Source organism: Patagioenas fasciata, chromosome 4 (genome assembly GCF_037038585.1).
Source record: "Patagioenas fasciata isolate bPatFas1 chromosome 4, bPatFas1.hap1, whole genome shotgun sequence".
In the NCBI taxonomy this organism is placed as follows: domain Eukaryota; kingdom Metazoa; phylum Chordata; class Aves; order Columbiformes; family Columbidae; genus Patagioenas; species Patagioenas fasciata.
The window spans coordinates 26,224,771-26,513,128 of NC_092523.1; the positions used below are offsets into that span (position 1 = coordinate 26,224,771).

At 38.0% G+C, this 288,358-nt stretch overlaps 3 protein-coding genes across 10 annotated transcripts; 2 read left to right on the forward strand and 1 right to left on the reverse strand.

The window, feature by feature from the left end:
- Nucleotides 1-55,896: 55,896 nt before the first annotated feature.
- Nucleotides 55,897-58,431, forward strand: SHISA3 (shisa family member 3). The gene is made up of 2 exons (XM_065837553.2): nucleotides 55,897-56,182; nucleotides 57,092-58,431. Exons 1-2 carry the CDS (start codon nucleotides 55,897-55,899, stop codon nucleotides 57,541-57,543), a joined length of 738 nt encoding a protein of 245 aa, XP_065693625.1. The 3' UTR covers nucleotides 57,544-58,431.
- A 2,721-nt stretch (nucleotides 58,432-61,152) lies between these two features.
- On the reverse strand, nucleotides 61,153-169,115 carry ATP8A1 (ATPase phospholipid transporting 8A1). Of its 8 annotated transcripts, none has more exons than XM_065836432.2 (37): nucleotides 168,886-169,115; nucleotides 158,950-159,064; nucleotides 157,245-157,344; nucleotides 154,578-154,676; nucleotides 150,870-150,915; nucleotides 148,516-148,556; nucleotides 144,836-144,909; nucleotides 143,139-143,208; nucleotides 142,388-142,515; nucleotides 137,853-137,964; nucleotides 136,843-137,008; nucleotides 134,913-135,040; nucleotides 133,182-133,259; nucleotides 130,718-130,806; nucleotides 128,944-128,988; nucleotides 126,326-126,398; nucleotides 125,873-125,978; nucleotides 124,535-124,617; nucleotides 124,315-124,364; nucleotides 119,272-119,341; nucleotides 118,207-118,291; nucleotides 114,369-114,508; nucleotides 112,414-112,552; nucleotides 112,043-112,107; nucleotides 107,030-107,202; nucleotides 101,164-101,347; nucleotides 100,950-101,060; nucleotides 94,028-94,102; nucleotides 93,765-93,887; nucleotides 91,233-91,311; nucleotides 89,528-89,589; nucleotides 84,650-84,706; nucleotides 84,072-84,179; nucleotides 74,292-74,380; nucleotides 73,790-73,882; nucleotides 67,264-67,355; nucleotides 61,153-66,915 (listed from the first exon to the last, which is right to left on the reverse strand). In XM_065836432.2, exons 1-37 carry the CDS (start codon nucleotides 168,932-168,934, stop codon nucleotides 66,818-66,820), a joined length of 3,495 nt encoding a protein of 1,164 aa, XP_065692504.1. In that variant the 5' UTR covers nucleotides 168,935-169,115; the 3' UTR covers nucleotides 61,153-66,817. The 8 variants fall into 8 exon arrangements, with proteins under 8 accessions (XP_065692504.1, XP_065692503.1, XP_071663528.1 ...); XM_065836431.2 differs by lacking the exon at nucleotides 144,836-144,909 and adding an exon at nucleotides 147,537-147,610 and having other exon boundaries at nucleotides 168,886-169,114; XM_071807427.1 differs by lacking the exon at nucleotides 128,944-128,988 and having other exon boundaries at nucleotides 168,886-169,114.
- A 61,996-nt stretch (nucleotides 169,116-231,111) lies between these two features.
- On the forward strand, nucleotides 231,112-269,979 carry GRXCR1 (glutaredoxin and cysteine rich domain containing 1). Its single transcript, XM_071808351.1, has 6 exons — nucleotides 231,112-231,507; nucleotides 234,188-234,201; nucleotides 250,927-250,931; nucleotides 259,353-259,576; nucleotides 266,634-266,699; nucleotides 269,732-269,979. The coding sequence occupies exons 1-6, from the start codon at nucleotides 231,112-231,114 to the stop codon at nucleotides 269,909-269,911; spliced, it is 885 nt and encodes a 294-aa protein (XP_071664452.1). The 3' UTR covers nucleotides 269,912-269,979.
- The last annotated feature ends 18,379 nt before the right edge of the window (nucleotides 269,980-288,358 follow it).

A 288,358-nucleotide genomic window follows, 5' to 3' on the forward strand; every position in this document is an offset into this window, starting at 1 on the left:
GAGCTGGAGATCTGTAACAGGATTATTTCAGAGCACTCTGAGCAGAAAAAGGATGGGAAGTAACTGACCCTTGGAAAAAAACCTAATCAAAACAAAGGGCACAATGAAAAATACGAAACCCAACATTGCTGCAGTGTACACTCTGCTCCTAGAAATCACTGCGAAGGGAATATTTGTCAGTATATAGAAAAATACCCAATCTAGACACAGGCTATCAATCACTGAGCATGCCTGTGTTGAAGGTACTGTGAGGTACTCAAAGAATAAAAGTGTGATTCATCTCTATCTTCCGAGCTGGAGCTAAATCTTGCTCCACTTATTCATGGGAGCAGTGCTCCTCTGATAACTAAAGCATGCAGGATTTGGCCATGAACTGCCAATATCGCTCTGCACATTTGGAGTGCATGATGAGAGCTAAGATTGGCAACTCTCCCCTGTAATCTAAACCACTCTGCAAGCAGGCTAACCATAATTTGCTGCCCTAAACATTTAACCCCAGCTAGTTAATTTAAGCTTAGCTCAGTTGCTCATGTTTATGGATAAAGAAACAAAAGCGAGAGCATCAAAAGGAAAAGATGACTGTGGAATTCAATATTTCAGCAGCTGTTGATAGGTAAATGTTATTGAAGTGTGGCATTCAAAACCAAAGGCCTGCATTTATGATAATGAGCCTAACAAGGAAATGAGATTGACACAGCAATTCTCTGTTTTTGTTGTCCCCTGAGGTTAGAGATTATGCGGCACATGGTGCTGTTTTTAGCCTCTTTGGTGATTCCAACTGTGAGAGACAACGCTGTGCATATTTGTCAAGGTTGCAGTTTAATCAGGTGACTCAGAAGCTTTTTGAGAGAGAACATGAACTGCTGGTCTCACTTAAACCTTAATCCACATCCTGTGTCAGAGATCCATCAGCCAAGTGATGTGGCTTTTAGTCCCTGCTTTAGCCTTACGCTCACTCAGTGCTTTGTGAAAATGCTTTGAAATAATTGAAATGTATCTATCACTGTTACATTGTATTTTGAAAATTACTGGAATGTTTCTCAGTGACATTAATTGGGTTTAAAATATTTTTGTCTCTCTAATTAGTGCAAGACTGATGAGCAGTGGAAAGGGCATTTATACACAGGCAGGCACGTATTTCCATGCTACATTTGTGTCTTAATAAAATGGTGGCGAAATGGTAGCTAACTGGATTCTTGTGCTGAGTAAACATTGGTAAGAAAGAAAATATCCTATAACTTTGGGAGTAGGAAAAATCGAAAAATCCTGTGTTTCAAATGGAATCACATTGTGTAAAGAAGTAAAAAAAAAAAAGGACTGGTCTCCCCGAGGGCTGGAAAATGGATAAATGAATTATTTAAATATAGTTAAAGGACACACAGGAAAAAGTAATGGCTTTGACACCCAATGTAGGGAAAATTATTAATGTTTTAAAGAATCAATTGTGGACACATGGAAAAGCTTGTTTTAATTAAAGACAGCATACATAAAGCAGTTTTAAGGAGGAGAAATAGTATAGGGCACTTGTTGCTGAGAATTCTGTAGAAATATGTCATGGATAAAGCAGATGACATCACATGTTCCAAGCTTTTGTCTGCCCTAAAAATGTTTCACGTCTGCATTGGAGTAATTTCAAACAGCTTCAACTCCCTGGAGCATTAGATCTTGCCCTAGCCCTTACCCAAGCTTGGTGCTCTCATCTTGGCTCGTACCATGCAACGTAGAGTTGCTCTATAATGTTAAGTCGCTCTTTGCAACATTTTGATGCCATCTTACAGCACTAAGCCATTTGAGAGCAGCACCTCAAAAGGTCTGCTGGTGTGTGCTGAAAGGGAGAGCTGATGCTCCACGGGCTGGAGTCCAACTGCTTTGCCAAACCTGTGCAACTCTCACCACTTCTACTTCTTGCCCTTCATGTGCTTACCAACCTCAGTTATCCAGGCTTGCAAAAAGGTGGTTCTTACACAGCAGGAGAAGTCACACTGAGCTAGAACTCAGAGCAGATAACATTGGTTTCCCCAAGTAGAGAAGTTATTGATGTTTTGCGTTGGAATGTTACGTTTGGGCCCAGAACTTACCCAGCTTAGTAACTGTTCAGAAATACCATCAAACTTGGTCAAGCAAGCTGTGTGTATCAGTTGCAGTTAAAATGCAGATGGGATGGACAGGGCAAAACAACTGGGAGCAGAATACTCCTTAAGCTCATCTACATGGGGAATCTGACTGCAGTTCAAACAAAACAGGATATATGTGATCAGCCATGTGGCATCTACCAAGCAGAGTCAACTAGGCTTAATTTGAAGAAAAACATGGGCCTGACAGATGCCTGAAGATAGCAACTGTGTTGAAAGCATAGGGATGATTGTTTGGCGAAGACAGGCTTCAGGACAGATGAGATGCCTTTCCCAGCATTAAAGAGGCCCTACTAGGAACTGAAGGGTATAAAATCTTCCTTGCATTTGCCTTCATCACTCTTCCATTCTCAAGCAGCTCCTAAATCTTACATTAAATCATGACAACTTAACAGCTCATTCTTAAATTCAGAGTTCAGCCACTTCATGGAGATGAAATGAAGGACTTCTCTGCATTAATAATATCATAGAAGTAACACTGTTAATCCTGTGGGGAACCCTAAAAAGCCACCCTCAGGGGTAAAATAATTACTTAGAGTCCAGAAAAGAGGAAAGCAATGGACAAAACCTGGAGTCTTCTGAGACCTCGATTGCACACTGGCTGGAGCAGCACAAAATGGTTCAGTTGGGAGAGGTGCTAAAATCTTTGGAACACAAACTGAGCTGAATGCCATGTTAAAAGAAGTGGAAAAAAGTAGACAACAGCACATAAAGAGAAAATCAGGTGGCAGCAGGGTCGGCAGATCGCTGTGGTTTCAAGTGAGAAGAAATTCCATCACCCTGTAAGTCTTTGTGCCTGGAAACATGTCCTTCACAAGCTGCATTTGCTTAAGAATAAAATTAATAGGTGAAATAATGTTTGCTCAGTGGTAAATGTGCAGATGCTGAAATTCAGCTGATGCACCACTCCCCTCTGGCCCTCCACACATAGATGAGTTGCACCCAGAAGACATGATCCAGAGGCGATATAAGAACAGCACTTCAAATAAGTGATGTTCTATAAAAACATATGTTTCTACTCGTTTAAATGCGAAGGATCTGAAAAAGATTATGATATGTGTGTGGTTGTCTCAGATAATAATGTGATAATATTCCAAGCATCTATCAGCTTTACTTTTGTGATTACTGTATCATGAGAATCTCTTTATGTCCTGGCCATTATTCAACATCCTTGTTATTGTATTATTGGTTTTTTGCTATGTGACAATGGGTTTAGATTTTAAACAGGAGAGAAACTTGCCAATCAATATCAACAGAGAGGTGTGAGTTAACTTTAGCTAATGCTTTGTCCCTGAATCTCTTCATTTATAATTGAAGAAATCTCATATCATCTGCCATCCTTGGAAATATTTACTGTTTGTGGTGCTGATTCTGACACCCTTAGTTAGAGTAAAGGAGGTTAGAATTTAAGTAATTTACATTATTTTAATCTGGACTAATATTTAAAAAATTATTAAAATCTTCTTCCCAGATGGTAGGAAAATGGCTCTTCAAAGAAGACAGCGTTTCTTGCTCTCCCTCCACAAACATCTATTTGACTTATGTAGGATTTAGCTTGTTAAGAAAAAAAGGGTTGTGGGTTTTTTGAGGGGTTTGTTTGTTTTTCCTCTGTAATTCTCCAACCTCTTTTAATACTATGGTTATTGTAATTTTCTTTCGCTGGGTTAAAAATCCTTTCTGATCAGCTATATTAATGATAGAAGAAACCATGCTTTCCAAAGAAAGGGCTTTAGCTTCCCTAATGGTTGTTTTCAGACCATATATATGTATGACAGCGAGAGACTGTGGCTCCTGGAAAACCCAAAAACTGAGAAAGATAGCTGTTCAGGTTTGAAAAAAAATACATCACCCAAATAAATCTGGCCAAAGCACGACCACAGACATAGCCGTTCTTTCTTTACACTGTCTTGCAGGCACACACATCCAGAAAACTGGAAAACGGAATACCAAAACCTGACACTTGCGCAGTTTAGATTTCAAATGTTCACTTACATAGGCATCTGATTAAAAATGCAAATGAAGCTGGCTTCGCTGAGATGCTGACCTGAGATCAAGCTTTCTGAAGACAGGTTGTTTCCACTTTCCTCAGAAGAAAAAATATAAGAGTCAGGAGTTTTTATTCACCTGGACAAAACAAAAAAAGTGTAAGAACTATCTATAAATATTTATGAATAAATATTTAATTATATATATGCTGAATGGTTTAACTGTTGTTCAGCAAATACATAATTTGTTAATTTTGCCTGCTTCCACTGAATAATTTATACATCAGATCAGCTTTTAAAATATTCAGTAGATGATCGGCTGATCAAATCCTGTTAGTTGAATATGTTATTTGATTTTTTTTTTTGCCCTTTTTAAAAATCACTTAGTCTATTGGAAGAACATTGCTGTGATTTATTAGTGGTATATTCCATCCAGTCCATAGTGACATTCTTCAAGAATAACCTCTGAAGACAGTAGATTTCTTGCTCCTGTCATATGATATTAACCTTTTGTAATCCTGGCACATATTAGATGTCTTTGACCAGGCAAATAAAACCCCATGTCCAACAGCACCCTTTTGTGTCACACACTCATGACAACACATGTATGATGTGTTTTATTTTTCATTTGATGACTGAATATTGAATTATTTGGATTAGCTACATCAATCAATCCTATATTCTGGTTCATCCGAGTGTCTTCCCTGCAGTTCGTTCAGCAATATGTCTCTGCAAAGGATTTCTTCTAACCCCTAAGTTTGCCATGTAGCTTCAGATATCTCTGACATACCGTGCAGAACAAGATGCAGAAAGGACAGTGCCTAATCCTTTACAAGTCAGCCTTGAAGTCAATCATTTTATAGCCCTTTGTAGTTAGAAAAGGACTTCTTACACATACCACTTGAAAAGGGAGATTCTTAGCTTTCGATTGTACTGTCTTCATACCCAGGGAGGTCTGCAGAGATCAGTGAGTAAAGCCACAGTATCATTATGTTTGGAAAATTGTTTTATGTTTTTGTAGTATTATTTTACATTTTCATAATTTTTAAAGCTTCTGAGGACATACTTTTAACTTACTGAAGCTTAAATATTTTAATAAGGCTAGCTTTCTAAGGAGGAGGTTGTAAAAAGCAGCATCTATTCAATTAAAAAAAAAGACGTTCTCAAGCTAATTCTCTGTATCACTGATCTGTAAGACTTATAGTATTTAGAGAATAAACAACAGGGCAGTGACACCCAAAAGCATGGAGAGCACTACTCTGAAATGACCTGTGTAACTTCGTCATGTTGCCAGTCAAGACTAGTGCCGACATCTAGTACTCAGATGTGTGTGCCACAATCTGTGTGCTGCAGCCTAATGTATTCCATATTTCAATATGCATGCATATGTAATAGGCTATATAAAATTCCATACAAAAATTGCATTAAGAAAACGTTAAAGTTGCCTAATTCAGCATTTAAAAAGTCAGGAAATAAAATTAAGGTTGTACATGCAACATTAACTCTGTTCCCTAGTGCATTTGCCTATGAAACAGTCTAATTACATGATCAAATATTATTTCATAGATTATACACTATAATATCTACTTTTTTTTCATCTTGCAAAGTGTGAGGTGAATTAGGCAGGACCCAGCTAGATTTCTATAGACCTCCGTGTGAAAAGATTCCAAATAAGCGTGGACTAGTCAGTTTGGAGAAAGGATAACTGAAAGGGATTATAACAAGGGGCTATAAAACCATGAGTAGTGTGGAAAAGGTGGATCCAGAATGATGATTCACCAGTCCTCAAACTGTAAAAGCTGGGGGACGTTCACTCAAGCAAGTTTAAAACAGGCTTATTTTACATACCACATGCATGAATTCACCACCGTAGACCGTTGGAGATGTCTGAAGTATAACGCATCCAAAAGACATCAGAGAAATGTGTATAGAGCCAATGTCAACTATTATATGTGAATTATGGATACGATGCCTGTGCATAGAAGTCACTAACGTGTTGGTGACTAGAAGTTGGAACGTTCTATCTGATGTTAGGGAAGTTTCTTCACTCTAGGTATCCTGAAGCAGCAACTCAGGCATGGATTCTAGAAATTCTATTTAAATAAATCATTTATTTGCAAGGTATAACATAGAGCAGCTTGAGCAGGGTGCCTCCATTAGAGGGACATCAAATAAAGAACCCTTGGGCAGTTATACCCTTACAATCTGAGCTTCCCATCCCTCACATGTCAGTTTGGGCCAATTGTAAAATTAGAATCTAGGGTTTCTTCCTTCTTCATTGGATCCCTTCATTTTCATCTGGCAGGCTGTTTCTTATCTCTGCAACTAGTTGTTTGCCATTTACCAACAAGACCAGCTGTCAATCAAAGTCCTGACTTTCAGTTGTTACTTCACACCTGTAGCTGGGAAGAAAAGTAAGTTATTGACACAGTCGAAACATTCTTGTTTCTTGTCTTCTTTTAGACACACCATTCCATTCCTTTTCTTATTTCTAGGGATGTAACTCCTTTATCCTCTAGCTTGAACAGTCTCTGGGGTCTTTTTTGCTTAAGGAGGCAGAAAGTTCAAAAGTTCACAGCTTGCAGTCTAAGCAAACTTACTTATGCTAAGCAAATTCTATATAAGCAGTCTCTAACTAAGTTCTATAAGAAACAGTATACCAAATAATTCAATAAACTAAGACAGTCTATTCCCTAACATTGGGAAGGAAGGACTTGTTTAATTTTTCTTCTATTCTTGCTCCAAACAACCACTGCTATCCATGGTTTCAGAAGAGTAACCATTACCAGTGTTTCCATACAAAGTAATGATCATGATAATGATGATAGTAATATTCTGTATTTGGGTACAGCCACAAGGAAATAAGGGGTGAGTGTGACCCCTTGTTTTAGGAAAGATATAGCCCCTGTTTAACAGCTGAGAATACCATCCTCTCAACCACTCCTTACTGTAGGTGTTTGTATGAACATAAATAATCCAGTGATAACAACATAAACCTCACTGTTTCACACTAAAGCAGGATCTTGCCCTAGGTCTGTACACCAGGGTGTTTAAGCACTGAGCAGGGCAAAACTGGATCCTTCTTCGTATTTCCCCATTTTTGAGGCACAAGTACCTGTGCCTCAGCAGCTTCTCTCCCTGACTCAGGTTCCAGAGGTGTTGGTTATGAGATTGTCGCATTCCACAGCTGGCTGGCATGGAATGCCCTGGTTGGCCCAGCCAGTGATGGTGAGCATCCCTTGGAGCTCTGGACCAAAGGTACCCAAAGGGCCATAGGAGATGACACACCCTCCAGGTACAGGCTCTCTTTCCATGTGGAGTGGGAAACTTAAGTGGGGCTGTTTTCCTGTAACAAGGAAGTGTATGTCAGAAAAAAGAGCATGTGGAGATGACAGGCATGTGATAGACCATATTCACAATAAATTCCATTTACCTTGCATATATTATCTGCTTGCTTCACCTGCACTGTGACTGCTAATTCATTTCTACCAAGAGTCTTTTTCTTATGCTAATGAGGTTCTGTTTAAACAATTGTTGCTAAAAACTCACTGAGTTGCTAAAGAAACGGTCTCTTTTTTTTTTTTTTTTTTCCCCCCAAAATGCAGAACAGTCCTTCCTTCACTCCCTGCCAGGCCTGAAAGGACAGTGTTGTTCCACTGGCAGTTTTAAGGTCTGTTATTTTACTCTTCATTAGGTCTAGAAGTCAGTATTTTACATAGTTAAAGATCAAGAAATATTAGTTCTGGGAATTACATTTTGAGGAAGTCTTGACAGATAGCAAGGTATTATGTATAATTAACACCAAATAATCTACAATTACAACATTATGCATATATAAAGGTTATTTTGGGGAAGTTAATGATATTTTAGAAAATATATGAGTGATTATTTTTACTCCCTCTGAAGTCTGAGATTCTTCATGCCTTTGCAGATAGAGCAATATAAAAACAGTGTCAATTTTCATTTTAAAAGACCTGAATTCTTAATTTTGTATTCTGTAAAATGTCTGTAACTGTCTGTAATGCTGATCTGTCTGTAACATCTCGAGATTACATCTGGGTGAGGTACCAAATAAAAAAACTGGTCTGTCTTTATTGAGGGAGGAGTTTATTTTCTGTATGTGGGGAAAACCAAGCCTGATGCTTACATCTTCCATGCTATAGTAGCTCATACAATAGGATTTTCAAGCAGGGAGGGGAAAAGTAAGTGTGAGAAGAATTACAATATTGTGGTAAGGAAATAAACTGAAAGTACTGACTGTATGCAGCTGTCCCATTACTTACCTGTATGGTAAAAAAGAGGTCGTTAGTAATTTGAGGAGTTTAATTCACTTTTGTTCTGCCATTTAGGGAGGGTATAAAATAGAAGCATTGTAGAAGCACTTGACGCTGGAGCAAATCACTGCACAACACCCCAGCACTAGGAAATGTAAGTCTGCATCGTATCGCACATCTTTAGTGTGCAGATCATAAATAACCCTTTTGTCTCTGTTTTATTTTTCAACAATATTTATTTTATTTCCCGTATTGGAGAGTAATCATTTCAGTAATGGACAGACAAGAGGCCGCCAACCTTTTTATCTCTGTGAGACCCAGCTACCAGCAGCTACTGTCCCTGGAGAGCTCAGCAGCCTTGATCTGCTCACAATCCATCCGTGGTGACCTGTGTGAGTCCTCTGTGGACTCTTCCCATCTTGTACAGCGGAATTTCCTTCCAAATTAAGGACCCTGGAGATGTTCAGCGCTCAGCTCTGCTGACTGATATTCCCCCCAGGGCCAGATCTGTGGAGAGCAGCTGTCCTGGAGGATAGACATGGTTGGAAACAGCTCTGTCTCTCAAGATATGTCTCCAGTGCCTGTCCCCTACTCTGTGCCACTATAGTTGTGCCTGCCCATCTGCAGGATTTGGCACTCAACTTGCAGGTGACAGCATCACAACCTGCACAGCACAAAGACATTAGGGCTAGGAGCAGTTACTGCAATGGGGATGTCCACAGGTGGAGCAGGAATAAAGGCAGCCTCAGAAGGAGCCCTTCATAGCTCTGTGACTTCCCAGCACACTTTGAAAGGTCCACAAGCCTGAACAAGTGGTGTGATGGGATAAAGTAGTTTCTTTAGGAGCTGCTGGTGAAAGACAGGGTACAGGAAATATGATCAAACCATAGCCATGTCCAAGCACAGGTATAAAAGCACTGGAACTGTGTTTTGAATCTTTTTTCTTATTGAATTTGCAGATTTTTGGGATGCTTAATCCACTTTTAGGTCATACAGACCCAAGAAAATAAAAAATCTCACATAAAGCATGGACAGGTTTCACACTTTTTTCTTTTCAGGTGGAATCGTGCTTTGCACGGGCCATGCATGAGCACTATTTGTACAGTTTATGTGCAGTTAGCTGCTGTGTTATAAATGCAGTTCTGACTTGGTATTAGTCAAATTTCCTATTTAGACCAAACCAATCCTTGTTCCAGAATGTAGGGCAACAAGTTGAACCTACGCATATTTACCTTCCAGGGAAGTTTCCCCAGGTTTCCCGTAGCAGTGACTCAGGCATGGATTCCAGAAATTCTTCCTAAATAAATCATTTATTTGCAAGGTACAGTGTAGAGCAGCTCAAGCTGGGTGCCTCCTGAAGAGATGCCCTCAGTGAAAAACAGCATAGACAATTATACCCCCAGAATCCGAGCATCTACCCGCTGTGCATCACTCCAGACCAACTGCAAAATTAGAGTCTGAGGGGTCCCTGTTCTTCATTGGATCTCTTCATTTTCATCAGGTAGGCCATCAATCAAAGTCTTGACCATCAGTTGCTATTTTGCACCTGCAGCTGGAGAAAAATAAGTTCTTGGCAAATCGAAACATTCTTCTATTTTGTCTTCTGTTAGATGCAGTTCTGTTCATTTACTTATCTCCAAGGATGCAGCTCCCTTTATCTTCTAGCTTGAAGACTCTGTGGTCTTTTTTACTTAATGAAGCAGAAAGTTCAAAGGTTCACAGCTTGCAGAAGTTATGCTAAACAGGCTTACTTATGCTAAGTGAATTCTATATAAACAGTTTCTAAACAAGTTCTATGAGAAGCAGGATACGGATACCAAACAATTCAATAAGCTAAGGCAGTCTATTCCCTAACACCTCTTCTTCCATCTCTTCCTTTTCTTTTCACATTTACTCTCCTGTTTCTTTTTCTTTTGTTTTGTGATACTTCATTTCCTGGTTCACCCTCCAAGTAAACAATGAGGGGTAGCAAACCTCACGGGGGAAGACAGCATCAAAGATTTTGGACTCTGACTACCATCCTTTAACAGATCACACCGGCCATGTTAAGATTGATCTCGTCTCTGTGTCAGGTCCCACCACCAGAGATTTTTTGCTTGTAGCCTGTTACAGGCAGAATAAGGAAAAACACCATCCTGTGGTGTAGCTGTGCGGTTCACAGTCTGAGCCTGCAAGTTGGTTAGTCCATGAAACAGGAGCAGAAGAAGCAGTGTTCAAATGCCTGAGACCCCACAGTCTCGCACCTGCATGAAAAAGCAGCCAGAGACTGCTTCCTTTGAATATCAGGGAAAAAAAAAAAATACTTAAAGAGGCAGGAACTTATGGATTCATTTGTTCCGGTTGATAGAAACCATTAAATGTTTGCAAAGCAGTTTTTCTCTGTAACAATACAGTTAACAGGAAAAAATTAGACAAAATATATGTTTGCAAGAATAGTAACAGCAGGATTCTGTATGAGCTTTGCATTTGGCAGGGTGTTCTTTCTGCTCCTCCATAAAGGAAAGACCTCTTAATGTATAACTTCTGTGGCATTGTAAACAAATAAAAGAAGACATAAATCTTTGCCCTTAAAATTGACTGAAGTTATGTGATGCACAGACACAGACGAGATATAATTCTGAACTACTGCATTCTTCAGGGCTGACAAAATTCTTGTAGACCAGGACTTTTAAAATCAACAGGGGGAACCTGGTTATAATAAATTAGCAGAAATTACATGGCCCGAATTCCATGTTAAATGGGTCAAATGTTAGTACTGGCTGTGAGAAAATAAAAAGAAGCCACTGAGAGAGCATTAATAAAAGATTCACAAAAAGAACCAGCTAAAGCTGTATCCAGACCGTGACAGCAACAGTAGGGCTGTGGGACAGTTGTCAAAAACGATACTCAGTAGAGCATTAAGACTTCACGTGAGAAGACAAATATCTCAAACCCTAAGTATTAAAGCTATCCCCATCAGAACGTGCACTGACATTGACATTGATTGCCACACACTGTAATGCAAATTAAATGGCTCTGATGCCTATTCTTTCTGTCCTGCATTTCTAAATTTGCTGTATCAAAGAGACTCACAGTATTCCTAGCATCAGGTCTCAACTCTATTACAACAAAGAAACTGCAGAGGACACGTAATTTCAAAACCACTATTTGATCTTGTGTAGTCAGTATATGTTGCGGTCTTATATAGCACTCACCTCTTCCAAAAAGTAAGGCTTGCCTAAGACCATATAACAAAGCTGGCAGAGCAGAATATGATTTAGGATCAACCACCTACCATATGGCACTCATTTCTCCTTCCTATGCTGCTTCTTGATCATGCTAAGGTAGTCACAGCTCCAGCAACAGAAATAAGAGGAGTTGTTTATTTTCCTCAGTGTAGTAATGATAACTCAGGCCACAGTGACAAGTAATTGAAACAACAGGGGTCTCAGAGATACTTAGAAGCAGAGATCTTAAAATATACAGAAACCGGTGTAGACAAATGGAATGTGTAACTAATAAATTGCCAGCTATCTGCAGTATAATATTACAGCCCAAATTCAGTCATTCCAGAGACTTCCACAGTGCCACTTGCTATTTTTCAGAGTATAAATCTCCGTTAGGCTGAGGCTAAAATAACGGCAATAATAATAATAATTAGTTGTTCACACATACATTTGCCTGAGGGGATTTCCACTTGTAAATGCCAGGCAGGTGAAGAGTAAATTTAACACCAAGGTGTGACAATGATCACATCCAATTAAGGATCTATTGCTGTGTGGTACTGGGTATCTGTGGCCTAAAGCTGATGAGGAGTTAATCAAGTAAATAGTGATCTTTATAAATATTGTTGACTTATTGTATCATGTTGTGCTAGCCTGAAAACATGCTATATTATACTGGCTACAGATTTAGAGATTAAAAACAAAACAAAGTGATTTTTTTCCATAGTTGTATTTGCCCTAAACAGATGTCATGGAGCCCTTGATTTTAAGCTCTCAGGAAGGAAGGATGCAATCTTCAAGGTAAGCCTTATGCTATCAGACCCACTGATGTGCATTTCTCTGTGTTCTTTATTAGATGAGATTGTGTTTGATATTTTTCATTTGCCTTTATGATCTATTAATATCACTTTACATAGGTATCACTCTATTTTCTGTATCATTTTATCCAGTGCTTTTGCTTTTAAGATGGTTCTAGAATTTATAGTACAATTCCATGTCCTGTATGCATTTTGGGCATATATCATACTTAACAGAAAGTTTTGCAAACCCATAGTTTTACATTGTAATGAGATACAGACAGATTAAGGCTATTTTAGTACTTTGGCTACTGGATGGCAGATGAAGGGCAATACGATTAAATGCAAGATAAAACTGTGAGCTGAATGATAAAACCAGACAAGTATATGAAAGATTCTTCTGTCAGAGGTTTTTCTTATTTGTCATGTAAATATTGCCTGAATGCACTATTACTGCAACTGAAGTTTGTAATTTTGCAGCTAGTAATTCTCTATTAGAGGTATCATTTCATTTATCACTATGGGGGGTTTTTTTGGAAGAATAAGAAATGTGACAAAGTCATGTAACAATAATCTCCCTTAACCCATGCTAATCTGGTTGTATTGTTTATTTCTAGCAGCATGCACCATTTCCCAGGGCTGAGATCTAACAAGGTACCACAAGGGATGCCACATGGCTCTGCAATGTATAAAATCAGTATCTGGCTCCAAAAAAGTGTTAAAAAAAAAAAGGGGGGGGGGGGGGGCGGCGGAAGTCGGGTTGCCAGGGTCTCTACATCTTCATCAGGGAGAGGTATGTACATCTGGTAGGTGGTTAATATGCTGAGTGGGGAAGCACCAGGAATTAGCCAGTAGGATATGCTGAGCAGCAGGGTCTACTCAAACATCCTTGCAAATTATTTCTGCTATCAAAGAGTGGAAGAGTGGAGAAAAAAGGGATGTAACACTCCAGCAACCTCATCTGATCTTTTTCAGGACCCAAGGTGATATCAGTTTTGGAAAGGTCCATAGCTTGGAGATCCCTGTGGTGCACTGGGGAGTGTGATGGGCTTTGGTTTCAGCCCACTGCCCCTGAGCTGCTGAGGAAATTACCTTGATTTTTAGGGTGTCAGTATGTAAAGAATGGAGATGTGAACACTTGGGGTTATCTCTGTGGTAACACAATCTTTGCACCAGGAAAAAATAGGACCTCCATTGCCAGCAATATTCCAACTCATTTTTTTTATCAAGACACAGAAAAACAGTCTGATCCAGGTTTTTGGGATGTGGCTGGAGCACCTGAGCCTCACACCACCAATGCACACTAGTTCTAGCGTGGGACAAGGTTTGCAGGGATTTGCTGATGTTGCTGGTGTTTCTTGCTGAAAGGCTGCCTGCCTACCTGCTGATGCAGCTTTGGAGGAAGACGCTGCTCACCATAAGCTACCTGAGCAAATTGTAGGCTCCGTGTAAGTTGCAAAAATTACTGGCCAAAGATTTTGAAAAATGAATACATTTGTTCTCAAGCTATTTATGAACAGGAAAAAAACAAACCAAAACAAACTCATAAAAACCAGTGATTGCTTGAATGTGCTTTGTTTGCCTGGCATTAATGGATATCTGAAGGAGCTCAGTTGCATGACTCATTCAGTCAAGCTGTAGAGATAATCAAAGGGGGTGAGAAATACTTTCAAAGGATCCCATTCTGCATTCTTCAAACATCCCAAACTCCCAGTGAATTCAGTACAGAAGAATTAAGATGAGATTTTCATCCTTGCAGGTCCCCTGCCTCCCTGGTACTTTGTGTACAGCAGAACTGAAACTAAATCGTCTCCCAGAGCTCATATGGGAGCTGCACAATTGGCTCTTTCCGTGTGACATTTTTTACATGCATTTCCAGTCCCTGAGCTGGATCTAAGCAGTTCACATGTGACCTGCTGCCTGTCCCCTGCCACACTCTTTCCATAAGGCCCTTCCCATCACCTGGGGATGGAGACCTGCTGTGCAGCCCTGGGTGTCTTGGTAACGAGCTATCTGGCTGCTCTTGCTGAAGTTCCGAGGTCCCTCAAGGATGTGTGACACCCAGGAGTAAAATGGAATTATCACTATAAAAAAATCTGATCTTTTCATGTCTATAATTTGTTCCCATGTTTGTGTGTTATTGCATTGCATTAAGCTCCTTCTAAAAATAAAAAGCTACAGTTCATAATCAGAGAGAGAGAGAATAATGCTGGGAATCCCAGATTACTGAAAAAGAGAGGAAAACAACAACACAAAATTGCTGCCAGAGATGATTAAAGACACTTCAAAATTTTATGGGGAACAGCCTGCAAAATTGCTACAGAAAATGGTGGGAGATAAGGCAGAACAGGAGTTGCTTATCAGAGGAAGAAGTTGGAGACCTTTTTTGGAAAAAAGTAGTCATATGAAAATATCCTCTCTGGTCTCCAAAAACAAAAGGTGCCAAGAGCAGATATAACTAAGGAACATAGAGATGATCAGTGTCCCATGCTTCATTCAACTGGGCAATCAAGATAATTGCAAAGTATGGGAAAGATTGATTAATGGCCAAGGCAGACATTGAATTGACCTTTCCTTTATTGCTAAAGCAGTACATTTAAATAGTCTCCACTTAGCAGGGTTTAAAATAGAAAAGTGAGCTGTTATAGATATAGTAAATGTGTAACTAAGAATGCATGATCTAACACCCCTATTCTGTACCTTGCTTCCCGCTTTTAATAACCACATCGTCTTATTTGAATACAAATTACTTTAATTTCTTGAATCCATGCTCCAACAGCAGTACTAGTTACTATCTCATATATATGAATTTATTTAATGGTAGTAAAATAAATATAGTTTTAAATATTTTCAAATTGAAAATACAAAGATGTAGTGGTCAGTGTCACTCAGTGAACTGGCATCAGTCATCTTATTCAGGGGAACAGGATCAGGGGAGTTGAAACACACTCCTCACGCTGGGAGGCCCAGGTTCAGCGATAAATGAATTTATCCAGGGCTTTCTTGGTGGTACCTGCTGCTAGGATAGCCTGGCATATCTGCAGCTGGGTAATCTGAGCTGCTGCGTGTTCACATCAAGAGATTTTGGCTCAGTGACCCACAGCTGGGGCCCATGGATCTGTCACAGCACCAGTGACAGCAGTGACAGAGAACAGATGCAAATCTCAAGGAGGAAGAGAATTTGCTAAGGTAACCAAGCAGGTGAGAGCAGTAGACTTCAGGGCACAGCAGTGCTGCTGCAGGGAAGCCAGGACCCAAGTGTGTCTAGGGAATATCTCCCTTTGGAGAAGGGTTTAATTTACCTTTTTTATACAAAACATCCCTCTCTAAAGTGAGAAATACAGCAAGCTTGGCTCTATAAGGTGACCCTAATAGCAAATGTAGATGAGAAGCAGAGGTAGGCACAGATACTTCTCGACAGCAGAGAGTGGGAATGAATGATGCTGGATTTTGCCTGGAGGCAACCCAGGGCAGCAGTATTGTCAGATCTCGCACAGAGATAGCGCGCTGTGTATCCTGCCATCAACAAGGGCTGGGCTGCAAGCGGTGTGGGCCTGAGCACCGCCGAGCCTGCTGGGGAGGGCTCAGTTTCTCACTGAGCTTCCGTGATACCTCCGAAAGAGTCACAGTGTTTTCTCAGCCGCTGAATTGAAGAACAGTGTGTAGTGCTCAGGGCTGTTTGCTGAACAGTGCTCTTCCTCACAGGCAGGTCTGCAGGGAAAAGAGAAGGAAGTTAATTAGTAACACTGGAAGGCATTTAGGCAAAAAAAAGCATATTTGGAAAAAATCCACACCAGCCTCTGTGGTATAATGCAGGTGAAATCAATGGATTTCTACAGAAAGTGTTTTTGCAGAAATTCACAAAATCTGCAGGGAAATTATGACATTAAGCAATGCTTGCAACTGCAGAATGGTGTTTGAAGCAAAAAATGTTACGTGTTATTCATTCGTAGTAGTCAATTCCCCCCCAACCAGAGTGTTAGCCTTTTAATTTTGTAGAGTCGAAAGCCATTGACATATTGTATAAAAAGTTTTCTTCCGTGAGTTATCTCTATTAAGCAGAAACAATCTTGATCACCAGCATTGGATCAGATATTCAGCTCATGTAAATCAGCAGAACTCCTCTGGTGTCAATGAAACCACCTTGATTTACAGTAGCATGAGATCTGAGCAGTGTATTGCTTTGAAAAATTGAGGTGTACGTTTATTCATTGTTTTAAAGGTAGACGCTTGTTGTGCTCTGCTGGGACGCAGCCTTGCTGTGTCAGGCAGCTCCACTGAGGTCTGTGCAGGCTCTGGAGGACCAGGACTTGCTTACAACCTGTACTTTGCAGGATCAGCTCCTTGCTGAATAGGAGCAACTCCAGCACTTCCTGAGGAATGTCTCTTTACCCTAGCCCATCAAAAACGCACTTGCAATGGCAATTAATTGGTTCTGGGATACCCTCCAATGCAAATGGCCAGATCCAAAGCCCTCTGCTTTGCTGGCTTCAAAGGGTACCAGCTTAGTCTCAAGGGTGTCAGTTTTGGGACCAGTGCTGGTGCTTTATATGCATCTAGGTCACATTTCATCTGTGACCAAACACGTGAGCTGTGATCCTGTGCTGATCTCCAAATGGGTGTTGGGCCACGTGGAACCGTTTTTAAGCCCACTGCTCCAGTTGCTGCAGCATGGGTGTGAGAGTGGAGTGGGGCTACACAAGTGCGTGGGGGTTCTGATACCTGTTTGCATTTGCTGGCCTGCACCCAGGTTTTGTAGTCCTGTTCATATAGCACTGGCAGGCAGATGAGACTCCAGAGCTGGTCTTATTGAGAAAGTTGCTTTAATCAATTAAATATGTTAAAAACAAACAAACAAACAAAACTAGTAAGGAAATGTATACTTTGTAATATGAAAATGTGGCTGCATTTTAAACAAGAGAGCAACAAACTGTTTTGGAGACTACAGAAGGTGCTGTCAGGTTGCAGCAGGGTTTGGTTGTGTGTTTATATTGCATTAAATGCCATAGAACTGGTGATTCAACGTGGTGAGAAGTAGAGTACTTCTGTCTAGTGCTGAGCATTTTCCATTCTCATTGACTTTGTTGGAGGAAGCTGAGGGAGCTCTGCACCTTGGAAGGTGATTGCAAGTGCTGACATTTGAATTGTATTAATAAAATGGGTTCACTTAGTGGGATATGGATTTCCCCTCCCCCTAAGTTTCAAATACTACTGCTCCTTAAAGTAGGAACAAACATTTTACTTATGGGTAGAATGCATTTATTGGTAATTTTCACATAAATCAACTTATATGAAAATGTATTCATAATCCAGGCTTTCTCTATAGTGATAAAATGTTTCTGCTTCTGTGGTAGAAAATAGCTTATTATGCAAACAGCATTGCCAGTGTTACATTATGCATGGGAGTCACCTGGAGAACATCACAAAAGCTTCAACCAAAAGGAAAAAAAAGAGGGGAGAAAATCGGGTGTTCCATTTACTGCACCACTTGCCTATTATAATTAGCTGTAAATGAGCTGATATCTGTACTTTGAAATGTATTTCATACATGCCTTGGTAACACTATACAAATAAGAAAAGCAGAACAGAATGGAAGAATACAAAACTCACCAAGGAATGGCCTTGCAAAATGTCACCCCAATTAAAAAGGGAATGCCAGTTGCCATTTTGAAACTGGTTACTTGTATTTATTTTGAAAATGCCTTGATTGTATTTATATACTACTTGATTTAATTCAGGATGCTGCAAGTTCCCACTGGACTGTCATTATTATGAACGACATTACTGAGAAGTTTAATTAAATAAGATCTGCTCAGGCTAAAAGACGTATTTTCTCAGATTTTTTTTTTTTTAATAACGATGCAGAAAGATTAGTTCCAGCATGATCACCCAAGGCCCAATGTCTCATGTGGCCTTTCTTCTTGAGGGATAAGAAGGTGGTTTTAAAGGAAAGTGGGTGAATCAATGCAATAATGTAAGTCCTCTGGAGACAGTGAATTCTTGTAGTTGTTCCTGTAGCACATCTTTTGGGAAGTTCTGGAGAAGCGTTGTGCATCAGAGCAGCTCTTGCCTAGACTGCATTTAGAGTCGGGCTTGTTCAAGATGAAGTCTCTGTGATTTTGTAGTGAGAGGACTAGTATTCAAGTAATTCTAAGTGTTTCAGAAACCACTCAGGTTCGGGAATGTATATGACTGCACCAGCCCTCTCTTGGCCACTGTCTTTACGCCTACAATGTTGTTACATCTCTTAAATCTTCGCTGGAGGGATTCTTTTGGCTACAGTCCTCTTGCAGTGGCCAGATGTTTCCATTGTCTTCTCTATATCAGCTTGTAAACAGTGGGCTCTTGACTTCTCTGATATTCTTGGCTGTGTCTATAATCAAATTGAGTAACTTGTATTTCCCTGAATCACTTGAAACTCTGAAAATGTGTCAGACAATTGGAGATGGTTTAAATCTCACTTCAGCATCCACAAGATATGGATGCAGGCAAACAAGAAGATAATCAGAAGGCACTTTTGTTACTGGCAACACTTTGATCTGAGACAGCTCATGTGCTTGATGGTTTTCACTTAACTGTCTTTTGGAGACACCACTGGGGAATGATGAAAAACATCACAGAAGAAAAACATGGTGCTAGCATTGCATACATATATTATATATATTTTAAACCCTGTAGTATGTATACATACGCAAGCATATGTGTATCTATATCTAGAAATCCAAGACTCAGAAAGGAGAAATATAATCTGTGACTTCATTTAAGGCCAACAGACTGATCCTGGAGTACAATGTCTTCAGTAAGAGACAATATCATGACAGGAATCTGGGTCAAAATACTCACAGAAATAGCTGTTTGAGAAGTCACAATTAATATGTGGCAAAGAAATAACATTTCTGAAAGGTAGTAACTGAAGCTGCATTTTTTTTTTTCTTATGGAGGCTACATGAGAAGACTCTGTGACTCATAAGGGAAATCCAGAATATTAGATGAAAAGAGAATGGCAGAAAGTAATGACCAACAAAAATAGCATATAGAGATGCACTGAAAACCAACATAATCAAAGATAACGCCTGATATTTGGGAAGATATGCAAAATTGAAATGGCTTAGGTTACTTTGCAAGAGTGCATATGCCAGCAGATTGTGTACCGCATGGACAAAGAAGATGACAACGAAATCAGTAGCTCTGAGCAATTCCTTCTTTGAACAATGGACACTGCTGAAGGTGAGTGGAATATTAGCTTGAAATCAAATGGAACATTCATGAATTTTAATTGGACACAGGTAGACAAGCTGGTGTGGGGCCAGAAACATAGATATTATCGTGGAGATAACAGCCACAGGCAGTAGGAAATGAGTTGGAAATGTTGAGGTTTACAGTGGGAAACTTATCTCTACTGAGAGAGTGTGTGAGCTAAATGTATAAGCAAATAATAAATCATAAAAAAGGATTGACAGATGTGCAAAGGTTGGGGGATCTATTTTTTGCTTTAAAAATGTGATAAAAAATGTACAGTTATTAAGCTGAAAAAAACCTAAATCTCTTTGATAAGAATTTGAGGGGACCTTCCAGAGGGTGGGGAAGGAAGTAAAAAACCTCAGGCTAAATTTGAATAAACCTATTTATCCCACATCTAATGACTCCAAGACAGGGTTTTCTTGTATTCTAAACTACAAGGCAAAAGTGCAGCTAGTTAAGTTGTTGCTATAGAATTCCAGAGTAAGTGAAGCATCCCTCCAGAGTGGATACAATTTCTGGGAATTGCAGGGGAAAAGACAACCTTTGGTTACTTACTGATATATTAAAAAACATTGTGAAAGGTAAAGTCTGCTTGCCAGACAGTGACATCTTTGGAAACATGGACATTGCTGAAGATGCTGTGTGTGTGATATACAAGTGCCAGCTGGGAAACTCCCATAGTGAAACGGTGTTTGCTCACCCCACATTGAGGAGCTGAGGAGCAGCTGAGGAGCCGCTGACTGCAGTAGATCATTATATGTGCCCATAGGACCAGGTTGTGTTTCTAAGGAGAGTTCAGCAACACCCGCACTGTCCCACACCCAGTTTTTCTCATCTTGGTTGAGAAATTTGTCTCCACTTTCACAGTCATTTTGCCCTATCTCTACCTTATTTATGATCCTACCTATGTTACAGCACTGATGAACTGATTTTTCTTTTCCTCTTTCTTGCCTATGTTAAATGAATTACCTAATGAAAAGATATTTAATGAGAGCATACTTTGAAGCTCTGCTACTCTTCAAGACTTGGGAGACTCTGAATGCTCTTGGTTCATTCTGGGGCCTGAGTTACAGACCTTCCTCAATTCTATGGTGCCCTTTGCTTCTTTGTCTCAGGACAGAGGTGTGTGTGGCTCTCCAAAGGTTATAGAGAAGTCTTATCCCAGTAGGTAATATATTTTTTTTCTTTCGTGTGTTCACCCTGTAGATGGTTGGTGAGCTGGACTAGCTCACAGTCATGAAGCTGCAGAAAAGTGATCAAGGAACATTAACTGAAAACTCACTCTGTCCCCAGATTGGTATCATAAGTGCCATGCCTGCCTTTACTGATGAAATTACAGACTTGTGTGAAAATAGAAGTATGTCTTAGCACATGTGTAGATTACAAGAATGAACAGTCATTTACAGGATGCTGAAGATCCTGCTGGTCTCTGAATCCAGCAGAAGGAAGATGAGTCTTTTCTGGCACACAACTGGTGATGATCATCTTGCCTGTGTGCTGCCTAATCACTTTTGCTTCTGCATGGAAAAGTGTCATGTCTTCATATTCCACCAACCCCATAAACGTCTTCACTTTCTTATACCCTAAAAAACAAAAGGCCTTTAATATTCAGTGTACTCAGCTGAGTTTAACTAGAAATGAACAAAAAGAGGTTTGAGGCAAACCAGAGAGACAGTTTCTTCTTCTTCTCCTCCAAGTTGTGGTATCATCAGTAACTGCTTGTTCATTGAGAGAGGCAGTAACTGGACTGGAAAAGGTAGAGTCATTACATCATTGCACCCTTCAATGAGATGCTACAAGTTGTGTCTGCCCCACTGCAGTGCTCTTCAGACACAAGGCTGGGCTGATAGGGTAATAGCTTGCTATAGTCAAACTGCAGAGTGGGATTATTATGGCTTTGGATAAGAGCTATTAACTATTGTTAAGGTGATTGATCACTTTTATCATTTTGCTATGGAAGGAGTTTCACAATCAGAGCTAATCATGGGACATTACGGTGCCCCTGTCTGCTTAAATGCTGAAATCCAGAGATAGATTGTGAGATGATTACAAAAATTACAAGACTCTCATTTCCATATTGAACATGGACTGGGCAAAAAACTTAACCACACATGTATTGCTGAGGCACCCCATGTAGGGGAAAACACTTGTGAAGTTTGCTTTCAGCCTCTGGAGAGGGAAACAAACACTATTGTGTTGAAGTTTTCCAGCACAAAAAGTTTCTACAGTTTTAAGGCTGTGCTGCTGTGCATCTCCTGTGTTATATCTATGTCTGGGTTCTTTGGTACTGACTTCTGCCAACTCTCACAAGATTTGCTGAGATTTCATCAGGGAATGCTCAGAGAGTGGTTTCTCTGTACAGGTGTTTAAAGCAAAGAGGAATAAAAATGCACCTCGCACGCAGAGGAATGGGCTCAGTGTTGCGAGGCCATAGAGACATACTCAAGTGTCTCCAGAGGAGGTCCTGCATCAGGACTGAATGGAATGGAAAAATACCAATGATGCTGGCCTGGCAAGCCAAACTTGGTTTGAATTGTACAAATAATAAATGGTGCAATAAGAATTCTGCAAATAAGTACCATATTGTTGTGCACAATTTTAAAAATGTGCCAGACCAGCAGAGCATGTGTACACCAATGCAATCTCTTGAAATGCTGCTTCTCTGTAATGGCTAACTACTACAGGCAAAAAGAGACATCTCCTACTAAACTACTACAGGCAAAAAGAGACATCTCCTACTACAGCCAGCCTGCATGAGAGACCTCATGCAAAGAAACATCTCTCTGCCGCTACCTCGCTTGTTTAAAGTCTGTTACATCAGGCAGGTCCTTCCTCGCATCTTCCCTGGTATTTTTCCACTTTTGACCAGGAATATGAACTCTTCTGGTCCTAAAGCTCAAATTGGCAGAATCTGATTTTATGCATAACTTGCTCAGTTCTGCTTTGAAATGATCACCTTCATAATCTATGAATGGGAACATCAGTACAGACATAAACTTTGTGGGGGTATTCCTGGATCAATGGGCTTCAGCACAAGTCCGTGTACATGAATTTCCCGAAAGATGCTATGTGGGTGTTCTTTGTTCTCCTTTGACACGGATGACCTTTACCAATATTTAACCTCTCAATTCATTGGTCATAACACGTTCATCTGTCACCAGTGCAAAAAGAGTCCTGTTCATAGATATTATACTAATGGGTAGAACGATACAAACATAAGATGAATTTGTAGATGTTTCATACGACTAACCATACCTGCCTTGGGAGGACATGATTTTGCAGGGAATGGGGGAGAGTCAGTGTCAGCTGATATACCCAGATTTCAGCCTGCTTTCTGAACAGAGGGGAAAACCAACTCTAAAGTCTTTGAATGTGCGTGCTAGCTAGATTAGATTTGTACTGATAGCTTTTGTTTCCGTTCCTTTCTCTCTTGCCTAGTTTAATATGCATGGCTATATATGGAGAAAATGTGTCTCTGTGCTGGCATAGCAAAGATAACCTTGAAGAGTATAAATGAATGTACGTATTGATGGAGCAATTTGTGCTTTTATTGATTTCTTGCTGTGTCTTGCTGAATTCCTGGTATGTAGGATAGGCTGTAACTACTTTGTTATGAAGAATGCTACAGAATATAGTTTCCCACACCATTTCTTAAGGGACATAGACGATTTATACATGAGAATACGAAAGAAAGCCTATGGTATGTATTTATTATTATTATTTATTGCTATAAGTAGGATTTAGGGCTCCAGATAGAGATACAAGACTTGATATCAAAAAAGGGTGGTATATTTCCTGTATAGCAGGGCAGAGCTGCCAAGATTAAATACCAAGATTTTAAGTTTAAAAATCCATAGCTTTTGCCAATGTGGAGAAAGTTGAAGGTGACACATTCCTGCGAAGAAAGGATGTTGTCATGGAGCTGTCATTAATGCTGTCAAAATTCTAATGGTTAGCTTGAAAAGGAAATACTGGGCTGGCTCTCCTATGTGCTGTGGACCAGCTTGTGCTGCAGGTGTTTTTCCAAGCAGGCAAGGTGGGCCAAGGTGTCACCAGTATGTCATCAGCACTGGGATGAGATGAGGATGTCAACCAGGTCCAGCTGCAGGTACAATCCTAGGCTCTGATCATGTACATGCTTCTGGACCTGAGATCCTTTGGTGTCTTTGAAACCAGTTATCTTCTACATGCAGACAGGGGACTGTAAAGTAGGGATGTAGTTTGAATTGGTGATAGTGTTTAGCAGCATTAAACTGAAGGCTCTGGATTTTCTTCTGTTTTGCAATCACACACTCCACCTGCTCTGAGCACAGAAATAACGCAGAGAAATGTGTTGAGTTCTAGCTCCTGTGCAGCCTTGCTGGGCCTTAGTAGTGGGCACTGCAGACCCCAGCAGGTGCTGTTCAAGGCAGCTCTAACCCAAAATTGAACCAAGCCTCCATTCAGCTCAAGGAGAGGAAACTGCACCTTTCTTGTCTGGTTGCTTGTGAACAAGGAGATGAGCAGTGTGTTCATCCTGATGCACAAAAATTAGTGACATCAGAGACACTGCACTGGGAAGAAGGCACCTTCATTTGGCCCAATATTTGCGTTTTGAATGTGCCCATAAGTGGATGCCTAGGAAAGCACATAAATAAGTGTGCACATGGCATGACACTTCCCTTCAGATACTGAAGGAGTTTCTTGAGGTTGCCTCTGAACCCATGTTAAATAGACACCGATAGCACCACCCTCTTTGAATATGTTTAATCTCTTCTGAACTCATTTAGGCTTTTGTTATTTGTAACATCCTCTGGTATTAAACACAATTTCACTGTACTTTGTGAGGAAAAAGTACTTCCTTTGATTCTTGTGTAGATCTGGGCCTCTTAATTCTAAATGAACATACATGGCTATCAATAGGCTTTTAAAATGGAGTGGGGAATTCATGAAGCAGATCACATAGATCTAATGTCTGAGGGTGAACACTGAAATGTGGGAGTGGGCAATGCCAAAGGTCTGAGCAACTAAAGGATCAACAGAATGGAATACTAGTACTGTACGAGACCTTGCTAGATTTGCAGACTTCCTAGAGAGAATACTTATGAGAAAACATGAGAATTGTCAGAACAATGATTAATCACGATATATATTATCAATGAAGTTGTGTGTCATCATGCAAGTAACTGTGTATGATGAATGTCTGTGAATGAAGACTGTTTTAGCATATTTCCTTTCCGTTCATCTCCTTACCAAGACTTCAACTGCTTGGTCTTCAAAATTTGTGTATACCATGGACTTGTACCATTGTATGGTGATAAAATATGTTCCTCTTTGTTCTCAGCCCTTTGCTATTGTTTCTTTCCATATGCTGCATTCTCAAGAGAAATACAGGAACTTATTTTTGAAAACGGACAGTCTAAGCCTAGGCCAGCTCTTAATTAATGCATTAATAAGGAATTATGCAGATTTAACAATGACTTAAAACTGTGCGGTTTCTATGCATAGGTGAGACATGAGGCTCCAGATATGTCGAAGCAGCTTACCCCTGAAGGCTGAGGACAAACCCATGATCCTTATAGCAACCTGGTGAGCAAAGCATGTTGGTGCATCCTTGCAGGAGGGCAGCAACTCTGCTGGCCTCCCCTGAGCCAGTGCCATGGGGACTCCTGCTCAGATCCAGCACTTCTCTTGCCAGTTTGCTTGATCTTTAACACTGTTTCATTGGCTAAGCAACCTGTTATTGTCTAAAGAATGCTAATTTCCTTGACCCCCTTCCTCATGGCTTTTTGGTGTGCAGGAATGATGTCAATCTCGCAGAGCAAGAATTTCCACTTGGTAACAGGTTCTGGGGACAGTTTCAGTGCTGAGTTCCTTCACTCTGCATCTGACCATGTCATGGAGCCCAACTTTGTACTTTGAGCACTTCAGAAAGGCAGTTTTTGCTTCACAGCACTCCTGTGGAGACAAACTGGAGGGAGGTGAATGGGCCCACAGCTCATTCAGTTTCATGGAAGAGCTTCATTTTCAGTGTTCTGCTGTGGGAAAGAGCTCATGGCCCTTGATCCAAAGGAGAGACAGGGCACCCATGTGGTATGCCACCAAAACAGACTTCCTGAAGACTGGTCTAAATGCTTCCTTGTCTTCATCCACATTACCTCAGCTGGAGCAGAGTCTTTGGAACCCTGCTGCATCTGCTCACATCTTGCACCTGGCTGGGCTGATGACGTCAGCTGAGTTGGCATCCAAAGACATCTTCCTTAGGGTATCTCTGTGTGTAGTACGGGAGCCAACCTACCTTGGGGCCAACTCTATCCTGAAGCACTGAAACCTGGTATCCCATGGTCAAGCCACCTTTTGACAAAGTATTGCCTTAAGTCGAAATCTATTGACCTTCAAGACATAGTTTTTTTCATTAACACTGCTGCTGAAGGGAGAAAAGAGGTGATGCCAAGGAGCTAGGAGCAACAAATTCCTACAGGTTTGACTATAGGGCTGTTGTCTTTAGTGAGAGCTGTGCACAGGTTCCTGTTTCTGTGGGAATTTCCAGTGGAATTTTGTTTCTGTGGAAGACACAAAACCTCAATATTTCCTGTGAAGCAAAATAGGCAAATGTTTGTTTTTGTTTTGTTTTGTTTTGTTTTTTTTTAGCATGGCTTACATTTACAATTATATTGTTAATTTAAAATTTCTGAACTAAATAACTTGAGGATAGAATAAAATTATTCTAGACCAAACATGTTGCAACAGATGTTAGAATTTTTAAAAAATGTTTCATTAACTGAAATGAAATGTTATTGAAAACCTACCTGTGAGATATTCCAGTATCAAGTTATGGAATTTGTTGAGTTGGAAGATTTTCTGACAGAAGATTTTAAGCACACTCTGTATGTGTTTTACATGTGATTTTAATGCATTTTTATGATTTCAAAACCAATTAATAATAATAATAAATGCAAAAGAAAGTCTTTCTGGGACTGAGAACATTTAGGAATAACGGACAGTGCAAGCCCAGGAAGTATTTTTAAAATGGCCTGTATGCTCCTACTGTTTCACACTGAAGAGTAATTGCTTTTGTAAGCTGTCAGACTTATTTTATACAATGCTCAGATGTTACAGCGTTGTCATTAATTTATGCTGACAATGCTGTAAAAAATAAATAAAAGCCCTCTAGAAGAGCACAGGAGGGCGAAACTTCCTGGGGAAGTTTCACATCTCATGGACCATTTGTATTACTTGCTTTTAACCCTAAAAGAGAGTTTCCTGTTTTCATATATCTCTATTTGGAAGGAGGAGAGTGGTTTGGTGACAAAGGAGCACTCAAAGTACATCAGTGTTGCAAAGGCAGAAATATAAAGCAGTAATTTGAGGATCTTGAGGGCACTGTGCAGACTATTAAACTAATGGAACAGCTGTTGCTGGCAGAGTGGCAAGGTTTTCAGGGCTTTGGGAAATTCTTGTAATTATTTGCTAGGTTTGGCAGTATTGTTGCAGATGTTCAAAATTCAGACAGTAACTGTTCTGCAACTAAGTGTAGTGAAAACTTTTTCTAAAACAACTGAAGACTTGGGAGGGGAGTGGAGAGGGAAATGTATTAACCAACGGGTAATGTCGAAAGCAATTCAATGGTCACTCAAAAAAGGATGCCATCTCCTTCCATACCACCAGTCCACCCATTCAGGGCTATTGGCTGGTACTTCCATCTCATAGTCTTTTCTGTTGCTAAGAACACACACCTTGTTCTCAGAAAGGTAGAGCAGAGATCGTTGTTTCTCTTTGCGTGTTTCATGGCCTCTAGAGCATGAAAATTAGTCAGAGGACCTGCTTGCTCTTCAGTGATGATCTGTGGTTGTAGTGATGACATGAGAAGCAGGAGGTCTGGAATGAGAGCCCCATTTAGCTTAAATCCACAGCTCCAGTCTAGCAAGACTGACCTAACTGAGGGGCTGTTGGTTACAAACTCCTCTGTCTCTGACTGTGGTGTAGAAAAACACTGTCAACTGCTCTGAGGGCCTGATTCTGATGGTTTAGGTATTCTGAGGGCCTAGGGAATGGGACACTGCCTGGATCCTGTCCCACTGGGACTTGTTTTAAAGGTTTTGTCATCTGGACACGGACAACCATGGCAACAGAAAAGGCATAAAATTTTCACTAATTTCTACATAGATCTCTAAAGAAACTTCTTTCTATTATGAAACACTTGTTTTTCAGTACCTTCTGGATGACTGCTGCGTCAGAACCCTGCCAGTCTGGGTCTCGTATGAATCCACAAAGTAAACAGCAGTTTGTGATTTCCAGGCTGAGATTGAAGCTCCTGAAGCAAAAGTCTGATCTTCACTGTAAGTGCCTAGTGCCTCCTCTACTGAATTTATCAGAAAATTCTGGAATCACAGGATTAGACATACTTCCCCCAACCCCCGCCTGTGAAAATGATAACACAGAACTTTACAAAAATGCATACCTCCAAAGCCAGTGAACAAATGAGTGTAGATAACACAGAAACATAAGAACTAAATGGCTGTATTTGTATTGATTCTGGTTTTTAGCTAATAATTATTTGGTAACAAAATGCCAAGCTAATAGTACCAAATACAAAAGAAAGAGAAAAAAAGTCAATACTTATGATTTTCAGACTCAGAATGGTCAGATAGATATGACCACTTTTTGACACATTTGCCAATATTTCCTTCCCCCCTCCTGTTAACAGCTGTCTGGCAAAACCTGATGAGTGGACACAAAGGGACAAATTCAGCCAGAGTTTAACTTCAGAGGAATGAATTGAGGGACATGTTCAGTCCGTTGTGGAGAGCAGGGACTGCAGGCTGATTGACATCTTGCCAATGTTACAAGATTGTATTTAAAGATGGAGAAATTACTTTTAGCACATGTTGTTTCCACCCCAAAATGTGTGCACAGCAGTGCACACTGTATTTTCAGGAATATGATTGCCTTTAAAAAATAAGCTGCTTGGATATGTTTTCCATTCTTCTGATTTATTTATGGATTTATAGGTTGAGGGGCAGTTCCTCTTGGCAGGGGAAGTTTTTTGTTTTGTTTGGTCTCTTACAGGAATTAGCCTTATTTATAATGAGAAGTATGGAATCTGTAGGTGTTTAATTAACATAAAGTAAAATGTGAAAGCTGATATCATTACAAAAGATGAGGAAGATCTCTTCAGGCTGCACTTTGCCTTGAGAAACTCTTTAGACATGCCAGTAGATACATTGGTGACACTGCCAAAGTCAAAGCTAGAACAAATCCTCTTAGTTGGAATCGAAAATACTTGTTTATAAGTGAACTTCTCAAGGTTTCTAAACTTTAATACTTATAAAATTGGGTCCCTGGAAGGCCAATGACCTAGAGCAGGAGCCACCCTGTTGCTCTGTGTTGGCCTAGTGGCTTGTACAGAGGAGTCCAGGTTATGACCAAGCCACTGAAGTGCTACAGCAATGAAAGGCATTGCCCTGTTCCTTGCTCAAACCTGTGCTTTGCTCTCCTTTTTCAAAAATTAATAACAAATAACAGCTATGTATGTTCTTGAAGGGACTGGCATACTGAAGCTTGCCAAACATAAGATAGAATTGCTAAGATCGGAAGGTTGCTATGTGTGAGAGGATGTATCTTTACATCTTTTAAAAGCAAACTTTGAGTGATCTGAAGCTAGGATATGAAGCCAGATGGCTACTCTGCTGAGGCATGCTGGCGTTTTGTGACCCTGCTTTATGCTCAGAGGGACAAAGAAATTGAAGGTCACAAATGGCCACAGGACCATAGGCTTCCTTTTCATGCACAGTTTTTCTGAAGTGGTATGAGGTAGATAGTGCTACTGAAAATGTAACCAACTGTTCAAAACTCATTTGTAACAAGGCAATCTGTGTGGTACTATGTCTCTGAGAACTGAGAATATCACAGGAAAATGTCTTTGGCAGGCAAAACACAGGTTTCTTTTGAATCTTACGTCTAAATTAAATGGTGCTGGATTATATCTGAATTATATTAGTGCTGACCTTTGGGGATGATGCTTGAACTCTAAATCTTTGCTTATCAGATCCATACTAGACAGATTGTTGTCACTGTTTTTTCTTGTGCTCATGAGTCAAATATGGACATTTATTGCAGTAAAAGAGCTACAAACATTAACTTCATTCTTCTTGCAACATTACCTGGAGGTCATGCATTACTGTCTAGAAAAAGTTTCCACTATTCCTAAAGGCTTTAGGGCCTTCCTTGAGTTGCTTTATGACCCTCGGAGCAGCTCTAGGTCATCCTCCATGGCCAGGTCCTACCAGATGAGCAGTCCAGTTATGTGGCGTGTAAACCTTGAGTATTGCATAGACTGTTCAGGGGGCAGGTGAATGAATAAATGAGCATCTACCAGAGGATGCTTATCCAGGGCTTCTGGTGGAACACACCCAAAGTGTGATGCCGAGCACAATTAGATTAGATTTAGAAGATTAGATTTCTCACAATGTGACCAGGCTGCAGTTGCGGATACCAAATTGGGGGGCCTGTAGGGAAGGGGGTGCTGTTCGTGGCAGTGCCCCTAGAGGGCACCCCCGGATCCCGTTTGAAACATGTATGTCTATAAAATCTTGATTTCAAGAAGTAACCAGCACCAAAGGAAGAAGAAAGGGTGGTCAGAGCCGCCCATGGGATGCCTGTGGTGGAACTCAGGATGGATTTGATCCACTTCCTCCTGCTCTCCTCTCTCTCCCCTCTCTCCCCTGTGCTTTAACTACAACCAACTAAAAGTCTGTCCTAGGCTTTGGACAGGTTTGAACATTGCTGAAAATGCGGGTACTGAGCGCTCTCATCTTTATTTCAAATCAAATGAGCTGTGTGTGAAACAAAACCTCAAAGAAGACCCAGTAATTCATGAAATTCTGTGAAGCATGCAATTTCCTGAATTAATTATGTCAAATGAGATAACATAGATTTCACACGGGATATTTTTTTTTTTTTAATAGTTCTGTAGACCAGATAATTTTGGGTGATGAAGCTATAAGTAGAGTATGCTATACTTTCCAATTGCAATACCTTTTAATTGTATCGTTACCTTTGGGGCAGATGTCACTGAAAAGTTGTCCTATCTTTCAGCTAGCAGCATATAGAGTTTGCCTCAAACAAATATAAACGGTCTTTTCTTAATGGTGAATTTAATGTCTACCAAAGTACTAACCTGGCTGTCTGAAAACAAAAGAATATCAAGAAAAAGTCAGTGGCTTTAATTTATTCAAGCTACAAACAATGCAGCAAACTCCTGTAAGTGTTTGGGATGCGTCAGTGTTCTCCTGAATCTGCCAGCTACAGTTTTTCAGAGCACAGCTCATATTTGCTTGCAGACCCTGGCAGAGGAGACAGCATGCTCTGATGAGCTGCAGGCACAGACTGCTTCAGTAGATTCCAGGGATTTTCTGTGCCTATTTATTCCAAAAATAAGCGTATCTCCTCCTAATAAATGTTGTATGCAAATATGGCTCAGTCAATTCTACAGGAGGTTCTAATTCATTCATTTAAAGATGTTCATGTTGTAGTCTATGCAAATTTGCATATGTAATTCAGCAAAAGCAGGAGCAATCTTTTATTTTCATCACTTCTGACATTTTAATCAATTATTTATGTCTTATTTTTACATTTACTAGCCCTACCTCAGAATGCTAAGGCAGATTACTATGCATTGATATTTCTTTACATATATAAAGCTCATTAGGACTCATTGACAGAAGGATGGTCAAAGTGCAGGAACAGGGGTAGACATTTGAGGCCTTATGCTTTACCTTCTCTACAGGCTAGTTGTGCTCATTCGATAAACAACTTTCCTGTGTCACCATTGTTCCATCTGTACAATAGAGATAGCATTGCTCGAACTCAGAGGTGTGACTAATTGGAGTTTCTAAAGCTTCCTGAGGTCCCTGACTGGAAGCTGCTATATAAATATTCTTCTGGTGACAAAGAAAATAAATGAGGTACAGTCCTATGTAATGGAGATATCAACCATTATTTCTAGTTTTTGTCTGTGTTTAAAGGTGGCTGCTGAAATGGCATCTTCTTCATCTAGAGACTGCCCTTTGTAGGTCACACACTCACTGACTTTTTAGACAAAATACAATTTTTACTGCTATTTCCTTCTTCTGATTTCCTTGGCTTTCCAGATCAGAGTGACTAAACCAGATTTTATTACCTCCTAGTCACCACAACACAATAATTTACCTAGTCACAACAGAATAATTTATCTATCTAGTTCTGGGCGCCACAGTATCAGTTCTGGGCGCCACAGTATAAAAAAGATATTAAACTACTGCACAGTGTCCAGAAGAGGGCTATGAAGTTGGTGAAGTGTCTGGAGAGGAAGTTGTATGAGGAGTGGCTAAAGTCACTTGGTTTGTTCAGCCTGGAGAAGAGGAGACTGAGAGGAGACCTCATTGCAGCTACAGTTTCCTCACAAGGGGAAGAGGAAAGGGAGGCACCAAACTCTCCTCTTCAGTGACCTGTGACAGAACTCGAGGGAATGGCAGGAAGATGTGCCAGGGCAGGTTTAGGTTGGACATTAGGAAAAGGTTCTTCCCCAAGAGGGTGCTGGAGCACTGGAACAGGCTCCCCAGGGAGGTGTCACAGCCCCAGGCCTGACAGTGTTCAAAAAGAGACTGGACAATGCCCTCAGACACATGGTGTGAACTGTGGGGTTGTCATATGCAAGGACAGGAGTTGGACTTGATGATTCTTGTGGGTCCCTTCCAACTCAGGACATTCTATGATCCCATTATTCTGTTCTCCATGCCAGTCAGTCACTCCTCTGTGAAACCTTGGAGGGCAGTTGTGTTACAAGGATGATTGGAAAAGGCCAAATCGTAAGACACAGAATTACAGAGGAGTAATTTTGAAGGCCTGATTTAACCTACAAGAACTTTATGGTTTTGATCAATGTGTGCACAGAAATAAATAAGCTGGGATCACAGATTTCATTTTGAGTCTCGACCAGGTCTCAGAATTTAGAGGAGTTATTTGTGATAAGAGAAAACAACAAGTGTTTTTTCCAAAGCATAATTTCACCTCAGAGTGGAAATACAATCCTGCAAGTCTTTCAGTATTAGAGCTTTGTCTACACGATCTTTGGAAATATGTTTGTATTCCTGTATGCAATGAAGGCAGCCCTGAGCCATGCAGGAATCCATTTTCGATCTCCAGCAGTGTAAATCCATTGACAGTACTTGCCAAAAGCAAAATCCCAAGCATGTTTACACTTAGAAACAGGAACTATAGACTCACACTTTGTGCATGGGGTGAATGCCACACCATATTCTCAGAGAACACAGGCATATGTGAGAAATCTGTTCTTTATTCAGTGCATCCACTGCACACAGCTGAAGTTCATGGTGTCCCTGTGAAAAGAAAATTTCTGGAGGATATCTGGACGTCTCAGTGGAGCAGTTTATGAATTGCCTGTCCTGCACACTCCAGTCGACATCCCATGTTCGAGTACATCCATGTGGCTGCAGTTACTGACTACTTGGCTCACAGTAAGAATGACAGACACAAGAGACATAGAACATACAACTGGATATTTTCATCACGAGGAAATCCCATCTGGCATGTAATTCTACTCAGGTATTGTTCTGAGTCCTATGACTGTCAAATATATCCAGATAATTTTGATGCCATCCTGTCAAGCCCAGGATAAACAGGATAAAAAACTTGCGTTGTGAGTTTCTCTTGAAGAACTACAAGTAAGTATAGTGATACTTTAAAAAAAAGAGTAATTTTTTGCATCTTTATATTTTTTACAATGCTAAGGATCCTAAAGAGAGATGTGTGCAGATCCCTCTGTTCTTGGATGTGTAGCTTAAAAAAGTTCTGGTTGCTACTGGTGAGGAAATGTATTAATTCTAGTGAGGTCCTCAAGAGTCAAAGAAAAGTGGGGAAAAGAGGCACTGCAGTATTTTAGCAATCTTGACCCTTCTAAAATCTTGAGTTGGACTCTCCCCCCCGAAGCAAACTATTATGAGTCACCCAGTTCTAACACTCCAAGGTTAGACAACTACCTTGAAAAAAAAAAAAAAAAAGAAAAAAAAATTCAAAAAATGACATGATTCCAGGGGCTGGAGCTCTAAGAAAGTCACTGTCCATTCTCCTCCTCTTTTGTCTCCTGACACGTGGGAAAAAAAGCTTTGGTGTTTTGTACTCTCAGGGAATACAGTTTATTCTCCACATTGCCAAAACATTTCTTAGTCCATGTTATAAAGGCATTCCAAACACTTTAAAAAATATAATATTTTAATTTTATACCAAATGGGAAAAAAGACAACAGGTGTTGAAGTTCTTGTTTTTGTGGTTTCCTTATCACTCAAACCAGAGTTGGCAAAATGGAATGAGAGGTAGAGACTCAGCTGCAACTGCAATGGTTTGTTATTTATTAATCCTTATCCTACACCACCCTGCCACCTTTCACTTTCTGAGGGCAGCAACAGCAACATACTGACTCACTGAGAAATTACCTAATGAATAAGAGACTGTTTGGCATCGCCCACTTCCATGAAAAGCGGGTTCTGTAGGACAGGCAGCTACTGCCTGTCAGGTAACACACACTTAGACGAATCCCGAGTTTAACCCTCTGTGTCTCAAGGGCTGTCAGGTCAGGACATCCAGAGCCCTCCTTGTGTCCTCTACTGTCTCTTCAGGTCCCGGGGGAGAGTGCCTGCAGCACAGACTGTGTTCCCTCCTGGTAACTTTGCCTTCAGCACCACACACTGAGTACCCTCGAGATACAGGCTTGCTCCAGACATAGGGTCTCTGCTACACCTCTGATTTCAGGTCTGGAAGATCTGGGCAGGAGAGCAGGGAACTGACTCAGGCAGTTCGATGACTGGGGCAGCCCTGTCCCTCCTCACCCTTCACTCCTCAACCAGCAAATGCAGCATTGCCTTTTTCTAAATGTCAAATGCTCCATCAGAGGAACCTTCCCCAGCACTTCTCAGGGTTTCCTCAATCTGTAATTAAATAAACAGCACTGCAAATCTGAATTAATAGTAAACATGGCAAATACAAACCTAAAGAGAAAAGATGCCGAAGGGATGGATATAATCTGAAGAGAATGTACCAAAGGATTTATAGGACTATTCAACACAGAAAACAGAATAGGAGAAGTACAACAGTACACAAGGATCACCACTGAACGGGTTTCATGGAAAGCCCAAATATTCTTTTAATTTGCTCTACAAATAGCACTTTTTTTTTTTTCATGTACTATAAAGAAGCTTTTGTTCTCTCTGCTATGAGGACACAAACCCACAGCTGGATCTAGACAGAGGAAATGGTGCAGGCAGTGCAGTGCTGCCACAAGGAGTTAGCATTGCTGTTGTCTTTCTCTTATGGTGCCTGCCACCATGTGGATACCTTCAGAGAGGTGCTCCAGGATAGAGGCAAGATTACACCAAGATAAGCAATGTTAGCTCAGTGAGACCAGCATGGGATTTGACCTGGTCCTCCTTGTGTGCTGGTCTCACTCACCTCCACCATCCCACAGGAGACTGAAGACCCCATCACAGGCCTTCTACATTCAGTGAGGATCTTCTGAGAAAAGCATCTTGTTAGTGCTGGTAAATCCAAGAGTCTAAGGGATGAATGAGGCCAGACCTGAGCATGGACAGCGAGGCAGTATGTGGACCACTGCTGAATGTTTGGTTCTTACACTATGGGTTCTTCTCTCTTTTGGTTACAAATCTAACATCATTCATAGCACTCTCCCTTTGGGGTACATTCTCTGGTGCCAGAAGGTTCTGGAGAGCAAATGCTGACCTTCCTTAAATGGGAAAACAGCAAAATGGAAGAGATTTTTGACTAAGTGCAAAATGATTTCTGCTTCTGTATCAGATGCCAACAAAACAGACACATTTTCAGGTAGGTACACGTTTGAGTTTTTAATTGCACGTTATATGGTGTCACTGAAAAGTCAACCTGGAGAAGCAGGTTCTGTGCTGCTCCTCCCTCGGCTGCTCTTACCGACCTGAGCTGGTCATCCGGCTCATGAACCTCTCCAGTCATTTGAACATTTCATAAAAAGCTGCACTTCTGGAAGGTCTGATATGTTTGCCAGTGTCTGCACAGGGCCTAGTGATATATTTTTTGGTAGTAAGTACTACTCATTCATTGAACTTCAGAGATTTCCTGTGTGGTTTTACAAGTAATTCGACCAGAGGTAAGAGCTGCAGACCCCATGGGCTATAGCCAGCATTTGTTTCACATAAATCATAGGTTGCTTTAGGTTACATTTTCTTTGGAATGGAAAGTTAATTTGTTTAGTTATGTTGGTCTGAGGGCATCAAATTGGACCATATTGTCACTGGTACCAAAAACAAGCTCACAGACTGCTCAGGACATCAGTAAAGGTAATTGGTCAAATGACTTCATCCAGCCATAACTCTAAAGGTAGACATCTGATAAGTTAGTCAAAGCTCCACCTTTCATGAGCGATCAGTTCATACATCATATAACACTCTTGACATGAAAAGGGCCTCATTCCCACAGCTTTAGCACCAGAAGGTTTTTTTTATTCTTAAAAATAGCATCTGTGCACGAGATAGTATTGGAAATTTTATCTGAGAAACTAATATCTTACTGAAACAGACCTTAAGGATAGTTCTCCTGGGATATTTGAGTGTATTTGGTAATTGTACTACTCATTCATTGAAGTAACGTCTTTCAAATCAAACCTTAATATAAAATCCTAGCAAAAGAAGCAATCATTCTTCCAGTTTCTAACAGTAAGATGAAGTAAGTTTAATTATTCAGTAAAATTATTTATGAGCAAGTGTTTTTTTGGTAGCCTCTGTTATCATTATGTCTCAGACTAACAGAATGGTTTTTTAAAATTCAAAGATTCTTTGTTAATTTATTTATTATATGGCCTCTCTTTTAAAAATTTTAATGCTGCACCTTACAGAACTGTAAGATAATTATAAGCAACAAGACAGTGGTCTCATTAATGAATGACACGAGGATGTTGCCTGTGGTCCTAGAACAAGCATTACCAAAACCCTACTGGTGACCACTGCCGGTGGGCTCCTAGGTGTGGAGTCCCAAAGCTTTCTTCCCTTTCTTTAACACAGAAGTAACCCCCCTCAAAAAGAGCTATCTCTAACAGATAATACTGGATACAGATCCAGACATTTTGTTCCTTTCCTTTCCTTATATTAACCTTTTTGAAGAATTGAAATTTAGGAAGAGAGAGGACATCTCTGCCCCCAAACTTCAGTTCTATTCACAAATGAAAAGGTTGTGCCACCATGTTATAATGCATTTACCTCCTGATTTTGTAATTTTTTGCTATTGTCTAGCTTTAATAGGTCTGGTTGCATCGATTTTCATGGAATTAATTACCCCAGAGGATCAAAGGTGTTAACATGGTCTTGGATTTGTACAGCATTAAATAACAAAACAATGTACATGGTTTCAGATGCAGGTACTTCAGCCTCCTTGCTCTGACGATATTTTAATGTTGTAAGGAGGGAAACATTAAATAAAGCATTTGGCATGTGACTCATTAAACTTTTTGTTCTGACACCATTTCTCATAAATGTTTTCTACAATTGAAAATAAATAAGTAAATTCTACTGTTTCACATTTTATTTTCATCCTTTCTTTGGCAGGAAAGAGGAGAAAAGGAGAGGAGAGAAGAGAGAAAAAAACCCCAGAGGATTAAGAAGATGTTTGTGCAAACACAAGTGCAAGGAGAAAATCATGGCATACAGACATAACCTGAGTGCAACCACCCCCTCTGAGACCTGGTGAGCTTGTACCAGAGTGAAGTTGTTTATGGCATTGCTTGTAGTTGTGCTTCCACTCACATCAGGTGGCAGTTTGATCTTTTCCTTGAGTGGAAATTTTTTTCACTGCAAGATTGTCTAATTGTTGTTTGATTTGGGTTTTTTACACATGTATACTTTTAGCACTTGAAATGTCCCATCCTAAAGCTTGACTAGCATTTTGCTAATTTTGTAGCTACCACCTTCTATTATTAGAAGACATAAACAACAACTCTTTCCCATCCACTTTTTCAACGCTCTTCACAATTTGGCTGTATTCTCCCCATGCCATTTCTGTTCCATGCTAAAGAACCCTGGTCTGTTCTTACTCCTTGTAATGGAGATACCCTCATTACCCGTTCCTGGCATCATGCTCTTATCTCTTCCAGTTGCCCTGTTGTGTTTCTAAGCATCTCATCACCACTTCATCTAGTATATAACATTTTCTAGCTATTTATATGTCCCTGCTACATAGTTTACAATCAAACTAATTTGTTTGTGTAATTTAGTAGAAATCCTGTCTCCTTATACACATTCTAATATTCAAAATACTAGATACTACTAGTTAGATACTACTTCTGCAGTACCTAACTAATACCCAAATGTACCTAATACCCAAATGTCCTGACCATAATTAGAAATGGACAAACCAGCAATCACATCACAAATAGATCGCAGTATGCAAGCCTTGATTGTATGCAGCCTAATACATGTGGGTACATAGGAAATCAGGCTGTTTCTTCTTGAAAGTGTAAAATGTAAAGTTTAATTCCAGCTGCTATGTAAGAATATGTGCAGATGTAAGGGTTTGTTGCTCTTTTCGTTCAAACCTGAGTACAAGCTACTGAAAAACTGGACAAAATATCATGCTTTCAGCTCTTCCCATTAACGGCTTGTCTCACTTTTCTACCTGTTTTCACATTACAACAACTCATTCCAATACATGATCAGAAAAAGAAAATGGTAGCATTATGATATCGGGGAATTGCTCATCTGAGTTTAATAGCTCTATTATTGATTGAAAATTACTTTCTCTAAGGGCTGTTGAAATACATTTTCATGATACATTTTGCGCCAAAAATGCCAATACTTACTGCTCAATAATCCTGGCTTTAGTTTGCCTAGTCCTTCATCTGCTGAAAGAGGCTCCTTTGTGTAATGGTCCTTTGTGCAGCACACAAATACACCTTGGTGTAGCAATTATTTGTAGCAGGGCTGCCTCACAGTGTCACCGAGATGAGGCAGATTAGAGGAAATGCTAACTCTGAATGACAAACGATCCAAGGGGACATATGATTACTAACCACTTGCTAATTGCTGCATGAGAAGATCATTGCAGTTTGATTGCACACCAAGGCTGTATACTGCTGCTTCTGCTGTGGTGCATCCTGAAAGGCACCGAGAACGATCTGATATGGAGATCTGTGAGAAAAATATTCATTGAATTGATGAATACTTTCTATCTCTTGGATTATCTAAGCTGTAGTGTTTTGTATAAAATGCAATGGTAATCCTTTACTTGAGGCTGGTGAGCTGGGAATTGCCACGTCCTAATCCTATGGTGTTTCCTGGAAGGCAGGTTCTGCCTAGCATAACGGCAGGAATGGGAGCCTAAGGGTCCATTTGCCACCCAAGGCCGTGAACCACTCACCATTGCCTTCTTCTATATCAGCAGCCTCTAACCTGGGGACTGGAACTATAAACACTCTAGCTGAAATATTAAGCAGGGCTGCAGATGTGACAGAGAGAAGGACTGCCATGTCGATGCAGGTGCTGGTGATGGCAGGAGAGCAAACAGCAGGGAACGAGGAGGAAGCACCATTCCCAGGATCGGGCTGTGGTCTGGCTGGGGAAGGAGCAGCAGGTTCTGGCAGCGATTGGGATTTGGGTTGGCAGGGATGGGGATTTGGGCTGCCTCCTGGGTAGGGAGTGGAGGGAACACCAACATCCAGCTGCTAGAGTGCTAAAATTAGCCCATCAAGATGTTGTTTCGAGGAATTGCTGTTTCTTCCTTTAGGCTTCATAGAATATTTGTAGGTGTCTTTCCTGTTAGTGTTATGTGCGCCAGGTAGTGCTGAAGCCTGATGTGGTTTCAGAGCTGAATCCTGCAGAACAACAGAACTGGTGAGTCTCTGGTGAGTCAGGCATCCTTAAATCGTGCAGTCAGCAGAAGTTTCAGTGCATAGCTGTGGGTTGGTTTTGTTTATTTTTTTTTTGTACGTGCCCTGAAAAATTTTGGTCCCAAAGGACGTTGATTAAAAATGTTAATATGGATTTTAACAGCCAAGCTACATGAAAATGCTCAGCCTTTAAGCACTGTTCTCAGCATTAATAAAATTAGCGGGAATACACTCTGCATGTGTGTAACAATTATCCCCCAGTTTCTGTTTTGTTCCACTAGTTCATCTTGCTTGCTTCAAGTATCCTGTCTCCATGATTTATTGCTAGATCTGCTTTGTCACCATCTGCTCTGCTGTTGCTCAAGAAAGAACAAATCCCCTGAAAACATTACTGTCCAGACTAAGCATCATATAAGCATCCTTTGCACATTCAGCCAAACACTGACTGATGGTGAGCTAAGCTATAATTACAAATTCCCTCCTTTCCTGTTCACTACAGTTCAGATTCATATCAAAAACTTGGTGGAATGCAGCTATCCTCCTTGGGGACATAGGTTACCATCTGTCTGGTTTCCAGTGGTACATTTAAAAAAACATTTGTCTCATTTTCATAAAACATCCTGCTGCACAGCAACCACTTTAATATCTAATTACACAGCATTATGTATCACATATGTCACAAGCAGAATAATTTCACCTAAGTTTCTCTTATCTAGTCTAGTCTGTTTTCCAGTTTTAAATTAAGTTATCCAAACACCTAGAAATCCAAAAGTATGTCTCTAGCTAATGTAATTTAAAAAAAAAAAAAAAAGTAAATATTGAACTGCCTGAGGAATATTTTGGATTTAATTTGGTAATTTATGTAAGATTTTAATTTCAAAAGCAAGCTAGTTTTTAAACTGAAGGTTAATGTACTTACCATAGCATTAAAAATAATCTAAGTTAGTAAAAGCGGGCAAGAGAATAGCAAAATACATCAGTTTTTAAGCTGCCCACATAAACACACAAATGGCACAAATACAACAACATGAATTTGTCTTCACCACTCCTCAAATTTTCACGGCTGTCTCCCGAGGCCTGTGTAGAGGACAGACAGTCCTTCTGTGGTCAGTGAGGGAAAAGCATCTTCTCAGGCCACATCTGCTCAGGCTGCTTGATGCAAAGCTTACTTGTGTCTGCAGGAAGCTTCCCACTGACTCCACCAAACCCTGGTGCTGTGGGGACTCCTGGAGAGGGGCTGGGAAGAGGCAGCCAGACTGTACCCCAGCCTTGTCCCTCCTCCATGGCCAACCCACACGTCATCACTAACTGCACCTCTGAGCACCTTTACAATGCAGTTAACAATGATCAGGGCACTGTGATTTCAAGAGCACATGAAGCTGCTTAATACCAAAATCCCATGGGACAGTGGCTTTCACCATCCTAGACCAGTAACTTGCCTTGCACCACTTCGCCCAGCCGTGCTGTATTTCTGCCCCGCCCATGCAGGGACGATGCTCCAGCAGTGAAGGGACAATGACTAGAGCACCCTGCTGCTTCTTCCTCTGGCCAGGATCTTTCTTCTTCCCCCAGCAAGGTGCTGAAGCAGAGCAGAGTTGCCATGAACATGAGCTTTGAGGGTTAATGGTCTGTAGGTCCTCAGGGGCTTGTTGAGGGTGGGGGATGGGGAAAATCTTGGAGACTCCACTCAGTTCCTCTGGAAGAGCTCCTGGGTGAAGAGCAGGATGAAAGTGTCTCAGGGGCTGGTGCTCAAAGAGAGGAGAGACAGATACAGGGAAGAAAAACATCCATCCTTCTTCTACCCAGAAATTCAAGTAGACTCCTTCACCAGAAGTGTTGCTATCCAGCACTAAGTTGTGCCATGATACTTTTTTCTGCTATCAGGTCCTGAAAGATTCAAGCAATATTTCCCATGGCTATCCCACGGTTGCGGCAGACCATTCCTGAGATGACAAACAGATGATGGATAGTAGCAATTATTTTATTTAGCACAAATTATTTTCTGTCTGTATCTAGCCAGGAAACAGCTATCTCGTCCACAGCTATTTGTCTAGAGAAGCTACAAATGTAACTGAAGTTCACGGGTAACATACAGTCTTGAGGGAAGTGCTGAGGAACATACTTTCCTGTTATGACATTGGTTCTGTCTGCACTGAATCTGAGGTAAATGATTCATTCTCACTCAATTTCTCTGAGTCTTCCAGATAGATATGACTTAGTCCAAAGAAAAATGTTAATGATGAAGCCTGTACTATAGGATTCTTCCCCAAAATTCAGAATCACCTTAGAAGAACATGCACCATTTCGAACCTTGTCCTGAAAGCATCCAAGCTTGATCAACCAGCCTGTCTCCACTGAGTTTGCACTGTGTTCTTCAATGAGAGGAGGGCTCTGGCTGCTTTGCAAGAAAAGGTTGTTCCAAGGAAGCTGTATTGTTGGAGTGAGGGAGAGATGGGGTGGCTGAATCTGTAGAGGTACCTTGAGAGACTAATTCTGTCATTTCTAGAGCATGAATGACCTTTATATAAGGTGTATCACTGGGCAAAGGAGGCTTACATCCCCTGGGACTGGTCATGGTTTGGTTGCACATTAGCAAGCATCAGTTGTCTGTTAGCAATGTCTTGAATGCACTGCAGACACTCAACCAGGCCCCCTGGGGCTCAGACTGAGAGGCAGGAGGCACAGGAGCTGCCCATCTTTTGCACATTATGATTATTTTCATTATGTTATTGGTGTTAAACTGAATTCACAGTAGTAAATGTCAGATCTTATCAGAGAATGATGTCATTTAAGAAATGGATATTGAATTCTCGGGAAGAATTGCAGCAAAAAAATAGGAAAGTTTGTAAATTACTTAGTTTTTTGAGAACTTGTTCAATTCTACAGGCATCCCAGTAGGACAGGGAAAGCTCTCTGTAGGAAAAAATGCACAGAATCATATAGCGTTTCATTATACTGCTGAGCTAGTCAATGATATTTATAAAATACTCAGACATCAATACCAGAGCCCATTTGCTAACTACCCCCAGTGGAAATATTATAGTATGGAGCACAGTTAGCCAGGAGAAAAATAATCTGATATCCATTAAAGTTTATCTGCTGTTCCAGAACAGATTATGTGACTAAGATCAGTATGGCTCTGAAGTTATCTCAGAGGAGACCTCCTGAGCTCTATGATATTCAAATCAACATCTGAATGAGTAAAAAAGAATTCAAGTCTCATAACTTACGAGATATTTCATTATAAGACTGTAAGTGGACATCTTACCTCTTCAACTAACCAATAAACAAATAAACAAATAAATGCAGAAGTGATCTCTGCATTACCTTAGTGTAACTTTGCACTTTTTGATGAATGACAGAATTTGTAACTTTACGCACAGAACTGCATTTATGCATCCACTTTTGAGCACATTCACTCATACAACTACTGTGATTTCTGGAGCAAACATGCTTGCAGCCAAGATACAAAATAATCCTCCATTTATGAATTGCCTGTGCACAGAGGTCTAAGCACTCCAATAAAGGCAGGATTTAACAGTTCATCCCACTTCTCATCATGGAATTAATGAGGACAACTGACAGTAAGGCAGGCTTCCTATTTAATAAGCAGATAATAGTCATGAGATTTGCACACATAAAGAGAAAGTATCTGATGTCCCCAACCTGTACAGGGGGGCAGAAGTCAAAGTTTTTAATGAACTTATTAGAGATGAGAGTGGAACAAAACAAATAAATCACCTGTAAGATTAAGTTGCCTCATGAATGAAAGTGGTGACCAGAGGCCACTGGAATAAAGAAGTCTTGGCTCTGGCACAGTAAGGAAGTTGCTGCTCTGGGCACCTGCACATTTTCCAGAGAGATTCTTATGTCACCAGTTCCCTGCTGTTCACGTGCCAATAATTCACCAGTGGGATGTGCAAGTTTGATCACATGGATGCTGCTATTTTGTTTAACTGGATTAGGGTGTAAATAAGTCTCAGGATGTCTACAAATTCTTTTTGTGTCTGTGCTGTCTCCACATGGCTGTGCAAGGAGCTGAGCAGACATGTTTGCTCCTCACACTTTCAATGGTTTTAAGTGTAGTGCTTTTCTGGTCCATCTGACAACTAGATTAGCTGTTAGGCTATTTCTTTAGAGAGAGATGTAAAGAAATCTTCACAAAAAACCTGAACATATCTAATCTTTCATCCCAAAGTGATGGGAATACTCCACAGTATTCTTTGTATAAACCTGAAATATACCATAAGACAGGATGTTAATTCAGTTTTATAACTGCTGGTAAATGCAAGACATAGAACACAGGTACATCCATCCCAGAACATACATTAATATATTCCGTGAGTGTTTTAAGGATCTCAGATGAATGAAACAAACAAACAAACAAATTGTGTGGGTTTTTGTTTGTTTGTTTGTTTAAAAACTGGTAACTGTTTTAGTGTCTTAGTCTCAGTGCAACTTCTCCAACTAAATAAAAAGCCTTAGCTGGTACAATGAACCTGAGAATATGAAAAGTATTTTCAGTTTCAAACACAGCTTCTGTTAACCAGAAGTTACCTAAATTGTATTTTAGGAAACAACTGACAAAATCTGCTTGGTTAGTTAGTAAGAGGGTATTAGAGTGAGTCTACAAACACAAACGCATCTTTGATTACAAGCTAATACGACAAAGCAAGCTGTATTTGTAAAAACGAACCTGAGTATTTCCATTTTTACTTTGCTAAAGACTGTGATTTCCCAAAGTGTGTTTTTAATACCTAAGGGATATTTGATGGAGGATGTGGGAATGAGCCATTATGAAGTCTGCAACTAGTCTAGCATCTGCAGCTGAGACTGTCTGATGACTGGGTAACTATGGGAGAACTACCAGTGTTTCACATAAAGATGTGAGCTTATATCTTGCCTGAATTCTTAGGAGTAAAGACCTTGCCATTTGCTAGCAGAGAGTTTTGTACAATACTTTCCTCATACTTAAATTGAACTTTCAAATGCTTCTGTGATAGAGTAATAATGATTAATCATCCAGCATCTGAGCTGCAGATCCAAAGTTTAGGCTAAGAAAAAGACAAATAGGTGACTACAGAGAAGTACAATAACTCATAGTTTGAAAATTGTACAAAAGAGTGAAGCAGCTTCCAACCAAATTAATAACTTCTCACAGAAACATAAGATTAATTCTTACCTAGGTTAATCTACATGGTGTTTAGCTGTTTCACTCCTTGGTACTCTAAATAGTAGGATTTGCAATAGGTCTATTAATCAAAGTGATGGAAGAATAAAATCTTCACACTCAGCCAGGAAGGCATCAAGTCAATATCAAAATAATAACATTTTAAGTTAAAGCCATCTATCTGAACTTTGGAAATGTTTAGACTACACAAGCAAAAGTTAGAAACCAAACATTTGAACTAAACTGATAACAAGCGATCATTAATTAAGGCTGAAGTCAACAATCTGGCATGGAAGAAATTTCTAGGGCCATGAGCCAAAATTCTAAAGTAAGAAGTCCAAAGTAAGTTCATAATAATTTATCATCAATTTGAGATGAGATAAGCTCATTGGAGGAAGCCAAATGTAGATAATACAGGGGACTACAAGCAGCCTGTATGATAAAAGCTCCTCTTCTGAGAGGGAGGCTAATAGGGACTCAGGATTCAGCTAATTTAGGATTGGTTTTATAACTGGATAAACAGTAATGTACAGCTGAGGCTACTAAGTGTTATTGATGTTTTTGAAGATTTATATTGAGGTGCCAGCTAGCTACCAAAACCAGCTGTTGAATCCAGTTGTGCTAGGCTGTGTGCCAGCACACATTAGTGCCAGCCCTTGCTCCACCTCCCCTTCAGTCTAAAACCCAACAGTCTGTTAGCACAGGAGATGAAAAAACAGCCTCAGTAATACAATAATAAATGCAGTGGGATGTGCTCAGTTTGCAGCCATCCAGTAGCAAAGATCTCAGCAGACAGGTTATGAGCAGATTATGCTCTGCTGAGCACTGGGGATTTTCAAGGGACAACCCATGGTCTCCTGACAGTCTGCAAGACACACGGAAGTGTGTGGTAAAAGCACAAGCTGCATGTTCTTAGTGATTAGGTTTAGTGACATCGTAGGTTACCGGTTGGACTCCATGATCTTGAGGGTCCAAAATCATTCTATGATCCTATGATCCTATCACTGATTCTTCTTCTGTGTCTGCTTTTGCTCTATGCAATGGTTCCCAGTTTCTTTTAACCATCTAGTGTCCTTCAAAAGCTTGTTGAAGAGAATGATTTTGCATAGGTTAGAACACATAGGTGGGGAGCTAAAGGAAGACCCTGAAGTGATGGATCTTCTCTTCAGCTTTTTCGTTTCCAAGAGATAGCCCTGGAGAGAGAGAAGAAAGTTGCCCATGTGCTCTGTATATAAGCTATGTGTATGGTACGATGGGAACCCTCCTGCTTTTCTTCCCCAGGACCATGTGATGTGTCCTGATAGAGCTGCTGACTGTGCCTGAGCAGATGCTTGCAGACTTGCTATATACATGACTTGGGCTTGGGGGTGACCCCGGTCTGCAAGACAGTGCAGACTGTCCCAAGCTGTTCCTGGAAAAGGCAAGTGGCAGACGATGCTGGAAGGGAAGTGAGTTGAGGTGAGATGAGGTAAGATGAGATGCGGTGAGAGGCAGCTGGAGAGAGCCAGAGCAGGAGTAGGGAGGGAGGGACCACTGGTGTCTGAAATAACCACTTCCACCAGCAGCCAGGACCTGCTGTGGTGCTCTCACATCACGCCATGCAAGCAGGGCAGCTGGGACACCCACAGCTGGTGTCCCTGTGGCAGGACCTCTCTCACCAGCAATGGGATGTGATCTCCTCTTGCCCTCCTGCATGTCTTCACCTGACCATTCCACGTATGTCCTTGAGCTTGTAACCAACATCACTCAGAGAAATAATTGCACTCCAAACTCTGCGTTCATTCTCGCTCCTCACACAACAGCCATGCACGTTTTCTATGGTAACAGTCCTTCTGAAACACATGCTCTGCATCAACAGAAACTGCTGCTAGAAAAGGAGATTCTGTGGCATTTTTGCTTATGAATACCCCCTCTCATGTCTCCCAGTGACAAAAAACTCCTGCAGTAGCCCCGGCCTGCACCATAGATGGCAGTGTGCAGTTAGTTTCCCTGATGTATTTACCTATTAGCTGGTTCCTTGACATTTGCTAGAAAACTACTTCACTCAGGTAAAAAGCAAAAACGCTAACATCAGAGACTATATTTAAACACTATTAATTTTATATCTGAAATAGGAGTATTTGTTAAGTGTTTGCTGTAAACTTTAGTGTACCATAAATCCAGTTGTTTTTATAGGTCAGATCCCAGAAGAAACCTAAGCAGAGAAACCAAAATGTTGATAAGCAGAATAAATTTTCCTTGGGCTGTTGTGTATAAGAATAATAAGAAATACTTAGAAGTAAAATTATTCCCTAAACACATGACTACATTCAGTCTATGTGAATACTTTAGTCAAATTCAAAAGCTAAATATTTTAAGTCAACATTACTGCTCTCCAAAATAACTAATATTTTCCCCAAAACACTTTATGAATGTACTCATAGTTCTTCAAAGACATAGTCCTTTTAAGGTTTCCTGCATCACAGAATGCAGCCTGTACTTTTGCTGACATTCAAAGATGTCCTCCTACTCATTTTTTTCCTTGACTAACAACCAGACTTCGTAACCACATTGTACCTACGTGGTGGTAATGGTCTAAACTTTAAAGGGTGAAATGGGCTGGAACAGATCCTGCTGTTTGTGTCACTATCACTGCTGATGCCAGCCAGGAGGGTTTGAGCTGACTTTTGGTTCCTTAAAGCTGGGCTTCAGGATAGTCATCTGATGACTAGCAACTAAGCACATAGAAAGAGAGAAAGATTTTGTTCCTTCTCCTGAGGGTTTTGTGTCCCAAGCAGGAAAACTGGTCTGGAGACCAACACGGGAAAGGACAGAGCATGAATGGGGCTTGAGCAGAAGTGACTCCCAGGCTGACTCAGGAGCCCCTAACAAGCCCGTAGATCCAATGCTGCTGTGTGAGGCTTTGTCCCTCCACTCCAGCAGAGCCACAAGTAGAGAGGCTAAAGGTGAGATTGCTGCAAATCACACTAATGGCTGCCTACTCAAAGCTCTTCCATGAAAACCTTCCCTCAGATGATTAACCATTGCAAACCAGCCCAATCGTCCTCAAGCTGAGGTCTGAGCAGTAGCAGCGAGCTTGTTTATCGACACTGAGCTACCACTGAACACACAGTTATAGCAACTGCACACAAAGATGGAAGATGCAAGTGGTCCAGGCCCGAAGGGGCAGATACAATGTTTGAAAGTCACTACTCACTAAACAACAGTGACAGAAGAGTTGCTCACAGACATTGTGCCAGAGGACACTGCAAGGCAATGCACCTCGCAGACACCCTCCAGCTGGGGAAAGGCAGCTGTTTATGTGAAAGAAGGTGCCATGGGAACCAAATGCAGGAGCACGTCATGTCAGCTCTCCAACTAAGGCAAGGAGGATGCACTAACAAACAGAAGAGGTTGCTCCAGGGAGAACTGTGGTAGGACACAAACCCAGACTGTGCCTGGCACTACCAAATCAGGTTTGTGATGATGGTGAAAACCAGTTTATAACTTAACAACTTGTTTGAAGATGACAGATCTCATGAGACAGGCAAAGAGAGCAGCCATGTTTGGAAGAACTGTGATGAGACCTTAATAAATCATGTGAGTTGGCAACACATGGGCACATGAAATGTGGTGTCTGCAAATACAGGGCAATACAGTTCAGAGATGCACATTCAGACTTCAGTTTAGACACTTCTCAGGACTTATTCTCAGTCCCCAATTATTACTCATTCAGTATTTAAAACTATTATATATAGGGCTCACTGGATAAGACGTTTTTCCTGTACATAGATCTTGTTTGGGCAAATTTCAGGACTGGGCACTTCAATCCAGAAACCCAAAATATTTCCTCTGCAAGCACCCTGTTCAGCCATACAGTGTGAGCCTAACACAGCTTGCTCACTGCTCGGGAAAGTTGGACATGATGTTTTAGGGCTTTTTACCTCACCTGAAGCAGTTACTGATGGCCAGAGAGATGGATTTGGATTCGGTGAATGGCAAGACCCATCCGGTTTGGGATCTGGAAATGCAGCATATCAGGAGCAACAAGCAGTTGGGCACAACTTGCAGCAGCTCTGCTGCTGGTCAAAACTGCACCAGGTGGGCCCAGTCCCCTGGGTTGGGCAGAGCTGAAGTAGAACTATTCCTTAAATCCTATCCACCTGTAGCCAGAACAAAGAACATAGGTCTCAGTCTTCAAGCTTATCTAATCTTTCATTCACTAATTGGATTATTATCATAAATTAAGATCTAATTTATGTCATCAAATGGTAATTTTTTCAGACCTGCAATGTTTTACATATTTTGGGAAATCTGCTGTACATAGGAAGTGTTAAAAGGCCGTACCAAAGACAGGACAAATACAATGAATGAACAAAATGTAACTATATTTTATGAAGATGTAATGATACAAAAGCAAACCTGAACGGGTGGTTCTCACTTGGGTGAAATGTAGCCCAAGTAAATGGGTTTGGAGGACCTGAGCCACAGGAACTGAGGGAATATTCTCACATTCGAAGATGCAGGATTTGGCCCCAATTTTTAGCATTGGATAGCAGCTATTTAATGCTCAGAATAAATTTGTAACAGCAGTAATACAAGCATTTTTAAAATTCCCCTTCTGTACTATTAAAATACCGAATAAAATTATTTAACTGTTGCTGACTAGGTGTCAAGGAACAGTTTAGTTTAGTTTACAAAAGAATAATTATTTTAGATCCAGAGGATCCATTGCTGATGAGTTATTTTTGTGGCCTTTCAGTACTTAAAGGGAGCTTACAAGAAAAATTGGGACGAAATTTTTAGCAGGGCCTGTTGTGATAGGACAAAGGGTAATGGTTTTAAACTAAAAGAGAGGAGATTCAGCCTAGATATATGGAAGTGTTTTTTTACAATGAGGGTGGTGAAACACTGGCACAGGTTGCCCAGAGAGGTGGTAGATGCCCTGTCCCTGGAGACATTCCAGGCCAGTCTGGACAGGGCTCTGAGCAACCTGATCGACTTAAAGATGTCCCTGCGCATTGCAAGGGGGTTGGACTAGATGACCTTTGAAGGTCCCTTCCAACCCAACTATTCTATGATTCTATTTGTGTAGAACTTTGATGTGTTAAAAACAAGCTACCAGTGCTAGATATTAATATATTCTGCAGAAATAGTTCTCCTACAGTTCTGTAAAGTATGCATCCCACTTAAGGCTTCAGGCACTATGTAATGTGTCCATCTGTAGAATTCTTTATACATTAATTGTCAGTTATTATCATGCCTTAGTTTTGCAATAATAATAACAATTTAAAAAGCACATTGCATACTTTTAAACTTAGGTACATGTTTATTAGGCAGTCTGTTACTTAAGGATTGAAACAGTGTCCTCATGTTCAGCACTATTTATTTTGAAAAAAAAAAAGAAATTGCATTTGTATGTATTAACTTTTTATTTTTGAATGTTCAAAAATTCTTTTTCCTCGTGTTAGTGAAAACAGACAGCTGTCTTCATTCCCTGGTAAGCACATTTTCTTTCTGCAATCAAATGTCATGTTCTCTCACATACTTTCCCTTTTTTATTAATTTTTTTGTTTTGTTGTTGTCATCAATTCTGTTGCAAAGAAGAAGAAGTAGACGCTCCACTGTGCAGAGCAAAGCAGGTCTGACTGATGCTATCTCTCTTCCCAGCCCTTTCTGTAGCATTATTCATTAATATGACTCTACCACTAAGTCTTCTGTTCAAGAGATTAGGGAACTGCTGGCAATAGCATACTGAGCTTTCCACCTCTACCTGGTAAACTTGGTACTGCTTAAAAATGGCTACGGTTATGAAGACTGTTAGAAAACATAGGTGTTTACTAGCAATAACTTATTCTTTATCTGCAAGTTACAAAGAAGGAGCTATTTGCCAAATCATAGTTGAAAATTGGTCACATTTTGACCACTGTTTCACTTGAAAAGTGTTAAGTTAATAAATCTTTTTTTTTTTTTCTCGGTTGTCAAAACATTTCCCCATGTTCAGTGCTTTGAAAATAGCTCCTAGAAATGCAACGAAAGAGCCACTTTAACACTTTCTTGATGACTTTTTCTTTAGGATTTTATTGGCTATTGCTGCTGGCAAAAGGTGATATAATCACTTACTAGCTTTTTTTTTTCGGAATTGAGAAATATTGTTTGGAGCATTTGTTTCTGAATCAGAGGAACTTCTGGAATAAAAGCAAATTAAACACCTCTTCAGAAAAACTTGCTTGGTAGCCATAAGACAGGCTATTTTTAGACATAGCAAAAGGAAGGGTAACTGCACATTCTATAAGATCACCAGTTTCTGTCTCTTGTAGACATCTGTCCTTGCTCCTCTGCTTCTAACAGCTCTATGCACCTGTGGATGCTGAGACAGAGCAGAGAGCACCACTGTGGTTGTATAGAAGAGATACATTCAGTGAACTTAAGTTACTGTATGTAAGCAAATCTCTTCACCTTTCATTACATGGTCTCTACAAAGCTCAATGTAAGACAAGAACAATGTCCTAAAGGGTAGTTGGGGGATGGCTGGGGTAATATATCCCTTGAACAGGGATGGCTACATTCCTGGTTTGAAAACAGCTTCTGCTCTTGATGGCTTAGAAGGAGAATTTCTGAAGTCTGAAGCTAACTCCTCCACCTAGCAGTGTTATGGATTTCAGATAAGGAAACACTGCTACTGTGATATGCTTATGTATGTATCAAGATACGAGTAACCCAACATGAGTGGAGCCCTACGGCATTTATGGAGTGACTAATCTTACTTTGATGGTCATCAAGTGGAGATAGCCTGACTTCTACATTTTTCTCCAAAAGCTGTAACCGGTTTTCTCACCAGGTTAATTTTGGACTAGTGTAAGAGGTGCTGCTTTTAATACCTGGCCCATGTAACCTCATTCCTCGAGTATTCCCGAGAGACTTCAGAAAACACAGTGATGTTTGTGACTGGGGTGAAAAACAAGGCAGTGCAGATCAAATCCCAGAAATACTTATTCAGAAATAAATCATAAAATGTTGACGTCCAGAGCTGTAGCTCTTAACCCAAACCAGTTCAGAATGATTCCTCCCTCTCATATATTAAATAATGCTGAAAAAAGAAGCAAGGTAAAAGAAAGAAGGAAAGCAACACATTTCCCCTTGAGTCAATCAACCACAACACACTCTGTGGGTTTCACGGATCTGTTTGAACTTGCTGGCGCAGGCAAGGGGATGAGGTTTTGCAACCAGAGGAGGAACAGAGACACGGCGGGAGCCTCCCTGGGGCACAGGGCTGAGGCTGGGGCACATCTCAGTGCTTTGCCAGCTGTCCCACGATGGAAATGTGGGCAGCCTGGCAGGTGACAGGGATGTGGGTGGCCTGGCAGGCGATAGGAACATGTAGCTTGGCAGGTGTCTTTCCCAGCCAGGCAGTTGCAGGACGGCCTTTCTCAACAACCAGCCAAGAATAAGGACACATTTAGAGAGCAGCTGAACAGAGTTTTGTTCAAAACAGTCCTCATGTGCATAATGAAGCAGCTTATGTAGCTAGAAGGGTTTGCAATGTAGATGGTAAATTTTTTAATTTTTATTTTTAAAGGGAAATATGCTTGCGCCAGGCTGATTTTTGAAGCTAGTAACTCAATTTAGCCTTCACATTCTTTGCAATTCAAGACAATAGTTAATGAAGAGTCAGGGTGAAATGACCAATCCTGTTGGTTACCTCAAGCAAGATGTGAGCTGAGCCTATCGTTACCCTAGTCAAGACAGAAGTGTGCAACTATTTAAGGGTGTTTGGAAGATCCAGTCTCTGCTTGGATTCTAGTAGCTGAGCCAAAGTCCCAGGACTTTACTAACATTGGTAGTGCCCATGTGAAATGGTAATGTGATTAGCTCTCATGCTAGAGCTCCATGAGTCAATGAATGTTTTATAGTCTAAAGGAGCCCCCAAAGTATCATAGCGAAAACAGGAAAAAAAAGGCTCAAACCCAGAAACTGAGTGTGCTAAGATTAGTAGGAGCTATGAATCTGTTTAAAGAGATTTTAATATCTGTTTTTACAATCAATCAATTCTGAAGACATGGATAGAATGATTGCAGAGGTCATTTAAGAAAAATTGTTTGATCTTGCCCTGAAGCAGATGAGGAATGCTATAATGTGCTCTCCCCATGGGTTTACCATGGGGACTATAAGAAAAATCTGTTAAATAGTAATCAACCCATGAAATTATCTTCTCCGCCTGTTATATGACCAATCTTGCCTTCACTAGTTCTAATACTAAGTTTATAAAGAACAGTAATCAGAGCAATAGCTACATGGGCTTTTAAAAACAATATTTTTCATCCAAATTCCACATTGGCTTATCACCTGGAAGCTGGAAAACTTCAGCTAAGATGAATAATAAGCAAAGTCTGCATGAGTACTTTGCAGGAATGTTTCCCAAAAAAGTAGTTGCAAAGTGAGGTACTCCAAGCCATCTGATGTCCTCAAACTGCAGATAAAGGATGCTCACCAACACTTTGCATGAGATTTTTCCCTGTATTAATTAATTGTGGGTTTAGTTTAAAGGAAGTAACATGAATAGATGCAAATGAATCTGCTAGCATCTCAGATTTTTTTAAGGATGTGGTTACACAGATGCAACCTTCATAAAAGAAGAGCAGAAAAAAGGTTTTTGCCTCTGTGGGTCAGAAAAATCCAGTTCCACTAGAGTCACATCATGTTCTGTAAACTGCATTAGTATTTTAAAGAAAGCAAAATATAAGCCCAAAGAAGTCAGTTAAGAGCTTAGCAGTTCATAGGAAAACTGCCCAAGTATCCTCAGACTTTCAAGGTTTGCTGTGTTTGCAAGAACGGTACCAAAATTTGCCTCTGATTTTCAGTTGGCACAAGTGAGATAAATTCACTCGAGTGAGTGAAATGCCATTTATCCACACAAAAATAAACCAACTCCCTATGCTCTTTCAGGCAAATACTTAAGCCTCTACAAGATTTTTCTTGCAGGATGGAGCAAGATGGGATTCAAATAAAGACAAGGGCAACTGTGCCCATTTAATGGAGACCCTGCACAGCTGCCGTAGATTACACAAAAGGGGAGCAGAGATAGCTGCTGCTTAAAGCGGAATGTAAAGGCAAACTTTTTATCAATGATGCAAGCACTGGAGATGCAACACAGGAGAAATAAATGCAGGTTAAAATCACGCTGATGCCTGTGAACTGGGAGGCCACCCAATTTCCCTGCAGAAGAATACCTCTGCAGTTCCTGCAGTAGCTAAATATCTAATACATATATATATATATATATATAAAATATGAAGGATTATTTCAGACCTCTTTTTTCTAATTTTAATTTTTATTTTATTTTATTTTGGAAGATGGTGAATTAATTAGTAAAATCAACATGCGAGCTGTGACACATTTACTCAGCAATTCCTACCCAGTGCAGCTTTCCTGTAAATCTGACAGACAGATCTGTTGTTCCTCTGTCCTCTTCACCTGAGGACAGCAAAACGTACCATGCAGACCTTACTCAGCTTCTCGTCCAGACCTCATCCTGGTCAACAAAGAGATTTCCTTTTGACCCTCCAGGAAGCTGGATTAGGCTTTAAAAGGCGTACATTTCAAAACATTCCACGGAGGTTATGTTTGCTCTAAAACCATAGTGAAGTAAATGCAAAACTATATTAATATTTAACATTGGCCTATAAAAACTAGGAACTCAGAGTAAGTACAGCTGCTACAAGTTTAATTCACATCATCATTTCAAAACGAAAATGCAGAAAAGGACAGAATATCACATCTTCACATTGGAAATCTATTTTCTTTTCTTTAAGATCCAATTTTATTATTTCTATACCGACACCTGTTAAATAGCCATGAAAATATTTTGCATTTATAGAATTTTATTAATTTGCTTTTCATATCCAGTATTACTGGTTATATTTAAAGAAATCAAAGCAGAAAAACAGGTCAAATTAAAAAAAAAAAAAAAAGGATAATATATTAGTGCTTGTGCACTGTATTTGGGCTTGGCCAGAAGTCTAAGGTCTCGATAGATGGTTCTCGGCACACAGTTTTATTGCTGGTACACAGCACACTTTGTTCCCTTTGTTTCACAAAACCTGCCAGCTTTGGAAATTAGTGACACGGGCATTCAAAATGTCTGACAAGTGGTCAGACTCCAATATACATATTCATACCCCAGCAATAAATGATGGCAGGAAGTTTCAGATGCAGTAAAAATGAATTATTTCATTCGACCCAACTTTAATATAACACTAGTTTCATAAGTTCTTTTACCGTTAAAGCAGGAGCACCTCTTAGAGAGCACACAAGGGACACATCATTTCAAGAAATGTTTTCTTGCTTAAACCAGAATTCCAAATCTGCTTAGTTCATTTAAAATATTTTTTTTCCTCTAGAATAAATGAGTAAGCAGTTCCTTTTGTGGTTTTCCTGATGCTTGGTGACTTGCTATTATTCTTCCAGCAGAAAAAGGATCAGACACTCATACGAACAGATGTGTCCCTCCTCCTCAGCCCTACACTCGCCCTCTCCCTTGGGAAAATAAAGGTGATGGGCCCACTGTTTGACTAAAAGAGGCTATAAATCTTCAGGCGATATACCGTTATGTCTTTGCACTTCAAAAATATCGAGGAAAGGAAACAGGTTAAAAAGCAAAGACGCCTCGTAATAAATCATACACTGTGCTTGCGTCTTTTAACTCTTAGAAGTGCGGGGCTGCTCCAAAAAAACTGCCAGCGCAAGAAACGCTTCTGCTTTGGGGTGTCAGCCTAAAGGGAAGGCAAGAGGCACACTTGGGCGTGCCGGGAGGGAAAGTGCCCGCATTTAAGCCCGGCCGATTGTGCCCAGAGGCTGAGCCCGGGGAGGAAGAAGCCTCCGAAAAGCTAAGGCAGATTCCGCTCCGTCCGGGCTTGGCCCCGTGTGACCAATAGGGCTGGTGCGGGACCGGCCCAGCCACACGGAGCGGGGGGAGGCAGCGACGTGCGGGACGAAGCTCCGGCGGCAGCGGAGCACGGGCAGCGGCGGGGCCGGGGGCGGCAGGTGAGCGCGGGGGCGGCCCCGCGGGGGCGCGGCGGCGGGGGCCGGGCGGGGAAGCTGCCCCCGGCCCCCGTCCGCGGCGCGGGAGGCCCCGCATCGCGCCCGGGGCCGCCCCCTGCCTGCCCCGGCGGGGCGGGCGGGCAGCGGGGCGGCGGTGGCGGCGGCGGCGGCGGGGCGATGGCGGGGCGGCGGCGGGCGCTACTGCTGCGCTGCCTCCTACTGGGGCTGCTGGGCGGTGGCGGCGGGGGCCAGCACGGCGGCGGCGAGTACTGCCACGGCTGGGTGGACGGGCAGGGAGGCTACCACGAGGGCTTCCAGTGCCCCGAGGGCTTCGACACGGCGGCCGCCACCATCTGCTGCGGCTCCTGCGCGCTGCGCTACTGCTGCGCCGCCACCGAGGCGCGCCTGGAACAGGGCGGCTGCACCAACGACCGGGAGCCCCCGGACCCGGGAGTCACCGCCCGTGAGTGCCCAGCCCGCGGGTCCCAGGGCGGGCGGGAGCCGGCCCCCGCGGAGCATTCCCCGGTCGCAGCCCAGCAGCCGCCACCGCGGCAGCTGCCGGCTCGGTCGTGCCTGGCGGGTGGGTAGGAGGCGGGCGCGGCTCCAGGTGCGCACAGGGAGGAGGCGTCGGGCGTGCGGGGCCGCGGCGGCGGGTGACGGCGGCGGGAGCGGCCCCCGCGCCGGGAGGCAGAACGGGCGCCCGGGAGTGCGCTTTGTGTCGTAACTTATCGGCTGACAGGGGCTCCACAGCTGTATCCATCCTAACTGGAAAGCGGAATTGTATTTTAAGTTTGCATCGGCAAACTTGACTGTGTCTGCTTAACTTTGTTTTTCCTGGAGGTGAGATCGGGCTCCCGTGCTTTGCAGACACAACCTCACCGTGCAAGGGGGCCGTAAGGTTTTAAAACAAAAATCCAGCAGTGCATATGGAGAATAGTTTCCCAAATCACACATTTTATGCTTATTTTCCACCTTATGAGGGAAAGCGACTTAACAGCACCTGCAGCATTTGAGCTTCACCTGCAGATTCATGCTGTTACATTGGACAACCCTGGCAGTTTCGGGAGTTAAGGGAGGGGGAGAGGAGTGTGATTCTTGAGTGAAACTTAACTTGAACCAGCAAATGAGACATGGTGTAGACAGCTTTCACCATTGGTACCCATTAAAACTCTCAACAGAAATAAATTTTGATGGGTACACACAGGGTTTAACTTTGTTCTACTGATAATAGCTGTATCTTCTGACCAGAGTGTGTGAGTGGGACTGAAGAAATGTGGGGCTTCATAAACTCTGTGGAGTGTATTTCTGCGCAGCAGACCTGTTATTTCAGTAGGCTAACGTGCATGGCTTTTCTTATTCTTTCTTCTCCCAGAACCAATCTACGTCCCATTCCTCATTGTTGGATCAATATTTATTGCCTTCATTATCGTGGGCTCTCTGGTAGCGGTTTATTGTTGCACATGTTTAAGACCTAAACAACCGTCACAGCCAATACGATTTTCTTTGCGGAGCTATCAGACCGAGACTCTTCCCATGATCCTGGCCTCGACAAGCTTCAGGACGCCATCGAGGCAGTCAAGTACAGCAACAAGTTCCAGTTCGACCGGCGGCTCGGTTCGCAGGTTTTCCTTTCCCCGGGCAGAACCGGGGTGCCTTGTGTCATCGCCACCTCCGCCGTACACATCAGGCTGCTTCCAGACAGCCCATGCAGTCCACCTGACCCAGCCGTCAGGATTTCTGGTGTCACCACCGTACTTTGGGTATCCTCTCCAGCCAGAGCCTGCTCTGGCTGGGAAGAGCTGCTCTGATTTTAGTCAGAGCTGAAAGGAGTTGTCAAGAAACAACGCAGCCTTGGGAAGCGCAGGGACTGCTGCTGCTGGGTGTTGCACTGACATGCTCTGGGGTTGCAGAAGCCAGAACCGTTCCGTGGGTGAGTTGCCCTTGGAAAGTGCAAGGTCTCATTTGGGATCTCATTTCCCAAAATTGGATCACACAGATGAATTACAAAATATTTCAAACTTAGTTGCTCTAAAAACTGACTGATCTGATTGTTCAGTTTGTGCAGAACAGATTCAGAGGCAGGCAGCAAAACTATTTTGGGATAAAGGTACTCATTTCACAGCATTACAAATGATGTTTTAACTCTAAACACTATTAACTTGGTTAACAAACAGTGGCTGTGTTCCACTGATAATAATCAGATCAGTTCTATAAAGCAGCAATAAGCCTAAGAAGAGAGGAGTAATTTTAACTAAGGGGAAGAGTTGGCGGATCCTGAAAACAGCTGACTGCTTCCCCCTTAACACGAGCAATGAAAATACGAGGACGAAGTTTGCTATAGATATCAAAATACATAATTTTTTAAAACTAGTACTAATTAGGCTAGTTGAAAACATGCAAATCCCAAGCAGCCAAATAATTATCTATGAGAAATGCAGAAGATGTTCAGTAATACCACTAATAACTTCTTCTCTTAAAATTCTAAAAATGATGTTATATTAAAGCATTTTTCAAAAATAAGTATTTATTGTTGGCTTTTTGCTCAGCAACGTGTGTAAGTTGGACAAACTGATCATAAAGTTCTATTTGTAAAATTAGCCATGTATAAAATGTAAAGACAAGCTTGTAATTTAAAATGTATTTACGGCATTGACAACACTAATTATTTAGTAGTCACATGCATAAAAGTTATCAATAAACTGTGTGGTTGAAGTATTGTGTCATCTGTATGTCTCTGTACTGTTAGTGTTTGATGAGCAAGTTTTCATTTTGATGATGTAACCATACTGTATTTTTTCCTGTTAAAATAGTTTCTTTTGCTTTTGTAAATGATTTACATCTTTAACTGCGCACCTGTTGTGCAGATTTAATAGAATATAAAATTCCAACTACATAGCAAACTAACAGATGAATTAATGTATTTATATGTAACCGTGGTAAAAATGTGGTAAAATCTATGGTAATTAGTTGGGTATTTTAATTTAAAACATCCTGCCCTAGGAATGAATTTTGTTTGCCCTTCTACATTCCTTCCCCCAAGTAAACCAACAAACCAAATGGAAGAAGAAAAAAATGCACCTAAACCAAACACATGCAGCACGCAAATAGAAAATACACAAGAAAAATATGCAGCCATTAAAGGGCTTCTCTGTATACTTATTTTTGTGAACAAACCAAGTCATTCTCTGTGTCAGAATCTACATTAGAGGCTGAACTTTCCTATTTTATCAGCCCCAAACTCCCTGTGTATAGGATCTGTTGAAGAAGATTCTAGCTGACCTATTTTACAAGTACTAGCGTATTGGTGTGTATTAAAATTACAGCACTTCTAGTCTGAATTACAGTGTACTTCTCTGTATTTTAGAAAAGCTTCATTGGTTCATCCTCAAGAGTTGAACACTTTTTTTTTTTTCTTAGCAAATAACTAACAATCAGTATCTTGGCATTTACAAAAACGTTTTTAACCCTTTCAGTATGTTTTTATTGCACAATTAACAGTACAATCTAATAGATATTACTGCTGGAAATGTGGTTTCTAAGCAGAAAGACCACTTAAGTTGTATACATTGATGTTTTAAGTAACAGGTTTTAGCTTGAATGTTGTAATTGTTAATTACAAACTAAAATAATGATACACAGTGTCATATGCTTTATAAAAAGATAATAAGTAGATTTTGAGTACTTGGGAAATTACTTGAAAGGTGCTTTGGCTTGCAGTTTATAAGAAACAAATCTTCAAGGAGGGAGGCAGGTAAATTTTTGCCCACCTTTGCTAATATTTTGTAGGACTCTCTTCACTGCCCATTTTGAATGGATAATAAATATGAGACCGTTCATCAACTAACTTTTTGGAAAAATAATTTGATATTGCAACAGATATCGGCTCTGTTGTTTGGAAGCATCCCGCAAGATCCACTGACCATTTTGTATAGAGCAGAAGCAGTAAAACAAGTCAACTGAACTGTATTTTTAGTGAATATATAAGAAGTCTTCAATTAGCGATCTTTTTTATCTAGTAAAGCAAGGCAACACAGATCCTTCTGGAAGCAGAAACTTGATAAATTCTAGTTAAAGTGCAATTTCAGGTTCCTTTAAAGAGTGATTAGTCATCAGAGCCACTGACACAGGTGATGGGGTAGCTGAAATACAGTGTTCCCCTTAAGGATGGGATGTACACTGAGAAGTCACAAGTTGGACTTGGTTATGTCCTATTAACACTTGGTGGTATGCACTGAACAGGCCCACTGAACAGCATAGTGGCCTCAGTGGGCTCTGTAGTCAGATTTATTAATGTTTCAAGATAGGTACGGATTTCCGCTACGCTTGCCTACAGTGTTGCAGATTTTAATGATTATTGAGCCTAAGTAGAAGCTGTGAAGTTTGCCACATCATGTGAAACTTGGCCTGGCGGGGAAGAGCCCTCTGAGCTACTTCCTTTCCTTCCCCGATGCGTGATGGATTTGACCTCAGAAAATGCTTGAAGAACTCCATGCGCAGGAGTCATTTAATTGAATCAGACTACACAAGCCTATAGGTTTACAGAGTGCTAAGCACTTCACAGATTGGTGGCCAGAGTGCAGCAAATCCTGCAGGCTGGGTTCCAAGGCTGGGAAAGATCAGGGGTAAAGTAGCTGTGCTGGGTTACCTGCAAAGCAGGTGGGGTGTGGGTTATGTACAATCTGCAAATAGATAGACAAAGAGGAATCTGTAAGTTCGGAAGAATCTACACATTATTGTTCATGTAGCTACCGTGGCAGTGACCTATCTAGCTGAAGGGGAGGAGGGGAGCTGGACAGAATACAAGCTCATGGACTGAAATGCTTTTTGCAACTTCCAACTCAGATAGATTTGGGGTGCAGGTGAGAATGCTGAATATCCTTCCCAATGAAAAGGACCTATTGGCACTAGATGCTCCTATGATTTATAGAAAATAGTAATTTTTCTAAAGCTTGCAGACAGAACACAAATGGCATTCTGACATACGGTTTTAATGAGTAATGCAACAGAGTTCGAAGGGCTGGATGTATGCTTGAACTAAAAGAAATTGCACCCTGTCAGAAACAGCGTTTACACAGAACTTGCTTTATTGCCATGCTTATTTTTTAACACAGTAGGCTTAACTATTCCTTTTGTAATGCTGGAGTTAGCTCATACTCATTATACTAGAGTGATACCAATCTAAAATAACTTAAAATGAAACAAAAATCACAGTAAATTGATTCTTGTGATTCACACACATTATGCACGAAATGATTTGATTGCCATTAACTAGTGATGGCACGTCTGAAACCCAAGCCTTCTGTGGGCCAAGAATAATAGTGGCATGGATTGGATCACCCAGTTGTTTTGTATTTTTACACTCTGCGTTTCTTAAGCGTCCGTCTCCAAAAATGCATCAAAACTCTTCAGGGCTAAGAAAAACATTACACATACTTGCAAGAATATCTGAAGGATTTTATTTGAAATGAAGTAAGTGATACAGTATATGGCTACGTACATTCATGGATTATTTGTAATACTAATCCCACTGGAATTAAAAAATGACAGTTTCAAAATTGTTTTCCACTACTGTTCAGTTACAGTCTGACAGTAACATTAGGGAGATGGAGTCAATTTTCAGTGCCTTTTTTCTACATATTGCTATGTGCTGTGGACTTGATACTCTGAGCAGCGCTTCTGCCTTTGAGGGGGTGGCTGCTCCTCAATACTCATGTGAACAGTTTTTGATTCACAATTACATCGAGGCTGTAATTCCATGCTATCCTATCTTCATTAGCAACGGCAGAAGAAATGCCTTTTCTTTTCTTTTTATTCTCTCCATCTCTGACTTGCGCAAACTCAGGGGGATGTGGTGTAAATCAGATTAGTGAAATGATTTAGCTTAAAAATAACATTTGCCAAAAGAAAAGAGGGAAAGGATTTGAAAGGGAGCCTGGATCATTATAAACTAAATTATAACTTGAATAATTCCAACAGCCTCATGACGGCCAGTGTAATAGAGGTGACGACTATACCATGAGGTGGAATCTCCTTAAACCAGCTCCACCATTAAAGACTGGGTATCATGAAACTAACAGCACGAAAGATACATCTATTATTGTACCTGGCTTGACAGCACACAAAATCTACAAAACTAGTTGTCTAGTGTATATAAAGAATCAGCCACCTATCTACAACCAAACCAGTTCAGATTTGGATATATTGATTTTTGTTCAGTGGGCAGGCACTGTTAGGGGAAATAAATACCTGCTACTAGCCCAGCCAGAGGATACAGCATTTCTGTCTTCTGAAAAATTAGATGATGTTTCCTTATTCTTGCTCTACAGTTCTTGTACTGCATTCTTCTCTTTCAAAATACAGTATCACCACCAGAAGTATGTTAGGGCTCTGCTGAAATCACTGAACTGTAGACTTCCATGCACACTTTAAAAAATTAAGCTACTATTTATTTCTGTATGTTATTTTCTTTTTCTGGACTTCACGTAAGAACTGAAAAAGACGTTTCAAAATAGGTGTTTAAAAAAACCTTAAAAACTTTTTCTGCCTTAATAACATAAGAATTCTTTGCTATTTGCGAAATGCTTTTTCTGATAGGTTCAATTTTATAGAATTCAAAAGCAAGAGTGATCTAAGTTTTTCTTTGAAAGTAATCCCTAGCATTTGCAACCAATCAATTCAAAGTTTCTTCATTTAATGGCAAAGTTTATTCATTTTTTAACAATTAAAAGACAAAACATTTAAAATTTGCAGTTCAGAACATGCACATTCACCAAATGACATGTAACACTGCATAGAACTTAATGTGTTACTAAAGAGAGAACTATTTATAAAACACAGTGCATTTAACATCCAGTTAAAACTAAACCTGAGAAACTACCATAAACACCAAGTCAGAAAGTCTTCATTCATGCAGCTTCATAATTTCCACAACAGTTTCAGCAGTAATGGCCTAGTGGAGCTGTAAAACCTCACTTTACCTTGAATGCAAATTTTGCTATTACAGACCGACTGCTTTCTGCAGCAGTTCACACATATCAAACACTGAAAACTCTTAGTGAAAAATTAAGCTGAAGTAGAACATTAATGCATTTATGGCTTCTATTCTACAATAAAGAAACACCATAAATATGATTTTAAAAAAAACTTGCTCTGGTCACAGCTTTGCAATTACAAATCCCTCTCTCCATGGAAATGCTTTCATTTCAGTTAAAGTATCCACTCTCCAAAGTGCCCAACTTTGCACATCGCTGCTCAGATGAGTATTCCTTATACTCACAAACAGTCCAGTTGAAGCCTATGTAACGGTTTGCATAAGCAGGAACCAGGTTTGGAATGCTAAAATATTCCTTTGTTTAATAAAGATCTATTGGTTAACAGTGAGGAAACGGGGGGGAGCGAGGGTGGAGGCGGGAAAGGAGAAACTCACTTGTTGAGTTTTGTTACCAGTGAAAACATCCAGTACCAAGAAAGCTGAACTGACAAACTCATTTACTTACATAGCGCTAGCTTCTCAATATATTATGAGCAGACTTATAATGAAGGCATCAAAAAACAGGGAACAGCAACCACCATGCATTGCCGCAGAACACGTAAAAATATTACTTCATGCAGACAGAATGATAAAGTCATCAGAATTACAGGCGCTTTACACGACACAGAAGAAAAAAGGGCAACAACTTCTCTCCTTAAATTTAACATATATTCCAAATTACTCATCATTCAAGATGGGTTTAAATGAAACGAAAGAAGTCTCAAGACACTTAACATGCATCTTTGCCACATAGTGAATTTTATGGATGCATGTGGACATATAGGAATTTTCAGCTATCTCTTAGAGTTTCAAAATATTTTATTTATCATTTTATATAAATAGAATGATCACTAAGTATAAATCTGTTGAAACTGCTTTGCAAAAATAAGTGTAAAATTAGGAAACGGCAAGAAAAAATTTGAAATACAAATTATCAATAGGTTTGTTAGAATTTGTTTCTTTTCACTTACTCTTTTGAATCATTTATATATATGTATATATTTAAAAATAATCCAGCAACAGAATTTGTATAAGGTATCTGATTTCTACGTGGTGCTCATTCAACTTTTGATGGGAATTTTTAATACTAGCTTGTAATTATTATGCAGTGCACATGAAACAGATGGAAAAGTCCATCTCAATTCTGTATTTAACAGAAATTTGAATTTTCAAACAATAAGAACAGAGGCATTGTTATGAGCATTTTTGTCTGAACTGTTTTTTCTTTAGATAAACATCTGCACAATCCCCTTATTTTAACAAAGATACGATTTACTAACAGGATGGTAATAACTATATTACTATGTACTCAACATGAAAATAAAGTGCATATTGTATACTTGACCTGATTTACAAGTGGGCACACATAGTCAAGACGATCTTACGTTTTAAAACAGAATTTTATGAGTAATCAAAAAACACAGAATTGCCACATTGTCTTTTGTACTATTTCCAAGAAGCGGTATCTTCCAACCACTGATTACCAGAAAATAAACAACATATAGTGTGTAGAGAGTATAGAGACAGGGGAAAAACCCATCAGAAGTAATAAAAATGAAAACTGCACTTTATGAAATACTGCAAATTCTGTAAAGATGCAACGATGAAATGCTGTGATGAGACAGTCTTAACCTTAAATTACAGTCTAAATTTAGGATCTTAGAGCTGTTTCAGTTGCTTTCTTCCTTTTTAAGATAGTTAACCTGGGGATATACTGTGCATTGTTCTCCTCAAACTGTATTACAACAGTGAGAAAGAATTTTATTTCATAGGAAGAATAAGAGATCATGTAAATTTCACATTGTAAATATTTTACAATATATTCCATTCCTCACATTTTTTTTTTTTCTAAAATCAGCAATTAAATCAGTTGGAACAGGAAAAAAAAAGGTAAAAAAAAAATTACCCATAAAAAGAGCATGTATGTATTGAGTCGTTTTATATGAGTTGAGTACACTGAGAGATTATAAAGGAGCAACAGTGTCATGGTTAATTTCAGAAATGTTTTGAAGTTGGTCATTGTCCCTCAGATGACAGAAAATAGGGATCCCCATTTTAGGAAAGGGGCATGCCCCCAAATTTTTTCTTGCCGTAGGTCAAGTGATTTGGCCCTCCCATATTGATCCATCTATTTATCTATGTCTGAAATGGCTTTTCTGAAGGCAGTTCTTGTCTGCATGACTGACTGGCAGTACTGTTTCTAGTGGGATACGTTCCCTTTGTCCCCGTGTCTTCTGTTTTCTGTTTAAAGATCACTTCGGGAGAGGAAGACATTGTATAACATGCATGTGAAATGCAGAGTGCTTTCCCATTGATATGCCTTCCTAAATATGTACTTTCATATAGTGCCTTTTGTTGGCATTTACATGTGTTTTGTAGTTTCTCTTAGAATGGAACATAAGAAACTTGGATAGTGCAATAAAATTTTATGTTAAGTGTTTAGTTAGATGAAAGGCAAGGAGGAAAAGTCAATCTTTACTAAGTATATGACTAATGAAGGAGGGCAAAGAAAAGATGGGAGGGGATGACTTGTTGCTTATAAGTTGAAAGTGGATGATTTGGTGAGTGAAGAGGAAATTCTTAATTTAACAGATCATTGGGGATGTCATTGTTCTGCTTGTTGATCTAGTTGATCTCCATTCAAAGAAAAAAAAGATCATTTCTGCGTAATGCACAGAAATGTAATTAAAAACGAACCCAACCGCTACTATAGAAAAATGTATATTAAATGCTATTGTAGTGGCTTTTGAACTCAGAGACTAAAGAGCTGCAAAGTTAAATTAAATTCTAAAGTTGAAGTAGATTTTCTTATTTTGAAACCTGATGGTTTTTGAGAAATATCAAAGGTAACTCTTTATAAAAGTTATCACAATTTAACACCTCCATTCCCCTTTTTTTTTCTTAAACCAGATATGTATATTTTTCTGCAGTCACCTCCTCTCCATTTTTAATTAAAGGTGAGAGTATATAGGTATTCTGCATGACCATTAAGTTGTAAAGGGGCTGCTGCAATGTGTTTCCCACCTTTATAGGAAGTGGCTTTAGTGCAAATAAAACAGTACATACCACAATCTAGTGGGCATGCTTTGCTATCTATTTCTATGTATGCATTTCAAATAATTTCAGTATAAAAATGTTGAAAATTTAATAAATTTTAAGAAATAAGTTAAAACAAACGTTCTTTTGAACCTACAATATAAGCAGGTAAAACTAAGCATCGCAAAAATAATTAAGTTTGCTAAAGGGAAGTAAGGCAGAGCAATTCTTAAAAAATTGAACAAAATAACACGTGCTCAATTTTACAAGGTGGCAGTCATTTTCAACATATGCAACACTAAATGAAAATAAGGGAAAAGCTCGTGTAAGGCCAAAGGTGCAAAGATTTGCAGTTTTGAAAGCAAATGCCATAAAGGCCACTCAAATTAGACCTGCTGTACTGTAAATCTTTCTCCTCGAGTGCAGAGACTCAAGCATGCACTTCTGAGCTCAGGACTGGAGTTAATTTCTTTTCAAATTATCTCTAACAACAGAAAACATTTATGGAACTTCTTTGGCAAACATTTTTAGGTTAGTTTGACACAAACATCTATAAACATCTTGACTCAAAATCTTTCTCAATTAACACCATTAGGATACTATTTTTTCAGCACTTGTTGAAATCAAAGGCTTGTTATCAGCTGTATTTAAATATATTAACACTTAAAAACCTCCACAGATGCTAATGGCCTGTCAATGTAAAGTATGTTTAGCGATCTGACCATTGCCTTCCAAGTACGTGACCAGTATCGATGCAACTTCATTGCAAAATAAGCAAGCTGGCAAGATACAAGGTAAATTCCAATCTGTTTACAAAGGTCAAGCAAATACTTGTTAAAAAATTTAGAGATGGTGTGTTACAGTGTAGTTGCACAGTGCTTATGTCTACTGAATACACAAATCCAAACTTTATGAAGCAAGACCATCATAGATCTTTAAATTTCTGACAACTGGGCCATGGCTGAAACTCCCAGCAAAGATCTAGTAGTCTGTCTCACAAAAGTAACTGACTACATCTCATGCTGTGTTCCTTCACCATTCCTCAGGCCTTTGTTTCGTGGTATCATAAGCTCTTATTACTTCAGACTGGGAAACGATCCCATTTTCATCTTGAGAGAAGGCATAGCCATCTGCAGATACAAACCAAAATAGAAACCAATTAAGTTTTGATCACATATTTTTGCTAAAGCTTTAATAAAACCAACTTAACAAGGGTCAGTAGGGGGCAACAATACCCTTTTTAGCAATTAGTAGATAGAAAACTCATGCTGCTTCTTACACAATTTTGCAGTTATAAAATAGCAGAAAGAACTCTGTGCAGTATCTTAGGAATGAAGAGAAACCTACCAACAGGCAAAGAACACAGTCTACTATGTTTAGGATACTTCATCTTTACTATAAACAAATGCAGTGAAAGGTAGAATTTTACTTCAATATTATTAATGGATATTAATTTTTCTTTGTCAGTGAACACTTACGAAGCAAGTTTTGCTGCAGAGAGTCAGAACGATACAAATTCACATGGTTCTTCTTAAAAACATTCTTCAGTAGTTGGGCTCTTTCAGTTAAGCTACAAAGAAAGTGGACATGTGTGAAAAATATTTATTTACTAATTACAATATCCCTTTATCTTTGAGTCTGTTAAACTGAATTAATTATTAAATGAAAAGTGTCCCTTCCCCTTTTTCTCTTTCAATTGTGTCTGAACTAATTATTAAGAAGATGATTAAAAGCGTGTGTGAGGGCAGATTATGAAATCCAGATCCCTGGTAATGTTTTTACTCATCACAGTACAAGTAAAACATCTGTTTAAAGCACTGTTGTGTGCTGACAACACAAATAAACTAATAATATTGTAAACATTTGAGCATGACTCCTTGAGAACCATGCAATGTAAAGGAAAGGAACTGGCTCTCTTGACGTAGTGTGGCCTGACTAGTGCCAGGCTGAGTTAGTCTTTTTCTTACACAAGAAAGTGCTCTGAACCTCTACTGAGACAGTGCCCCAAAGGGACAGGGAAGAAAGATGGAGAGAAAGTCACATCCATGGCCATCAAGCTGTTTGTACAAAATCATATTGCTTCCATGTCCTAGCAAGGTGTGTTCCACATGAAACTCTGGAAGGTGTTTTTCTGAAGATAACAGATTACTTTTACTAATAGAGGTTGGTCACTTCAGCCCATCTCCTTCTTTCTCAGCAGTATTGAGTCTGTTGTGTTGTGTTTATTGCACTTTAACATGATCCAAGCAACTCTCCATTTCAACCCAACTAGAAAACAGGAGTATTAAACAATTTTTAAACTGAGACTCAAGTCTCAGGTGAATGCTGCAAACTCTAGTGAACAAAGCTGTGAATGTGCCAGGTCTCCTTACCATGCATCTTTCTTACATTTAAAGTTCTCTTAAATAGGATCCCACATTACTAAATAAATAACAACTGACTAGCCATAGCTCAGAAAGCTTTAGAAATCTGACAGTTTTGATACCTATAAAAGATGTGCAAGGGATATGTTAAATGCACACAAAACCTTCAATTTCTTCCTCTAAAGTTGATATTAACTGAATTAGAGCTTGTGTTTCAGAGAAATACCAACCTATCACTGACACATTTCCAATGCTGAAAAATCCACCTGCTCCCCATGTGGACTGGTCTAAAAATTAGTTCACTTACAAATAATAAAAAGTATCTTTTGTTTGTTCTGAGTATATAGTGATTTGATTTTGTTATTGTTTTGCTAGATTATCAAAGTTGTTCCTTGTGTAAGGATGTAGTAAGTATAACAGATTTCACATACCTACGTTACTGAGTTTTGATCAGTCCGATTACTTTTTCAATTAGCTTAACAGGTTTACCTTCCTGGGCTACTGACCAGACTAAGTGGTGCAAGGAATGGAACTAGACCGCTTCAGCCATTCAAACCATTAAATTAGAAATGTTCCTTCTTTCTTCAGTGAGTACATACATATTTATAAAGCTGCACCATTGTCTTAAACTGGAGAGACTAATGGTCTGTCTCCTCTTCCTGTTCCCCTCCAGTCTGGTGGTTAAAGCATATACCAGGAGGTGAGAGCTTGGCTCTTTAAGTTAGAACAGACAAATAAACCTATTATTGCTACACCCATAGAGGAATGCAAAATCTACAGGGTAAGAGGACAGGCAGGGGAAACCGCTTCTATGGCCCTGTTTTGACCAAAAAGACAGAACGAGATTTCCTTGTGAAAAAGAACTGGGTACCAGTTCCAGGAAAGCCGTTGGCATCTGCTGTCTGAACCGAGTGGAGAGGCTGGAGAACTGAGACACACCTTACTGTCAGTGTTTTAATAAGCTACCTCTTTAGAAATGTTTTTTTCCTTCATCCTAATTGCTCCTCTAGGCAGGGTAGGACCCTTGTTTTTTTAGTTCAGAGCTACCAACTGTTAAAGTGACAAGATCAATAAAAAATTAGGGACTGAGGTTTAAACCACAAGGATAAACTGAGTGGAAAAATAAGTATCTTCATGAAACATGGGAGGTCAAAGAGGTGGAAGACCATACAAATACTTTGATACAGTTATCAGCTCTACCTCCTTTGCAATATATCTGAGGAACCCTTCTTAATGTGAGCTGAAATCAGCAAATTTCTCTGAAATTTTGGGGTTTGACAGGTGTTATTTTATAATAAAAACTTATTTTATTAAAAACATTCCATGGCTATTCTAGCATTTTTGACACCATCACTATTCTTTGCTCTTGTTCCAGAATGAGATGTTCAGATTGCTTAAATGCTAGACACTGAAAATTCTGCTTTAAGTTTTACAGGAACATGAAGCATGCACACATCTTAGCTTATCTACAATGCTGTTTCCACTGCACAGATCTGATTACTGGTACAGAAAATACAAATTAAGTATGAAATACATTTGAGAAAAGTGCTTCCAGCTATCCAGGTATTGAATTCTGCTCTATTTCTATACTTGAAGAAATACTGCAGGCTCTTGATGATGAATCACCCTGTTGCCATTCAAAAACATATTTAAAAATCTACACGCAAAGTCAAGAAAACATGGTTTCATAATTAACAAATGATAAATCATAGTAACTAAATACCTATGCTCATTATGTGTACCAATATGGACAAGCAGAATATTAACTATTTTCAAACATGAAATGTATATATTTACAGGCAATTAATCTCATTTATAGAAAAAAAAATACTAGTTTATATATTTCTGACCAACCACTTAGCTGGTCTAAAAACAATGTCCAAGGGGACTAAATGAAAAACAATGATGACATGAAACAGCACTTACAGTACATATATCTAAAGTAACTTCACAATTCTGGGCTGTTATTCATATTATTGTTAGTCTATGTAGTATTCAACCCAGTAAAAATATTTTTGTACTAAGTATTATTACTGTTGTTTCTGCTTAACCATTATATACAAGGTATCAGAAAAACTGTTTTTGAACAATGGCTTTTACACAAGTATCCTTTTACTTTAGCTATTTTAAGTACAAATGGTTTTGTGGCATTTCAATTACAATGGCTCTAAAGATGGAAATCATACTTTCTGTGGCACAAGTTTGTTAATCCACTGAAGCTGCTCTATTATTTATGCTATCAAGGCACCCTCAAGTCAATAGTATTCCAACATGAAAGTTTACTTTCTGTTGGAAAAGTGACCATGCAAAATTCGTATTTTCTTGCTCAAAATATATTCTTACTGTATTGACAAATACATGTGATAAAAGTCAATTTCAATGTGTTGTCTACAGAAGAGCAGAATAAAGTATTTTTGGACAACTTTGGGGAAAAAATCTGATTACATAATCTTATACACACTGAAACAGCAAGATATGATAGGAATGCTCTTCAGTGATAAGAGTTTAAAAAGCTTTTCAAATCACCACTGGAAAATACAGGGGATGACAGATTTTAAGACTACAGATTACCACGTCCTACTTTCAAAGCATATGCTGAAATATAATAAAGATCTTTGAAGAACAGGGTTTTAAATTGTTTCAATGTAAATGTCATTTTTTATCCTAATTTTAAGAAAACAGCTGAAAGCTCAAATTCAGAATTTAAATAGAAAATTCCCATCCTAAGATTGTTAGGAAAACATCAAAAGGTAAAGCCTTACAATCCTATTTAAAAGCATGCAGTATCAGGTCAACACAGTGCTAAAAATCTGCAACAAATATATTCTAGCTGAAAAAACAGCCATAAAAATTAACACTAATGTACTTCTAAGTAATCATTCAGATAGTGTCTGATTGCAACATCTAGCCAATAGTAGAATCCTGACCTGTTATCTGTGGAAGCTGAGCCTCTGGTTTTGTGTTGTAGTATTTTTAAGATGAGAATGGACAGAGTGGAAAAGTTCCTGTGTTATTTTTCTCACTATTTCCCACTTACTTCTTCATCAAACAGTGATTTAGATATTCTTAGATTATTTTGGTATTTCATGAGAACAAGTCCCTTCTTTTGCTACACTATAAAAAGGTACCTCCGGAGACATGCACACTAGAAAAACATTATTTCGGCTGAAGAATACACAGTAAGTTTGTCAAAAAAACCTATTCTTGCATGAAAAGTGCTACAACTCAAGAGTAAGAGAGTTCTTATGAACATATTTAAAACACCTGCAGAGGACATTCCTTACCAATTTAACTACTTAGTCTGTGCTGGTAAGTAGTTAATCCAGGCACTTAGGACACTCAAACATGTTTACAATAGTTCAATCCAATTTCTGAAGCTGCAAATAAGTCAGTTCATCGGACCATTTTTTAAGAAAAAATATTTTCTCCATAAAGGGCGACTTTTTGTCTCTATTATCCACATTAAGTTATAATTAGAAAAAAATCATGGAGAGAATAAACCCTTAGGAGATATTAAGATGTCTAACATGCATTGATTTGTGTGTTAGGTGGATGATTACATACATCAAAGAAAAGAGATCTAAAAATAACTCTGTAGAGAAGGAATGAAGACATTCTGGCAGGTAAGTAAATCACCTTCAGCAAGCCGTCCTAACTACTTAGTTGTGGGATAAAAAGATAATTATAAAACTAGTGGTGAAAACACCAAGTTCCTCTTACATAAATAAGAAGGGTTTTGGAAGACCTTCTGTAGGATGAAGGGAGAGCATACTGCCTAGACAATGGAACTGAAAGTAGCTGAATTTGGGAATACAAGAGAAGTCCTGGGAACACTAAAAGGTACATTATCTTACTTTCTTCTGAATCCACAAGATGTTTCCCCTTCTAGCACTTTCTAGTAGTAATGCCTGCTTTCTTTTTTGTAGTTCATTCTTCTTCAAACGTTTGCTCTTTGCAAGAGAGCACACAGCACAGATTCCTCGTGGCTCAAAGCTCAGCCCATTGATAAATGAGTTGGTTAATTTGGAGGAAGATCTTGCCCTGAAGCTGCCTGAATGAGCACTGCCACTGGAGAGAGGCACCCGTAACAATCAATTTAGATCACCTTTAAAGGCAAGAGACCTTACTCTTGCAAGCACTAGTTGGGTCTTGCAGTGATGAAGGAAAAGTACACTCCATGCAGGAATCATCATCAACTGGGGGATTTTGCAGTACTTTCAGTATGGAGCTGCTGCCACAAAGACAGCATATGGGGCCTGATGGGAGACACTATACAGGAATGTGCTCCCGTGTAGCCCACCACACTAGACTACGTGTTGCACCAGTGGTGGGATGAGCTTCCAGGCCTCATGGTACATCGCCTAGTATTTGTCTGTGGTACTAGGGAAGATGAACTCCCCTAGAGGGAAAACATTCTTGCGAAAAGAATTTCTAGGAAAAGAAAGGAAAAGTAAGAGCAAACACACGAGATGGATATTCCACTAATTAGAAATGGAGGTCATCACCTTGGTATCCAAAGTAATTTGGTCTCAACTGGTAAACCCTAGTAAGCTGATTCCCACAGAACTGGAGGAGGCATACAGTAAGACTGAAGGAGAAAGGGAACTTAAGTATCTTTATGAACTAAAGGTGATTCCTGAAAACTGATCCTACAGCAAGTGGCTGTGCTTTCTAGTCTCTTTCTACGCATACCTTGGTAGGAAAAAAACCTTCTTGGCTAAGCCCTTTGCCATGAAGATACTAAAAAACCAGCAGTTCAAATGGAAGAAAGAACAGGAAAATAAAGTATTAACAGTCTTGGCTTTTTTTAGACTTCACAAAACTCATGAAAATGAAAACAAGAAAGCTTTCCCTCAGCCAAAGGGATGAATTGGGAGTGGGGGAGAGGAGGGGGTTTCCTCATCTCACACTCCCGTTCAGCAAGCGTTTGCTATGAGTTCAGCTGGAGTTAAAAAGTATTTCAGTGAGTGCACACCTTTACACTGAGTTTTACACACAGAGATGGTCCAGTTGTTCAGTTTTACCTTCTCCCTTTTCAAATTACCTGCCTGACCCATGAAGGAGGATGTAATGAGGGAATTCTTGTGGAGTCTTAAGTTGAACATGTATGAGGTAAGAAATAATTTCACCAAATTTGTTAGTTCTGAACTGGCACTAGATACAAAGCTATTTTTTTTCTTTTCAATTTCAGCAAAGATGAGGCAGATTTTCTTGTTTTCCCCTATGCTACCAAATAGGTTTTTATTTTTTTTTTAATAAATTGTGCTTAGGCCCGATTTATAACTATACTAGTGAATGATGCAGGTTTAAACTCACTTTATGTTAATTGTTATCACAGTTAAAAAGTGACAGAATTAAAATAGTGCCTCAGGTTTGTTCTATACATAATAACTAGAAATGTAACAGTCAGCTACAAATAAACACATCAGATAAAACTCTTGGTAAAACCTAAATCTAAGCATATGAATAGAAGTATGGGCTCAGTATACCTGAAACCTGTGGATTTTGAAAAATAATCTTTGTCTTTGATACATGTATAAGGCTGAAAATATTTAGTGTGGGTTTTTTTTGTGTGTGTTTGGTTTTGCTCTTTTTTTTTTTAAAAAAAACCAAAACAGTGATCTACAGATTTTTACGGTACCTCTTGCCATGCACAACTGCCCCAGGATCCTCAGACTTTGCTTCCAATTCCTGAACTTCATCTACCAGTGTCTTAAAAGTAGCTCTCTTTACTCTGTAAGTAATACAAAATACTGCCAGATTTAGTCTTGTTGAAAGTAAAATAACAGATTGTTCTTTTATAAATATGTTCTTATATAAACATTCAATTTACAGTTCCATTTTCCCAGATGACTTCAAAAACAAGCTTTGCAAAAAGAAATATTATCAAGCAAGTCTAAATAATACATTTTATCAGCTGGTCTTGTAAATTAGAAAACACAAATATTTATTAAAAATATATGACAATTATTGAAACATTTAAAATACTAATAACACTTGTAATAATATTTTTCAAAAACCAACAATGCGAAAATATATAATCACCAGAGATGAGCTTCATTTGCTTTTCTTATATTAGTAATTAGAACACATATTTAAAATTCAGTACCTTCTCCCATAAACCTTGGCATTTCTGTACTCACACTTTATATACCACATCAAAAAGTAAAGCTGTCATAGGAATACATAGAAGTCCCATCCAAAACACTCCGGAGCTGAACATCATAGCTGCCTGGAGGGGAAAAACAAAACAATGTGATGGTGTTATGTCAAGAACTAGGAAAAAAAACCAAAAACAACTTAGAAGTATCAATTAGTTAGTTGAGGGTATCAAAAGCAAATTTAAACGAATCATTCTAGACCCTCTAATGTGAAATAAAACTTTAACTATATTCTAAAATCCTCAGAGTCACCATAGAAATCCAGTAGATATTCAGCACTAATTCATATTAAGAAGCCGGTAAAAAGAACACACTGCTTAGCTCACTGAGAGAAGGGGAATCTGTTCCTCCACAACCCCGCTCTGCACCACTATGCTGACCGTAGACATTTCCATTAAAATCAGGTTTATCAAAAATCCATCCCCACCCAACCCGCACAATCTTTGTCAATACGCAATGAGCACAATTTCTTATTTGTAATCAACACTAGCAGGATATAATGGTTCCTGATGCTGGGTATGGATATTGGACACTGTTACAATCATTTTGCAATATAACTTGGATCTAAGTTATGTCAAACAGAACTCACTGTACCACAGTTCCCACACTGCCCCAGACTCGTTTTCAACAAACTGCTTAAAAATAAGAACTAAGAAAACAATGAATTACATAATTATAGAAGTATGCATGACATTGTTAAATGAAGATCTAACACATTAATGTACAGCAAAACACTTGCAAACCAGATAACTGCTTTTAGCGGTGTGTTTGCTTTTTTATACACTGCTTTATTTTAATGCACAGGAATTTCTTCTGTTCTTCTATCTGTAAACATACTAAAAACTAAAACACACTTGAAAGCCAAAACAAGCATCATAATCTATAGACATTAAAGGAAAAAAAACTCAACAAAACTTTACCCTTGTAATTCATGTATCAATAGTATTACAGATGTAAGAAGTATGATAAATACTTCATGAAGCATATTACTGAAATATTGTTTTGCAGTCAGTATTGAAAATACCTTTGTAATGTAATTAGATTGCACTGAGAATGAAAGTTACTTGCTACACGATATTATTTCAAATCCTTTGTTTCATTACTTAGAGATTAATTCCTTTCTAAGGCTAAACCTCAGTACACAACTAAAATAAACAAGCTGAAATTTTACTAACATTAACTAGCAGACAAATTCAGGTAGTTTGCAGTAGCTGAAGTCTAACTTCTGAGTGCATATACAAGAACATTTTAGAATTATACTTGATATGTACATGTGTAAAACCAGAAGTGAATTATTTTCAGATTAAAAAAGTCTCATTCTCATACAGGTAAAAAGTTCTATTGACCTTGTTTTTATATCCAAATTTCTACTGACACTGACTGTTTAGAAAGCATTAGAATGTATCTGAACTGAAAAGCTGGTAAACTTTCCACAGCTGTATTAAAAGTATACAGATATTGCCCTGAGATTCTAGTAATTATTTCTGCCAACAGCTGTCAGCAAAGGTGTAAACACCAAGCAGTGACAGGTTCAAAATAATTCACATTTTCAACAGAGAAAAAAAAAAAGAGAAAGTTGCATGAGGAAGTGGAGAAAATGTATTAGCACAGTCACTTTAGAAGCAAAACTTGACTTTTGATGTACTTGATGAAATACTCATTTCCTAAAACAGCAGCTAATAGGAAATGTTCATCACCGCTACATTTTGCAAGACTTTTTATAATTAAGTAGCAATTAGAGAGACAAAGTTTCCTAAAAAAAAAAAAAAAAAAAAAGAAAAAAAATATTAAAAAACCCCAAACCCCACTTGAAGTAATTATGACTCTTACTTCCTATTCTAAACTTTTTTTTTTAATTTATAAGGACATAGCAAAGAGCTGTGCTTGTGTTAGCCACCCTGTATTAAATGTTTGCTGGTGAAACAGCAAAAGTGATAATGTAGGTCTTAGGATGTTAATTCTGACCATTGTAATGCTAACTATGAATGAAGGAACAACTGGCGCCTACTATTCAGTCCATCCAGCCTTTGGCTTTACAAATGAACAACATGAATTGGGGAAAAAAAAAGTTTTTCTGTGTCATATTTGAAAGCCTGTCAGATTTTTTTTTCTTTTACAGAGTTAATCCAAACCTAAAAGATTTAAAGCCGACATTCGCATTAAAGACAGAGGGCCTCTTTGTATTTTTTGGACGAAGAGGGGAAAAAATAAAATCCCACAGAGGTATTTCCTTCCTTTCTGTACAAGAAAGCTCCCCCCTCACTCTGTAGAAAACATTTTTGTCTCTAACTTTTCACATCTCTCTACACATAGGCAGGTCATCTGGGAAATGGCAAACCAATCCTTTTCAGACAATGGCACTAACAGGAGCAGCCTGTTCTGGGGACGGACTCTGGCTGCCTCTGTTTGTGGTTTACAAATTGTTCCTAATGTGAGAGATTTGTGGTCTATGCCAAGTTTTCCCCCTTTAGGCCTTGTGAAACCAAATGGACTCTGCCACAAAAGTGGCTCCCAGGGGAATTCAGAAGTAATCCAAATTGAGAGCTGGGAAGCCTAGTTTATTGAAGGACTTAGAAATCCTGCAGGGAGGATAAATAATTTGTCGTCTGTGGAGCTCATGCTCAATATTAGGACTTTCTAAAGTGAATTCACATTGCTTAAGCGCATTGTACAGATTTTTATATCAGCCCTTGTTTTTCAAAAAAAGAAAGAAAATGCTGAGCATTACTCCCTCTCATGGCTTAGTGGCAGATTAGAAATCCTGGCTGGAAAACATTTTTAATGCACTGATGAAGAGGTACTATTAGGAAATTACATGTCAAAATTAAGAGAGAATATTCCCTTTTTCTTCACTACAAAATATTCTACAGAAAGAGCTAGCTGAGATGTAAAAAGCCTTCTGAAAGTAAAGACAGAAAGGCAAAAAGAACAGCAAAATTCTTGCTGCAGAAAAGCTTATGGAAACTATCTTCATTTTTTCTATTTCAGGTATCATCTAGGTATGTGCCCTCTCCTTATAAACTACAGATTAAAATAATACCTCCTCAACACTACCAAAACAACTCCAGATTCTCCTACTTACTACTTATTTGCTTCTTCTACTTACTGTTCTAATATGAAAACAGATTTCCATTTATCACCCAGAGCAATGAAGTTCCAACAACTGTTTTCTTGTAATGCCTCTAGTATTTCTTTGCTATTTAGAGTTTAAAAAACATTTCATAGGTCCTACTAGTTGAGAACTAACTAGGAACTCTTCTTGTTAGGTATAGTAAAAAGGGAGCTCCTCCATTTTTCTGCAAATACATTCAAAAGAAAGGAAAGCCTTACTGGTATTCACCACAAAGTATGAGGTATTGAAACAGAGGGAGTACTAGGCAGTCCGGAGACAGGTAACTGTGGAAACCTGCAGACAGAATCTCTAAGTTTTTACTTGAACAAATCTCCTATGAGATGAGCAAAATGACTAAGGATAGACTATGTAACATGTCTTCACTTTTCCCTAGCTCCTCTGATTTTCTTCAGGTAAGGACACTATTAGCCCATTGCAAGATCACTGATTTCCTCACTGCAGGTGGGCATGAAGGGTGGAACATATAGCACAGAGCCATGATTAAGATCTTAGTCCTAATCATATGAAGGCAAATAATAAATATTACAAATAATAAAGACACATACACAAAAGCTCACAAATAGAGACATGTACTATAAATTCTAAAGCTTCACAAAATACCTCTATGGTGACGCACTACTTCTAATTGTACTTGTTATCAGAAAATACTATTCTGCAAGAAAAGGCTAGACTGTCATCTTCTGCCTCAGAGTAGAAGATTCCCAGGGAAACCTTTAGGCTGATTCAAAGATGACATAAGAAACAGTATCAGGTGAAGGAGATGAAAAGTCACGCTGAGCAGATGAGTCCTGGCGGTTCTACAGGGTTTGTTACCAGGATAGGGGCTGTCTGTGCTAAAACAAGTGTGACAGGAAGGAGTACAGGAAACACTGACCTTCACTAGAACTTGTAAGGAGCTGAAATCATCTCTCACTACAGCACGTCAGTAGAGAATGTTGCTATGGAGAAAGATGGTGGCTGAATATCATTAAAGTGTCATTGTATGCATAACTGCAACAGGAATGTGTACTGAATTTGATTCACAATGTTTTAAAGCAAAAAAACCTCAAAACTTTAGTTTCTAAAGGAGACTGACAATAATAATGCTGAGGGAGAAAGTTCAATTAAATGATGATACTGGGAAAAGATTAACCAATAAAAGGAAGAATATTCGAAAACTAATACAACCAAGACAGTTCATTGTAAGCAGAAAAGTTAAATTTGCTATTTCAAAGATCAGCTCTGCTGTTTCTGTTTGCACCTGTGCAGCTAAAGAATGGGAATGTAACTACTGAATATGGAATAGGATCTTTGAGGTATTTCTGGGAATAGCAGACTCTGGCTGTGTGGCAGAGGCACGTGACCCCACCCCGGCCAAAACAGCAGCTGTCTGCTCAGGACACAAAATTGAGGGAAGTGGCAGATGCACCACAGGTTTGTGTTGCCATCCAGAGAGACTGTGACTGGTGGGAAAAATGGGCTGACAGGAATCTCATGCAGTTGAACAAGGAGAAATGTGAAGTCCTGCACCTGGGAAGGAACAACCCCAGGCATCAGGATATGCTGGGGGCCGCCCAGCTGGGAAGCAGCTTCACAGAAAAGGACTTGGGGGTCCTATTGAACAACAGGTTGAACATGAGCCAGCAATGTGCCCTTGCAGCAAAGGTGGTGAATAGCAGCTTCAGCTTCATCAGTCAAAATATTGCCAACAGAGGTCAAGGGAGGTCCCCTCAGCACTGATGAGGTCACACATGGTGAATTGTCTAGTTCTGGGTGCCCCAGTACAAGAGACCATGGACATCCTGGACAGAGTCCAATGAAGGTCATGAAGATGTTGAAGGGGCTGGAGTATCTCTCATATGAGAGGAAAGGCTGAGAGAGAAGACTCAGAGGTAGTCTTATCAACGGAGATAAATACCCAAAGAATGGGTGTAGAGATGATGAATCGAGGCTATTACCAGTGGTGCTCTGTGACAGGACAAGAGGCAATGAGAACAAAGGGAAACACAAGAGGCTGACACAGATTGTCCAGAGAGGTTGTGGAGTCTCCATTCCTGGCAATGTTCAAAAGGCGTCTGGATATGATCCAAGGTAACTTTCCCTAGGTGTCAGAGGAGCTGGACCAGGTGACCTCCAAAGTTCCATTCCAATCTCAACCACTCTATGATTGTGTATTAGGCTAAATATGGGCTTTTCTCTCCATTAGACTAAAACAAATTCCCCCGTTCAGATCAGACTTCAGACAAACATCTCCCCAAAAAAGACCTGTTGATTAGAGATTGAAGTATCCGGACAGCTACAGTTTTAAGAAGTGTTTGTGGTTTTGTGTGTTTGTTTGTTTTGGTTTTGTTTGTTTGGTTTTTGTTAAAAATCAGTAAGGCACAATTCCATATAAGCAGGTTATGCAGAACAATACAGAGGGAAGCAGCAATACAATATTTATGAAACTAATACCGTTGGCACAGTATATTCTAACACATATTTTCTACATGGTGCAGCTAAATCATCCAACAAGGAATATTATTGTTTTTCACAAAGATTTTGCAAACCTCAGTCAAATGATCTAAAATTCTGCAAAATACATGCTTGATCCTTAACTTCAATTTCCGTCAGCAGTTTTATAGATCCCCTGGGTCAGACAGAGCAGAAACAGACAGTGCTCTGAAGAACTTTACAGTGCATTATCTGCACTACCACAATAAATTAAGAAGTTATGCAGATACTGAACTTTAGCTTTTAATCTAAATGTCATATTTCTTATTCCATTAAGTGTTATAATTCTGAGCTAACTTATTAATCACATAGGTGTATAAAAAAAGGCCTAACAATTCAGTGCACACAACAGTAACAAATGCAAAAGAGTCAGGAGTTGCATTAGTATGAAATATGCAACAGCTTGATTTATTTTTCTCTCCTTCCCAACTTGGTTTTCAACTCAAATCACAACCATATTTATTCAAGAAAGAGATAACCATACCAGCTTAAACCTGTATCCATAATTTTTCAAATCAACCTGCTTCTTTAAAGTGGCATTAAAAAGAAAAGTAGCCTTTGAATTGCAAGGATCAAAACATTAATGGAAATGTTTGAGCAGCTTTATAGTCTACTGACACATAAATGGTTGCTACTCTTATTAGGGTGATGTAAGTTACTGAAACTTCATTAATTAATGCAATTATTACAACAGGCCTGTTACCAATCTCTAACAGATACCAGCCATATAGGTACCAGCTATCCATATCAGGAGATCACTTGTGTCAGGATACCTCTGGTCACCTGAGCCAGAAGCCACCTTTAAACTCTTACACCTATTTGGCAACCTAGTTACCACTGTTTATAGGACTTAGGAGCACTGGAACATAGATAAACATCTAGTTCCCACACCACGAGGAACAGCATGGCACAGCTGGGATGAGTTGGTCCCATGTGGGACCAGCAATCTTGAAAGACCAGAAAACAAAGGTCTTGATGCCAGAACTGCCTCAGCATTCTAGATCAACAGGGAATTTTGGATCAAAGGGGTCTTTGGCTTTTTTGTGAAAAGTCAGAGCAAAACAGTGAGAAAGAAAATTACACTTGATTATAGTATTAGGAACATGGCAAAGAAGGCATGGAAGTGGCCTAAACAGTGAAAAAACCTGCTGTCACTGTCATAAAGTCATCATTTTTCATTTCACTATATTTTATTCTAGAGCACAGCATTCTACCATCTTTCCTTCTGTATATGCAACATACAGCAACACATATGTAAAATCCAACTTTAAATATCTTCTTTACAATTGGAATGATACATAAAATGATGGAAACAAGTAGAGAAAACTTGCAAAAATATGTTATATACTTGTTTCTTTGTCCACTAAGTTATTGGGCGATGCTTTGACACTAAAAGATGAACATAAACCAACAGTTCTTCTGATTTAGCTTTGGGCTGCTAGCTTCAGTGCTCCAACACAAGAGTGTTTTTGCAGCATGAACAGACTCTTCTATTACAAGTATTTTTTTCTTGAGGCATTATCTTATATCATTCTCCATTAAAACATATTTATCAGAGCTGTATAGGTGCTTTATAGGAATACAAGAAAAACTCAAGTTTCAAAATATTTAGATGAAACCTTTCCCCTGCATTCGATGAATGAGTTTTCCATCAGCTCCATATGCCTTTTCTCTCCCCTTCAAGAGCATTAGTATTTTATTTTCTTGGAATAGAAACAGCAATAAGCAGCAAGAACCTTATTATTTTCATGACATTAATATGAAGAAGTTACACTGAATCCTTATTAGACTGTTTCAGTAGGTTCTTTTCTGTCTAAAAGAAGCCATAAACCAGATGTTTGTAGAAGACAGGTATCACCATCTAGTTAGGACTGAACGGCTGGATGAACGTTGTATCAAGAATACTGACTAGTAAGATTATAAACCTACTGAGGTAGAAGTCTTTTTACCAGCTCCAAGGAGCTGAAAGAGAATATGTTCAAACTTTATAAGGATTATAGTTGGTAAAATTTTCTTAAAAATCTACAATTCATTAAAAAAGGGGCATTTTAAATGAACACATTTGGAAAAAAAATGCCTGAAAATCCTCTTCAGCATAATTTATCAGATCAGGCCAAGGCAAAACAGACAAAAAGCTACAGAAGTAGAGGTCAGCTTTTGACTTGTTCATTTAATTTCTGCCAAATGTACTTGGATGAAGTCTTCAAGCCTGACTTGCACATTTGAAGAAATTAGACAAAGCAGTGTTTGCACATGCAAGCTGAGATGTTCATACGGATTTGTTTCTATAATGTCACAATCTTTTCTACAGTTAAATTAGCGAATCTTTTAGTTTGAATACTTATGGAAGGCCTGTACTTGCTTCTCAGAAACCCTGTGACTTCTGTGCTGCCAGAGACCACCTGGTCAGGCAGGGGCTTCCAGGGGGCATACAAATATCCTGCTTCCCATCTGAGCCACAGGTTCAGACAGGACTTTTAGCCACACAGAGTACAGCTCAAAAAGCTTGACCAAAGCTTCTAGAGTAAGTTCTTATGAACTATGAGATGTTTAGGGGACTTTATTTTGATGTTACAGACTTCTAACTATATTCTTAGTAAGAAAACAAAACCAAAACCAACCTCACCCAACAACACACAAACAACTGCTTACAGGTACACACATCTAAAGCTACTCCATTCATGCACAAGCAAACACAGTAAAAAAATAAGACTGTCCATTTCAAGTACAGATACAGTTTTATCACAACAAGTATATGCATTTGGGTTTGTAAGTCAGATCACTTTGGTGACACGTTCAATTCAAACCCCAAGAGTATTTATTATTGTTGATAGCTAAGTCTCTTTATGAATAACTGTTTTTCCAAGTTTGTAGGAATTACATTTTTGCTCACAATAAATTCAGAGACTGAACAAGTACTAAAGAAAATATCCAGTTATTTCAACAGTGAAGCAGCCACATTTCTGTCATATCAAGTATAACACAGCCTGCTGCTTCCAATGTGCTTATTACTATAAAAGTTCTTCTGTCTTAAAGAAACTTAAGTTAATTCCTTGTACTTTCCATTAAAATGCAGTAGTTATATAAATACCTATATACTAGTTTCCCCATAACTGTTTATATGTAAGAGGTGAGATTTGTGGGTCTGAATTATTTCCAAGTGAGGGAGAGAAACGCACCTAGATTTCCTGCATGAGTTTTTAAATTGCTGAATTATGTCACAGAGGTGGAGTTAAAGGCATTCACTCTTTTATCGGTGTAAGGCTTATTAATAGTTGATATGCTTTGAGAACCATTAGAATAACATCCTTCTGAAACAAGCAGTTATTCTCAGTTTCTGATTCCCACTGAGACTACACACTGAACTCCTCAGTTCAGGAGGCACTGGCCATACCCAGAAGCAGACATTAGCGTCTGGGAAATTAATACTAAATTTTAGATCTTTCTCAAACCGAACGGTTTTGAAAATTTGGCACTGAGATCCAAATTAGATCAGCACAGGCAGCAATTACACATCTTTTATGTATTCAGTCCTATTTGCAATATTCAGAGTAGGTTAAACAAATGAGATAATAAATGAAAGTGACACCAGCAATTACTGTCAAAAGGTTAAAGATACAGTACAATAATGCATTCCAAGCAGCACATAGATAGCACAATAGAAAGGAAATGTGTGTATGACAAGCAGTTGCTCATGCAATGTTATGGCACCTCATATTTTTTAAGGCATTTTACAGTTTCAAATACTTAGCAAATCTGTAAAACTGAAGATGAAAAAAATTCTTAACCACTGCACTACTTGTGCTACCTCGTTATAAAAACCCTCCAGCCAAATAAGCACTGCAATTCTGAGTTCTGAATCTGGTAAGACTTCTCTTTAGAAAATTAAGACTTACCAAAGAACCGCAAAGCAGCTTACCTGTCTATTCTTCCTCACTAGACGACATAATAACAGCTTGTTAGTTGAGCTCCATTTTCACAAGACAGAAATTCATACTATTTTAAACAAGCACAGCTACCACACTGAAGATATAAAAGAAGCGACTCTCTCATGCATCTCTAGTTAGCAGGAGGATTCTATAAAGATTAAGCCTGTACTGAAGACTGAAACAATATTATTTGCATATATTTGGATATTAGTTAAAATATTATTTTACCTCTCCTGACATATCAGGTGCCATAGGAATGACTGGCCACAAAGAAGAGTAGATTCCAAAAAACACTACCCAAAGTGCTATGCTGCCCCAAATAGATATATGGCTGAACTGTTGAAACAAAAAAAAGAAAATAGAACAATCATCACAGGTGTACTATGACATAAAAGAGATTTTTGTTACTTAGTATTTACAATGCAATTCTGATGCATTAGATGAAATTGCCATGCCTTGTAGTAATTTAACCCTGCTATTTCAGTTAGCTATTTCTTGAAGAAAGATGATACTTTCAGTGGCAATATTACTGTATTTTAAACCAATTTAAGTTCTATTACAATCAGTTCAGAGCAATTTGATTATTCTAGTTTAAAGGTAACTTTAAGCCTTATCCCAATGTCCTCCTTTTCACTATTAAACTTTTTGTATGCGCATATTCTGTCTTTCCATGCCGTAACCACAGTTTAGTTTGATACTGTGGGGCGGGCTGACAAACTGTAAGGGCATAATATAGTTAGTAACAAGAAAATAATAGAATTATTCATCCATCACATTTATAGAACACGGTAACGACATCTGCTTACCAAAGTCCAATATGAGGTCTCTAATCCAGCCTTCAAACACACAGTTAGAACCACAAACTTAAAAGAGGAAGAGAGAGAGAGGAAAAAAAAAAATCTTATTTAATATGGGGATCTTACTTAACATACAGAATTGATTAGTTGTGTTAAACGTTTAAGAGAACAGAAGAGAAAGTTCAATGATTTTCATACTTCATGTTTACTTGCACAAATGAAATAAGGGAAAGGATAATCAATCACTTCAACGTAAATGTGATTTCCTTAATCATACTCAACAAAGCTCATAACGCAAAAGGCAATCATTTATATGGACATGTAGAATCTACAGAAGAGCCTTTCCACTTTAATAGGATCTGCTTCCCAAAAAATGTAGGATTCTTAGCAGCCCCGAAGTGAAATTCTTTTAGACCACAGCCAGCTGTATTTTTCCTCCGTTTCTGTGTGTGCACTTAGTTCTGAAGTTTAAGTGACCCTTTGAAATGGCCACACTAAAATGCCACTAGAAGATTCAAAGAAACACCCCAGTAATGACCTAGTAATAGAACACGAAGAATTATTAGCTTCTATTAATAATCTCCACTAATTTGATTCAGAAAAATCTTCTTCTGTATTAAAAGTCTTAAACATTTCCCTTGCCTCCTAGAACTCTCTCAGTCTAGCTCTTACTGAGTTGTTGGTTTTTTTATTGATGGTATTTTGCATAGACAGAAAGGTTTGTGAAAAGCATAGTCCACTTCAGTAGAGACAGCAGATCCCTTAGTTATGAAGAGGATGCCTACTGCTTCCTACGTGAAGACAGACGATACAGATGCTGAGCTGAAAACTTGCAATTGATCAAGCTTACAGTAGTCTAAATTAAAAACCAACCAAACAAGTTTTATTTACTTCACTAGTACTTGGTTAGTAAATCAATCACCTCAGCCAAACCCTGAAAAGCCAAAGAGTTAAATGTCAGCAGCCTATGATCCGTGTTCTGCATACAAAATAACATGTTGAGCAAGTCTCTCATTTTCATCCTTCCCTCTCATCTTTACTCTTTTTATGAAGCAGTCTCTAAAAATGTCATATTATTGTCCTGTAGGACATACTCCAGTTTAGTTTAGAGATGAGCACTAGTAGGAAGTTTATAATCCGACAGCAAGGACTAGTTGATTCAGGAAAATTGTTTGTCTCCTTCCTTTAAAATTCACATAAACAAGTTTTCTGTTTACTAAATAAATAGTTTTTCCATTTTGTAACTCATATGTGAACATGTATCACCAGGTTTATCTTTATGTGCAATCTGAACAACATGAGGCTGAGAAACTGAGTCACAAAGACCAAGCTCCAGGCTGGCAGCAATGACGTGAGTTTGTGGTTGAACTTCAAGGAGCCTCGGCAGCTCAGAAGAGATGCATTTCAATCGGAAGCTGAAAATAACGGGTTAAACATATTTAGCAAATCTTTCACTATCTCTGGTGCACAGAAGGATACAAATCCTGCCAAAAAGCTTTTACTCGAGCTAAAAGTTTATGCTTTTAATTCTGGAATTTTTTTCAACTACTGCTGCATTATTAAGGACAAAAAAAAAAAAATCACAGTGCCACAATTCCATTATCTAAAATGTGTGAAATCTAATTAGAAGAAAATTAACGATCACAATGAGTACTATAATTTAGTCTATCCAGTTCTGGTGCTATGTATGGATGAGTGAAAAAAATGAATTATGGCAAAAAATTACTTCTGATCTGGTACAACTGCTTGCTACTTTTGAGTCAGTCATAAGAAAACATCCTTCTTTAGAATCAGATCAAGAATTCTGATTGCATAGACAAAATAGATACACAAAACACTGCAGGTCTCTATATAAGGAGACACAGACTATGTGAATATATACCCTCCTTGCATCTTAACTGACTCTTCTAATACCGTTACCAAATATGCACAGCGGCTTACTTGAGAATTTGGGTTTTATTGCTCCCTCCTCTTCTTGATCCAAACTAACAACAGCTCACTGAAGTCTACTCAGGAAACAAGAAATCAAACTGGTATTCTGTATAAAGCACTGAGCTTTTTAAAAGATCTCTCAAGAAGGGTCATACAAATATTTTCATGGAGCTCTACTCCGACTTGAAATTTATGTTTGAAGAAATAATTTCAGGACGTTATACAAATCAGTGCACATTCCTGACTTTCCTTGTGGATCCAAAGAAACCATGTTCATTTCTGAATCACTTTGTTGCTGATTTTCATGTAAGGGATGAACACAGACTTCCAAAAAAAAGATTAAAAACAATGGCAAGAATGAGAAGTTCCTTAGCCTTATGATTTTGATATTTCAAGACAATGACTGACAACTGTCCCTGCACATCACTTCTCATGCACAGATTTTTTTTTTTTTTTTAATCTTCTAAAAGATCTTCCCCTCAATTTTGAAGGTCTCTCAATCTTCATGTATGCTACAGGCCTCCTTTAACTCCCATGCAAGAGCAGGAATACATCAATGGCAACCCCCATCTCTCCCCAGATTTTCAATCTAAAGTGGAGAATCTGGAAAACAAATGAAAAAGCAGGTTGCCTGGACTTATAATGGTGAAGTAACATTTTCTTGGTAAAATTATTTACCATTCTGCAGGTTAGTAGCAAGCAATTAGCCTCTCAAGATGAAGTTTCAGCTTTCCTAGTTGAAAACTGCTTGCAGAAGGTGACAGGACAATTGCATTGTGACCTCTGTTATATCATTTATGGATATAGTTTGACAAACAGTAATGAGTAACTCCAGGTTACTATATTGACAGTGTGAGAAATCAACTAATTTATGAAGGTGCTGGAAAACATTGCTACAAATCTGAAAAGGCAGGCTTTGATGTTTACGAGTCAGCTGATGTCACAGATGATACTCCAGTGTTCTGCAGTACTGTAAGGTTTCAAGACTTATCCATCAACTAACTGATGGGTGACAATCTAAGTGACAGCACTTTTCAAACACTCAGTTCCACAGGACACAGTGTAATCCAGCAAACTCTTAGTACAGCGTATGTAACTTATTTTCTCCAGGTGTGAAGGTTGGCTTTTGGAAGGAAGCACAGAACAACTGGATAGGATGAAGTTCTGAGATCACTTCAGGAATGAACTTCAGCTGTGACTGCAGCAGTACACTGAATAATTGGATTTAACAAGTGTACAGTGCTAAGTCACTCTACCAAATGATGGCCAATACAAAGGTTACTTTTAGAGCAAACAAAGGAGATGCTATCAGAAAACTTTGCTTAGGTGATAAGATGGGTGAAGTTATGCAACTTATGTACATGTATACATGCACACAATCCATAAAATAAACTTCAGCTGAACTAAGCACGGTTGCAAATTCTGTGTACAGTAAACACTGAAACATTAGTAGATAGGCTGAAAATTTGGTGCAGAAAATCTCTGCCCAAGAAGAACCTGTTTCACTTAAAATGACAGGTGGCACTGGTAGATACTGGGGAAAGCACAGACATTCAGATAAATGACTGACTTCTAAACACTGCTTGGTGTTATGACATCTAATACTAGCAGACCTGTGTCTGTTGATTTACTTCTGTCAGGACTGAACTGCAACAACGACCTTAAATCTTAATTTTCTTCAGACTTGCACAGAAAACATTTAACCAGGATATTCCATCCATTCCTAATGGGGATCAGTTCATCATAAGACAGACTGCATGATCATATGTGACTACTGCTGACAAAACATGCTGTGCTCGCCTTTTGGAACAGGGAAAAGGAAGGGTAGAGCAAATAAACTAAGAGGATGTGTGAACAATTTTTTGATATGCCTGAAAGAACCATTTTAAAATGCCTCTACGTACTATCAGAAGAAATATTTTATTTTAACTGCCACAGCAGTAGGAAATACACAGTATGGGCTGTGGTTACTCAGCCATTTATTCCCTTTAACTTTTCTGGTTAGCTGATCAGAAAACACTATTCAAAATGTTCTCTCATACACAGGAAATGTTAACAAATGACATTCTCAAAGGACTACAATGTATTCTAGAATACTTTCCTTTTATTTCAGTTATGATGTCTCTCTATTCCTTAAGGAAAATTATTTTGATGTGCATTTGTATTACAGCCCCCTTATTTTGATGGAAGAATTAATTTACTTTTTGTATCTGCCAACAACAGGAAGCAAAATAACTAACTGAACTGTTAACGCTGGAGAACAGAGGAGAGTAAGCACAAGTCTAACTTTGCTTCTAAGAGAAATCTTGGAAACCTGCATCTATTGGGTGACACTCCTACCTAGCAAGTGAAAAGGAGGTATTTAGCTTCATTAATTTATTCTAGGAGATAAAAGATCAAAAGAAAAAAAACCCCACAATAGTGACTAATATCTATGAGAGTAACACAAGATTACTGTTAGGTGTGGGTCTGACTTAATTTTGCTGTTTTGTTTTTCTCCAAAGCAGCATCCCACCAACACTGGTTCCATGTTGCTCTATCCCTCTTTCAAGGCCCCATGATAAATTAAGAGATGGAGAACAGAGTTGTCCACAAACCAGTTCCATATCCAATAACCTCTGGGCTTTCTCTAGGGTAAAAACTTACCTTAATGAGCATTCTAATTAGTGAATTATTATTCCATTATTAAAAAAATAGACAGTTTCCAGTAAAAGACATATGTATCTTTTGCATCTTTATTAAATTAATTTATTTTAAAAATTGGAATTAGAATGCAAAATGTACTTTTAAGCTTCTCAAAGAGTCATTCAAGTGCCTTTTCTTAAGGCACTGCAATGAATCAAGTCGTCTTTGTAGAGAAATATAAATAATAATAAAACCACATCTCTTTAAGAGGTAAAGATATAGTCAAAATATATAGCTGATAGTTCACCAGACAGCTCTAGTGAGACTTACAGTGTATACAGTGTTCCCCAGGAGCAGGTAATCCGAAGTTTTACCATTGCCGAATACAGTACCTAGAGAAAGAAACGGTGATAAAGGATGACTGTGAGCTCTGAGAGATTTTCATGATCCTCAAGATTTTTTTTTTTTTCATGTTCTAATAAATATCTGCTTGAACATTCACTCTGCTGCTTAACACTGTATGTGTAGCAGGAAAGAGTGTAATGAGGATAAAAGAGAGGAATAGGCAGGCAGCAAAGTCTGTTCCATCAGTCAAGGCACTGGGACTCAGCACTCTTAGGTACCCAGCTGAGCTATCCCACTTCTTCCCATTTCTCCTTTCATGCCTTAGGATCCTCCTGCACCTCTTCTTTGCTAAGAGAAGGTGGAGGCTGAGACCTGTTTTCAGAATTCCCTCTCGCTGGTGGGTCTCTCTGGCACTTGTTGGCTACTTCCTAGGAAACTAATTGCATTATTTCCCTTTCCTCTTCACACACAGAGTCATCTGCAATTTAATTAACAGCAGCTCCCATCCTGCACCTATTTTCCTTTTTATGCAGAACTCTGTGCACCAGTCGGACCCACGGCAGGTCCTGGTTATACTGTCCACCATGTACACAACCCCCAGGTCCCATTTCTGCTCCCTTTGCTCACCTGGCCTTTCTCTAGGGATGAAAGAAGAAGACAGAGGGCAATTTGTTCAGACTCAAAAGCCACATGCCAGCAGGCCAGCTCTAGCCCTCTACAGTGTTCATGCAAGTGCTTGTGCGAGTGCCTTGGCTTTGCCAATCACACCTGAACCCTATTCCTCTTCATCACATACACTCATTAAATGTTTCTCCATCATGTAACGCATAAATCTCTCATATGGACTGGATGCAGCTTTGAAAAGGGATTTTGGTTTGGATTTGAGGTTGTGGTTTTAGAGTGTGCATTGACATTTGGGAACTCTTTCCGCCTGGGCTGTCTAAACCTCTCCAATGCAAATCAGGGACACTGTGAAGAGTACTAATTGTACAGAAAAGCTGCAGGGTACACACTTATTTTTTTTTTCTCCCCACAAAGTGGAAGCAAAACAAACCCCCTACCCCTATGAAAGCTCCCATACACACAAACATTGCCACAAACTGGAAGCAGTGCTTTCAAGTTTCCTGTAATTAACACAACTTTAGTCCCAATAGTCCCATTTCTTCTGCAGCTTAGGTACATATACAACAGCTGAACCAGAAGAGTGACAGGTCTGAACTGTCCAAATGTCTCCATTTCCTCTGTCACAAGCCTACTCATACAGATGTAAACTAATGGGTTGTTATGTCCCTGAAGTAACAGGAGAGAAAGTATAAGCATTGACAATAAAAGCTTACAAAATATAAGGGACAATGCAAGAGACAGTAGTGATTCAGGATCTTGTAGGTATTTACCACAGTAGAGTATTATATACTGTAATAATTCAATAGCAATCTCTTTACCCCACCTTGCTTCAGCTTACTTCAAATCTATTTATATAGTTTTATGCATATGTACATAATATTGTTCCTACTTCTAAGGAGATTTTAAAGAAAACATTTTAAATATACTGCATCTACTCTAGTTCTGGAAATTGTATCTTGAAATTAAATCACTCAAAACTGTTAGTATTTATAAAGCTTTCCCAAGAAAAGAAATAAGGTATTTAGTACTTTTCCACATTTATGTTTTTATTTTCCATAATACTTACCATGCTGAAGGGCTTTCAGTGGAAACCAAAACAGAATGAATGAGTGGAAGAGGCCATTTAAACAATGAACCCAGAAAACCTAAGGGAAAACAGAAAATCCATGAGAACCATTTGCAATAAACTAGCTCTGTGAACCCTGACCTTCCTTTTTATCTGTGTGTTAGATTCACAAAATGTGTTTCTGTCAGGCCACCACAGTGAAGTAATATAACTGACAGGCACCTTCTGCCTCTTAGCTCTTCATGGGTCATTTGTTTATTTTTATGTTTTGGAAAAAAGTGTGTATTATCTCCTCCTTTTAATTTCAAATTAGGAGGGAAATTAAAATATGTACAAATGGGAATATCATCAGAAGAAATTAAACTAAATCAGACAACTGGAACAAGTGCTACATTCTAAGTAGGGAATTAAAAAGGACTCTAGCTTTCATAATTTACATTTTGTGTAATAAGAAATTTGGATGGTACTACAATCAAAACCCGAGATTTGCATATACCTACCTACATAGTTCCACATACGAAGGAATTTTAAAAGGACAAATTAAAGTATTTTCCTTAGATTTCTCCTTACATACTCGATTCTCGAAGTGCTCAGCCTCATCATATCAAACTTCCTTTATTTGCTAAATAATTCGAATTTTACTTTCAACCTTATTTTCTTTTGTAAAATACGCCTTCTGAAAAGAACTGTTTAAGAATAAACAACCTATTGATGCTTTTTGTAGTATATTGTGTAAATACATAAAAAGCCTTAATCAAAAATATGTAACATGTTTCCTTCAGGATAGCAATCATGTTTTTTCACTAACAGCACTTTTGACAATCATAGCCTTTATTGTAATTGATGTGTATTATGAGTGTTAAGGTGTTCAGGCAATTGAAATTAAGTTGCCTGCCTCACAACATTTTCCACAATGTCTCAAAGACTTTGTTGGATTATACAAGTATACTAGGCTGTATGATCCAATTTACACTCCAATACTTTGCACATTTGAACTTGTGCTACTCATTAACCTTTGTCTCTTCTCCTTGCTATGTCATTACCAGAAGTTTTTATTTGACAGAAAGCACAGGTGGGTGCAAGAAAAATTAGTTCTACTTTTCCATTTTCCTGACCAATTCTTATTGTCACACACTAATCCTTTAACCTCTGTCATGACCTCATAACCTTTGATCCCTTTTACCATAACAAACATCTGCATCAACATTCAGGGCAGTAATGTTTCCCAATCTTTAACACCAACTATTCAACTTATACAGCTGGGAATTCTGTAGCTGGGAAGTTTGTAGACATTTACTTAAAACAAGTGTTATATGGGAATAGCTACACATTTCCAAGGAAGTCAACAATACATCTGTGCAATAATAAAAATTATAGACTTAGAATTTAAAAACAATCCAACAAATGTAACTCATGATTTATATTGCATTAAGGCTATCACAACACAGAAGTGTTTGCATTAATGGACCACGAAAGATCTTGGATTTGTAAAGCATTCACAGTGACAGAAGAAACACTATTTTCCCCAGTTTCCTTACAATTTTTAGGCTTGTTTTTGTGGTTGACAGGATGAAGTGAGGAAGAAGGAGAATAATCTCATACGGTCCAGTGAACTAAGTTCAGATAATTCTATACACATAGAAGTACTCCAGTTTTACAACACAAGTTGCACAGAGCTAAGTATGCTCTATCAGCTCCAAGCATCTACTACAGACCACTACATGTAGGAGTTGTTAATTCAATGACAGATCGAAAATATCCCCAAGTTCAACGTATGATGACATTACTTGAGATGTTCCAATTACATTAAAAAAAAAATCAAATCAGAAGGAACTCTTACAAACATCATGGTATTCATGAAATTGCAGATTGGAAAAAAAGTTTCAGTTAGCTTTTTTTAATAGAGATTACTTGCAGATAAACGCGTAGAAATTGTGTATATTATATATATTAGAAGTCCTACATTCTTTTACTGCTTCTTGTGCTAGTCTCTCCAAGGTGAATGTCACCCATTTTCCATCTAAAGGAGCCTCGGATTTCTTTTGTTCCCCCCTGACAATTCGTAACTCTCTCCAAGTATTTTTTCACAAAACTCAAAACCATAAAATCACAACTCCAAATTGACCAAGAACAGTACCAAGTACCTCCTTCTACAAGTCTAATGACAGTTCTTATTGTCCTCTGCAACACTCCTCCACGGGCTTCAGTAATCCATTTCCATATAACAGTACCAATACATACAGCCCAGCGACAGAGGTGTCTAATCACTTCTGCCTATAGAAGACAGCTTTATTACCATTAGTGGGGGACTGGGGGGGGGAATCAATGCAGAAAAAAAACAAAAAACTTGCATTTCCATACTTGCTAAAATGGATAAACATGATTAGCACGATTCATAGACAAGCAGACCATTGGAAACAGTAGTAATAAAAATCCCCTCAATTTTTAATTATGACCAGCACAGAACAAAAAGGATAATTACACTGAATTCCTATTAATTTCTGCTTTAATTATATTGGAATTTTTATCTACCTTAGTATTGAAGTCCAGTGCATTTTGGGAAGTCTTGTATAATTCTGGATATTTCAGCATGTTTTCTTTTCGACAGGATCTCTCAAATATTCCAAGAGTTAGTGGAGGCATTGCTGTAAACATCTAGTAGATGGATTAAAAAAAAAATGAACAAACGAACATATCACAAAACTTTAGAGGTAAAGACTTCCTTAAAGATTGTTTACTCAAGAAACTCCCGTGATTATGGTTGAAAATAACTGAAAATACACAAATCATCTTACCACATTGTAGAGACCTATACACCATCTTTCAAAAAGAATTTGTCCAGAAAAGCCATTGACGAAAGCAAACCAGACCTGAAAAACAGGAGAACCCAATATTACTCGAATGTCCTGAGAGGTGTGAAAAATTCACTTTTTCTCCTCAGCTTTACCAAAAGGAGCATTCCTAGAACATCTTTACAACACAGTTGAGGATGTTATGCCTTAAGCCTATATGAAAAAACACAATAATAAAACCAAGTTGTGTTTAGAACAGATAATGGGCAGTTTAGTCAAATGTGTGAGTAATTCTATCTAAATATGATGATAAACATTTCAAAGAGGTAGCTATTTTCAAAAGGAATTTCATGGTTTTTACATATTTAAGAGGGATTTAGTTCACTGCATTTGTTTTGTACTTAATTCTTAATGACATAAAAATTATGAGAAATACTGGGGAAAAAAGAAAAATCAAAGTAAACACAGACTAGAAACAGTCAGTCTTCTAATCATTAGCAAACCTCCTAACTAATAGAATTCATACAGTAAGCTGTAGTCTGGAAAGCAAAATTATACCGAGATTCCTTTTTCATACATGAAACTCATGAAAAGAAGAGGTTTTACCAGAGCACTAAATCAACTACAATTACTTAGTTAACAAGCACTAACTCAACTACAGAGTATATTAGAGAAGTAGTTGGAAAAGTCTTGATTGCGTGAATTTTATCACTTTTCGCTAAAAAGTTAAATAAATAAAATTTAATTTGAAAGGTGGGATGACACATTTTGCTATGTTTTTTGAGTACAGCATGGAGCAGGACTGCTTTTGTTTCTTACTTTGTACTTTGTTCAATGACGATGTGGAGAAGCAGCAGATCTGCCGAATCTTTATTAACAAGCTACACTGAAACTGTGTTATCTACAACAAACATAAGCTATTAAGGTGACAGAAGCTAGGATCATCTAAACAACATTCTACTCAATTTAAGACTCGTGTTTTTTCAAGTGACTTTTTAGATGCTGCTTTGCAGAGACTGCGATCCAGTTCACATTTCGTTTGACTGTATTATGGAAGCATGAATTGCTACAATCAATACGTATGTTTATCAGTATCCCAGGGTGGCCTCCAGGTGACCATATCCTATCATGTTTTTTATCAATTTGTGGAATGTTTGAGCATGTTTGTGAATACTTAGAGACGGAAAAAAACACTGAAATTAGCAACTATGAACACTAAAAATGGGAGTTAAAGTCCAGCTAAAATTTCATTTACTGGTTGTAAATAGATATTTTTTAGAGGCCAATTATTGGAACAAGGCTGAATACAAAATCATGATTATTAGACGCTGCAAATATATAGAATACGCTGAATATTCTGAAGTCTTATAATGCCGATTGTCTTTATTTTGATTAGTTTAACAGTAACAAGCACTCTGTTTTCTAACTTTTCAGTCTATTAACTGGAAAGCATAGAATTACTTATGCCAGTTAAATGAGATTTTTATAAGCTCTTGTGTATTTTGGTTTTTTTTGACTTCTGAAATAGGAGTTATGTTGTAACTGTGAAGAATTTAGAAGATGTTTATTAGCAGCAGTTTCTCAGTAGTCAAGTATGAGGGAGTGAGATCAATGCATAATCAGTTCTTCATTACTGAACAATTAATTATGCACTCAACATCAGCACAAATTTGGATGCTTTACAACTAAGCTAAATGTATGAACCTAATCAGAACCTCACCACCGCTGTTGGATACACGCTGTGCTCCTCAACTGCCTTCTCTCTTTTCAACCTTCTCATTATATGTAGTCCCTAAATTCCTGTACTCCCAGCCTAGGAAGATGGCCAGGAAGACAGATCTTAAAATAGAGGAGTGAAGGACAAATACCATTATGTGACTGACTCCTTAATTTTTACTTTACTCTTTTTATCAAGTACTGGAGCAAATTTTAGAATTCTTAATCTGAAAGGGTTTAGGGTTGTGGAAAAGGACAGTTTGGGTGGATGCACATTTACACATACACATACGTGTTTATACATGCGCACGTCTCATTGCTAAGAATTTCAGAGTTGAACAAAAGTACAACTCTCTAGAAAGAAAATAAAATAGACCACAAGTAGACATATACTTGACTCTTCATAACCAACAAGTATATGGAAAGAATATTAACTTTCTCTTGTGATTTATCTAACAGTTGAAATGTTATTAAACTTTAATATAAAATGAAAGGCCTAAATACATGTACTGAACCTATTCCAGATATTCACTCCTGTTAAAGGGAAGTGATGCTAAGCAACACTTAAAAATATTTTTGAGTGAGCGTTTTAAAGAAATGCAAGAATTTATGATAAAATTTCCATTTATAATCGAACGTCATATACGTAGTCACTACCAAGCCTCTCAGAAATGCTATGCATCATTTTATCCCTTAAAAACCTTTCAGTTTAATTTTGTACATGATTTCAGTTAAAATTTTCAAGCTATTTAAACTCTGAAAACTACAGTTTTACTGTAGAATTGTAAAGAAATCCTTTAAGTTATAACAGTAACTTCCTGATATCGCAAGTACTTACTTTCTTCCAAAGTAAGCATTCAAGTTACAGGCATTTCAATTAAGTTTTAGTGTAACAAGGAACTGGAGCAAATCTTGCTCAGAACTCTAGATGCAAACCAAGAAGAAATGAAATTTGGTACCACTCTCAGGTTCTAAAGTTCTTGTTGAATCTATCCAAAAAGTGTCTGAGAAGAGAAACCTTCTAATGCGGCTAAAAACAATGTCCTTTGTAGTAGAAGACTACTATTTAGTGAAATACCACATATACCGTTTTAAGAGACAGGGCATCTTTAACATCTAAGCAGAAACACGGATTTTCTATTGTTTACAATATAGTATTCAAATGTTCACATTAAAAAAAAATCTATGGCTCAAAAATAATTAGCAGAGCTAGGGTAGAGGTGGTAGTGTGAGGGAAACAGCAAGGATTAAATACAGCCCTCATCTCAAACTGTAAAAGGGGAAGACAGTAAGTCACCCACTTACCCTAACTTCCGAACCTTGGACCCTAGAAGATTACACTCTTAACCATACATGAAAAAACCTCTACGGAGCTTATTACAGTATTAATAGTGACAGTGACAAGAAACAGGCAGTTTCTCACTTCAGAGTGGGAAATTTATTCATGGACAAGTGTGTTTCACTCTGATTATGATGGATGATGAAGGCAGCTGTACCTGTAAAATAAGTTTTTAGGACATATTGTACATGATACTAATTTAGCAGCAGATTCAGCCACTTGTCTCCTAGCGGGTAGGTCCTACTCTAACAGCTCAATGTACTAATCCAGCACCTCTATACAGGAGGACAGGAAACACTCTAAAATACTACCTTAAGCCCACTTAATGTGAGGGAGAAGTGAAAATTCAGACTGTTTTGCAGTTCAGTTGCTACCGAATTTCCATTGAAAATGAAAGACTTAGGTTCACAGCCAAGTTTTCAAAGCATACAATGCAAAAAAAGTGGGCATGAGCACAATTGCTTTCTTCTGTCATGTTTTAAACTGAACTCGGTGTGGTTCGCATGCATTGAGTATGCAATGGCATACTGAACAACAGCACCTCAACTCTACAGCTTAGAAGCAGTGTGAGCATACACAGAAACCTGGTTCATGTTTGAGGTTCTGCATGTCTCAGAATGACCACAGGCATCATTCACCTGAGGTGTCAGGCAGAGGAAATCAGGAACAAAACGGTAAACTTCAGCTAGGGATGGGAGCAGCAGAATGTATATAATTCAGCGGTGAGATGAAAAGGGCTCAGATAGGGAAAAAAAATAGGATAATAAATGAAAAAGAGGATGTTACAGCTCTAATTACTCAGTATAATTGAACTTAATGTGTTACAAATGGCCATGTTTAAAGATCCGTGACTGAACTTTAAATGTGAACTCCATGCATCTGTTTTTTCTGTTTGTGTCCTTTCTCTCATACTCTTTTGTTCGAATCTTCCCCTACGTGAAGAAACATAAATGACCTAGGCAGATCTTCAAAAATTATTTTTTTTTAAATAGCAAACCTTTTTTATTTAACATAAACCAGTAAATTTATGTATTTACTAGTTATTATTATCCAGCAGAACAAAAAAATAGGAGTAGGAAAATTTCATCCCTCTGATGTTGAAGAGAGATTTGTGTAACTTCACAAAAGGATCAATTTAACAAGAGTCTATGGAGTAACGGTAGTTATAAAACCAAAACAAATCCACAAAGGAGTTCCCAATCACTAGATCAATCTCAACGATCATTATAAGGTAAATACAGACCCTCAAATTATGTCTGAAAGTCTGCATAGGCTTGTCCTATATGAGTGTGAGGCTCGATACAAATTTTATAATGTACATTAGCAGTGTAATAGAAATTCAAAGTTTTCACTTGCATTTTAGAATGATACTATCATAATATAACCTCTACAGTTAGTGGGACTAGTCCCATAGAAAAGATGAGGTCCGTGTTTAAATATCTGCTGAGTCAAGACACAAAGTAGAAAATGTTACCACAGACCAGTTTCAGTTTCTTATGAGTTTAAAAGTCAATAAACACTATTCAGCATGTAGGAGTATTAGTACAGACCTTTATCATTTTCCGAACCAAGAAACCAATAGCATTTATTTTGCATCACCCCACAAATGCCTACAAAAAAAGGCTGTATTTTAGATTAAATAGAATCTATCATATTACTTGATTAGTACTGAGCAGATATTTTAAAATATAGTATACATCTATTAAGTAAAGGTAGGTAATTTTAGTTACTGCCAGCTAAATAAAAGGAAACTTAGTTAAAGCAACTTTCCAGACATGCCTTTCATAGTGTTATTTTCTAAACTCCAAGACAGAGGAGGTGTGGCCACAAAAGCTTCACAGACGTTTTTCTGATGTAGCATTTCTGCATATTAAGCAGCAGCTTACAAATACTCATTGAGCTCTCTGCTCCCACGCCTGATCCGTACAAAAAACTGAAAAGAGAGATTCAAGACTGGCAGTTGTCCTTTCTAGAGACATTCAATGATGAATTTCTGCCCATTCACTCACAGTATTGACATGAGCTATTAACATCCGTGAAAGTTTTCTGAGCTGACAAACGTCAGTTATACAGGAATTAAAGCTGAAGTCATCCTGTCTTCCAGAGAAGGTGTGTATGGTAAAATGCTTGTGTGCACAATATATCAAGGGTCGTAACCCATACAAAAATGATCTCTTTGCCCTTCCATCTGCTCAGAAGGCACCGACTACCTCTTCTAGTCTTTTGTATTTTTAGACTATGATCTCTGTATCTTGCATTTAACTTGCTTTCACGAAGAATATAAAGGGTGGGATATGCATATCTGATCAAAGTTATAAATTTACAGTGTGTTTGCAGGTAACAATAATAGAATGTTAAGAAAAATAAGGTACTAAAGCCTACTTTGTACATTTTCTATGAACACCAAGTATACATTAATACTGATTTTTCAAATATTTCAAGAGGTACTGCTAATCATTACTTCTGGAAGTCTGATAATTTGATCAGATATTCAGCTTTTGGAATGTAGGATCTGAAGTCTGCCATCACTTCTAAAGCAAAAAAAGTCTTTAATGGATTTGCTTTTTCTATAGCTTCTTTGTTTTTCTAAAGTATATATTCTAAACATATGAACTTGCTACTACTTAGATTGAAATCTATTTATGTTAATAACAAAGAGGAAAAAAAGGAGAATTTAGAAAATGTAAGAACAGGCTAAGAAAAATGCACACTTTTTGGCTACAATTCTTGTACATAAACAAATGTTTAAAGCGTTTTCAAATATTGCAACACTGTAAGATCACCCACATTAAATAGCAAATTTGGAAATATCAACCTAATATTTACATTAGGTCTAACAGAAATAAGGTATTTTCTTTCAATAAAAGCAAGATACATACTCTGCAAGTTTAAGGTATTAATTTGGAAATGCATTAAAAAAACTAAGAAATTTTTAAGAATAATTGTTAACCCCATTAATGTAAAAATACAGAAGACTTATTTTGCAACCAAGCTTTGCAGCAACTTTTTCCCATATTTTCAACCCAAAGTATAACTGTGAATATAAAGTTTGAATCAATTCTAAACATAATTACTAGATATATATTTGGTTATAAGAAAGCAAGCAGGTGTTGAAACAAAGAGAGGAACCGTAAATGAAGAGGAGGGAGAAAAAAAATTAAAAATCCCTTTAAAAATATGTTCAAAATTTTAAGGTTGCCATGTGGTCATGATTATAACGAAAACTATAACTATACACGCTGTCTTAACCATACCTACCAATAAACACACATTTATTACAATGCAGTCCTCTCATACTACCAAATTTTTCACAGGACTTCAGACTCCTTAAAATCCTAGGTGAAAAAATTAGGTCAGCTACTTTCAGGAAAGTATGTCTGCTCATGAACTAGAGCCTAAGGAAGCATGGCTACCCCACCAACGGGTGACAGGTATGGAACAGTGCAACTGAACATATATGTAAAAACTCTAAATACTGTTTTGAGCAGCAACAACTCTGCCGTTCAAGAGTGATCTGCAAAAGGACTTCAGATCACAAACCAGTTAGTTACTGACACCAGCTCAAAGAGCGTAAGCACATACATCTCTTGGTAAATCTAAAGCTACTTGTAACTGTATTCCTAAAAATACTGTAATGATATCACAGATACATAATTTTAATAAGCTAGCAGTAGTACATTCAGTACTAATATTTAGTACATATTTTTAAGATAATCGGGTCTTCAAGAAAAATCACTTTAATGTTAATCAGTTTATTTAAACGCAAAATTCAGTTAGTGTTTATCGACAGTTTAAATGCTTCTTCAAATCATATATAATAATCAAAAGCTCAAAAAAGAAAAAGTAACATTTACTGTACTGTAAAATTACCTCGATAATATAAAGAACTATATTCTTGTAGAAACAATACAAAATGCATTTAGCTACTCTGTTATAATTCCAGGCTCCATGAACCAACAACAAGTTCTTCAAATACTTGAACTGGAAAAAAAAAAGAACAAACATAAAATCAGAACATGCATACATCAATATTAATCTGATATTAAACTACTTTATTGTAGTATTTTACAGTTTAATGACTTACCTGAGCAATTGAGTAGTCTGAAGAATTAGCAGCCTGCAGACCTTCATTCCCACTAATTCCAACACCAACATGTGCTGTTTGTATCATACTAACATCATTTGCTCCATCACCGATCGCCAGAGTTACTACCTTAACTTGTTTTTTAACCATTTCTACAACTTCAGATTTTTGAAGTGGTGATACCCTAAGAGGCAGCAGAAAGAAAAAGGTTTAAATATGAGACTTTCAAATGAATGTACTTTCAAAACATACTTTACATTCTGTGAAAAGGGAGTAAAACCAGGCAAACTAACATCTTGCTCAGTGACATGGATTTGTTATTGCTCTTTAGGATACATGCTAAAATTACAATCCCAGTGAAATTCATAGCAACATTTGAGGTGTTAACAGGACTGGAGATGCATAGATCAAACAGCAACGGGCCCCTAAAACAAAGTAATGGAAGAAACCCGAAACACTGCCACTGGCTTTATTAACTTACAACAATTGCAGACTTCGGCATATTTTGATGTTAGGTTTTCTATTTTCCTCTGTTTGAGCATGTATTTTGTAAACAAACAACAAGATACTTAATACACAGATGTCAACGCAAACAGGTCAAAGTGGACCACCACTATCTTAACATAACATAGACTGCTAAATTAGAGGAAGCGACTTTGAACATTGACTCTTGATCCTTCACTTTGTTTAACTGCTGGTAACTTCTCCCTTGTTCTTTTCACGGTCATTCCCATTATCTGTCATTAAGGAAACCTCCACAGTTGCAGGGACAAATTATTCCAGGGATGACTCAGAAGCTCTACTGATGAAACTATACCAGTTTTACCTCCATCTACCACTGTGTGTGTCACACATGTACCTTCCATTTCATGTTCTGAAGTCTAGTGAAATTCAGTTCTTGTAGTATTTGAGATACAATAACTGAAAATAATAAACAAAAATGATGTGCTAGGACTGGCATGTTTCACTGGGTGGGGAAGGGAAGGAGCAAACTCTAGGTAGTGTGGCAATCCACTCTTGTGATTCCTGGCACTAGAGTCAAGGATCCGGTCCTGTCTCTCTCTTTTTGTGGTAGAAACAGAAACAATAGGAAATGCAAAAAAATGTGTTTCCCTATCTTCATTGTTCACTGCTTCGTACAGAGAAAGCATTCAAAAGCTCAGTAACAAGGAAAAATGTTACCACCACACATCAAAAATTCAGGGGTATTATGGCATTTATGTGCTCCTGAAGATCATCACAAACAACACTAACAGCAATGCAAAAAAACCCCAAAGAACTGAGGCTGGTGACTGATTTCATTGTGTTCCATGAAAAAGTGAATGCAGCAGAAAAAGTTCAGAAAAAAACCCCAGATCTCAGACATCACACTGCTATTATTCATTTCCTGTTATCCATTTCCTCTATTAACAAATCCAAAGATCAGTCATCGCAGCAAAAGCTGAAACAGTCTTTGAGAAACTTTCATGAATATGTCATTTAGAAATGCCAGTTTCACCAAACCAACATTAATCTCCTATGAAAGGAAAGCACTTTCCCACTAAAATAAAGACTATGTAAGTTTTCAGTCATCTTAAGGTTGATTGTGATTATTCTGAAACGTAGCTTAAAACTGTAGGAAACCAAGGTTTTATAGACATGGTTTTTACATCCTGAAATATACATTTATTCATATAACATACATGATGAATTAAGTTTTGTCTAAAATAGTAAATTACAGTAACAAACACAATTCTTAACTAATTAAAACTTATCTAACATTTCTGAAACTCAGACTACTTAAGAGATGAAAGAGATCCCAAACTATTCCTGGTGGACAAAGATAACTTATCAAGCATATTGGAACTGTTTTAAAATATTAAATTTTAAACAGAAATTATTAGAAAAAATAATTGAGACATTATGATCTGCCTTCCTGCATATTATTTCATACTCAAGATATGCAACTTGCGAAATGGAAGCACACTATCTCTTCTATAAATTCCTTAATATTAAAGTGTATTTGTTTTATTATTTGTTTCAACTACAAGCTCCCTTGTCTTCTGGAGAATGACATCTTATGCATGCTTGAGGTCACACTCATCATGATCACATAACTTTGCTCTACACCACACTTTGAGTGACATCAGTTTATTACTTCAGTTCGTATCACCAAGGTACTCATTTTACTACAGAACAGACTTATTCTAGATCCAATTTCAATGCCACAGAAGAAATAACGGAAGGACTTATATGAGCTCCACCACTGATCATTCATAAAAGAAAAAGAAAGTATTTTCCATTTCTCATCTGGCAAATGTCACTGTTATTTTCCTTTTGTCTACTATATAAAGTTCTAGGAAGAAAAAAAACAGTCTTTCAACAAACAGACTAAACCTCTACATCAGGTAAGTTACTGGGTTCCCAGCACAGGGATTAATGCTCTTTTCTAGACCATGGGGCTTAACACTGAGACAGTGCTGTTAATGGAAACTTGGTACACTGTGTCTACACTAATCTTTGCTCACATACAATATTCTAATTCCCACTGGGTTCAGTAACATCTTCGTAGCTCTCCTGGTTCTCCTCTCTATATGCCAAAGGACACATTCTCACAGTTCACCTGTGGGTGATGCCTCATCACCTGAAAAAAACCCCAATGTTTATTCTGTGCTAATTCAGTAAAATTTCTTAAGCTTTAAGTACAATAAATCAGAGAAAGGTTGCATAAAATTTAACAGTATAATTTTGCAATAGGAAAAAAAATAAAGGAGTGAAAAATACTACAGCCTTTGGATGGAAGGTAGCTATCTTGTCTACTTTATTCAGCAACCTGTGCAACACACGCTGTCAGATGTCTGAGAAAGGTACTTGGGACGAATACAGCCTTGTGGTGAACTTCGGACAAAAGCTTCTGGGCAGTAGCCCTTTAGAAGAATTCTATGATCCAAGCATATCAAAAAGTATGTTACATGTTTTATTTGAACTCTGCTGATGAGTATTGTATCAAGACTCACTACTGCCAGCTTCTACAGAAGATTCCTGACCCAAGAACTTTTTCATCTTTTTTTTACTTTCCGTTTTAGACAATGTTATAAGGGCAGCTGGAAGATGGCACTTATTGCCTGCTGTATCAAATTCATGGTGAAATCAATACAAAATATTTTATGTTCATTTTGTTCACTCTTAGCTGTACATTTTTATGACAGAATAACCCATCTAATATTCTTCTTGCATGCATTACTCTGAAGCCAATATAGAGTAGGAATTCAGAATCATGGAAGTCTTTAAGTCAAACATCTGCTTGGAATTAATAACATACACAGATTTTTGAAGTGAAATGACTACTGAATATTTGTAAGCTTCAACTGTGTTACGGCTAGTCTTCTTGTAAGAACCCATAGGTAATAAATGCTTCTGAACAAGTGAATACAGTCTGAAAACTTCAAAGAAAGCGACGCAGTTTGTACTTTTAAAACCAAGGAGTGCTTAAAATGTTTACTGCCTTTATATGGACAGAAAAGAGAACTACATTTTCATTTAGTCAGAACAATATAAGTGATTTATATTAATTAAACATTTTGAAGTTATTTTCAGCTCACAAACAAGGAAATTTTTATTTTTTACTAATGATGGAGCACTAACAGATTTTTTTTGTCAGATTTCTGACTTCTGAGAAGCATGTGATATTAAAAAAACACATACTAAAGCAGTCAATGCTACAAGGAAATACTTTAGTTTTAAACCTGCAGCCAATTTTTAAACAACCACAAAATATGTCAGAGCATATACCTAGACATGTATTGAAACCAGCTGAGCTAAGTATCTTATGGAAATGTAGAAATGTCAGAGGGAACACTACCAGAACAGAAACTTCCATTTTGCACTTTCTGTTGTTTCATCGCAAAAATGTTACCAATAAAAGTCTGTATGTGCAAAATAAAAGCTGTATGTACAGAACATCCCTCAATGGTTCTGTCATCCAACACAAACAGCAATATTGTCTCTTCAAAAAGCATAAAATGTATTTTCACATCAAGGGAAGTGAAGAAACAGTTTTGAAAGAGCAGTTCTACATGCATTTCCTGCTTGTTACTTATTATACTGAGCAAAATTGTAACTAGTAGAACAAGCACAAAGCTCCAACCTGCTTGTCAGAAAGACCACTGCCCTTAGCAAAATGTTTACACACAATATAAACTGCATATTAACATAAGATCTTGTTTTAAAAGACAGTTAAGAATTTGTTTGAAATTCAGAATATTTCATGCTGGAGCATGGCTACAAAACTAAACCATTAAAAAAAAATAAAAATCACTTTGTGGCATAACATATCACTTGACCGAAAGGATGGAAAGATTACAGATCAGCTGCTTATCTGGCTACCATAACTTCATTCGCTTTTCCCCATCCTTTTGCAAGGCACAAAAATTAATTTGCTTTATCTTAATGGAACATTATTAAACTCTCTGCCTGAACATGAGAACCTTCAATTTATTTCTTACTAATCAAAACCATACAGTCTATTCAGGTGTATTTACAACAGTTTTCTTATTTGTACACACCATGTCTTTACCTTCAGGTAGATAATAAGAATGGCAATAATGAGGTAGTAGGTAGTAAGCTCATAAAATTTATGGAAAAAAGATTTGAATTTGGTAAGAACTGATGCTGATTTCTAAGAATTATTTTGTTCTTGTACAAAATCCAGGCTGACGTAATTTTTCACAGATTTTTTTCCAAAGCAATTAAAGTCAGACATAGCACCCTATTTAAAAACGGAATTAGATGTAACTTGAATACACAGACAACCCTAAATTTTCAGTACTACAGCAACTGAGAGAACCTGAATTTGTGACACTTGTATACTGAGAAACAGCAAGCTACAGGGATTCTAGAAGAGCTGGAATACCTTGTTTCTGAGTTAACTTTTCTTGTTTTAATATAGGAAACAGCTTTTTCTATGCTACTACAAAGGTCAAAATAGCGAAAAAATACTCTGAGAACATTAACTGGCTATCCTTGTTAACAGTTACCTCAGACAGTGATGAAAATAAGAGCAATTTCCGCAGTTGTGGAACGCTTGATTGCATTTCTAATACAGATATCCTACCTGTGTTGCCAATGATCTCATAAAGAAAAGTCCTTGAATCTGCTTTTTGACAGATTAATCACTCGGCCTAAGCCAAGTTCTTTAAACATCAACAGGAGCAGTTCACGTTTATCTAGCTACCAAGCACCCAACGTTCCTTTTTGTGAAATCATTCAAATGTAGAAAAGGTGATGTACTGCTCAGAAGGTGCTTGCAGTTTTTGTGTTTAAACCCATAAAAATGTAAGAAGGCCCCAAAACATGTAAGTTATCACTTATATAGTCCTATTTATTCCTTCCTTAATATAAATTTGGGAATATTAAAAGGCAAATCAAACTGTTTTCATAGTGTGTACACTTAAACGAATGTAGATACTTAATTTTCTTTAATCTGGAAAAAGCTGTCTTGTTATGGTGAGCTTACACCTCTAACAGCTGATGTTTCCATGTGCTAAAACCTGCAGTTAATTGTAGTATCAATTTTAGGTTAAGATCAGTGTCACAATCTTGCTAAGACTATCCTTGATGGATAACTAATTATTTTTCTAAGCATATGTAACCTGAATGACTTTGTTTGACAGGTATACTCTGTAGCAGACTGCACTTCAGAAATATTTTGTTTGAATGACCATATTTCAGAAGTTTAGCTACTAAAGTGGTGTGGTTGTTTCTATTTTATTTTTTAATCTATTTCATGGTCTGACGACATGGATATGAGTATTTTTCTCTGAAATAAATTTATGAATTTTTATATGTCAATAAAAATACCATAGAGCAAGAATAACATCAATCTTACCTGCAACAAATAACAGCTTTACAAGACAAAGCCAAATCCAGGAAATACTGTCTCACTCCAAATGTCAAAGCATACTTCAGAGATTTACCATCAATGATGAGAGCAAAATCATTTTCCTTCCTCAAAGCATCACCAAGAGTACTGCAATGATGGCTAAGTGTCTCTCTCGTTCCCTGTTGTACAAAAAAATTGTGTTCATTATTTTTAATTCCTGCTATTCTTAAGTTCAAATTATTTTTCAGTGTGATGAGAAATAATGGCATTTCCTTTTCTGAGGAAATTACCTTTTAATTATGCTATCAAATAGACAGTATCAGTGTGCAGGATTGCCCTCATGCTGCCAAAAAAAATATGTATAAGTTGTGGTGGAACTTTTAATGCTCAGTTGAATAAATGTTTGCTAAAATATATTATTAAATAAGTTTTCTATATACCTATGCAAAAGAAAACATATATATATGGATACCAGAGAAACAATTTCTGTCCACTATTATATAAAATAGCCCTAAATGTTTAGAAAACTTAAATGTCAAAGATAATTCATAAGTACAGGCACTATAACTGACAATACTAATCTTATTATTAAATTTATATTTTAAGAGAAGTCCATTTCAACTACATGTTATATAAGTCTTCATATTTTGTATTTTTCAGTTACTAAGGACAGTTTGAATCACATCTACACAAATCACTATTCTGTGATCCAGTACTGAGAACTTCAGATTATATGCAGTAGATAATACATTCATATGTGTTTCTGCAGCAGGACCCATAGCCTGCTGGGGGGAAGTCGGGAATATCTAGCTAGTTACAGTACAGCTCTATCACACAGTGTCACGAAGAAGAAAAAAACCTGCTTGTTGCATTTCTTTCGTTTTGAGTGGCCTTCACAGACCTACAACATATTCTTCTTTTATTTCCTGCTTCACAGCCCAGGAGTAAGAAGGGTTTTAGAGGAGATAGGAAGAAGAAAACAAAACTTTTGCTTACAAAACACTGAAATTGGAAAACAGTAACATGCCATGACAACAATGTTCCTATATTTTTCTACAACTTTAAAAACCAAATAATTGTGCTACTTTGGTGATGTCAGGTGTACATAAATAAAATTTGGTATAACTACCTAAAAATAAAACATCAAGAAGTAATCACAAATCTCAAACCCTCTCAAAGATACTGCTTTGCCTTTTCCAACTGTGCCGAGTTCCCCCCACAGTTGTCCACGGTTTCTGCCTGCTTTGATTCCACTGGTCTTCTCAATATTCACTGGTTAGAAAATCCTCAGAATGACAATAACTTTTGTATCTATTTTCTAGAGTGTCTTTTCTGATTAAGAAATATTGCAACATAAAGGAAGTGTTGATTTTTTAATCTCTGTGGACCATTTAGCTTCTGAGCAAATTTAAGCAATACAAGAGCCTGAAACTTCATATTCCCCTCATCTATTGTTTCTTCTCCTACCTGCAGTATAAACTCTCCTGTTTAATTTTACCTTAATTTTTTATCATAAACAGACATGCCATCAGGTAGCTCCAGGTATGCTACATATTTAAACAAACAAAAAATCCCCAAGACAATACAAAACACACCAACTGTGAAACTGTCATATTTGAAACTCCTTTGTGGGCTTACATGCAGTTCTATGCTGAAATCCAGTGCTTTAAATTAAAAGCCGTATCAAAACATGCCCTATTTGCTTTTACACCATTTCCATTAAACATTTCTCAGTGAAAGTGAATGGTAATCAAACTATTTTCTATTATTATTCAAGTTCATAATTAAAAGAATATTATTTTGGTCTATGTTTAACAGTACTATACTGAAATTTAGCAGTCCATTAAGTTAATATGAAGATAAAATAAAACCCGGTGTTCTTTTATTCAATTTTAAGAACTTACTAACTGAAACATGTTCTGTTTGTGAACCTAAGTAGATGTTCACGGGAAAAGAGCCTCAAAACAAATAATGTTGCAAAAAATTAGAGATACATAAATGTTCCACGGAAGTCTTTCCAATTCTATCCCAGCCAATGCTAACTGGGGAGAGCAAGCGGGATTTGGGGTATTTGTCTTTTAGTTCTATAAATAAGGGTAATGGTTCATACAAAATAGATCTCTTATTTCAGCATACTCTTTTTAAACTCGGCTCAAAGCTGGGATACACTCTAAATAAATAAATAAATATAAAAAACATTGTTTACTCTAACTTCTTCTGTCGTGCATGCTAGGGTCGTAATAATGATCAAATTGAGGAGGTATTTATTTTGTTAAATCTGTTTGACATGTCATGGGGACAGGGTACTCTGCCTGTCCCTGAAAGGATTAGTGTTGAGCTAGTTCCTTTTTAGAAGCAGCCACTGGTGTGCAATAGATATTGCACTATTATTGCAACAGCAAGGGCGAGAAGTGTCCACTTACCGCCACTATTTCCAGTACTGTGAAGGGGGTGCAGACCAGGAGCAGCTAACCTTCCTAACTCCTGTGAATGTTACTAACACCTTCACATAGCCAAGAGGCTGTACCATACCTTGAAGAGCCAAGGAGGAGAGGACTACACACAGACCAACTCTTCTCCAAGATCCTAAACACAGTTCCCACCACACTGGGATTTTTTTCTTTTAAGTGTTCAAGGCTGCTCAGTTCCTCCTGTGCTGAGGGAACTGGTTTGTCCAGCAGCCCTCATGGGAGCACAGTTCCTCTGCAAGGTAAGGGACAGAGTCCCAGTACAAAAGGTGGATCTATGCTGCTCAAAAGCCAAAGTTTCAGCCATATTCTTTTACTAAGTATTACAGCCATATTCCAACTAAGTATTACAGCCTCTTGCCAGCCGTTGGTATGCAGAAAGAAAAGAGGAATTCTATCCACCCTTGCAGCTGCAGTGACTCAAGGTTCTGCAATCACAGCAGCCCACTCCTCCCTCCATTTCCTGAGACTTGCTCTGCTCCTCCATTAGAATAAATTTCAAAGCCATTTTTGACTCAACCAGTCACACTATAAATGGAGACTGACATCTCATTCCAACCACATCAGTAAGCAAAAGGTGAGACACAAGGTATACATTAATCAAACAGTGAAACATGCACCATCAAGCAAGGCAGAAAACTTTTAATGGAGTATCTTGTTAAAACATTGGCACAGAGCAAACTTATTATTATTTTTAGAACTGCCTCTTGCCCTCAAACTATCCTATTACTGCATTTATCTGCTCTCCAAAAACATGATTTACATTATCACCACAGACAGATTGGCAAGCAACCAGTTTGCATACGCAATTTCAGCTGTCATACAACACCTGCATCCCCATGTACGCTGAACGTACACTGTGCATGCAGGGAAAGGATATCTCAGTCTCCACAGAATCTAGACAGTTCAGTACGAAATAGGCAGTGCGGTACAGCTGTCATATCAGATACTATCTTCTATTCTTAAACAATATTCACATACATTTATTTTTAAAATATATCACTTAATATATATTTATTCAACATTTTAGTAATCACACTAGAAGTGATTAATGTGCAATGCTTGTTTACTGAATTTTTATTAGACTCCTTGTGGTTAAACAGATCTACCTCACTTTATTTCATTACATATGAAGAAGTATACAAAGTAGTCAGTCTTTCACACTTCTAATCTATTAAGTATTGCAGTAGTTTTGAAAACCAGCAGTCTATGTAAATAACCTAAATACAAGACAGAAGTTCTCACTTGCATTGGTTAATTTTTACTCAGAGACTGGTTGAAGACTGAAGAACTCAAAAGCAAAGTTAAGGGCTTGAATAAGGGTCACAATGTTTCTAAAGTTATGCAATGAACTAAACTAAGAAAAAAAAAAAAGCCTTTTTTCATCAATATGACAGGCTACTTGTGTCAAAAGTTGCTTTCTATATCAACAGACTCTGGTTCCAGACGTTAATCAATAGCTTCTACTTGTCCTGTGTTTGGGAATTTATTTTAACAAAACAATTTATATTTGAAGTATAGTCACAATGATAAAATTCATACTAATGTTGAAAATGTGTTATTCTAAATGGGTCAAAACATTCTTTAAAGGTCCTTGTTTAAAAAAAAAAGTAGTATTTTAATTTATGTTGCCGCATACTCTCACATGCTATCACACTGAATCCTTCAGTTAAGGCACTCCCCCTCAGTCGCCAATTCTCGTAGTTTCTCTTAACTTTTCTGTCCCTTTCTCTCTCTCTCTGGAGCAACCTGACCGCAACACAGAGCAAGGTAAACTTCATTTCAGGGTTTTCTCCTGAGGTCTTCTGGACAGTGAGTTTTCTCACTGAGGAAATTCTTCCACTTCTAAGTTAATTTAAGGCTCCCTTAGAGGGTGGCAACAGGAGTTATTTTTTTCCCCTGATGGGATTTTTCACTTAATATTGCATTCCTGCATTATCTAAAGAATCTCTTCTAGAAAGCACTGTACACTTGCAAGTTGCCAGTTCTAACTCGTACTTCAACAGCTGACTACAATTTCAGTTGTTTAATCACATAATAGCAATTAATTTTTGGCATATTCAAAGTATTCTGTAAGAAACAGCATTAGAAAGGAATTTAGGATTAGTTTATTTGGGCTCTGCTAGGTGCTACTAGGAGCATTTGAAGCTCCCAACTTTGCGCCTGCACAGATGGAGTCATTTAATGACATCGCGTTTGTTTGCTCATCATTCTGAGGTTCACTTGTGTAGTAGCTACTCTGTGGTTTTGGAAGCTGTAGACTAAGTTTCTAGTCATTCGGTAACATTTTGTCACAAACATCATATGGACTTCCAAGCATGCAATACTAAAATTAACTGAGAAGATTCTAAAAACAAACAAAAAAGCCCCCCCCCAAACAAACAGAAAGATAAAAAATCACCAAAAAGTGGTTTTAGCAGAATTTTCCGTGTTTGTTCAGACAAATAGATGCTCCAAGTTATTTTTCAGGTTCACCTCCACCACGACATCTAGATATTTTATGCAGTAAGATAACATTTCATTAACTGAAAACTTTGCAGGTTTTACTTACATCAAGAGAGGCTTCATTTATAACAATTAGTCCCATGTTCTTTCTCAAAAGTTTACAGGAGTGACCTGTTAAAAACATTTTTGTTTTCAAAAATTTGTTCCACAAAAATCCATTATAATATAACAAAGCACTTTCTCCAGTAAAAGAACTCAGCAAAAGGACAAGAAACATCTTTACAGGGAGTTACAGCAAAGAACAAACAGATCTCCTTTAGCTTTGCAAGTTTTTGGGATGCAAGTTGCATTAAATTCTGGCATGTCATATATTATTTTTTACAAGATGCCTTTCTCTTCTGAAAGCAATTTCACTCTAGCAACTTCTATCATTTCTAAACTTGTAATAAAGCCATCAAATAATTGCAAATATAATACCGATGTTAATGGCAGTCTCTTGTTTGTCCCCAGTAAGTATCCAAATTTTTATGTCTGCTTTCATGAGTGTCTCTATGGTTTCAGGCACTTTGTCTTGTAGTTTATCTTCGATTGCTGTTGCTCCAAGCAGCTGAAGATTCTGTAAAGATAAAATATTCAGTACATGCCATTTTTTCAGTTTAAATTCAGTTTTAATCTTTCAGTTTTTTTTGTTTTACTTTCCATATTTACAAGATTAATGCTCTCTAAATTCATTAATCAGATTTGGTATCAAGTATTAAAGAACTTCCAGTTTGTTCATACGATCTTTAAGTAAAGTATCTTTGTGGCTTGACAAACTGTACAGTGTGACCACTAAAACTTCACCCAATTATTCGGAAGCCCAGCAGCTTGTTCAATAACAGTTACTTTGTCCTCAGGGGCACTTCTCTGATTTGAAGATTTAAGGAGTACTATTATTATGTCTTCTCTTGATTGTAAGAGAAACCGTCACCTTGTAAAAAAACAAACCTGTCAATTAATCTTTAAACTATAATATTGATTAAGTTTGAATTTACCATGCAATAAACCTATATGGTTTTTGTGGCTACAGCCATTATTATACTTCATATTTATGTAGCTTTAAAACCAGCTAAAACCCTGTTAATGGCATGATTATAAACCTAATAGTGTGCAATCCTGAATGCAACGTGGCCTGCATACTATAGGCTGAGAAAGCACTTGTGTAGCTAATGCAAAAATTCTAATGGTAGCAGAGTTGCCATGGTGCTAACAAAATTACATAGTTTTAAGGCTGTCTTGTGCATGTTCGGATAAACTGCTCATCTATGTAAACTGAAGTCTCACAAGCGAGTGAAGCTATATACCCTCATTCTTCTTTTTAATGAATGAAACACTGCAGGTTTTTGAGGTTCTGAATTTTAAGCATTTTCAATGTAATCTCTCTTATCCCTTCCAAGGAAAAAAAAAAAACCAAAACCAAGCCTCCCACGAAAGTCAGGTATCAAAACTTCAAGCAATATTTGCCTCAAGAACTCCCTTTGCTTGTACATTTAAGAGCCACGGAAACCTTTTTAACTGAGGCAGTGAGGCTTAAGCATGTGCTTGGCTACTCCAGCCGCAGCATTGCCAGAAACTCAAGGGAAGTTATCACAGCTCTGCTCTGTGTGAGGCTGCATCTGGGTGTTGCCTCTCCTTCTGGGTCTTCAGTACAAGAGAGGCTGACAAAGCGGGGCAAGTCCAGTAGAGGGATGCAAAAATAGCCTGAGGTTTGGAGCACACTGTATTAAGAGTAGGTGAGGACACAGGACAAGTTTAACATGGGAAAAAAATAAGGCTAGGGGAGATATTTCACAGTGCATGGCAAAAGGGCAAAAGGCAATAGTCATATTCTGCAACAACAGAAATTTTAATTCAGAAAAACGGGAAGAAGTATAGTTGATTACTAAAAAAAAATAAAATGCCTACAGCAGCTGGGAAAACTCCCTCATTGCAGATACTCAAAACTTCGAAGTGCTGGACAAGCAAAATCGGCCCTGCTTTGAACAGAGATTTGTGTCTAGATGACCACCACAAGTCTCTTTCAACCTTAACTACTCTATGGTTCTAAGATCATTAAACATTGAAGCAGATTATGTTTGCCTGTTACTACATTTTTTTTTATACAGTAGAGCAACCCTGAAAAAAAGGTTTCCACTAGTTCAACTCAAAATCAATACTTTCTAGCAAGGTAACTACTTGCTGCAAAAGCTTTTTCAAATGAATCTTTCCTTCATTTTGATCACCTAAACCGCAAGAACTACACAACAAAACTGTCTGAGCATTATTCCTCAATAGTGATTAAGATTTCATCATGTAAAAAGCAAGGACATTAACGAGAAAACCACTCTCCTTGCTGCATCCCACTCCCCCCACCGAACAACCACCACCAAAACAAACCAGAAAGCTACGCGTACTTTTTCAATCAGCTCGTAGCTCTCCTCAAGTTTGAGCACTCTGTTCTGTATAGCTGTAGAAGCTCGGTGATAGACATCTAACCACTCTTGATAATCATTTTCTGAAATCTCGGCCACAGCAAAACACAGAGTTCTCAAGCCTAAAGAGGAAGAAGACAGTTAAGTACAATTCTGTATTTGTTAGTCCTTTCCTTCATATGCCTGCAATGAGTAACTACTACAAGCTGAATTTGTTGTATGTTTTATGTGTGCTTATGCTGATTTTCAACTCATCTGGTGCATGTCCTGAAGAACTTTTAAAAATATATATAAAGTGAAAGTTATATAAATAGCAATTTATTCAACCACATAGCTCTTTTAAGGTAGCTGAATGTAATACAGCTGATGTACTTCAGGGGAAGAAATAATGAAATTTTACATAAGATTCAACTTATGTTAAACTCTAAAGAAAACATGAAGCAATTCCAAATAGCACTTGCTGAATAGGTATATACATTAGATTTTTAGTAATGCCAAAACTATAATATTGAATTATATTTCTGAATGAAAATTTTATAAACTTAAATGCTGCCATACTGGAAAGCAATAAAGTTAAAATATATCACCATAATGCTAGAACTACTCTCTTCTTCACCCCTCCTCCATGTCCTTAGGAAATTCTCAGCTAAAGTCTGAAATTTACCATCCAGAAGCCGACTTGGAATCCACTTACGGACTGAATCCCATCTTACAGGTTCTTTCAGCTTTCCAAATTCTTAAAATAAAATCTTTATGTACAGGCAACATTTGGAAATTTTATTTAACAATCCTTGAACTGGTTATACTTAACAGATCTTTTTTTCCTTCAGCAGAAACCTGAATTGAGCATCACAGTGAGAATATGAGACTGCAAGACTATGATAAACCTCTACTTTTCGACAACGCACATTTACATTTTATTTAAGTAGCCAGCTGTGAATGTCCTAACTTCATTTTCATTTATGATGACATTCTTACATTTCTAGAGCATGAAATTGGCCTCTTTACATACTGAGAAGAGCATTGCTTTAGCAAAATAATGTCCTATGAAGACACAATCTGAAGGCAGGTAGAATTAGGAGAGGGACAGGCAAGACCAAGGTATTTGGTGCCTCTGGCTTCTTTTCTAGGAGCACCACAACCAGGGATGGCTAAAGGCGATCTCCATTTGTTCACAGGTTTCTATTGTTGGCAGCTCAGCACCATCAGCAATTTCGAAATGATTATGACTCTGAACATGAAATAATGCGTATGTCTTAGATGTAAGACAGTAGTTTAATATCTTCAGGATGAAAACCATGTGTAATCCTAATATCTTAACAAGTGAGCAGCATTAGGCACACAGCTTCTCACCGTCTAGACCTAAAGAATTAATTTATGACTAATGAATCAACTATCAACTTTTTTTTTTTTAATTGATTGTTTGTTTGCTTTCTCTGTATAATAAGAGTATGCTAGCAAAGTCCAAAGAAATAAATATGAGTTGAGGAGGAATAAAGGAATTTATGACTGACTAATAGTAATACCACTTCGATAATTCTTTCTAAGTATTTTATGCAGATGATAGAATCAAGAAAAAGACTCAGGCATATCAGCAAACAAGTTTTTCAAACTTTTTCTTTTTGAATCAGAGGCTAATTATTTCTTCTATTTTAATTTTAATAATATTAGTGGAAAACAAAATGTCATTAAGTCTGCTTCTTAACAGGCTGGAATAACGACACAGGAAAATTACACCCTTTCTCTATTTATCCAAACAGGCATTAACACTCAAGCTTAATAAGCGCTTAAATATAAATGCCAGCCATGCTAACCACTTCATTTTTGAACAACACACCAAGAGCATGCAGCAAATGCCAAGGACATACTGTACTGCCACATGAAAGGATACACATGAGAAAATTTGCAATGTCACTGGCTGCAATTTAAATCTGATGCAAAAATAAACACAAATTTCTTTAATCGATTCCAGAGAGAGAGACGCACTTTTTTTTTTCCTTAAGACTGGATTTTATGCTTTTGAAAGGTTAGTAATTCACTCTTTCGAACAGTAAATCTTTTCATCTGTTGAAAAGAAGGGTACAAAAAGTACTTGAACAAACTTCTGAACACTCATACTTATGTGCAGTGGTTTTACAGATGGGTGGAATTTTTAACTTTTTATGTTGATTCATTCCATCCAACCTGCCTGCTAAGGAAAAAATGGTATCAGTTGTAACACCGATGTAATGAGAACAGTAATTAAGAATTAGATTGAAAGTTTCATATCAGGTCACACAGGATAGCAGGTATTGATGTATTTTTACCTTTTCTGCCACCAAATATGTAGCTTTATGACCCAAATTAACTCCACATCTAAGTAACCTTTCCTTCACTGATCCTGGTTATGCCTTTATGAAAACCCAAACTGGCTAATCACCTCAGTCAACCAGATTCATGATCTCAAAGGGTGTATCTGAAGCTTCATGTTGTACCATCAGTCAAATTTGTTTGGATTTAGTTCTGCTTTCAACTTTATTGTATAATTTATTGTAACTTTGATACTCTAAGATTATTTAAGGCTAACCAAATGGTTCCTGCAGAGATCCTGATATGGAAAACCAACAAAAGAAACAGATTTGTGGCTTACTTCTGCTGTCACTGACAGAATCAAGAGACTGAAGGTGCTGGTCAGGACACTAATAAAAAATGCTAAATTCCATTATAAACCAAAAGAGAAAAATTAGATAAGTCATATGTGTAACAGGCAGAAAAAGGATCTTCCCTGATACAAGAAGATTTGGCCAGACATCATTTATCAAAATGTATGGACTGCATTTCAGAAAGAAAATATTTTAATAAAGTTTGCTTTCCAGTGTAAGCTTAAGACACATCAAAGATAATTTTAGTGTTCTAGTAAAAGCAGATTAAAAAAACAAAGAAGTAAAAAGAATTGCAGTTCAGATTCCCATAACTATTAGATTTCTGCTTCCAATCACTCTCTCACAAGTCATCAATAAACTAAACACTATCATACTTCACAGTACAACACTATAATCCTCTACTAAGACATCACAAAGGGGGCATGGCATGGCAGATGTAGGAACTGTGCTAGAAGAACTTACATGAAAGCAGAAACCTCTCTACAGTCTGCTTTCCTGCCCACATCTATACTGTGGTATCCACTATTATTAAATAACTACCTGGTTGTTCGTATCATTCATCTTCATTTCATGGTCTTCAAGATTTTACTTGCTATTTCTACTTCATAAACCATTGTGAAGGGGTTCCCCACCTTCAGCAACTGCTTGGTAAGAGTCATTGTTAAAACAGCAGAAACCAAAACACTCCATGTGGAAAGCTAGTGCTGACAATTCCCCTTATTGTGACTGTGATAGAAATAACACAGTGTAAAGCCACCTTAAATGCACTACACTAGTCATTTCCAACCATCTTCGCTTTGGCTGCTTTTTCCTGTGTGCCATCCCTACAGCAATTCATCGTGCGAGGGACATCAAAGTGGTCAGGGGAAAGAGAGCTTCACAGAAGCAAACAATGTGCAACGTGTTTGCTTGCTAGAAAAATATATTTTGTTTAAAAGACTCCACTGTGTATTGTGTGGGTGTTTGTGCTGGGTTTTTTTTGTTTGTTTGTTCTTAAAGCATGAACTTATTACTGAAATGTCTCAGGAAGAGGAAGATCTTTTTTAGGAGGCATTACTAAAACATAATTTTCAAATTTAATGTAAATAAAACATTATAGTAACATCAAATTGCAAAACTGAGAAGCTGAGCAGTAACTGAATTTCATATTTAGTTTTATACTGAATAATATCACCCACCTTCTGTAGCAAACTGCTCTAGATGTTTTAAGGTGATTTCTTTGTATTTTGAAGTTTCAGCAAGACGGTCATAAATTACTGTATCCTACAAAACAAATAAAATAAAGAATTTAATAGAATTTTTTTTTTTTGTGTAGACATGCCTGAAAATAGCAGAAAAGTGTGCAGCACTGTATTAATTCATTTCAGCATAAAAAATGAATAGAAGTAATTTTCTTTCAGAGGAAGGAAAAAGAAACACATTCCAAATCCTCAGATTCTCTAAATTTACAAATTCTGCCATGATGCAGTTTTTCTGTCCTACATTTTTTGCTTTTATTTCCATTCATTTTGAGAAGTGCTGCATCTTCCTTTAGCTTGCCATGTAAACTCTTTTGATCTCCTAAAATGCTGTCTTCCTCTTAATATTAAAAGCCCACAAGGTAAAATTAGTGTGTCATAACTGCCATTCTCAGATTTTTGTAGCCAGCTTGATCTACAGAATACTAACAACAACTTATTCTCTCCACTGGAGAAGATACAGAATGGACATTTATATTCAGTCAATTTCATTTTTTAAAAACAGTCAGGAACCAGATTTGCATCCCCCTGAAACCTGACATAAGATACACAGAACAAGAACCAATGAGCAACTCTGCCGTTTTTTTCTTCTGGCATAACATCAATGGTAGGTTAAAATTCCCATCTAGTAAGTTATGTTAGATTACTATGTCTACCTAGTGATTCATGCTTAGCAAGTAACTAATAGATTAAACCATATGTTCATCCATTTTCTTGGAACACAGAAGGAAGTAGTTAACAGGAAGTATAAAGGCACTAGTTCAGTACAAAGAATAAGATGAACAGGTCTGTCACACCTTCACAGGCAGTTAGTAAAAAGAAGACATTAACTAGTTCATCACATTAAACAGCTACACAGCAAAATTATGTAAATTGAAAAAGGCATAAATATTCCTTTCCCCACATTTTCAATGTTTTGACTCCAGTTACAACAAACTCTTGCTTTCGTGTTTTTGTATTGGTATCACATACGCTTTGACACAGTGAAAACAGAATAAAACTCACAGCTCCTTTGCAGTAGAGTCTTAACTTCCCTGATGGTGTGCGAACTATCACTGACATTCTCTTCCTAGAGCTGAAAGAGAAATAAATGCCTGATATAAGGTGGTTCATAAATGTAAATATTTATCATCAGTTTACTTAAGTATATCAATATATGTCTTATATAAAACAAATGAAAAGAAGGGCTATCTATTCTGAATTATGTTGTCAAGTAACTGGGATGGAAAAACAGTTTTACTGTCTAATAATTAGAGTAAATGCTGTTTTTCTGCGCAAATTTCTGTAGGCCTTCTTCCTGTAAAAACAAATCTGAGAATCTTTACCATCTCAATACTGTCTACTGATGACAAAAAAGAATCTTAAAGCACAAAGCACTTGTGACCAATATTATAACGAGTTAGGGCATCATGGACTCCTCCAGCATTTTCTTCCTTCCCAGCCAGAGTCTCATTTGCTGTACTGTGCTGCAATCCTGTCAGTCATCCCAGAATTTCATTCATCACACAAGATTTTAAGCATGCTGAGATCTGGAAGGGGGTTTGCCTCATCTTAACCACCCTCTGGCTCTCAGTTGTCAATGAGATCTAAGTATTTTTTCTTTTTGTCCTTGTGACTGAGGTAGGAATTGGAGGAAATGTGGAGAATACTGTCAATCTCTGCTTTCTGTCTTTTCTTTGAGGTCCTCCAACAAGCATACTTCAGATTCCAGATCATGTCCAGTTGAAATGTGTATTTATAACATAATTCTTTCAAATGTCAACATTTTAAATAAATCCACAGAAACTATTCAGGAAACAAAACACTTTTCTCATGCAACAGTTCACAGTTCACACTAAAATGCACAAGAGAGATGGAAGTAAATGGTCCTTTCACAATTTTGGTTCCTGTTGGAGATGGACCTCATTTATAGATCAAGAACCATTCATACAATAATGCTGTTTGAAGTTCAGACTGCCACGGAAAACATCCATGGAAGACTGGAACATATGGAGATAGGTAAAGAATTTTATAATTACTGGTGAAGTAAGTGACTGAATCGTATCTTCAATAAAGTATTTTCCTATTCTACCTGTGTGTGTACTTGGCTTTAAGTACAGATATCTGAACAACAATATTAAATTGTATTTCTACTGGGAATATTGTATGAGAGCATAAACTCCTGCAACTCTTTCTCTATTTTTTCCCTAATCCAAAAAACATCAGATAAACAGAATTCCAAAACCCCTTAGACAGTGTCCCATTGGGGATCTTCTTAGCCAAGAGCGGAGAAATTCAGAGCATCGAAACTGCAGTTATGTTGCTTAAAATAAAAGCAACTCTCAGATCCACTTTGATTTCTGGCAAGATTACCTAGCCTATTGCTACTTAAAATCATTACACTTGCTTGAATGTTCAGTAAAGGAACTGCAGAGGAATTACAATAATTTAGGGTTTGTAGATATTAAAAAAAAAAATTATATATGTCCTTGACATATATATATAAAACATATATACATATATAAAAACTTGGCAGTTTTGTACTTGTTTTGCAATACCAGAAATCTGCAATCCTGAAGTTCTGCACACAGCTGCCTATCAATCTACCAAAGATGTAACAACCTATGTTTTCCTTTAGCATTCTGCAACTTCAGCTATAAAGACAGATATTGAATCTTGACTGACATACATTTTCTTAGTAAAACTGCAATAAAGCTAATGAGCGGGACTCACCATCAGGGACTTCTAACTTTTTATGGACCTTTTCATTGCAGTGACAGTTTTATTTCCTTTTCTTGGTGAAACAGAGAAAACCACAAAATTGCACTACTACAAAGAACTGCCAGCGTGAGGTCATTTTTTTGTTTTGTCTTCTTCACCATAGGGGTGATGTGAGCAGCCATAAATGTGACCTGGTTATAAGGGGAATAATGCTGAACAGAAGATGTCTGCTGAAATACTGACAGGAAATGCCAGCCTGGGAACCAGAAACAGCCCTGAGAAGTGCAGCTGGGTACCTAGAAATCAGAGACATCCTGAGGTACTATCAGTAAGCACAAAACAAGGAACTGTCACTGCAATTTAGTGTCTGGAAAGGTGCAAAAGTCTAGCAAATGGAGAAAACATTCTGAGAGAGCAGGAATTGACAAATGCTATTGGGTGTTCCAGCTGAAAGAACAGTAAACAGTCTGGAAAAATAAAAATTGGTCTGAGAGGAAAAAAAACCTCACCATCATCTACTGGTTGTCCCAAGTGAGAAATGGAAATCAGTAGCGTCTATTGACTGCTCCAGGCGGTGGTGTCCTACACCCTCTTATGTCTATTCCATATAAAAATGACTCACTTTTACCCAAAATCGGGCCTCTCTCTGCAAACTCTTCCTGCATGAATTTCTCTCCTAGACAAGTGACTGGACTATCACCAGGAACACCAGCTGACTCCAGGCTCTTGCTCTTTGAGATGAGACTTTGCCCATCATTCACGTTAAGGCCTCACTTCTGGGAGTGGTTTGGTGAGCACTGTAGCCATATTGTTTTGAGTAATACATAAGTGTGTGTGTGTGCAGGCACGCATATATAGAGAGCTGATTTTAAGTGTATTTCTTCACTAGTGATAATTTAGTAGGAGATATATATAGTAGGATATATATACTTGCTGCTACTACTAAAATATAAATGTACTTCATTACTCACGCGTATACTTGCTTTACTAATAGTCATTTTTACTAATCTGTAAAGAAGAAATCTAGAAAATAAAGCCTCCGTGTCCTTGTGTGTTACAGAATCCTGCAAACCCACTGTTTTGATCTCTGTATACCCACAGGCCAGGTAACCCTTAGAGTCCTGACAAGGAGGCAGAAGAGCAGGCAATTCATGGAGTTGCCATGGGATCACAGATGGACAGAAGCATCTTAAGGTGAGAGGAATATCTCCCTCAGGCACAAGAACAACTCTTCGCTTCCTTGAGCTTAATGTATCACAGTAGTTGCATCACCTGAGCAGAATATCTACTGGAGGCAACCTAAACTCAGCACAAGTTATCATGACAAAATTAATTTCACAGAGGTTAGTACTACATTTTAGGAATAACTGTCAGCTGGTTAATTATCAGTTGTTTCCTGTATGCTCACCCCCCAGCTAGATTGATAGCTACTGCCTGGCCACGAACAAAGTGTGATTAGCATATTGTGTAAGTCTACTACTTCAATTTTCACAAGCACAGCTATGATCACTGTAAAAAGAGAATACCATAAAAGACAACTCTACCAAACATCCCTACAAGTTTCACTTCTGTAACATACTTCTCCAAAAGACTATCCTACGAAATATTGACACTTGTACTCTACTTTCAGAAGAGTCTTACCTGGCTTGTACTGGGAGGTAGAAAGATATTAATTTGCATTTTTTCTGGGAAAAAATTATAAACACCTGGAAAGTCTTTATAGTTTCATCACTACAGATGACTTCTGTGAAGGTACATGCTCCTACTCATACAGATGGTGTTAGGTTTTGGAGCCAAAATTTCTCTTCCTATGGAACAAGGGTGACCTCTAGTGCTTCCAACAAGTTAGTTCCAAACAAAGCTAAATATTACAGATTAAGAACAAAAACAGCTATAAAAACGGAACGCTTAATGAAGTTGGATGTTTAGTATTCACTAAAAAACTTAATCCTCCAAAGATTAAGATTTAAAAGAAATTCTCCTTTCTCCATAAAGTACCACTGTTCAAATAATAATTTTAGACTGGCACTAAAGTTTTAAAATATCTATGAAATTCAGACAAAGATCAAAACCAGAAACTTAGTTGGAATCCTTCACTGTTACACCATGAGTGCAGTATCAACTTTCAGAGGTCTCAAACAACACCACACTTTGCACTACACACTTGTTAATTTTCCAGAACCAAAAGTGAAAGTAGCGCCTACTGAAAAATGAAGCCATGGCATAAATCTGATGAATTTCAAAATTGTCCTCTACAATACACAAAAACAACATTAATTGCAAGCAGCCATTAAAAGACATTCTGAACTATAAAAATTACTTTCTGTCGCATTATTTTTGTTCGTGGTGATCTTTGTTTCACATTCTTAGTGCTATTATTATAACTATGGGCAATTACTTTGCTCATTTCACCCAACCTACACATCTTCAGCCCATCTGGTCAGTATTGCCTTGGATTTTTATTTTTTTATCTTTTTGCTTCTTCAGCTAAGCTCAGGGCAAACATAATAGGACAGGAAGGAAAACAATGATCCCTTTCTATGGGCACAATTACAAGTAATCATTCTAGGAAAAAAAAGTTTCCTCTGCGTACAAGTCCGTTCCCCATCCCATGCCAAAGTAAGCAATGGGCCTACACAACTACTTAGAACGCAGACAGCATACATGGGTACAGTTTAAACAGATTTACATAATCAGTGAAACTGCATCCAGATTTTTTATGAGTACCTTTATAATTTCAACAGCTTTGACAAAAATTTTTTACTGAAAGCAAAGTTTGTGATAAACTCAGTTTCCAAGAAAACTAACTGGCCAATGCTCAAGTGACCCTGCTCAGAAGAAATGGATTTCAGTCTAGAGTATTTAAACAAGTCATAATTAAGCAAGTATATTTAAACTCAAATGCAAAATCTGTCAGTCAAGGCAAACACAAGTTATATATAACACTTATTTGAATCTTCTCCCCTGCCCTCAAAGATCATTTTTTTAATAGATCACATGGTGACAGGGTTTTCATAAATACATTTAAAAGTTCAAGTACTTTCCTATCCTGTCTTTTCACAACATCTTTAAAAGTTTGGAGATGAAGGTTTATTTCAATCTTTACACAAAAGCAAAAGTGAAAAATATTAGCCAAAAAGGAGACAACAGGAACAAATATATGCCTCTGAAAATTTTTTACAATAAAACTAGAAGTGTGATCTTAACCATAAACACTGCCTGTCTTACAAACACACTACAGTGATAAAAACCACACAACCTGCATACAGGTGCAAACATTTTTATCTATAAGAGAAATTTATAAAGTATTTTCACAAAAAGACACTAAGTGCACAGTATGCTGTTTACCTTGTAAATTCCAGGACGTTTAGCAGTTCATATCTCTCTTCCTGTCCCAACTAAAAAATTTAAAAAAAGTGAGAATTAATGAAAAAACCCCCAAGCAAAAGAACCAAAAAACAATCAACCAAGAGCTCAATGGATATGTACCATGATGCACTTATTCAGAAATTATTTAACACAGCAAGAATAAATACAGTAAATTATAATGTTACTCCAGTGTACTCACAGACTCTATGATCACTGAGTCAGGTGTCCTTCCAGTGAATACAAAACGAAGATTCCTGGCTGCTCTGACCAATGCTCCTTCATCTGCAACAAGTCAATTAGTTACTTTGCAGATGTATCAGAAAAACTGCTAGATTATCCCATGATTTAATGGACACAGTCCAAGCTCTTCTACTTTCGGCTTCCTTTTTCCTTTATAGATTTTTAAGAGTAGATGTGGTGCTGGAAATAACTCTTTGTTTCTCCTATCAAAACTAAGGAAATGAGTTTACAGTTCAGAGAAAATAAACCCCCAAAGGAACATGCCTCTCAGCTCAGTAAGGAGAACATCCTCTTCAAAGCACCTAGGCAAGCACCTTCCTCAGTAGGGCACTGGACAAGGTGCGTTTCTTTTTTGTATAGGTTCTATTTTAGAATGAAAGAGTGATAAGTCATTTATGTAAATAGCAGATAACTTCAATGCCTACATTCAGAAAACATTTTAAGCAGCAACCCAGCCTCCCATAGGCATCTGTTCTCTCCAAATGGTTTAGAATGCCAGAATGGAATTTGTTTGTAATGCCTAATAAAACACTGCCATGGCCCAGTTAGCTTTATTTATTGCCCTACCTCTGTGCTTGTCTTCCAGTTGTTGAAGGACAGAATTTAGAGAGACAGTCACCTAGGAGCTGGGGCAGACAGGGAAAAGGAAGGCTGGAGACCTTCTGCCCTGCAAGTAATTTCTCCTATCATAACTTGTTATAATAGATCAGCTCAGAAGAGCTGAGCAGATTTTAATAATCTTGCCTTGTTTCACCATTTCCTGAATTCAAAAATTGTATATGAAACACAGTAGGCTTGAACCAGATCTTTTGTACTATAACCTTTTCTCACTCTCTAGCAGAACTTACCACAATTGTTATCCTATTAAACAGATTTATTTTTCACTTTTTATTACAAACACAATATTTGTTCTAAATCAATACCACAGTTACCGAGTACAGAATAGGTTCACAAGTCAGGACATGAATTTGTCTCCTGGTTTGATTTCTATTTGCATTTGAGCAGTTCTTTCAGGCTTCCACAGCAATCTGACACCACCTTAGGAGTGCTGTGTGGTCAGTCACTCTCTGCTGTTACATAATCCACAGGATATGCGTATGTATTTTCCAAAGCAAATGAGAAAAATCTAAATCCTTTTTTGACAAAACTGATTTTAGCTGTCACCAGTTCTTTGAGGGATATGTTTTTTTTTTTTTTTTTAATTTTTGAAGATATTTCAAAATCAATTAACTTCAAATAATATTTGTTTGTTGAGTTGATAGAGTACTGTATGTTCACTCAATTATTTGAGTCTCACCTGGAGATGCTGCTTGATATATAATTTTATCACCATCTCTTTCTGGAACTGCTGTATGACACACTGCCATCATTGTCAAAAACTCACATATTATAGGTGCAGTTGGCTAAAAAAAAAAAGATGTCAGAGCTTGATTAATCATTTAAGCAATAACTGAAAAGTAATAAAAGATATGGACAAATAACAGTCAAGAAAAAGCCTATGAAAGATTTTTCCTCTCTTCTTCAAAAACTATCAATAACTGAAGAAATCAGACATCATTGAAAAAAACAAAAAAAGGCTGGATCTACTAAACCTGTATCAGCAACAAACAATTACAAAAGTATTCATGAGAGCATGCTGATTTTGTGTAAATATGTAATCTATTTCTTTTCTAAGGACATCATCTTTTGACTTGCTGAAAGCAACGGTTTAACTTCACAAAACAATGGTAATTGTTTTTATATAACTTACATGATTGCTTTGAAGATTCTCCAGTAATGATGAGTCACTAAATGTTTTTTCTTCTCCATTTTGTGGGCCTTGCCTAGAAATAATTAGCAGAAAAAGATCATCATTAGCATGTTCTTAACAAATCATATCCAAATTATCTACACTACTGTGCTAAGGTCAAACACAAATTTTGGTTTGTAGCTGCTACAATACAGGCTGCAATCACTCACTGGGAGAAGAAGTAAAAAGGTACTTGGTTTCACATCTCCAAAGTTTATTAAAGAAACCTTGATTTATGTAAATACACTTAAATCCAGGTTAGTTTTTCTGCTGACTTCAGGTAATGTAGGACAAAGTAACAATAAATCTACAACATAAAACTGTGGCTTCTTGTCTTCTGATCTCTTGAATTAGATTATTGAAGGAACTCAGAACAAGATGTGTCCAAAGAGATCACATTTCTTTGAGAAATAGCAGTTTTGTAATAGGTTTTCAAATGTTTGCAGAAAAGAAAGTCTGATATCTGAAAGGGGGAAGCAAACTGAGTTCAGACATCAGAGAAGTCTGCATGGAAAGGATTTGCTTTTTATTAATTAGGAACAAAAAGGAACCTAGCAAACTGATGGATAAAGAAGACACAGCCACAATGCTGAAGTAGGAAGGGACTGAAGAGATGCAAGGTGGAAAACAGTCACACACTACCACATTTCAAATTGCACTAAACTTCTGGCCAAAGCTGACAGCTCAAAAATGCATATAGTTCTACAAAAACTTGTTATTGCAGTTGACTTTTGAGTATTAAGACAATATAGCTGAGTTTGAATCTCAGTGAAACAAAACAGTGCCACAAAGTGAACTCAGTAGGAGGAAAGGATTCTTTTTTCATTTACTTTGGAATTGCCTTGGCTCACATAATCTTAGAAGGCAGTAAACACATTAGGTGATTTAAGTTGAAGGATAAGCCACATATATCAAAGGCAGTCTAAAGACTCTCTATGAAAACCAAAAGCAGGCTGTTTCAGTCCTGCACTACCATGAAGGAATACAAAATGGCAGTACGTCCTCTATATAGCCACTCAAGGTCTAGTTTTTCTAAAAACCTATTATAAAAGTGAGAAATTCGAAGCATCTTCATTCACCAAGACTTTTTGTTTAAATGCAAAGCAAACACATCTTGAAGTGTCAAATGTTAACAACTTCTGATGCACTGAATTTGTTTAGAACTTAATGTTCAAGCTTTGTTTGCTTAAAGCTTTCTGACAGAAAAACTTCAAGATATTTTCCAGATTCGAGTGCTAAAAAAAAATTTGCAGATATATATTGTGTTAAACTGGAAAACAATTCCTTCCAATACAAAAAAAAAAGATTTAAAAGATTTTGAATTCAGTATATTTGTCACTTTAGGACTAAATATGTTACTGTCATAAACTGATTATATTAATTACAATAGATTAAGTATCTTATTTCATAAGTACTTATAAGATGTTCGTCGCTTATAAAAGGGAAGTACTTTAACTACTGTTCAGGCATCAGTTTATCCGTTTCAGATGTGCTTATGAAGCTTTTTATGTGTATTAGTCAAAATCAGTTTTATTTCATAAATATCTTATAAGCAAGCATGCTTAATTTCATGTAAGCAATGCATTATTTTAATGAAACCACTTGTGTGCAGTTAAGCACACTTGTACATCTTTGTGAGAAACATCTTGCTAGTATATCAAATGAGGATATTCAGGTCAGGTAAGATTTTGGGATTTGCATGTGTGTCACTTTTTGTATGTATGTGGGGGGGATTTTTCAGGTTGTCTTTTGCTTGTTCAGTTGTTTTTTTTACTATAAAGAAAGTTTGATTCTTATCTAGAAAAGCAAGTCTTTTCCTACAACCTTTAAAAACACATTACAGCTTTGTGCAACATATCTTGCTGTGACATTCAACAAGTACAATAATGAAAATTTAAAGACTGTAAGTGACATTTTTTCCTCATTCTGAGCTTATTTTGAACAGTACTGCAAGTATTTACTTTAATAAAGAATGATGAAGAAGTGCAACGCATCATGCAGACAGTGGCAGAAAGGAAGTCAAGACTTAGTCCTTCATGAAGTCCCTGTTAGGAGATTAATGTTGTTCCCAAGTGTATTTGGGTGTTTTAATCTCAGTTTCAGTTAAGAACTAGGTAGTGTTAATATTCTAAAACTACCTGTGGGAAGCAAAGTACTAACAATAATTTATTCACTCTCAAATATGGCCTTTTTTCTAACGCGTTAGAGATGATTACTAACGTATTACTAAATAACAGTAGAAAAGTGTGATCAAAGTTACCATAATATCAACTGCCTTAACAAATGACAAAGCTTTCTCTCCAGTAGCAATTCTGAATTGTACAGGATTGTCAGTAGAATAACTGTACTATACTTCAGCGACCCTATTAGCAATTCGATTCCAGAATACACAATCTAATGCCATACACAAATTTATGCCATCAGAATTCTAAGACACTGCTGGCTCTGTATCAATGTGAAGCTAAAGTAATTTTAACTAAAATATCTCACATTTAGCTCCATTTCTAAAAATCTGACTCACTGGCTTTAAGCTTGAATCTTCAACAGACATCACACACTAAATGATTTTGAGAGCTTACCAATCATCTGAAGGAACACTATAATCCTCAGGCTCAGGGCAATGGCTGCATAAGAAGCAAGGGAACAATAGAAATAGGGAGAGGAAAAATAATCACAAAGGCTAAAAAACTGGATCACGTATAAAAAAGTAGTTATTAATGAAATTAAATGGCTAAAAAAAGAAGTTTTAAGGGTATTTCCACCAAGTATTTTGCTAGTGCCTAGACAACAATTAAATGATGACCCAGGTTTGCATATATGACAATTTATAACACACTTTGAAAGAAGAGGCATGGGAGAGGAAACACCCACTTCTACTCTTTTTTATGTTCCTAACTTCTTATTTCCATCAATACAGGAAGACAGAGTGACTCTCTTCTCTGAGTAGCTATGAGAGATGCTGCAATGGTAATTCCCTGTACAGGGAAACTCTGCTTTCTAAACAGTAATGCTCATCAGTAAATCAGGCTATGTCTTTACAAAATGAGGTACATCAGAGCTGGGAAGCATAGCAATAAAAATCCGCTTTTTTTTTTTTTCCTAAAAAATACATTCACACTTAGGTTTCATAAAGGAGAAACTTTAGAATTTCTCCTAAGCCAACTTCAGATGAAGATATCTAATGAAGTAGATATCAAATACTGATTTTAAGTTCTATTACCATTAATGCATTTTTTTATATTACAAAACCACTATACAAAGAATCTGAAAATAGTTAGCTTAGAGCAGTTTCTCTGAAGTAATACAATTCACTGATAAAATTAGCTCATGTGGTCGAAGCTGAGCCCAAAATACGTACATCTAAACACACACATTCACATACATATTTAAAATGTCAGGACTAGAACTGTATTTCATTACAACTGTTAATTAAAAAATAATCAGTATGGTTACAGCATTAAGGATCTAAGTATTCCTCAAAAGAGAAAACCTAGATCAAACTCCTGATGTATGGTTTTTCAAAGGGATGCAAATGATAAAGCCACAAAAGTCAAATAATCACCTTCAGCACAAGCCCAACACTTTCCATAACCTGCACTTGATCTCCATCCAGTTCTAGATGTGTTTAATTATCTGCTACTTAATGCTCTGAGACTGGCGCAGGTCCAGCATCTCACATAGTGGTAAGCCACACTGCCATTTATAATATAGGTGCTTCTATTCTATTTATTGCTCTAATGCATTTTTTTTCAAGTAAACAGCCTTAGAAGCTTGAGACTTACAAACTCTGTTGAAGTAGTTGGCTGCAACTGCTGGCAAATGAATAGTGAAAGGCTTTGTTTGCACTTATTTGGAGAGATTTCTTAATAGCAACATTGATATTTGGAGTCATGCCACTATAACAGTATTCATAAAATCTACTTGGATGGTGGCTATAGTACTGTAGTTCATGCTACAGTACTGTAATTCAAATGCTTGTTCATCCTGCATACAATTTAGTGCAAGAGCATATGCCTATATAAAATATGAAGTACAGGCAATGATACAAGTTTATGCAAGTATGAGGTAAGACTTTTTTTATAGTAGCAACATTAAGCAGACCGAGTGGTATGAAAATACATGCATACTGAAGTTGCATTACAGTTAGTATCTAAACTTTATTTTTTTTCCTCTTCATGACTGAAGTGATGATATGTCTTAGAAGCAACATTTCATAGTCAAAACCAAACTGACTCCTAGTTGTATATCTTGCCAAACGTAAGTTTACTTTAACTGTAGTATTAATGCATAGTTAGATATGCACGGCCAGAGGAAAAGGCACACAGATAGAGAAAAGTATATAAAAATACCTACCCATAAGCAACTCCTGCTACTGTACACTTCTTAAATTGCATGACATTACATGTCAGGGTACCCGTTTTGTCAGAAAATATGTATTTAACCTAAATGAATGACAAAATTCATTATACATTAACATTCAGCAGTTATTTAGTTACATTAACATTAGCAGTTACATCTAACACAATTCATGACTATCAACACACGAAATATTTCTACCATTTCTGTAATCTTCATAGTTTACAGGAAAAAAACCCGCAGTACATTAACGTGGCAGACACGCAGGCTTGATATCCATTTCCAAACATGGCAATCAACTGAGATGTCAGGAAGCTCAAGCTTGCTTCTGTGCACAGTGGTACACTTAACTGTTCCTCACTCTTCATATGGCCGAAATGCAAGAAATTAGTGAAGACCAGTGACTTTGCTAGTAAAATGTTCCATTTCTGACAGAAAGCAATATGGTAAAAGAAAAGTATCTAAATGCATTTCTAAACACTCTTTTTGACATAGAAATATATCCTTACATCCGAAACATTACTTAACAAACAACAGTTGAGAAATGCCAAGGTGCACGAATAGAAGAAATACATTCCTTTCTACCTACCCCAGGTCTCCTATTTCCATAACAGCATAAACCCTTCCTCTCTGGAAACTACTAGTTAAAGTATTTCAAAAATTGAACCTGAAATACATACATCTGTGATCTATTTAAATTTAGTTCAAACCTAGTCTTAAGAACAAAGTTAATATATGAAGAAATGAAGTGGTCTGTGATGAAACAAAGGCTCTATTAGTCAAAGCTAAACTTTAACTTTAATCCATTAAAATTTATTTTTCATTAAATATTAAAGTATTATTAATTAGGAATTAACTGCATTATAAACAAAGTTAATAAGGCTACGTATTACTAAAATTTACTCAGCACCTCCTATTTAAACATTCTGTTTCTGAGGTATTTTGACTTCACCAAATCAACAGTTAGAAGAAGTCTTCCGTGCCAGGTTTATGATTCAAACCGCACTTTTGTTTCTGTGTTCAGAATGGGACAGCAGGAATTGCAGTTAAGAAAACCTTTTTTTCCAAACAATAAAGTTTTGCCTTTCTTAAAACCTGATGATCTCTTGGGGGAAATATTCTTTTCATTATGTGCAGCCCTCATGTACTTCAGAGAAGACACTCACTCTTTTTGTTAGCAGAGAGTCTTTTGGTCTCCTCAGAACAATCTGCTCAAATTAAGAATCTGTCAAAAAAGTGAAAGTGGAGATCCCGAGAAACCTGGCTAGATTTTGGTGGTGAAGAAGACTTTGATGAGAAACATAAGAAACGAAAACAAGAACTGTCAAGGTTATAAAGAAGGAATGTGTCAGGGAATGTGAATAACAAGCTAACTGCAGAGATGACACAGATGGATTGTGCAAAATGAAACAGAAGGAAAGCTGAGATTCAACAGTCTCTTCCCCACTAGAGGAGATTGCACTCCCCTTCAAGGCCAGGAAGAGAACCAAATTTTTGGCTTTCTGCACATGCTTCTTAAACCCAGTAGGTAAAGGCCCCGTCCTCTTCTATGGAGCCTGATGTTAGAACATGTTTACCTGCAACTATTCTTTTCCCAAAAAGCAGATCTCTGAAGTATTAGTCCCTAAGACTTGTTTGCCACATGGCTAAAATTATTATTTATTATTCTTGGAAAGCTAACAAATTTTACATTCCCACGCAATAAGCTAAAGAATTAGTAATGAAAATTTCTAGGTTAGGAAATGCAAGAATATGTATACTTGTGCATAATAATACAGTTCAATTAAATGAGCACATAATATTTTTTCCACGGGAGCAGTTTACCATCACCAGTCAGTGTAACAGCATAATGTTTACCATGTTTTTAAAGCAACACTGCAAATACAATTGGCTGAAACAGCAAATATAACGTGTAGTGCTTCTGGAAGCATGCCCTGTGTCTCAGTCACACTTCTACAAAGTTATACTTCCCTAAAATGAAGGACATACAATGAGTGACCTCTTCTGAAAAGCCTAACAGATTTTGTAGTATTAAAAGAGAACTCTAAAACAAAATAAAGAATTAACCTCAAATTTCCATGGGTAACATACTAGAGATGCACGCTATCACAGTGTATATGCAGAAGCTGATTTTTTGTGCCAGACAAGTTTTAATGCTCAGAATTCCTCTGATTTTGTAGGTTTAACGATACACTTCAGCCTTCTGTGATTACCACATGGAAATTGACACATAAAACAGCATTTGCTTATTTAATACTGGTTTCAAAAATTTAACTTCCATGTATTGCAAAGTATTTTTAAAAGTATCTGACAAAATGAAGAAAATGGAAATAGGCAAAAAAAGACTAAGGCAAACACATACAGTTTTTTAAATAAATCCTCACATTATTTTAATAATTTAGATGGTAAAACCACATGTAGAATTTCAAATACAGAGCTGCAACCAGTAATTTTTTTCTACCTGTCCAAGTTCTTCATTGAGATTGGATGTACGAGCCATCGCAGCAGTGTCCGTAGGTTCATAGTGCATGTCTATGTCCTACAGATTAAAAAAAAGTATATATATTTAAAAATTAGTCTTCCATAACTTATTACAAAAAAATCTAGTACACAAATAGAAATGATACGTGTAGAAGAATAGACTGAACATGAATCAAGTTGTCTACTTGTGATTATTTCAACATGGGAAGCCACCAACACAATCAGATCACTTCCAAGAATCCCCAGAATAAATTAGATTTCCTCTTTAAAACAAAAATCTGTATGTTTCTTTGAGATTTTACTAAGATTATCTCCAGTCATCTGTATTATTGAAAAACTGTTGTACCCATGCATCTAAAATCGATTTATCAACAAGCAGAAATACTACACTGTAATATTTAGTGAGAAGTCAGTCTTATCTATTTATATTGTATGCACAACCAGTCATTTCTAAATAGCAAGATAAATATACCTTGAGATAAAAACATGAAGATAAATTTTAGAGTACATAATAAATGCAGGGTACATTGTAGGGTGCATTATAAGCGGTGTGGTTTTGTTTGTTTAACTTGTTAAAAAGAAAAAAAACACACCATAGTTTATTGTAAAATGCAATAAAAAATTAAACCGGTGTGAAGTATGGCAGATGGCAGGTGACCAACTTCTCTATACCAATGATATGCACACACAAACATAATGCTTGAGGTAATAAATGTCCCGAGTCCCAGAATAAGATAAATTGATGCTAACTAATCCCTCACATGGGAGGGTAACAGAAGATAAAAGCGTCTTTTGGATTTGTATGAACATTAGTTGGCCATCTACACATTCAAAATGGGCAAGCCTTTGTTGAGTATTTATTTTAGAATATAAAACACAAAGGAAGAAATTAATTGCATCTTCTCGTCAACAGCTGCTCTATAGCACAAAGTAAAAGACATCAAAACCAGAGGACTGCTCACAAAAAGATTTAACTTTTAAAACAAATCATACACTTCACCTGCTACTCCACCTACACTTTTATCTCTATATACATTACATCATTTCTTGCACACAAATGTTTCACACATTTGTCAAGGAAGAATGGCATGATTAACTTCCATTTGGGAAAAACTGACTGCATGTTATTAAAAAGTATATGGCTTTAAGGAAAATACCTCACCCCCATCCCAGAGTAAATCCTTCTTTTCCTCCATTAATTCATTAAGAAAAAAAAATAAAGGATGACAGCATGATCTTTATATTTGTAAGATGTGATACTAAAAGACACTGGTTTTGTACCAAAAAGCCACCATTAAACTACAGTGGTGGTGTGTAAAATGAGTGAAATACTGAAAAAACCCCAAACAAACAAACAAACATGGGCTACGCTTAGAAAAAAGAAATTAAACTGGACAAAACTCCACTGGAGTGCAGAACACTTTTGTCTGATCATTCTGGTTGAAACCGATACCTGAATATTCATAATGAGAAAGTACAAAGCACATGAAAACATGCTCTAAAAAGCAATTTGTGCAGATGTAAAAACGCTAAATAAACTCCATTTATTATTACCTTCTCAGATTCCAGTAATAGCAACTAAACAGCATACTTAAGTATTTACATTAAGAAAAAGTCTGGAAAAAAGGTACACATAGGCAAGCAATTATTGTACTTACTTGTAAACTACTTGATTTTAGAAATCAATGCATATTGTAAAAATAATATTTACCCAATTTATGAAATATGCCTGGATAAATTTAACAACTTCAAGCGTAACCAACAAACTGATTGGAATAAGATTATTGAAGAGAATTATAAAAGTCAAGAAATTCAATCCAAAGTTGCTTGCTCCACCATCTGCCAAAAAACAAAGCAAATAAAAACAACATTTAAGATCATACTTAGATGTATATACAGTGTGTTCAGAAGATTGCATTAGCTGCTGATTTTTAACATGTTCTATGTCCAAGAAGAAACTTGAGAATTAATCACAATATCACTTGCTCGTAAATATAACCTTCATAAGAGTTAAGAATCTCCGTTACAAAGTAGAGACCTTTGACATCTTCTCCAATTTCTGAAAAGCAAAACTTACCAGCCATTCCCTCTTTTGCTATCTTTTAGAGATCATAATCTTGGAACAAATTCTAAACTCTAATCAACCAAATTCTAAACTCTGAATTTTAGAGTTTCATATTTTTAAAGGAGGAATGTGCAGTGGAATGATTTTTTTTCTCTATCTACTCTCACACCTTCCTATTACCCACCCTCTCAACAAAATACTATAAAAAAGGCATATTCACACCACTTGAAGAGATGAAATTAGAGCATTTAATTAGATTTCTGAAAGAACTGGAAATGCGAATATTAGCATATATTACAAGCAGCTTTATAATCTTTTCCCTGTTCAAGATTTAGATAACTAGTAACAACCCAGAGGATGAAACTGGGAAATCACAGTCTGCTTCCAGCACACTAGAACAGTAAAAGGATGCAGCCTGCCTGTCTGTATCCAAAGATTTCAAAGAAAAACAACCTCAGATGGGTTTCCACTGCCTATGGAATGTGGATCTGATTGTTACTCCAACATCCAAGAGAACAGGTTTTGAACACTTTCATTAACACCAATTCCAGCATCAAATTAAGTACCAGTCTAGAAGACCAGAGAGCCAACATTCACCATAATGTTGATATTCTCAATGACGACTAAGTTTGATACCTATTGCTACCTGTAAATAAAACAATATTCAGATATTTGTTATTAACATTACCACTTTTTTATCATCCACAGGTATGATTGCTCTAACTAAATATTAACAGCATTCAGAAAGATGGGGCACTGCTGGGAACCTGTTTCACTGCCATATACAAATTAAATAACTAAAGTGAAAAGGGAATTAATTGTTTCTTACATCTTAAAAGTACCTGGAACAACTATGATCTGAATGTAGCCTTAAAGGGCATACCTTACAAAACTCAGCATAATTTTATTTAATCATGGGGAATATATCAGAAAATAAACTGACAAGAGTAATAACCTGAAGAACACAGAAAATATCAACAGCCACTATTTCATATTTCTTTTTTTCAGGAATAAAAACATATCACCTTGCATCCCCTGTGAGTACATTTGCCCAGTATAACATGTTAAATGAAGTCTTTTGTGCCCGTTTTATCTTCTTTAGGAGCAGCCTGCTAAGGTCAGATGTTGGCAGCCAATAATTTGCTAGATCCCTGTAGAGTAAGAATAATAAAGCCACAGCATAATTTCCTGGGATGAGGGAGTTTAAAAATTCAGGAAAGTCACCGCAGCTTTAAATGTAATCCATCAGTAACAGCTGAAAATGGCTTTGGTCTGATGTCTAGAAGCTGACTATTTATGCCAGTGGAATGCTGATACAGACCTTGCTGAGCTGCAGAGATGTAGAGGTTGAAAGTAGTAGAAGCGAAAAACAAAGCTTGTCCCAAATTTATCAAGAGATCAGATGGCACAGTAAGGCAAGTTTCATACTTGCTGTGATACACCTAGCCTAATGGCTTTACTCAACAACCAGTAAAAAAAAAACTGATAAAAACACACTATGTAAATGACGGTAATCATCCTCCTTTACAAATACGAATACAACAAAACACTAAACTATTAATACTTTACTTCTTACAATTTAGGTCAAGATACCAGTCTCTTCCAGTATGCCTTCGATTCCATATAGCTGAACCAATAGAGCAGATCAAAGACATGGCAATAAGGATGCAGAACAGAATCAAAATCTGAATATTCGTAATTCGTTCCACATTAGACATTTTAAGAGGTGGACTTGTTGAATTCTGCAAAAGACAAAAAACAATGGTGGTTATTAAATATTAGAAGAGGTAAACACAGTTCTTGCTTTTCAAATTACACGTTACTGCATGCTTTTCTCTCATAAGCATCAACATCATAAATGGCATAACTATTTTACTCAAAAGTAAAGCAAGCAGCCTATAAATCCATTAATTAGAGCTTTAGATTTGTGTCATAAGCAGTTTAAATAATCACACAGAACACTCATAACAGCAACAGCTAACAGTAAACATTAAAAATATATGTGCACACACCTTTTCAGTGCTATAGAGGACAACCACTATAATACAATCAAACTTTTTCAAGTAAATAATTTACAAATCAGAAAAGCAAAAAAATGAAAGACATGCATGACCAATCTGAGAACACTCTTTTTTTCTTAACAAATACACCTCAATTTTTTATTTCAAACAGCACTAGGAAATGTGATTTCATAGTCCTCATTTTGCAAATAAAGTTCCACTTCATTTTCTGACAAGAATGCTTACCTTCATACTTGAAGGAAAGCTCCACAAGAGGACAGTTTTAGGAGCAGTCAAAAATAAAAAAGATGAACAGGCAAACTATAATGATCCAACTTGCTAAAAGAATAGTTTTTAAAACACAAGTTAAATATAGTATCAGTGAATATGCTTGCTAGTAGAATAACTACTCTGTGGTTAAGTGACTAATAATTGTTGATTTTACTTCATGAGAAAGATACTCTGTTATTGACATTTTAACTATTATATCGAATGTAACTATATTTTCTGACAGGAATTTCTGTGGTGTGTAATGGCATAATAAGGTAAGAAAATAGGTAATTGAGAGAAAACCTGAGTGACAAACCTGCATAAGTTTTGTGTCGTGCCCTGTATAAACAACAATCCCATGAACCCACTGTGTATTTCTCAACTGAGCTCCTCGCAGAAGAATCTGATCAGATCCCAATGGAACAGTACTAGAAGAAAAGAGTTTTATACTTCAGCATTAAAACAATCAATGTCAATGAATAAACATAACCACCATCTGTTAAAAATTATTAGCTAATTTATTATAATTTAGATTATTATTGTAAATTTGCTAGGCACCTATTTTTCAGAGTTAACTTTTTGGGAATATTGACAGAGAAAACCTGACAGTTCAAAGCAAGTCCAAAAATTTAATTTTGCAAAAATATTACTTACCACTTAATTTTGACTATGGACACTAAAGATACGGTGCTACTCAGCAAACAACTGAAACTAACAAAGGCCAATTTTCCTTTGATTTATGATTACAAAGTTTTTTCCTAAGTGCATGCTGAAACTCAACCATGCTTATAAATTTGATTTCTACAAAGTAATTTTCAAATGAAATTATTTTCTGAACTCTCAACTTAATCCACTTCCAGTGAAATAAATATCCTAAATTAGCTGTTTAAAATTCACAATATTTTCTGCACCTTCTTTAAATCGCGAAACCAGGTATATTTACTTGTGTTATTTTTCTAGAACTCCACTGAGTATATGAGCAGCAAAACCTCGTAAGATGTTGGAAATTCAGACAGCTAACTTTATACATACACTATAGTTCATTTCTTTCCGTAAAATATGAAAAGTTTGAGATAATTATTACTCTTCTCATGGGATAAACAATACACTATTTTTGTACTTTTATTTCTATAAGTACCAGCCAGCAGTTCAGACTTGTTAGTACTGCTCTAGTGTTTGGCAGTCTTACCTAAAAATATTCTCTACTGTTGTTTGAAATGAACACATTATGAAGATCACAAATAAATGGCTTAATGACAGCATCTATATCTCTGGTAGATAAGCTATAAAGAGTCTGAGGAAGCCATGATATTTGGTAACATTTTTGGTAGCACGAAGAACATAAAGTCAAACTCAGCAAGTTTAGGTAATAATTTCTTCTGGATCATCATGTCCCCTTCTCTCACATATAAGCTTTTACAATAAGACTCAAAGACTGCAAGTAAAGAGGAAACGACATAATCTTGCTCCCCTAAAATTAACAGTGGCAATGTTAATCTGCAAAAACTAGAAAAAACACATTTGATCTGGAAAAATATTTGAGTGCTTTTCCATAAAGACCAAACAAATAACAAATATCATCCCATTATAACTTAATTAAGTTTTTAGAAAATTAGCATGGAGCCCACTCATTGTTTAAAAAATCATTCTCCCCATCAACTAAGTATGCTTTGGCAACTGAAATGTTGAATGATACTGCCATGGAAAATAATTTCCAGGTGCAGGTGTTTAATGAAAAGAAGATATCAGAAAACAGAAATACAAACCATACTGAGATTTACTTGCTTTCTAAATCTGAACTGTGCTGCTCTTGTATTTGAGATGTGTTCATATCATGGCAAAATTAAGAGAATAAATGCCCTTGGAAGTATGAAAGGAACTGGGGTTTGAATTAACCAAGAATCATTAAAAGGGATTAATGTTGCCAGAGATTGCTTCTGCACTTATTTGCATTCTTTGATCAGAATCATTCTAAGACTTTTGGCCCATCCATCAGCACAACATGTAGATATTCCAGTTAAGAAATGGATTAGATGTCATTCCAAAACTAATCAGATATTTTTAGTCTATTAACTCTAAAAAGAATGTCACAGAAGATTAAAGACATAACCAGAGAAAAGTTATTTTTAAGTTCCCCACAGATAAACTGGAAAGCTTTTCAACTACAGTCCTTCTCTGCAATACCAGATGACTTTCCATCTACAAGACACTCTAGGAAGGCAGAAGTCAAAACCTTTCACTCTAAATTGTCATACTCCTTGAAAAGTCAGGTGAGTTCTAAGACTCTTCCTGCCACTACCTGATCTTCCTCTTTTTTCCCCTCTCAAAAAACTGCGAAGAATATGCAGTGAATTCCTTTCTATTGCAGAATCCATTGGTTCTTTTTGCCATCAGGACACTGGTTCTCAAATGGATACCCTTCTCCAACTTGGAACGGGAATTTATCCTCAAGGATCCGTTATTGGGAGACAATCAGAAGAGAATTGGGATTGCAGCCTGCGGGAGTTGTGTCCAGCAGAACTGGTAAACAGACCCAGGAGAAGAGAACAGAGAGCAAAGCAACCAGGCGCATAGAAAGCCTGGATCTGCCAGGTGTCATGTTACTGATCCTCAGCATTGTGATCTTACCCCACTCTTTAATGATGGGATGGTGCAATGACTTGTCAGAGATCTCAAGTCTATTTTCCTGGCCTCAGCCTTCTCAGAACTGCTCCAACTCATCTGAGTCTTCTTGTATGCTACATAACTAATGACTTCTCAGCAACATAATTGGGTTTTATTCAGTAAGGGATGTTCTCAATGGGGAAATACCTTTTCAGCATACTTTTCTGCCAGGACTGTCAAAGATATATTAAGAGTTAATAAGACACATTTGAAAGCTTACATATCAAAATGTTTTTCTTAACAAGCAATTTTTGTAAAGAATATCTTCAGGAAAAAATTTACTTTAGATCTGGATAACCAATGTCTGCCCTTGTTTTTAGCTTGCTCACCCTTCTCCTCTGAGCCATTGTCTAATAATAATTTCAAACTTATCCAGGTTAAAGAACTTTTCTTTTTTCCCTAGCTAATTGTCTTCACTGCCTAAAACCAAGAGACATGCTTCTGTATATTCATGAGCGTAACAAAGACCATTTATACACTCAAAATCAGAGGATACCATGAAAACTTTTGCAGCCTATTTTAGCACACAGTTTTAGCCAAAAGGCAAAATAACTCTAGTTGAGTTCTACCTCCTTGAATACAGAGTATCCAAAAGAAGAAAAATGGAACCTTTTTTTTTTTGAGTTTGGTCTCCCATGAATTGTAAAAGAAAGTCTGAAAAGGTCAACCAGATACAACATTTAGGAACTGTAGGAGTCTAGCACTCCAATAAGTTATCTAAAGGGAAAAAGGAGAAGATACATGCTCAGCATCTTCTATTGCTGTTGCAAAAATGTTATAATACTAGTGGATAAAGTTGCAATCACAGCTGCTGGATCTACATAATCTGGTCAGAAGGCCTTAAAGATCTGGATAAATAAATGCCAGCTAGACGAACCTGTGCTACCGCTAATACAGGCAGAAAAAGAACTCATCCCTGATTATTCATGTTGAAATTAGGGTCAGGATCCAAAAAGAGTTACTTACCTGCAATTCTTTTTCACTGAAGGTAAATATTATATTAGAGCCACACTTTTGAAACTATCCTACTGTGCAGAAACTATATTCAAAACATTCCAAAACTGAATTTCTCAAATGACAAATTGCTTGACCAGGAGATGGCGTGCTCCTACACATTCTTGAGGCATAATAGCCATCAGTACATTCAATGTTTCTTTTTTTAAATCAAATTTTAAAATTAAATAATTAGTTTAAAAATAAAAGTATGTTTTTCCCTCTAGCCAGGGAAGAAGGATGAGTGTGTGGATCTATTATAACTATTACCTTCAGAGAAGAATTACAGGTAAATGTTTTTCTCTTCTTAATGACAAGTACAGTGGAATTATAATAGATCCACACTCTTGCGACTGAAAACTCCCGGAATGCATCTGTAAGAAATCAGTAAATAAAAATGGAATATAAAAAATGTATTTAATAATTAGTACTATATATATCAGTCTAAACCCACAAACATTAATATTGTATATGGAAAAATAAATGCCTACCAAATAAAAAGGAAATTCTGTAAATCCTTGGGAATGAAGGACTTAACAATCCTGGATTTAGTAATGAATTTTATACTCCTAATGCATCACATTTGCTTTGAACCCACAGAAGACTCTGAATATCAATATTTGATAAGCACTTAAGTATTTTAACAATTTTTTTAGTAGTTTTACAAGCATGTATGTTGTAACTGCAATGAGGCAGTCTATTTTTAGAGAAACATGCTTTCAGTAAGCTAAGGTCTTTTGGCTACCAAATTAGAATAAATTGAGGTATATAGCAATGGACTCAGTTCCAATCCAGATTTAGACAAACAAAAGAAAACAACGATAAAAAAAACAGACAAGAAACTACTATTCAGCTTAACAGGTAAGGAATGAGACACTTAAGAAGTGAGTTACTAGGTACATATTCCAAAAGTATAAGAATTTGATTAGCACTCACTTCTATTATTAATAAACTATTGTTTTCTGAAGGTCAACTAGTATAAAAACCCAAGTTGTAGCCATTAAAAGTAAGGTTTTACCCCTCGAGTTTTTGAAAATGATAATGTCTAATAAAGAATACATCAGAAAAGAATTTGCCCCTCTAGTCTTCACAGAATTAAGACATTACTATTCATATTTTAATTTGAATACTTTAATAACACATAGCTATCTGCTGATTGAATCTCTTGAGACTATCTTCCTCAGATTTACATACCCATGCCCATCCAGTCTGATGTTTCCAACAAAGTCATAGAGATGACGGTTTGGGCTCTCACATTCAATTCTGCCTGAAAGTCTCATCAAGCTTTCTATGTCCTTTATGTCTGATGTTAGTGGCAATCCCTGTAAAAAAATTGGTTTGTCATGACATTAAAAATCACTTTCCAACATATAAATCTATGTATTATAAATCTGCAACAGCAGAAAATCAGTATACCTATATGGGAACAAAACTGGACCGCTACGCTTTGCTGTCATACTGCTGGACACTACAGTGAAAAATTCATCCTGGTATCTTAAAACATCATGATAAAGACAGGGTCATAACTAACCATATAGCTCAGGAAGAATGTCCCTGCACACAGGGACATTGAAAACTCAGTCAAAAACTGCTATTCCCTATCTGATCCTCAAGGACAATACAAGCACTATCAGCTTCTTTTTGCAGGGCTTCTCCCTCATGTATCCTCTAAACACAAGACCAATACCCAGACTACTAACATTTCTACCTATTTTCCCAAAGGAAAACCCTAAAATAAAGCACAAGGGATGGCTTAGGAGTAATCATTCATTCCTTCCACTTGATTAATTGAACAATACTTTTATGATGGCAATAACTGCAGCTTTTATTCAAACAACCAAAATTTTAGTCTTCTAAAATGGCTATTAATGTAATGAAATATGTTTTTATAAGCAATATTAGATGAAAATAATATCAGCAATATTCTCAGAAATGAAATTCCTACCTGTCGAATTTTTAAGTTTGTCTCACCATCCAAGTTAGATGTTTCGATGTAGCACATAGCTTGCGGTTCACTATTAAGAAAAAAAATCCTTAGTTTTAAATAATAACGTTAAAATCTACAAACTTTCTGTAATCTTTCTAACATATATTTATGCAATTATGTTTTTCTTTTCCTGATCGGATGTTCAGAACTAGAATAATTTACAGTCAAACCTGTAAAAAACAACAGCACTTCACATTTTCAGAAAAGTTTGCCAAAACCTGTTGTTGTTGCTGCCAAAAATGCCGTATACAGCAGAAGCATTCTATGTATTCAAGAGACTAACATACAGCCACCAACGCAGTGCATTCATAGTGCCTGCTACTGTAGGCAGCAGTAGTTTCAACATGAAAGATTTCTTGTAAAGAGTTCTTTTACTAAAAAAGCCTGAATTACGGATAACCATTATAGAACTGTTAACTAGGAAAACAGATAAAGAAGGATGAAATGACTTTTTCCAGTAGACAGTAAACAAGAACAGGTCAGGATTTCTGAATTACTCCAGTAAGCTCCTGTTTTCTGGGCACAAGGACGGAACACCTACTACTTGTATCTACGATACAAAGAAGTTTTGATCCTGTAAAGGATCAAATGAGTCATAGTAACCTCCTTACAACTTAGAAAAACAACGGTTTACTCTCTACACCACTTCAAAGCTTCTAATATTTTCCTTCTTTCCAGCATGAAACTCAAGCATCAAGTGTTTTTAAATTTTTTTCTTTATTTATGCAACAATGGCTACTGCTAAGCAACTTAATTTTAAAATGTTTGCAGAATAAAGTACGTTATTCTAACAAATTTTCGTAAAGCAAAAGCATTTGAATGAGATAAATCATTATCATAAAATCCTTTCAGGCTAGCATTTTCTTGTTGGCAAACTTTTCTAAAAATTTGAATAACTTCTATTCTGATTGTTTGGATAGAATCACCTGTATAAAACTTTATTATAATTCTAGCATTTCTATTAGTTCACAATAAAAAACAATATATTTGTGAAGCACTTTTAAAGCAGACTAAGGCAGCAAAGACATTTCAAGTGACACACATGCTTAACTGTAGTTACTGTAGCAGATAGCAGTGACCTCCAAAGTAAATAAGTTGCAGTTAGATCAAGGCAGGCCCATTGATTAAAGTAAAAAATATGTGGGAACAATGCAGACAATAGCATAAATCTCACGTGTCTAAGGAACATGCAATTTGTCACAATACACAAGAATAGCGCTGCTTTTGCCACCGCATGCAGCAGAGATTGTGCAACACCCAAATTTGTGCAGAGGGTCCTCTACCAGTCCTACCAACATTAAACTCTATTTGCTGAAAACATAGGATGGTATAAACATGTATATTCCTCTTAATTTGCTCTAAGGAATCAAACATATTTTTATCCTGGTTTTTCACTCTATTTAATGACAACTCATTTGATAAAATTTCACGGCGATAGCGTAAAAACAAATTTTCATTTCTTGGAGTGTTATCGTGTATTTACACTTTAATGATCTGTACTTTAATCAGCTGAACCCTTTCTAATTTTATAGATGTGTTGGTTTTGTCAAAGAAAGGTGAACAGCAAAGCAAAGACTGCCAGCACAGCAGTGTTCTTCATATTTGGTGTACGAGGACCCACATACACGTATCCTGTGCAACTAGTTTATTCTAACCTTGAGGACAGACTGATGAGATCAGCTGGGAGATGCTCCCCATTGGTCACTTTCACTACTTCCCCTACTGCCACCTACACATCCCAGTTTGAAAATGATTAGAACAGAAAAATAAGTGACAAGGGGAAAAAAAAAAAAAAACAAACCAAAACCAAACCAAACCAAACAAATGGACGAAGACAAAAAGACAGAGTTTTAAATTATTATACAAACAATACATGTTAATTAAAATGTCTGATGACAGATTTTTCAAAATCTAGTTTAATCAGGTCAGGAAGAAAAGAGCTAGAAAATTTTCATTTTTACTTGAGTGGACTGTCTTACTGTAAGGTACCAATTTTAAGCTGCAGAACACATTGATATTGTAGAGTAACAAAAAAAGCTGTTGTGTTTCTTTTCCAACTGACATAGTTTTTAGCCAGTCCATACATTAATTAAAAAAATAAAAGCTACAACAAAAGATTTTCTACCAACTTTTCTGAAAAGTCAGGTGACAATAACCTTTCGATGTAAACCTGCTGAAAATGAGTTTGTCTTTTGTTCCAGCTTTGTAAATATCAGTTTACACTGAACTTGGAAAGAACCAAATGGAATTAAGTCTCAGAGGTTTGCATCCTTCCACTGTAAGAGATTCTAGTTTCCTAAAATTATTAAGATCCTCTTGTTTCCCAGAAACTGCTATTGCTGGTAAAAACTGAAACAAAACAAAAACCCACTCCACCCAGAACCAAAATCAAAAAAATCCTCAAATGTTATTAGTTTTAATTAAAATCAGGTCCACAAGCTTGCATTTCTATCAAAACCTAAAATGTAAGTGGGCATCACTAAGCACCTGGAAAGCAGAACTGATGAGATTGCCTGCCTGGAGAATGCATGGCTGTGTGGAGATGGAGAGCCCAGGCCGGCACGCAGGCAGAACAAGACACGATGCAGCAGCACAGGGCTCTCTCCTGGCAGGAGGGCTGAAACAGAGCCATAGGAGTATGACTAAGGAGAAATTTTTAGCTGGAAGAAATGCCTGAACTGGGCCCAAAAAGCAATCGTGATTCGCAAACTGGATCCTACAAGAAAACCTGACAGGAAAATTCAAGGTGAGTAATGGTCATAGTTAGGATAATGTGTTCTGACAAGGACAGTCAAGGGAGGTTAAACAAATTCCTGACAAGTCCCATAGCAGCTGACTATTATTTCAATTTACCACCATGGGATGTAGGATTCCTTCAGGGGGGACAAGGCTTGGAAGGAAGGCTTTGTAGGCAGTTGGTATTTTTCTGTGTGCAAATTACAACTGGAGGACACTACGACACGAGTGTTGCCCAAATCCAAAAGGGTAAAACTGAAGACATCTAGGCAAAGACTCAAAGTTAGGAGTTTACTCAGGAAGATTATAAAGAAGCTGCTCTGACAGGATGCAATCTGTTTCACTTGCAAAACACTAGGGTTAGCGTGACAGAAGTTACTATCAGGCCAACAGAACAAGTGTTCTTGCTGCATGGTGTATTGCCTACGAAGATCTTGGTGAAAAAGCACCAATAAAATTTATAAATGCTTCTTGAAGTGCAAGGTTTATAGAGGACATCCAATACAAAAACATCCAAAGTTACAACAAACATTAGTATTGAAGACAGATGGTGGGAAAAATTTATAGTATTATCTGGCAACTACTTTATAATAATTTAATAGAACTGTCTTAGGAAGAGCTACACTTAATTCTGCAATATAATGGAAGATGGAATCAACAATGTACTAGTCTACACCACAGTCTGTCAGAGAAACATGTAAGATCCTAACTTTATTAATTGTATGTATGAGTGGATTCATTAAGTTCAGTGGAATCATAGGGGGTTTATACCTAGTCCACAATCATACACATTACAATAATGCTTCTCCTAAAAAAACTGAAATGGCACTGTAAACATACAATAATAAACCAAAAGACAACTGATTATATTTAAATAATCTTCACGAAAAAAAAACTTAGAATATGTTGTCTATTGACCTGATCAAATAGATGTCGAAAAATATGCATCTTCCACATAAGATGTGGATTTCTTAAATAAAACTGTCCAAGGAAATGATGATAAACAACCTCTGATTGTCCATGTAATAAGAGTCACAGCATTACACGCTATAAATTAAGTCTTGCTTTCAGTGCTGAAATTATTCATAATATGTATTAGAGAATAAAGTCAATGTTCAGCTCATAAAGACTGTGCTAATTTGATGGTTCATATCTCATGCTCACTTTTTTTCCCCAATTCAACTATCAAACTGGCAACTATATCTGTTAAAAATAATTTCTGTTCCCTGTAACACATCCATTTTCATTTATTTATAGGATGCAGCTTGTTAGGTACTTATCAAAAAGCCAACCTGGCTAAATATGGCAGTTGAGGTCCAATTTTTAGACAGAGAATCAGCCTTTTTTGTATTATATCCCGTAGCAAAATAACATACTAAGTTTTTCTTGGGAGTGAATTGAATGCCAGCATGATTTTGGAACTGTAATTGTCACAGTTTAAAGAAACACTGCCTGAAATTATAAATGCCCAAATGAACAAAAGACTATGCTTCAACACAGCAGCATTTTTGTTTATTCCTTATTTCCTTGGAGCAATCACAAATCAATCAATCAATAAATAAATAAATGCAGGGTAGAGAAACCAGCCTCTACACTATAAGCATCAGTGGGCATCTCTACCTTGATGAGAGCAGTACAGTGTCAGCAGGTATATACTCTTTGCCTTTTATAATAACTATATCTCCAACATCTACCTGAAAGAAAACTGGGAATTGGTTAATGGTCTCAAACAAAATATGTTATCCCTTTGTTTTAAGCACAATAAATATTTACCTGCTGAACTTGCTAGAAAGACTGTTAGAAACTTGCACACTTAGAGAAGCCTATAGGTATTAGATACTCAAACGTCACTGGAATTCTTTGGAAATCTACTATTTAACAGGCCAAATCCTGACCTTCTTTATGCAGTTCTTTACTTTTTTAGTTATTGCAAATATTTTATTGGAAGACTGAAGTTGAGTTAAAGAAATTAATCTCCCCTAAGATGACAGATCTGTTGCATCACGCTGTGTCTGTTATCCTTGCTTCTCTAAAGGTATAAGCCAATTTCATATGAACTTTGGTTGCAAACTACTGAGGGTCAAATTTTGTTCAAGATTTGAGGTATGGAAACAATTAAAACTCAGGGACCAGATAGACAACAGAACATTTAGTACTTGGAAGTTACCTTTAACAGTCCCTTCCTAACTACTGAATAAGTCTTTCAGTTCTCATGGTTTAAGCCAAAGAAGTTCAGCAAATGCACAAAGTAACTCCCTTCCAGAAAGAAGTTTCTGTCTTGGCACAGCAAATGATACTAAGAAACTGTATAATTTTGCCACGTGTGAATACTTCCAAGTCAATCATACTATTAAAGTTATTTTTTACTGAATTTAAAGCCCACCATTTAACAGCAGTTTTGCCTGACTCATGACATCAAAACGGACTTGACTTCAAAGTACATTTTAAGAGACAAGTATTAACAAACAAAAAATAAACCACAAAAGATTATACACTTGCCATCATACCAGTTAACTCTTACCAATGACAATTATTTGGAGAAATAAAGTAAACATTAAATCTAGACTACAGTCTAAAAGTCACCAACATAAACACACACCTTTTCCCAGTGGACAATCTCCCATGCACCATTGCGTAATACTGAAAAGAGAAAAGCAGAAATAGAATTTTCCAGTTGTACAATCTAACTGCCATATACAGGTATGTGTTAGATTTCTTATCACACACAGTTCATTTACACAATATTTTACAGCATGGTTTGTTTCTATAAATTCAGGTCAAACAGTCCAGTAATATAGCACATATTCTGTGTAACCATGTTTGTACCACATAATCTTATCACAAGGTCAATCAGAACATTCTACAAGGTTTGAGAATCAGCTAAATCAATTATAGATTGCATAAACAATAAACATATCGGAAATCCCCCAAAACAAGCCAGGTCATTTAGCATAAGATTTAGTATAGATTTTCCCTGCCAGTAGCAACTAATATTGTAAGCAAGCTCCATTAGTCTAGTTTTAACTATTGTTACTATTATACAAAACCCATGCCTTGTTTGCCAGTTAATTGCCAAGACTGAATAAAGGTGACTTTTTTGGTGTGTGTTAGCACGGGTTACAATGCTATTGAAGACTGATGTGTAAAAAAAAAAAAAACAAACAAAAAACCAAAAAAACAAAACCGTATTGCTGTGTAACAATACTCAGATAGCTCCAAGAGATTGTTCTCTTTCATTTTGTCTCCCAGATTTCAAACTGTCAGGATGCTTATCTAAGTACATGATCAGGATCCAAGTGTTATGCAAGCATGTGGTGATTTCAAAAAAGTGGATCAAAATCTGGGAATACATATGGCCTTTACATCCAGGTCTTTCTTGAGGTTCTGTCCACACTGACCCCTCTCTTCTTGCATATCTCAATGATTTCTATGAGTCATTATCTAACCTGCTTAATAATTCTTTAGGAAGAAATAAATTATCTTACCCTTCCTTCCCCCATATTTATGAGTGCTGATATGCTCAGGACAATGGTAAATGGAGAAGTCCTCCTTTCAGACAGTAAGCAAGATATTTTAATGACTGTCTCACCAGTCAGTCGATCATTACACAAAATTTATTTTGACAAACCATTTCCCTCCACTGGGAAAACTACAGATCCAGAATGAGAATTGCTAAGACATTTGAAAATTTTGCCACAAACCACCTACTTCCATCCCATTGTGTCAGCAATACTGTTTGTGCGGCCACGGTGTCAACCAGATGAGAGAACTGACGAGGATTAAAAATATACCTTGCAGCAATCCAGCTGACTAAGTTCCACAAAAAGCTGGAGCAGAATAACTGCCAGTGCAGTCTGCAGGTCTGAAATTTAAGTAAGTTGCCAGAGGTGGCCAGGAGCTTCTTAAGAAGTGCTGGCTGCAGATGCACCTGCACTGTTGAAATACATCCCAAGGCTGCTTCATGTGCATCCAAGCTGAGCTAAACCAGCATTGCCGCTGCAAAGAGAAGGTCTCACTCTGTCCCCACCCCACGCAAAGGCAGGAGCCCTCACGGCTCAATGCATACTGCCTCTGGTGTTCATTGGTGCCTTCGATGAGCCAGTTTAACCCACTACATGGAACGAAACTGCCAGCTTTCTGGATTTGTTACTTGCGAGTTTAGCTGGTTAAAATCAGCTCACAAATGGATGAGTCACACATCTGAAATCACAAGAGTACTCTAACCCTAGCTTGATCCGATAAGCTTTTAAGCACAATTAACGTATACCGAAATCTAATTAAACCCATTTTCTTATGAGGACAAAGAAAATAAGTGGTTTGTTAAGCACCTTTTATATAATTGTTAGAGAACTTGTGCTGAAAAGTTCTCTGCAGCCTGGCTTTCACATTTGTATCTCCAATTTTTCAGTTGTCCCTAATTTAACTTCCAAAAGTGTGCTCCATCTGCCCTACAGAAGTCTACTTCACTACAATGCTGAAATGCACAACATCTCATTGTGTAAGAATGTCTGACAGTGGCCTGCTGTATATGGATGCAACCTGAGGTAGAAAAAAATCACCCCAAATACAGTCGAATAAATCAAAATCCTCTACCAAAGGCTTTTTATAGTAATGGAGCTTTAGACTTTTCATCACAATCTAGGCCCACTAAATATAGTGGTGATTATGATCTTTTATAGTGGTGATTATGATCTACAACATCACCTGTGTTAAATGAGTAAGCGTTTCTTAGGAGTTTCATAAACTTAATCCAGAACATAATCCATTTTGTGGGGCTAATGTGACTGCAAATTGTCATTTCAGTTCTTTAGAGGCCAAATTTTGAAGTAATCTGCATCAGCAATTTCCCACCCAATTACCTGTCAGCAGTTCAGATTACATTACTACCACTTGCGAAAAATTCAAAAAACAAGCCCCCAACCACAATTAATAGGTTTAAATAAAATGTCCTACCTTGAGTTTGTTTCTTGTTCACCGCATTATCGGCTTTATGCCTTTTCTAAATGAAAAATGCACAGTGGTTAAAGACTTCTGCTGACATGATAAAGGTTTCACACTTAAGATAAAAAATACACGCATCACCTCCTCGCATTCATCAATTCAATAAACCAATTTAAAGCAAACAAACAAGAAAACAAACAACATTTTAAACAGGACTACAGATTACTTGCATAGTTACGATCACAGGAAAGTCACACCCAGTTCCAGGCCAATAGTGTTCTACTAAAATGTCCTGTGGGCAATCACCATGTAAAATGTTCCTTATGTAAGGAAGTGGTGCTTTGCCATTTCCTGGAATTCAGAGATGATTCTACCAGAGCAAAGATCATGGATTTATTTCTAATAAAATGCTGGTATGACTCTGAGCTAGCAGCTCTTAAAGGCCACCTTATCACTCTGCAGAGACTAAGCTAAGGTGTTACTTTTTGCTAGATTTTCGTAGATTATCAGTAGTCTCCTTTCAAAAAGATAGCTGATTTTACAGATAAATAACCTTTGATCAACGAGAAGGCATAATAACTTGACCAAAGCAGGTATTTATTTGCCCACAGGGAGAGTCTCTCCAGCTTGAAAAGTAACAGTTTAATGTCAGTTGCTTTCTGAGCTATGATGAGTGAAAATAATTGGAAACAGCTGATAATCTAGCACTGCATGTCACAAATTTTGCTCGCACTTCTAAAGCCTATATGGAAAACACATGCTGTTCATGAATAATGTCTTCTGCTAACATCTTCTGCTTCTTGGGATTTCAGTCCAGAAAAGGCAGCATTTGGTTCTTGAGCTAAAAGTATTATTTTGATAAATATATTTTTTGATATTGATAGATAATGTTCCCACCCAAAGGCCAATTAATCTTGCTTTAATATTAGATGAAGATAACCATTTCTGGAGATCTGAGATATCTCAGCATGTAAAGAAATTAAGACATAATGAAAATTAAAGGTTAAAAGAAAACACACTGAATACTACGCAGCAAGTGGTCAGCTTTACCAGGAATAAAAACACAGCTGTCAGAGTCAGTCGAATATTCCTGCACAATAACCAGTAGGCAACATTAAATTTCATACATGTTTGACTAAAAAAAACAAAGCACATTGTTTTATTTGGACTACAGTCTGTGAAACTCAGCTGTGCAAGTGAGAAATTCATGAAGTTACCATCAGCTACATATACACACACACATACACGCACACAGAGCCTTTACACCAGCACCTAACTTCTCCAAATCAGCTCCTTCACCTCATTCAGTTTCATCCAACTACAGCAGGAACTAACTATAGGCTGAGACAATGTAAACTTAAAAAAAAAGAAAAATAGTATTTGAATTCCCTTTAGGTATCTCTGTATTTTTTGGTAATGAGAATCTTACTGGTTTAGCTGATATATGCAAAAAGCTCCAAAATTCTTCCCTGTCTTGCCCCCCACGCCAAACTGCACAAGTTGCAAAGAGAAAATGGTAGAAACAAGTGACATAAAGGAGAGTGGATGAGAAAATTTTAAAAAGGACACTTTGTACAGTAGCAGCAGCCTCAGTTTTATATTTGCCTAGACACTGGCATATGGTGTAAGTCTGTAAGCACTAACAGCAGAATGGTTAAATATATCTGAAAGAACCTGAATTGATTTTATGGCTTTTTAAAAAGGGATTTTATTTATGTAAAGAGAAAGCAACAAAGACATTTAAGGAGAAGCTGACCATTGGGCAGCAAAGACTAGAAATGCAAAACAGAATGAAAACACTTAATGGAAACATCATTGCCTCTTGCAGGACCACTGAACTTGTGGCCCAGGAGCTTCATACAGCCCAGGGGGACAATATATCTTGCCTACCATCCACTGACAGGAGTAACTGAGGAGAAGACTGAGCTGACTTTATCAGCAGGAAAGGCAGCATGGGACCAGCAACCCTCCATTTTAAGAGCTTCTTTACAGTTCACCACTCTTCCTTTTAATCAAAGTTTCTGCACGTACATGGTAATTCTTCTCAAACACAATAAATTTGATGCTCCCAGGAGCCCACTATTTGTGTGCAGGGAAAGACTATGCCACCTGCAACCCTTTCAAAAAAAATCAAGAGAACGGCCTGCAACATATAGTGGACAAGGCACTCTAACATATTATGATATATCTAACTTGTCCTCCACATAACACATCTGCAGAACTAAAACAGAACAATGGTGGATGAAGAAATTCTTAGCATCTAGAGTGATTTGGTACATCATCAAGACAAATTCCCTAGATACAAAAGACTTCAATTAGAAGAGTCAATTATGTTATGCAAATTAGAGAGACAAGTTCTACCATATGCTCTGAGTGAGAGTGAAGAGCAGGCAGGAATGTACTCAGATAACTGCAACATCTTCTGTATGAAGTGAAACTGAGCCTGAAACTCTTTTCCCTACTCACAAAACAGCAGTCAAAATGGACACTTCCAAGTCAAGACAGTATCCCAGGTCTTTTCAAGTTTTCATTCAAGGGAAGAAGAAAGCAAAACAACCACTACCACAAACACTGACTGCAGAAAGCCAAGGAAAACCTGACATCGATGTGGGCATCTGCCTAACAAGGTCAAGCGTTCCATATCTATTCCTGGCCATCAGGCATCAGCAGATCACACTTACCAGCAAGACACGAAAGACTAACAGTAAACTGCACTGGGCTGGAGCAACAGGACCAACTGAGAAAGGCCTATTCCTCTTGCTGTCCACAAAACTGTGCAGAGTCACAACAGGGAAAACAAGGATTTTATGCATGTGACTTCAGAAATAAAGAGATAAATGAGACCTGGGTTTAGATCTGGATTTCACAAGTGGGGAAAATCCATTTTCAAAACTTTAAAAATGGCACATTAGTGACCTGAACTCATTAATCTAAAATGTATTAAACTGAATAGATTACTATTCTAAACATACAAAGTGCCTTGTTATAATTCCAGTAGCAAGTTAAAAGACACTTTTTAGAAAGGTCCAGGAATTATTTGATCCTCAACTGAGTGCCTGAGGGCTTATCTACTTTTTTCAGGGTACCTAAAATCAAGATGTAAAAAGAATCCTGGGAAGATTTCTTTTTTAAGCCTACCTTCTTCATTGTGATTAAAGCCAGAAGTTCTCACAATTTTTCTATAAAATGCTACTCTAGTACTACCTCACTGACAGATTGAACTTAAATCCAGCCCACAAGCTTCATTAGTGGGAGTACTCTGCTCCTGCTCATGCAAGAAGAACGGAAAATAATTCTAACCAGAGAAACATTCAAAGCTTACATGGTTTTAAAATAGATTGCACCTGAAATGAATTTAGTAGCCTCCAATCTTCTTTTTGAAGAGCCCAGGTTTGAAAAAAATTGGCAATATTCTGGACTTGACTGGGTTCTGTGGAGTCTTTGGTTTCAGTCCACACTTTAAAAAACATGCTTGTAGTATATAATAAACACGACAGTCACTGTTTTGCCATGTTATTGTCACTTACATATGTAGTAAACACACTTTCAAATCGTAACACCATATTCTAAAGATTTAATCTTCTCAAGTAGCTTTAGAAGCTTTCAAAAGCATCCAGAAGGTAAGAATGGTTCAACACAGAATTATTCAACAAAATTTTTGTAAGGCAGTCTATGAAGAATTCGAAAGCTATTTATAAAATATTGCTATTAAATACTTACAATATCCTCTATTATCTCCTTCACTGCAGCTACAGCTAAAATAAATAAGAGAGGGACCAATGTTGTGTAACGGCCTGTTGGTGATACATCTGGTATTTGCTATTAAAGAAAAAAAGAGAAACAATTTGTTTGTATTTGTTTGCTGGTTGAAAACGTATTTTAATATAAGCAACAGTACTTTCTGTGGAAATCTAAAGAAGGCAACTGGATTCGCTTTTTAGACCTGGTGCTGATTATTTCCATGGAGGGTTACTGTCTTCAGTTCAAAAGTAGCTGATGCAATAAAAGAACATTTGCATTTTAAATAGCATAGCATTCAGCGGAGTTATTTTCAGAAATGTTAGTCTCTGCAGAATATTCACCTTCTTTTGCTGTGTTTCAAATTAAATTAAAATACATATTTATAAAACACCATCATTTTTTTTCAGTTTAGATTTTGTTAAAGTGGATACAAGCCCAAGGTATTTTACTTCCTTACTGTTTTAATCTCCAAGAGATATTTTGCATCATATTAGTTATTAATTGACAAATTTCAAATAGCTGCTTTCCGACAGACTACTGTAAGAAGCCCTTTTTTGCTAAGCAGATATGCGCACAGACGATGCAAGGAAATGTGTACATAAAGTAAATGCTAAGAATACGCAGCTACTTATGTGCTAATCATGGATAATCATCCATCTATATCTTAGCATTGACTAGAGTTCTTAATGACAACATTGTAATAGGTGAGATGACTGCTGCCTTAACAGATTTATCATAGGCAATGCAGCCCATATGACTACAATGAGATCTTTGCAAGAAAATAGTACAATAAGTGATTCCTCAATGCAGTTAAAAGACATCCTCAATTTATAATTTTTATCATAAAACACTTTAAAAAACAGACAATGTTACTTCTGGATTATATACATTTCTTTTTTCTACCACCACATTGTGCCTCTGAAAGAAAACAGGATGCTATATGTATGTATGGAACGTTTCTTGGAGTAAGGCCAATACAGTTCTATTTTCCAGGTTACTCTAAATCACTTTTTTCAAGCAATTAAATGGAATCCAGGCAGAAAGTTACTATTGGGCAAGTGCCTATGTGATGGCTACAAGGGAAAGGGATCTATCACTTCTCTGGCTATTCCTACCCTTTCACTCCTCCCTAGACATATGCCCAAACTTCCCCATTCCAATTACACATTATTTTCCAGGCAAAATATGAAAGCAAAAGAGATACCAGCCGGTACTCTGGTTCCATTGCCCCGTATTTCTTACTTCTGCCAGTGCAGTCTCACTGATAGCCTGATAGTAGATGGTGGGCCTCTAAGCCTTAACATCGCACGTCCTAACACCCCAAACCCCCACCTGCCAGCCTCTCACTCAATCATGCTCAAATGGCTTCTGGAACCTCATTCTGCGTTGCTAGTTTGATGTGCACACTGGCACCAGAAGAAACGCTGCTGGACCACTGGATTAGCCCGAGATGCCAGATGGGGTCAAAAGGTTGTTTATTTAGAAGCCACAGGTTTTCAGGCAGACGACCTAATGAAACCCTAAACTTCAGATTTTTTCCTCTAGAAAAGTGTAGTAAGCTACCTGTGCAGATGTATTCCAAGAAACTGCTCGAAGCACTTACAACAGAAGCAAAGACATCAGAGTAAGTACAGAGGAATCAACTTTCACTTGCTGAAACATCTAAAGTGTGGGAAAAGTGCACACAGCAATATGTGTGCCATTATTTTAGTAATTTTTGTTTGGTATTTCACAATGACCTCCACAACAGACAAAACAACATTCTAAAAAATGAGCTAGAAATTACACAGAAAATGTATTTTTATAAAATACAATGGGAATATGGAATTACAATCGCAATTATCACTGCCCCTGCCCACAGTTCAATTTTCATTCATCACCAGCTATTGCATTTATAGACCTGTATATAAAACCAACACAATCTGCTTTATCAACTGAAACTACCACAAAATTAAAATATTCTGATATATCTGCAAAACATTGTGTACTTCTTCAAAAAGAGCCCCAGTAAGCTGAGTCACAGACAGCCCTTCATAAACACACTGAATGAAGTTACAATGGTGGTATAGAAAAGGCTGCGTGCTTTCTTCTTAACCAGCACAGTTAACCAGCTGGGATATGGGAAATAGCTGTTATAGTACTGGACTCCACTGCTGTTTTTCTTCATCTAGGTTCAATTTCAACCCTTATCAGTTCCCCTGTAAGAATAAATAATCACTTCTCAACTGCAATTCGTACCCCTCAAAACAGACTACAGGATTAAAGTTCGTAAAGTTCAGCTTGTTAGGCAGTACCCTCCATTACAAGAAAAGCCAACTACAGGTAACATTTTTCTGTTCACGCTAGATATTTTTAAATGGGATTTTCCTGTCACAACAGTTTTTTTTCACCTGACAGTATCTCATCTATACTTAATTTGTTTTACAGCAAAATCTTTGTGTGTATTGTATTGTCTCCAGGGAGTAAAAAAATCAAAAAACAAACCAGACATTTATTAAATGTACATCTACACAATACAGCTATTTCGTGAGGCTAATAAGCTCAGAAAGAACGGCACACCAACCTCAATATCTCTGCAGAACACTGTCTATGGCATAAATGTGCTTCAACAAGTTTCAAACATGAGCATCTTATTGTTGATCTTACCTGAAGTAACGCAATAAAAAGAAAAAACGCATTAGCAGCTCTTCTGAACTGGGAATAAAGGAACCTCGGCAGGAATGTGATTATGTTGTACTTTGCAGTGCTGAGAGAAAGAGACAAAACCACGCAGGATTATTACAGTACAACAAATTTTTCAAATGTTCCCTCTTAGCTACACAAACTTTCAAATAAAAAAAGAATCTTTTTGTGATTTGTGTGCTAGAAAACAGATGTATTTTCGCTGAAAGAGAAACCAGAAAGACTTCAGCAGAGACAGTCCTGCAGGTGTCCATGAACTGGAAAACCCAAGGAAGCACCTGCCATCCACACAGAGTGCCGTAAGCTTCCATGTTGCGGCAAGAAGTTCCCTCCCCACCTCTGCGAAGCTCTGCTGCCACTCAGTCACAAGCAACGAGCAAAGGAAATAAAGTCAGGTGAAGGTCACAGGTGTGCGGTGGGGCAGCCCGAGGCCTGTGGCGCTGGGGCCCGGCACTGCCAGGCCCGCAGGCGATGGCATGTGCTGGTAGCTCTGCACAGGTAGTTCAGGCAACATTCCTGGGGAACGACGTATAATACAATCCACTGAATGGAAAGTTCACTTTTTTACTTTAAACTGATAAATACTGCATATTAAGTGTAGTTTTGCTATGCTGGACTAACAGAATACATCCTATCCAAGTGTAATAATCTCTGCTAAGCCATCATCACAAAAGGTTTGAGCTCCCAGCTCTTTGTCAGCCTTTTTTTTTTTTTTTTTTTTTAAGAACAATGCTACCATTCAAGGTCCTAAAACAGTAATAGTGAAAATAATCATGCCAAAAACATACAAGCAAAAGACTTGTAAGAATATTTTAACTCCTTTTTAACTTACTAATATTTACTTTGACTTTGCATAAAGGTCAATTTAAAGGAGGAAAAAGCTCAACACTGTCCAGAAACAAACAAAAAGACAGAAAATACAAGTTGCATACACAAACTGAATGCATTACAAATTTCCTCAAGCATACGGAAAACCTCCACCACATTATTCTCAATGTCTATAAAATTCCTGCATATTATCTAAGGTATTGTCAGAAGACACACTTACTTGGGACAAGGATATCTTTGCGATTCATCTACTTTCAATTTTAACAACAGAACTGAGGATAAGATCTAAACAGACATTAGAGTATGGTTTATTACTTAAAACTAAACAAAACCAAACAAAACCCCACAACATAAACCATCAGCAGAGTCCTAAAGCCTGAACTTCAAATTCAAAACTAGTTTCATAAGGAACCACAGCATCTTTGTAGTTGGCTGACTGACTAAGATCAAAGTTTCCAAAGCACAAACAATGCCATGTTGATGTGAACTCCGTTTGCATTGGCATCCAACTACCAGAAATATGTTCAAAGATGAACTGAACTTCAGCTGAACTGAAAGCTGAAGAACAAATCGATACACTAGGGACATGCTGATGGTGCAGCTGTAAAGCATCCATACCTTCCCCACCCTGACCTTAAAAATCTGGAGCATCAGGTTTGTAACTGAAACAGCTCTGCTGCTCTCCTCATTTCACCTTATTATCCCCTCCAGAGTCTGGGACTGTAACTAGTGGTCAAAAGAAACGGCAGAAGTGGAATAAACAGCGTATTTTCTTCATATTTGCTATGCAACGTGCAATGCTCTGAAATTAAATATGTGTTAGAAAAACACTAATTAATACCTGACATGATTGTTGCAGAATTTGGTTAGCTGGGGCTGATTGATGAATATAGTTCTCAGTTCCTCTTGATCAGCTAGAGAAGTTTTCTCTGAAACATCATCTGTCTTCTCATAGCCTGAAAAAACACAGCATGGTTTTCCACATAAATAGATTTATATACACAAATACACAAGATTCAATGCACTTCATGACAAAAAAGACATCCATTGTGAATGTGAGCTCAACTCATTTGCATTTCTCACAAGTAATGATCATTTAAAAACTAAAAAAGTATTTAGTCAAGGTGCTCTGCAAAGCTGTAATATTGAATAATTGTGAAATCTACTGAAATAATGAGTACAGTTATATAGCTTGTGCTGCTTCAGAGTAATATGAAATGAACTATTCTTTGTTGATGCACGTGAACCCAGAAGTGAGCATACCAAGAAAAAAAAAAAAAAAAAGAGAAGGCAAAAGGAATAAAAGCCCAAACCTAAAAAACTCTCATCTCTCTCCGAGCTGACTGATCTTGAATTACTATTCCTTTACCTGCTACAAATGTTCTGCATGACATTAGCCAGATTATTCCCAGATAATTGACATCAGTAGATTCTTCATTTCATGTGTTTAACTTGAAATGGTATTACTAGACTTACTGAAATTCCCAGCACCTGCCTCCACTAGTCAGTGAAAGCTGATCTCTGCATGTATTCTTCTATAAATGAGGAATCTTGTACAAATCTGCATAATTAGTTTCATCTGTAAAAGTGGATACCAATGTATTTCTCTCTCAAGACTCTTCACTAGTGCTTTGTCCACCACTCAGCCACTACATCGATGACTAACAGGCCTAAGTAGCCTATTCTGGCTGGAGCTTGTAAACACAGGTATGGCATAAATCAGTCACCAAAAAGTTTTAAAATTAAAACAATAATCTGTGTGTGTATAGTTGTCTGTTAAATACACACTGTTCATTTTGTAAGCCAAAGGAGGAAAAAACATAGAGAACAAGAACAATGTTAGAATGGAACTGTGCATCAGAACTTACATGCATATCAAGGATAATTAAAGCTGTAAATGAAAACTTAAAGCTAATTTTTAGTATGTTCTGTACATACTTACAAACAGGTTATATGAAATCCAAGTCATCCTCCAGTCCACTTGCCCACTATACAGCCTCTTATCTATTATATCCAGAAGATATATTTCAAACGCTACCTTGCAAGGTCAAGTCTCCACACATCATGCAAAGACTCAGCAGAAACTTGTAATATCTTGCCATTTTCTATTCAGAATTCACAGATTCTATTACTTTGCAGGAAACCTCCACTACTACATCCATCCACTGCAATTTCTCTATTTCCTTCCTTCCAGCTCCCCCAATGAGAGGCACCCATCCAACACACTTCTGCTGAAGTTCCAGTATGCACCTCAAAAGGACCCTTCAGAGGAAGGGTAGCCAGCCTAACAGACTGGGCTCACCTGAACAAGCGTCCACACAATCCTCCTCAACTCAAGGAACCACATGGGCACATGTGGCCAACTACACTTGCCATTTCCTATTCTTGCCATCACCTCTCCTTGAAGGGACAACCATCATACAATTGGCAATGCACGACCCCCAGCATGCAGTTCCATGGACATATATCCCTATAACACAATTGGATATAGGTACATCTTTAAGGCAACTAGGTTTTCAGTCAAGCTGCAGGTGGACATCCAATCTCATGTCTGTAGCTGACTGAGCCTAAATTCATTACACAGTGAGCACACCTTCATCCTGGGTATAGGACATTTACCTTCCAGTTGCTTGATGAAGGAGCAAACACAATATATGGCTCCTGTGACAGCACTTGGGTAAAAAAGTTGGAAACTACTGTGTCAAAAGTACCAATCTAGCCTAAATTCAGGAAATAAGGAGAGTTTGCACATTTGTGGAATGTACTATTTTAATTTTAAAGCATTCATTAAAAAACTTACGCCACTATAAGCCTTGAATACTAACACTGATAAGAGTTAAAGCAAATGTTAGCAGGCATTAAACACTATATATTACCCATTAGTTACAAAGATTGCCGAACTATAGACATTTATTTTCATATACCAGTACTACTGTATTTATTTGTTCTCCTTTAATCAAAATAACAGCAAAAAGGTTCTGAGGAGCTACATAAACATTCACTGCCTCACATCCTACTACCTTGAATTCACTTTTTTTCCATTCTCAATTAAAAAGCAATCTTAGGAATTAAGTTCTGAGCATCACCCATAGCCCTCTATACCCTGCGGCTTTGGTAAAACCAGCTCTTCTGCCTTAGGTGCATTATACAATTTTGAAAGCTTCAAAGGTTACATGTCCCACCACCTCCCTGCCTAAACTTTAGAATACGTTTACTAGAGTACACAGATTAGACTGATACACGAAGCTCAGTATCAAAGAGATACAATTTGTCTTCCCTGTTTTTGTGTGTTCATATATATATGCGTGTACATGTACACAAAAACATCTAAAAGCTTATGTATTACTGAAGCTATTATATCATCTAAAGCGGTAGTGTGCTTAAATGACTACCATGTTTTCCAAGCCACAAGAGACACAAAATGCTCTTTGATATGCTCTGCTTTTATATAAGGTTATCAGAAAGAGTGTAAAAAACCAGAGAGACACAAAATTTTAGTTCACTATTTGATGTAGAACTTTCACATCCTACCCCCCCCACAATGCTATTTCTTAAAATATCCATACATCACCTATCTTGCTTACACTACCTACCCAAGAACATCAGTCAAGAGTCAGCGCCCCTGAGTTCCAGCTCCTCTGCAGCCCTGCATCTGTCCTGCTTAGCTAATAGATGCCTGATGCCTGGCCAGAAACTGGGCACACTCTTCTTGCCAGACAGCTGCTGATTTTCAGAACTGCCCGAGGTCAAAGAGAACTCTCTGCTGCACAGCGGCAAGAGAAGCCAAAGCTCAGGCACCGCTTCTGGGCTCTCAGCAAGCCAAATGTCTTCAGGGACAATATACCACCCCGGCCTGTGTGTGGGTCAGGCCTATCCTACAACAGTTTCGTTTTTAAAGTCAATATATTATGTTTTGTAAGTGAAATTTTCCAATAATTTGTCAGATATAGGAGTGTATGTTCATAGGCACCACCCTGAGCACGACTGGGCGTCTTCTCACATGATGCATTCACTAGAATTGCAACTTAAAATTATCTATTGCATTCCCACAGTTTGTTTGTATTCCGCATCTTCAGAAAACTAACATAAAGCATTTCCAATTTCTGCCATGTCTTGCCCACACTCATCTAACATAAACAGATTAAGTCATCAAAAGCTGTATTTAATTATAGTGTTTTTTTTTCAAATGCAACCTGCAAGGAAATCTTCAATATGTTTTATTTACATAAGGTGAGTAAAGAACCTGACAATAACCCAAATGGCCCAAAGTAATGTCAGGAAGTAAATTTAAAAAGGGATATACTTTTCTACAAGGGAGGATGTTAAATGCTATGGCAGTTTATATGTTCATTTGAAATTCCTCTAGCCTGTAGACTGGTAAGCAAGAAATTAAGATTGCAGATTTGTTCCACTGTTACAATCCCTGATGCAAACTAGCACCTTACAGGAAATCACATTAAAGGCACATATCATTTCAAGTATTCACTTTCCAGTATGAAGTAGGACATCTATGAAACTACACTCGCAAACCTGAGTCTAACTGCAGTACATTACTCCTTGACTTTTAAGAGCTACCTTTCTATGAAATTTTAAAAACCAAAACTATAAGCTAGAGCTTACTCGCTGACTAACTTAAAAAAAGTCTCACATATCAGTGCAGCAGGTCTGCATAAAACTTCACCACTTCAAAAAAAAAAAAGCTACTAAGTGCTAAGTAACTTCCTCCATACAAATTGATTTGATGCCAATCTATTAATGAAAAAACAAGGCCATCCTGTCACAAAAATGTTGCCTACAAGTAATCACAGGAACAAACAGAACCATACCCATACCTTTCTTTCTTGAGAATGGAAATTTCACCAGATCACCTCTTAGTGAACATAGCTATATTTTTCATGAAGGTGTGTTTGAAAATATGCATTTATCACACATCAAGAATTAAAAAGAGCTGGTTGCCCTTCTGTAATCAAATAGGAGGTTCCAAGACAACAGAAGAGCATTGACCCAAACATTCAGGAAGCTAATAAGGAAAAAAAATATAGTCAGGTTAAGTACAGAATCCAGGCAGGAAGAATAAAAACAAAACAAACAAAACATAAAAGCACAGACACCACCAAAGCATCAGTTGTTACAAAATTCTGATGATTAAAAAGTAGTGTGGAAAAAAAAAAAAAGAACTTAAGATGAAGCAATCATTTTAGTATCTTAAAAATAAAAAGTGTAGTCACTGCTGTGTTACAGGTATCTAACTGTAGTAAAACAGCAATTACCACATTTCAGACAGGAACTGTGATGCTGTACTAGTAAGAGTTGCTTTTCAGAAAGCAGAACAAATATATTCCAAGACTTTTCTTCCTCTGCTGTGGCTTGCAACATTGCTGATATTTAACCACAGCTGAATTATCAAACAGATTCTATGACATACATTTTTACACGCTCCCAGTGACAGAAAAGCATCTGACTTGAAAAGTCAGCACTCTAAAAAGAAAATAGGAAAAGCCAACATGCCATACTACTCTGACACACTATTATGCAGAAATAGCAAGTTTCAAAACTAATTTCTTCTTAATATTCACAATCACACCTTTTGATATTATTTTTTGATTATTTTATTATTTGGGCAGCACAGGTTCAACACCAACAAAAAAATGTGCTTCAACATCAAAGGAATACAACTATTGCCCTAACCAAAAAGTTTATTTGGAAAGCTGCTGCATAAGCTAGAATTACTGTACATAATCTTCTGTCTAGCATCTTGAAAGTCATTTGCTAGTGAAGCACAGAATCTGGAAATTATTGATGGATAAGCACAAAACATTACAAATTTCATTAAAGTCACTCAGCAAATAATTGAGGTTTTGGCTCAGGATTTCTTTCAATCTTCTCAAAATTGAAGAAATAGAAATAAATTATAAGCAAGAGTAGGAAAAGGCAAGAAAAAATTGGAAACCAAATTGCTGTGAAATCTGCAAATATGGAGACTGGGTTGTTACTTCCCAGGATAAAAAGTGTACCTGAAAAAACCCAACTCAACCAACCAATCAAACAAAAGACCCAACAAAAACCAAAACCCAAACAAACAAAACCCCCACCAAAATAGTAGAATGTGTATTTTGCATAGATTAGATGTTTTTCGGTTTTGCCAGCAAAAACATCATCTTCAACACCACCACCCAAATAAATAAATAACCAATGAAACAAACAAAAGCTTCCATACAATTAACTTGTGCTTTCTCCAACAAAAGAATTCACTGAAGAACATATTTTGCTCCCAAGAACAAATTTAGAAGAAGAAACTCTGTTTCAACAGACAATATTTGCACGGAATCTTCCTAAACCAGTTTTGATTTTAAAGTTTCTAAATTAGTAAAACAACAATAAATGGTAAAGAGTAAACATTGTCCAAACATTTTCCTTTAGGTAGGGTCGTTTAACAGTTTCATCTTTCACACCTTAAAACAGTCTCATTGTCATAACAAGACAAAGGTAAATACAGACTATAATATGGAAAGTAAGGGAGGGAAAGAAAACCCTCAGTCAAGTCACCAGAAGGATTTTAACTCTCTTCCCTTAATCATTAAAAAATGTCTTTCTTATTCTCAAAGTATAGCATTCAAAAGCTTTGAAAGCTGGTGCTGTAGCCAAGAACCTCTTATATGAGCAAGTCTGCTAGGTCATGCTCCCAGATAATGCAGCACAGTTTCAAGAGGGTACAGTTATGAAAAAGAAGGTGCCTTTGGAGTTAATTGCCATAATGCTGTGATGAACCTTTGGTGACAGAACAGGTACTAGGAACCTGACCCAGCAGTCTGTCCTTCCGAGGACAGAGCACAGAAGGGAACTGGAATGAGTTGCTCCAACCTGCTGGTACCTCTCCATTATAGCTAGACCTTATTTTGAAGCACTGGGATCTAAATGAAGTCAGTAAAAGAGATTTGTCAGGAAAAAAAACCACAGACAAAATACAAAAAACAAACAAAAAAACAACAACAAAAAATTTCCCTGTCACAAGTTGAGGCAATTTCCTCTTGTCCTATCACTTGCTACTTGGGAGATGAGACCAACACCCTCCATGCTACAATCTCCTTTCAGGTAGCTGTAGACAGCAATAAGGTCCCTCCTCAGCCTCCTTTTCTCCAGGCTAAACAGCCCCAGCTCCCTCAGCCGCTCCTCATAAGACTTGTGCTCCAGACCCTTCTTTGCCAGCTTTGTCTCTCTCCTTTGCACTCTTCAGCATCTCAGTGTCTTCCCTGTAGAGCGAGGGGCCCAAAACTGAACACAGTATTTGAGGCGGAACCTCATCAGCACTGAGTACAGGGGGAAAGAAGAACCATTAATAGGTATATCTGCTGTTGTGGGTAGACAGCACTATGGCACTTCAAATTTCTACCCTTTCTCGAAAACCTAATATAGTTCACTGAACTCCACCAATACATGGAGGAAAAACATTAATGCCTCAATTTTCAGAGAACCCTAATAAGAACTGTAACCACAATTCCACTCTCCCAGTCTCTCAAAAGAAATAAAATGCTTTGAATTATTCCATTTCATGTTATTTAATAGATGCATGTGTTAACTGTGCAGCTATGTATAGCTAAAGTAACCATAGTTAATTACTTCATTTAATAAAGCTAGATATAGGCTACAATACTGAAAGATTTCCCACGTGTTTTGTAACTGCAGAATACAGGATGCTATTTCCACAGCACAGCTCAGGTACAATTCTGAATTAAGGTTACTGGTGGTGAATCATTGGCAGTGATTTCTTAAATTCGTTTAGGAAGGCCAGATCTTCCATGCCTTGAGTGAGACTTTATTGATACATATACCACTTTAAAACTGCAGCGTTTCCTAGGTTTATGGTGAACTGCAGGTGACCTTTGCAACAGGGATAATAGGCACAAATATCTATCAAAAAAGGTTATAAGCGAGCATGGTTATCTTTAATCAGCCATGAAGGACACAAGAACTTGCAGAGGTTTTGAAGAATGCCATGCAGTTAACAAGTTTTACAGATGTTTAAACACCTACAATTTTTATTTTGTAATAATTTATAGACTGTAGTGTCAATTTTTCTGTACAACTGTCAAACAGTTCTAGGGAATGATGTATGTCTGAATGGTTCTGACAGTTCTGATTTTGTTTCATCTGAGCACAAGAGCTGATTTTCTCTAATAACAGTATTACTATCTCTTCATGTCAGAGAGAGCTTAGTTCTGAGATGATGTCAAGATAGTCCAGCCTGATAAGGTAGCTCATGATCCATGAAAAAAAGATCTCTGAAGCAGAAATTAGTTGCTGGCAATAACAGGAGAGAAAAATGAGACTTTAGTCCCAAAGATACAACACAAAAAATCTAGAATAAGGGAAGTTTGTCTACTAGATCCGCACAACTCTTGGGCTACTCTAAGGAGTGGTCCATGCCATAACAGCACTCATAGATACTGCTGTTTGTGATTACTATTATCAGTGACTTCCAAAGAACATAGAGAATGTTATGCTGCAGGTAAGGGTTGGGTGGAGGTCTCTGAAGGCAGTCTTATCATCACTTTGCACAGTGCTTATCTAAGAGACCTGCATGATGGCCAGAGCTAGGCTTCTACAGTTCCTTTATGCCACTGTCAAATGCTAGGTATGAGACTCACTGTCAAATGCACACAGATGAGAACTTTGGAGTTCTCCTTTTTAGAAAATAGTAACATTTACCTACAAAGAACTGTTTCGAAGTACAAGCCACACAGTCCAAATGTGTGGACCAAGTAAGCTTGGAAGCCATTTATCGAGAAAAGAAAAAGAAGTAAGAGACTCATTGACACTGGTTTCATTGTGAATGAGCTGAGTTCAGAAGAAAGAAACTGAACTGAATATAAATAAAATTAACTAGTGCCACATTAACCTAAGAAAACAGTAGCAGTTTCAAAATTATTTTTCTTTGAGTAATACTATATTTAGTATAGTATGAGTCAAAAACTCTATCACTGAAATGAAAAACTATCATGTCATTTTCCAGAACTGAAATTTCTTAAAAGACGTTTCATATCTATTTTCAGTCCTAAAGAAAGTATTTTTGAGAAGCTTCTTAAATTCTGTATTCCACTGTCGTATAATCATCCAGTCTTGAGCACTATTCACATAAACTAGACTTTTCTTTTTTTTCCCCCTTTACTGCATCTGCCTTAGATATTTACCTTTAGGAAACACCACATTTGTTCATTTAATAACCATTAAGATTCCTGTAACTGGATAATTTTAAAAAGAGCATAAATTTTTCCCAAGTTATTTGTGCTAAGCTTGCAGTGGAAACCAACAGTCTAGAACCAAACAGAAATTAAGCTCTGAAAATTTGGACATTTAACTAGTCTCATCAAATGCATTTACTAATCACTGTGAATACAGCAGCACTTCTGCTCTGGTAGTAAACACAGTTCAACAATGTTGGATGCACCTTCTTCCTCTCTTCATAGAAAGATGCACGCTATTTCTTGGCCAGCTAACATCACCTAGGTAGAAGCAGAGCCAGGCCTCCTACAAACCTGCTTTTGGGGGAGAAAGGCGTGTAACAGGGGAGAAGAAACAGAAAAGAACATCAAGATAACAGACTACTTCCAATCTATCTTTCTTCATGCTTTTCCCAACATATATTAAAAAAAATCCTTTGGAAGAAGAAAGATACAATGAGAAACTTTCACCTCCCTATATTGCCAAACAAAGCAAAAACAAACAAACAAACAACAACAAAACAACCCAAAACCAAAAAAACACCACCACAACCTGATGTAATGGTTTAAGTGTAAAAACTCTAAGACGAAGAGATAAAACCTGCATACCTGCCTCAGGAGTATGCAGCATTACAGTGGCATTGCTATAATTACCTACAGTAACAGAAAATCATAAGCTGTCCCAAGCTTTGGTATCAGTGATTTCAAATTTTACTTTTGCATGCAATAAATATTACATTAAGATAATTTCAGTGCAGTGATTCTTTATACAAGGCAGCCCTTGACACGTTGGTACGTGAAGGTAAGCAATCCCAGCTCTCAGGCATGAAACATCAGCACGGTCTGACGCTTCCCGGCACGTTCTCTATATCAGAAACGTTTATTTCTGATGATCCGTGAGCACTTACATCCTACATCTAAAAGAAGTTTGCCGACTTAGTCCCAGGACGAATACCTCAAGACAGCTCTCCCAGGCCATGAGCCACCGCTGCCTCTCCCCCTCTGCCGCTCGGGGCCGGCGGGCCGTGCAGCCAGACACACCGGGGAAAAGAAACAACAAAACAACCGCTCCCCGTGACAGGCTGCCATCGCTGACGCGCAAACCGCTGCCCGCGGCCTCTCCGCCCCCAGTAGACAATGCAGAGCCGTAAATACAAGAGTGCCCGGAAAGCCCGGCCGCCACAGCGCTCACAGCCCGGCGCTTGGGCGATGCCCGGCTGCAGCGAGCGCCTTCCGCCGCAGCCTGGGCGATCCCGGGGGAGCTGCCCCGCGCTCAGGTGTGCGGCGGAGGCAGAAGGGGCCATGCGGACACCTCCTCCCCTGCGGGGTCGGGCGGCGACCACGGCGCGACCGGAGGCCGCGGTGAAGGGCGGCGCGGCGAGCAGCGATTCAGCAGCCGGCGCGACACCAGCTCCCGCCGCCTCGTCTCCCCGCCGCCCCCTCCCGGCCACACGACGCACGCCTCGCCGCGGCTCCGCGCTGGAGGGTCGCAGAGCGCCAGTCGGGCTCTCCCGTCCCTCCCTACGCCTGGGGAGAGGTGGGCGCCGGGCGGCACTTACCCTCGGCACGGGAGCGGATCTCGGACACCGTTTTCTGCACCGCCGGCATCCCCGCCGGGCTTGGGGCGGTGGCGCGGCCGCCTCCACCCGCGCGCCCTGCACCTGCTGCACGCCGGAGCGCGCCCCGCGCCGCAGCGAGGCCCGGGCCGAGGGCGCCGGTCCCGGGTCCCGGCGGCGGCTGCTCCGGCTGCCCGAGGCGGGAGGCTCGCGCCCCGGCTGCGCCTGCCGCCGCTCGCGCCGCCGCTCCGAACTGACAGCCGGGGCGCCAGCGCTCCGCGCTCGCCTGCCCTCCGGAACCTACCAACTCCGCCTCTCCCCCCGCCTCTCCGTCCCGCGGCGTCCCGCCGCCATCTCCCGCCCCCTTTGGGCTCAGGCTTGCCGAGCCTCTGCACCTAACCGGGCACCGGCACTATGAGCGGTTTCGGTCCCGCTTCTGGAGCCAGCGAAGGGTTTCCGATGTGTGTCGTCCCCCCACCCCGTGACGGGAGGGGAATGGAACGCGCCGAGGCCAGGGCCGCTGCCCGGCACCAGGAGCGGCCGGGGGGAGCCCCGGGGAAGGGCGGCCGGTATCCCCCTCCCGGGCAGCCGAGGCGGCGGGTGCCAGTGTCCGGGGCGGCGGATCTCAGTCTCGGCGGGGCGGGGAGCGGTGGGGGGTCGGGCGGGGCGAAGTGGAGTGCTGAGGGCGACGACCCTCGGACAACGTAGGCGCTGCAGCCCGGCGGCCTGGGCAAAGGCAGCGGGGGTAGCAGGGGCAGCAAGCTGGGCGGGGAACCCCGCGGGGCTGCCCAACCGTGTTTATCCTCCGAGAGGACTCCTTCCCTCCTGGGGCCTCCCACGCAATTATGTGCAGTGTAAATGAAGTGAAGGGCGCCGTGGGGGGAGGTGTTATTCCGGAGAGGGAATTTGAAACGTCGCTCCAAAGCCGCCGTTCAGGCGGAGGGAGGTTCGGTACCGCTCTGTTTGACAGGCAGCCTTCAAACTCTCGCACGGCTTTTTATTTTTAACGTCTCATAAGTCAGAGTGCCGCAGTTTGACAGCCCTGAGGCAGCGTGAATCGAGCTCTCTTCCTCTGTGGGCTGGTGGGAAGGAGGTCTCGTCTGCAGTTGCCTCCGGCTGAAGCACCAGCGGCAGTTTTATTTCCAGGCTGTTAATGTGACACTTGGGAGACTGCAACAGGCTGAGAAATGTGTCTCTGGCATGTTGTCCTTATGTCTCAGTGAAAACAGCCACAGTAAAAATGGGCTGGAGAAGAAAATAGGAAAGGCGTTAGGATTTGGAGCTGTAGATCTTCTTGGCGTAATTATGTTTTGCATCCATTTCAGTCAGGCACAAAGCATACCAACTGTTCAGAGGACGATGGAAGTTATGAAATAGAAAAAAGCTACTGTTGTGCCGTCAGTCTTGAGAGGATTTGAGGCTGACGTGTCTGTCAAAGGCTAACATTGCGTCCTCCAGAAAGTACATAATACAGGCAGATGATAGATGTGGGATTGCTGCTGATTTCTTTACAGGGCAGGCATACATGCTATGGGAAAATAAGACAGATATAGTCTTTCTAAACAGGAAAAGAGGCAGACCTGTGTTTGATGAAATTGTATAAAAGTAATTGTATAAATCAACCAAGCAACACTTCATTCATGGAGAAAAGTGAACCAAGAATTTATTTTTCTTAAATGTTGAGCTCAGATAACAGGAAAGAGGAATACTTTGCCTCACAGAAGACTAATAAATGCATTTTTTTTGTTTTCAAGCCATGGGCCAGAAAACCTACTGGAGACTCCTTTCCAAAAGAGAATACTCTTCTGCCTCGTCCTATGCAGCAACGTGTGTAGATTGTTTGTGTTGTTTGCCTTTCTTTTTTTTTTTTCTTTGCTAAACCAGAAACAAAGATGGTAGGAAGATGTGTCTTCATGCTTTTTTTTTACTGGAAAAACAAAATGCCTGGAAAGAACATGCACTGCTTATCCAGTTTTAAGAAATAGCGTAGGTCATAGTCAGCCATGGACAGAGTCTTGGCCAATGAAATTTACTTTCTGTAGGAAATAGCTTTTAGTTTTCTGTTGAGATTTCATTGAAGCCTGGCTGAAGCAGTCATGTAGGAGACTCAATATATATATAACCCTTACAGCATAAATAGGGCCTTTTCATGAAAAAGGATCTTGTGTGCAGGTTTTTTTTCAATTCATAGCAGCTACATTAATGTTAAAAGGTTGCAGCCACACTCACTATAAATTTATATACATCCCAGTCAAGAGGCATTTTCCCTCAGATCATTGCAAGGCTGGTGACAAACAGGATTGTCACTTAAATCCAGTTTTAAATCCCATTTTATGTCTAAACTTGTTTTTGGCTGTAAGACCCCTGGCAAGTGGTGCTTATTACTGATATCTTTGGGCAACTGCAAGTTTACCCACTTGACTACAGAAGATACTAAAACAATGCTACCAAGTGCTGTTTGAAATTGTGAATAGTTATTTTACAAACAAAGCCACTATCCATATTATAAAACAGCACAGCAACAAAATTAGTAGCTTTACTCTTGGTATATGTTTGTGTACTCTGAGTTATTGTGAATGCTTAATATACCCACAGACGCTTTTTTTTTTAAGAAAAAGCCTTTTTGAATTTATAGTATGAATAATATTTTGAAGAAGATAATGAATAAGGTTCTATTAAATCTTGCCATCACTTAAGAATTTATCCAGTTTTCCAGTTTTTATTCTACATATTTTCAATGCTATTCTACATTTAACCGTTTAGTTACACAACAGACCAACCAGATGTTGTCCAAATGTAGGAAACTCAACCACTAGGTTTCATAACAGTCCGCGTTCACCTGCAATACGCTCCAAAAGAAGCCCAGCAGCCTCTGTCCTTTCTCCCTTTCCCCCACAAGATCTGCCAGCAGAACCAACTGGCCCTTATATTTATTTGTTCCCTTTGGAAAACAAGTATGTGAGCTCCATCCCTTCACCTCTTCTGTGGTAAAGTCTGTGTCACTCATGCAGTTTGCATTTCCACACAGCACCATTCTTGTTTTGATAGAAGCATGACAGAAAAGGCTTCTGCAGCTTCCTAAGCTGAGAGTATGCTCAGTTTACACACTTGAGAGTATACTCTATATTTAAGAAATCCAATACTTGTTTCTGTATCATCACTTTTTTGAAATGTGCATGACAGGGCTGCAAAACAGAAGCAAGACAGCTTTCCAGCAAAGGTGTTAATTAAACACTATGCCTATATTATGCTGTAAAAATTAGATGATGGTCAAAATCGAGCTTCGCCCTTGATTTCAATGTACATGTTGAAATATGTTGAAGTTCTGGTGGAACCAATCATAATTTATTAGCATTAATTGACTAGCAAACACTACCTTTTTGGCAGAGGACAGATACCTTGTTTTTTAAATATGTGCAGAAAAATTGCATATCCACAGTGAAAACCAGGTTGTTTCAGATGAAGAAAAAGCCTTCCAATGACAGCTGAAAGGTTGAGCTAGTAAAAGAAAACTGTGAAAGCTCTTTATTAAAAGTCTATTTATATGTCAAAAATATCACATATGCTACTTCATAGTTTTATGGATTAGACTGAGCTATGCTGAAGCAGTCTTACCTCACCAGTTCATCTATAACTGCCTTTAGTGGTACGGACTCCTTAACCCAACTGAAATCTGTTCTTGCAAATGGTATAAACACTTATTTTATTAGGACTTTAAGACAGAAGTTTCCATTATTTACAATATACTAACTGTCCGCTGTAGTAGCCTCCCAGAGTAAAAAATACTCTCTTTAAAATGAATGCATGTATAAACAGGGAAAAAAAGTCTGCAAACTTCAAGTTTTCACAAGCTTTACATATATAGAAAATTAATCTATAGAGTTTTTCTGTAATGCTGTTAATGTGTGTGAATTGGTGCAATTTTCCTTTGTGATATACTGTGAGAAAACAGATGGCCAGGTTTCATACAATAGTGGAAAGGAAAATTAAACTATAACTGCTGCTTTTTTCCCAGAATTGTCTGGAAAGGATTTCTGGCATATGTCTTTTTCTACTTCATAAGATATTGAAGCCACTGGAGGTTGTGCAATTAATCTCAAGCTCTCATATTATTTTAACCGATACTTTTTTAGTTTAATATATAAAATACTTCCATAGCATGGGAAGTTTCTAATGAAATGTTATAAATAGCTACACCTGAAATTTTAAAAGGTAGAGGGAAGCAACCATTTTAGCTCAGATGAGTTTATAATTTCCCGATCAACTAGGAGACAATGGGTGGTATTGCTGAAGACTGTGCTGTGTACAAAGGAGCAAAAGCACATTCTTGTTTCCTTTACCTTCTTTGACCTTCTGAAAGAATAGCACTTGCAGGCTTTGTGTACTGATTTCTAAATCCATTGTGTGTATGTCTAACCGTAAGCTTCTGCTATCTATAAGTGGATCAGATCAAGTGCTTTGAAATTCTACCTGAAGCCATTAAAATGGTGACAGTTTTATTTCCTAAATAAATGTTAACCCATTATTTTCTAAACTTTGAAATCTTTCATGTTAGGATTGTCTAATCTTCTCAGATAAATATATCTACAAAGCAAGTTGTTTGTTGTTGTTTTTTTTTTTAATTATTTGACTTTGCTGATATTTCAGGTGCTCCCAGTGAAATTCCTGCCAGTTCTCTGTGTGTTGTTACAGAAACTAACAAACCTTTTGTTTGCCCACATTTAATATCAAATACATCAACTAGCCTACACCTTGTAAGCCAGCAAAGTCTATCCAATGTTCACGTGTACTTATCGATATCTCACTGCAAGAGATGAAGAATGATTTGTCTTCTACTTGCTGTTTATGTAATGATGCTTTGCCCTAAACCATTCTGTACCTCATCCCTCTGGCTTGAAAATAGATCACTCGTGGAAATAGGCTGTGAAGTTTTCATCATAGAATGTGTTTGATCTGTACAAGTCAGTTTAAATGTATATTGTGTGTATCCTTTATGATTATGAAAGACAAAACTTCTTCCCTGAGGCAAGACATGTTAGTAAAAGAAACCTCAAACCCCTGAAGTGGATACTTAGTTATTAATATATAGAACATACCACAAAATACAACCTCTGCCTGATTTACAGAAACCTGTGGAAGCATTCCTGTTAGTTTTCTACTCAGCTGCTGTTAGCAATGCCAGAGTGCATAAATAAAGCATAGGAAAGCAAAAAAAAAAAAAAAACAAATAGAAACACAGCAGATCCAGAGTGTAACAAATAGAGGCTATATCTGTGTATCATTTTCTCTGTACACCCAGATCTACACCTGAGTCTAAATGTCCTTTACTCAAATTTCCTTTATACATTGTTAGATTCACATTCAGGGCACTGGAAGAAAAAGACTTGGGGATACATAATTCCGTATCATAGACCCACACTCACAGTTACTTGCAATTGAAAACTGCAATGACAAGTTATCTGGTGTGCACCTGTAACACCTGTGACAGCATCAAATGGCCCACATCAGACACACTAGTTCTTGAAAAGACATGATCTCACATGCTAAAAGTAACTGTGGTAGTTGGAAGCAACCAGCCTACAGATGTCCACTATGGTGCAAAGCAATTATTGGTCAGTTCTTGGTCTGTCTTGTAGCTTGGCCTTGCAAAGACAGTACAGATACTGTTAAGTGTGCCATGAGGAATATTCCTTCTAGTCAACAAAAGTGAATGTATCAGTACTTTTTCAAATCCACCTCGTTACCCTTTCCTGAGAAGAAGGTGGGTGTCACGGGCTACATATCTTTTTTTTTACATGTGGAGGGAAATGAAGCTATTGTTTATTTTTTCCCAAAATAGGCTTTCACATAACTCAATTTGCACATAAGAATGATGGGATCGATATAGACAAAGAGAGGGTATGTGAGAAGAGATCCTTGGGGACATCTGCTGCCTTGGTTGTGCCATATACTTCTATAGGAATTGTCACACATCTTCCCAGTTCTCAACTTTGGAAGCTTGCTTTAATTTTTTGAGTGGATTTTAGCGTAACTTTATGACATAGCAAGAGATCCATGTTTGGAGATTGCGTATTTATTTGTACTATTACCTTTAAAGTAGTGTGAAAAAGTGAGACATCTATATTCTCTTCCTGTGTGTGTCAGCTTGAATAAGCACTTTCTGGCTGCTTTAAGTCAATTTCTTTGTGATTTGAGCTGTTTGAAGTAAAGTTTCTCTCTCGATATTCATTTGAGTAGTGCCAGCTGCACCACAGTGGGGTCCTGGCCTCAGTAACAGTGCTAACAACAGTGCTTAGCATTTTATAGGAGGTGTTCAATACCATGCAAGGCTGAAATGACTGTCATCTTGGGCTTTCATGGTCTGACGTAGTGGCTATAGGTCCACAGCAGAGGCAGTTTCTTGCAGGATTGCTTGTACCCAGCTGCTGTACTCACAGGGCCTCCTATGCTAGAACAGGGTAAACAGGAAGAGCAGTTGTACAAAAGCAGAGAGCTAAAGGAGAATGAGAATGTTCAGGTCTGTATGTGAGTCTCCTGATTGTCACTCACAGCTGTAGAAAATAGGAGGAAGAACATCATGCCTGAAAAAAAACTTTGCCAGAGAACAAGGCAAAGATTTGAACTCTCGTCAGCGTCCTTGAGATTCATAGTGAGTTCAAGGCTGTTGTATTATAGCATTCTGGAGGCATCCCTTGATGTTTGTGAAGCTGCGCCAAACACGCAAGCACCCATTGCTCAGCAGACAGAAACTGAAACATTAATGATGATAGTTTCAATTCAGTATTGTGGTGAGCAGATTTATCACACAAGGAACATGGCACAGGAGCGAGCATTGTTGGCACATAAAGAAAACGGAGCAGGAAGAGCATGGCCAACCAGATGGCCTCTTTGTGTCTAATCACATGCTTATGCAAATACTAGATTAAAACCACAGAGGAGATACAAAATGCAGATGTTTATATTAGATTAGTTTCTTCTGTGAGGGCAAACCATTCAAGAAAATGCTAAAAGGATAATGACAAGTAGTGTCCACAGGTCTTAAATATACAGCATGACCATTTAATCCTGCTGTTCAGTGATTACTTTCACTTTAAGAAATTGGTGCAAATGTAAGTTATATAGCTTTACATTGATAGCAACACTATAATTCGCTGCTGCTTTCCTCCATTTTATGCTGGCTTTAACACTTTCATTTTTAAAGATGTTATGACACTGTAAACATGGAATAACTCTGTGGTGAATGAGGTCCCTGAAGTTGAAATTTAAAACAGCTGCAGACACTTTTCCAATAGCATTGTTAAAATACTTCTATACAATTAGATACATGTGTCTGGGAGAACTAGGAAGAAGAATAGGAGAACCTCTGTCAAAATAAATGCTTTCAGTTTTCCAGGCAGTCAATTACAAAAAGCACTTATAAGAGATTTAGGAGCTACGGTAGCAGGAATATTCAAATGTTAGTAAAGAGAAGGAAAGCATAAATCAAAAACTGCATCATCAGTCTGAAATCTACTCAAATCAGAACAGATCCTGTTAAAGTGGTGTATCGCATGAGTCAGCTCCATGTTCTGAAGAGCGAGCAGGTGTCACTCTGTAGTAGTACAGCAGTACAACAGGCACTATCTGTTATCCTGCAGTGTAGCAGATTTGAGCTTCGAAACAGAGCTCCTTGCCTTCTTGTCTCCCCTGATTTCATGGCACCCAAGTATCAGAAGGTCTTCTAAGAGAGAAAAATGAGTGTGTGGTGGGGAGAGTTAAATATTAACTAATCATTTAGTTGACAAACTGCAGAGGCTTCGCAGAGATGCAGGTGATCTACTTGATTGTTGGAGGAATGCTTTATGACATTGCTTGGAAGAAATTGAAAATAAGGTCAACTGAAACTGAGTGACTCATGACTGAACATCTGAGCTTGCAGATTTTCAACACAGTCAGCATTTCTCAGCCAAACCTCTGAAGGTTACACAGTTTGCCAGATATATTCTGTCCCAGAACTAGAGGGAGAGAGCAGGATTCCCTTCTCTAATAGCTTTTCCCATTGTCTTGCCCAGTGTCAGGAGGGCCATTACTACACTGACATTCAACCAGGAAAAAAAATTAAACTTCCTGTCCTTTTCAGGGTCACTTCTGGAGGCAGTTGTGTGCCAAGGAGGATGAAGTGTCATTCCTGGTGTCAGGAAATAGTTGTCTGTAGGGAAGACAGGAGTAAGGGAACATTGTGCAAGTCAAAGGAAGAGAGATCTGGCCTGGGAGTTATAACAATGGTCTTCAGCTACCAAAGTACACATATTTTAGGACATCAAGAGGCTCATGCTTTCCACAGACTCCTGGACAAATGTCTGGTGTTTGAAACTCGGGTGGGTGCTTGTCCTAGTCCTTGGTTAAGAGTCTCACCTCTTGGACTGTTTGTGTAATAACCAAATGTTTAACAACTCTGGCAACAGGTAAGGTTTGAAACTCGTGACTATCAGGATACTCATGGAGTTTAGTACAGACTTCAACAAGTGATTCAAGGAAAATATTAGTCCATCTGTAAAAGAATAACTTTGCAATGAAGACATCAGATGGTTTAGATTTAAATCTAATAGTTTCAGTGGAAAGTGAAAATAACCTGCATGATGGCTTTTTTGGTTCTAGAATGCCTTTAAAATATAGAAAGTTTCACTATGAGGTTACAGAGGCAGTTTGTCACAAGATGGAAGTCACAGCATTCTTGCTGCCTGTTGAACCTTACAGGCTTCGATGCGTGCATGAAACACTGCCCAGTTTACACTTCGATCATAAGCCACTTTTCTGGAGGTCCCAAAGAAGTTTCCTTTTCATACTGCTTTTGTGAAAACTTTCTTTTGACATCTTTCATATCCTTCAGCAAAAAGAAAAGCTCAGAAATAAATCCTGTATATGCTGAACATGACAGTTGTTTTTGCTATTGACCTTAGGAATGCAAGGTTACTACCTAGAATTTTTTCAGTAGTTTTAAACCCATCATGTTACTATCTACTCAATAAAAGCAAACCACAAACCTGTTCTGACTAAAAAACACAGTCCCAAATAATGTTAATCTATAAATCATTATTATTCTGCAATGATCTGGCTTACTGCATTATGCATTTTCTCTCTGTTCTCTCTAGAGCAAGGTAGTGTGGGACAATTAAAATAAGGTGAAGGGAAGAAGAGCATTCTTACGTAATCTTTAAAAGAATGTTATTACTAAATGAAGAGTATAGTTAAATATAGCATGTGTTGAATGTACATTACATGGTATTTTACTTTCTAATCCAGTAAATTCTGTCTTCAGCATTCATTTAGCTCTGCAGTATCACAGTGAAGAGAGCTATAAGACTACCTACATAGAGAACCAGCCATAATACATTTGAAAAAAGAAGATTCTGATGTATTTTGTTTCAGGAGCTTTTGAACAACCTGTGGGAGTGACTGAAACATCTCACTTTTCACCAGTTTGTTGGCACACACTGGATCTAGCATACACCTAGTTATCCAGAGGTGATATTTACCGGTATAGAACAGCATTATTTTCATCTGTCTATCTCTTTGACAGAAAGGTCTGTTGTGTTAATGTAATCGCAAGCATTTACAATGTGTATTCTCTTTTACATAGGTAGTAAGTACAGACAAATCTGAGGAATGAGATCATTGCTTGTGTACTCAAAATCTTGCAACACTGAGCCCTTATGAAATATTCTGATCATGTGTGTTTATGAAATAGTTTTCTTAGAGAGTGTACTCATACTTTGCATGACCTTTAAACAAAATAATGTCCTTGTGCTGGGTTCATTACAAAATGAAAACATGCAGCATGGTAGGAGTCTGAAAAGCTTTGAGAAGTTCAAATATAGATAAAGTGAATGTAACATGACAGATGCCCATTCTTCTGTGTTAGGGAGGTGAGAATTCATGTTTTATTTTTGAGATGTTTGACATGCCAAAAAATCTCTGTCAGTCTGAGTAATAAACAGTGTAACAAATGATTTAGCTCCGTCTCCTCTCCTCCCTTTTTATTTATGTATCTTCACACTATAATAATTACGTGCTGTTCCATTTCTGTTTTTCAGAAACATAACTTGTTACATGATTAGTTTGTTAAATCTCTTTATGCATGTCCTCTGTTACTTTGTTTATATCTTAATAGACCAGATTCATTCCAGATATACTCAGATAAAGGCAGTGGAATAAAATAAAATGAAATTAGCATTGAGTGGAAAGTGGGGTGTTAAAAAGGTGTGCAAAGAGCCAGGCATATATCTCCCATTAGTCCAAAATAATGCCTGTTATCCGACTGGATGACTTGGCAGAAACAAGATGATTATAGCTCTTACTTACCGAGCACTTAGGACAAGTGACTGTACTTTATGTACCTGTTCTCAGGTGTAGCAGGTTATCTGCTCTAGATCTAAATCTAGCTGAGTGTGTCAGTTTAACATATGAGACCTTAGAGGTAAAGGTGGGCTTAATGTTACTGTACAGATGGCATCACTCAAGGTTGGAGGCTTAGCAGAGTTCTTGGCATTAATGCTGAAAATGCCAAGCATTACCTGTGTCTATGATAACTCTTCCCCAGAACTCAGAAATTGTAGCTTTTATAATAGTATTGGGAATATGTAAGATGCTTTCCAGTCCTCTGCAGACATCCAGCTAAACTCCTGACCAAATTCCTGGTATCACATGGGACGTATTTTCTTCTGTAGTATGAATGCATGTTTTTTCCGCAGGACCTTTAAAAGTTCTGCAAGTAGAATTTCCTCATCTTCTGCAGTGTTTTTCCATATGAGTTCTGAAAATGACAATAAACTTGTGCATATTGTGTAAATTATGCCTTCAGGGTACGTTCTGCAGCAAAATTTCATTGATACTTTCTCATCACCTACATTGGGTGGCTTCTGCGTTGCAGAGATCCTTAAGACTATAGTCACAGTGCGCCAGTGCAGCATCTCTGAGTCAGAGCCTAATGGCATTACATGGTCTGCAACAGCTGCTGCAGAGATATATCTCTGACTCATCTGAAATCCTACTATGAAAAAAGCACTAATCCAGCATCATAGCTTATTCTGCTGGCCAAAGAAAAATGCTAAATATAAATAAATCTGTAACAGAATGCAAATGTAGTGGAAGGTTGGTAAGATTTCAGGGAAGTCAAAAAGCTGTAACTATTATCCTGGAAAATAAAAATTGAAGGGGATATGAAAAAAGCGTTTTCTCAAAGTGTTCGTTTTCCATTTCTCTTTAAATTCTGTAGGGGCATCAACATCTATTTAGATACCACGAGACTAATCTAATGTTTATATGAGAGAAAAGAATCATAAATATAGATTACCAAGTGAAATCACTATTACATTAGATGTTTGGAAATTAAAGCAGATTATTCAGATTTTGAAATACAGAACAGTATTCACTGTGGGTGAAGTTTAACTAGTTCATATAATGCCAGCTGCAAAAGCTCCATCAGCTTCAGCAATGCCAGTTTTTGTTTTGTATCTCTTACCAAGCTGATTTGGTGCATGCTAGGATATAAAGATTAGCTTCCTTAAAGCCAAAAAAATATTGCTTTATACGTTCTTATAATTCTCAAACATGAGCCTGCTGAAAAAGAGGCTATTCTTACTCAGAGAAATACTTGCTGTAAACTTAGGTCTGGAGACATTCCTTTCACTGTCACTTTCTTTTCCCTGCAGTGCTCTGGAATAAACTGAATTCAGTGTTACTGAATGTAAGGTTCAGAATTAATACAACTGAATGCAGTTTGTGCAACGTCTCAATTTTAATAAGCTTAGTTGTGGCTTTAAACCCCACTGAGATGCTAATCTATTTATATTTCAGAAATACTAGGCGCAGCTGCAGTGTGCTTAGGACCCAGGGAACTGAGTGGTCTTGAACCAAATGGAACTCTATGCAGAGCTGATTTAAGGGAAGGGTATAGGTTACTGAAGACGAATGTGAGAAAAACAGGAAAGAAAATGTTTTTTTTTTCTAAACTGGATGCTTTTCTGGGAAAGGAGAGGGACAAAAGTAAAGGCGCTGCACCCTCGGTTATGGAAGATCAGCATGCATTCCCCCCTGGCAGTGTGTCCTTTTTAGTTACTGGTTTTCCTCACTGAGCTAGAATGCAGACATGAATTTAGGTCCAGATAATGCCTCTCATTTCTTGCAGTGATTTCCACAATTGTTTCTTTACCAGCAAAATGTAGCTGATAATAGCTTTTGGTAACATTTATAAAATTCTTAGTTTAGAACAAATGAATAGTGTTGCTTACTTTCCATTCTTCTCTAGAGAAGGGGCAAATATAGAAAACTAACTAAAACAAGTCTTAAAAATACCAATCTATAACACCATATATTATTTTACAGTCATACTAAGCATTTCCTCTATATTTATGGAGAACCATTTTAGTTGTAGAGATGAGTTTACTCTAATGATTGGTAACATTGGATTGTTACTCAGTGTGCAGTGATCAAACATGAGCAGCAACGGGCTCATAAATCAAAGCAATGACTCAGCATTCAGCACATGATCTTTGCCTGTTTCCTTTACCAAAGAAAATGTGGCAATGAGAAGAAACTGATTCCTTTCTCCTGTAGGGAGGGAGTAGAGAGGAATAGAAACCTGATCCTGTTCCTGCAGGCTACCCCTGGTAATCTCAGTTCCCTGTGAGTGTGGCCAGTAGCTTCACTCCCAGCAATTTCACTCTTACTGCCTTCCTCTTCCAAATGAGAGCGTCCTGTTGCCATCTGGAAAGAAAACTGTAGCCTCTGCCAGAATTGCTGTGTTAGGGTGTTAAATATATTCGGGCAGTATGATCACAGGCTGCCCATGCAAAGCCAAGGTAGATGCAGGCCCAGTCTAAAGGGGAAGCTGAAGGGTTGTGCAAACATGCTGCGTGTTCCCGTGGTATCAACTGTGTCAGTCTGTGCAAAGCTCCACTGCTTCAACAAATGTCTGCTTGCACAAGGCTGAGACAAGGGCTGCGAAAGCTGAATTGCTTTTTTTGACACATGATGTTTTGATGGAAACATGCACACTAACTGGATTCTCATTGCTTGCCCAGAAGTGCTATCTTTACTTGGCTTGGTGATTAAATCATGCTGGGGATGGGGTGGTTGTCATTGGAAAAGGACCTGCTATAAACTGCATTTGACAGGTAATAAAATTCATATTATCAGTTCAGGTCTCTGCTTTTGCACACATTGTTGACAGAAAATAAGTGGCTGTGAACTTATATTTACCATCTCTGACCCAAACAGCAACATTAATGTTCTTTTTTTCTGTAAAATGAGAATTTCATTTTAGCTCTGTACATGAAAAACTGCTTCTATGGGAGACAAATGGCCAGTTGTAATGCTGCACCATTTTTGAAAGTAATATAAACTGAAAGAGAAAAAGAAAATAATACAATTGTCTTATTACATGTGTTTCATACGTAATGGTGGAACAGAAGGAAAAAAACAATCGTGAGTGGTCATTTATGAAACTGAAGAAATACATTAATTCATAGTGTGAAGGAGAATACTGGGCACCCCATGAGATGTTGGTAATCATTTTCACAGGAATTAGTATTGGAAACTCATTCATTCCCCATTCCGCAGCACTTGTAAATTATTCAGTTAATCGTGTTTGTGGAGATAAATGTTGTGTCTTATAGGAGCTCATGCTATGGTATTTATTAACTTAGTTTACTGTTTGACAGGCATCAACTTTGCTTTTCCAGAATGCCGAATATTATTGTTTTACTTCCTGTATTTTGCTTCTTCTCACTGAGCTTACAAGAACCACCCCCATCTGGGTTTCTACTTGGCAAGTTTTCTGATATGTATCAATTAAAAAGTTGTTTGATGTTTTAAAAATCTATTTCAGACATTCTCTCTCAGATATTAACAGTATCTGTCAGCCACCAAATAAATACAGTTTATCTGGACACTCTTCATGCCTTGGTACACTTTCAGGTCTTATGTTGACAGTGCTGTCAATTTCAAATTGGTAAGTGTTTATGAACTAGTAAAAATCAATACATTTGATGAACAGTCTGGCAAAGTATTGAATGAATCCTCATTATCCATTTGGGTGAAGAAAGTCTGGCTGTTTTTGAAGTACTTGCTGGAGCACCACGCAGTGCCTTACGGTACAGGTTACTGCTACCTTGTGCTTTTTCTCAGGGCTGCAGTCCTCAATGCTCTGTGCTTCTCCAGGCTCCACGTACATTTGGCATTCTTTTTAAAATGGTCCATTTATTTTACAGATCATCCATTTCTCTTCTTATTTCACCATGAAATACTTTGTCTATTGGTTCAAAGCCACCGTTTATATGGTTAAAGTGAAGATATCACTGTTGTGGTGAATGCCTTTCTTACTAAGATTGTGCCTTTATTACAGTGGAAGCAAAGGGGTTGCAGTGAATAATTTGTATTACACAGTGAAATGGGACATGCCCTTTACCTGATGCAATTTCTGCTCTTGCAGTCCTTTATCCCTGCAGCAGATAATTGACTGACCAAAAAGCAACTTTACTCTGTTGACAGCTCCTCTGTTTCACTGTACATTGCAATCACGCTGCCGATGTGCAGCTGCAGCAGGACAAGCAAACACATTTGTCAGGTGCACGCTGGGACCAAAAGCAAGCACACTGACAGAAAGGCGAGTAGTTTTCCTAAGCACTTGCTTTCTAGGAAAAATCTGACTTTTTCTGCCCCCTAGAAACCTCTCTCATTCTCAGTGCGTGCTTAATCTGTCACTGTTATCTTGTAAAAAGATCTGAGGCTTGTTCGACCTGATACAAACCCAGTCTCTGGGACGGCGAGGCGAGCTGGCTGGAGGAATTCCTTTCAAAAATATTTATCTGATGGCATCGCAATGGGAATGCAACTGATTATTCTGAAAATATATAGGAAAACATGTATAGCAGGGCAGGGGTTGATAATTCTGCTACAGGTTTAAGCATATAAGAATATTCAGTATCTGAGTATTCCAGCTGAAAATAGATGAAGTGAAATGATAGGATATATGCAAGAACCAGTTTTAGTCCTCAGAAACGACTGTTGTATTAGTAGAAGACCAACACAGTTTGTCCACAGCCCCTGTGCTTGGGGCACCTGCATGGGCAGTTCAGCTGCCGTTGCAGTGCGTGTTGCACACACACCAGAGCAGTCCCTGCCCTGCCAGTGCCCCCCAGCCCTATCTCCAGACTCACACGTTCCTAAAAGCTTTTTGTGTTTCAATATGAGAAAAAATTCAAAGTCTGAATCTGCAAAATAGGGTATAAAATGATTCTTGTGAATAGGCGGATGTACATGCATGTGTGGGGACACACAGTAGATATACACCTATATTTCTATATGAAAACAAAGAAGGAAATAATTCCAGGTGATTTCAGGTGCCCAGTTCCTGGATTTGTTAATCATTAGAGGCAAAAGACAAAACAAAATGCAGCTGCAAATGAAGTACTGTTTATCAGAGGTGCATTTTGTAAGAATTACAAAGCAATCATTCTCTGAACTGTATATACAGCTGTGATGCTATATAAGTTATTATCTGGAAATTGTCTGGAAATTCTTATTTCTCTGAAGCAGAGGAAGGGAATGATGGATACTTTAATACAGGGATAGTTCTTCCCCTCATGTTTATGAGTAAGCCTTGAATTATCCTCCTGGGTTTTACTTTATTACAATCCTAATTACTTTTCTTGTCTGCGTTTGTTATTTTCACAAAGTGAGACAGAGACTAGAAAGAAAAAAAAGAAGCAGCCATAAAAATCCCAATATTTGGCTAAGGTTTTATTTTGTTTAGCCCAGCAACTCGCCGCTGTGAAATATACTGGTGATCAGTGTTGGACCTGGCTAGAAAAAGTCTGGCTTACCAGTTAGGTGACACATTAAAAAAATACTTTAAGAATGCAAGAGTGAAAGACTGCATAGGGGTAAGTTTCACTGGCCTTATAATTTAGGAAATTTAGGTCAAACTTTATTTTCTACTGAAGGACTGAAATATTCTTAGGCTTTTTCCTACTTGATTATTTTTTCCCCACCAGAACACCAAATTTTTACAGAAAGTCATTGCTTCAGTTACCTTTCTTTTTCTTTTTCTCCCGTCACTGAGGGATATTGGATGCATCCCCATATGAAACATTTTTAACAAATTGTTAATCATGCCACATTTTTATTCATCTTGTTTTCTCTTTTTATCTGCTGTTGTTTGGTAGTTAAGTTTAATTAACTCACCTCATGAAATACTTCTTAAATTAATTTTATCTGCTAGCAGGGATGATAATTCATCCAGACAAGCTTTCTTTTGTAAATTGGAAGATAGTAAAGACATTTACTTCTCACTTAATAGTAAAAGATACATTGGTTTCTTCCTTTGTCACTCCAGGCCATGTGTTCCAACACAGTGAGAACTCCTGTCTTCTTTCACCCATTTTTTTTCACCCCTTCACATCTGAATGTGCTGGAATACAGGAGAAACACTGGTCAAATGAGTTGTCTATGTTGTTTTGGGTTTTTTTGTTTGTTTTTGTTTTCAAATTTTATTTTTTTGTTCTTATTACCTGAAGCCATTTAATATGGGAACTTTTCTTTGTTCTGCAAAAAATATTTTACTTTTCATCAGTTTTGTCTTTCTTGAAATATAGTTACACAATATACCAAACGAGCAAGAAAAAAAAAAGAGACAATGGTAAGTGGAAAATGAAAGACAGTCTAGAAATTCAGGATCCCCTGAACTTAAAGAATGGTGATTTTGCCTTATCTCCTAGCATTTCCTATGTTGCTTTTTTTAATGACTTGAGAAGCTCAGATACTAGAATAACATGCCTGTCTCTCAGACATCATGGTAGTAGCCATAACAGTGAAATTCAGTTGTGCTTTAAGCTTGTTTTAAAATGAGCTGCTAGTAGACATTAGAAAAGCAATGTCCAGAAAGGGATGGGAATCTAATTGCATCAAATTAACTGACCAAACTCTACATTCAGCAGTCCCACTTTAATAATTTGCTGGTTCCTCTGACTTCCTCTACCGCTCTGCTCGTGATTTCTCCCTCTTGTGCTTATCTTTGCATTTCAAAACCCTTGAGCATCTAACATAAACAATTATGGATAGAGATGGTAAAGACGAAGTCTGAGATTTTCTCCTCCACTCCCTTTTTTAAAATATAAGTTATTTTCCACTCTTGTTCTTTAAAGCAGATGATTATTTCGCTGTCTTAAATTATGAAAGGGAATAGGATATAATTTAAAACCTATTGTACATTGTTCTATCAAAAGATATTCCAATTTCCAGTTTAATTGGATGATTGGCTGTGTAAAATGAGAAAATAAAAACCATTTTTAGTTTTAAAAGTTTGATTCTATTTTCAGTTGCCTAGTTTCTAAAAATACAGTAAACTCCTGACACTATGACAGAGAATTGCAGTTACATTTTAGTGCCATCCATGAAAACGTGTGGGTTGTTTTTTTTTGCATTTGTTTTAGGTCTTGGCACAAAGCATGGCTTTCCCAGATAAATGGTAAGCACGTATGATAGCAGGAGGTGTTCCATCGGTATTGCTGATGCCCAGCAGAACAGGAAGAAAGCAGAAGCAGACATTGCACATCGCACGAGCTCCTCCGGGATTAGAAAAGAAACATTTCTCTCAACTGCCAACAATGTCACAGCAGCAGATTCCTAGTGCTTGATTATAGACTTTTTGAACCGCCTTCACTCTTCAGGGCTCATTTTGCTTTCTGGAGGGGTGGTGGAATTTGGCTTTGGTGTTCAAACTTCCCCCAGGCTCTGTGTATTCCAATGCAACACTGGACACGTCTACACTGCAGAGATAATTTGAATGAGTTTGTTCTCTTGGGGTAAAGCAGCACAGGTGCGACTGCACGCCAGAAAAATGACATTTGAGCCTCCATATCCACCTTCCCAATGGAATGACTGCTGCTGATGTTAAAAGCCCTGAGGACCAACCCATAGTTCTCCTCTCTGGAGTATGCTTCTCTGATGGATCCTACATACAGAATAGGGGGAAAACTAGTTTAAACTTTTTTAGCTGTATTGTCATTCTCTTACTTCCTTTAAGCCTTTCAGTATCCCACATTCAGCAGCATGGTTAAAGTTTTTTTGTTGTTTGTGTTTTTTTTTTTTTTTTTCATTCAAAATAACATTAGTTCTGGTTTGTTTAAGTTGTTCCTTACATCTGAAAGATGGCAATTGTGCCTCAATTGGCTCTTGAGCAGGTAACAAATCTTCGTAATAAAGATAATTAGGAAAACCAGAATAATTTTTGGTTTAGTGCCCCTCACTTTTATTTTGGGAGAGCAGTTTCCCTTGCTGTTTGCCTTCTGTTTTTGCTACAGGCGCTAATGAGAACACAGACCATGATGTGCTAGGAGTCTTAGTCTCTTACAAAATTGGGGATTATAGAGGTTGGATTCGTAGTGATACCTCCCCATCTTCTGAGCCAGCAATAAGGTCTATCACGTTCGATTAAACAGTTAACTTTCAAGACAGCGAAGTCATCTGTGCAATTTTTCCATTTCAGTCGATAAGCGCAACTGCTAGAAATTCAACCTTCTATATTTTTTAACTTTGTGGATTAGCTGTTTCTTTCTAACCACCCAGTCTTTCTTTTTTGGGATCACACTCATACTTCCTCCACCTCCCCTTCCCCAAAGAGACTTATATTTAAATGAAATTAGTGTTAAGTGAGGAATAATTTGAAATGACTAGGCAATCAAATTTTAAACGCTGGTCTGGATTATTCCCTCTATGTCAGATATTACCCACATTACCTGAAACAATTCTGTGCCATCTTGCATCAGGCACCACCGCAGGTTACTGGGTTGAATGGATAGTCATTAAAGACAGGATGATGGGAGGGAGAATAATGTCCCTTAGTGGGGACAGCTCCCCGGTGAATGTGATACAGGGAGTGCACTCCACTGTGCAGAGAGACACAGACGACTACGGGTCTGTGATCAACCTGTCTGTGGCATTCCAGCTACCTCTTTTCTCACGATCCACAATCAGCATGCAACTCTAGGCTTATTACTGGCTGTTTTAATGTACTTATCTTCCACACTTATATACGTGATTTCTGGAGAAAAGATCGAATATGAAACAAATCCTCCCACTGCTGGAGGCTGACAGGAGGGACAGAATCTAGCAAGCCTTGTATCACTGCAAGGACTAGAAGAACTTGCATTGTAGCAATGTCACCTCCATACTACTCTGCATTTCATTACTCAGATATGATTTTTTCCTTCTTAGACTATTGATTCTCCATTCCATGTAAATACAGGTGTTCTTTTCCAGAGCAGCTGCTGCTAAAACCTCACCTTGTTTTAGCCTGCTCCCTGTGTGACACAGGTGACACTACAGTAAAATTTAGGGTACCCTCGTGTTTCTCCTCCTGTTATTTCCTTGGGAGGAGGATTTATGCTTGCAGCGCTATGGCTGTGGGTGTGTTGTAGGGAGAGGGTTTGGTCCAGCCAAAGCATAAGGAAAAGTACTATCGTTATCCTGACCCAGATGTGAAGTGCGGCCCCTCATGCAACTTGGCAGCAGCACCTGAGCAAAAAAAAAAAGGTGACAGTCTTTGCTTAAGTTAAACTACTTGTCTATTTGATGTGTTTAGAATAGATATTTTTCATTTGTCTTTAGAAGCACAAAGCTACAGCTAGGTTTTACCAGAGGAAAAGAGAAAGCCCTGAATAGCAAGTGCAAAGAGATTGCACCAGTCAGTAAGCGTCGCTGCGAAGGAATGTGCCACCTTGCTAAAGTAATATGCAATAATCCACCACTCTAATTTGATAAGATCTTTATTTCCAGGTTAGTTCTCTAGTCTCAGACTAAAGGTCATGCCAAGCTAGCAATGATTTTAGACCTTTAAACACAGCTCTATCCTGAGCATGCTCTCCTGTTCAGTTTGTAAGTTAGAATTCCACTTTTGCATCAGTTTATTTTCCTACATCTGCTCTAATCACACTGAGGCAACCTATGCTTGCATGTGTCAAAAATAAGATCAGGATCTGGGAATTTTTGTAGTTGCTGAGTGTAAACTCCTTTAGAAGTTTAAAGACAATTGTGAATGACAGAAGGCCGACTACTATAAATCATCATGATTTTTCTTTTTTCCTACATTTACAAAAGTCAACAGAAGGAATAAAAAGCTACTATGAGATGTAAACATTTCCAAGACTTCCTAAAGAGTCAGAACAGTTCTACATTTGCTGTGTACTCTGGAAAGCTGATCTTGATCAAACATTCTGTTCGTCTGCAGCAGATTAAACAACTGCATTACTGTAAACTGAGTTTGCTTCTCAACAATTCAATTCAATTTAGCTTTCACAATTTCTAGCGACATTTATTTAAAGTAGGGGCTGTCCAGGGCAGGCTCCTTTTGCTCTGCTGGTTGCTGGTGATCAGAAACATGCACTGAGATGGATTAGAGAAAGCTTTACCTCTTCAGTTCCACTTGTCCTTAGAGAAGCTATTCATAAACGTATCTTGTTTTTTTTTTTTTTTTTTTTTTTTTTTTTTTTTACTTTTTTTTTTTTTTTTCCGAAATCAGACTTTAAAGCAAACTCTACATGTGATTTGGAGCAGTTTACTTTCAAAAAGTTGTGAGGAGCAGAACTCCTCAGATTGCATCGTAAAGAATTGGGCTTCAGTCTCAGGCACAGGCATCCAGGCGCAGCTCAGAAGCACAGATGAAACACTGAGAATTTTGCAAAACCGGCATCCCTAAGCACTGGGAGTTGTGAGCTTTCTGATGGACAAAATATAAGAGTACTGTGATCTATTCAGTAAAAGCCTTATACACTTTTAACAGTGGCAAGGATGATGGCATTAAATTCTAATGTTACAGAAATTTAGCAGAAGTGACAAGTAGAGCTTTGCATGGTGTACACTATTTTAAAGGTATGGTAAATGTTGAAGGAGCTTTTATTTCCTGTCTAAACTTGTTTGTTTGTTTGTTTGTTTAATATATATATATGCTAAAAGAGGAGGGGAAGAGGAAAACAAAAAACTGTGATTCATTATGTTATTCATTTTCCGTAGCTGCACAGAAAAAAATCTGGTAACTACAAAACATCTGCAGTCCCAGAATAACAATGAGCTCCAGGAAGCCCTTTCTTAGTAACCAGAATTACTTGACTTCCTACACTAGTTTATGGCAAGGCCTGTGTATGCTGTGTGCTGTCTTGCACCCAAGAGATGCTATCTGTGTCATAAAAAAGAGTCCTGCCTTGACCGGGAACAGGGGTGGCTAAGCTTCACCCCAAAATAATAAATGAAGGCAGAGGTTTTTAAATAGCTATATTCCATTCATTAAGTACCCATCATAAGGAAAGGTCTGCAGAATCCTAACAGCAGCTTATCATGGCTCAGTGGTTTCTGATGGGAAAACAAATACATCATGTAAAGAGAATAAAGTGCTTTTCTCTGGTTATCATTCCACTCCAGGCTTTTGTGTCGCAGATTGTCTGGCAGACTCTCACAATTGTTTCCTCCTGCAGCTTCTGGAAATGATCTTCTCTACACTAAAGAGAAATATGCCCACAGCAGAAATGGGTTTTATTTGCGGTATTCCTTTGTATTTTTCCATTTTACCATTAACTGATTTTTAGCTCTCAATCCATTTCATATGTATGAATGTCATTTCTGTCAAGACTTGTACAGTGCTCCAGGTAATTGTTGATATGCCCTGAAATGTGTGTCCTATTAATGTGTTCATATTGTTGTTAAATCTTTGATAAGCAGACTAGATCTGAGTCACCCCATGGATGGTGCATTTCAATACTGCAAATCCGGCTGCACACGAGGAGCACATCAAGCAGGTGCTGAAGAAGTGGGTCTGATGAAAAGGTACATACACAGCTGATGCTAATACTCCCTAAATGGACTTTCCTGTTTGATTTGTTAGAATTCATTTGTTCAGAATCTCATGAAATCTACTATTTGGGCGGTGTTATGTAAGAAAAATATCGGAGACAACTGCTTTTGACTTTGAGTCTGATCATTTATCTAATGAAAGGGAACCACAGGCATTTGGCATACAAGTGAGCTGGCTAGTCTGTGCCCAGAGAGTGCTTTTCCCCCTCCCCCAATCCTCTTCCTTGGTGACTGAAGCAGCAGCAGCTCCTTCTCCCAGGGCTGCTCTCCCAGTGCCCGGGGCCAGCTGGCTCCTTCCTCTTGCCTGGCTACTGTGCCACCCTGGACACACATCGAGTGCCCACCTGCTTGAGGCCAGAGCATTGGATGCTAGCCTGTGAACTGCAGGAAATTTGACTAGGATTCAAATGGATGCCACTAAGAACAATTCTTTTTTTTTTTTTTTTCCCTACCCAATGTGACTGCAAAGCACATTTCCTTAGTTCCTTGAGAGCTGGGGAAGTGCACATTGAGCCTGACATCTGATGGAGCAGTTAGTCTCTGCCTGACATCCTTTATTTGATGAAAGACATCACAGGTGGAAGGTAGCATTGGTGGCTGTTTTCCTCACAACACCTGAAATACCTGAGAATGAACAGGTTCAGAAATGAGCATTTCTGCCTGTCTGTCACTTCCAACCCCACCACAGACCATGTTTATTTTTTCAGTTACTTTCTTCAGGGCTTTCAGTTGCTTACTGTGTATGCAGCATTGTCTGTACTTGTGATTCATTATATTGCTTACGGGTGTTTAGTGTCTGGAAGCCTCCTGTAAAACATGATTTGTAAATACATTTTCCCTGTGAGATGAGGAGGAAGAGAGGACTCCAGTACTTTGCTGCACTGATCAAGCACGAAGGGAGGAAATAATAAACATGTGTCCAAAGAAATCTGTTCTCTATTGGAAGAGCTTAAAATGGAGGTATAAAATTAAGACAACTGTAAATTATGTATGTATATATATACATGTAACAGTAACATTAACAACTTTTTGGCTTTGAATCATAGATGCAAAATTAATTCGCTCCTTAGTTTTGAGAGAGTGCAAGAGCTGGAGGGACTGAGGATTCCTTAATGTTAGGAGGATTGCTCACGCTCTTGCCCCCAGCCCTTTTGCCTGTTCTAGACCATTGCTCCATGTTTCTCTCTGCTCCAAGCTTGTAGGCAGAATTTGACAACTAAATGCTGTGGAAAGTGAAATGAAGCAGTCCCATGTGAGGTGTGGTAGGAAATAGAGAGTCAGTTGTTAATCTAGTTTTGTATAACTTCGATGTCACTGACTTTGCAACTTACCTGTATGTTTTACCTACACATTTCCTAGATTTAACCCCTCAAAGAACTGAGGAAACCAATGCTGCCATAGAAAAATCATATTGACTGTAACATAGCAGGGACCGTCAAAGGTATTGAATGTTTTAGATCCAATACACAAATCTCTTGACTATCACTGGCTGAGCTAACAGCTTCTCACTCTGTTTGCAGAGCAGCCAAATGATGAGAACAACATGAGCTTCTAGTAGCAGTGGAAGGATGGGGAATCTGGTGATCTCTGGCTCCATTCGGTTCTGAAACAGAGAGTGCTGCCTGGTGCAAGCCCAAGGCTGTGCTCCTCTCTTCCCCTCAGTCCTTTCCCTCCCTCAAATGCAGATTCTTTCTGTCTCACTCAATACTCTCTTCTCCTCCTCTGCTTTGAGGCACCAGCTTCTCTCAAAATGATTAGAACCAGCCTCTTTTTCTAGCTGGCAGTAATCTCCCTGAAACCAAAATGGAAATCTGCACCTTGCTTTACTTAAGCATCTCTATTCAAGTGCAACTTTCAACATCCAGGTGTTTTTTTTTTTTCCCGTAGTCACACAGATCAAGTAATTTGATCAGCTGCAGCACCTTGAAAGTACTGGGAAAAAAACAATGGCAAGCAGATTCCTGTTTAGTTAATTGAACTGTTTCAGTAATGTGGAAAAAGCAGTGCATTCCCCTCCTCCATCCGCTCTGCTCTCTGACACTGCAGAGCATTTTTTTTCCTGCAGCACTTCTAATAAAACTCAGCCTGAGGCGGACAACCTGGCATAAAAGATTTTAGTCCAAATAGTTAGGCAGAGATATAAACAACAAAAATAAAACCTTTCAATGGAAACTGTCAGGCAACCGGTGGTGTTACCAGCTCTGTATACCCAGCCTTCCCGTGCACGCTGTGTTCACTGGGACCAACTCAGACGAAAGGAAGGCTTGAAAAAGGGGGTTTGAGTCTTTCTCCATAAGTTGCCTAGAGCTGCTCAGATGTTTTCAATTTTATCAGCATCTGTGCCAGAATGTAGCATAATGAATGCGTGAATATTATTAAGCAATTAGCCAGGTGACATTTTTGGATTTTATATTGCCCTCTAGTAAATGTGTAACACTCATACATTAGTCAGTGATTAAATATTCTGCTAGGTTTCAGACCATAAGTAATTATGTGCCATTTTAAAGTCAGCCAAAGGAGCAATGTAAAATGTTTAAATGAAAAAGGAAGCAGAGCAAAAAAGGACAAGTCTTAGGAAGACAAGAAAAAGATCATATTCATGATCTGCACTAGCTCGTAATTAGAAGACACTGATGTAGCATAATGCACTTAAAATTACAGCTGCTTCAATACCTGGTAGGAAAAAAAATATCCTTTTAGCTCAAACCAGGAAGAAAACTCTTATGCATTTACTGAAATAAAAACTCTTCTGAATGTCTTACACAAGTCTTTCAGAGGTTAATAATATAAACAACCCCTTGTCATGGCCAAGCCTTAAGAAAAAGTGGCCTTCTGTCCTGACCAAGTGGCAAATAGCCTCTCCCACCTTCTAGTCAAACACAATTTGTAATCTACTTCATCCTGAAAGCTCGGCCTTTCTCCCTTCTTAGAGAGGAGCTTTATCTCAGAACACACCTTTCCCTCCCCTAAAGTGCTCACAGGTAGGAAAATGCTGACTTGAGACTGGAGCAGAGCTGCCACTTGCCCCACATCAGCTGTATGAGTCCTTGCCACATTAGACTAAGTAGACTAAGTGTGCTACTAATAGTAGTAATAGTAGCTGTAGTAGTGCATTGGTCCAAGAGTGAGTGCTTTTCAGTATTCTCTTTTTGAAAGTGATGGAGAGAGATGGAAACCAGTTCTATCACAAAATCCACATGCAATTTGAGACAATAACATCACCACCGACAAAAAGAAATATACCTGGCCTTGTTTTCTACCATTTCCTCCACTGACTCATCTCTGTCTGGTGGGTTGCATGTTCATAAGACAATCCTGCAAAATTATTGGGTCTATCTAGAGATAATCTGGGAGTCTAGGATCATTTTCCAGTCTCATAAGGCTGGCTGTCCCAAAAACAGCTTTCAGAGAGGCCAGGTGGCAACAGGAACCTCAGGAACTTAACATTTGGACCGATACTGGAGTCCTAATGGGAGAATAAGAGCAAGGCCTCAGTGCCTGGTGGAGACCATGGGAGATGTTCTTCTTTTCTGGGATGCGTGGCTTCTGATAGCTCTACCATGCACACCTGTACAAAGGGGGTGAAAAGTCCCAAACCAATTTTAGCTAATACAGAACAGGCTTGGTTGAAAGTCTCAGATAAACTTCAAAGTGGAGTTTTTTACTCTGTGTAATTGATCAGTACAACAGAATGAGTCCTGAGAACATTTCAACATGGAGACAATATTTCACTGGAAATCTAATGTTATTTTTTCAGTACTGCCAGTTGGAGGAAGATTGGCATTTGTCTTTTTGTTCTTCATATTTGTGTCCCTTCCCACCTATGAACTGCTTAAAGTGATTTTTCAAGCCGCATCAACCCAGACTCCTGGAAACTAACCCTTGATGGATGATGTAATTTGAATGATGGATTCCTGTATCTCCTTCTAGAAGAAGAGGCACCTTAGCTGTTCCTCCTTCAAATATTTTACAACCAGCAGTAACAATAAAAGAAAGAGAGCAAAGACCTTGAAAAATATTCATGTTTTTCTTATTGCTATGGAAACTATTTTTTTCCCACATATCAACACATGCTATTACTTTTTATTATGAAACTCTGGTAAGGCTTATCTTCTTATAATGAAGAGCTTTATGTAATTTATGTAACCTTCCTTGAATTTTTGCAGAAGTGGTAAGTCTAGACTATGAAGTAATGCTTTACAGTACAATTTTAGCTTGAGATATTTTGCATACCAGCCTCTGTGGTCGCAATAGCATGGGCTGCTCTGCCTGCCTGGGAGAAGCTTGTGAGGAGGAGGGTTATTTGAAGGCACGACAAAACCAGCTACAAGTGGTGTCTCTAGGCAAGCACTGAAGGTACAAGAAAGAAATCTGAAAGACATTTTGCCATATCCAGTGAAGACAATGCCGCAAGTATCTCCTTAGATGCAGATATCCCTCTGGAGATCCTGTTATGTGCTGTTAATCTCACTTCTGCAATCTACTATATAGACTTGTATGCTGTGCTGGGGAGATCTCTGTTTCCTAAGACTCTCTGCCTTTGCTTTTCTCAATATCCATATCCAGACCAGCTGTGGAAAAAACCCACCTTTTCCTTAGAGGATTACGTAGGCATTATGGCCTGTCACATACTCTGTGAACAGCCAGATATTTTGGAAAAACTGAAAATTAATTATTGTGTGCCTCTTCCATAGTGCAAGAGTTTGTCGAAGCCCTATACAGAACATCATTTTGACAAATACCATGTGAGGCAACTCTGACTGTGTCAAGCGCCATCCTACAAGCTGGTCAAGACCAGGTGTATCGGGCATGGGAGAAAATGTGTTAGTAGTAGATGGGCTGTAGAGTGGCCTCTGAGGAGAGACTGGGGCTGCCCCATTCTGGACACAGCTACTTCCAACCAACAGCACCACCACTGCAGTGCACAGCTGAGCCCACCCCCCGAGCTGGTGGTGCCTTAATGAAAACATATTTAAGAAATGTCTTATTTTCTGTCAGAGCAGAAGAATACAAACTGAATGATGGGGCCTCCTTTTTTGCTGTACAATAATCAGGAGAAGAGACGCATGTGACCACCTCTGTTAACCACAGCCCCTTCCAGGAGAGCTTAGGAATGTGCCTTGAGGACTTTCCTTGGGTGCCCAAGCCCTACTACTGGCTGGATGTTCAGCTGAATCCTGCTCCCTCCCCTGCCCAGGAGGAGTTTCCAACCTCATGCTCAGCACTTCCCAGGAGCCTGAGAGCTGAGGGAGCAGCTGAAGAGGTCACTCCAGCCCTACATCCCCCTGAGTCAGCTAGGTTCTCCCAGGACTTCTGTCATTTAGCCTTCTCTGTAAATGGCAAAGAGGAAGGTTCAGGACCAGACCAAATGTTCCTGGCAGATTAGCTATTGCAGCTGCTGTCAATCTAGCTCTCCCTTGGGGCTCATAAACTAGAAACTACTGTTGCAGGCTGGCTGCTGAGAAAGAACTATTTCTCACTTCTGGCTCTAGAATCATCTAATCTCTCTGCTGCTAGTGCCAGTCCTGCTGAGTCAGCTTGATTATCTGCTGGACCAGCGTCTGTACCTCCTGACTCCTGTATTATCAGTCTAGCAATTTTCCAGCACCTTTGAGCACACAGTAAAGAGTGGAATCAAAATCAGAGACAGTGCCTTTATATTGTGTGTCTGGAGCTCTATTGAAAGGCTGTATATGTGAGAAAAAACAAACAAACAAAAAATAACCCACAACAAAACAGCACAGTACTGCTTCCTGGACTTCATGCAGAAACTGCCGCACAACCCATCTCCTGTCAACTGATGCAGATGCAAGCCAGCAGCTGGTTTTTTTTTTTCTCGGATAGTGAATATATGTGCTGAAGTCCTTTTTTCACAGACACTGTGGCCTGTTTGGATCCATATAGAAGCATGCAGCAAGTTGCATTACTGTTCCTGCCACGGAAAACCTGAGGTTCCCAAAACCTTCTCTTCCACAAGGCTCAGCCTGCTCACAGAAGAGATGCTTTCCTGACCTGTCTCTGTTGCCCCCACTTCTGTCTATCATGGGAGCCAACTATCGTGGGAACTAGCTACTTGCAATCCTGCTTGGGAGTCGGCTGTCTGTGGGTTTTTAGATGCTGGGAAGAAGACATGACTATGTGTGTCTGTCATCTGGAGTAATGTGGGTGATGGGACCGTGATCCTGGCTTGGAAACAGCATTAGGAGAGAGAAATGATAGGGTAGATTTACCTATGTTCAGACAAGCACAGAAATGAACACATAAGATAGATCATATTTGGGGTGGAATTGCCAAATGCTGACCAGTTCTGAGGTAGGATGGGAAAGTGCACATAGTGCTATGGAGGTGTAAACATGGTCAGGAGAACTACCGGGCAGGGCTCAATCCAGGCCAGTATTCATCACCATCAGACTGAAATGTTAGAGAAGCTTAATGGAAATTAAACGTATAATAAAGGTTTTAAGGAGTTGCCTATTTGATGTTAATTTCTGTTTAATTTTTCTCTTTTTGTTTAATGGGGACAAGAACAAATCATTAAAACCCCTGAATAATTTCTAATAATACTTGGTGGCTAATTTTAACATAATAAAAATCTATGGTGCTATTGAAGTAGAAAACTTTGAACATGAACCATTTTGCTTTGTCAAAATATTGTAATTTCACTGTCTTTGATTTAAATGTAGTTCCTTAAATCTCGGCTACACATTAGAAGAAGTGAGTCATGAATTTAAATGGCACAGATTAAAGTCTAACCAAAAATATTAATAATTTTCACAGGAGCTGTGGATCTTCTCTGTCCTTTATATTGTAGCTCTATGTAATAGAATGTGACTGTTACTGTCAATAGGGTATGCTCACATGAAAAGGAAGAGATTCTAGTAAAAATACTGTGTTTCATGTACCTGCAGACCATGTTATTTTATAAAGATCTGTGATTTTAGCTCCCATGTTTCCTCTTCTCATTATAGAAGGGAGACACTTTGCATTCTTTGCCCAGTACACATAGTCTGGCCATTTCTGAAAATGCATTAAAGTATAACATATTAGGTACATGGTAGGTAGGAGCACAGAAGCAAACAAAAGTGTTTTGTTTTGTTTTGTTTTGTTTTTCTAAGTGGGAAAGTGCTGAAGTTGCAAACTCTAACTCTAAACTTAAGCACCTGAAAAGACATACTTATCTGGACACACACAGTTCATACAAATCATCCTCTTCCGTTTCTGTACTATAAGGAGCTCTTTTTACAGACCTTCCATGGACTTTGAATTCATCAAAATCCCTGCTACCTGTGTAGCTATGTGCTCTACGGTATTGTTCAGTAATGGCAATAGTTTACAATATATGTAAATATATGTAAATATATGTAAGTTACTGGTGAACATATGTAAATGTGTGTGTGTATATATATGTCTACGTTCCAGAATCCTGCCTGACAATTTCAGGACTACACTGCCGGGATACTGGCTACTAGAAAGAGAGATTGGGGAGTGTTGTAGAGATCCTTCCAAGTAGCCTCATACTTGCATTTTCTCTTATGTCAGGGGTGTCAAACTCATTTTTGTTGGGGGCCACATCAGCGTCGCAGTTGCCTTCAAAGGGCTGAATGTAATTTTAGTACTGTATGAATGATGTCAGCTGATATGGCCTCTGTCTTACATGATACAGCATGTCTCCTCCTAGGAGCTGCTCTCCAGGCCCTGTGTGTGCCCTGAGGGCACTGAGGTGCAATAGGTGGGGTTTCAGTTACACCAGGCTATTAAGTGGACCTTGGAACACAGAAGGAAGTTGCTTGCATATTCATTCTTATACTTCCTATTTTTAAATGCTTGTTGCAGAAATGCTTATGTACAGTTCATTCTCCTTCTTCTTTCCTGATGTCTGCTTTTGCATTTGTTGTCATAGTGCTTGTAGATACAAGATTTAATGTTGAGCTCTGGCCCATTGCTTCTGCATTTCACATAGCGAATCATAAGCTTTATTTCTTTAAATAAACAGGGATTATCTCTCTTGATTTTCTGGGATTGTGTGGCAGATACACACTTCCCTTTCTCCCCCTCCCTTCCTTCGATATGCAAATTGGAGACATATCTCACCCCCCTCTCCTGCAATGGGGTTAACAGCTTCTTTTATTTGACCCTAGAACCCATTGGCCAGGGTTGTCAAGAGAGAGCAGGAGGGGGCGCAGAGGTGCCAAGGAGTGCAGAGGCGCCCACAGCCAGAGTGGGGATGCAGAGAAGCTTCTGTAATGCCCATGGTCAGATCTGACAAGGCTTTAAAAAATGGGACCCCTGCCAAGGTTGCGCCCGTTGTGTGGACCTCTCGGAGCGCGAGCCAAATGCTACTGCCAAGAGCCCTCTCGGGACAGGAACGCTAGGAACGCTGTTTGCCTCATCTCCACACCTAGGTGAGTGAAATGATTCCTTGCCACTTGGGCAGGTGCTTATTCCGTGCTTAAATATAAGCACATGTATTTTCTTTAACATTTCCTTGCCAGATACAGGCAAGTGTATACTTTTCACGGAGTCAGGGATGGCTCTGGCATTGTTTTTGGTGAGCCACATGTATGCAGTCTGTGGATCTCCATTGTTATTATTTGCTGCACCTCAATAATTACCTCGACTGATAATTGAACCTGTATTTGTGTCAGCATTGGAGAGCTAAAACCCCATTTTCCACTGGTTAATCTGCTGCACCTTCTTTACCGAATAAAAGTTTGTTTTAGACCCGCTTGTCCGCCGAAACTAACTTCAGGGTGCCTCTGTGACATGCTTGTTGTCTCCTTGTGTGCAAATTATCATAATGGTTTTGCCACTGATCTGCTGCCATCTTGAGATCTTTACAGAATCACAGAATGTTAGGGATTGGAAGGGACTTCAAAAGATCATCTAGTCCAATCCCCCTGCTGGACCAGGAACACCCAGATGAGGTTACACAGGAAGGTGTCCAGGCAGGTTTTGAATGTTTCCAGAGTAGGAGACTTCACAACCTCCCTGAGCAGCCTGTTCCAGTGTTCCAAAGAGGTCCTTTTTTACAATTGTGTGTTACCACTTCCCGGCTTTCTCCTCCTTGCCTCAAACATCTACCACCACGCAGTCTTCTTCAGCCAGTCTGAGCTGTTCCAGGTCCCAGTGATTGGGCTGACCCTGCCCATCAAGAGGTTCTATCTCCTCATGAATGTCATCTTTATACTGTAAAATTTTTTTCTCACACGACTTCTGTGCTGTTCCCAGAAGAGTCATGTTAGCATGTGTGTGTGAGCTTTTTGAGGATTTAAATTTAGTCTCAGAATCTGTTTTAACTTCAATGGGGGGGTTTTCAGATGTTTTTCCTTTCCTTTATTTTTTTTTTTTTGTTTGTTTTATTTTGTTTTGCTTGTTTTGTTTTAATCTTTACTTTTTTTCTTCTTTTCCTTCATCTAGGTAATTTTTTCTTTAATTTGACTTATTTCTACTAATGATTTTTGTAGTAGTTGAATCTTTACACACTGATCCTCTTTTCTTTCCTGGACCCATTTCACCCTTGACCAGTCTTTTCTATTGGATAGGTCCTCTCTCGTTGGCCTGAGGTGGCATCTGCTAACATAAGAGTCCAAGAAAATAAAGAATGACTATCATAAAATGATGGGAAAAAGCCACAGTGGTGAGGAAGGAGGAGGTAAGGAGCTGACCATGTGGCAAGGCAGAGAAGGCTCACTGCTTCTGAAGCAATCAAAACAATGTTGAAACAGGAGATGAAATCGTCTGGAAAACAGCTATAATTCTCTCTCTAAAGCAATCTTGTACTAAGTAAAGATATCAAGATGAGCAACTAAAAACATATGAGAGAAACCTGCTGTGTTTTTCATTTCAAAACACAAAACACATTCTTGTAGAATATCCAAGTGTTTGGTTTTTGTTTTTTAATTTATAATTTCTTTTCCTGCTGCTCTTTTATGGCTTACATCCTCCATTATCCAAGTGAGAATATCAGAACCATCCCTGAGATCTGATAGAAGGTGACGTTAGGTGACCCATGCTAAGCTGCAAGGAGACGGTCAGGAAGTCACTGAAGCAAGGTAGGTAGCAAAGTGCTCTAAGGATAGGGCAATACTGAAAGTAGGGCTAGAGACATGTGTAATGCTTATGTGGCCTGAAGGAAGGTTTATAGTTTATGGTGGTGACATTTTATTTTTTTAAGAGTGAGAGCAGTAGCTTTCAGTGAAACAGGTAATTCAGTGAAGGAAAGTAGCTGACCTGTAATGCTGAGACGTCCCCTGTGGAATTTAAGGTGGAAGATGGAACTGGAAAGAGGTCTATTGGAGTGGGTCATTTAGTTAAAACAGCTTAACATTTGTTTAACAGACAAGGCAAGAACAGATAAGGTGGTGAACATTTATTGATGGCAACAGCAGATCTGAGTTTAAGACTGTATTTAACAGGTGACTGCTCTGTGATACGTTAAATAAGTTATTCTCTTATTCTCCAGATAACATTAAGGTACAAATCACTGACCAAAATAAGAAAGAAGCAGTCATCTTCAGATGACCTGCCGTGATCTACTGTGGCTTTTAAACTTGAGGGAAGAATGAGCTTACTCAATGAGGGCAGCTGGATGGACCTTTGGTCCTTGCATAGTCTTTGGAAAAATGACACCAAATCGGTGCCATTTTCTGGTTTCATATAAGAGATATTAAAGCACCTTTACTAGTATTGCAAGTGTTGGATGACATGACCTTACAAAGCCTGCCTTGTCTTAAGACATGTCCCCACCCATTTCTATGTTGCTCATGCTGCATGCTATCAAGTACTTTCTCTTGCACTTGTCTAAGTGCATTCTTGTGCCGAAGAGGGTGCCTTCACAGAAGACCTTTCCTGGCATGCCTGTGAGCAGAACAGCCATGCTTTAAAAGCAAAATTATAAGCAGTTTCACTGGTGTTTTTTCACTGCTACAGGACACCTCAGTGAGCAAAAGTTGGCTGAAATGCTTTCCAGGTTAGCCACCATGTTCATGTAGTTTAATTTTCATGTGTTGCATAAGAACCTTGCTTCTTGTTTGCCTTCGTTATCCTGAAAGCCAGGATCTTGAGAGTCAGGAGGAATCTGAAGACTCAAGAATAGGCTTTCCTTTTGTTCAGTTAGCACCTCAACTCTGGTTTAGCAGGTGTCTGTCACATCAGAAAGGCATGAAGGGCAAGGTGAACAAGTGTATGCAAACCTTGTATGCCTCCTTGCCAAAGTGTGGTATGGACACAACTGAGGCATCTCCCATGAAGATGCAACTGAGGTGGGTGAAAGAATAGTATTAAACCTGGGAAACTGGTATAAAGTTGAGTGATCCTATCAAAGGGCAATATATACACAGCCTATGGCCAATTCTGCTGCCTTAATAGGTCTTTGTCTCTGAAGAGTTGATCTTTGACATGTCACTACCACGTGAGCTTCTAATAGAAGGCTGAACACATTCTCAAGTCAAAAATAAGTGATAAAGCTGTTAGTAAATAAAACAAAGCTGCCTAAAAGTGCTATTAATCTTTCATGGACTACTTGATATGAAAAAAAAAGGTGTCTTCAAGAGGATTTTGTTATTGCAGTGTTGTAGTGTGTCCCACTCTAAACTTAAGAACTTATATTAACTCTTAGAAAACAATTTATTGTAGGTCAATGCCTAGGGAAAGAACATCAGCAAAGACAGTAAGTTGGATGACTAGGAAACTGTTTACTTGGAGGAAAATCTTGTAGATCCCTCTTCATAGTGCTTACTGGGGGAAGCAGTAGAGAACTGATGGGTTATTGTTGTGAGAAGGCATCTTTTATCTAGATTTAGTACTCTGAGTCATTCTTGCCTTCTTTGATTATTATAATAAAAGACTGTCATTAATTTGGTGGCAGGCAGAAGCTTTGTGTATGCAGCTTTACATCAAGAGCTTGAAAGAAAGATCATTGCGACAATTATTTTTGAACTCGGTATTCATCTCCAGAACATCCTCCAAACAGCAGCAGAAGAACAAGATAAAATAATTTTGCTCTCGATCATATCAGTAATCCAGATGGAGAACTGTCGTTCACTTTGAGCTTCTATGTGGACCATCCACTTTTTCTGTGAACAGTTGCTTTCAAATTTCTTGTAGGTGAACAGACACACATCACTTACCTCTTCACCATATTTATAATACTGTTTTCCCCTAAGTAGGGGAGACATGTGCAGTGATTTCAGTCTCCCAGGTCTCCCTGCAAGAGTGAAAGCAGATGAGACACTCCAGAGATCACAACTTTTCAATAAAATCAGAGTTCAGATGCTGTTCAAGGTCACAGTGCAAGTATTCTTTGTAACTGCATTTCTGTTTACATACTTTGCAAACTAGAATTATGTTCCAAGGAATGGTATAGCAATCAACTGTTTCGGTGTGGATATGATGAAGTGACCTTGGTACAAAACTTCAGTTTGTTCAAACCACTGTTATTGTGCTTTCATTTTTATAGTGGCTAATTCAACAACTGTAGGAAAAACACTATGCTGGGAGATGTACAGAGTGTCTTAATGCTATAACTGCCAGGTGTTCCAGGCTGCTATTGTTTCTTATGTCCTCATCTTAGTAGAAGCCAAATGTATCAATTTCACAGAATTCCAAGGATTTTAGTTTGAACTCTACTTCGATTTTGAAAAAAATATATACATTTGCTTTTGTCACTTTTCTGAAAACAGTCCAAGTTTGTCTGCTGTCTGTTAGGCAACTTATGATATTACCTTATTGTCAAGTCTCAGTTTTTTAAATGAAATTTTAGCTGGAGGTAAGCAAGTAATAGATTTAAGTTAGACGTATAAAAAAATCCAATTGTCTACATGAGAAGCATACATCTTCATTATGTTAAAAGTGTTATAAATAGACATCTGCAATTTCTGTGAACTATTTCAATGGAGTTTAAATGTCAAAGGACACTTAGTACTGTCAGGCGGAAGTATTCCATATACAACCCATATATATGGTCTTTTATAATGTGTTTTTTCTTTTTTACATAAATGAGAAAAAAGGTCATGTAGTAAGAGAAAAGCTCAGATTGCTTTATACTAATTGTATTCCAAACCATTTTGCATTTGAAGTTAACATAATTGATGGGGAGTATTTATCATGATTTCTTCATATTGTATAAAACTTCCATGTTTTACAATGTTTTAACTCTTCAGAAAAAAAAATCTGAAATCTGCATCAAAGATATGCAACTGTGTTACCATATTTGCACCAGAATTTCAGGTTTTATGTGTAATTTTGCACTTGGGTGTAATTTCATGCTCAGGTGATTAATCAACTCCCTGTTTAGTTAGACACTTTTACTTGCAATTATACTAACCTGCATAAAATCTCAGTAAAGCAATGGATGATTTGCACAAACTTTTATATAACTGTAGTTTAGAACTAGATATAGTTAGTCATAACAGCAAGGGAATACAGTAAAATAAGTTCTTAAGCCCTAAATACTTTTTTTTTTTTTTCTATTTCTTTTGAGATTTTCTGGGAATTGCAAAAGTAAAGAACATCCCCAGACCTCCATTATTTGTTATTGTTTGATCCTGAATATCAGGTTAGAGGACTTCTGATTCTCTGACTTGATGCAGCCCTTTATGTGTTTTCAAAAAAGCAGTTTCAAAAAAAGGGTCCTTTTCACTTTTATGATATACTGTATCAATTTCACTTTGCAAGGAAGTAGCCACTCTTTCAATATAGAAATACTTGGGAGATATAATAGTGCTCCAGTATAAAGAAGAGTGAGTTATAAGCTGCTGCTGTGAAATACCTGGATTCATTTTATGGAGTATCTTTTGCTCTTATACAATAAAGATAATGGAGCCTGTATTCTCAGTACAGCTGAAATACATTCATTTTCAAACTTGTGTTCAAGAGCTGCTGTATTATTACCCTGTAAATTTGACTGCAAAAGGAATGAAACCTTTTCTCATGTGTGTTACTACTGAATTGCTTCTTTCTGATTGCAAAAATCCTGAAACATTATTCTAATCTCTGGAGGAGTTAAAAGATTAAAGTAAAGCAATCGTGCATCATGTGCTTGAAAACTCGGCTAAGTAAAAGTAACATTGATTTATTTATTTTTACGATGTTGCTGATGTATTGGCTGTACTAGGATTTACAACAAATAGACTACTTCTCCAGTTTTAATTAAATGTGACTGGCTTAAAATGTGAAAGTGGTAAACAGGAATTACGGATAGTTGTTTGTTTGAGGATGGTGTTTAGTGTTTGTATCTTAGAAACACATTTTTTACTTCAAAGTCACATTTATATTGACTGTTTTAATACCTAGAATATAAATTAAACTCAGAAAAGATACTCAGTTGTTTATGGACTCGCAGAGCAGAACAGATATTGAAGGACACAGTGAACAATTCTGGTAAACATTATAACCCTATAGTCTACAGAGGTGTTGCTCAGAAAACCAGAGGTGGCCTCTGTACAATGGTTTCCATTCTCCATTCTGCCAGCCCTGACAGTGGAACATCAACTATTGTACTAATGTTCTCAAATAGAAAGATCTACATTAGAAATGGTTATGTAATTCACAAACTCTGTGGTAATGAGGTTTACGTGCAAGACCAGGGATTCATCTTCTTGCTAAAATACAAGGGAGACTTTGTGCTATGGCTGGCTTGCTGCTTAGCATGATGGCAGATTCCATCTTCATTAGCTTATTTGTTAAACACCTTATTTTTTGTCACTGCACACATGTGGAGGTTTTAATTTATTTTTCTGCTAGACCTTCCTTCAGCATAAGAGTTTTAGTCTTGTGTGAGTCTGCTCAGCATGTCTTCAGAAAGCCCTGGTGTACTTTGTAATATGAATGGGATTTTTGTGTTCCTTTTACACGCTATATAAAACACCCACTGGTAAGAGAAAGGCTCTTTACAGATTGTCAGGCAGACTGCAGCTCCCTTGGCTTTCAGCAGTTTAGGATGAGAGTATGATCACCAGGTGATGAGAGTATGATCTGACTGAAATGCAATAGGACACATGCAGCATCTTCAGCTCTGTCATATTGAAATTATTCTGCCTTCTCTTAATGGCGATTTAAAAAAAAAAACCTACAATGGAATCTCTCAAGGGAAAAATGATACATTTTAGCCAGTAAAGTGAAATCAAAAGAACTAAACTAGGATTAATCTGGCTTGTATTGAAGAGTTAATTCAGTTTTAATTGGATATCAAATGTGTTAATAATATTCAATACACTAGTATTCATTGAATCAGTGAGATGCTTTCCATTGACTGGCATGGATTTGGCTTTGTTATTTCTTTTTGCTGGATCATTCTACTTGGTCTCAAAACAGGCAAAACTGTTTTTATCAAGTAAATCAGAGGAAAGAATGAAAACACTGCTTTTTCCATTTTCCCTGGTCTTTCTGCCTCTTAGGAAACAGATTGTTTTTCAGTTTGAGAAAATGTTACTGAGGAATGCATGGACTTTGGTATTTTTATTCGTATTGCTAAAACTATATCACTACTGCTATTTTTTTTGTCAGGATGAAGGAAAATAAGAGAGTTCCACCTTGAGCTATGCCCAGGTATTGCAGATAACTAGTAGCCTCCTTAATACAGTGTGAGCACATATGAAAATTAAAAAAAACTATCTCTAAATTTGTATTAATGTATAATTAGACATGGCCAAGTATATACTTACTGAAAGGGAAGGAAAGAAAGGTACAATGTTTATTGCAATTTCATGCCATGGAAGTGTGCTGTACCATTTATAATTTCTTCCAGCTGCCATATAAATGTTTTTTCTTCTACAATAATGACAACTTTCAACCTTGATTCTACAAAGACAGATGCAAATGTCGTTTGCTTTCTTGCGGTCAGTGGGAGACCCCATAGCGACCAACATTATATTTCTACTTACAGGTCTGAGCAAGTAGGCACTTGCATGCTATTGAGGTTTTTATTTTCTGCTCCAGATAAAAAGTTATGTTTCTGAAAATACGCACAGTTCACAGTAGTGAAAAAACATAATTATGGGGTGTTCAGTGTCTCTGAACAGTGTCTGTGTTCAGTGGCTACTGCAGTGCTATGAAAGTACAAAATAGGCAAATATCCTGTTTGAGGAACATTGTCATAAAATCTGAGATTTTTGTTTACATGTTTGCTTTTTTCATTTTACTTGTATTCCTGTTTTTTAGTTCTGGTTTCTTGGTAGACATCTATTAAAATGCCTGTGTTTCAATTGTTGCTATCATCAAAAACTGAAAACCCATAAAAAGTAGGAAAATTGTTGATGAAATACTTCTTCTACAGTTGCATTACCACCTTCATATATTTTGTTCTTTATGGGCATTGATTTGACATATTTTTTTCTTCACAGACTTCTCAATTTAAATTCTCTTGAGTCATCCTTAATGTTCTTGATGCATTTTTAAAAATTACTTCTTACATTGGCTGCTATTGCCTTTTGTAATTCTGATTTTTCTCTAAGAAGTGTATTATATAGTCTGAAATACTTTCTCCATTTTATTCACATTGGATGTAACAGTGAAAACCTGCTTTTATTATATCATATGCCCAAGCATATTAAGATCTGGATCCTTAATTGAATTGTAAACAACTAAACCTGTCAACATACCTCTGGATGGCATCCCTCCCCTGCAGCATGTCAACTGCACCACACGCCTTAGTGTCATTGGCAAACTTGCTGAGGGTGCACTCAATCCCACTGTCCAAGTCAATGACAAAGATGTTAAGCAGCGACAGACCCTGAGGGACACCACTCATCGGTGGTCTCCACTTGGACAATGAGTTGTTGACTGTAACTCTTTGAGTGTGACCACCCAGCCACTACCTTATCTACTGAGGGGTCCATCTGTTGAATCCATGCCTCTCCAATTTAGACACAAGGACAGTGCAGGACAGTGTCAAATACATTGCACAGGTCCAGGTAGGTGACATCAGCTGCTCTTCCCCTGTTCCCCGATAGCTGTATTTATTACATTGACTTTGCCACTAGTTTTCAAATACACATAATTCTTTGGAGAATTTACTAATAGAAACTGAACAATTCAGGGGTATCTGATCCCAGACTTGGGCATAATATGCCAATTTATAAATCTAAATTTTGAGTTATGTGCAGTATGTGTGATCACAGTCCACAGAACATAAGGCTGTTCAAAATAAGCTTTCTATGTCTATTATTTTTGGTTCAGCAATTTCTAGAAAAATTTTTGTCATCACTTTTCTTAATAGAGAAAGCCAGTGATATTCTGTCAATAGCCCATCTTCCTTCTTCTTTTCCTTATTAGTGTTACTGTTTTACTTACTGCTTTACTCCTGTTTTTCAAATAATGCTGCAGTGAAAATGAGCCATTGGCCAAGGACAACTACAGCCTAATATTGCAAGAGCAAATATGGAAAACGAAGGCAGAGAAGAAATTTTCCAATTTGTTTCCTAGCAGTGACACAAATCTTTAATAATGTTTTCATTGATTACACTCTCTTGCTCAGCATTTGCTCTAACAGAAAAAATATTACTGTCTGTAATGTGCAGAACTCAAGTACTGGTGAATGATTTACTGTGTCTATCAGCTACTTAATTAGAATTAATTATTCATAGGCTTCCTTGATGAAAGAGGGATTATTATTACAATAATCGTATAATGTAGGGTGTCAGTGTTTTCTGAAATACCTTGCCTAATAGGGTTACGGAAATTGCTTGTGATTTTAGTCTAGCAGAAACAAAGATTAGAGAAGAAGCCCTGAAACACGGTCTGAGAGAATTTTTTCATTGCTCCACATCAAGGCAATGCAGCAGATTGCACAGCCTGGTGTCTGGCCCAGATCAGCTCCTTCATAGGAGCACAGGGTGAGGACATGCCGTTGTCTGAGAAGGCTGGGAGAGATGCAGTGTGTTCCTAGAGAGGACCTCAGCAAGCACGATGCAGGACTGAGATCTGGGGAGGACAGGAGCAGGTGAGTGGCAGTTCTGTCTGCAGGCAGGCCTCTGCAGGCTGCTGAGGTGCTGGGCTGGAACCTTTCAAGAAGCAAGTGCTTCTCTAGAGAACGTCAGCTATTGCTAACTGGCATTAACTAATCCTAGCAAATGTTGACTTGTGGAAGGCAATAGGAGGAGAGAAAGGGCAGCAGGTTCTCTGAGGGAACTGGAGCATCAAGGCTGTCTCATGTAGTGGGAGAGTCCTTGAGTGAAAGCCAGGAAAATTCTTAGGATCGCATACTTACCTTGCAGATCCAGATGAGATGTTGACTTTGTTAGAACACCTCTGCCTTAATCATCACAGAATATTTTTGCTTTTTGAGGTGTTCCTTAGAGTTTCCAGTTGACTTTAAAGAGCACCCTTTACCCTTTTTTTTTTTTTTTTGGAGTTGAGCTGCTTCTATTTCAGATGAGAAGAAATGGCAGAAACATGGTAGGACAAAATGATGCTTGCTTGAATGTAATCTTTTCTCTGCCATGTGCTGCCTTTATCAACTACATCGTAACATGGCAGCAGCCCCTGAGGAGAGGTCAGTGATTACCAAGGGAAATGAATGGCACAGAGAAAGCCAAATTACAACAACTACATGGCTGCATATATCATAGGAATTCCAGCTATAATCAGGTAATTTATTAGAAAAGTATTGTTCATATAACATATTCAAGCCTTCACTCTCCGATTACCGGGAGGATGCTGCATTAGCAAAGCTTGTATAAATGAGGCTTGAGGGCTTTCACTTTGGCAGACTGCCTAAACCCAAACTGGAGAGAAAATGACCTGTTTACAACTAGAAATGAAACTATTGATTTGTCATTGCTTTCTTGTTCATGGTGTAAGCTGTAGTTCTTTATATTTACTTTGTGACCCACAAAAAGCTTTCAGAATTCCTGTCTTGCATTTTTTAGATAGCATTTCCCAGTGGTGTTAGCTATGGTATCTGATGTGTCGAAGGAAAAAGAAACAAACAGGATTAGTTTGTTAGTATTTTATCTAGACCAGAAATAGAGAAGGAGAATGAAAGCAGGCTGGGAATGTGCCATCTCACACAAGTGAATTTTTGCCATGAAACAAAAGGTCTAACTTTTTATTTTTTCTTGATGGTCTTTGGGCAGCATTATCTTTGGATGGAGAATTCTCCCCCAAATTTGATCTGAACTCTTAGATATTCTAGATCTATTTTAAAGCTGCCTGGAAAGATATCTGAGCCAGGGCAACCAGCATCTATTCATCTATTATTGGAAATGAGGTGAAGTTTACCTCACTAATGCTGTGAATTAACTAGAGTCAAGGAGGAAGATCTCAACCTGTCTAAGCAGTAAATGATCCAAACTACTTTTAGTATTGTGATTGATGATGGCAGTCAAGTCAAGCTGCTGAAGTATCTCACTTAGGCTTATCAGTAGGGGTGAGATTCTTTGAATCGTTCAGCCTGAGCTTCATCTGGAACAAACTTTTAATGTCTGGCACTTACCCATAAGGCCAAAGCCCCAGCTGACTGCTCTGGTGATCGCTAGATTGCTGGCTCTTAGCTTAGTGCTGTTGAAGTTGAGAAGGTAAGAGTTACCTCTCACATGAAAATGCAAGTCACAGAAATTTGGGGAAGGAGGAAGAAAAAGGACATGGTTGCGAAAGAAGGGGCAAGGAAGGGAAATGGAGCAATCCCCTTCCCTCCTGCAAAGAACATGAGATACTTTGTGTGGTTGGGATTGCTCGTCTGACAAAAGGCTTTTAAACAATTTTGAACTTTCTATCAAGTTAATTTAAAATAGCAGTGCTTAGAATAGCACACCATTATTAATTCTGAAATTGTTTCAAAGCCCCCCTTTTCCTCCCACTCCACACGTTGCATAGACACAGTTACTGTTATTTTTATGCTTAACTCCCAGTATATTTGAAAATGAACAATGAAGTATGTTCATATTACAGAATCAGGAAAAGACACATACATTGTTGAATTCTGCTTCAGTTACACAGGTCAATAGCATGTGTGAGAAAGCCTGTTCCTCAGCTCTGAGCTTTAGCTGCTTCAGTTGAAGGTACCAGTAGCCCTTTAGCTTTTTCACTATTTGAAAATACAGAAACCAATTTAACAAATTTCTATTTACTTGCTTGCATGAAATTATTGCACTGTTATCTGCTTTTCCCAGAAGCAGATATCAAGCTATAGAATTTTGTCTGAGCCTGTCAAATAATCGTGGTCATCTTGTAAAAGATGAAAAGTTGTTTTTACCCAAGAGTTCTGGCTGTGATGTTGCCATGTGTCCTGTTGATGCAGAGCTGGTGGGAACAAGATATTGCTGCCCTCAGAAAATACCCCAAGCTTGTAGAGCCATCCAGTTCATTCTGGTCAGGGAAGGTGTAGATGATGTAATAGCTTCTTCGGTGAGTTTATTTACTGGGATGCATACCCTCGTGTGGCAGACTGCTTGTATTGCATCGACACGGAAAAGGAGAGGCTTAGAAAGCTTCAAAAGACCTCTGCCACTACTGTGGCAAAATTCAGCATGAGTAGACGTTATGACATATATCTAAAGGAATGCTTGGCTGTCAGAAAAGAAACTACTCAATCACTCTCCTTTTTCTTTCTGTGAGCTTTAATGGGGATGAGTTCAGCAGAATTAGTCCTCATGAGGTTTTTTGTTTTGATTTTCTTCCTCCTTCCCCACCTCGCCCCAGATATTTGGGAATGGTCATCTGGGACCATAGTGAGTCAAAACAACTCTTAGCTTCCTACTGGAAAAAGTATTTGTATTCGTACTTGTGCCTGTGACTAAAATTAATTTCAGTTACCAGATGAGTCAAATATGAATCATGATCAATAGAAGCAGAGCTCCTGATCGTCTTGTGATTATTTGCTGTTTCCAAAAACCCTGTGTATATGTTTGACTAATTTTTTTTTGGTGGTTTATCAATCTATTTAACCTGTCATTATATTTTTGAAACACAAATATTTTTCTTTACTGTATGTGATAATATTTTCAATATCTTTGTTCTACAGCAGTTCATAACTCACCATTTATACTGCAATAAAAGCATGCTACATCTATTGTGAGGGACTGAGGCACAGTTTAGGCCTAAGTTAGCATGGGACTTGGCAATGGAGTAATAAGACTATAAAATATTTCAGTCACCACTTTGAATACAAATGTATTTACTCACACTGAATTTCATAATGTGTATTCCTTCTTAGGGAGCTGGGAAAAACAACACAGTCTTACCTATGTTACGAAAAAAAGGCAAGTCAAAACTCACGTGACCAACAGGCCTGGGGAGAGGATAAAAGATGTATAAATGTGATCATTTCTTGTAACATCCCCTATGTATCACATGCCATTATATTCTTCCATATACTCGTGGACTGAGCTCAGTCCCTTGGTTGTTCCTGAAAGGTGTCCAACTTGATTTTAGGACACTGATGTGTATTTGGCTTCAATTTCTCATATTCCATGGTGTCTGAATGGAGCTGGACACAAACTCAGCAGAGTATTGTCATGTCTAAATAATGCAATGCTGTGCCTGGTTAGAGATCCCTGGGCTAGTTTTGAGGAAGCTGGCACATATTCATAATGTAGGGCAGCCTTATGCTAAAAAACTGAAAGCAACCGAGGATGACATGACACAGGGAGCAAATATCAGCTGGGCTTGTTTGCACTGTGCTGCTGTGGCTGTACGACTTTCCACCACTAGCTTGACAAACACTGGCTGGTATCTTGGCCAGTGCTGCAGCAAGTCCACATTTTTCTGCTCTAGAATATTTTCTCCGATCTTGAATTATTTCTTTCACTCTTGCCTGCACTGCATGCAAGCACACACCTGAACTTTATTTCCATACTCTAACACTGGGTTTTTCAATACTGGATCCGCTAGCTTGTATTCTTTTTTTTCAACAATCTAGATAAATTTCTGAATCTGGTATTGCTCAGAGATATTCTGCAGATTCACTACTTTTCTGATTAATTTTGGCTGTACAGTTTGTACTCATTTTTTCTAGATGTAAAAAGCTACATTTTGCTGAGTTGAACTGTGGTATTGACGTTTGGCTTCCCCCACTCTGATTTGTTAGCCATTTATTAATCTTTGTAATATGCAATTTATTGATACTGTGTTATACTGATTCGTAGTCGTATTTTGTCATGTTGCAGTACATGAAATAGGTTACAGAGCTGTGTGGATTACATCTGCTTAGTTATTTTAAATCAACAAAACTTATGCCTTTAAAGAATGCAATTACATTCGTTTGACAAAACAGATCTATTTCCAATAAAACCATGTTGACTGACATTAATTAGATTCCTGAAATTCTTAATCGACTAAAGAATATACCAGCTTCTCTTTGATTTTATACCGAATTGAGCAAATTTGTGCTCTTTATGTTTCTTTTTCTGTTTTGCAAACACTTCTTACCAAGAAACCCCTAATGGACAGTGCATTTGTATAGAGCAGCTGGACAGTTGAGAATGCATTAATTAGTATATTATAACAGTGGCACTAATTATTTATTATACCATCATCAGAGAACAAAATTAAGTTATTGTAGCGTTGCTATGGTTTCCAAAGGAGGTACAGTGCAGACTAATTACCTCAAGATGCCAGATGGTGCTGAATAATTCCTGAGTAAATGCCCCATCACCTCTGCTCTCCTGCGTTTGTATAGTAAACAAAACATTGATAAAATGGTGGCTGAGAATGCAGTGATTTCCCTTTATAGGTCTCCACAGGTTTCTGTTTGCCTTAAGCATATTTACATTCTTCAGACTTTATTGTTTATTTTTCTCCCATCTGTGCCAAGATCCTAATGAATGAACTGCGGACAAGCATGTAAGAAAACTCTGCTGCTGGACATCTGGACTGCAAATGCTTCATCTGCATTGTACCAGCATTTTTTGTGTTGTCTGTCGTGGCTGTCCTGAGGATATGTTGGATAGAAAGATGCCTGATCCTGTCCACAGGGCAAGTAAGCTGTAAGAGACTTTAAACGCCATCTGCATTCAAAATTTCTCTTTAACCTGAAAACTCACCACTTTGCAGATCATGGAGACATCCTACCGTGCAGTTGTGTAGATGAATATTTATTTGGACTTCAAACCTGACCTATAGGATGCCCCATATAGCAGTGTACATGCAATCACCAGGATTTAAAAAAAATTGCAAAGTGTGATGACAGTGAAGTTTGAGGCCACTCAGTCTTAGAGACAAGGCTTTCTTGTAGATCTGCACTGGATCTTATGTTTTCTGTGGTTTCTCTTTCTTCTCTTTCAATGGTTAGTTGTGTGCAGGTAAAATCTTCTGTTATACAACCTTCAGGTCTGCACATGTAGTAAGTACCAAACGATGACTTTACCAGCAGGGGATACAGCAAAATGTGAGGCCACAAAGAAAAGTCTTTGGGATAGTGTGTCACAGTGATGCATGCTGTAGTCTAAAAATTCTGGCTGTCCTGAGTGTCAGTCTACAACCAGATAACCTGCAGCATCAGGTCAACACAACAAATAGGTCAAGCTTTGGGCAAGGGCTTCTGTGCTCTGCTTCTGCTACTAGTACTGCTTCTGGTAATTCTGTTACTGGATTGCCAACACACTGCCCTAAGAAACAGCCTTTTAATTTAGTATATGCCCCATTCAGAGTTTAAATTCAGATTTTCAGTGTGGTTGGTCTAGGAAAACAGCGATGAAAAACCAGAACAGCAAATATTTCCCCTCCAAATTCAGAGCTTGCCTATACAGAGCTTGCTTAGGCTTTTCCAGGTATTTGGGGTTATCTAATTGATATCCTATTTCTACACAATTTCATGGGGCTTGCTTATCTCTCAGCTGGTCCAAACTGGTGTGGTTCCAGGCTTTTTTAGCTTCTCTGTGGGGTTTCAGTAATCCCTGTTATGAGGACTCACCTAACACAGACAGCCACAGATGCAGCAGTTTGTGTGTCGGTCTCCAGGTTCTAATTTGGGAGCTTCTGAACCTGCTGCGGACAAGGTTCAGGATCACTGGCAAATGCTTGGAAAGCCCCTGAGAAGCTTAAGGGTGCCTGCTACTGCTGAATAAGGATGAGGTAAGGGGAGATACAAGAATGAGACCCCAAGGAAACTCTAGCAGCTTCTGATGAGCATGGTCAGCTACTCTTGACCCAGAGTGACTGAAGCCTTTGTTGCAGCCACCAGTTAGAGAGGGTCAAGCACCCTTTTAGCTTGTGCTTGGAACAGACCTATTTAAGAGCTGGGTGTTTAGTTGTGGTGACACATAATAGAGCAGTGTCCCCCAGGAGGTGTTTGGGTAGCAGTCACTGCTAGGACAGAGTCTTTGGCGTAGACTTGAGCTTCAGGTGGCAGATGCAGTCCTACAGATCACAGGAGATGTGGGATCTAGGGCCTCTCTTTGATGCAAGGAGGGATGACCTTCTATCCTGCAGGAGCTGTGCCACGAAGTGGAAGGGTTACAGAAGGAAGAGAGCAGGTTGTGCGGCATTGGGGAAGATAGGATCTTCTCTGAGATGCAGCAGGTTAAATTAGCCATGGACCCTAACAGCAGCAGAGAAGCAGGCAGTGTCCACATCTAGTTTTAAGGAAAGTGCAGCCTCTGGGGAATGGTAGAAGCTGGTGACTTCTAGCACCAAGAGGAAGGATCCTGGCCCATCTAAGGGTTCACAAGTACAAAACAGATTCCCTACACTCACAAGTGAAAAGCAACCAGGTATGCATTCAAGCAAAGGATCTGGTCTACCTTTAGCCCATAAGGATGAGTTTGGTCAGAGGAAAGGAGGTGCAAGAGCAGCAAAAAGGTGACTCTGGCAATAAATTGAGAGTAAGTATAAAATTGGGTAAGGAACACAGGAGGGGATGAATCTTCTGAACCTAGGAGTACAGATGTTTGCAAACACTAAAGAAGCTGACCCGTGGACTGGGATGCTGGCCCATCTTCTGGGATGCTGGAGGGAGCTCTCTTAACCCACTGAACTTTCAATCAGGTCTATGTCTGAAAGACTTGGTGTGGGATACAGTAAAGAAACATAGACTTGCAGCCAAATATTAAGTGGTGGAGGGAGGGAAGGGTGATAGAGCTGTAATTCAGTAGCATTAATAGTTGTGTGTGTTTCATAGTACTTGAGTGATAACACATTTATAATTGTATGCAATAACTATGCAAAATGATATAACTAAATAAGTAGTAGTGATATGCTTATTAATTAATTATATTTTTAGGCAATAATTTTCTTACTAGTGTATTGGTTAATCAGTAAATGCTTAATCATTGTACTCTCTTATATCAGTTACATTTCAAGCCTGCAGGTTAGAAGGTCTGAGTTAGACCCATGAAGCAACAGTGTTCAAAGGAGAACATACTTAAACCAGTGATGATGTAAAAATCAATTCTTATTTTGCATTGTTGGACCTTAGACAAAAGACAGACAAAAGTGGCTGTCTACCTTGTCAGATTGTTTAAATATTTAAGCAAGAAATTAGTTTGATCAGTAGGAATTGCAGTCATTGCCTGAGTTCAAACTCCATTTGAAAAGATCTCTTAATTTCTCACTCCTGCATAATTTTTGCCTTTTTTTTTTTTTTTTATTCCAACAAGGGAAATAATAATTGAAATGCCCAGATCAAATTAAATACTACAAATCTTCCCTTAAAGTACTAGCTTAGAAACACTGAAGACAGATTACTTTCTCAGGTCAACAAGTTGCAAAAGAAAGCACTGTTAAAGCATCAGCCAGCTGACTTCAGGAATATGTATGTTTCCCAAGATAACACATTCAGCTGTACAGTTAGTTTGAGGATAATACATATAATTCTGCTATAATAAAATTATTTCACTACAGGAGTCAGAAGAGTATGAAATCCCTTCTTGCATTACACCATTCATTGATCATGAAACAGTAGATTGCATAGTTTGGTAATTTGTTGGGAAATGACTTGGCTGTAATCTATATTGTTCCAGTCAGAGAAACTATGTATTTGCTGTATATAGTGGATAAACCAGGACTTTACTGAACACAAATATTTATATTGTAGAAAGTTTACAAGCTGGACATTCTAAAGAATAATTTTATTTAAATGCAAAAAGTATTGTAGAGATTGAACTCTTCCAAGGCAGGATTCAAGGAGGTCAGGTATAGAAAGCAGACAAAGCAGCAAGGCTGAGGGGTGGGCGAAGCAAATTGAGCAGTGGACCAGAGCAATGTGGAAAATCAAAGACAGAAGTATGACACTGAAACAGAAGCAAAAACATACATACAAATAGTTTATCAAATTAAACAACACATGCCAAAGAAGTTGCAATATGCCCATTAAATACATTTTTTTTTTGAAGACAACCAGCATTTTTAATTTACTCTGAGCAAAGTAAGACTCTTCTGACTCCAACTGATTACACTGAATACACTTACTGTGCACCAAGAAATCTTACCAGCTCCTGAAATCAATCATCTCATGTATGTTGGATAGTGCAAAGGGTTACAATTGTGCATCAACATGGAGGAAACAATTTTCTTCCAAAAAGGAAAATAAGATTCATTCAGGCATTTCATTCCAGTGAGTATGCATGCATCACAGCTATAGACATGGACAACCAAAACTTGGACTTCATGTTTGTTCCAATCAGGTATTTATCACTATAAAGAATAAATTTTACAGTAGATATGTATTTTCAGTAATACAATCATGGCATTCTTGTAAGCTGTATCATCACACTATACACCTACTTTTATATCACAAGGAACATTTTTTCAGACCTATGAACAATATTACATGATGAGTAATGTCTTAAGTAACAGAAATCTATGTAATCAAAGGTATACAAATTTCCGATTTTTATTTATATATATATATATATATATATACTATTTAAGCTACAGTGCTTGCATAAAGTATACTCTGTGTAATTGTGGGCATCACATACATGAAAACTGACATCCTTGGGTCTCATGAAAATAATCAATGTGTATTACGTGGACAAATGATGGCAATGCAGAGCTTGTAATACCATGGAAAGGCGTTCCGTGAGAATTCATTTCTGCTCCAAATTTGACAAATCAATTTTTCTTTTTAAAGCAGTATTTCAATGTTATCACTGAGTTTCCAAAGCCAAAAAAACCCTGCCCTTAGTGTTCCTGATGTGAACTTTATCCTGCTTGCTTGTGCGAATGATAACTCAGTTCCCTGCTCCACTCTGTGTTGCCTTCCCCTGTCAAACTGCCTGAGGAAGGGAGCAGAAAAAGGCCCCACTTTACTGCTTGACCCTCTCTTGTCTCATGTGGCTTTAACCTTGTAGCCTACTGCATGCTTCTGATATTCTTAAAGGAAAGAAGGACTGAAACAACAAAAATAAAACTTGGCAGATATTCTAGAGTTCAGTTTTTTCATCAGGAAAGACTGGGACAGCCACCTGAGCACTAACAGTGGGTCATTCAGGTCAATTCCATATGTTACCACACTTGTTGTGTAGTCTCTTAGAGCTGCTCAGAAACTTCAGCTCTTAATACAAGAGTTAGGTTGCTTCAGTAGGAATGAAGCACCTAAATATTATTGAGGGTCTGGGTAATGGCATAACATATGCAGTTACTTTGAAAATCAGAGTGCTTTTGCCATTAGTTGCTGGCATCTATATTTTATTTACACCAACATTCACAAGTCTCATTTAACCTTGTAGCAGGCGACATGGGCATCCCTCTGAGGAAGGTCTATATTGACCTGGTTTCAAATGAAATACCCAAATGCTATCACTAAAATGCCAGGTAGGACAATTAAGGCCATGTGAACTATAAATGGAGCTATATCCAGTATCTGTAAAGGAATTCACCCCTGAGGTGACTCTAAATTGAAAATCCTCCTACAGAAATGGGTGGTGACTTGCTCCCCAGCTGTTCCCAGGTTAAGCAATGTGGATGACTGACAAACACTTTTGCACTTCATTGTGAAGATATTCTACCAAAAGATTAGGTGCTTACATGCTGCAGTAATAGGGACCCAGTAAGAAGTGCCAGTAGAAATTTGTGTAGGCAGATGATTGATGGATTAGCAGATGCCAGATTTTGGGGTCTCTTCTCACTGAAAAGAATAACTTTTGATGTGTGACTTAATGACTAAATCTTCTACTAGTCTATAGCTTACACAATGGACAGTACTGAGGATGTTCAAGAGAGATGTAAGGTGCTGTATGCACCTTGTTGCACCTCGCCCTAAGAAACTAGATTCAGCAATCCTTGCAATTTTGCTGTGAATGTCACAGTAACTGGTGATCTTTAGAAAAAGAGTAAAAAATGTGGAGATATTCAAAACCTGACTGGACATGGTCTTGGGTAAATGCACCACTACTGAAATAAAAGGATTGCATAAAAATCTCGGCTTCCATGAAAAATGAGATTGCTTTCCATGTTGCTGCAGGGAAAGGATTGAAACTATCAGAGGGATGCAACAACAGGAGTAAGATCAAAGAGAAAAGAAATATACACATGTCAAAATCATACAATATTAACTCAGTCTGCAGATTTTATGGGACTTGACTCATGATTTTTGAAACATTTTGGAAATATCATTGGAGACTAAGATTCATTTGGGTTACTAGCTGGGACAGCTTTAAATAATCTGATGTATATGCTAGAGCTAAACCATCAAAATGTCTCATTTTAAAGCAATCTTTACCCGCCCAGATGGTTTAGCTTTCATCTGGGTTTTTGTTGCTGAAAGTAGACAAAGCCTGATGCAGAAAAGATGAGAATCTGCCCCAGAAAATAAGATGCAGAAAAATTTGTGGAGGAAACCTCACCAATTATTTGGCCTGGAACAGAAGTGCCAGTAGAATGGCATAAGAGAGATTTTGAGTCCAATAAATGCAAGTCTTTGGAGACCACAATAAAATGGGATTCTAGTGACAGTGCATGGCTATGAAAATTCATTGCAGTGTCAGACATCCCAGGTGCCTATTTTATCAGGAATCATTATGCTGCTCAGTGTTCCACGAACAGTTCTGGACAATGAAATAGCTTTTGCATTTGAGGAGGTGACAGTTAGTCACCAGGCATTTAGCTACCGGGCATAAAGGCCATGGCTTGCAAAAAGCATTTGTTTGCAAGGGGAGAGTGCATGTGTGTGTTATTAACTGGAGACCAAGGGTAAACTTTTAAATTAAATATGCTGCAGCTCAGGCAATATCTTGGGCTCAGAATCATTGATGGCGGAGTGATGGGGCGGTCTGAGTTCCGCCTGAGCTTATTTAGAGTCAGGACTTTCACTGAACCTTGCCAAAGATTTGGTTTGAAATCTTTCATTTGTGAATACATATTTCAAATGTAAGAATCTAATAAAATGAGAGCATGCATTTGAATATGCCTCTGATGAATACATACCATAGAGGAAATAGTCATTTATATATGAGCATTCAGTTGAAGGCTGTATCCTTTGGGAACGGATATAATTCAGCAGTCTCCTCAGCTCCAGGGAGCAAAGAAATAAGAAATAATAAATGAGCAGTTAGAGTAAAACTAATCAAACCAAAACAGATCAGTACAAAATAAAAAGCCCCTCCAAAAGGTATTTTGACCCAGAAACCATTTTATAAATGATGGACTCTTGCATTTGGGGAAGAATCTTGCAACTAAAAGGTGGAACTGTCATGCGATCAGTAATAATGTTATGGGGCTGGGTGCACTGAAAAGCTCTGACAGGCAGGCTCGGTACACAGCTCTCAGACCTGCCTGCTGGAAGCAGTGTTGGATACTGTCACTGCCCCTCAGCTGTGACAGGCAGTGGTAGAGCAAGAAAGGGAGAGATACAGAGAGAGAGACAGAAATATTTCTTTTGTTTTGAAACAGCTTTAAGATCATGCAGGAAAAAAGAAATTCATTTAGCATAAAATACTGTTGGCAAGTCAGACATTATTTGTAAAGGTTTGACCAAGAAGCCAATAGAGAAATTCACATGCAATTCAATATTTACTGGAGAAAAAAGAATTACAATTTTCCTTTCATTTTCCTTGTCACTTTCTTTATGTGTTGGATGCTGTTTTGGATCGCAGGTAGAAAGCAGACTCATGCTGCACCAGGAGCTCCTGGGGTTTTGAAACCCAGGGACTGTTCTAACATTGAGAATTCCTGTGGAGACACACTGTCTTCCCCTTTCATTTGCAGTCTAGTTAATGAGCCTGTAAATTGAATTAGCTCAGTCTAAGTGCTCAAAATCCAAGCTGAAATGAAAACTAGATTAGAATAGTGTATGTAGGCTACACTTGTTTTGGTGCCTTTGTTTTCCTGAGGAATGCAATAAGGCTGAAATAATAATAACGAAAGAATATGCAACCGAAGATATATGACTCATTATAATGTACAAACTAACCTATTAAAGAGGGTTCAAATATCAGAGTGCTGGGTACTGAGGTGGTAAGACAGTGATTCCCAGTTTTAAAAGGTTGCCTAAAGAAGGTGACATCTTATTTCCACCATCCCGCCTTTTATTTACTTATTTATTCATTCATTCATTCATTCATTCATTCATTTATTTATTTATTTATTTATTTATTTATTTATTTACCCCCTGCTCAGTGGTATGATATGTGCATATCCTTTTGGACAATTTTTTCAATCTCTTGTTTTAAATAGCAAATGAGTGACCCAAGGAAGTGACTGCGAATTTGAGTCAAGAATAAATGGATTTATAACAACCATGCACTGAAGTGTGAGGAAAAAGCCAGACAGCACTGCGTCATTTGTTCCCAATGATATTGAAGCAACCAGTGCTAAAAGAAGAAATCATAATTTGTCCTCCCAAGCTTTTCCTTCCTCTATAGATCAAAACCCACATGTTTTACCAATCAGAGAAGGAAGGTGTCTCTCCTCTGCGTCTCCAGCCCCCTCTGCACCTGCCTGGGGCTACCGCGGTACCTGACATCCCTGTGCTGATGAGTGAATCACCAGTCCAAGCTCCTCTGTTTCCACTGACTAAACTCTGAATTTCTGTCAGTACAAGGCCAGTGATTTCACCCCGCATCAGCATGGTTTCATCAGTCAGTCCAGACAGGCATTTGCTGACATTATTTTCCTGCTCATAGTAGGGGTTTGTCAGATTCAAACAGAGTGAGGTGATTTCCGATTCAGTGGTTGAGATCCACAGAGCTTAAATGAATTGATGATTCATCCCTCTTGCAATTAGCTCAGCCATTAAAAAAAAAAACAGTACCCTAACCCCCTGCCCTCGACCTGATCTTTCTCTTTTCACTTCTAGTTTTGGTTATGGGTCACTGTCACGTGGAAAAGTCAAACTGGTTTCATCTCTTCTGTGTCCACGTATGGCTCCAGGTGTCGTAAAGATTCACCTTTGGGACGTCAAGGCTATTAAGCGCTTCTCAGGGGCACACAAGACAAAGCTGATATGTTTCTGTTATTCTGAAGGCTGTATGAAATGCTATCCTTTCCTTTCCATCTAGGGTTTAATACATTTGTATATACATAAATATTTCCTTCACCAAAACTGATATCCACTCTATCTTAAATTAAAAACAGCACAGCAGTCCAGGGACTGGATGGCTTTTCTTATCAGGTAGTGGCCATATGGGAAATCACAGTGTATGCAGATCATCTTCCTTATACAGGAGTCAGTCTGCTGTTATGTACATAAACAGTAGTTGGAAAAAGCCAACTTCACAAGATTTTGGACTCCTCCTTTTCTCAGCAATGATCTGAAGATGTGGAGAACTAACAGCATATAAGGCTTTATCAAGTTTTAAATAAAAGAAACCCACAGAAAGAACACTAGCAATAACATTAGCTAGTAACAATGAAACTAAATGAATGTCATTTATCTTTTCATCACTCTTATTCCCACCTGTGAAATGAGAGCTAAGCTGCACTATTATATCTGCTGTGTATGATCACAATAGCTATGTGGTTTTCTAAGCAGAAAAAAAATGATGGGAAGAAAAGACTAAAAATGATATTCTCCTGCAAAAGTCAGAGACACAAACAAAAAAATAATATTCTAAGCCATTAGTAGTTAAATTTTTGACAGAGGCATGCCAGATCTGTGCTTCAAGTCAGATGTAGGGTTTTGGTAGATATTTGCATGCTCATCAACAGAATTTCCATATAGTCTGCAAGAAGTAACTTGTAAGTACTTCCACAGAAGAATTAATTTACCCAAAAAAGGGCTGCTTATGCTGTTAGCATTGATCCCCTCAGAGTTCAAGTCCCAAAATAAATATTACCTATCCAAAAACCCAGGCTGGATTTAAACTGACCTGAAAGAAATTTCATAATTTAAGAAAAAAATTTTAAAAATATAAACCTACTCATGGTACTTATAAATCCTTTCCATTTCTTTATAAGAGTCTCAGATTAATTCTAGTAAAACTATGTAATTAAATATTTCTTGTCTCCAAGGAACATTTAATAGACGTATTTAAATAGGGTCACTCACTAATGAGGTGTTGACAACCTAGCAATAAGACTCATCAGCTATTTAACAGAACACAACAACTCAAGAGGGAGACCACCACACCCAAAATTTAATAATGCAGCACTCAACATTCTATTTGGATTTTGTCCAAAATATCAAAAGCAACATATAGGCCTATGTCATACTTTAATCTCAGCCAGAAACCAAGTACCACACAGCCACTTGTCCATTTTGTCCTGGTGAGATGGAATAATTGGAGGAGATAATTGGAAGGCTAAAAATGAGAAAACTCGTGGGTTGAGATAAAGGCAGTTTAATAAGTAAAGCAGAAGCCATGCATGTGAACAAAGCAAAACAAGGGATTCATTTACTACTTCCCATTAGCAGGCAGGTGTTCAGCCATATCCAGGAAAGCCAGGTTTCACTGCACAGAACAGCTATTTGGGAAGACAAATGCCATCATTCTGAACATCCCCTTCTTCCTTCCTTTTCCCCTAGAATATGTACTGAGTCTGACATCATATGATATCGGATATCCCTTTGGCCAGCCTGGGTCAGCTGTTCTGGCTGTGCCTCACAGATGCTTGTGCATCTCCACCCTTCTGGATGAAAAGGCCTTGAATTACTATAGACATTGCTTGGTAACAACTAAAACATCAGTGTATTATCAACATTCTTCTAATACTAAATCCAAACCACAGTGCTATAACAGCTACTAAGAAGAAAATTAACTCTATCCCCCTCAAAACCAGGACAGCTAACACATAAATTTATACAAAGGATTATGAGGATTTTGTGTCTGGTACATGTTTGAATATATGAATTTATGAGTCAAAAGATGACAGAATTTTGATAGAACCTGTTTTAAATTTTATTTAGCTCATATTACCCAGAGATACTATCTGTGAACATGGATAGCCTGGAATATGCACTTGGCGTACTTAATATGAGAAAGAGCAGAAGTGAATTTAACTGGAGTGTTAGTTCTTTTCACCTATTTTATTCCAACATAAGTGAATGCCAGATCCTTTGAATTCCTCTACTTGTGTTATTTTCATTTTTCAACAACAGGCTCAACACAGAAAGATGGCCTACATCTCTAGTGGGAGGTAATAGAAACAGATGTATGAGGAATCTCAGAACAGGGTTCAGGTATCCCTGCTGCCACTGAGGCTGTTTCATGTGGAGCTCTGAGAATGGAAATGATTCTCTGAAGCTTTCTTTTTTTTTTTTTTATCTTTGTTCACAATGACGAGGGACTGTTTGCAGTCCCTGGAAATTAACCTTGAAAACTATCATCAGTCTGAGCAAAGACTGACTTCCAAGCAAAGAATAAACCTCTTTTTAAATTTCCTGGTTGTTTCTTTGTCATTGAAACAATGATAGATACATTATGGGTACAGGAGACGATACTATTCCTAGTGAATCAATGCTTCCTGTACTAGGTTCTTCCAAATTTTTGGTAGTATTTGGATTGGGACATTTGATAGAGAAGGACTATCAGATTTTAGGCCAGATTTCAAACAAGATGTTATAAATGGCACAAAACCACGGGAGTGCATTTTCACATTTAGGAAGCTTAAGCAGAATTTACAAGAAATGCATACAAATATTTTACTCTACCATTAATGTCTTCTAATCTCAAGTTTTTTCCTTTGCAACACAGTCTCACCTATAGTTTCCAATATTAATGTCAGTAAACCAAATTGGAGATGGGCTCAAGCAGAGCCATTGTGGAATCATCAACCAGAAAGCAGTTTTTGTCATACTTCTCTGATGGTTGCTCGACAGCCTAGCAACCTTTTAGTTGACAGTGACACTCACATGTGTTCTGTGCTAGATTCTGGCATCCAGACTTCTTTCCCTGGGACTCATCTGTTGTGTTCAGCTGGGAGGTGATTTGGTGGTGGGATGCACAGTCTGTTCTTCATCCTACACAGAGCAGGACATATCTAGACTGCACATGTGGCCTGACAAACTCAGAGGTTCACAGTTGACCATGATGCTACTTGGGCAGACAGAACTTAATGTCTACCTTAATATCTGGCCAGTACATTGTACGAGGGAACAGTCTGACTGAGCAATTACATCTTATGACATGCTTTTTTGTTCTTTGTTGAATTAGAGATTTTTTTCCTGATGCATCATGTCTATACATTTTTTTTTTCATAATGCAGTTTTGTTTCCTCTACAAATTACTGCTATAATGGAAATATTTTTCTCTTACTATTTTTACCTGTTCTTCTAGAACACAGGAAAAATACACCAAAGATCTTAATGTGGAGGTCAGCATATAAATTCAATCCTATTCTAGACTCTCAGATTTGTGGCCACTGAATATTCTAGTGGCCAGCTACTGGCTAAACCTTCTGAAGAGAGAGCTAGCACACATCCTATGATGACCACTTACCTGACTAGAAAAAAAAGGAGTTAAAACAATGAATTTTGAGGCTGTGTAAGAGAATAAATAAACAATTACACCTGTTATCAGCCATGTGATGTGGGTCAAAGTTTGCAGCCACTGTTCCTACTCCTTTAGTCAGTAGGCTAGAAGTACTTGACAGGCTGTCATGAAGAAGGAAAACTGGTCTGTGCCTCATATTACTCACATATTTAACATATTTAAGAGCTGACCTTTTGAATTTGTTCAGAGTAAATAAACCAAATAAGCAGAAACTGAACTACCTCATAAAGAGAGATGCACTTCATGGACCTCTGCTTCTGTGTTTAGCTCAGCATCTTGCCTCCTATGGAAACCTACTGAGGAAAAAGCAACAATGAAAGAACTGTGCTGAAATGGTAGTGAATTTCAGGTTACAGTCATTGACTAGCTTTTCAGATACAGTGTGGAACATTTCTCACTAAAGAGTTTGGAAATTGAGGTTTTCCACTACCCCTGGCAAAAAGGGTAGCAGGAAGATCCCATATGTCCTCTCACTTCCTTGTGTGCCTGTGTGCATGGCCCAGGTAGATGTGTGTATTTCCTCATTCAACTCCTTCGTTATACAAATTGAAGAAACAATGGGCCCAGCTCACTAATGTAAACAGAAACATAGACACAGAAGCCTGCCATTGTATCTAACAATTGTTTAGCAGAGTTTAAATTAAATCTACGGATAAAAATAAGTGACAGTATAAAGCACTTGTCATATGAATAGTTAGACATTATAATAGCAACAGTATACTCAGTCTGTTCTTATCTGTAGTGTTTCTGTTCAGCAGCTGCTACGCTTGACAAACAACTGTCAGATGCAAGAGTTCCCTCATGGGCACCTGGACATGCTCTGTGTATCCTCCTGAACATTACTGTGGTTAAAATGTTATTCTGGACCTGCAGAAAATAGAGAGATGTTTTGCTAGCTTAGCAAATGGGAATATTCCTTCTCTGAGCCAGTGGGAAATGCATTACATCTGTCTCAGCTATAAACAATTTTAGCATTCACTGTTCAAATCATCTACTTTTGTAATCTCTAAAGTGTTAGAGAATCTCAGTCACAGATTTTACTCACTTGTAGCAGAATAAAAGCTCTCAATTTTTCACATGTGTTTTTATAAACCAAAAAAATCTTCTTCCCATCAATAGATAGGAAATCTAGGGCTCTTGAATATCTGGGTCCTGATGATTGCTCTGCTAATTGTGCATTAATAATTAGAGATTACAGGAATATGCTTCCAATTACTACCAGTGTAATAAAGTTAGAGACAGTTGCAAACAGACATTGTAGAGTGAAGAAAAACTAGTACCATGAGACATATTGCTGTGAATTCTTGCCATCTGTCTAATGATAAATGACACCAGTGTGAATGGTATCAAATCAGCCTACAGATTTGCCATATATATTTAGTAACCCGCAAATACATAAGGCAAAATGGCCCCACTTACGCTGTGCACCAAAACAGAGAGTATAATGCTTTGTCATAAGGTAAACTGCTCTATTAAAATTGTCATGTGTTCAGACATGAACAAGGCATTTGTTGATTTCAACTTAGTTTATTTCTTATTTGTACATCTTTTTTTCCTCCTAAAACTCTCCTTTTAATGACTTGAGTTTAATCTCATAGCTATTAGTATTTTAATGCTACCAATTTTAACAGCTCTTTATAACTTGACCTTTTATTCTCTGACAAATGCGAATGTCATGAGGTTAATTTTTACAGCAGTTGGGAATGGTACACTCTTTCTTAGCAAAACGCAAACAATCTTTGCGGCTTAATATAAATGGCTAGATACTCTTTTAAGCATTTTGCTACAGTTAAATGTCATTGATTGATGGTCCTTTCCTAAGGTGAAGCTGGCAGTGCTCTATATTTATAGAAATGGAGTGCCGAGGGCAGATTCTCTACTTGTATGAGATGCTGAAATTGAAGTATGTATATGTGCATATATATGATGAACTCTGACAGCTGGAAGTCACCTACATACTAAAGAAATTGTGTCAGGGTTATAAATGAGAATAGAGTTTCCTTCTCCTCTTCTTTCCTTCCTGATACAATTATAAAGGTCTCACATGATGTAATGTCATTGCTCCTTTAGCTTAGTTCAAAGCTTTAGTCTTAAATGTTTGAAAGACTTTGCCTCACCTTACCTAATATCAGTTATTTAAAAGGTAAGTATTCAGACTAAGCTTATTAATTAGACTTTCTCTACTTTCTCTGTTATGGAAGAAAGATGGGATGAATTGCCTTCTGCAGGCACTTTCCTGCATGGACTCTGGAAGATTCTTAGATGTCTATCTCAGAGCAGATATTTGTCTTTCAGGCGGCCATGGACAGCAACTGTCCCCTGTGCTTCATCCAGTACTGTTATCTTGACTATGTCAAGAAGAAGCATCAAAAGTCAACAACTAGCAGAAGCATCGTCTTCTTTGTTCCTTTCAACTTAGTGATAAATTTGAATGTGATAAAATGTGAGGCTTTTACTGGGAACAATATTCTTTGGCATAACATCAAAGTAATGGGCTAGTCCAATTCCTTGAGAGATGAGGCAGAGTCAAAGAAGAGGCAATAGGTGTAACACCTTCTATCCAGGTTTTTATTTATTTATTTACAGAGTACTTCTGTATTCAGGAGAAATATCTATAGTGACATCTCTTTTTTTGATTTGTGTGCTTTGACTTTATGCTTGCTGGGCCCCCTGACCTCAGATTAATCAAAAGCAGAACATTAGAACCAAACCAAGTAGAAACAAAATCTAACAATAGCCAAATGATTTAGGAAGAGTCATAATTATGGATAAGAGATATCTCATTACTGCAAAACCCTGACACGTTAGCTTGTAATGGATACTGCTCATTAAATGAAATAATCCTTTGAATGAAAATAATTTTGTCTAGAGAAGCTAGAAAATGACAAACACAAATATAACAGCTGGCAGGGTGCAGCATCTAACTGGGCAAGTGGAGTTAGTGTCAGCAGTTGCTACAAATTTTATTCTACAGGAGGGACAAAGATGCTTACTCATGGTCCATCCTTTTCTCCTTTGCTGAGAACATGTGCCCAGCAGATGGTATAAATATGTGCATTTCAGGTCTTTGAACTCTCAAATGTCTTATGTCATGAACAGAACTGGTGTAGAGTCTGTAATCTGTTTCCTGCTGGCTGTGTGCTCTTTCCCCCAGAGTCACATGTTTGCCCAGAGAAGGTCCACAGCTCAAACAGCAAGATGAACTCATAAACATCTTGCTCAAGGGGCACTCTTCATTGTGCTTAACTATTTTTCTGCAGAGAAAAATGTGCATGCAGTTTCTCATTTCTCATACAAAGACATAAAAATATTTACCAGTAAATAATGGAATTGCGATGAAACTATATGATAAGCTATTTTCCTGCTAGCAGGGAACAAGGTACTAATAGTATTTGGAGTGTTTGTAAAACATTGTACTGATTAATTCTGTGTTTATTCAACACTACATTAAATTTTTCAAATCACTCAGCATCAAATCTTTTGCACTACAAACAATACAAGCTTTCCCATTACTTGCAATAGGCATAAAACAGTTTCTATGTTAAAGAATATATAGCGGTAATTGAAGGAGATAAAAATATTATAAAAGTGTTGTGCAAAATATTTCTCTTATAGAAGCTCAGATTTATTAACCTGTGGCAATTGATTGCAAAGAATTTGGGGTTTTTATTGATTTTTTTTTTTTTAAAGAATGTTAAAAAAGTTCTTTACTGTTGGTTTTGAAGTCAGTTTTTAGTAATAATGAACTATATTTATTAACAAAACTCCTGCAGTCAAGTGGCTGTGTTACAGTGTGATTGAACCCTCCTAAAAATGAATTTCACAAAGTGTCTTACAGCTGTATTCAATATTGGTACAGACTTTGGTACAAACTGGTTTTCTTCTTGAAAAGATGAGCAGCAATGCATTTTAGCTCTTGTGATATTTTTAGCTATATTTTTTTCCATGTGAATAATAGTAGCTGACAATACAGTGAATTACCTCATTTTAGAAAGAAGTGCAGCAACAATGAACATTATAAAATGCCATTAATCACTTTTGTTTCTATTTTGTAGGTAGAAAATAAATAATTTTAGAGTTCAGTCACAGAAATTGTGATTTTACTTGGGCTGAAGGGCAGTATTTTCATTCCCCTTGTTCAAAAGAAATTCACAATAACTCCCACCTACTTACTGAAAGATTTGAAATACCATTTCCAAAATCTTGGCCAGAAAGCCTCCTCAGATGCCTGAAGCTCTGCAGGTGCTCATGACCACAGGCATTGCTGTTCTGGGTTGGCTGAGCATCTAGGGGCTCATTTCATGCCTACTCCTGTCGAGGGGTCACAAGCTGCAGGAAGCAATTCAGTATTCATGAGTTTAGAGAAAAAATGATGCTGTAGAGAGCGTGTAGGGAATGTTTACCAGGTAAGTGAGAAGGGGATGGAGTTCTCAGTGCTGCTCTAAGAGATGTTTTGCACTTTACTTTAAATGGAGAAAATGCAGAAATAACACTGTAAGTAGGGATCATTGTGCAAACTCAGAACCAGCTTGGGATTCTAAGGTGACACTGCATGATATTGAGTAGACATAGCCAGAAGCCTCAAGTGTGGATTTGTTAATTTTACATCTAGAGCTGGGTGCCTAACACTATGCAACCCTCTGCTTGTGGTTTGCTGGGATAAGGAAGTTTGCTTCCCCTGTGGTTGAATCTACCTTACCCTTCTTTTCTTCGTTTGATCCTTGTTGCCTCAATTAATTAATTTTCTCCTATTCCTTGTTCAGATTCCCCTGGCCTAGTCACTTGAATAACTGACAAAACAGAACAGAGACTATGGTTACTCTGTGGTGCTAGCTGTGGCTCGATTTTATATAATAACACTGTGTTGCTCTGTGCAACAAATTGTAACTGATTACTTTTCCACTGCTCTGTCAGTCTGTGAAAAGGACAGCATCACAAAACACCAAGCCAGAGCTCCCTGCCAAATCCCTTAAGCTTATATAAAAAGCAAACTTTGTGAATGAGGTTTGACTGGGATTAAGTGTTTTGGTGAAAGAAATGTACCCATCATTGACTCCAGTGCTGAATTTTGCAATTTTCCCCTCAGGTGTAATGTATATAAACATTTTTGACTCCACAGACCTAGTAAAAAACCTCATCCTCTTTGCCTTTCTCAGGAAACAAAAACTCCATTCATATAAACTTGTGTAATATCTATTATTGTGTTGATAATGTGTGGGTTTCAATTTTTATTTTATTTGGTTAATTTAATTTCTCCCTTTCTTGCTTTCTTCCTTAGTGTTAAAAAGTACACTATGGCTTTTTAATATTTAATTGATGGGATCATTTTACGGGTTTTAGTTTAAAGGTAACCATAGCACAAACGCATCCATTATTAACTGCAGAATGGCACTGTAGCTTCTTGGGAACCCTCTTTAGTTTAATATGAGAACCTCTGTCAACAGAAAACAGCGCTGATATTGTTGTCAAGTGTGACAGACTGGCAAATGCAATGGGCACCACGCTGGAACAATGCAAACTGCTTATATCAATGGAAGAGACGATGTTTAAAAGTGAGATGAAGGCAGAGAGCGAGAGGCTGTCGAGGAAGGTTCGATTCCGTGTGGCATCCTCGCACAGCGGGAGGGTGCTGAAGGAGGTGTACACCAACGGGGAGGCTGCCGACTCACTGGACTCCGAGTATGCCAGCAGCTCAGAGACCGACCAAACCAGCCGGCTGAGCGAAGTGGACGGGCAGCAGAATGGACACGTAGGGTCCGAGTGTGATGAAACTGAGAACGAGCAAGATGACTTGCTCATTTTAGTCAGAGCTACTAAAGAGAGGGGCTTTGGTACAAAGCGAGTCAACATCCTCAGCAAAAATGGCACAGTCAGGGGAGTCAAGCATAAAGTCAGCGCTGGTCAAGCCCTCTTTGACAATTTGGCAAAAGTATTTCAGGTAGGTGATGTGGTCCTGCTGGCTACAAGCCCTTTGTCTGTCCGTTTTAACTCCCCACATTATTCTTTCCCTTTGTCCAAACCTCTCTCATTCATGATTTCTCAAACTCTGAATTCAATTCTACTTCATTCCCGTTGCTGTCCACTTGCTGTTCTTGCTTACTCTTTCTGGAACACACCATCTTCACACCAAATCGACTGTGAAATTTTTATTTCAAATTTGACTTAAAGTTTGTTGACTGGAAATATATATGTTGTGCTTCCCATGTATGAACCAAGAAAGAAACCTAACAGAGGAATTAACTGGAGATCTGTACAGATCCACTGTACAGGGATGTATCATGTTTCCACTCCTATTATATAAGTTCTAAGGAGTTTACGATGTTATCTGCTGTCCCCTACATGTAAATATGTATACTTGCAAATTCCATTGTGTTCAATCTGCAAAGCAGATCAAATTAGATGCGGGATGGCAGCAATGATAGTTTTCCTATATGAAAATTTCAGAGGAATGAAACTTAGTCAGAGGTCTCTTTTATTAATGTCTGTTTTCCATTTATTTTGTAGAAGGAGCAGAATATCTGTGTTTGAAAGGGTATATACCACACTGATGCCTTGGGCTGAGAAATACAGGCCCAGAAAAATCAAGATAAAAGTACTAAAAAATTCAGCTTAGATATGTAATTTACCTATATACACTCTGCAAGTCTAATAAGCATTACTATTCAAACAAAGGGAGACAGGTATGCAAACAAACTCTTTCTAAAATTTACTATAATCCAGAATTAGGATGGTTGCTTAAATTAAACAGTAATTGACTTCAAGGCATTATTTTAAAAGCATTTATGCAGTTTTACAGCATGGGGAATTTGATATGCGTCATGACTGCTGTGTGTTGAAATGACACCTGAAAATTCTTTCTTATTTTGAAGTGAAGTTATTTCACAATACATTTAGAAATGGCTATAGATTAACATTAATTTCTTCTGAATATTAATTTATCCTCTACAATGTACCTAAATTCTAGTAGTTTTTCTGTCAATACTGGTGTTCCTGTGCAGGATTAGTATTTTAAAGATGAATTAGCTGTTCATTTTTGTTCTTTACATCACATAGCACTCCAATAGCTTGCATTCTTGAGTATAAAATTTATAGATATGAGTTAGGAAGTGTTGACTAAGGCATGTCTGGATTCTTCTCCAACCTCAATTCCAAATACTGTTCCATGTTTCACTACATGGAGTACACCATTTCACCTCACCAGCCTCCTTCCCTCCTAAAAGCTTCCTTCTGCAGTGTCGGTGACACCAAGCTGAGGAGTTTGAATGATCTAAATAAATGGATGTAGTCAAATACAGAGTGGCCCTGTCATCTTGCTATTTCTATCTCCAGTTTTAGGCTGGAAATTCTTCAGAAAAGGTTCATGGACTGAAATCAATGTACTTTGATTACAATTAAGTTTCTTTATTCCTATCAGAGTTACAGCTAGTACCAGCACTATTTCCATGCCAGAAGACAGGAAGACTTGAGAGGAGGCACATCCATCTGATAACTTCAGAAACCTATGTAGCCAAGTCTAGCATAGAAGTCCATAATTAGAACCTGTAAAATATTGATGGTTTAAAAGGTGATAGGGATCTCATATTGACAAAATCTTACAGCAGAAGAAAGTGGAAAAATGAAATTATCAGGTGAAAACAAACTATTCAGTTTTTCATATTGCACATAATTACACTTAAGAACTCTCTGCTACAGACATTGTAAAGGCTGAAAGAATAGGCAGGTTTTGAAAGTATATGAGGAAAATATACAGGGAACTGAACAGCTTCTGCTTGGGCAGATCTAGATGATTGATTTCCAGAAATAACTGTATATTCTTACCTTAAGCATCTACTGGATTGAAGACATATATTTAATAATACAGTGAATATAATGATTTGAGGTTTCTACTCAAACAAGTTCCTGTCTGCTCAGAGATAAAGTTTGAAGTGTAGTGAAGAAGAATGGTCATTCGCATATCATCTTTTATGTTATACTGTGAGCCAATTTTCTATGCTACATGGTGAACACCAAGGACAGCAAAGCACAAAGGTTGGCTTTGAGATTGATTTGGAACTGCTTGATCTCAGTGTGAAATATGATCGAAATCTTTCCAACTACAAAAGAAATTATGACCTTTAGGATGAGATTAGAGAATGATTTCCACTTTTCTGTAAGTACATTCCAGACAATTAATTGCACAGTAATACCACTTAGAGAACAACAAGAGTCCTTCATTCAAGAATATGATAAGACAGAAATATGTGTCTATTAGAAGATATAACTCAAAATCTCTTGATCTGGACATTTTTATAAGCTTTCTCCTTGATTGTGTGAGATCATCTGCAGTTACATGTTCCACTTTTCTTAGGTGAGCAGCAGCAGATGTATAACAGCAGTTAAGATGTATTCAAAGTCGCTTATCCCGAAGGAGAGCCCATCTCTGCCCCTTTGATGGTTCAGCACTAGGTGACCTCAATATATATTTCTCAGAGTTGGTGTCAGAACAGGTATTTGTAATGACAGAGTATGCACATAAACTCTTCACAGTTCTAAAAGCTGAACCTTGATAAATTTGTGAATGCAAACACTTCTTATTTAGTATTTAGTGTATCACTTATTAAAGAAAAAGTCTATGCAAGAAGCCAAACACTGAGTATGTGTGAATGTCCTGTGACGCTGAAACTAGTATTTTTAGACTTTCTGTGGTGTAAGCATTCTGATTTTTCAGACTATATTTGCAAACTCCTCTACTCTGCTGTTACCAAAATCCCCACATTCTCATTGTGCCATAGAAGAGATCCTTTAAAACAAATCACTTGGCTCAGATATTCTAGGGATAGGCAGGAATTCATTAACTGGGCTTTATCAGGTTGTGCAGCCAAGACCTTTGATATTTTCTGTTCAAACACCTGTGCTAAAAGCACTCCTGTGTATTTTAATTTTCCTTGGAATATTTAGTCTTCTGAATATTTTTTCCTTGTTTTCTAACTACGGCCTTTCTACAGACTTGGTTCAGACAGTTTCTTTCCACAACAGACTTATCTGAAAAAAAATCACACTTTCTGGAGATTTTAGGAAATAATGTACTACAGGAACGATTTCTAGATGAAAACGTGTCTTTGTTTTTTGTTGTTGCATGATAAAAGCTTGGCCTGAGAATGTATATCTGATGCCAAGTAGACACACATCCCCTGCTACCTCTTCCCACATCCATGCACCACGTACGTCCATCACCAGCACAACCAGCGACTTCCCACTTCCACCGTTCCTTGAGAAGAGAAGCTAGGTCACTCGCATTAGTCTGTCCGATGACTGTTTGTGTCCCCAGCCATGAGATGCTCCAGTGCTGTGACAGTAAACAGTCTCCCATCAGGTCAGCCCTGCATGGGCTGGTGAAGCTGCTGCCAGTTGGGTGGGAGCTGGGGCTGGCATGGCCATGGAGATGTTGTGGGACAGAGCAACATGAGTCCGGTGGTTATCTCAGCTTCATGGCAAGGTATTTTGGGGGCAGAAAGGCAGGGAAGAGTCCAGCCCTATTGATGCTGCAGGGAAGTACGGTTTCCATGGCAACCCCTCCAGCCTTTCCCTCCCAGGGGTAGGTGCCACAAGGAAACCGTTGACATGGCAACCACATCCTGGTGGGGGAGGGTGTGCGAGGGTGGTGTTGTGGTAACACCTCTCCATCTCCTGCTTTGTGGGGAAGGCGGGAGGCCAGTCCGGTGGTCATCGGTGAAGGGCAGGGGTGGTGATGGGTATCTGCCGAACCTTGGACCAGAGCGGGGCCACCTACCGGGCTGGCAGTGTGGCGGTCAAACAGTCACAAATATTTTATTTGCAAGAAATGTGCACTACTGAAAAGCCTGAATAACATAAAGGATTTAAAGCTCCCAATGTTCCTGTTCATGTACCTCCTCGGTATAAGTGAAATAATCTCCTGCTGAAAACACTAAAACTGATGATGTTGGCAGCTCTGGAGCTGAGGATCTGACCTGCTAATTGAATCAGAAGAATAATGCCTTTCTCTGCGTATCCAAAGCAATTGTGGCCTTATTTTTGTATGTTACTAACATTTTTGTTTTCTAGTACTTAGATCACTGTTAAAATGTGAATGGGTATGAATATTTCCTATATTTTCACATAGAAATTAGTAGAGAAATGGTTCTTGTTTCCTTGAAATAAATGTAATTCTCTTCATGACCAATTTTTATGATTAGGCCATCCCTATGATGGCTTCCAGGTGACACAGAACAAAAATCTTTGGCTTGTCTTGCATATTACTAAGTAGTGCAGTGATCATTTCATGCCAGACCAGGTTTCCATCCCAACGTGCAAAGTAATGGAGCTCAGCCAAAGGTCTTACACAGGTCTCCCCTAATTTCCACCATTTTAATGTGGGTCCTTTCTTCTATTTCTAAACTTACACACTCTACTGGCAGTCTGCCTCCTCTGAAAGGTCACCTTCTGCAAAATTAGCTACAGATCTCATTGTCAGGCAGGGCCTGCTGACGTCTGTTGTGAAAGGGCAGGTCTGGTTAACAAACCTGAATAATGCCTTTGTGAACATTGCATCAGACAGGATACGGGTGAAGAGTCAGACATAATGTACTTGGTCTTTATGATATTCCCCAGTATGGTGTCTCAGATAGAGCTAACATTTAAGGTTGGAAAGTGCAAGTCAATATTCAGCCTGATAAAGAATTAGTTTATTAATGTTTACAGAGAGACAAGGGAAAGAGTTAGGAGTCAGGTGGAACTTTGTTAAGAGATGGACAGCTTCTTGGATGGTTAGGTTCACTTTCATCTTTCTTTACCTGTAGGTGACCTGGAAAAGTTAATACAGAGCAAGATACGAAGAGCTTACAAACCAGTAGGGCTAGCTAATACCTTAGAGAAAATAAAACAAAAGACAGCAGCAAAAACAACTGTCTTCCAAAGAAGGTAGATGCTACGAAATGCTCTTAAGGAAAGTTTTTTTGCAATAGTACAAGCAAAAGTTTTAGGGTGGGTGGCATGTTGTATACCACTCCAGCCCCTGGAGCACATATCACTACCACCTGCAAAATTCTGGGTAAAAGAGAGAGAAATCTGCACTTTTACTGGAGAAGTCATGATGTTATCCTCCTCACTTCTTTGGTAGATGATCAATTGTGACACTTCAGCATCATTTGATTCTTTGAACTCAAAGGCCTCTGCTAGAATTGGACTTAGACTGTAAGCGATCGCCTGAAATTCCATTTCATATTTCTCATCTGTACACACTGTCCTCTGACTCCCAAATGGGCATAGCTTGCAAAAGGAAAAGATATCCTGGATTGCTTGTACCTCCTAGTAGCAATGTTAGGGAAACCTGCTCATAAGCTAGGGCCAGAGCATTTGCTGTATTAATGGCACATATATGGATGGAGATAAATCCCAGTGAGCTGTAGGTACCTCCTCTGAGTTGTAAAGTGCCAATATATGTTTCTAGTGTTAAAAAGTCTGGAAAAGTAATTATGAAAAAGTGTAGCACTGAAATCCACTGAAGAACAGGAAAAATTGTAATGACACAGAGGAACATGCGATTATTAAAAGTAGGTTTCAGTTTGTTAAAGAATATTCAGTGTTAGAAGGACAACTGGATCACCATTGGAATGGGCATAGTGTCCCTTCGGTACTTCTTTTGTGCCTTCCTAAGTGCTTTGGTCTGTGACCACAATGCAAGGGACAGTGATTCAGCTTATTCAGCTGGTTAAGTAGCAGTTAAAACAGGTAGTTTCCAGAGCTGGTAGCTGAATAGCCACACTGATTTTAAAAGGCAGATGTTCAGGTCTGTGAGCTTTTAACTGGACCCTGGTGTTGGTCAGTACTTAGGATATTGGTATTTATTGTTCTTATGTTCTCATATAAATCAGCTGTATAGTACTGTGCTCAAACAGGTCTATTGTTAGACTGTTCCTGATATTTTAGGGTTTGCTGCTTTTGGATTTGAAATACATATTTGACATAGACTTGAAATGATAAGTAAGTAGACTTTACCTAAACCTCTGATGTGAAATACAAGCTTTGAGTTAAAAAATACTTAGCTGTCTCATTTTTTAAAAATATAGGTAAGGGAAGTCTTGACTTTTCAGTACACTCAGCACTGGGAAGCTTAGCAACAAAACTATGGTTACATTTATCACTTCGTGAAGATTGAATGAACAATTGAAGAAAAAACATTGCTACACTTTTATGCCACAGTTTGATTAGCATGTACTGGACATCTGCCCAGGCTTTCAAAACACTGCATGACCTCAAAGTTATCCTTGCTCTGGTGTGTCTTCATCTGTGTAAAAGATCTATAAATGAGGACAGTGTTTTCGAGACACTTGAGTGCACTCTATGGGACTAAGCAGTGGCAAGCCCTGGATCAATAAACATTTCTGTTCTGCGTTTACATATATTTCTACTTCAGAGGTTATAATAAGCAGGTACTTTGCTTCTTGAATCACATCTGCACCTGCAGGTGAGTGAAAATTGTTATGATAGTGAATTGATATTTCCCCACTGATGGCAATATTTTTATCCGTTCAGCATAGGTAATGACTACATAAATGCAAGACGGCTGAGAACTGGCCTTTACACATTTTGCAGTAGAGGTCAGGCACTGGTGGTTTTGAATCCATGCACACCAGCCTTCCCTGAGAGAGAATGAACTAACACACTTCCTAGCAAGGCTCTGCGAAACACAAAGTCTCAAGTATAACCACACTCTTGTAGGTGCAGGATGGAAGCAGCAGTGAGGTAAGAGCACCTTCTCTCTTCTGGTGATAGAAGACAACTTCTAATGACTGACTGGTACTGAACAGAGTTGTCTCAGGCTCACCCCAGCTAGTGTCTAAGTGCCTATAGTCCAAGCAGGTTGGGCAGCCTGTAGGAAAAAGCAGATGTGCTGCTCTGGGCTGTGAGGGAGAACAGAATTAAATTGTTCCCTCTGTGAAGTCCATGACATGTGGCTACTTTCCCAAACAGAGTGATTTATTAATAAGTTACGCTTAATACTGCAGTGAATATATATATACAGAACATGTATAGGTAGTACTAGAGTTAATCAAGACTTTAGGTTTGGATTCAAAAAGCCCATAGGTCTCTGAAGAAGGACTTGGATATCAAGCTCCAAAGCTGTGATCCTCCAAACCTCTCTTTGGTGCCACCTTGTCTCAAAGGTAGCAGAAGCCTTTTATTAATCAAAATTTGACTAAGGATCTGCCTTGGCCTTGGATCATGCCTCAGCATCTCAATATTGACAGGACATGACGATTACCTCCTACTCATGTCCTAAGGGAACCACAAAATAGGTGCTCCTTTGCCTGTCTCACCTGCAGGGCTTGATGCAGTAGGTGTCCTCTGGGCATGCCTAGTGGATCAGATCCTACACAAACTGCACACAAGCAGATGCTGCTTTGTTACAAATTGTCTCTGCAGGAGGCAGTGATGGGAGTTGTGCTTTGAATTAGGCAGTCACAAGACACTGTGAATAAGTTGCTGGAGCAGGAGTGGAACAGAGGTTTGCTGAATCTCAACTTGCCATCCCAAATACTATGCTTCAGCATCATGCTTGCCTTCCATTTCTTACTTGCTCTCAAGCACTATGATGATGGTGTTGCTTCACCATGTGGGTGTTCTGGAAAAGCTCATAGCCTGTGACTTGTTAGGGAGAAGAGGTAGAGACAAGGCTGGATCCAGGCAGCCAATACATGAGAGATTGCAAATAACCATGTTCTGCCGCCTTGTTTCATCCTCTCTCTTTAAATCTAAAAATACACTTGCTGTATTTTTGAAAGAAAGAATGTACTTCTTCTCAGACAACAAATATGAATGTCAAATTGAACAAGATGCCTCCTGGTTGGGATTCCTAAATCATATTGGCTTCAGGAAATTCTCTGTACTGAAAATAGTCATAAACTGAGATTTTTGGGATGAAATATCACATATGCTTGCCATCCTCTTATTTTTAGTTATCTGTCTGGTATATGACCTGGAAAACTATATGACCACTGGTTCTAAGCCCATGTACTGCTCTGGGACTCCTTTGTGCAGTTGCTCACTAAGGTGCTCAACCTTCGCATTAATACAGAAGATGCTTCATCTTACTTCAAACCGAATTAAAAAAAAGGAATGTTATGTAAACAGTCTATTGAAAACATTCTCAAGATGCTAGCCTGAATTTTTTTTTCTTTATTTGCACAGTAAGATTTTTTTTCTAAATTGACCTCTTACAACAGAGATGTGAAAGATGAATTGATTAATATTAATCATTAATTAGTTGCAATAACCCTTCACTTTATTTCTAGCCGTGGAACTCAATTGAGTAACTCAGCAAGACAATTATGAGAAAGTGTCTTCTGAAGTACTCTTAAAACTAGGACTATCAAGAAAATTTTGGGCTATTCCCCTTTCTTTGATGTGTTACAACAGGCTGCCTGCTAGCCCATTTGTTGTGTCCTCTTGCCCCTGAATGTGTGTGTGTCTTTGACACAGCATATGCAAAGTTTGTGGAACTCAAAAAGCTGAAATACATTGCCTAAAAATGTGAACCATCCTATATGCTTAATTACTAGCATCATTCTTGGTCATTGACCCCTAATTTTTGTGTACAAATAAATTACTTTGCGAAGAAATACTTAAGGGTCCTCATTGCACCTGAGTGTCTTAGGTGAGGTTTGGTTTTAGTTACATTTACAAATATGGAAGCAAATATTTGGCTACACTGGACCAATTTGTCACCGGATTGCACAACTGTGCAGTTGTGCAATTCCAAACATATGGTAATAATGAGGATGCAACACACAAAAAAAAAGAAAAATGAGGAATTATCTTTACCTTGGTGATATGGTTCTCTGAGAAGGTACTAATGTCTTTGATTTTGTGCCATAGAAGTCATTAACAAAAATACTTTCTAATAAGTTAATTACAATTCCCTTTAGTTTACAGATCTCTGAACTGTTTCGGTTCTGCACTAGGATTTGCAAATACTTACACTAGTATTTGCAAACACAAGCTAGACAAATATAAATGTACACATACCATGCAGGTATTGGGTTATAATGACCCAGGAAAAATATATCTTGGCAGTTGACCAAAACCACAGTTCAGGAGTCACCTGCTGCCAATTTAATTGGCATGTAGGTGTCATTAAGGATTATTTTCTTCCCTAAGAAAGAAATGAAATCATGCCTTATTTGCAGATAACGCTTGCTAGACTGCTCTGATCTGTCAGTAGCCTGCTCTGACATTTGTCTACTCACATTGACAGATTATTACACACTACACCAACACAAGGCACATGATTAACAGCTTGAAGAAAGAAATGGTCAAAGAGTTACTGCTTTTTTGGCTGGAACTTTAACCTGTGACTGCAGTGTTCAGCACCAGCATAAGTTTGTAACTGAAGAACTGTAAAATATGGAATTTGCAGGCAGAGAGAAAAGGGTATGACTTTCATGCATGAAAACCTTCCTCATTACTGCAACATCCAGTACCAGGCAGTACAAAGTGTGACACTCAAATCTCACTGAATTCTTCCAAAGCTTGGAAGATAAATAGCAATTAGGACAACATCCCCAGCCTGTCGATCTTGTAAAGGAGTTGGAAAAGTACAGTTTCCCATTCAACCAGGCAATCTTTTGGTTTTGCGTGACACAGTGGTTGTGTTGTGGAGAGGCTGCCACATCACAACTATTTACAGCCTCCATCACACAAAACAACAGAAATGGTCACAGATGAGCAGCTGGAGTCAGTGAGGTAGAGACTTATTTCACACATGGCAAGAAAGAAGACAGAAAAAACATCATTCATTGCTAGTATGAATTGTGGAAAGCATTTTAACAACCTTAGCACAATTTTGCTTTGGAACTATATCTAGAGACACCATCCATCAATAATGTCAGAGGAATAAGCCTTCTATACTGCAGAAATACCACACACAGCCCTCATTCTTTCTCTGTTTATCACAAAGAACTATGGAAAAACTTACTGGCCAGTATTTGCACATTTTTATGACAACCTGGTGTGTTATGTCCTGCATTGGCAAATCAATCAATGCTCATGCAAAGGCAAATAAATTTTTCTTTGGGATTGACTCACAGTAGCTTTGTTTGGAATACTACTGATTGCTAATTATCTATCAATTTTTTAAAATATTAAGAATCAGCAGCAGTCATAGACCATAATTTAAGAAAAATCTATTTACCCATGACATTTCCACAAGATAATAAGCAGTCAGTTTCTAAACCTGCAGCTGAAGTTGCATCTTTTTAAAGAAAATATGATATTTTTTCCAGCTGCTCATGTCCTGTTCTTGGTTTACTATACCTAAAAGCAAAAGACTCTTCCTCCCAGCTCTACATGAAGTTGTGAAGCATTTAATTCCAATTAGAGAACGTTGCAAGAGACAGACAGATAGAAGTAGTGAAAAATGAGACCTTTCAGCATTATTGTTGGAGTTCCTTACATCCTTCACAGGCCTTAATCTGCATCTTCAGAACTTCCCTTTCCAAGGGCTGGCTGATGCTTTCAATAAGATTCCTAAACATGCAGTGAGTAAGTCCAGTTGTTCTTCCAAATCCCTAACACGATCAAAAAATATAACTAGCTACTCAGTCCCTCCAAGTCCAAACTTAATCTGTCATGAATATTTAAAAGAGGCAGGAGTTCCTGGATGACTTGTTCAGGAAATAAATTCTCTTCATTTAAATTTGTCTGGAAAATTTTGCCATCGCAGCTATGGTTTTTGTAACTGGTCAGGCTGGTCAGGCCTTTTGAAAACCTCTGCTTGGTGCATGATATTCCTATGGATCCTCATGTGAGAGACTGTGGGGTAGAAAAACACTTTTACAAGTCAAAATTTGCACTTGGATACTGTTGACTAACACTATTTTTTTTTTTTTTTCCCCTACTGCCACTGACTGGGAGCAGCCTTGAAAAATTTAGCTCCTTGTATGAGGTAATTTTATCCTCGGCTGCTCTAGCAATTCTCTTTTGAAGTCACAACAGATAAGGGCAAGAGTTGTCAAAAAAGGAGAGATGTCTAGTGAACTTTCTGACCTGTCTTTCATCCTGTCTCAGTTCTCATTTGGTAGAAGATTATGCAGTTGGCAGAAATGTAATCAGTATGGGTTTTCAACATTGTTCGAAGACATGATATTAGAATAAATGTTATTGATTTTTCTTGCTGTAGGGGATTAAATGATATCTATGCAAGAAGGCTATTGAACTTTTGCTCCAAAAGAAAAGCAGATAGCCAATTCACTCATCTCAGCATCTGCATTTGTAGTCATATTCCTTGACCATAATGCATTTAATTCTATGACGTGATATAGATTTAACCCTATTATAAGAACATTATTATATGAAAAGTATGATTATAAGAATAAAAACGTATGTTTTATTTAAAGAATATACATCTCTGGGCCAAATCCTGAATCAGACTAGAGCATGATACTACTCAAACTGACCTTGATAAAAAAATTACTCCAGCTGCAGATGTGATATATACAGAATAACTACTTCAACAGCTATTTTGACTGACAGGTTTCGTAGCTGGTATAAAGCATTCAACTTGCTATATTCTGATTTTCAGACATTTTACACATTTACTTGTTTAAAAAAGTCCAAAAAAAGGATTACACCTTAGATTTTTTCATCAGCAAACTCTGTAGCTCTGTTCTATGGATATGTGTTCTATTTTGCTCACACAGAAATAGTGGATGAGTCATCTGTCCCTTTTTGTATATCAAGGCTAGCAGCCAGGGTATAGGCTCTTCTAGGGCAGAGTTGGTTTATCTATGCTGTCTAGGAGTTGCATCTGCTACGTCTGCATAAAAGTCTCAAGCTCTCTGCCTTTGGTTTCGGAATCTATCACATAAGAAAAGGAATGAAACACCATAGGTGTGCAATGCAGATGGATCTTTAATGAAATGGAGATTGAGTGTATAACTAGCAATTAACTACTCAGGGTTTGAAGATGAAGGTACCAAAGTTCTAGGTATTATTAAGTAATGAGATAGCTGAGAGCATTCTTCTAATTAGGTTAAGTAATATAGCAGGGAAATAAGGTCCTTCATCACTCAGTACTAATAGAGAATAAAGTAGTGCAATAACTACAAGAGTTTCCTTTTCATCACTTCTGTATATTGAGTGGGAATGGTCTATCTCATTGAGTGAGGACTGAATCAGCACTTCATCAGCACTTTGTCAGGCTAGCATCACTCAGCTTTACTCTTTGCCTCACTCAAAGACTTGTGCAAAATCCACTACTGATTGCAGAGTGCTTCATGCAAGAGAATGCCCTATGTTCACCTGATGTATTGTTGGTTTTTTCCTTGACTGTGCAGTTCAAATGGCAGCTTCAACTTTTTACAGAATATTCTATTTTTATGTCAGCCCAGATAAGTAACATTTTCAGGTAGAATTTAAATTATATAGAGCAGCAGTAAATAAAAAGTGTGTCACTTTCCAGTTATTTGGAAATGTAAACTGAACATACTGGGAGGGTGCTGGTTTCCCAGTTTTGTTTAACACTTCTTGAGAGTTTCAGTATCATAGTGCATCTCATTCTAGCTTCCATTCACAGGAATACAATAAAAGATAAAATAACTTTTGACAGAAAGTTTGTTATCTACCAAACATGAGAACTCTATGGTATATCCCAAATCAAAGTGAGCCTTCATATAACACTGCCCTCTCATTTTATTATCAGGAAGGTAAACTGTGAAGAGTGGATTACAATTTGCATTTTCTCTGCTATTAAATGCAATCCAGAGTTGCACTTTATTTCACTTATTCTATTATCTTCTTTGTTTGTTTTATGAGTGACAAGTACTTCTGTTGTGTAAAACAGAATGATCCTAGGCTGTAATTAATCCATAAAAGGCTGAACCACCTGCTGATGAATATGCAGTAAATTTTGAACTGAGCTAAGTCTAACTGATAGGAGCTTTCTTGCATACAATTTTTTACTTGCTGATTGTATTTAGCACTAGAAAAATCACCATTTGCAACACTGATGCAAATAAGAAAGAGGTTATGGGTTATTTTGCTGTTTCCTATGACATTCTGGTATATTGAAGGTAAGTTTTTGGAAAACAGATCAATTTGCCACACAAAGCATAGCCTGGCACAGAAGGAAGAGCCATGTAATATCACAAGCAGGATCTCACCAGGTAACTCTTTTATTCTCTGATCAGAAATATGATGAATTACATTTGTAAGAAGCTCAACAGAGTAGAGTTCTTTTTCATAGATCACTAATGCCTTTTAATTAACTAAGCTGTAGTTGACATTTGGAAACTAGAAAGGGGATCACTGCATGAATAATCTGCACCTGGCTGTGTTAAATATAAAATGACTGGGTGAGAGATCCATGTATGTATGTATATATTATTATTATGATTATGTTATTAGCATCTACCAGTCTCTCTAGCAGTCTAAGGATACACAAGGAATATTTTAGAAATGATGAGTCAGGGAGTGATGAAAGAGGAAAGAGGGAATGGATAGCAATCTTTTCTTAGAAAAAAGCAAAAACAACCCTTCATCTGCCTGCCGAAGAGAAGTAAACAGGGTTTTCCAAAGCTCCTACTGATTAAAAGAGAGATGGGTCAGAGTAGATGTAGTAACTTTCATGACAGTCATTGGCTGCTGGTCAACACAACTATTTCTCTGCAGTATGAAATGCTCTATTGAGTGATGCAGCAGTGATTACAGACAGATGGGACCAGCATGCTCAAACCAGGACTCAGAGCCATGCTGTTTGACAACTTTTCCACATGACCTGACATATCAAACACCTTCATCTGCCAGCCCTCAGCAAATCCTGCTTTAGTTCACTTCTGGCTAAAGCCATCCTTACAGAATATTCTCACATAGGATACAAACTGCCCAATGATCCTATTTGGATAAGCAACTAAAGATTCAGACATCTTGAACAGTGTGACAATTCATAAACAAAAGAAAAAGCTTGTTGTCACAAGAGACAATAGGATTTGGGCCCTACAAATAAAGGGGCTGGGTGCTGTTTAAGACTTTTTTTTTTTTTTTTTTTTTTTGGTAATAGTTCACTGTGACATTACGGGAAATGGTACCTAAATGAATAGAATTACCACCAAAGTCTGAGTAAGTAGCAGGGTGAAACATTGCCTCTCAAGACAATGAAACATAATTGAAAAATCCTACACATGTTACTAAAAAACAAGCCCCAAAGAACATTAAAATGTGAGTGTCATTAAGAAAAATAACTATGCAAGAAAAATAACTAGTCATTTTTTCAGGTATTGCATACATACAATTAAATATAGACAAGTCTAATCATGTTTAAAAGTTCTTTTGGGGCAAGTGACCAAACACCAAACGCCAGCCAGAATTCTTTCATGTTGATCTACATGCTCTCTTCTCTTATTTCCAGATCTTCTTCTTGTTTTGATTATAACCAGAAAACAGAAAGACCCAGAAAAATTGAGTGTAAAAATTGAACAAAGTATTTAAACTTGAGAAAAAGTACAATTTTACTGAAGTTCATATCTCATTTTACTCAGTGTATTTCTCCCTGTTGTTAGTGATAAATAGGTAGAGATAAAATAAACACTGATCAAATGTCAAATAATATTTTTCATAGTCTTACATATAACTGTTGTCACCAAGTAGTAAGTCACCCCTGTTAAGCAATAGGAAATTAAATGGTATAACCTAGGGCACATCTTCTTCTAAGAACAGAGACTTATTCTCGGATTTCCAGGGCTTACACATTGTTTAGAATTGTGTAATTAATATTAACATTCTTTGTCGTGACCCATCTGTGTTCTATTGTTTCATTTCTCTGGTCTTCCACACTACTTACAGACGTCGCTTTTGGCAGACAGATGCTATGCAGCTCAACCCATACATTTTTAATTTACTGATGGCAGCATTTCTTTAGGCAACATGCAGCATACTTTTTTTTTTTCCTCTCTCTCACATTAATTAGTATCTGTTTGCAAGGTACTTCAGAGAAGTAACAGTAACATTCCAATTTGCCGTTCTCTAACTTCATTTTGTCTAACAGATGCAGAAAATTGATACGAATGACACATTGTGAAACTAGCATTTTTATTTTTGCATTTTGTTTGACTTGTCGATTTCCCAGGTGTTTAAAAATGCTTGTATCTTTCTCATGTCAAAGACACATTGCATGAACTGTTATGCTGCTGTTCTGTGGGCATAGTTCTCAGAAAGCTCTTCAGGTAAACAGCTGCAAACAGCCAAAGTAGAAAGTCAGCTCTTTTCCTTTCATGCTAATGTAACACAATCATAAATGCTCACTGGGATAATTTAAAAGCTATGGCGCCCTAGTTTTGCCTAGATCAAACATGCTACTGGAGCCAAAATGAGTGTAATATGCAATGAAAGTACAGGCCAAAATTTAGAGCTAAATTAAAAGACCTCCAAATGGTCACAGAATTCATGCAACAACAGTGTTGTATGTTTTTGTAGGCATCGCAACTGTATTCAGTCCTGTCACAACAAACACCATATCTGCCAGAAATAATATTCTTACAGAGGCGGGAAGTTGCAGTTTGACTACTGATATGCCACCATGCTTCATAGTTATCAGGTTTTCTGGTGACTGGGTGTGAATTTTAGTGCAAATTATTTACATATAGTCATATACCTCATTACTCTAGTAAACACTTTGTTTCTGATGATTTTTAAAGGAATTCAATCTACATGAAACAGTGCAGGAGGTGAGACAGAAAACTATGATGAGTGGGTACTGGGAGTAAATGAGTAAAACAGAAGAGGCTATTGGTGGGGGAAGCAAAGGTCCTTCTCTGAGATGATAAAGGTAGCTTAAGTGTCTGTGGATAAACCTTGCTGAGTAAAGTTGATAGGGTGAAATTATGTAGAATCCTTGTCAAGTTATGCTGCACAGGTACTTGAAAAGATGAAGCTAACCAAGAGCCAAAAGAATTAGTGGAGATCAAGATCATGGCAAATGAGACTGGCTGGGATGCAGATACTCAAAGTAATTAGTTTGCAGAAAATCTCAGATGGTAGTTATGTAAGGCCTGTGTCTGTGAATAAATGGGATAGACTTGAGAGGAATAAAATATGAACACTGATCTTGTAGAGGAAATTCAAGAGATAAATACTTGTGGAGAAAAACTGAGTTTATCCATGGGATGCTGGAGAAAGCTTCCTGCTATATGGATTCACAGAGACATCTTGGAGTGAATGGAAGAGCTGTGATTGTCAATGTTTGGAAAGTTGTCTGGGAGCCTGAAAAGCTGGTATGATAGTTGTGGAGATTCTCTGCAATGATTTTAAGTACCTCATATTTTCAGAGTGCTTGTCCAGATAATTACGTACTGTGGTCACTTGAATTCACAGAATTCCTTAACAAACCTACCAGAGAGGGAAACAATGCTTTGAATTCAGCACATTTCAGGCGTAATCTGCAAACAATAGCAAGCTTTGAAGATTTTGGCTCAGTCTTTTCCCAGCTTAGCTTGTGGTGCTAGTTTGCACCGGAAAGGCAGACCTTATCTGAAATGCTGGCATTATATGTGCTCCATGGCAATACATGGTGATGATCTTCAGATGAAAGAATAAGATAAGTATGACACTTTCAGTGAGTAACACATGTCCAGAAACCTGGAAACTATTCACTGCAAATGCTCCTAGCTTAGATTTGGGGAGGCCTATCTGTTTAGTAGCGTGACTACTCTGTGGGCCTCACTCAGCCCTGCTGAAAGGTAACAAGGAGGAACTGGCTACTTCTGAGCTGGCACTGTGGAAATCTCCAGCTCTCAGCCATTCTTGCAGTCTGTCTGCAGCACAGGCTTGTAATTTTGACCTTTTGTAAATCTTATGAAAAGATAAGGGCTGCACTTAAATCAGTCCCTCAGTAGCTGCCAGAAGCGTCAAGAGTGGCAGCGAAGTACTCTGTCTTGAGAGAATAAAGCAGAAAGCGAAAAGCAGAAGAAAGGCTTCTGCGTGCCGACAGTGTTGTGGTAAGTACAAATCTCTCCTGGAGGCCTGGGGAAAACTGAATGTTAAAGTCCCCAGAGATCACTTTGACCTGGAAGAGAGATGAGGAGCAATCGGGCTTGCTGGAGGAGAAGGGAAGCTTAGTCTGCAATCTGATCAGTTCTCTGAAGTCAACAGAAAGGAAAAAGGATTAGGGAAACATGACTTTTCAATAATAGCTTGAATTCAGAAGGTTTGGCTAAGTGAGATGAATGGAAGGAAATAGTTATTTTAATACCGTACTGCAAAAACACCCATTGGTGACCAACATTAATAATAATCCTTTTGTTCATTCTTTATTACAACTTAATTACAAATACCTATATTTTTAACCATATCTGTGGTGATTTTTCTTTCAAACCTTGTTTTACCCAGAAGAATATACTCTGGCATAATTTTCCACCAGAAGTTCAGTCCTGACCACAAAGGAATTTTAAGTTTTGCAAAATTTTGGTGTTTTTTTACCATTGAATTTTCCTGGATTCATCCTCTCATCAGTATCTGACTGGCATAGCCTACTTCTTAAGAAGTGGTATTAAAAATTAATAAGCATCTGTAATTAGCATTTGCTTTATGGAGCTGAAGACCCAAGAAGCAAATCAGAGAGCTTACATCTCCTGTAACACTGTAACAGAATTTTGCAGAAGTATAGGTTTCAATTTCCTGATCCAGCGATTACATCAAACAAAGAATAATTGTTTATATAGCCACTGGGATTGTTCAGCTGAAAGCCGTTTATCAAACATAGCAGATAATCAAACATTTCCTTTCTGTATTGTAGTCTAGGAAATACTGCAGTTTCACTCACTTCATATAGTGAATGCCTTTTGAATAGCAGAGCACTCCCTCCGCCATGCTTACTTTTATAGGACTGAATCTTTGTTATCAGTTTGGACTGGCTAAAAAACTCCAAATGTGTCTGGATGATTAGTCAAGCCAATTGATTTAAAATAATCATGCTAGAGTAATGCTTTCCATGTCTTACAATGACTGATGTACTCAATGGGACAACACCCAAATTCTGATTTTATGTGCTACTTAATCCAGGAGATATTTGGGTCCAGAGTCACATTTTTTAGATGAGATCATATTATAATAAGGCCAAAAGATAGTATATTATGTTTCAACTGCCTATTTTGGTGTAAGTTCCCAGAGCAGAATTTGCAAATGAAGGAGAAAGTTATCGTGTGCCTTGCTAAAACTTGGTTTGCATGTTTCCTGACTGCTGCCTTAAAATTGCACCGGGAGTTTTTTGCTGTAAATGGCAAAGAACTAAATCTATCTGTCCTAAAAAGTAAATGCATATTATATTTGCATGGTGATTGTGCCGGTTGATGAAAATTTTCTGAAATCAGTTTCTTTAGCTAGTGCTGTTTAGAAAACTGCACTGACCTGAATTACATGTCAGATTTTTCTGATGGACAGCATCATAAATATTGGACTGGTAGTGGAAGTTTCAAAATTATTGGAAGTCCAAATTCTGTACAAGCCAACTTTAAAAAGATTACCCATAGTTTATTGTTGCTTGCTTTGTACTTCCTAACATTGTATTTTTCTTGGTGTCTTTAGGATGATGAGAGCGGAGGATGCTAGCAAATTGAATCACACAGGTCTCTGCAACAATGAAGGATTTTTAAATAATGAAAAAAAAAGAAATAAAGTCAATTAAATAAGAAATATTCATAATTTTTTTCTTGCTACCACCGCTGGATTATCTGTGAAACACTTTTCAACAGCATTATAAGGACAATATAATAGCATTTTGTTAATTAACACCATAATTATATTTAACTTAAAAGGAACATTTCAGGCAGTTACATTAACAGATACAAACCCAGTATTTGATGAGGAGTGCATAATCTGAATGTTTTTCACCATACACCAGGATTATGTTTGAGGACTTGAAAAAGAGAAACCACATTTGAACAATTTTGTGACATCTGTTGTTTCCAGGACAATGTTTTGGCCATTATTACTCCTTGCTCTAATAATTTATTCTGTTACTCTCTAAGAAGAGAGGCAATTGGCTGCTCAAAAAAAGGGATATGAGAGATAATACTTTGCTGAGGTGTTGTTCGATCCTCTAAATGCTTACATTTTGTCAGCTATAAAATACATTACTGTGGTGACTGTGCAGCATAAGATACTTCAGGGATCAAAAATACCCTAAAATTTCTTTGAAGCTGCTATGTTTCCTTTGGAAAGAAAAAAAATGAGGTGTACTAATTTAATGAGGACTGTAAGGTATACAAGATTGAAAGACTCAACTAGTGTAAACAGCTCAACTGTTACCTATCCTAATTTACGCCACATATGCCAGACTACCAAAAGTAGCTTTATTGACATTACAGGATAGTCTTGGTGCAACTTGTCCGGCTTTGGGTCTCTTCTGTTGAACATGGAGAATAGTTCAAAGAACTGCATGATGTGAGAGGAGATTGCTGGGCACTCATTTTTCAAACAACTTCTACTGCCTCCTGTGAACTGCTGAGGACAAAACTATTTTTGGTAGCTCTTGCTTCTTCCTGTTCAGCCTTTGTGGTCAGTGCCCTTGTGCAACAAAGAAATGCTTCTCCTTTCCCACAAAGCTATGTAACATTGTCAAGGATCTTCCCAGAGACTCTCTTTTTCTCTGGGAAGAATTTCTTGGAGATGTTGAACTGATAAGTGTGAAGAGAGAGAAATAAGGAGTGAGCAAGCAAAAGATAGAAATAAGCATTATATCACAATGTTGTTTCTTCCTGAGAAAAGTGCAGACTAGGCTAGAATTCCAGGATTATCTTTTGCTTCTGATTTTTAAAGGTTTCACTTATTCCTATCATATACAGAATAAAATAAATAAACTAATAAGAGAATACTAATAGACCTTCAAACACTTGATAAATAAAATCCAATTAGGTGTGGACAGATACGGATCTTCTTTCAACTAGTTTGAACACCATAATAAATGCCCTGGCATCATTCCACAGCATTGCTGTGCCTTGTTGAATAGGAACTGCTTTTTTTCCCCAGTCAGTGCCACCCCTGTAGCAGGCACTTTGACTTTAGAAAGTCTACTCAAGCAGAGGCATCAGGGTCCACGAACCTTAGGGAGATAACCTGTTCTCTTATCTGAGCCTGGGTCATCTGAGAGCGGGCTGTAGCCTGGTTGTATGGGTGTATGCTGGATGAACGGTACTAAGGACATTGGGAGGTGAGCTCAGTTGTGGTCTTTGTACCTTCTGAACCTACTGATAGCTGAAGAACTACAAAAAGCAGGGAGAGGCAGGGTCATACCCTGCACTCTTTTGCTATGGCATTGTAAGTATTTTTTCTGCTTTGAAATGAAAACACTTTGACATTCCTTGAAGAGCAGTCTGTACCAGAGGATATGTGGGAAAGCCTGCAGCAGCAGAAAAAAAGGGATGTTATATTGTGTTATTTGAGGAACAGAAAGGGTCACAGCACACATATACATGATGTTAGAGGATGGAAAGGCATTTTTTTTTTTTTAACTGTTCGGTCAAGTGATTTGAATGCTGATAATAATGTTATCAAAACCCCATATATTTTTGCATAAAATGGCTTTGAATTCTTTAAGATGAAAGGAACAATATAAATCTCATATGCAATATTATGATTACTTTTGTTATTTTCATCTGACACCCCTAAAATTGAAACTGAAAAGTTACAAATGAATTACAGACATATATAAATATATTGATACCTTAGGTATAATGTAATCCTACATCTACTTTATGCTGCAGTTGAACAATTTTGAGCACGCCAGCCTTAAGAAGGTAAACCAGTGCTATTTAACAATCAGCAATACGTGGTGGGTCTGTAGATGAGAGGATAGTTGCCTAGGAGTTAGAAGATAAAAGAATTCAGGTTCTTGCTGGATCATAGCCCTTCTCTATAACTGTTCATAGCCCCTCAGAGCTGAAAATGAAACAGGAAAAAATGAGATGTTTCATGCCCTGTGTTGGAACACTCAGTATAGGAGCCTGTGCTCCTATACAGCGTTTGGAAATGGATATATTCCTACGGCTGCTGTTTGTGGGGAAGGTGAGTGCCAGAATACAGGCAGATAAAATGAACACAAGTGTTTGTGTTATTTTAAAAGCTGAGAAAAAGCAGTGACCTGATAACTTTCTCGGGGAAATCAAAACTAGTATCTATATTGGGGACTGTCCCAGACTCACTGGCTACCTTGTTTAGAAGTGCAGCTCTTAATGCTCTCACTTGCAAACTGATATTTGTATCCTTCCCAGCTTGCTGATGGTTATGAGGATGATAACTGGTGATATCATACCACTGTCCCAGGGGGTTGCAGACTCCAAGTCCTACAGTTATAGCCCCTGTAATTACCAAAACTGGATAAGAAAAAATGTAGTGTTTTTGCAGTAATGTATTTGAGAGAAGGTCAGGATATCCTTTGACTTCAGTGTATGACTTGCACTGTTGTAGATATTTAGTCTTTATTCTACTGAGCTCCACTAAAATGCATGGTTTTCTGAATTTGATGAAGTTCAAGATCTGAATTTTCCTGAAAATTGATGTAGCGCCAGGTCCATGAAGACAATGCAAACAAGACTACAGCCTTAATGTAGTAAAGCATTTTTGGGAGTGCTTAAACTTAAAGTTAAGTGCACACTGTGCTTTGCTGTGTGAGAGCCCATGGAGGGTTGGAAGTGCAAACAGTGAGGTGGAAGGGAATGTGATTTATGTGATTTCATACCAAGAGTGCACACTGCAGCTGAGGATCACTTGCGGTTGCTCCTGTATGTGTAAATAGATCTTATATGCCAAAGAAAAACATTTTATCTTGGTCCATGAGGTCTGTATGTTGGCAGCGGTCATCTGGCCAGTTACTCAATTCGTACTGAAAAATGTCATTAAACCCTTAATTTAAACCAGGCAACTGACAGTGACAGACAGAAGGGAGTGGTTCACAACTCCATTAGCATTGTACTATGTTGTTGTGATGGCAAATACTGTAGTTTTCATTGGAACACAGACCTTCAATCTCCAGCTATCTCATTCAAAGAACGTTGCATGTTTTCGTCTAAAGAGTGACATGACAAAAAGTATGCTTTTCATTAAAAGCTATAAATTTTGGAAAATATGTGTGTTCTGATTAAGTAGCATGTGGAAAAACCTTGAAACATTTTGGTGATAGCTTTTAATTTAAAATATTTCAGAAAGTATTCATTACTTTAGTGTACATTTTGAAAGCCTTTTAAAACTTAAAAGCTAGTAAAAGCTTTTCAATCTTGCAGAAATGAAATGTTTAAATTGATATTATTTTTCTTCTGCGGATTTTCTTCTCTTATGTTTCTGAGTGGAAAATAAAGTAAAAAAGTCCAAAACAGATTGTGGTCAGAAAATTAGTATAAGACCATAATTCTTCTTGCCACCTAATTACTGATCCTAATTCAAGCTATTAGCTATGTAAAACCAATTATTAAGTGAACAGCTTAATTCAAATCTTGTAGAAACGCGAGCACATATAAAACCATGTACATGTATGCACATGTATGCATACATTTGTCTGCCTAAGTATATGCATTTTCTCTTGCCTAATGTTTTCTTTAGGTCATTTACTCACTGAAGCATCTCTGGTGCAGGGTTTGTAACATGCTCTAGATTTCTGCCTCAGCCGACTTAGTGGACAGCAGATACTCCTGCCTGTCTGATAGTATCTAATTACAAAGTCAAGGGGTGCATATTTCAGTAGCACACTCTGAGACACTGAAAGATGATATTCAGAGACAGAGAAGGGCATATCAGCCATTGATTTAGGTCACTGAAGCAATTCACTACTGTATGAATAACATTAGTTGAATGCTATGTCTGAACATAGTAAAACCCCTTAAAAATCTCATATGATTATGATCATGATAAAGGTTGACGTTAACATTTCAGCTTTTGCCAAAGTGTTGTACCAGCCCACTAATCTTAGCAGAAAAATATTCTGTCTTTCTTAGAATACAGTTCCTCACTTAAAGCAAAATATAGAGCTATGTTTTGGGGTTTCGTTTGTGTTCGTTGTTTGAAACAAGCACAGGAAAAAGAGGAGTACTTTAAAAGAACCAAGTGTAAATTTGCAGGTTATGTCACCATTGAAACAGATTATATATGTATATGAATGTAAATAGCTATTCTTTCCATGCCAATGAGATTAAACCACAAATTTATACTTTCTATCCAGAGGGAGGATTGAAAAAAATAAAAATCTCATGATTACTTTCGTGGTGTCGCTGTCAGAGCTTTCATTTGCAACCAAATAAAAATGAGGTTAACAACCTAATTCTTTTGCTGCTGGGCTTATCTGTTTACTTGCTTACAAACATGGTCATATACATAGGTTTTAAAAAAGAAAAATCTTATCGGTGTTACTAGTAATCACTTTATGCCCCAAGGTCCAGCATTGGTCCTTACACCACAAGTAGAAAAGCATTGGCTTGGACCGTGTCCTTTACTCTGAATTTGCACCACAAAAATATCCACATTATTATTTTTGATGCAAAGATAACGAGCCACCCAAAGTCCTCAAGGCACACAGGGAAATGTAATTAAAAATTATTTAAGAAAATGTATCGCCTTGGGAAAGCCGTTAATGACAAATATGCTGAAGAAATAAACTAGTATTATTATTCAGTAATTCATTTTACAAATTACCCTCACAAATAGGTGTGTGAGTGATGTCAGCTCAGACTGTGGGGACTGGTCAGGGCCAGAGTAGTGATGGGACCAGTAGAGAAACACAGACTGGTTTTGCTGCTGCTTCTGTTGCACTGGACCCAAATGCCAGGGATAAGACACAGCACAGGTCTGAGCCCCGAGACATCTCAGGGAGTTTGACAGCACATATATTTAAATGTCTTTCAGAAGCACCATGGAAACACCTGACTGTTATACAATATTTTCAGAGCTACTGAGAGGTCTGTGATTATTGTCATGAAAGCTGTTAAACAGAAAAGGCAAATTCTTAAACACATATTTTAGGAGTATGATTCCTAAATATTTCATATTTCTGTGGCTCCAGTACTGCACAGTTTTCAAAAAAGTACCTCAAAAACAAACTGGAGATTCATCTATTCTGTAATATATTTGTTGCTGTACACTTACACTGGCTACCAGGATTTCTTTAAAAAAAAAGATTCAGGATGTCATGTTTCAGTGGCCTTCTCTCTGTTTTATAATTTACTTGATTTACTGTCTCTTTTCTGTCATATTTTTCACCTTCTTATTTCTAAATTTAGTTTGTACTCCTCTTCCTTTGTCAGTATCCTGACATTTTGGGTTTTGCTATAATTTATTTTTGGTTATTTCTCTCTTTTCAGCCCTTTTCCAGTCTTCTGCATCCCTCTGTTTTGTTGCTTATCTGCTCGCTCTATTAAGCCTCCTCTTTTTTTATCAGCAATTTCTTCCTTTGTTTTGTGGTCTCTCTTGATTCTAAACTCACGTTTTTAATCTCATGACATCTGTCATGCTGTTTACAGAAGACTTGCTCAGTTAAATATTATATTTTGTTGAAACCATGTCAGATGTACGCTGGTGGAATGGCAGAAGAATAGGTTTCCCATAGTTGGACACCGAAGTTTAACTAACTCCTCATTTGGGAAAACCCTGATCCACCTAGTGGAGAAGTCTGGGAAAAGACTGAGTAAGGTGCAAAATAAAGATATTTAGGTTTTCTCATGTTCAATCATGAACAGAATTGAACCGGTGCAACAAATGTCTTTTCTCTCTAGACAGAGAAAAAAAGGGGCAGCTGTTCCTGAGTCACTGGGAAGGCGTCTGTGTCAGGCAGTGATGCAGGTCATGCTGCTGCTGGTGCTGCCTACTTGAAACTCACAAATAAAATGCAAGTTCTTCAGGGTGATGCAATAAAATAGATACTGCCTTCAGACCCTTTGGGAGATGACAGCACTGTGCTGTTAAATTAGTCCTTTTAAATAATTTCCCTATAAAATCTTAAATCCCTTCCTTGACACTCTTTCTACTCTGCTTCTTTGAAGCACACTCTTGCTCCATGTGCATGGGGTTTTCTAAATCTGACACAAAAGTAGCCACCTCAGACCAAAGATTTCCATAAGCTTCAGGTAAAAATGAGAATCCCATTTACAGATAGTGCAAGAAAGTTGTCAATGTAAGTTGCTCTGCATCTTTTGGTTTGTTCATCAGTCCGACTTCCTCAGTTTGAGTAAAATTCTGTCTTGCCCATTAACCAGAGAATCACCTTCTGTTAAACTTCAGCTAAAATTTCCTTTGCATTTGTGAGCTGATGATTCTAATTTGAAGTTTGTTATTCAAAATTGTAAAAGTTCATTTTCTAAAATGTCTTTCTATCCATTTCTATTGCTTGTCATTTATTATGTTTTTGCCACAGTTCCAACTCAGGAAGGAAAAGCACAGTGTTCAAACATTATTCTGCTGATTTACTTCAATAACGTATTCTACTCAGTCAATATTACAGGCTGTAGCCATTGAGTTGGGTAGCAAAATAAGAATTAGCATAGATTCTCATTAAGAAGAACTTTACATCTCTCTGTCTTGACTCCTATTCTTAATCACCAGTGTCGTTCCAGGCAAGTGACAGAAAGGATTTTCTTGGTATAACAAAGTTCTGCCAAGGACAAGTTCTGTTTGATGGTAACAGAGAAAACAAGGTGTTTACTAAAATTTCCCTAAAGAGTTATTAAGTTAATGCTCTTGATACTTCATTGCAGGGCAAAGAAGGGTATTCCTTCACTGCCACAGTAGGAAAAAAATAAAGGAATAAACATAAAAGTAACTCTGCATACACACCTTCTACTTGATATCTTTCCAGATCAGTTTACAACTTTCCATTTTTCCGTCTCTTCAGCTGCTTATTTGTATGCTGTAGGGACACCACAGTCCTGATGCTTCACTAGATAATGACTCTATCTGTGCTGCCAGCCTCTGGTGTCTGGGAACCAAGAGCATTAGAGATTAGAGCTATGAAGGAGCAAGAATTTCCATCCTATTGAATGTATTTTCACTCCAAAGAGGAGAAAACAATAAGTATATGAAGTTATCTTTTGAAGAAATGTTTTAAGAACTCTTGCTTACATCTGAAAATGATGAACTCCTGTTCCTTCCAGCAACCTATGTGTGATTACTAAAATATTTGCCAGTGTTTATGTAGAGTACTTGTCCTTTAAATACAAGATGAGCAAATCCTCTCACTTGGAATGTGTGAACAATATACTGGAGAAGAGTCAATGCTGCAGTAGCAGTATAACTGATTTTCAACACAGAAAACAGGCTGGAGGAAAGTAGCCCACTTTTTATAACATTTGTTCCTAAAATTGAATTTCTGACATCCATTCACAGACAAATGAAACTGGTGTGTCACAGCGTGCTTCCTTGACAGAATAGGAGACGGAAAACTGTTACATTCCATATGTTTGCAATTACACTTTAAGTGAATTATAAGTGATCTGTCAAATGCAAGTGTTTTTCCTGAGAACTCTTCATTGCACATTTAGCCTTCAAAACACCTTTCTGAGCAGAACATGTTTTTTGCAATGACTTTTTTTTTTTCTTTTTTTTTTTTTTGGTGCATTTATGTGTTAAGATAAATCATTACTTTGTTATTTAGCAAAATCTGCAATGGCAACTGCCAAATTTTACAAATTATTGCATAGTTATTGCATGAAATAGTTCAAAACCCATCAAAGTTAATTTTCCATAGGTTACTATGGTGTGTTACAGGTATCCTTGCTTTTTAAGTTCTAACTTGTGCTTTTACTCCTGGAATACTCCTGAAATAATTAAATATCATTTACTGAATATAATGGATAATTGGAAAAGTTTAGAAATGTCTTACCACCATTTTAAAAAGCTAGTATTTATAGCTATTTATCTGAACATAATATGTTTACTTAGAGCAATGATTCTCAGGCTTTATGAAAATGTACCACTCTCTACCAGGCAAACTAATCCCTGTGGTATTTACATTACCTAATAGTTTTCATCCCAGCAAGGAAAGATGCAGCATAAACTTTTACATACAAAGAACTGAGGTAAAAGGTCAAATCTGTGTTGTGGTATGAAACTTTTTACAGCCAAGGGAACTGCCTCCCCCAGTTGCAGTTGGCTTTAAATTGGACACTGAATATGCACAAAATGTGCTATTTCATTGTTGGTTGGATGTTATGATCCATTTGACGTGGATCCACACTAGAAATTAGGGGTATGTCTGTTCTCTTTGCAGTCTGAATCTAGATCAACATGGAGAGACATAAAGGATTCTGAGTTAATGTTGGTTCACGGATGATGAAGCTGAGCTTTGGCTCCTGTCCTTGATTAAAGAAGACTGTCAGCAACACCTCAGCCAGCAAGTTTAGACCTAATCTGGGTACTACCAGACTGTGTTTGTGCAAACATGAGCCATTGTTATAACAAAATCAGACATCAACAAAATGGTGATGATTTATTAATGTTTGGAAGTCAATCAGGATCTAAAATATATCTGTTTCTTGAAAATGTTTAACTTGGTTCACCATCTTTAAAACTTTCCAAAAAAAGTAAAGTTGCACCTTACTTAGATAAACAGCTTAAATTGCCTTGAGTTGATGATTGCAAGAACCTAATTCCTTCCCTTCAGTCTTTCAATTTGAAAAAAGTATAATGTTGGATTGTGTTTTCAAGATACAAAGATTTGGCTTAAATAATATTTTTCATGAAATTACTGAATAATTGGAAGCTATTAATACCTTACTGTATGTAATGGTAACTATTTTTTTTTCCAGGTATCTACAGTGCCAGAGTTTGGCCGCATAGTAATTTATACTACCAGCCTTCGTGTGGTGAGAACCACTTTTGAAAGATGCGAACTGGTTAGAAAGATCTTTCAAAATCACAGAGTTAAATTTGAAGAAAAAAACATTGCTCTGAACAGCGATTATGGAAAAGAACTAGATGAAAGGTGCAGGAGAGTCTGTGAAGTTCCTTCACTCCCTGTTGTGTTTATCGATGGCCATTATCTTGGGGTAAGTAAAGCATAAGCCTATGTTTTGTTTTGCAATCTGGAAGAACAGATTAAAATCTTGATGAATGAGAAGCAGGGTTTTTAGAAAATTGTTTGCAATGCTGGAATGGTGGGAACAATCAAAGACAGAGATTCCTCTGTGATATCTGCAGCACAGATCCACAGTGATAGGTTTGATCTGAAGATGCAAAAGATAACTGGGCAGAGGTTATCAAGAAGGAAATAAGATGCAGTAATACAATCTAAGCCACCCAGTGTTTCTTAAAAAACAGTTTATCTTTGTAGTTGAAACAATGAAAATCTAGAGAAAATGACTTTTTTTCTTTTTTTCCTCATGGGAACCTGTATGCATGATTGACCAAGGAAGACGAACACACATAGCATAAACCTGTCATTTATTGATATCTGTGTTGAATATAAAACTAACAGGTTGGAGTGTCAGACCTTATGCATTGAATTTTATATGATGTAGTCTGTATCAGGCATTTGCAATCACCTGAACATTTTTAGGGACAGAATTGATCCATACTTTATTTTAGAAAAGTCTAGCAGTAAAAGAGAGACAACGCCAGCCCAACTCTGGCCTGTTGCAAAACATAAACTCCAAATGGAAAACTATAACTATATACTCTGGTATTCAGAGTCTAAAAGCCTGTTGATATGTGAAATCACCTTTCCATTAAGAGCAGCCTGTACTTTTGAAATGTATTTCTCAGAAACTGAAAAAATCAGAGTTTACAAGAAAAAGATTCTGGAAAGTGGCAAAAAGAAAACAGCTTGAGAGCTCAGAGAAGGTATTTGTCTCCAGCAGTAAAGAGCTAGCAATTAACACCAACAGCAAGACTGTGATTTGTGAAGGCAAACTATATTTACACACAGCAGGGTTACTGTGTTTGTATTGCTTAACACTTTCATTTTCACAAAAGATTTAAGTAATGGAATGAAATGTAATTACCATTCAGGGCATAACTGATATTGGGCCTGTATAAATGCTCGAATACCCTTTCTCCCCTTTCTCCTCATCCCCTTCTTAGTTCTCAGTGGCCTCTGCTTGAGGCAGGAGTCCCTGAGCACTCTAACAAATGCATTTGCTGGCCCAGGGCTCGCCAGACCACTCAGCAGTTGCAAAATTGCGACTGTGCAGAATATTAGCAGGCAGTGAAATTTACTTCCTAGTAGAGGATGCTTTTATCAAAACCCTGAGTTGGAGAGTTCTCCAGCCAGCCAGGAACTGGAGTGCTTTGTTCAAAAGCCACCTAAAATACAACAGGATTCAGGCTAAGTTTCACTCACGTAATTATCATGTTAAAAATAAAAGAGTTATAACCCACTCCAAGAAAAACTCAGTCTGTATGTGACCAGTTAAAATGCTGAAAGGGATTGAATAAATTGCTTGCTCAGCTCTAGATGAAGCCTGGCTGCAGTCATTTTGGTATGATGGATGGCCCATTAATTCACCTTTTTTTTTTGCCTTTTTTTCAAGATCATGGGACATTTTTCTTTTATCAGAGGAGCAACACTGCAACAAGCAATACAGACTCATTACAATTATTTAAGTATTGTGTGAGATATTTTGAAGACGTATAGAAAGGAAGATGAGTTAGGAAGCTAGCTGTCTGTGGGAGAGATAAATCTAGCTGTTCAGCTGCCTGCTGACAGGTACTCAACAGGTTTTACCTCCTGTAGGTAAAAAAAAAATGAAGAGTTTGATGTTTGTGTCTACAAACATCTATCACAGCACAAGAACTCTGTTCACATTGTTTAACACAAGAAAACAAAAAGTATTGGTCTGCTAAAAAACCAGAACAAAATCAGACTTGGTGATTGTTTTTGTTTTGTTTTGTTTTGTTTTGTTTTTTATTAAATTGGTGACGCACACTGTGGTTACATGGAGCAGATTTTAGGAGAGGATTAAGTCCGTTCCACATAACAACAATATTATTTGTGAATCTGATCTGCGGGCAGGATGCAGACCAGAAGACACCTGCACTGCTCGTGGCTGGCCAGGACGGTCAGCCCTTTGCTCTGCGATGTGTGAGCCCTCAGCTCTGCTCATGGATGAGGCTTCCACTCTCTGCTGCTCTCCACTAATTATCATCATATTGGGGAGCATTGCTGCTTTGGATCTGCTGTTACAGCATCACTCTCTCACCTGTTTTAGTTGAGATGAACCAGGATGGGAAAAAAAAGGTCAATGTCAGCAGAGCTGGCTTGGGCTGCCAACGGGAGCACCACAGCAGGTGAAGTGATGGGAGGGGAGAGCCCCAAGGTGAACCTGTCACTTGCCCTGGCAAGGGAACTGTGTCCACACACTCTGCTAAATGTGGCAAATTCCATTATTTTATGGCAGTTTTTATTTCTCTGTGCATGTCAATATGGTTACAAATATTTAACCAGCCTTCCAGGGTCTGGCCACAGCTATGTCAATGCCTGGTGGATGTGGTGCCTTCAGACGACAGTGTGTCAGTGACTCCAAAGGTAATAAGATGGCTGAAGCCTCTGCTGGGCTTTTGTTTCATTAAAATGAGGTTGAGAACTAATTACAGAATTTGGTCTCATTGGTAACAGTGGACATTTCTATAATGCCTTTCATGATAAATTTCTTCAGATATGCAAATGTAATACAGAAATCCAGAAACCTGTTGTGTCAGTAAATTAATCATACAGTATTTTCTTTCTCTCTCTTTTTCTGTCTCTCTTTTTAAAAATCTGGAATAGTTATTTCCTGGAAAATCCCTCCCTAAAGGAAATTGCATGTAGCAATACAAAGGAGAAACTTTATTGAGCCAGGCACCTTTCAATGAGTCATGTGGAGAAATAACAGCAACCCCTTATTAAAATATGAACTGTTTTGAAAAGGGACAAGATTATTTTTAATGAGATAAATGTAAGAAAACCAGCAGAACACAGTATATGTGCGTCTGATAGAGTATATGATATCTGAGTGGTTCAGAAGCGCAGACAAGGTTGTTAAAGCACCATGGGCTCTGTGGATAAATCTTTACAGTGTTGGGTAATTTATCATTGCCTGCACAGGGGAAATAAAACAAACATGCCACTTGGGCAGAAGCAATAGAAAAATTATATTTAACCCTTGTCAAGCAAAGTCCTGCATGCTGCAATGCAGCAGGTTTTTAATCTTCTCGTTTTTTTTTAAGGATTGAATAATTGGATTTCTTGACATACACTGTCTAAATATCAGTCTTTCAGGAAATTACAGGTTCTTTCTGCAGCATGTTTTTTACCGGCTGATCTAATCCCTCCTTTTCACCTGAGGCTGTCTCCATCTGAAATAGAATTATGCCATCTGCTGGGACGCTGAAGCAGAATAAAAAATCACTTCCAAAAACCAGAACGCAACACAGAAGAAAAAAAAAAAAAAGAAAAAAGATGGAGCATTCATTTGTTCTTTTACAAAGGTATTCGGGACTGTTAGAGGTTTATGCCATATTAAGACCCACTCTGCTAGAAAGGGATGCACATAAAAGGCAAATAAAGTCATTTTTAGTAAACATGTAAGCTCACTGCATAATAGTTTTAAAATACATTTATTTTATTTTTCAGTTTAAATAGGAGACTGAACTCAGTGTTCACCAGCCATACAAACCTACTTGTATCTTTTTCAAATATGTGAATTTATTTTTTTTCTGAAGAAACTGTTTCCTATTTACTTTTCCCAGCTGTAAATTAGATTTACAGTAAAAGTATTTTATTTGACTCATTGGTTATGATTATTTCCTCAGAACGATGAGGCCTTTTTGTAACTGACTTTTAGAAAATATCTATGTAATATATTTTTTGTAATACAAGTGTTAACAACTCCTTTTTTATTTCTTTCCAGTGCCCATATATGATTGGTAGCTCTCAATTGTCTCTGTGTTTTGTTAAATATGTTCTCCTAGCGTTCACTTGATGGGGTGGATATGAGTGGCCCTGTGGCAGTAAAACTATGATGTAATTGTCACATTGAGTAATCTGGCATTTTCCCGCTTGCTTCCTCAATTTTGCAGGATTAGTGGGGTTCAATTAATCTGATAATTCTTTGCGTATCAAATCCAGCATTTCTGGTGCTGGTACTGTACTGCAGTGTCAGTTTTTTCAGTTTATGAGCAGTTTTCCAGGCATTTGATCACAAATGATGCATGTCTGCTGTCAAGGGGCCCCTCCTTGTGAGAGGTGTAGTGTTACAGTCTGAAGAGCATGTGAGCTCTGGGCAAAGTAGGAAACTTGGTAGAGCATGGATTTGTCCTAGTTCTGCAATTAGTGGGACAGTACCTGAAATACAATGCTAATTTCTGGACATTTTCAAGGGAAAAATGAGAAAATATTTTGAAGGATGAAAATGTTCTAGAAAACCTGTTAGGTGATTTAGCCAAGTCTGTAGCAAGTCTTTCTTGCCAAAAGAAGGGTAAAGACCTGACTGCAGGCCCTGGTCTCCTCCACCATGGTGGAGAGCTATTGAAGTTAATAGACAAAGGATTCACAGGATGGTGCTTTGAAATTTAACTGGTTAACAAAAGTGAAAACTCTCTTCTCTCTGCTGCTTCTCTAAACATTATGGCCCCTGTCACTTGTGCTCCCTATGTGACTCTTAGCAGGGACAGACTCTTTAACATTTCACATCCTTTTGTGGGTAATTGTGGACTGAACACAATCTAGGGAGAAAAAGGAAGCCATCGCTTTCTGGTCAGAAAGCAGCTATTGGACTTAACAGCTGCTTTAATCACTCTATTAATTACAGACTCTCTGTGTTAAGATTCACAGATCCAAAGGGAAGGCTAACCTCTGCAAATATCTTTTTCTCAAATATCATTGAGGCAGCCAGTAATCAGAAAAGACGTGCTGAAACACTCAAAAATATTGATAGTTATTTGGATGTTTGGTTTTTAATTTTAAAACCATAGTAATGAGGCTTTCCACTTTGAAAGTAACACAGCTGGCTGACTGAATGTCATGTGAAATATAAATCCTTTACAATATGAATCTATAATAGGAAACCTGTCAGGCTTTTAATTATACTGCTGTAAAAGCCAGCCAGTGTTATTATACAGCATCACTGTAACATGGAGCAGAAGTCACAGAAATGCCTTTGCCAACTGTTGCCACAGAGAGGAGATCCTTCCCTAAATGAGGGCAAATTTGGTCTTGTCTAGCTTAGGGAGCTTGCAGTGCTGCAAAGACATCATAAAGCTGCAAATCCATAACGTCACTGCATCAGATGGGCAGCACAAGCTTTGTCTTAAGCCCCTGTAGTGTATTCAGGCCCTGAGCTAATACTCCATGGGCCGCCTTGGCAAATCCTCGCTTTGTTGTGCCAGTCACTCCTGTTGCCTGTTCTGTGTGAAAGCAGAGAAAGACTAGAGGGCAAGCTTGAAAGAGGCCAACAGGCTGCTAAAAGCTGCTCTGCTGGGGACAGAGAGCCCTAATGCATATGTCAAAGCTGGTACACTCTGTGCCCATGATCTGTAGCAGATTTCGATAGCAGTCAGCACACGTATGGCTAGCTGATCTGTCTCCTGTCATCTTCTGTGACTAATTAACCACAACTAATTACCGTGTAGATTCTTTTCTAAAAAAAATCTCTTTGAAAGTGTAGCACTGTAAGAGTAGCATTCACTGAAAAAGTGGCATTCACATCCACTAAAATATTAATATTTTGCTTTTTAACTGAAATGAATATCATCAAACACAGAGTCAAGAGTGCTTTATTTTTGTACAAAGCCAGAGCAGAAAGACTTTGCACAGGGAAACTAACCTTAGTAGGGTGATATACAAAATGTTTTGCAATGTTTTTGTGGCCCTTAGTGGGCTTTTGGGCTACACAGTTGTAGCCTCTGGAGTCCTCAGTGAGGCAGTATGAGCAGTTGGGCACTAACAGGCATGACAGTGACCAATATGTGCTCCCTGTGCTCCCCATCAGCCCTTCCTGTGCCTCCCAGTAACCAGGAGAGCGATGCTGATGGGGAGCTGGGGCTGAGGACCCCTTTGCCTGACTGTGGGCAGCTCAAAGTAATGGCCAGTCTCAGTGTCCCCTGACATCTCAGCCCTGTGCCAGCGTCCCCCCACACCTCCCAGTTCATGCCAGAAGTAAACCCAAAGGTGAAATTTTACAGTCTGGCCATGCAGGGACCAGCAAACTGGGGCATCGTGGTGGCATGAACCTACCACCTGGTTTAGGTGTATCCAATCACCCTTAGCAGTGAGTAAGGGCCATGCAGTTCCCTCTGTCTGTGCCTCAGTTTTCTCACCTTCTGTTGGTTTCTTGTGATCCGTTGAGTAAAAGTGTTTTTCAAATGTTTGGCAATATTTAATATTCAGTGAGTTTGGTTATATAAGTGAAGTGGAAGCATTCAAATGTAGCCCTCTAATTAAAAGAAAAAGGAAAAAAAAAATTACATCATCTTTGACATTTCATTTTGTCTGCAATAATTTCTTAGCATTTACTTTCAGGAGGAAAAAAGAAAAACCACTTCAGTACCACCACAGTTCAGATGACAGAACCCCTCAGAGACCTAACATACTCAGACTAAATTATTATTATTCATTGTTGTGTCTGACTTTAATGTTGTTACAGTATTTTCATTACCCTTTTTCTCCTTGTGTTATACATTAGGCATATGATGTCTTAATTCAGTGCTCAGCTGCCAGAATATTTGAAATGCAATTTCCTCCTCTCATTTTGCTGCATTCTCTGATGTATTGTATATTTATATAATGGTAATTATTGACATGGTAACTAGATATATTATTTATTCTGTCAGGAAGCATATAACGTAAAATAAAGTGAGTCCAATCAGAATTTCCAAGCTCTGTCATCTTTTACAAAAAGGCAGCACAATACGATACCTGGTAATGAACCTCAGACACTTCTATCAGAATTGCAATTAGATTGTCCTTGTCCTTCTAGCTTTCCTGAGGTTGACCTAATTACAAAATACTTAATGTGAGTCAAATTCGTACTCAGAATGTTTAAATTTTGTAGACCACATCTTCTAATCATCTCTCTTTTTTCATGCTGCAGTGGCTGAACTTTTTCTTCTTCTTCTCCTTACTAATAGGGTGCTGAGAAAATTTTGCTAATGAATGAATCTGGAGAACTGCAGGATCTCTTAACGAAAATTGAGGTAACTGTATTTCTGCAAATAATCATACAGAACATACATCGAGTATTTGCAATTGAGAACTTTCTTTTTTTTAATCAGTTCTTTTTCTTCTGTTATAAACTGATGATCCCAATAGTGAGTGCTTTTTGTTTTATTTTATTTTATTTTATTTTATTTTATTTTTTTTTTTTTTTTTAATTTTTTGTTCTTTCCTTTTGCATTAATTATAGCATGGTATCACAGCCCATTAAGTTTGAGAAAACATGAGTGTCAGTAACATCAAAACAAAACGCCCATCTCTATTTTCTCTTGGTTTTGCCACAGCAGGAGAGGCAAGTAATTTTCCTTTTCCTATAACTTTTGACATCTTTTTTGGTCTTTAACCTTCGCCATGCCCTGGAGGAGTCAGGTCTCTTGTGTGGATGCTGCATCGCTTCTCTGTGCACTGCAGTGAATGAACTTGGAACCTGCAGTCCTGGATTCTGGTTAGACCTCAAGCTGGACATCTACAAAATCTGGGCAAATACCAGAAGTTTCCAGTTACACCAATTTACCTTTCTGCAGCTCTTAGTTTGCCTTATCTGTTCAAGTTCTCTGAGTTACATGGATAGCTGTGTCCATAGGAAAGGAATGTGTTGCTATTAATTATCTTGTTCTTTTGAAATCACCCCTAACCAAATTAGGATAACACAAACTTCAGAAGTATGTAACATCAACATTGAAAATAGATAATGAGAATATATTTGTAAAAGACACCAATGAAAGCGCAAAATAAAGCTGCATGTAGTTGATTTAGCCCTAAGGTTTTTCTTTCCCTGCATTTAGCCTGCAGCATATGTTTTCCAAACACGCTTTCAGTAACTCTTTGTATACCAAACATCTTTGAATTTATCACAAATCAAGTAACTCTTTTCATGAAGCATGTTGGTTTCGTATAGCCAATCTCCCTCCTGAACTTCTCCAGAAGTTCCAATCAGGCTGAACCCAAAGTTTGCTCATCGCTGCCTTATTCAGGAGGTAAGTTTAACACAATCCGGTAAAATATGAACTGCTTTATCCCTTTGCAGTGGAAGGAGTACCTTCTGCATTTGTCTGGCCTGCTCCTTAACTCAGCAAAGCTTCCCTTGCCTCATGACTCAGTGTATGTATTTCTGTATAAAATGCAGAGGAACCTGCTGGCCATATTGAACCACGTTGAATATGCAACTGGAAGCTATTAAACAAATGTATGCCCATCAATAAAACAGGCAGCACCCTCATTGTCTGACTGGAAAGGTTAGCTGATACACCTCCTTAACGTTTTTCATTACTTTGGAATGAAATGTCCCCAGATCCTGGTTTGGGAGGGGTCCTACAACGTTACTGCCTAGCCCAATGTGTGTCCTAATTTTGGAGCAGAAAATATATCTAAAAGAAAAACAATGACAGACTACAGCAGACGATGATAACAGCTTACTGAACACCAACACTTCTCCAAACACTTTTTTTTTTTTTAATTGCAAAAATGGCTTTGCTACAATTGCAAGGAGCAGCCAGGCTTCTTCAGTACTGAAGGTGCAAAAAGTGGTTACATAAACTGTCATCTGCTCAAGAAGGAAACAGCCATTGTTCAAGGAACTGAGATGAAGCAATTTTGCATTTGGTTTTTGTTAGTTCCCTTAACTACATGGCTATTTACAAGTCTAGCAAGCAATAATGAATGGAAAGATTCAAAATATTATTCTCTTAAAGTTTTGAGATTTTTGCAGTAATGTCAATGACGTAAACCACCATCATGAATTATGACAACTGTGGGGACTCCTGAGATAAAAAGAATGCTAATTTTACATTAAATAGTGCCAAATGTCACTGGAGGAGCTAACAGTAAGAGGAAGAGCTGTTTGCCCAGTAAGGAAGAATGGCAAGTTTATGAGCTACAGGACAAAAACCAAAAAAGCCTTTTTTTTTACATGTTCAAGTTGTCAATAGATAAATACTGTTATTAATGGTTTTGCAGAAATGTCTTCAGTTTTATTGATGAAGATACAGGAAAGACTATATTATCTTTACGTATTTTAGTTCACCCGGGTAATAATTTGTGACTAATTTTTTAGTGGTGCCTAATTCCTCAGTCTAACACTAGCAGCAACTATATGGATTTTTGTTCTTCCTTTGTAACTAAATCTGTAAAGTCTTTACTCAACAGTGCAATGTTAAAGTCACATATCTATGCTGTAGTAAGTACCCAACATGAGGTACCTTTCATTTCTCTGATACAGAACTTTAAGGCAATCATTAACCAATTAGCAACATTTTCAGCAAGTGAAACTCAAAAACATCTTTGAAATTTCTTCTTGTGTTTTCCATTGTCTTTAATCCAATACAAAATAGAGTAAATTATTGTTTTACTCAGGAATTAGAACAATTGGGGGAGCCTAAGCCTTACTCGCAGCACTGTTCTCCAGGTATAGCTGTTGAATATGGATGATCTTTCTTCTTTACATTTAAAGCTTCAGCATTCTACACCCATAAATATGAATACACCACTTAGTTCCTCAAGCACTGCTTGTCAGAAGCTATGAATTGCTTTTTGATATGATCAGGTATAACTGTAATAGGAACAATATGTTCAGCATGAGCATGCAAATGCTAAAAGTAGTAATGTCTTAATATACAGCATAGAAAATATAACATCAACATAAACCGTCCGAAGTTTAGATTCAATCAACTGCAATACCTCCTAGAATTGATCTAGACCTAAACTACATTAGAGTAACATGTACGAGCTTTCCTTTAGCTAGCTAGTTTGGCAAATATAAACACAGGCTGCTAAGGGATGATGTGGCTAATGAATCTCCAGTGAGCCTCTCTGGCCGTTGCATGTGGATCTGACCAAAGGAAAAGGGAGAAGTACTGGTCTCCCATGCTGGATACTTTGGGATGGTGTGGTGGGTAATGCTCAAGATGGGAACCAGAATGTGCATTCTCAGCTGTCTTGAAGCCCATATTGTCCTAGAGCTTATGGTGGTTGATGAGGTAACATTTTTGCCTTTCTCACTTTCTTCTTTGAGCAGAGAGTTCAGCATCCTCATGAATGCCTCTCTTGTGGGGGCTTTGGGTTCCTGCCGTGCTCAGCGTGCCATGGGAGCAAGATGTCTGTGTTTCGGAACTGCTTTACGGACTCATTCAAAGCCCTTAAGTGTACCGCTTGCAATGAGAATGGTCTACAGCGCTGCAGGAGCTGTGCGAGCTAAGAATGGCATCTCCACATGTACAAACTGATTTTATGGCACTGCACCAGTTTGTAATATGATTTTTTAAAATTAACCTGTTTATCCAATTCAGTCAATAAAAATCCATTTGTAGTATACTTCTGCTGGTACAATCATTTGAGCTGTTTAAACTTAGGTCACAGCCTGTAACGTGTACTCTGAAATGTATTTGTCTACATTCTTTATAGAGACATTTGTAGTCTGCAAATCTTATAATACTGTCAACCTTTTGGATAAGAAGTCTTTCCTTTTTCTATAGGGGATCATCACCAATAGTATGTGTTTCTTAATCATGCCCTCCATATTACAGCAAAATGATTGGACTAGAGAATCTGGGGCATTTGACTAGATCGAGGTCCATTCCAATCCCTAACATTCTGTGATTCTGTGTGAAACTTAACCTTCAGATTATTGAGTAGCTCCTGCTTTCAAGATCAGTGAGAATAAGTATTTTGTGTTGTGGACTAGCCCAAGACCATTGTACTCAGTACTTCCCTGAAAAGTCTCCATGCCTAAATTATGTCCTGAATTCTAAGTGGCAACCAAAATATTTCTTAAAAGTCCTTTAAATCAGCTTTCTCTTTTAGTACTGTGTGTACACATATGCGGGCACGGCGCAAGAAAAACCAGAGACCACGAATGCATTGCAAAGAGCAAGTTTTATTTTAGTTACCTCTCTACTGGGGGATCTCCGAAGCCACACCTGAGCTCCCAGGTAGAGGTGACACAAGCGGGGATGTAGGCACTGGTCAGTTCAGCCCTGCTGGAAGATCACCAGGCCTGCTGAGTTTGCCTGTATTTCAAGACTTCAGGCAGGTGCAGCCTCCTTCTCTTTCTCACAACGAAACAGGAATCTCAGACATAGTGATAAGGTGCCTAGAGTTTCTCACAGGCCTATGTTATCTAACACAGAGGTTCTACTCATCAAGCACACAAGGTCAGTAAAACAATTAGTGCAACGTATGTACTTTTTCTACAGACAGGTACAAGTCACTTGAGCATATTTACATTTAACTAACCTCCTCACCAATCTTGCGCTATATTCCCATACATACTGCTTTGCATTTGGTACTAAATTAATGTTGTCAGAAAAAGTTACATAAACAGTTAACATAATAGGTATTGATAAACACTGCTGTTCTATCTCAGAGCTTTATGATCCTGCATATCACAATAGATCTTATAGTGATCAAGAAAGAACATAGTTGAGGATAAGATTTCTACTTTTCCATCTTAGTAACTGCTGTGATTTGACAGCTAGCCTGATGTGAGTCTTTTAGGGCAGCTCTTCTCTCCAGGAGGGCCACTGATCTATGCCCAGACAACTCCAGCACTATATATATCTTTGTCATATTCGGTAGGTTTCCCCAACACTAGCACAAGAGAATTAGTCAGTGATTAGTCTGACTGAACTCTGGGCTCTCCATATTGAACATATTTCAGTTTGGAGGTGTATTAGCATTCATGCACTTCAACAGAGTACTTTTTAACAGGGTACTTTTGTGGATCACCACGTTCTGACATTGACATTTTTACACTGACATTGCACATCTTTCTTCTGTTCCTGCTGTATGTCTGTACTGGCACAAGCAATACAGAGGTTTAGCAGCTTGTTGACACAGGCAATGGCTAGAACAGGCTTGCATGGTAGGCATTGCCTCCCACCCAAACTGCTTTAACAATGTTAATCCATGTCCATTTTTGCTCTGCCTCATTCCTTGTAAAACTGTGCTGACTGGGGTTTGTGTAAAAGCAGCTTTACTAGAGGCTGCTTACTCTGGTGGGGGATCCCATTTCCCTTCCCTCTTCCCCATACAACCTCGCTTAATTTGTCTGTGATAGGAAACTCAGCTTTCCTTCACATCATTCTAGGCACAGCACAGCTATGGTAAAGAGCAGGATAACTACAGTTGCACAGAGCATGGCTTGCAAAAAACCTGCTTCTGATAATATTTGTGATTCCTGATGCCTTATTTCCCTCACTTGAATCAACAGAAAACAACCTTTCTTCCACCTCCATTCCACTTGCTATATCTAGAGGTGGTAGCTGGTGCTGAAGAGTTGGACAAGTTGCGCTAACTTATCTTTCTGAACATTTGAATCTAAAGGATTTATGCATATTCTATGGGATATTGAATGTGCAGGCTCAAACGTGCTTGCAAGGTCCTGCTGCTCCTACAGCTGCTAAAGTGAGGCTCAGAGAGAGCGTCTGGATCTTCTGCGTAACATGAGAGACATTAAATTTTCTACAGAGGCCATCCACAATACTCAGCAGCATCTCAGCTATAAAACTCTGCATCACAGATATGCCTAACTTATTACTGCATGAATATGAAAAAAAGAAAAAAAAATACAGTTCCCTTTTTCATTTAATACCGTCATGCATCCTCCGTTTCTGGCCAATATTACAGTCCATATTGGTATGACAGGGAATGAAATGTAGCATGAAGTAGAATTCTGATGCTTAGAATGTAATCATTTGTGATGCATGGAAACTTACTGTTTTGGTTGTTAATATACTATGGATCGGGGGGTGAACACATTCACAGTAGTGAATACCACACTTAAGATGACATTGAGCAAACATGCCCTTGATAGAAATTACTATTGAAGAAAATGACAGTGTATTTGTGATACTGTAATTCCCCAGTCTTCACCCCTGAAAAGACATTTCGCATGTTGAAATAGTCCATATCACTATCCTTCCACTGAAGCACTATGTGGTCGAATTACTATAACTCGTCAAAGTAAGTTAAACATTTTCAGTGACACTGAAGATGTGCTTCATTGATGTGGAATAATTCTTTGAAGCTGGTTTTCCCACTTCTCAATCAGAAAATGACTTCTCTTCAGAGTGAGACAACACTAAATCCAGTTTATTTCCGGATTTATCTCTGGGGCCATGCAAAAAACCCAGAGAGACTGTTCCAGCCCAGGCACTACCCTTCTAACAGAGGCACATAACTTCTACAAGAAAAGATGAGGCAAAACCTCCTTAGTTTACTTTTTAGAATGGGAAATGATGAAAGAAAAAAGGTCACATTTTGTAGAATGATTTTTCAGATTGTTTTTTGTAAGCCTAGAAGATAATAAGATAAAACATAGGACACATAATACTCACAAATGAAACATTCTTCAGGCACTATGTATTTTTCAAGAAACGTATGACAAATTTCCAGTACTAGAGAAGTTTGATTTTCCCACTGTCATCAACTGAATTATAAACCTTTTCTCTTCAGCTATATTTTATTTTTTTTTTTTTTTCCAATAAGATATTTTTACCTCACAATTTATTATCTTTGCCAGAGTTTTGGGTCTGGCTTCTCAACTCTCTCCAGTCAACCTATGAGGATTGAAGGTGACAGAATGACAACTTTACTAAGGCAAACCCAGGAGCCAGTTCAGGGATACGATACTTTCTCATATAAGAGATGTATCAGGCAGCTAGTAATACAACTTCTAAGCCAGTCTGAGAACAGACAAGGGATGCAGTTCTGTTCTGATTTCCATCAGCATTGCATCTTTACTTCCAAGGAGTTAGTAGTGATCTCCTCTGATATGAAAAATAAAACTCATCCAGCTGCATCTTTGTATAGGAAATCTTCTATTTCTACACGCATCAAGCTCTGCTCCATTTGTTTCTGGCCCTTGTTGCTATGCTGAGGTAACGATCCAAGAAGATGTTCTCTGTCTGACAGCTCAGTATATTAACATATATGAGAGCAAGTAAAAAGACCAAGGTAATCCTTAAGCTGTCTGCTTTGCAAAATAATCCTTTTGATCCTGAGAAAGAGAATGGTTTGGAATTCTCGGGCCTGTAGCTGGTAGCATGCTGTTCAGTGCGCCACGCATCCCCCGTGCTGATATGCTCCAGACATCAGTTGGTTTGGCTTCACCAGGATTCGCATCCTGAAACATGACATGATGCAACTCATTCTCTGACTTCTCTATAAATTTAACTTTTAATTTCCCTTTTCCATGGGCTCTAGCTACTGGTTACTTTAATGAAAAATCCCCTGAAAAGTAGAAACTGAAATGCTGCAGGGAACTGGGTCTCACACCAGGACCAGCTGGGGTCTTGGATACTTGAAACCTCCCATGGCAAAGGCTCATACTTACTGACAAATAAAGGTATTGTTTTGGGTATAAGCAACAAAGACTCTCTGACTATTGCTCCAGATATTGTATATATCACTTAAACTAACGGGCTAGACAAACGTGATGTTGCAACATATAATGACCTGCAGAATACACATGCTTTGGTACCTTCATGACACTTTTGAAGGAGGAAACTTTTGAACAAACTCTGCCTAACTAGATAAATTTAAAAATAAATTTAAAAAACATTCAGAGCAGAGGGGAAAATAAAGCACAAAACACTAGACTGATGGATAACATTTTCTGGGTAATTTCTGTAGAGGAAACAACTGCCCATTGTGAGGCAGAGAAGAAAGTACATGAGCATTTTATAAATCAAAATCAAATGCCAATGTAGTAGGGACTAGCAACTGACTGAATTCATGCCTGGCACGAGATGTCTGCAGAGGCTGGATGCCTGTTCAACATCTACACATGATCACCCTTGTGATTTCAGACCCATCTGAGATGAACAAGTGCTCTGAGAAGTTGTGTATGTGAATTTTCAGTAATCAGCCAGTGATTAGGAGTTTCTTTCATACTTGCTTCCCTACTTGCTTGAAGTTTGGCTCCAAGGCTGCAATAGCAGGTTTTCCTCTACAAGTTTTGACCTAGAACATTCTTCCTCTCTTCCTTTTGTTAACATCCATCTGATCAATTTTAAGAAATGGATGAATGTCCTTAAAGCTTTGGAGCTTCTTTCCAAGTAAGAAGCTGAGTAATACTGAAGAAACTACTCAACTTTTAAATTTTGACGGATGATCACATATTGACCAACCTTCATGTACTTTCATTTTATATAGTCACAGGCTGGAATCTGTGCACACACAGGTGGTCTACTCTGTAGAGGATTCTACTGCTCATAAAAATAGACTGTAAGTAAATTTGTTACTCTAAATAGAGAGGACCACTGTAAGCTGAATTTTTATCCTCTCAGTTTTCTTCGTAATAATACAGAAGTATTTCAGAGGAACACGTTTCTCACCTGCACTGTTTAAGAGCCTAGGGATTATAAATTTTATTTTATCTTACATTATTTAATAAACGTTTTGGGTTTTACTCTGTTGGGGAGCAGCTTACTTTTTTAACACATTGATGTGTCTTCTTTCACTGGGGGAAAAAATCCAGCCATTTTTAATAAGAAATAGTGCACCTGGGAGTTGATTTCCATTCACTCTCTGGTTATTTCCTTGCTGTAGTATTTCTAAAGATAGATACATACGAATGGATAGACTACCTTACCTGCCAGCAGCCTACTGTAATAAGTCTCCTACTCTGGAGACATTCAAGACCCGCCTGGACACATTCCTGTGTAACCTCATCTAGCTGTTCCTGCTCCGGCAGGGGATTGGACTTGATGATCTCTTGAGGTCCATTCCAATCCCTAACATTCTGTGTTTTTGTGATTCTGTGATTTTATAATTGTTTGGAATGATGAGAGTTTCTGAAGGCAATGTTGCATAAACAAGCTTTGCCTTTTAATTAATATCTAACAACTATATCAAACATAGAGCTTACTAATCTCCATACCCAATTCTAAAGTCTGCTGGTCTCAAACAAAGTCCTCTCAAATCAATGAGAATTGTTCTAGTAATATAAATACTTGTTTGATTTGATCTAGTCTGTCTTCCCTTTACAAGTGAAGTACTGAGAAAGACAGTTACCAAATTAATGCTATGTAGTGTATAGTATAAATGTCTCTTTTAAAACAAGAATGTGGTGTGTCTTGAAATCCTCCAGGTTGTTCGCTCACTCACTTTATGAGTTAATTTGTTGCACCTGGGAACTCATAATTATGGAAACAACCTGATAGCTCTTGAAACAAGAGAAACTAATTCTGCTGTAAATAAACATGTACTGCAAGAAAACTCGGTACTTTTGACTTCAGTGTTACTTTGTGTGAAAAAAATAAGACAAAATTCTAGAGAGTTTTGGTTTTTTATTAAGGAAAAAAAATATTACTGAGCTGAGTTTTACAATTTTCCTGAGTAGACACCTAATGAGAGACACTTCAGGTAGTTTCCTAACTATTGCCTTTCTATTATTATGTTAAAATTAATTTTATTCTCAGCCTGAGAAACATTATTTGACCAGAAAAGCATTGAACAGGAAACATTTATGCCCTAAATAATTTTGTATGGAGAAGAATTTACATTTGTTAGCTTACTTTAAATAATTTAGACATATAGTAAAGGATATTTTTATCCAACAATAATTTGAAAACTAAAAGCTGGTAGAAATAGATCTTTATGTTTAATCCTGTTTGTCTTTCTTCTTGCATTAATTTGCTTAGGGGTGATGAATCAGAAACTGATTGTATTACAAAGAAATGTCTGTGAAAAAAAGTTGTAGTTTAAGTGTCTTCTAGCTAATCAGCTCTACTTTGAAAAATTGGTTTCAAATGAGTTAAAAGATTTATGAAATCCATTAAGTTTTCCACTCAAGAAAAGCCAAACTTCAATAAGACATATACAGTCTGTCTCTCTTTGAGGCCTCATATTTTTTCCACTGATTAAAGGATCATCTTATTGAAAACAAAGGTTTATTTGAGAGAAAAAAAAAAAGAAGTTGGACATTAAGTACAACAAAAATCATTATCCTTCAGTGAACCAAAATTTGAAAGTATATAAAAGAAATATGTTGTGGGGTAATATCCTCTGGTAGCTTACAGAGAGTTATATTTTGACGTGGAGAAAAAAAATTGTTGTGACTACACAAAACAGGCAAGGATTATATGACCAGTCAGAAGGGCTTGCTACAGGTTGATATTTTTATTATTGATCAAGATCTCTTCAAAACAGACAAATAACAACCAATAAAAATCATCCAAGTAATAATTTAAATTTGAACACTCATGAAATTACCGCTTAGAAGTTTTTTTTTGCTATTTTACTTTACAGAATCAGATCTGGTGGATGCATTCTTGTCTGCCACATATGGGAAAAACAATTTTGTGATCTCAACTCAGGTAAATTGTACATGATTGAGGGTGACAAACCTACAAAGCATCATCTAAATCTGAGTACTCTCTGAGCTAACTCCCAGTACTGTCTTTATACTGCTTCCACCTGGGGCTTTGCCCCTGATTTGGGACAAAGTCTAAGACTTTGAAGAACATCTAGTCTCTATCTCACCCCCAAAGTTCATTTGCACATTAATTTCATCTGCCCATCATATGACAAGTGGGAATAGCACACAGTAGGACAGAGGTGATGTACTCCAGCAAAAAATCACCAGACTTGTGGCATGATGTATTTATATTAAACCTGATGCATCGATAAAGCTGCACTGGCACCGAGTAATTCACACTGCCTCAGGGATCTAATCAGACAGATGGGGTGTAAGATCGATAACTCAGTCTGCAAAATTAAAGGACCCAGTAAAAACTTGTGATTTTTTTGTTAATGTAAGCACAAAAATAACGACATCATTACTCATATATTTGAGATTGCTTATAGTATTATAGGAGAATCATGCTGTCTCTCATTACAGCTGGGTGGCAAGATAAGTTTTTCTTTTCAGCACAACACCGAATAAAATTTACTAGAATGTTATCAAACTGCAGAATTGTATTTTAAACATATATATTATCATTATAATTGCCTCCATCAGTTAGGATCTCAGGAGAAGCCAGAATAACTAAAGCAAGATTAATAGACAGAACTATTAGAAAGTTTAGTCCATAATCTTCTTCCTCAGTGTTTTAGAGACACCCACTAGTGAGCTTTCTGCAGGGTGCAGAGTTTCATGACAGGGCTTCTTGCTCTTTGGTGTCATATTCTTGTGATACCCCTGGCAGTGCAGATAGCACTGACTTGTGTTGCTCTCCCTTTTTCCATGTCCCACATTTTTTTGCCAGCTTGGGACACAATGATCCTAAATTTGTTAGTCTTTTATCACATTCTCAGACAAATGTTCACGTCCTGTATCAAAGAACAGTTAACAATCAAATCATCTCCTCTTTTTATAGCCACCATTTCTGATCTTCCAGGACATACTTCATGGGCAATATGGTTTCAAAAAACCTATAATATTTTTCCACATTTATTCTCCACTCCTTTATCAGGTCTGTGATGACAATAAGTCTTTCCTATTGCAGCCAACACTTCTTGCAGAGCATCTAATGCTCAATAATGCCAAATATGTCATATCGCACTTTACACTTGCCTTCAGCCAACTTGGTATACCTACTCATTGTAGGATTTATAGTCTCGGGGCCTAGGCACAAATCCTATTGTCCTATCTCGGAGCTTTCCTACCATCTGTCTTTGCTGCATTATAACTTATGGTCCAGAATACCTTGCTATACCATAACCTGGTTTTAGAATTTAATCCCGGAGTCACTCATTTAGTCTTCTCTCCCTCGAATAGTTTATCCGTCTTGCTTAATAGAGGCAGTTTATTCCACCCCATTCTCCTAAATCCTCAGCTTGTGTCAGCCTTTGTCCTCTGTTCCTCCTGACAGCCACCCTGAGCGGGGCTATTAACCTCCTGTAACCAACTGTCTTCATCTAATGTCCACCTGCAGAGAAACAGCACATTGCCAAAGTAGTGAATATCTTTCATATCAGCACAGCAATTTTGAAATAACATCCCTGGTTCATGTAGATGCTATCAGGCAGAAACTGGAATACGCTGTCTTTTCCCCCTAAAAAAATTCTTTGAAATATTCCTCCCCCGCCTTTTTTTTTTTTTTTTAAGTATGAAGTTTTTCCAAAAAGTTTATATCTGAAAAAAATGATGATTTCTGACTTTCCTTCTTTTCTTCCTCAGCTGATGTTATTAGATACCTAGAAATAAATAAATAGATAAAGCTATGACATGTCTATTTTAACTTTTGAAGTCTGACTGTGTATAAAAATCAAGTATGTTGTGAAGTAAATTGAACATTTGAGCTTTCTGTTGTAAATTTACTGCCTAATACTGAGCAGGAGATTCACTATGTCATCACTGTTCATTAGAGATAGATGTCAATAGTGACATGCTGGTAGCAAGTTTAGTAAAATTTTATTATCTTTATTAGTATTCGATGCTTTGACTTACTAAAATACTGGGTTTTTTTAGAAGTCTTTGCATTCTGAGTGGTTTTTTTACATTATAGCTCAAAAGGATCAGATAATGCCTGCAGAAGCAAGCGTCTATGTTTCATACTAAGAGAAGTTCTCGCAGGTTTTTGGAAACCTTTTTCAGCTTGGAGCATTTGTGCTTAGTGATACCTTTTTCTCCTGTAAGCTGCAATTGAAACTGGCTGCAAATATTTTGTCATTTATCAGAGAGATATAAGAATTTTTAAGTGTTTTTTCTGTTGACTAAATAGTGGAAAATGTCTCATCCATGAAGGACTGTTATTACCTTAATAGCAAGAGAAAGAGCTTAATGATGACATATGCATTAGGTGGATACTTTGTCTACTAGAAGAAAAAATAACAACCATGCTTTATGGATGAAATAATCTATATGTTTTGCAATTAAATGAAATCAATCAAGTTAAGATTATTAGTTAACTACATTTTACAATTCTACTTTTATTCACTTTTGTTCTAGAGGTTGATATGTGTGCAATCTGTTCAGAAGGTTTTCTTTCATTTGAAGAGAGATTATGAAAAAACAGAAGTATTATTTAGTGCAAATGGCATTAGCTATTGGTTGAAAAACCTCATCGCTAAAACCAAAGCTTGGAATAATAAAGCCCCCTTTTCTTTCCTTTGTTTCTGAATGAAATAATACAAAGCCTTGTTCCATTGTCCTGAGCAATTTGCCTTGCTAATCTCAATGTGCCATGTGTCATTCTTGCTTTTCTTGCAAAATTCTTGGAGGCGGAACCCTTTCTTGGCACAACACTTACAACTCGCTCTAGACTCTACTGGACCAGACCAGTTCGCATTCTGCATTGGCATTTTCAGTCCTGAATGAGACGTGATGAGAGACTGCAGCAGTTCAGCAGAGGCTTTGGATACTGTGTTCTGCTCCATGTTCAGCTGTGCCTTCTCCAACCATCTTGGGGGATGCTGCAGCCAGTGAGTGCCTCGGATGCTATAGAAAATCTGGATCTCACTCCTAATATACCTTTGTTAATTGGCCAAAATCTGTGCCAAAACTAGGAAAACACATCAGATCTTAGATGATGCTTCTGTGTTTCACAAAATAAACTTAACTACCTGTCATGTAACTCAACCCAAACGTGATTACTAGGACTTTTTGTTGCAGTTTTGAAATAACTTCTTTTAGTATTTTACTCTATATGATCTGGTTTTAAGCTTAAAAATTCTTACTGGTGTGTATACAGTACAGTTAATATACTTACAGCTAATACAAAGTATTTCAAATAAGATTCAAACATTTATATTCACACGTAAAAATACAAAGTAAATTTTAAAACTACCTTAAGCATTCTGTTAGAATGAGAGACTCAATGTCTTCAGTTACATTTTCTCAGTAACAACTTCATTTCAGAAAAAACTGTGTAGAATAACGTTCTCTATACAAAATATACAGTTAATCTGTAGTAGTGTTTATATTTAGTAATTAACAAATATCTAATAATTACATTACATGCTGGAGAGAGAAGTCTACTCTGTCAGTATATTTCAGTGTGAAATAAAAAAAGGTAAGGTGAATTTGTTTAAGATATTCTAGTACCTAAATGATCCATAGCATAGTGAGTGTACATTAATTAATTCTGGTAACCTAGGTCATATAGCATAGAATATAATCTAGTATTCATACCTCTATAGAGATGTGTGTATAGATTCATATCTTTAATTTTATTCGAATAACAGTTATGTTCTTCTCTGACTCCTGCTCCAGGAAAATTCCTCTACTTCCGACCCCAGATCCTAGTAGAGCAGCTGGATAAAACTCGGAGTTTCTTATTCTTTTGTTCTCCTATGCTAAAAGATGCTCAGGCACTCCTGATTTTTAATGACTGGTCTACCTATTGAAAGATGCTGAGAACCTTTTCACATTCTCTTCAGCAAAGATGCATGTGGCAGAAGATTATGAGCGTGTCCAACCTGACTTCTGGGGATTTGTCCAAAGCTGTCCTCAACATCAGATGCAAGATCAGTCCTAACAGTGGTCTGAAAATGTGATACCGTGCAGGTGTGGAGACTGCCCTCTAAGACATGGTTAGTCATATGTCTGACATACACTTGTTGTCAGTATAGCCTTAGTGTAATGAACAAATGTGAAGGAGTGGAAATAGGAAAGGATGAGATGGCAAAGGTAGTTTATCTCTCAGTGGAGAGAGAAATACAGGTAGTACATAGCCTGCTCTAGACAGAGAAGAACAAGGGAAAATGTCGTATAATATGGCATAAAAACAGTATTACTTTTGACTTGACAGTTTTGGTGTCCAGTAGAGTTGTGAATTTTAAGTTACAAGTTTGTCTTCATAGGGTGTTTCACAGATTTTTCTTGGGGGTCAGGATAACACTCAGTCTCCATCGCAATTGAATTGATTAGCTTCTCTTTTTGTCTCAAAAAGCAAGGAGGTAAACTGGAAAACTTGTATTTTTGCAGTGCTTGAATTCAGCAAGCACAGTCAGGGGGATTTGTCCTGGATCAAATGCATTCACAGAGCTTGTAGGACAACCCTTCCTACAAGGTCCCATGTTCAGCCACTTACTCACCTCTAGTGATCTCCAATAACACTCCACCTAACAATGGTCTTAATTCCAAGTTTTACACATGAGAAAGATCATAACAATTCAGCACTTAAATTAGTGAAATCTAGCATATCAAGTAAAATTTTAACAGGAGAGAGTTCTTGACCATAACAAGCAGAAGCTGTGCGTTCAGTAAATATCTTTAAAATAACTACAAATAAAAATTCCTCTGCAAATGCATATGCTTGCATTAGTCATTTAATTTTAGCTTTTTTGCAACATCCAAGGCAAATTTGGAAGGACCAATAAATTATTGTCCTAAAATTGTGCTGTTTCTAACATTTCCCATATATTTGGCTGGGTACTTTATAACCTTTTAGTTATTGCACAAAGGACAAATTCTTCATCAGTTCTACCCATATTTATCTCATCTCAAGGACAAAAAGAATTTGCAAAACTCTTTTCTCTTCCAGTGTGTTCTCAGCAACATAACCTCCCTTCAGCCCTAGGCGGCTCTTCGCTACATTTTGCTGTGACTCCTCACTTTTTTTATATTGTGGAAATTTGCCAGTCATTTCCTCTATACCAAAGAACCTTGAGTTGTTCACAGAGATCTGCATTTTCACTTCTTGAAAGAAAATAAAAAGTAACAGCAACTTTTTTGGACTGACCCAGGGGAAAAATAAATCGCACAGACCCATTATTCCTTGGCTAGGGAATTACATGAGTTTTTGACATCACGTTTAATTTGTTATTTGCTGGACATTTTTGTGTTCTCTCAGGCAACTGCTCATCTTTCTGCTCTGGTGTTTCCCCCTGAAGTCAACTATGAGAGTTAAATCTTATCCCTTGTCTTTCTGGCTGGTTCCTTTTAGCTATCCTTGATTAATCTCTAATTTCTACTGTGCCAGTAATCCAGCTAAGATAATGAAATCAGCAAAATTTGTGTGTCCCGTATAAAAGTTATATTATGCAACAGTTAAATTCCTAATGATTAGAAATAGTGAAAAAGTATTTTAGTACAAAGCATTATTGGAATCACAGTCTCCTAGTGCGAGGAGAGTTTTTTTCTTTCCATTAGGTTTTTTTTTTTTTTTCTTAATAGCAGGAAAAAATAAAACTATCAGACCTTTATAACAAATGGAAATTACTGTCTCAGTAGAAAGTCAATGATAATATTAAATGCACAGTGAAATTGACAGCAATCTCAAAAATGGTATTTAAGTAGTGCTGATGTGTAACTTCACTAAAGAAGTCAGATCTCTCATGACACCGTGGTCTCTTGTTGCTACTTGGAACACTCCACCATTCAGTACAAAAAAATTCATAATGGCTACACTAAAAGGCATGCGCTTTCTTCTTAATATAACATAACTTATGCATATATTTTATTTCTGTGAAGCAAAAGGACTGCACAGAATAGCCCTAACCCAGAAGCAGTCTGTTAGGCAAACGAGAGTAGACAGTTAGACTGTGAGACCTGTAGTGGGAAAAATAATTATACATAATGCTGTAGTTTCCTCTACTGATGCCAAGTGGTCTTTTTGCAGCTTCTAGTAAGTTCAGGGGTTTTAGCACAATACCTTCTGCTGCAAAATCTTCTTTGTATTACCAAAGCATTTTTTAGAATAGATTTTAGTAGTACTGACTTATTTTTAAAAAGGATTTGTGACTGTACACAGTAGTAACTGTAGATAAGACAGAGACTGGGTAGAAATGTTGGCTACATGTGTTCAAAGTTATTTGATCTGGAGATAGTAATTTGTGGTTCTATTTTTACTCAATTGTGAAAGGTCATGAAATCCTGAAAAATATTGCTGGAAAATGGCAGAATGCCCATAGTGATCATGCAAAGGGGCTACGTCGTCCTAATTGAATGCAACAGAAATTGTGGCACAATAAAAAGGATGTTGGAGTGCTTTTAGAGCAATCCTGAAGAAAGTGGTAATGGAGGGGAGGAAGGGTTATTTAGTTCTAGGGAAAGTACCTTTGAGAAACAAAGAACAGTCAAGAGATGTCACTGCTTCTCTCTAACCCTGCTTAATGATAGATCTATATAAATGATGTAAATGAAGAAAATTGTAAATGAGAAGTATGGTGAGCATGATTGAACAGGCAGAAAACCATCCCTGATTTGAATGGGATGTTGGTTTCCTTTGGATTTTAGGTTGCCACTGGAAAGTCAATTCTGTCTGCTAACATACCTCTCTTTCTCCAGGAGTTTACTCATTCTAATTTAAGCTGCTCTACCCTCACGACTTAAGTGCATATCATATATCACAAGAGATCAGTTAGATGAGTTGGCTGAATTTTAATGATGTGGTGGAAGAAATCTCCTTTGTGAGTGTTCCTGGTGAACCAGTGCAATAGCTCAAATGCCAAAGGTGTAGAAATATTTCTTAATATCACTTGGCCCTAAATATATATATATTTTTCTTGAAAGAAAATATTTCCTCTCAGGTCTTTCACACCTAATGTGCCCATAGTATCTGCCCTGACAACAGGCCATGGCCTATTACTTTACCCAGTATATCAATCTGAAATTTGACACAATGGAACGATGTAACCTCTGCAATATGACACACATTGGAACTATAATCTCGGCAACTCATGATCTTTGTGGGAGGTGAATAAAATATTGACTGTCAAAAAAAAAAAAAGCTGATACTGGTCTCAGCCTGGAAGGTACTTTGACAACTTTGGCACATATTTGTTATAGTCAACAAGGACATTTTAGAATATACTGGGGATCTGGCTAGTTTTCCATCCTCAGAGGGAAGATGATATCAAATTGGGAAGGAAGACAAATAATTTGTCTATAATGCTATATCCTTGAAAAAATGTGGAAGAATCAGATTTTAAAAGTAAAGTCTACTTCTTCCTAACTAGAGGAATAATAATGTACTAATAGATAGGAAATTATTAGCAGGGGAATACAAGAGACTGGCGGCTCAGAGGAAAACTGAGAGCATGCATATATATTTTGCCATTAATTCCAAAAGATCAGATTTCTTTTTGGAATTAAAATGAGACTTTGCAATACACTGCATTAGTTAACAAGCTTGAAGAAAGTTAATAATTATAAAAATCTAAAAAATTCCAAACACAGACTGTTATTGCCTTATCACTTCCTTAGTCTTGTTTGACAAATCCAGGCCTACTGGCAGAGCTGCTGAGTGCCTTTAGCTTTAGTATCTCTTGAGGCACCTCCTAGAAGAGGTCTTGTTTGAGAGTGTAAGAGCTCACTGCTTCTGTTTTCTTTCTTATCACTGAACTGAATCATGATGAAGGTGAGAAAAAGGAAAAAAACCTGCCTTTGGCAGAATGGAGCCTACTGCCTCTGTTAGGCCTGCAACATTCCTTATGAGTGCTGTGTGCTTGCCGTTCCTCCTTGAGAAAGGTTGCAGTCATGTAGGTGGAGTTACAGCCAAAATCTGCTATCTATGGTTTGTGCTCTGAACTTTCACATCACAATGACAGCTCTTTCTGGAAGTATGAAACACACTGTATGTAATATTGGCAATGAACCACAGAGATTAGAAAAAATATCACCAACAATATACTAGAAAGGTCTGGTATCACAGCTTTAATGAAAAAGATGGAAACAGCATCTGGAGTGCACAGAGAAACATGTTCTTCCTAATTTCGTTGTAAATGAGAACCCGGCAGAGTAGATAGAAGTTCCTATGTGATTTGCTGGATATTATCAGTGAACTTTTGTCCTGAAAGCATTTTATTGTCAGCAGTTTTACAAGATAACAGAAAAAATTCAAAACAGTTAGGAAGCTCCTTAATAACCACATTGCTGACGCTGGGCAAAATTTGTAGTCACACTGAGACAACTAGTGATACCATGGATGTGTCATTACACAGTGTTACAATGCACTTTTGTCATATTCTTGCCTTTTATGATAATGAAAAATACCCAAGAACAACAAAAACAAAACAACCAACCACCCACTTCCCCCCCCAAAAAAAAAAAAACCAAACCAAAACCCACAACACACACACACACACAAAAACAAACAAAAAAACCCCAAGCCATCAAAAAACCCCAACGACCAAGAAGCTGGCTGAACTTGCTGGTTGTTAGGGAGTGTTTTCAGCAGTCACAGTTGTTGCTGTCCAAGACAATGCAGCTCTGCAAGCTCAGCCTCAAGCTCTCTTTTATCATGATGGCAAAAGTGTCACTGCTTTTCCCAGAGCTGCTGTTGCTTCTTGATGCTGTGCACCATGGTGTAAGAAGGAAAGATCTGTTTACTTGCCTGCTGGTTTCTCCGCTGGCAGCACAATTCCCTGTTTCCGTAGTCTGTTGCTCACAAAGCTTGTGTCGCTTTGATTAAAAATGGATCATAAGAAAAAAGCACAGTAGTATGAGAGAAACAATTTCTGTTTGAATTAGAAACAGGATCACTATAGTTCCCAAAATCTTCAGGACAGCATAAGGTTAAAAATGGAGGACAAAGCCTCCTGCTCTGGGACAGTGGGTTTATGTTGTCATGAGAATAATTTGATGCCTGTGGAAAAGGGCTGTTCTTTTTCATAGAGATATATTGCACAGAGACAATCCAGACCATGCTCCTCGTAGACAAGGAGATGTCTAGTGAGCATCAGCAGAAGCTGAGGACCTTTGTTCACAAGTGGTTACACCACTGGAAAAGAGACATCCTGGAGTGAGATTAAAAGGACAAATAATGAACTAACACAAAAGGAGGCCACTTATTTTGCTCTAATGTCTCTAAATCATGGCTTAAAAGAATCTTCTTCAAAGAAACTCTCTTTTCGGCAAGTCAGTCTTTTCCAGCCCAGAGGAATGATCAAAAAGATTATTGTTGTGATGTTTTCTCTTCTGGCCCATGCCAACACTATTGCATGTAAAGTAGCCAGAATAAATTAAAATACATTTTTTTTAATGCTTGTGATTATTTGGATGATATAAACAGGTTTGAAAACTGAAGTGTGTATCCATACTGTTTGGACCACTGTAAATATATGCAGATAATCTCATTTGAAATGAAACCATGCCTCAAAATATCTTAAGTAGGTCATAGACATATTAATTATACACGTATATGTATATATATACAATGTACATACTATAGATATAGGATCTGTGTGTATACACACATACATAAACAATAATATTTGAACCATAAGCAGTCATATGGGCCTCTTTAGGCCTTCCCTTTCATGCTTTGATATGCACCATCAACTATTCATCATGCTTTTGTTTAGAGTGCCTGCTTTTTTATGACACCGAATCATAACTTATGCTTTCTGTGAAACACATTTATTTGGGAAAATGCAATAAATAACAGGAATATTTACAAATAATATTATTTTTATATGAGCTTATCATTTTTCTGAGGTCTTCCAGCACCTCTCAGAAGTTCAATAAACAAGACTGATCATGGTTTAGTAAGACAGAGTTTATTTTCCCTCCAGACTTGGCACTGAAAAAGAATCAAACCAAAACATTATCTTTTCATGGCATTTCTGCATTCTGGCAGGAGATGGCAAGACTATAAAGATGTTGATGAGTTCATGTAGGTAGAGCCATCTCTACGTAAAAAATAATTCTTGTCACACAGAGAATGCATGAAAATATGCTGATTACTGATTATATGAACTGCAGCTGAAAAGGTAAAATAAAATGTGCTCATATGGTATAAAAAAACTTACAGTAATTTATATTTTCCCCTGTAACAATGAATTTTGCTATTACAGTTTTCATTTGGCAATGATGATGAATTCCTATCAGATAAATGTTTTGATAATAATTACTTAGTTTGAGATATATAAAGATTTTAGTGTTTTATGGAGGAAAAAAAGCTGCTTCAGTTCCTAACTTCAAAACTACGTTGTTTTTCATGTTCCTTTTCTTTCCTTCGTCCAACCCCTAACCTCACACTGACTAGGCTCAGCACTTCAAATGTGAGATAGAAAGTGCTGTAAGACATACTGAGTTCCTGTAATTCCCACTGAAACACCATTAAGTAAGGAAAAACTGTCAGGTATAAAACCTGCTGATCCTTAGGGTTGACTTGGAGGACATTTTGCTTTTAATAGCTTCATCTCTTGCCAGGCTATAATTCACTTACATTTCTGTCAACAGCCTCATCAGTGTATGACTATGACTTTCATGAAAATTACTGTACTATAAAACTTTCTTTACTGTGTGATCTTTATCGATAGATTGATACACGGGAGCAGAAAGACAACAAAATCATGATACAATATTATTTTGCCCTCTGCTCTCAATATGTCTCTCTGCTAGGAAATAAAATGATAGGTAGCACTTCTGGAAATGATTTTTACATTCTTTTGAAAAGGCACTAAGCCAAAGGGCAAGTGACCTTAAGCAGCATAAAGCTACAAAGATTTCTTAGAATGGCATCTGAAGTGAAATGTGTTATTCGGGCAGGGGTCACTCCAAACCTTGCTCTTATGAGTAGGAGGGTTCATATACCAGGGCCTGCTTTGAAAAATAAGGCTTTGCAGGCTCTGAGCACTGGGAAAGAACTTATAGCCCAGGATTTACTGGGGGACACCAACATCAATTAGACAGCCATGATTGCAACACAGGAAGAACCAGGTGGTTTTGACTGTGTACCTTATGTTATCTGGATCACATTTTAAAACACAAAGGAAGACAGAAGACATTTTGAGGATGACTTTGGCCTTA

Bases quoted from the DNA above. Each gene is read 5' to 3' on its own strand.
- SHISA3 (XM_065837553.2), top strand. From the start codon at position 55,897: ATGGCGGGGCGGCGGCGGGCGCTACTGCTGCGCTGCCTCCTACTGGGG. The intron at 56,183-57,091 runs GTGAGTGCCCAG...TTCTTCTCCCAG, and splicing joins GGACCCGGGAGTCACCGCCC to AACCAATCTACGTCCCATTC.
- GRXCR1 (XM_071808351.1), top strand. From the start codon at position 231,112: ATGTTTAAAAGTGAGATGAAGGCAGAGAGCGAGAGGCTGTCGAGGAAG. The intron at 259,577-266,633 runs GTAAGTAAAGCA...CCTTACTAATAG, and splicing joins TCGATGGCCATTATCTTGGG to GGTGCTGAGAAAATTTTGCT. The intron at 266,700-269,731 runs GTAACTGTATTT...TTCTTTGAGCAG, and splicing joins ATCTCTTAACGAAAATTGAG to AGAGTTCAGCATCCTCATGA.
- ATP8A1 (XM_065836432.2), bottom strand. From the start codon at position 168,934: ATGCCGGCGGTGCAGAAAACGGTGTCCGAGATCCGCTCCCGTGCCGAG. The intron at 84,180-84,649 runs GTAAGCAGATGT...TTGTTTCAACAG, and splicing joins AGACCTCATATTGGACTTTG to TTCAGCCATATATCTATTTG. The intron at 67,356-73,789 runs GTACCGTAAAAA...CTTTCTTTGTAG, and splicing joins GCAGTTGTGCATGGCAAGAG to CTTAACTGAAAGAGCCCAAC.